The sequence below is a fragment of the Trifolium pratense genome, linkage group LG6 (assembly GCF_020283565.1).
Source record: "Trifolium pratense cultivar HEN17-A07 linkage group LG6, ARS_RC_1.1, whole genome shotgun sequence".
Lineage (NCBI taxonomy): Eukaryota > Viridiplantae > Streptophyta > Magnoliopsida > Fabales > Fabaceae > Trifolium > Trifolium pratense.
Genome location: NC_060064.1, coordinates 5,630,336 through 5,907,155, shown reverse-complemented (window position 1 = coordinate 5,907,155; position 276,820 = coordinate 5,630,336). Strand labels below are relative to the sequence as shown.

Below are 276,820 nucleotides of genomic sequence, written 5' to 3'. Positions count from 1 at the left end.
GTACATGAGTGTGTCATAGTTTCATGTCAAGTAAGAAATATGAGTAGGGTCCTCTTTATTTCGCAAAAAAAATGGAAATGTCCATTATTATAGTTTTGGAGTAAATCAAGGATATAATTGCACATTTTTTTTGAGAATTGTTAATGTTATTTGAATTTTTATATACTAAAAATTTGATAAATTTGTCATTTCTTTTAAGAAATAGAGAAGATCTCAACTCAAAAAATACCGTAAGAAATTGGTATTGCTATTACTGTTACTTGCCATATTGAGAGTTTTTGAAAGTGGATTGTGAGTCAACATTTTTTGAAGAAATATAGAAGAATTCGAGAATCGACCAAGGAAAGGCTGACATGGTTATTTCAACGTGTTCTTCCTACAAATAAGGATGGTGGAAAACATGATTATTTGAAGCACATTTCAAGACTTCAATTCTACATAATAGTACCAGCTAACAAAGAACAAATTTAGAACATATGTTGATTCATAGCACGCGATCTGCTGAGAAATGAGAATAGCTCAACAAAGTAACTCAAGATTGGAACATAGTCACTGAAGTGGTAATTGCTTAGTTTATTTCATCCGTAAATACTAGTTTTCGCATAGAACAAATAGTCAGTGTTTTAAAAACCGGATCGGTCATCGAACCAGAGAGGGTATTGAGTCGCTGATTTATTAGTTGAACCATTGGGTCACTGGTCGAATCGCATGATAAACCGGATAAAATCAGATTAAATCGGTGGAATGAACCGGTCTCTTTAACCAAACTATATAGGTATAAGATATTAAACCGGATGACTCGGTCTTTAAAAAAATCATGACAACTAAAAAATATGAAAATTTAAAAATATCATAATTTCACAAGTTTATTCTTTAAATTCAAATTCTAAACATAATCATCACACATATAACAAAATATTACAAAATACAAATTCAAATAATTTTTTAATAAGGTCTATTTCTATTTTCTAACATATTTTAATTAAAATATAGATGGTGCAAGTTTTTAATTTTTTTTCTCCCATTATATTCCCCCCACTTTTAATTGTGTAATTATTTATATATATATATATATATATATATATATATATATATATATATATATATGGGGTTTTCTAACTTAGACCCTAGTTAGGTCTAAGTTAGCAAGGTGCACCTTTTCAATTGGACCAAAATACCCATTCTTTTAATTTTTGAAAGAATAGAGCAACAGGGGCATTTCTGTAATTTTACACCAACAGTACACGCGCCCCACCTTCTTAAACCATTAATAGACGCGGATCCAGTGTCGCGCACGTACCGAAGGACCATGGTTACAGACCGTTGATTTTTATCAGACAGCCAAGATCTGATCTCATCAAGACTGTCTGATCAATCAGACAGCCCAGATCATCCTGATCCATCAGATTCCAGCGCCTGCGCCTCACTGGATTACAACCTGGAGAGAGAAAAATTTGCTTTTTAAAAGTAGGACACGTGTCACACAATGGTTGGCTGGGCGTGATTTTTGTTCATTTAATACTTTGAACTCAATTATTTCGTTGTAAATTAATTTTTAATTTTTTTATTTTTATACCAAAATTCATAATTTTTTTTTGTCTACAAATAGAGACTTGGTTCGTTTGATTTGGACACCGAAAAAAAAACGCAATTTTTCACTACCTTAATCTCATTTTTTGTCTACTAAATACGTTACTTGTGTGTTGTAATTTAACACGCACCACTCAACCAACTCACTGAAACCATTATACCAGGAAAATAGTAGATAATATTCTGGAACTTTTGGTATATTTTATGAAATTTTTGGAGACCTGAAACTATTTTTAGTTAATTAAATGAGATAAAACGGTAATTAAAAACTAATGTTTGCTTCTGAAACCATTTTACTGGTAGAATGGTTGCACATAGTTGTATTCTGAAACCATTTTACTGGTAGAATGGTTTCAATGAGTAATTTATTAATTGTGTTTGCTTCTGAAACCTGGTACAATGGTTTCAGAGAGTTGTAATCTGAAACCATTTTGCTGATAGAATGGTTTCAGTAAGTTGATTATTAGTTATTTGCTTCTGAAACCATTTAGCTTGTAGAATGGTTGCACATAGTTGTATTCTGAAACCATTTTACTGGTAGAATGGTTTTAGTGAGTAATTTATTAATTGTTATTGCTTCTGAAACCATTTATCTGGTACAATGGTTTCAGAGAGTTGTAATCTGAAACCATTTTGCTGGTAGAATGGTTTCAGTAAGTTGATTATTAGTTATTTGCTTCTGAAACCATTTAGCTTGTAGAATGGTTTCAGAGATTTGTACTCTGAAACCATTTTCCTGGTAGAATGGTTTCAGTGAGTTGATGTAATGTAGTGAAAAATGAGATTAAGGTAGTGAAAAATTGGGTTTTTTTTTTCTGTGTCCAAATCAAACGAACCAAGTCTCTATTTGTAGAGAAAAAAAATTATGAATTTTGGTATAAAAAATAAAAAATAAAAAATTAATTTACGACGAAATAATCGAGTTTAAAGTATTAAATGGAAAAAAATTAACGCAGCCAATCAGACAGCGGCACGTGTCCTGCCTTTTCAAAAAGCTTTCTCTCTCCGCGTCATCCTTCACCCACGTGCGCCTGTCGGTGCGTGTGATGCACGCGCGTGATTTTTGTGCAATCAGGAGCTGCCATGTGTCCTGGGGGTGGGAAAAGAAGGTGGGGGCGCGTGTACTGTTGGGTAAATTACAGAAATGCCCCTGTTGCTCTATTCTTTCAAAAATTAAAAAAATTGGTATTTTTGTCCAACTGAAAAGGTGCACCTTGCTAACTTAGACCCAACTGGGTCTAAGTTAGCAGCCCCCTATATATATATATATATATATATATATATATATAATAAAAAATAAAGTATTCGTCTCTTAATATATGTTTTCCTTTTTTTTTTGTCAAATATATGTTTTCCTTTAATTCTTGAATAAAAGTATTCATCTCTTAACATATTATTATATATGGGATTTGTTTCAAAAATAATATATGGGCTTAAAGAACTCAATGATCATCTCTTAAATAAGACCACTAATTGAACTCAACCAACCCCGATCTTTATTTTTTTTTTTTTTTTTACCGAGTCAGAAGAAGCAGAAGAGTTATTGTATTTGTTGGCTGATATTAGTCCTAAGTAGGCATGGCAATGGGGCGGGGACGGATATTGCCCTCCCCAAACCCAACCCATAAAAGTTCGGGTTTCCCCAAACCCATCCCAATTACGAGCGGGGATAAAATGTATAACCCAAAACCCATACCCAACGGGGATCGGGTATCCCCGTCGGGGTTCGGGTATCCCCGTTACGCATCTTTCCACATGATTTTGAATTATATTTTAGTATTTTTTTTTATAAAAAAAATAATTAAATGTCCAAAATTATTTTGTTTCAACAATATTTTTTTAAATAAAGAAAAAATAGAGAAAATGATTTGTTTAATACTCAAATTAAAAATAAATATAAACATATGAATGTAATTTAAGAGATTGTTGAAAGGTTTCTAATGTAAAATAGGTAAAATATAATTTTAGTATAAGCGGGGCGGGTTCGGGGATGGGTTCGGGATAGGTATCAATGTACCAATTACCCGCCCCAAACCCATCTTTTGAAATCGGGGAAAACCCAAACCCATCTCTCTCTTCTATTTTCACGACATACATCATTAAAACTTATGAGAAGTAATAAGATCATCATGAAACAAAAAGAATTTTGACTCAAAAATTGCAAGATGTTACACTTTCAATCTTCACTTCCTTTGTTTCTATTTAATTTCTTATAAATATGTTTCAGTTTCATATATTGTTCTTGTTTTTAGAAAACTGAAAAATTCTTCTAAATCTTCACTTCTTTGTTTAGTTTCTATTTAATTTCTTCATGTTTTGACTGCAAAACTGTTTGTTTGTTTGTTTTTTTTTTTGAAATCATGCATTTAAACCGGCCGGGTTTGAAAACCGCCGGGTCACCGGTTTTTTCGGGTTTGTCCGGTTCACATCGGTTCGATTACATGGCCGATCCAGTTAGCAAACCAACTCGGTGAACCCTCTAGTTCACGGTCTGACCGGTCGATTCAGTTTTTAAAACACTACAAATAGTCATATGCTTCATTTTATGAATTTTGTTCAGCACCAGTTTAATATGGTTCGAGGGTAAGTTCTAACATTAAGTGGTTTCGGCCCACTTCCGATCGCAGTTGCGGGAAATCGACCCGTGGTTCTTCCTACCAAATTCAGTGTTAATCACCACAGAACCAACTAACGATTGGTGAATTTTTTGAATTCTGTTGCATCATTTTTATTGTTTTCGAAATCTACTCCTAACTAAAAATAAATTCAAACTTTCTAGAACTTTAAATATTCCTTCCGCTATCTTTAAATTTCTTTAATTTCTTGTAAGTTCAATTCAAAGGTATTTTACATTTTAGACTTAGTTGTATATTTGGTTATTTACGTTTATTTTAATTTTTAATTTGGTTCCTTATGATTAAAAAGTTTTAAGTTAATCCTTTTAGTAAATTTTTTTTTGTTAAAATCCTCCACGTGAATAACAAATTTAAATACGTGGATAATTTAAGAAGGTGTCATGTGAAAGTTTTAGAAGAAATTAATTCAAAATTTAATAGAAAGTTAGTCAAAATTAACTCAAAATTTAACGAAAATGGTGAACTTATGTTGATATCAGTAACATGAGGGACTAAATTAAAACTTTTTAAACGTAAAGAACAATATTGAAACTTAAAATAAACGCAATAGACCAAATATGTAATTAAGCCTACATTTTAAGTCAAATTTTCAATTCAAAACATTGACTTTAAATTCATTTACTTGGAAGTTGACATATCAACAATTTATTCTTCAAGTCTTTTACGTTTTCATCTTTAATTTAAGATCTTTTTATTTTCAAGTTCTTATAATTCAATTGTCATTTCAATTCAAGTTATTTTTCATATAGACCAATCTTGTATTTTTCTTTTAGCCAACTTTTAACCATTAAATCTAAATTTAGTTCAGAGTCAACCTATCAGTTTGGGATTCTATCTATTAACTTATTTGAACTACCGCAACCACACTGATTAAACATTTATTTGTGTCCAGTTGACTTTCTTCAGATAAAAAATATCAGTTGATAATTAAAAAACCAAATTTTAGTTTTGATTTATATATTTTTTGCAATGTGATGCAAACAAAAATTTGACTGGATGATGAAAACTTTTTACATTTTAGATGTTTTTTTTAAAGGAACATTTTAGATGTTGTGTTTTCTTTTCTTTTGATTTTGATTGTGTTTACCTCTAAATCATATTAAATCAATCTTATCTTTTGTTTTGTACTAGACTTTTGGGCTGAACCAAGTTCAATGTCACATCCATCGGTCCAATGCTATATTTATTGGCCTATAAATACAAGCTTTTACCACCTACAAAGGTATGCATTGCTCAAACCTCGATCTTCACCTCAAGCTTATACAGGGATGTCAGAGCGTTTACTACATGTACCCCCATTTCGGCCATGGCCTGTCGTCTCTAATGCTCGAATTCTGACCTCCAGTTCGGAGCATCCTTCCACTGGTCCACCACTGTGAGTCATCTACCTCTCTTTTATCTCTTAAAATAAAATTTGAGTTCTGTTACGAACATCTTTTCTCCTAAATAACTCAGTCATTCTAACTATAAATAATTTTTCAGAAATTGTGTTGTTATTCTTTCACCAATGCCTTACTTGTAAGGAGTAATGGTATTAGCTTGTATTCATTCTATGGAAAGACACCATTATATAGTGCTTACAAGACAGGTAGGTAGCATGTACCAAGCCAGCCAAACATAGCTTAAGGCGCAAGTAACATGCTAATTGGGCCAAACCCAAACACAATAGGCCCAAAGGCACTATATACTCCTAACATATGCTCCCCTGATCTGAGCAACGACACAACGGATTACAATCACAATACATAATAGGATTTGGAAAACTAGAAAGCAGAAACTATGCAACAAAGCTAACCGTTGAAGTTGAAAGCATCACACACTCCAAGTTTTGACCTCAACTTCACAAATGATTCTAGCTTGAGGGGTTTTGTCATGATATCTGCAATTTGCTCATCTGTGCCGCAATGTACCAGGTCCACCACACCTTGCTTTGTCAAATCCCTCAAAAAATGGTATCTCACATCTATATACTTGAACCTGCCATGTAAGATTGGATTCTTTAATTTAATTGAAGAGGTGTTATCATAGTATATTATGCTAGGCACTACATACTCCTAACATTACTAACATCCCGAACATCATAACCGGGTTACTTCCCTCCCTGGGGTGTGGAGGTAGTCATTTACATTTTCTAGGAAAATGCTAACCCGCTTGATAAAAGTCAAATCCACAATTTCTTTTTCCTCCAATGTAACGTAGGAGTATTATAATTGTCTTGGCACATAGGATATTAATTAACTTATCTCAAACCTATTAATGACAGACAGTCAATATTTTTTTATAAGCTAAACAATTTTTTTTTGGTGAAGATAAGCTAAACAAATTTATTAGATAAAAAACAAGAAATAAAACATAAAAAAAGTACAAGTTTTCACCACAAGTGTACCTTTAGAGTGCCCAACAAAACTTAAACTAGGACCACACCACATACGTGGCCAAGGATATGGCGCACAATTGAGACACGTCTTTCACCATGTACAAATTTATTTTGGATTGGCCCCGAGGTTCATTAACCGAGAAGTTCCTCCTATATAGTAATGGAGTTAGAAAAATTATAGAGCCTGAGCAAAATTTTAAATATGACATAATATATAAAGTTCAACAAAAAATATCGATTTTGTCCTAAACTAACCCTAAAAATCACAGTTTTGAAAAAAAACTCAGTTTTACCCTAAAAAAACTAACCATTAAAAATCTCAATTTTACCATAAACTAAAAATACAAAAAAAAGGCCAGATTCCGGGAAACTGCCCAAGCTTGATGGGCCTTGGCTCTGCCCTTATATGCCTAACTCGACCCAAAACATCTGAAGGCCCAATAGTGCCTTTCCCTGCTCAACGGTCAAGGGAGCTTTAAAGTGGAGTAACCTACATGTACAAAAATCCTCTTGCATTCATTGAAATTGAAGAGGAGGATCACCGGAATAGGTGGAGTAACATATTAATCAAATGAGATGGGATGTGACATATTATTTAAATGGTGAGACTTATTGATTCAATTGTGAAAATAACTTTTTTTTTTTATTATAATTAAAAGACTAGTCTCACCGGTGTATATTAAACAATAATCTTACATTATTTTACGGGCTTTATCTAACATCTACTATAAGTGAGATAAATTTTTCACCATACATAAATTTGTTTTTATGGGATCAATATATAACATCAGATCTCATTTGATATTGATACGACGGTGAAACATGTTATCCAATAATTAAAACAAAATATGTGCATGTTGAAAGATATGTCTCACTCGTACTATAAACTTGACCTATTTTACATTGGATCAAATCAATTGCTCCCATAAGGTTTTCGTTACAAAGGATATTCACACAAGTCATGGAATTGCACTAGGACCACATAGAGCAATTGGATTGAGCAATGACACGTTATGTAGTGCTTAACTGCTTATAATAAGTAAGAGACATCTCTTACTAAGGTTGTGCTGAACCGACATTTGATGCTTCTGTTCTGGTTATATAGCATTTGAAGGCTTTATACTATTTGACCCTTCAATTTGAAACCAAAATTGCTAGTAGTTGTCGATCATAATTTAAAACAAGTTTTGAAATCTATTCAACATCTTGAATTATAGTCTAAAGTCAAAACAAAGACTACATACATTTTTGAAATTCAAATTTCAATTTGAAAATCAAAGCCAAAAGCATGTCGACCAAACCGTGAATTTGTTATTTACTACAGAATGAATTTTTACTAACTTGATCAATACAATTACTACTCATGCTAAGAATGAAACTTTCTCTCCAGGTTCTGCTTCCTTTTATATATAAGCTTCAAGTGGATTCTTTCTTGCAATGTTTTGCACAAAGGTAATATATAAAGAAGAGTGCTAGCAAACACACTCTTTAACAAACACACTCTAACACACTCTTTTCTATTGGTTAAAATTTATATGGGTCCCATAAAAGTTATATGGGTCCACATTTTTTTATGGGACCCATGTGAATTTCAACCAATAAAAAAGAGTGTGTTGGAGTGTGTTTGTTAAAGAGTGTGTTGCTAGCATTATTCTATAAACAATATTTTATGTGAACCGAGGATAGAATCATAAACGAAGTTTTCCTAAAATCAATGGATTGATCGTCTTTTTATCAATTGAATTTCTAATACTCTTTCGATCTAAACAAACCCAAAACCCCATATTTAATTGTGTTATTCATCATTCTTATTTTTACTAATTAATTAACATATCAGAGGTCCTTGTGAGACGACCAAGGTTTAACTACCTTGTTACTACGTTTTATAATTATAATACTTATTTTTGACCGCGCACGACAGCGATCAGTCATCCACTTGAAGAAATACGGATAACATGTTTGACAATTTTGTATAATCAATTTGGTCTATTCTTAGAACCTTTTTCTTTATAGAATAATGCTAGCAACACACTCTTTAACAAACACACTCCAACACACTCTTTTTTTTTTTGTTGAAATTCACATGGGTCCTCTTGTTTATATATTCATGCCTTGGTTGGTTTATAAGACCGATTATACAAGCGATAAACAGTTTTATATGGATTCATTCGATTAAGCAAAGAATGTGTTCAACTAACCATGGGTAGTGAACAAGCGTCACTTAGAACGCGGTTTGTATCATGACAGAATTCGACCAACCCTTTTTTTGCTAAGCGCGAAAAAACCTATATCAATTCCTATTCGAACTAGTCATATACAAGCGATGAATCAATCTGAAAAGTCTCACAATATATAACTCGAAACAGAGATTAAGCATCACTATATTCGAGTTTCATAAATAAATAAAGAGCATGAATTGATAAGAGAAGACAATAAATAAATAAACTGAATTACTATTAAGAATTGAACCTCAAGAAGTCATGAACGATATTCCCGTATACCAATGGATCAACCTAGGGTTGCTAGTTTTCCATGAGAATGTAGCAGCCTCTATTTTTGCGTGAATCAGAATTCAATGAAACCCTATCTGTGTTTTTCCTTAAGTACTCAGAGAAAATTGGGCTTAAAAAGGGTCGAAAAACATAAGTTTGATCCGAAATTACATTATTTTCATAAAGTCTGGAACATAAACGTAAATATTTGACTGCTTTGCGCTCCGAACTGGGTTCTGGCCTTAACATGAAAGTTGTAGCTCTTTCTCTTATCTTTCCAACGCATATTCGCACAGCTCAATCCGATACTCGTAGCTCAAGTTATGACCTGCGGACTGAGAAGGATCAACATGCAAATAAATCCGAAAATTAATCAAAGAAATACATTAAAGTTTAGAAACATGGTAAAAAGTTAATATTAGGCTAGAAAAACTTCCAATATGTCAAAGTACAAAGCCATAAAATATGTGTCAAAATGCACTGATGAATGACATACTACAGCTCTTCTTGGATTTACTCAAAAACTGAGTCATGGTTTCACCTAGGATGGTTCTATTCTAAGTATAAATTTATAATGTGTTATGCCAATGTGTTGGGAAAGTAACACACAATAAGCAAAAATGATCGGGTTTTAGGGATCATCACATCAGACCTCGAACAATTACACAAGAGAATTGAACACTACATTTTTACCCAAAACCTTAAAACATTAGATTTATGGGTCAATCTAGTGTTCATCATCTACTTTTTCATCCAATGTGAGACTCAATTCACACTTGAAATACCAACAAAAATTACAACTTTCAAAATGATCCGGCACCAAGATACAAAATGGCTACAAGTCTACAACTTTCAAACCAAAGGCCCTAATTTTACATTAGTTTTAAGCCACAACTATGATTGTTGTTAGAATTAGAGATATACAAATAGAAAAATAGAAAAATAAACGACGGCTAGGGTTTCATAGAATACCAATAGCTTAACATTACAAAAAGGTTACTATTGAATATATAATAAAACCTAATGGACTCTAAACTAACAGGCCCAATAACATAAACTACCAAATAAAATAACTTCTAACATCACCCCTCAAGCTAAAGCTTACTAAGCTTTAAGCTTGTTACAAATTAGCCCTGACAGCAAATCAACCCAATTAAGATCACGATCAACTAAGAGCAGCCATTTACCATCAAAGAGGGGAGAACCAAATCAAATTAATCCAACATCCAATCCAATGCAATCCAAGCTAACCAAAAACCAAATCAATCGAACAAATTCAAACTAAACCAATCATAAGAATCAATAGGGAGAAGTGCAATCAATCAGAAGAAGTGCAATAGGGAGAAGTGCAATGCAATCAGAAGAGAAGTGCAATAGGGGGAGAAGTGCAATACAATCAGAAAAGAAGTGCAATAGGGGGAGAAATGCAATACAATCAGAAGAAGTGCAATAGGGAGAAGTGCAATGCAATCAGAAGAGAAGTGCAATAGGGCAAGTGCAATGCAATCAGAAGAAGTGCAATAGGGGGAGAAGTGCAATACAATCAGAAAAGAAGTGCAATACAATCAGAAAAGAAGTGCAATAGGGGGAGAAGTACAATACAATCAGAAGAAGTGCAATAGAAGTGCAATGCAATCAGAAGAGAAGTGCAATAGGGGGAGAAGTGCAATACAATCAGAAAAGAAGTGCAATAGGGGGAGAAGTGCAATGAAGAAGTGCAATAGGGAGAAGTGCAATGCAATCAGAAAAAAAGTGCAATACGGGGAGAAGTGCAATGCAATCAGAAGAACCAACAAAATTCAAATTGTGAGATTCACCAAACAACCAAATTGTGAGCACTATCATGACTCACCAAACAAATTCAAATGGAACCAAACCAACTAAATCAAATTGAACAGAAGGAAACCGAAACTAATTAACTAACCGACATAATAACCAAACCAATAACCACGGACTGAAAACCATAAGATTTGTTGACGAAATTGGGTCCACTAGGCACCCAGGAAGAAACATATTCATGTGAGTAGGGATAAGCAAACTAACGTCTCCAAGTGGGAAAAATAAATTTGCCTTCAAATTATACAGCTACTCGTCCATGGTGAGCAATCTGCAACCAATCTATACATAGCCTTTTTCAAACACCTTTCAATCCTACATCGTTCTCCTTTTTTTTTTCTTTCTTTTTCTTCAATACAACCAAGCATCAAACGAATACAAAAAAAACATAGTCCCAAATTTTGGGAATTCGACGGCGGAAGCGACAAATGATTCATGGCGGATCGTACCATGCTCTAGATACCATGTTAGAATTAGAGATATACAAATAGAAAAATAGAAAAATAAACGACGGCTAGGGTTTCATAGAATACCAATAGCTTAACATTACAAAAAGGTTACTATTGAATATATAATAAAACCTAATGGACTCTAAACTAACATGCCCAATAACATAAACTATTATTTTATTATCTAACAATTGTAACATAACCGTTTCAAGTAAAATAGCAACAACGATCTCCTTTTGTTTGATGAACATAGCAGTGCATTCTAAATAGACCACACACAAATTATCCAAATTACATGTAATTTTTCTCGACACACTTTACGATTCAAACAAAGACCAGAAAAATGTTCGGACAAGTACGATATTAGTTGTGGGTAATAGATGCAAATTTATTTATGTGGTTTGTTTTCATTGATTATTGGACAAATACCTCTAAATTATTAGAGCTAGAGTAGGTCTTACCATATTAGTATCATGTTCACTTTGATAATTATTCTTAATAAATGTGAATTTTTATTATTATTATTATTATTATTATTATTATTATTATTATTTACATTTGAAATTTAAGAGAGTGCTTATTTACCATTATTATTTTGAAAATTGAGAGATAAAACAGAAACAATGATATTGTTCACCCTAATTCCTTAACATATCATATCCACTCAACACTTGTTTTTCCGTTCCACTCTCAAGTATGTCACACTAGATTATGTAGTATAGTCTTGATCGGTTGAAGAGTGTGAGTCATGTATATAAACCATCTTTATTCTTGACTCCCAAGCGATGTTAGAATTTTAAGTACGTACTGGAACAATTGCCTCAGTAGAGGCTAAGGGGCTTGCCGCATCTGCCCCCTCCTTCCACCATATTCCAAATATTATCCATTTTAGGCTGTGTGCGTTCTCACAATTTTATCTTTTGTAAAAGTATATATTGAAAAATATGAGTGTTGTATTTAAACTATCTATAATTTTATTTTTTTTGACAATAGGAAACTAATTACTCATATCATTAAATATCAAAGGATCAATACACATATGAATATGTCATGATAAACTTGAGAATTGACATTGTACATGGCTGCTTTAGCAAAGTTATAAACAACTATATTAGCCTCTTTCCTAACAAACCCGACATAAAAGTTATTACATAAAGATGATATCATACTTCGACAGTTAGACAAAATAGATCCTAGCTAAGTTCTATCATGAGTCGACATATTGAAAGAGTCAACTACACTTTCATTAAAGTGGCTGCCGAAAAACGGCTGGAGAGCCATGATGAGCAGTAAATGCTCATCATTCCGGTGGTCGGCCGTTACAATACGCAGGAGTATTGTGACCGTTGGCTCGTCGTGACTCTTCGCGGGTTGTTCCTTATTGGACCTTGTTCGACGACCCAGTTAGCAATTCCTCAGTTGTTGGGCTTCTAGGCCCAATCCAAAACAGTAATAATCCTCTGTTTTTCAAGGGGAGACCCTCTGATAATTCATAGTTCGATCTCAGGATAATTAAATCTTAACAAAAAAAATTCTCTAAACAATTTATTAACTCAATTTCTTAACGGTTAATCCAATATTTTCACCAGCGGTGCGTATTTTCCACAAGTTGGGGACAGTAATATAAAGTAAGACGCGGTGGGGGAAAGTGGTCGGGAAAGAACTCATAAAATAAAAGATATGGTACGGACAAAATAAAATAAAAAATTGACAGCGACATTTGTAGCGCGTGGTTTGGAAATTTCGGAGCAAACCATGATTCACTCATGCAATTTTTTTCTCATTTCACTCGTATAGTTATTTTTGCCTAACTTTTTCACTAATTCTATAATTCAACATTCTATATATGGTACTACTTCTTGACTCTTGACTTATAAGTCTATATAATCTGAGAAATGCATGACAATTAGCCACTACAAAAATAACATTTCAAATAGAAAAAAAATGGAAAATATGGCACCGGGTTATCGTTTCTACCCTACAGAAGAAGAGCTTATTTCATTCTATCTTCACAATATGCTTGAAGGAGATCAGAAAAAATATATGATTTGTAGTGTTATACCGGTTGTTAATATATACGATTATAATCCATCGCAACTCCCACGTATAAATCTTTAAACTTCTTTCTTCTTTTTATTTTTGAAACAATATTCATGGTCTTTTTGATTTAATTATTTCATCCATATTTTCATAGATTTCTAACTTTGGAAGTTGACATTATAATACTTTTATTAGGTATTATATATTATCCATATTCTTTATAAAAAAACAAACGAGGTATTACGTTTTGGTTTGTAATAGCATCGTTTTCTTCTTTGCAAAAGCATATATTCATATTTTGGCATCATAGTTTTTTTTTTTTTTTGGTCTTGAATCAAGCTATTTTTTAAGTGTTAACTCTCCGGTCTGGCCAAAAAATTGTTCAGGAATCAAACTCAGGTTCTTCTGAACGGTTCGTCCTTTGGTGAAGACGATGATAGAAAATACAACTTTTTTATAAGAAAATAATAGAAATATATAGTTTTACAAGTCTCTTTGATAATAATTTAATATTATGATTAAATGAAATAAGATGCATTTTAAGTATGAGATTAGGATTTGTCAAAAAAAAAAAAAAGAAGGATGAGATTAGGATTTGCACTTGCAATAAGCTATAATTAAGTATTTTATGCTTGACATTAACCATCAATATATTATATTACATATACAAATTTGTTATGATTGTAAAGTATAATTTATTTGTCCGGATCAATCCACATGTTTTGCTATATTTTTCTATATGGTAAATTAAAATAATGAATCTTTTGCTATATTTTCAGAAATTTCAGGAGAGGCTAGTATGAGTGACAAGGAGCAATGGTTCTTTTTCATTCCAAGGCAAGAAAGTGAAGTGAGAGGAGGAAGGCCAAGACGTCTCACAACAACCGGGTATTGGAAAGCCACCGGATCTCCTAATCATGTTTATTCTTCCGATAATCGCGTCATTGGCATGAAAAGAACTATGGTTTTCTATTGTGGAAGAGCTCCAAATGGAAAGAAAACTGATTGGAAAATGAATGAGTATAAGGCCATTCAATTAGATCACGAAGCATCCTCTTCAAATAAATTAGAACCTAAGGTACGTACGTGCAACATGTATCTTGAGCTAGATCCATAAAAAAATTAGTCTCTACTCTATAAATTGTTTTTCTAGTGTGCTATACATATATCTAAAAATGGTCTAAATTGTGAATAAATTAAAATAGTAATTAAATTTTGTATATAAAAATAGATTATGATATTTTACTAAAAATTTGGAGTATTTCGTACCATTTTTTTTAAGATTCCTTGAACAATTTAGATAGTCTGATTTTTTTTTTGAAACAATTAATCAACCTTGAGACACTTTTTTTTAGTAGATTTTAGTCAGAACATTTTGTTTTAATTAGAAGCCCTATAAAGAACATATAATTTGTTTTATATTGTAGATCATATTCTTTCACTTTTTGCTCCCTTTAAGAAATTTGTTTAAATAAAAGAAAACTCCACCCACATATAGTATAAAAGAAAATTTTCCACCAAAAAAAAGTATAAAACAAAACTCCACTTTGTAGTTTTATATTGTAGATCATATTGTTTCACTTTCTATTTTGAGATGAGATCATAATTTTACACTAATTTAGAATATCCCTTATGCTCCCTTTAATAAATTTCTTTATGTAAAAGAAAACTCCACTCATATATATAGTGTAGTTTTATATTGAAGAAGATCATATGGTTTCACTTTTTTTTTTAAACAATCAAAGTTAATAATTAGTTGTTAGTGTTAATTTTTTCATCTTGTTAGGACTTGAATCGTGAACTCTTAATGTACTCCTTTCATATACCTTTAGTTCAAATCAGTTGAGGATATTGTTTTACTTTTTGTTTTGAGAAGATATCATAATTTTACATGTTAATTAAAGGAGCTAGCTAGCTATCAAACATTTTGATTTTTCTGATTGATTACTTAATGTGGATTGCAGTTAAGGCAAGAATTCAGTTTATGCCGAGTGTACAAGAAATCAAAGTGCTTGAGAGCATTTGATAGAAGACCAGCACCAAGGAGGGTTACACCACTTGTTCAAAATGCTCAAGAGCACCAAAAGGATTCAATATGCGATAATGATGTTCAAATGTTGATGGGGATAAGTGCAACAAGTTCACCAGAGAGTTCTTCCTCTATAGAGCATCATGGCCAACCCTCACAAGAGGTAGGAGAGGCTAGCCAAATGGATATTAGTGTTAATTATGAGCCTTTGTTGGATTGGGAGAGTGTGAATTGGTTCTTGGAATCCGGGCAATGATATACGAAAAATTTATAACTATGTGCATGTTTGGAATATTGGCGGTCGTATTATCAGAATTACAGGAAGTCACGTAATTTTGACAAAAATTACATTTAAGAGCTCCAACAGAATAAATATCAACGTAAATTTGTTAAATCTAGCTACCGCCAACCCAAACATATATACACTATGTGATGCGGATGCACCGGTACAAACAAGCGGTGCAAGTGGAATCGGCTGAAATTATTGATTATGTAATTTTTTTTTCTTTTTTGACAACATGATTATGTAGCTATTTAAATTACTTTAAACTAATGTTTTAATTTAGTTCTTGCTATCAAGTGATTGATATATGACAACAATCAATTCTCGTGCTTCTTGCAAATATTATGGTGATTGAAAATAAATTCACAATTTGAGTTCTTCTCTTTTACTCTCTTTATTCTCGGGTAAATATTATTCATGTATATGGACACACGAGGTTTGTGACAATTTTATTCGGATGATTCTCAAAAATCGAAACTTTTCATGTTCACTTTCGATCTTCAATCCAAGCACTATGTTGCATAGTTAATAGCCTAGTTGCCCATAGCCCCTCTCGCAACCACTGCACGTCTTTTGAACTATGTCAATCATCCTTCCTTCATCGCCAAGTCTTCTGCTTGCTAACTATAGTACCCGATATAATAGCAAAACATGTCTACCACTTTGTCACACCTCCTTCTGAGAGACTAGCTCCGACCCTCTCCGCTCAAGTACATGCGCCATATATAGTATGCGGTCGTCTACATTATGTGTGTCTCTGTTTCGTACGTCTACCATGAGCACTGCTCTCTATTCCACCACGACTGGCTTGATGACGGAAAAATGAGCAGCTCTAATTTTGTTGACTTTAGATTTGACCGAGATCTCCATTTTTTTTAAAGTATTTTTTGTAGTAAACATTATTATTTTTTTGTCTAAGTTTTTTTCTTTAAACTGCAAACAAACAATTATATATTAATCACCATCACGTACATTGATCATCCTATTTGTTTACACAAATCACACGTCCTCTTATAAAATGAATTTCATAGTTTCGTTGATTAATCCAAAAAGCTCTCCCTAAAAGAAAAATAAAAACTCTAGCTAGCTATATTCCAACACCTCATCAAGACAACAATGCAATATTGCACTGCACGACCACTCAAACAAAAGTAATCTACAAGACCTCAAAGACCATTGGTCTTAATATTGTAGAGAGGACTTCAAGTCTATAGATACTTCTACGCGCTTTGACTCGCACTTTATGTGTGACAATTTTTTGGTCTTTTTTCAGGTTGCAGAAATAACTTTATATTGATTTAGGTTTTTTTCTCTTTTGATAATAATTAAGCATATATAGTACGTAGTATAGTTTAGTTTAGACATGAAGCTGTCGAAATAGAGTAATTTGTGGACTACGCTATAAATCTATTGCAATGTAATAATAGCACACATAATTTTGAGATTAGAGAATAAAATCGATAGACTATAATTATAATATAAATATTAGTAATATAAAATATATGTGTCTAGGTTGTGAATAGAACTCAAATTTTATCCCCAAGTGGATGATAAAGAATAAGATAGAAGAAGTCACAGTGGTGGACAAGTGGAAGGTATGCTCCGAGTTGACAATCAAAATCTCAGAACATTGAAAATGACTGATGATAAAAAATGATCGACGTGACGTTTAAGTTAATATAAATTTGAGGTGGAAACAATTTAGAATAAGACATATCTCGTGAAATTATAGTGTGATATACTTATATATGCCAATCTTTTTTTCTTTTTCATCTTGAAATGTGTCTATTTTCAAAACTATAAAAGTTGGGTATTTCTCAATATTGCTCGTTTAAAGAAAAGGAAAAATACTTAAAAAAAAAAAAAAGAAAGAAAGGAAAAAAACAGGCTTTTGGAGACTGCAAAGAAGTCTACCTAAGCCCTAGAGTAACATGTAGCATATTAGCATAGTTGATTCTTGGAAAGCAATAGAGAAAATACAAACAAATTACGGGTGAGGATTGTCTACCGTGACAATCCCACCAGATATGGTCCAGTGTTGATCCAAGCCTTCTATTCCTTTTTTTATGATTGTACTATGTGGAAATAAAAAAATTGAATGGCTAAGATTTCAATGGAAAAACATTTTACGGAAGAGAACTAGAAGGACTTGAACAATTGACTGTTGGTGACTCGACTAACTATATACTTTAATAATAATATTACGCACCAAAAAATACTTTAGCACATGGTGGATTCAAATCAATTAGCAATGCACATATGAGAGTCTTAACGCGTTGCAATCGTATCACATCACCACATGCATCTGTAAAATTGGATTATATATACTTGACTCATTAATTAATTTGGGTTGGCAATATTAGAAAATTAACAAGTGCATGAGCAAATAGACAAATTAATTAAAGAGTTTTTTGTCCACACTTTACATATATTAATTAAGTTGTGTAATTTCTCCGTAACTGCATGCACTGTGCGACTCAAATTAGTAGTTTTGATTTTGACAGCACTAAAGATAGCAGACCAAAAGTCGTCTGCCACTAGTAGAAAAATGACTTTTGGCTAAGAGATTCCACTACTGGTATGTGAATACCAGTAGTTAAAACCATTTGACCAAAGGATTCCACTACTGATATTTGAATACCAGTAGTGAAACGTTCATAGACAAGGGATTTCACTACTGGTTTTCTTAAATCAGTAGTGAAAAGTAGACACGGTGGCAATATTGTAATTACGTTGAAATTTGTTTTAATTGTATTTCACTACTGATTTGGTATTCACCCGTAGTGGTTAGTGTTCATTAATTTGTTCATTCTCATTCTTCATTCCCAATCCCTTACGCGAAGCCAAACGAGAACTACGTACGTTTTCATTCCCAATCCCAAATCGCCAAATCCCTAAAAATCCCAAAGCGCCATCTTCATTATCGTCCCAAGTTCTTCAATCATTCTCCAATCTCTTCGTTTTCATGTCTAGGTGAATTTTGAAGTAAAAAAACCTATCCATCCGCACCGCACCTCCGACGAAATCTCTTCTTATTCTTTCAAACAATCACAAACGCCGAACCATTACTTGTTCAAACAATCACACCGCACCACCAGAAGAAGATATTCTGTCCGGTTCCACTCGAACTGTCACTACTATACTTGGCGTGGCGGCTTTATGTATCAAAGCTTTCGTAACCATTCTTCCACCGCCGGATCTATCTTTATCAATCGGAGTTTCATCTTCATCGATGTTCTTTGCTTCTATTATGAAAAGAAGTACTCAGGGGTCGTTGAACACTCCGTTGACTGTTGTTGCTGCTGGATTGAAGAAATGGCTGGATATTTACAGCGGTGTTTTGTTAGTTAGGGTTTTGCTGAGTTGGTTTCCAAATATTCCATGGGAAAGACAGCCATTATCAGCAATTAGGGATCTTTGTGATCCTTATCTTAGTTTATTTAGGAATATTATTCCACCCGTTTTCAATTCTCTTGATATTAGTCCTCTTCTCGCTTTTGCTGTATTGGGTACTCTTGCTAATATCCTCACTGTTCCTGTTTAGACCTACCCACCCACACAGGTACACCACTTCACTTTCCTTTTTCTTTTCATTTTCAATTCTTCTATATCTTAGCAACTATGTAGGATGAGGGAGTGGTACTTAATTAAAAGACTAAATTGAGGAGGGTTTCTTTGTGTGCTTTGTGTGCTAGCTTATTATATCATGTAATCTCGAATATTATATCTTATATCTTGTGATTTTGAATATTTGGATGTTATTACTTGGCTGGATAGGTGTCGGCTACTGAAGAAGAATGTTTTCATGAACGATAATGCATTTTCTTCCAACATTTTGGCAGAATTTATAAAAGGAGCTTCTTGAGAAGCATAGGTTAAAGTTTGGTTTCCGTATACAATGTAATTTTCAGATTGGTATATTTTGGTAGTTATGTACTTACGTATATGGTATCGAAGAAGGTTATTGATTTTAAATTTTTCCAATGATATGGTGTTTTATTGATGGATGGGTTGGATATTCTAGTTGTATCTTAATTGAAATCCATCCGTTATTTATGTGATCTGTGCAGAGTTTGTAAGCTGCTAGTAATATGGTAATCATTCTCTTGCATAAAATATAATTCATTATCAATTTTGGTTATGAACTTATGATGCACCATGATTGCTTTGCCATCTTCTCCAATTTTGATTTAGATAATCTGATTTCTTATTTGAGTTCAAAGCAAAATCCTTTGTATCTCTCTGAGTGAGATAATTCTGGCTATATCATTATTCATTATACATATCTAACCTGAGAAAATCTTCTTACCAGTTGGATAAACAACAATGTATGAGGAGAGGAACTAGACATGTCTAGTTCCTGATATCTTACTCTTTAAATGTAAGAAATCAATGTATGAGGAACTAGACATGCAATTTTTACCATATATTAACTGATATTTTGGTTATGAACTAGACATGTCTAGGTGAATTTTGAAGTGGCAATAGCTTTATATCAATCCTCAAATATGGGAAGCCAAGATGGTAAGGGTTATTATTCTTCTTGTATTCATTTATGCCTTCCAACTGTTTGATTATATTCATTAAAAATCGTAACTGTTTCAAATACCAATTTGAGTTGAATCCCAAGTGAAACTCGCTGTCATATTGGTGCTGAATGTATCAAAATTGCAAATACATCCCTAGTGCCCTCTTTTGTTAGTAATTTTATGGACTAAATTGACTAACCAAAAACACATTTGAGGAGCAAATTGACTACCTAAAAACATATTTGAGGATCAAAATGACTAATAAAAGAGAAGTAACCTAAACAATAGGCTCATTTCAGAAACTGCTATAATGGTTAAGTTACTTTCAATTCGGTTCAGCTATGGTTCAGTCCACGTTTATTTTTGAACGCTCATATTTAGTATGGTATGCGTTTCTTGATGCTATTTGGAAGATGGAATGTTAATATTGTAGGTGCCCTGATCTTTATTTTTAGCATAAGTTCGTTACAAAATTATAAAACCCATTCTATAGTTGAGTGATATTTTGCTCCTTATGTTATCAGAGTCTTTTGTACCATTTTTTAAACAAGTCTTTTGGAGATTTTATTACCATGATGGAGAGTTGATCAAAGTGAGATTTGATATTTAGATTTGATCAGAATACATAATCTCAATCAAGTATGGCCTTGTGAGTTTCAATTGACCCTTTTTGAACTTGTCCCACCAAATGGATCCTTTTTGAATTCAAGGATTTTTGCCTATGAAATTTAATCTATTTGATCTGTTTTCAACTTCAAAGCTGCATATTACATTTCTATCTTACCATCTTAAGTACGTAGTTATTATCTTAAACAAGTCCTTTATCTTAAAAGCTTAAAATTTGGGTGTCTAAGATGTAGAAGCACTTATGTGTAATGCTACTAAAGAAGCATAGTCACCACCCTTATGGAGCAATGCTTCATGTTTTCCTTTTTCTGCTATGACACCATTCTTAACTACTGCAATTAAATCTGCACCCTTAATAGTTGATAACCTATGAGCTACTATTATTGTTGTCCGCTCTACCATAACACGGTCAAGTGCATCTTGAACCACCTTCTCATCTTGTGAGCATTTGCTAATTCTGCTGCAGCTATAATCTCTGCTTCTGATGCATCTGCAGAGATAAGTACGTTGTAGGACAATTCAGAAAAGGTGTATTGAAAGCATCTTACGATAGAATCAGAACTTAATAGCTTTGGAGTGGTTGTTAATAGCTTTTATGAACTTGAAAAGTGTTTATGCAGATTATCATATTGTGTGCAGTTTAGAATTCATATTATGTGCAGTTTAGAATTCATAATAGCCGTTTTACATAGTTTATAAGACTCACAGCAATTAGGTTTCCGTTTTGATTTCCCTCATATGATTTCCTTTCGATTTTTTCCTAATTTTACTTATTTTGCTCTAATTTTACTTCTTCTATTGGGTTTCAGTTTGATTTCCTTCACCCCTTCACATATAAGGTAAATTGAAACTTGCAATTCAATTTTGTATCTAAGAGTTTACCTCATCTTATTATGTTTTCTCTTGTTGTTATGATGATTTGTGGTTATATTTCAAGGAATGTTTGTAAGTGTAGTTATAACACAAGTGCTTATGTATAAATTTTCATAAGCTATGTTGGAGAACTTATGATTTGTGGCTACATTTCAAGTAATGTTTGTGAATGTGGTTATGATACAAGTGCTTATGTATTAGCTATTCAAACAATTTTTGTATAAGCTATAAGATGTTTTCATAAGCTATCATGGAAAGTTTATGGAAATAAGCTGAAAAACAATTCTTTGGTATGTTGCAGGGGCCATTAGCTTGGGCTTTGATTGTTTGGCGTTGCAATTTGACGTTGCAGGGGCCATTAGTGTTCTCATCCATCTTTTACCTGGTATGTTTTGGCAGTATATGTAATAATAGGGGAGCATCCATGATAATTTGTAGGTATTCTTTCATTTCTTTTTTTCTTTTGTATGCTATGAATTAGTTGGAGTTTGGAACTGAATTGGATCAATAGTGATAAATGAATTTAATTAGTGAAGAAGAACATGTGAGGCCAACTTCACCTTGGATACCTTTTCCAATTTTGATTACTTGAAATGCAGGGGCCATGGTTGCAATTTATAAATGAATTGCGAGATGTATGAATTGCGACTACGTTGGTCAACATATTTTTTGGAGTTATTGGAGGATTAAGATTTATCTGGTGAGTTATAGAATAGTTAATTATTACCAGTTATATGATCCATTTTTCTACTCTTGGTGTCCTTTTATAGTGAACTAGATTTTTAAGTTGGCCCAGCCAGCTATAGCTGGCTCAGCCAGCTACCTTACTTCAAAGTTGAGTTTGCTAACACGTGTCCTCTGAGTCACCTCCAGCTCTTCTGGCTTTCTCTGGCTGGAGCCAAAAACTCACTGTCAATTCAACAGGACTTGTAGCTTTATCTGGCTTAAGCCAGAAACTCTCTGCCAATTCAATAGGATTTTTGGCTTTCTCTGGCTTAAGCCAGAAACTCTCTGCCAATTCAATAGGATTTTTGGCTTTCTCTGGCTTAAGCCAGAAACTCTCTGCCAATTGAACAAAATTTCTGGCTTTCTGTTCATTATTATGTAATTTAAATATTAGCTAGTATATTCTGTCTCATTGTCAGAATTCTTGGTTTTCTGATCCAAATTATATATATTTCATGCAGCTGGGAATTGAGGATGGTGATGAAATGCTTGTTATGCTTCATCTGAGAAGACATGTTTAGTGGAAAATTATAATGAAAAGCTTGCCATGCTTCATTGTAGATGGAACTGGTTTAACTTTGGACTAGGCAAATTAATGCATAATATTTGTACCTTCTATTTTCTAGTAATATTATGGTGCAGTTGCAGCTGCTGGACTTTGCACTTCCTAATTATAACCTTAGTTTATATTAGTTTAAATCATGGATGGATTATCATAGTTATATATATATGCATCAGTTGCCTCCATGAGGTTGTCATGTATAGAAGATATAGCTTTGCACTTCCTAACTGATTTTTAACATATAGCTTTAGCACTAGCAGCAATGGCTCATTCTTTGGGGTCTGTGATGAAATTTGGTCATGTTACAAATATGCAGGCACAGGATGCTACAAAAAAACGAAAAAAAAAAAAAAAAAAAACTAACATACCACTACTGATATTTATAACAATCAGTAGTGAAAACTACACATACCACTACGGGTAAGAGTAATGACCCGTAGTGGAATCCTCAATTCTAAAAAAAAAAAAGGAAACCATACATACCACTACGGGTATGCGTAAATACCCGTAGTGGAATCCTCAATTCTTAAAAAAAAAAAACTGGAAACCATACATACCACTACGGATATGTGTAAATACCCGTAGTGGAATCTCATACATACCACTACGGGTATTTGTAAATACCCGTAGTGGAATCCCCAATTCTTAAAAAAAAAAAAACTGGAAACCATACATACCACTACTGATATTGTAAATACCCGTAGTGGAATCTCATACATACCACTACGGGTATTTGTAAAAACCGACGTGGAATCCCCATAATATTAAATAATAATTACAGAAGAAATTACACATACCACGTCGGGTATAAAAATACCCGACGTGGAAAGTTGAACTTACAACGTCGACTGCATTTACTACTGGCCGCGGCCAGTAGTAGAAAGTCAGTTTGGCCAGTGGTTGTATCTCCTTTCTGCACTAGTGTGCGGTCAAATGAATAAAACAACAAAAGTTTACGCGAAGTTAACTCAGTTGACAGAGATATCACACCGAGATTTGAACTCTTGACATTACTTATTCACTTTTACTAGACTACTTGACAATTAAGGTGTATTTTTTAGTCACTAGACTACTTGACAATTACTAAGTTTTACATGAATATGTTTTTTTTAATATAAGAATATAAGGGCTCGTTTGGCTCAATTTTTTTTAGAGCTTATGCAAACAGCTTATGCAATTTTTATATATTATTATAAGTTTGTCAAGGTAGTTTATGATAAAACGGGTTATAAAATTACAATTTTCACTAGTATGAACTTATAAAATAGCATAAATCCTAATTTATATTGCATAAACCGTTTGCATAAGTTGTAAAAGAAGCTGGGCCAAACGGACCCTAAGTATGTTATTCTTCTTTTAGGGCTCGTTTGGTGCGCAGGATAGGATAGTGATATGATAAGATATACAACAGGATAATGATAGGATAGGATAACAGTTATCCTATCATGTGTTTGATGCACACAGGATAACAAACATGATAACTATTATATCATATTTTTAATATATACTTACTCATAACAATATTATAAGATATGTAACATATTTAATGACAAAATTATCCTTGCAAAACAATTGTTAAAAATTATATTGTATAAATAAAAATATAAATAAGTAATCAAATAACTTTATAAAATTTTAAATAAAAGTCATGAGAAAATAAACAAATTAATTTTTTTTATATGAATCATGATCAAATAAATAACTCAATTATACATGTTAGATAATCTAAATAAATATATGATATATCTCATACATAAATAATAAAACTACCATTGCAAAAGAATTATATTTAATTTGTCATAAAATTTAAATTAATATCGCTATTTTGCAATTTTTTAATTATTATTTTACTTTAAAATATTGTAATTTTAGTAGAATTTTAATTTTTTAGATTATATAAATTACAAAATTACTCTCGTGAGAAAATCACATATATATTTAAAATTTAATTATTTTATTATTAATTTAATATCAAATTATTTTATTATTTGTATTTTATTAATTTTCAGTTTTTTTATTTTAAAATATATTTTATAGAATAAATCAACAAATTTTTTTCTTATCTTATCATGTTGGTAACTCAGCTCAAATTTAGGATAAGGATTTTAACTAGAGAGACATGATATGATAAGCTTCTGGATTAACTTATCATATCATGATGTGTCACCAAACACTATATTGAGCAAGGCTGTATCATGCTGTTGTCAATACTATTGAGACATGATATGATACGGTTATCATATCATGTCTCTAATCATGTGCACCAAACGGGCCCTTATGTTCTTAAGATTTTAATCTTAATTTTATAATTTTATAAGATGCCGCATAAAGAGGCGTAAAATGAATGAGAAATGCTACTTACAGCGACAAAGACCTTCACGAATCAATCACGAATGATCTGGCATGCTCTACCGGACCCACTCACATTTATTTAATTTAATTTAATTAATTAATTCAATTTCTCTCTCTTCTCTGTCGTTCTCTTTCATCTTCTACCACCAACCTCCCTTTTTTATTCTATGAAAATTTCCTCTAATTCTTCTTCCAAATTAAACTTTTGTCCAAATTCTTGGTTGATGTTGTCCCTCTCTCTATCGTCTATGATTCTTGGTTGATATGTTTTTCAATTGAGTTTCGTTGAACTCTACATGTTGCAGCAATGGTGATATTCAAATGCAACAAACCAGTGTTCATATAGTCTTATAAAGCCATAAATGTGTGTCTGACAGAAGATATAAAATTCACTCAAGATTTGGTGGTGCATGGCAGAGTATACAAAGACAGATTTTGGAGTGAGATTAAGAACCAGATTTGGGTACTCTGCTATTCACTCAAGATTTGGGTATAACATTAAGAACCAGATTTTGGAGTGAGATTATTCATTTAGATTTAGTGGTGTATAGCAGAGTACACAAAAGCAGGAGGTGGGAATGTTGTGTTGTGTTGCGTTGCGGTGCTGTTAAGTTTAGTGGATAGAAAGGCAAGTGGAAGCGGCAAAAGTAAATAAACAGTGCGCGTGCGTTCGTGATAATTTCGTGAAAACTTTGTCGCTATATATAGCACTCCTCAAAATGAATTTAATGAACCTATTAGTACAAGTAATTTTGCATTATTAAAGCAAATTTGGGCAAGTAACTCAGTTACTCAAATAAACCTTTTTTTTTATTGAAAAGAGGGCTAAAGCCCAGCAAACACAAAAACTAAATAACAATCAATCTAGGGGTGGTAATCCCTAGTTGATCAGCTAACAATATATCCCTAATTTTCACTGGACAAGCCTCGTAAAAAATCATTTCATGATCCAGATTATATCCAATATTTGCTAATGCATCCGCACATTTGTTAGCTTCCCGATACTCATGTGTAATTTTTACATTCCAATCCATCGTCAAAAGTCGACGAATCTTCTTAAATATAGCATACCCATCCACACCTTCAGCTCTCGATGTTAAAAGAACTTGGACAACAGCCTTTGAGTCAATGCTTACCTCCACGTTTGAGAACCCCAACCGCTTTACAAGCGTCAAACCTTCCAAGACTCCCCAAAGCTCCGCAACAAAAGCACTACATTGCCCAACTCCTTTTGCAAAACCACCCAACCATTCACCTTGGTTTCCTCTAATAACTCCACCACAACCCGCTCTTCTACCTTCTTTACAAGCCCCATTGGTGTTTAGCTTCACAAAGTTGCCAGCTGGGTGTTGCCAATGGATATGAGATAAAGCTTTTTCATGATGTCCCACTATATCCATTGCACACATAGCCTTCGTGTAATTTTGAATCAACTTGTTCACATGATAAATCATATTGCCTGGCCTCACAAAATTGTTTTCATGTAACTCTTTGTTTCGCCATGTCCAAAGGCAAGAACACATCAGAGCCCAAAAGTCACACCATCTACCTCCTACTCCAACTTTTAATGTAAAATTAATATTAATATTCACCCATGTTTGAAGATTACTCATAAAGAACACACCTTTTATCTCACAAGGAACTACTTACTGCCAAATTTGATTTACTAATGAGCAATCTCTCAAAGTATGTAATATTGTTTCATTAGCCGATCCACAATAATTACAAACAACACTTGTCAATCCCATTCGGTGCTTAATGAAATTAGTGAGCAACCTCTCCCATTTCACATGCCAAACAAAACTCCTCACCCTTTTAGGCACTTGAAGCTTCCAAAGCTTACTCCAAACCAGATCCTCATCTGCCATATTGAAGTCTCTCAGCTTGTAATACATGTCGGCCACCGAGAAAGAAGCATAATTACCACCTGCACCTGTTAACACGTCTCTTCCATTTTCTGCATGGGGAGGTAAAATAGTAGCAATTTTATTTATCATCTCTGATGGTATACAATCTTGCAGTAGAGACCAATTCCAACAGCCAGTATCATCCACTACTAAATCACACACTCTAGCACCTTGTAAATCTTGAGGAATGCTAGTAAGTTGATTCAAAACTACATTTTCTTCAATCCACACATGGTTCCAAGCATCTATATCCTTGCCATCTCCAACAATCCATTGGCAATAATTCCACACATAGTTTTTTAATCTAACGAGCGCCTTCCAAAGACTTGAATCTGCAGTTCGCGCTTCATCGTGGGCATATTTACCTCTCAGAATCTGACACCAATAATCATCAGCCCCAGAAAATAGCTTCCATCCAAGCTTAATCAAACAAGCTTGATTCATATACTCCATATTACGCAATCCTAACCCTCCCATCCACTTTGGTGTAGTAACCTTCTCCCAACTAACAGCATGAAACTTCCTTCCGCTCTCCGAATCACCCCAAATAAAATTTCTTTGAATCCTCTGAATATCATTCAGACAAGACTTAGGAATTTTAGTAGTCATCATCGGATGTATTGGTATTGCCTCTAACACACTTTTAGCAAGGGTCACCCGTCCCGCAAAAGACAATTGTTTAGCTTTCCAACCAGATAACTTAGTCTCAACTTGATCCACTAAATACTGAAAATCATTTCTCTTAGGAGCTCTACCCAACAGTGGCACTCCTAGATATCTCCCAAGACTCGACGTTTCTTTGAAGCCGGAAATCCTCAACAACTTGTTTCTTATTTCTCTACTAGCATTTTTAGAAAAATAAATGCTAGTTTTTTCTTGGCTCACCTCCTGCCCAGAAAGGTTCCAAAAATTATTGAGAGTATTAATAACACACTGCATTTGCTCCTCCTTAGCTTCACCAAACAGAAGCAAATCATCTGCGAACATAAGATGGGAGACCATTGGGCCATTCCTCCCAGCCTTGATGCCACGCCACTTCCCTATATTCACCTCATGAAGAATCAGATGCGATAATTTGTCCATACAAAGAACGAAAATATAGGGTGATATAGGATCACCTTGTCGAATACCGCGTTGAGGGCGAAAGTATTCGGACCGAGCTCCATTCCACTTAACATTAGTCTCTACACTTGTAACTGCAAGCATGATGATATTCACAAGATTACTAGGTAAACTGGTCTCACATAAGACTCTCCAAATACACTCCCAGCTGATCTTATCATAAGCTTTTGATAGATCAACCTTTATAGCAAAAGCTCCTTCCTTCCCTTTATTCTATGCATAGAGTGTGCCATCTCCTTAGCAACTATAAAATTTTCATGAATGATTCTCCCCGGAACAAATCCAGTTTGGAATGGAGAGACTAATTTTGGAATACAATCCTTCAAACGTTCCACAATAACTTTGCTCACAATTTTGTAGATGGTGTTGCACAAAGATATAGGACGAAATTGCGTGATAAACTCCGGCTGTTGTATCTTTGGGATTAAGCAAATGTCAGTTTGGTTAACTGATGAAACAACACTTGGATTGTCCCATACACCACACACAAATTCACAAACTGAACCACCCACTGTGCCCCACGCTTTTTGATAGAACCCAGCTGGAAATCCATCCGGTCCCGGCGCTTTCCACGGCTGCATAGCAAAGAGAGCCCTTTTAACTTCATCGTTTGTAAAGGGTACTGCCAACTTCGTCATGGTGTCACTATCTATGGCCGGGTAAGATATATCAGTTTGTTTCCACTGATGTCTAGCATGCGTGTTTGAAAAAAGATTCTGAAAGAACTCCTTAGCCATTCGTTGAAGTTGTTCAACATCCTCTATCCATTCCCCATGATCGTTCTTCAACATTAAAATATTATTCCTTCTTCGACGGCTAATGGTCTTGGTATGGTAATCAGGGACGGATTCAGAAACTTATTGCACGGGGGCCGGAAATAAGAACAATTATTTTGAGCCTTAAACATATTTTTTGTTAGTTATTTTGATTTTCAAATTTATCTTTCCTTTGTTAGTTTGGTCCTCAAATATGTTTTATGTTAGTCATCAGTTTGTCCAAAAATTACTAATGATAGACATATTTGAGAATATTTTGTAATTTCAAATTTCAATATACTTTATTTGACAATTAATACTTCATATATTTAAGGACCAATATATTTTATGTTGTCATTTATTTTTACCATAGTATATATATATATATATATATATATATATATATATATATATATATATATATATATATATACATACATATATGAGGGGGAGGGGGGGCCTTGGCCACTGCCTGTCCCCCTTTGAATCCGTCCCTGATGGTAATATCGAGTGTTTCGATCTCCATCAATTAACCATTTAGCGCGAGATCGTTGGAACCACATTAATTCCTCCTTCTCAAGAATATTGTTTAGTTCGGCCTGAAGCTTATATTCAAGCCTTTTCAAGCCTCCACTGTTGTTTCCATGATACATGCGGTTTTGAATTCCAGCTAGTCTTGCCATAATTTCTTTCTTTTTTCGCTTGACTTGGTCAAAAGTTTACAGCTTCCAATTAGTAATGCCTCTCTGCACATTATCCAAATTATGTGGAACTGACAATTCTCTTCTCCAACTCTCAGCCAACATCGCTTGATACGTATTATCTAATAACCACGCACTTTCAAACCTGAACTGTCGGGGTGCTCTGATATACGTGTCATCCAAGGGGGAAATTAAAAGAGGGTGATGATCCGAAAAAGCTACTCTTGTCAAAACTTTCACAGAGCCATCAGGAAAATTTGTCCTCCATTTTTCATTACATAAAGCTCTATCCAATCTCTCATATATCCGTTGACCACCATGGTATATAGGACCGCGCCATGTAAATTTAGGACCCATAGCTCCCATGTCCATCAGATTACAAGCATTGATTCGCTCGCTGAATTTATTACACCGTCTAAGAGATGCACTAACTCCACCCCTCTTCTCTTCCATACAAGCAATATCATTGAAGTCTCCTGCTAAGAGCCAAGCCTCCCTCATATTATTGGCTATAATACGTAAATCATCCCACATAGTCTTTCTATTATCTTCATTCGGGCTCGCATATACAGGTGTGATGTGAAGTACCAGTACTCCCCACTGGGATAATGAACCTTCAAATGCATAAATTGGAATTTTTTTGAACACACCTCAACATTAATATTATGTTGCTGCCAAGCAACTGCAATACCTCCTGCATACCCGTGATTCTCCGTAGCTACAAGTCCATCGTACCCCAGCAGTTTGAAAGTTTTTTCCAAACTTAAAGGATTGCAGCGTGTTTCAACGATAACACGCAAAACAGGCTTGTAGGTTGAAATATATTGCTTACAATACCGGTAGAACGATGTGTTGGATGCCCCACGGCAATTCCACACAAAAATTTTATTATATGCACTCATCATAAACACAACCGATAAAAGAAAATGTCTCCTACCGCAAGCTATAAGCATCCTTATTGTCCAAGATTAGGAGTCTCTTGAACCACTTCCATGTCTGTCTCAAACGTCCCTATAGAACCTTGATCGGTGTGGCATCCTCAAAGAATTCACCCTCCAATACCATGTCTGCTTCATGTTGGAAATAAGTTGTTGATAAAACCTTTTTGCACCCAAAATAAAGACCATTGCATGAGCTTGTGTGAATGTGTGCTTCCACTTAAATAATGTTCATAAGTTTATCTAAAATTCTTGTTAGCATTGCTAATTTAGTACGTAAGATCTTATAATTAATTCATACTTTAACTCATGATTTACTTATAAGATCTTTATGTAAATGCAAGATATTTTGTCAAGGAAGGTAGCTTTTTCTTTATAATTAAATTAAATGTTTCCCATCCCACCATATATAAATGGCGTTTTACTTTCACGCAGACTACAAAGGGGAACCAAAAGAAGTACATGTTTATTTTCACGGTGGAATAATAATACTAGACGAACATCCGATTTGTAGCTTCTCGATTTTTCACGGTAAAAAGATTCACTATCATGCGATGTAGATGATTGGGCGCAAACTCAAACATAGGCAAAATAGTAAGTTGCTATGTTAAAATTATCGCACTAGAACAAGAATATAAGTTGATGAAAAAGCAATCACTGGTAGAACTTTACATTCCAGATGTTTGATCATACACTTTTGTTTCCAGGGCTGTAATAAGTTTCACTCCTTCGTTTTCTTTTTAAGAGTAACAATCCCTAATGACTAGCAAGACGTAAGAACTACGGAATTCTTTATCACCAATCGTCGTCAAGGCTCGCTTGGTGGAAACACATGACAGTGCATATAAATATGAAGAACGATACTAGCTCAATGAGCATTGCTCCAGTCTCAATCATGTGAGCATGCTTAAGGATTATAGGAATGGCTATGCTCCCCACAGCTGATGCTCCAGTCAAAAACTTTGCAGCATCCATCCAACTGCAACATAATGCCATATTATATTTACTGTTGAATAATAAACATCTTCAAAAAAATTTACGTGCACTCATTGAATTGAAAAGGTTATATTAATCATATCAGGGTAAAACCAGTGGCATAAAACAGAATAGCAGATAACCCAAAAGCTAAACACATGAAAGTAAATTTTATTTAAAAAAAAAACTAGAGAACTTTAGGCAAGAGATATTTACCCCCCACCATCACGGCTCATCAGAAATTGAGTCGACCCACCTCCAAAGAATAAACAAGGCATAGGTACCAGCACATACATCAGAGCTGCAGGTGCAATGTTTTGATTATTAAAATTATCCAGCTAAAAACAGGACTTCAGTTCCAGCATAAAAGACTAACTCACCTGATAACATGGGCCACCAATTGTTGTATATGGCACATGCCTGCCGTATCAAAAAGAATGCAAATGGAATACACATTAACACTTAAAAGTAAATGACTATTTAAAATATGTGCCACTATAATATTCCATATTCAATATTTCAATTAGATCATGCATGTATCAACCATATCATAAAATAATAGCAAAAAAGGAAAAGCCCTATTTGAACATGTTTTTTCTCCTGTTCAATCCAATTTGGGTCATCAACGAGTTTTGACTCTGAGCTCAGTGAGCTGAGACCTCCAAGTTTGAGTACTCTGAGCTAAAAATTAACTGAAGTGGCGGTCTAAATAGGGAAATCAAGCCGAGGCAATAACACAGTCCTTGTTAGATTGCTGCTACTATTAGGTCTCTGTTAGTGAGTGTTTTCCCCTCTAATTTACCACCAAATCTAGCATGTTCTGGCATTTATTGATGTTTATGTTATACTTTTTATTATTTGAAGGCCAGAACTTGATTGTCATGAGACTTGTCAATACTTATGATATGTTTAAGTTTTTTCTCCTGTAATTATTTTCAGCAATATCTTCGGCAAATGAGTGTAAAATATTTATACTCTCTCTGTCATAGGCCACAACGCTAGTCACTAGCCATATTATGTGCCGGAGTTTCGGCTAGTAACTATAGTCCACCATCCACAATTAATAACACTGACGGTGGTCTTAACAGTAAGAATGATAATGTTTTCAGCAGAAACATTGTTGGGTCTATGGTGTTTGAGGGCCCAAGTGGGGCAACAGGGCACAAGGTGGTTCAGCTCAGTCATGGGCCTAAGCCCTAAGGTTTGGCAAGTTCATCATAGAGGTGGGTGGAAATGCTCCAAGTTAGTTGGCAACGGGAAGAATGAGTCTTGCCTACGTAAGGCTAGCATAAGGGGATAATGGTGGGAGTATTAAGTCATTTTTTGTGTGGAATTCTGTTATTTCTTATGCTTGCAAGCTAGGCAAGGTTCTTATGTTTGGATGAGGAAATGTTTTGAAGTAAGGTAAATTTTTTAGGGAACTCAAATTGTTCTATGTAAATTCCATCATTTGGATGATAAATTTGGAGAATTTTCAAAATGATGGAAATTTATGAATTATTTTGTCCATTTGATTTAGGACTGCATGGGAATATGTTTCCTCTTAATATTGCTTTTACGGTCAATAATATCCAGGGAAATTCATTGTTGGGCTTAGTGGTGCCCCAATTCGGGTGTGCCAAAAAAACAGGGGTAGAAATGATAGAGCAGAGGTGGAGGAGTCTATTAAGAAGGAACCTAATTGAATGGACAGGTGACAGCAAACTAGTGGAGAAGGGAGTGTAGGGATTATGACGGGGGGTAGGACTTGAAGAGGCATCAATTTGTTAGGGAATTCTAAGAGGCTTTGGGCTTTCGGGCAGAGTAGCACTAAGAGGCTGCACTTTAGTTTAGTGCCTACATTGGGATCGATTCAATCAGGCAACCTGATGGGCCTTTGTGAAGGTTCTGATGATCTGATCAAATATTTTCAACCTGAATATGATCTAGATCAAACCGTTTAAGTAGTATGGGATGTGGGAATCAGAATCATTGTCATCTGAGTTGGGGAAAGAAGGACTGTTCTCTGGTCAGGAATAGGAAATCCAAAACCCCAACTCAAGAGTAGAAAATGGAGGTTTAACAACCGGAATACAAGTTTGCTCTGTAAGAGAAATTTGAAAAGGAGGAAGCAAAATTGCTTGATTGGGAAGTTAATGGGAATGAAAGGGCAATGGAACTGCCCCACCAGTTGGCCAAATTCAGGCCAAGCTTCCACCATTAAATCCTAATTTGTTGAAGAAATTGATGGATCATCAGGGGCGATTAAACCATGAATCTTACACTTGAGTCTCCATGCCGGGAACTACTGGACCATATTCCTTGTAGGGTGGTTGATGGAAGAGTGGTAGATTAATCGCAAATTAAGGTGGTTGCAAATTGCAATAACTAGCAAGTTCTTGAAGGCGGAGAAAGAAAGAGGGATAGAATGGGATTTCAACTGAAATTAGTTTTATTCTCAGAATTCCTCAGTTATTTCTATATTAAAAGCCTGTTTCTATCATCAGACATAACATTTCTATTTAAAATTTTCAGTTCCTCACAAACATCAACAGAGGCAGTGAGGGTGATGCTTTCAAGAGCAAGAAGGAAGATGATTTTGATAGTGGTGATGATGGGAAGTGCAAAGGAGGTTCTAAAAATAGTATGGTGAGTTTGGAACGGTCAGATCAACAGCCTTCAAAACATGATGTAGAGAAACGCAGAAGTTAACTCTGGTAGCCCTTATTGGATGGTGATTGCTGAGGTTTCCGGCCAAGTGAATATAAAAAATAAGAACAAAAGGTTGAAGTCAAGTATTTGGTTACCAGCCACAAATGGAAACAATTATTGGATAGCTTCAGTAGTTTCAGTTTCAGACCACAATCAGTAGGATATCGGGTGAAATTTTAGTGGATGAGTATTGTTAGATGTCTGTAAGTGTTAGGTGTATGTTAATGACTGTCGGTTTAGTTAGGTTATTTGTGGTGAGATAGTTAGACAAAATGAGGCATGTATAGTTGCCCATAACTAATAGAAAAAGACGAGAGATACTAACTTATAACTTGAGAGAGGATTGGGGCCTTTTGACAGGGAGGTTTGCAAACATTTGAAGTTTCGCAGTTCTATCTCTGAAGTTGGGATTTATCCCTATTTCTTTCTAATAAAATACTGAGTTTATATCATTCACCTCTTCCTAACAATTTTTATTTTTTTTTTGGTGACAAACTCTTCCTAACAAATTTGAATACTTCGAAATTTGAATATTTCTTTCTAATAAAATATACGAAGATAATAAATACTTCAAAATCTGTCAAACATAATTTCAAAGTAATTAGGAGCATCACAATCAGTCTCATCATTAAGAGCATACCAGAATCTGAAGCAAAATACTAGAGGAAAACATAAAAGCCAACCCAGCAAGGCTGCACGTCCAAAAAAAGGTTAAAAGTTAATTACCCCTATTTTGCTATATAATCTCAATCATTAAACAAAGCTCAAAGTCTAGTTTTCAACTTACACTGTAAAGACGCCAACAGTCCAGAACACCAATTTGTAACATGATATACAAAAAAGAATCAGTAAAATAATAAAAATAGGAGAAAAAAAATTAAAAAATAAATTGCAAAAATGAGCTAAACTAAATCCTTAGCATAAATAAACAGCAGTATAATCTCTCCAAACATACAAATTAATTTTTTAATAAACATAACATGAGTGACCTGTCCCTCAATTTAAGCTATAATTTATTTATTTTTGTCAGGTAGCCTAGTGGCCAGAAATTCCACTCTTAAGGTGGATAAGTGAGGTGTCCGGGGTTCGAACTCCGGCCCAATGTCTCAATTTAAGCTATAATTTAGGAAATGTAATAAAAGGTATTCCATTACCAAACTCTTTGACATGATTAGTCTAAAGTTCCTAGTTTTGTTACAACCTACTAAACAGATTAAAAATGAAACGGATTGAACCTAACTTCACCTCAAAACCATGGCTCAAAGGGGGGGATTGTGCAATCCTATATAAGCTCTCACGTTCACGATGCAAACGCACATGGAAATCGGTAACAAAAGGATTTCAATTGCTAAAACCTGTGGAATTGTAAATTATTGGGGAAATTTCATTGATATTAAGTTCAGTTCTAGTAACCCCTGCCAGTTTCGAACTATAATTTGAAAAAAAAAAAAAAACCCTATGGATTGTTAATTGTTACAACCGCATAAGTGAATTACGAGGGAAATTAAGCTTAATCTGTTTGTAACCTAATTATAATGAGGATCGCGGAAAAGAGAATGAGTTGAAATAGAAAGCACGCACCGTGTACGGTCATCGCCATGGTTGAGATCGGAGCTATCAATCTGTTCGCTTTGCGGTTGCAAGTGCGACGGAAAGGAACTGCACAGTCGTTGGTGGTTTTTCTCTCGACTTGTTTATCAATCAATCAATCAACGGGTTCTTCTACTTTCGTTCTCTGTATGACTCAGGAGGTTCGTGAGTTGGGTTAAACTGTTAAAGAATTTTTTTTTTTTGTTTTGACAAAGAGCTTCTTAGCTTAATTAATTAATTAATTTTTTTATCAAAAGCTTAATTAATTGATCTACTTCATTATTAATGCGCGCACATAAATAAATAATGTAAAGGATATTTTCGTATATTCAATTAAGGGCATGTTTGGATGGACTTATTTTTGAGCTTGTGCGAAACAGCTTATGAAAATAAATAAGTTTTTATGTATTATTATAAGTTTTTTCGAAGTACTAGTAGTTTATAATAAAATAGCTTATAAAGATACAATTTTTGTTAGTGAAAAAATAAGACAAATCGAAATGGCCCCTAAATTATGAAATATAGATATTTGTTGAGATATCTTAGGAATTGGGGACATAGACGTACTTATAAAAGAGTAAAAGAAATATCAAACATGCCCTGTTGTCATTCAATAACAACCATGTTTTCTGTCATATCATCCCACTTTTTTTATATGACATGACAAATTGATAGTTTTTTATTGAATGATTTTGCAAAACTATTTTACATTGTCAATGTATCTCCATTAAACTCCTTATAAAAGTGACACTACGATGTAATTTGATTGGATGCATGTGTAAAATGATTTTAGGCTATCGGTGTATAGATGAAATTTACAAAACAGAAAGTAGAACATGCACCGACATTGTAAAATATTTTTACACTGTCATTCAATACTAATCATGTATTTTGTCAAAATCACTCCAATTTTATGGTATGATATGGCGGAATAGTTAATTACTATTAGACGTTAGTGTAGATTAATTTTACACTAACTTCAAATAGTGGAGTGATTTGGCGAAATACACACAGTTGTTATTGGATGACCATCTCAAATAATTTTACACTATTTGTGCATATTATATTTTCTCATCATTTTATTATATAAATCATTTAATTTTGTTAATGAAAATTTAATTGCTTTTTTCATAGGGAAACATAAAACCAATTGAAATTGTGTTATATGCAAACACTGATGTTGTCCTTGCTGACTGATTCATCAAAATAAAATTGTGTTTGATGGGTTTGTAATGTATTTGATGTTGGTAAGTGGCTATGGTTAGTTCGAGAGGTCTGCTGACTGATTCATCAAAATGTCATCTTGAATTCGAGTTTGATTAGCTATGACGGTTCGAACGATCGAACGATTGACATTGTTTCATGCATATCGTTTTGATTATGATACAGTGTGAAGCTTGCACCATTAGATTGGTGGTGGTGCATGATTCAGTGGTAAATGAATGTTGCTTACAATACGATACTTATGTCACTCTTGTAAAATAGAAACAGAAACAGTTCTAAAAAGATACTCATACACATGGTTTTAAGTTCACTGTGTGACCAAACTAATACCAAAAAAATACAATTCTTGTGCTTAATCATGAAGCCAAATATGCCATGTCATTTTTCCAGTCATAACTATATTAGGAATTGATAATAAAACTTCAATTTCTTCACATCATAACACGCAACACATCTCAATCCTTGACTGATGTCCGGAGTATCTTCACGTCATGGATGGGTCTGCATAAGTGGAAAATGAAGAAATGTGTGAATAATTTTACAAGTTCATAAAGGAAGATCAAAGTTACTGGTTAAGCTTAACATGATCAAAAAATGTTTTTCATAAAATTCTGAATCCAATTGTCAAAAATCAAAACAACAGAGTGTATGAGGGTAGTTCATAAAGGGAGGTGTATGATCACCAATGCATAAAGCAAATCCTCTTATGACCAACATTAACCAGAATACAAGTCATATCACTACCGAATATCGGCAGACTTATGAAGTTATGATCCCCAATATCACAAAGTAGTCTTCTTATTTTTTTGGAAAGAATGTCACAAAGTAGTTAGGTTATTGATTTGATGCTAATGCTAATTTTGAAGTGCCATTAAACTGCTCTAGGTAAGCAAAGATATCCGACATACCTGTCATTGTTATCTGTTTGGACACTGCCAAGCCTTTTGATGATTTCCATTCCCCGGCTTACTCTTCCAAATATTGTATGTTTTCCTGGTTGAAACAGAAACAAAAAATTAGTATTAATAGGCATTCCAAAAGTTTCATGATATGAATTAGAATGATGAATCATAAATTATTAATTAACCAACCAAATTTGGTCATCTAACCACCTCATGCCAAGGTTATAGCTAAAAATTTACTCGAGTCTACTCTAGTAGTATGTAGTAAGTAATAACTGTAGCCTGTAGGTTTACCTTGACTTTGGAGATTATATTAGAGATAAAAGAGAGTCCCTTGTTTTATGTACTCTTACAAATTTAGTCAAGGAAACTAATGCAAGAAAAAGAAACACACAGTTGGATGATAAAATGCACTAAAAATATGCATGTAATATTATCTACCCCAAAAAGGAGAAAATATGGCTCCGTGTTTACTTTGTGAAAACATGTTCTATTTTCATTTCAAGAGTCTCACATGTTCCCATTAGCAAGTTAAAATGAACGTCTATTTTAGAAAATGAAAACACAAAGTAAACGGGGCCTAAGAAACATACCACGAAGGTGTCTAATAGCCATTTTGAAATATTTGTGCATTATAGTTCTTTTGACAAATGAATTCGACACAAAAAAAGAGATTCAAATCAAACCCAGAGATAACACTCCACATTTAGACCCACACGATGGACATCCATAAGATGTTATTTAACTTTTTTTTGGGCTTTCACCACTAGTTTAATCTTGTTCGGGGATCAGTTCTGGCATCAAGTGGTTCCAGCCCCCTCCCGATCGCAGTTGCGGGGGATCGAATCGTGGTCCTCCCTACCAAGTTCAGCGCCAATCACCACTGAACCAACTAATGATTGGTAAGATATTATTTAACTTTACTCATTGCTAGTACCCTATTCATATGTGCAATTGATTTTCTTTTACTTTTTGCCATCAGTGACCTCAACTACATTGTATAATGATTAAAAAGAGCAATATAACAGAATATTTTATATGATTTAGTGATATGGATCAATCAACATACCACACAAAAGTCAAAAGATTTTACGATAACAGGAGCCAAACAGGATACAGATAGGAAACATTGTACTTTTCACAACTCAGCAATGAGAAAATTTGTGTGCAATAAGCATGGTGCATTGTCCACAAACCAGTATTTGAGTATACTTATCATTTAACAGAGCTACTTATAGTTATATATTGCATTTGAAGCTCAAAATTCTCATTATGCAAATTATTAATAAATTCCAAAGCAAAGTAGAATGAAGAAATTCTTATAAAAAAAAAACGTAGAATGAAGAATCAAGTAATTACCATCGAGAGAGGGGCATGGCGCGAGAGTAATAAAGAACTGACTACCATTAGTATCACGGCCAGCATTAGCCATTGATAAAATACCAGCTCCAGTGTGCTTCAACTCTGATTTAATCTCATCTTCAAATTTTGCACTGTCATAAACGACAAATGAAAAAATTGAATTTTGTACATATTCATCAATTTTCCATCTTAAACCTGTGTAAGCGGGTTATGTTTTACCACTAGCTAAGCCAGGCAAATGAACAAATTTAATTGATAACTCATCCAATAACCCAAAAAAAACGGTATGAAGCACAGACACCAGATACAACAGGGACATCGACATGTGGACACCAATAATAATTTTAAAAAATGACATAATTTTGGGTATGTTTGGTAACACAAATAAGCTAGCTTATAGCTTATTATACTAGCTTATAAGCTTGTTTCATAAAATTAGAGGTGTTTGGTAACAAACTTTTCATACTAGCTTATAGCTTTTTTCCAAATGCTATTTCAAGTAGCGTTTGAGCTTATAGCTTATAGCTTTTTACCTTTTCTTCCAATTTTAACCTTAACTTCTTTATTGTTTTTTAATAAAAAATTACCCACTCACAAAAATAACTACCCACTCACATAATATAACTGTATTTTTATGTCATTTTATGATTACAAAAACTAACACTGTGTTTGGATGTTCAAAGAAATAGGAAAGAAAGAAATAGTGAAGAGAGAAATAAAAAAGATAGAAATAAGAGAGAAGTTGAGTGGAAATTCTATATTGTTTGGATGAATAGAAATAGAGAAGAGGATGAGTAGAAATATGAATAGAGAGAAATTAATAAAAATGAAAAAGACTAATTTATCCTTCATATTTAAAAAAATAAAAAATAAAGTTGAATATTAAAACTAAAAAAAATAAAATAAGGAGAAGGACATTGTGGGAAAATGCATCTCTCCACTCCTTCAATTCACAAATCTCACCTATTGAGGAGAGATTTCTTTTGGCATGGGACCCACCTAAAAAATTTCTCTCTCTCCTTATTTCTCCCTTTATCCAAACTAAAGAAATACCTTATTTCTTTACTATTTCTCTCTTCTTTATTTCTCTCTCTCATAAATCTATCAAAACAAACATAGTGTAAATTTACCAAACACTTTAATTTCATTCTACTAGCTTTTCAGCTATCGGCTAAAAAGCTCAGCTATCAGCTAACTTTTCATCAACTAGCTTATAGCTTAATTTTACCAAACATAGCCTTATTGTAATCATAAATGTCGGTCTCTTTAAAAAAAATCATAAGTCGGTGTCGTTTCGATGTTCCACACCAACGCATGTCCGACACTGAAACACGCCTAATTTGAAGAGTGTCCGTGCTTCATAGCTAATACCATAACACCATTACAAAATAATCAACATAAGGATGACGAGTTTAATCAGTATTATTACCCATATATAGACTCTCCTCCTCTTCCTGTCCCAGTAGGATCCCCACCTTGTACTATGAAATCCTACTCAACAAAACACACAAACCTAAGTAAGAAAAAAAAAACATTATCCATTCTTTTTTTCTGATGAAAATGTAGAAGACGAGTACCTTAATGATCCTGTGGAACTTAACGTTATCGTAATAACCTCTACGAGACAGTTCAATGAAGTTCCTACAAGTTCTAGGTGCATGCTTGTAATACAGCTAAAAAAAATCAAAATCAAAATCGTTAAAAACCCTAATACTGTATCAGGGTTTATCAATGAAATTGAAAAGAAAAAATTGAAGAAAAAACTACCTCAATAGTGAAGGAACCCATAGAAGTTTCTAGAGTAACCTCCGGAGCACCACCTTCTGCGCTTGCCCACATTTTGCTCTCACAACACAAAACCAGATTCCCTCTTTTTTTCCACACGCACGCACTCTTAAACTTGAATGAACGAATAAAATAAAAACCGTTTATATTGGACCGAACCGGGTTGGTTCGAACCGGGTTTTGGATATACTGAAAAAGTGGAAACTATTTTTTCTATGGACAAAACTTACCTGCATTTTCATACATGCATTTCTTACTTTTCCACTCATAAATAGGGATGACAATTTGACCTATACCCAGAGGATACCCGCAAAAATTACCCACAACGGGTAGGGTAAAAACCCGCATTTTGGGTACGGGTATGGGTAATTACCCGCAAAAATAAACGGGTATGGGTGCGGGTACGGGTATCTTAGTACACACCTCGCCCCATACCCGCATAGTATATATTTATTTATTTTATTTATATTATTATATTATAATATATGTAAATCAATTTAAAATAATACAATTCTACTAAACTATTACATATTTTTAATAAAAATGTTTATTTATAACATAATATAAAAATAATGTGAATATTTAACATAAATATGAACTTTAACATAAAGTTAGTAATAATTTTGTTTATAATTTTCATTAGTCAATATTTTATCTTTGAAATTTTTTTAATTCTATTAAAATTATATGATATTTTATAATTGATCAATTTATTTTTAGTAAAAATGCGGGTAACGGGTATGGGTACCTAGGTACCCATAGGGTATGGGGACGGGGGCAAAAGTTGTTACCCACGCGGATATAGCGATGGGTATGGGTATTTTTTCAATATGCGGGTATGGGGATGGGTACTATAGTACCCTACCCATTGCCATCCCTACTCATAAAGAGGTGGTTATTTGTGTTTTTTTCATTTTGAAAAAATAAAAAAAAAATTATTTTTTAATAAAAAAAACTACCTCTTTATGAGAGAAAAAGTAAATGTATGGAAATGCATGTAATATTGTTTTCGGCTCTTTTTTTCTTTCACATTTTTTGAATGGAATGGAAGAAACGATTGATGTCTGAGATGTTGGACGGTGCAATTCGACGAGTCGTTGTTATCGGAAACGGCTTCGCCGGCGCCGAGAATCAGAGCATTGGATTGGTTCGTGCTCTCGGTCTCTCCAATCGCCTCTCCTTATACGTAAGCCATTGTTCTCTTCTTGTTCTTCTTATTCATTTCTTTTTCACAAATCAATTGAATCATATCGTTTGGTTTTGTTTCAGCGCGTGACAAGGCCGCAAGGAGGAATCAATAGATGGTTTAAATGGCTTCCAGTTTCAATTCATAAAAAATTAGACTCATTTGTTAGAAAAATTTGTGGCAATTCACGATTTCAATCACTGAATCACAACATTGGTAGGTATTAGGTAAAGTTTATTCTTCCCTTTTGATTTTGATTGTTTCTGTTAATCACATTGTAATGATGGTGGTAGTTATGTTCATTTTTCAGGTATATCTAATGTTTTAGAAGCTGATGCTCACAGCATTGCGATAATGGCGCGTGAAACGTTCTATAAGTATGTTGTGTTTGTTCTTATCAAGATACATCAATTATGCAATGAACCTAAAAAGTGAATTTTGCTTATATTTTGTCACGGAGGGAGTAGTAATGATTTTGGTGATTTGCATGATTAATCGTTTTTTTGAATCAATAGGGATGGTCCTTTGTTGGTTATTGCGTCTGGACGAGACACCATTTCTGTTGCCACTTCCATTAAACGGTTAGCTTCGGAAAATGTTTTTCTTGTTCAGGTTAAACTTTGCACTTTAATCTTTTTTATTTGGTTTCTTTAATTGTATTGAAGCATAGAAATTTCTTGATGATTGAATTCACTGCCATTAGAGTACATTCATTATAATTGATTGCATAAGTGATGCTGGTTTTAATAGAAAATTGGATGTTGCTTGCTTTTAAGAAACTATGATTTGAAGCTTTATTCATAAATACTAGCTGTATTCACTCGTAAATAATTAATGACTTGCCTGTAGTGTAGGGTATTTAACTTCATTTTTTAGAAGTAATTTAACATGAAATTGTCTATTTCTCTGGTGCGTTTTATTTTTTAATTTGTCATTTTCTATTCCATATGTGCATGGATTCTGTATAATAAATGAATGCTTAGTGGTATACATTATGTATGTTGCTGTCTAACTCTCTTACATGCTCAATTCAGATACAACATCCAAGATTCCTCCTGAATAGGTTTGATCTTGTGATTACTCCTCGCCATGATTACTATCCCCTGACTCCTCATGCCCAGCGGCAATTACCTTGGTTTCTTCGGAGGTGGGTCACTCCATGGGAACCTCCTGGCCGCAACGTGGTAGGTACTGCAGTCGTCTGTGTGTGTGTGGCTATTGATGTTTATGCCTAAGGGGAAAAATTTATGGTTGTAGCATTCTACGCTGAGATGTTCTACTTTTTGTCCCATCTTGAAGGTCACTGATATTATTATTACAGGTCCTTACTGTGGGAGCACTTCATCAAGCTGATTCGGCTGCTCTTAGGGTTGCTGCTTCTGCTTGGCATAATGAGTTAGCTACTCTGCCAAAGCCTTTGCTTGTGGTTAACATCGGGGGACCTACAGGTATTTATTTTCCATTAAGTGGGTTATAGTGCTTTTCCCATTGTATTTTGTGAAGTTTTATAATGTTCACTAAGATTTGTGTAGTTTGATATATGTAGAAAGTTGCTATTAATATATGCTCACACGCCTGATGATTGCTAGACCAATAAGTCTCCTAGTGTTAGTTTTTTATGCTTTTGTTTTAATTAAGAGTGTTGTCATTGTCTGTAGAAAAATCTGGTCTGTCATATTTCATTTGTTTGTGATTAGAAATTAGAAACTCCTTTTTTCTTCTCTTTAATATTATGATCCCTTGCAAATTGGAGACTTCTTTAAATGACGTCAATAACCTAAGCTTTAATTGCAGGAAAGGAATTGCATGCCCTATGTTATGTATTGTGTTGTGCAGGGCATAATTGAGAATTTATCAAAGATGAGCAGGTCAATTTTGCATATGTAACGGCTCATTTGTTTGAAACCTTAAAGAAGCTGACTTGAACAATAAAATTTTCAAATATTTATGTGCCTTAATTTTTCTTTTTGGAACTTTGGTTTTACACATTAGCATTGGTGAAATATAACCTTACATGTAATATAATGTCAAATATGAAGTTTCTACCTTGTATTTTACCTTCTGTTTTGATGTTAAATATTTTTTCTCCGGCCAGGCAATTGTCCCTATGGCGTGGATCTTGCAAAGAATTTAGTGGTCATGCTTCAGAATGTTCTATGGAGCTGTGGGACAATCAGAATATCTTTCTCTAGAAGAACTCCTGATAAGGTATATGGTACAAAGAATTATGCAATTTGTAAGATTCTTTTTGCCTTTTCGGTTGATAGGTTGGGTGTAGTTATAACTTATAATCTGTGTTGACTTCTACCATGAACTATGCTCATGGTTGGTGATTTATCTGTAAAAGTGTGAAACACTGAAATATGATATGGTCTTGGGCATGTATAAATAATGTTGTCTAGTCACTCTAGTGGGACGGGCATCAATTTAGGTATGCTCTAACAACAAATTCAAATTTCCATTCATTGCAGATCTCCAAAGTTTTGATCAAAGAATTTTCCACAAATCCTAAGGTCCAAATATGGGATGGCGAAGGTACTTAGTGGTCATATTTTTAAATCATAAGAGAGGAAATTCAAACTTGCCATTGTAGTATTGGAGATCATTCACTGTAATTTTTTTCTTGCATTTAGGTCCAAATCCACATATGGGACATCTAGCATGGGCCGATGCCTTTGTTATCACGGCTGATTCAGTTAGTATGTTGAGTGAGGCCTGTAGTACTGGGTATGTATGCTCAATAATGATCAGCATGCATCTCATGAAAAAATAAAAAGTCAAAACGGAAAAAGAAATTCCTGCTATTAAAGCATTCCTTAAAGTGAAATTATCTGTGTCATGACTTCAGATCTTTTACTACAGGAAGCCTGTGTATGTAATCGGAGCAGAATTGTGTACATGGAAGTTTGCTGACTTCCAAAACTCTTTGCAGAAGCAAGGAGTTGCTCGGCCATTCACTGGGATGGAAAATGTGAGCTGCCAGATGTCCTTGAATGTTATGTGTTTTTTGTGTGTTTAGATTAATATCAGTTTTTTATTCAGAATGCACTAACCACAGAATGAACTACCCATGATGCTTTGCGCTTATGCCATTGTTCAAGACAAATGCTCCAATTATAATGGAGGAAAAAAAAGTTATTAGATTTTAGAGCTAGGTATATAAATTGGTGTCTTATTTCATGCTAGAATTTTAAAAATATACATATAGCAAATGCTAGAACTTTCCAAATGGCCTTATTAGAATTATTTTTGCGGTATTTATTTTTTTAACCTAGTATCAGCCAGCCTCTTTGTGCAGCTAGATTATATGTGCCTTCCTACTTTCTAGCCAGTCCGGATCAATAAATGTTGCCTTTTGCTGATTTGTGTTTTGAAAATACAGATAACTGAAAGCTGGTTTTATCCTCCACTGAACGACACTGCAGTAGCTGCTAGTCAAGTGATTGCGGCACTTGCTCAACGGGGATGGACTATTCGTGCATAATGATTCCCTAAGCCTCCCAAGATTCCTTTGGAACTATTAGAATTCATTGACTGTGACTGCATCTGATTGGAGAGGAAACACTGTCTTTTCAATTTCCACTGTCTCCTGCTTAGCTTCAAAGTGCTTGCCAGCCACTGCAGCTTCCTTGTCTTGCAAAAATCGGTAGAGATGGTTCTGACTAAAGTAGATTCCGCAATTGGCAGTCTCTCCAAGAATTTTGTTGTTGTAACCTTCCCTTTCCCTCAATAGTTATTGTTGCGAGCTTTAGAATTTAGATAGTCTACATCACACATCCAAATCATTTTTTAAAAATCATCTGTGGAAAATGTATCATAATGTAAATTGAATTGTATTGAATGAGATATTTTTTGGCCATAGTAAGTATTTATTTATTATACTCCCGTCTCTCCAAGGAGAAATTCTATGAGACATTCTATGCTCCTGCAGTCTGCCATTCCGTTTACTATGCTAAGATAGGGTCAAACAACATTGTTGAGATTGATGTTCCTAGAGTTGCTAGTTGTTTGCAGAAGTTTCGGTGTGTCAACGTCTAAGAAGGAGATGGACCATATCTTCTGTAAGCACTCTCGAAATGCACATTGTCAGGTGTGCCTATGTCTAACATTCCAAAAGTACATGTTCACTTAATTTTGCCCTATCATAACATTGAAACATCCAAAGTGCTTGTAGTAGCTGATTATTCTTAACTTATAAATTGTTGAATTTTCGATTCCTTCATTTCTATGTTGTGTTATTGACTTATAAATCGTTGAAATTCCTAAGAGTATATATATATATATAGAGAGAGAGAGAGAGAGAGAATGCAATGTACTACTAGAGTCATTTGACAGTGGCGGTTAATGCTTCAATCTATTAGGGTGTGTTTGTTTCGGGGATTAAAATTATAATCCTAGGATTATTATTCCTTGGAATATTATTGCTGGGAACATTATTCCTATCAATATGTTTGGTAAATAAATAAAGTTCCTTGGAACATTTTTAAAATAAATTCAATTAATATTTTAAAATATTAAAATAAAAAAAATAAATGAGTTAAAAATAATGGGAGAGTGGGGAGTTATGGGTGGTTACCTCTTATTCCCATGGGAATGTAAGATTCCCACCATTTAACATGGGAATAAAAAGTGGGAAAGTCATGTGTAATTTATATTCCAAGGAATAAAAAGTTCCTAGGCATAATTTTTTAAAACTTGAAACAAACATAGGAATTAAAGATTCTCAAAGTCACATTCCTGGGAATAAATTTATAATCCATGAAACAAACACCCCATTACAATATATAAAAAGGATACCTTATTTTGGGCTGGATTTTTCTTAATACCTATTTTACCCTCATTTACTTGGTTGGTTATCAAACTACATCCACCCAATGGTAACCGCAGCATACCACAAAGTTATGCTATTCAAATTAATCTATAACAATATATATAAAGGATAAGTGAGTTTGGGCTTGATTTTTTATATTGTCCAAATTACCCTTCAATTTAAATTCAAATTTTAAATTCAAATAACACAATGGTTCTTTCTTATTAAGGTCTTCCAACTATCACAATTCTTGCAGAAATTTAAATAAGGTACATTTTTTAATTGCAAAACTTTATTAATCTCTAATTTTTAATTTCATAACATAAGAGTTTTTTTTTTTTACATAAGTTAGACACAGGCAGGCGCGCCTGTCTGACCCGCTAGTAAGAATAGTAGCAATGTTATAAACGCGCACATGAAAACATTTAATTAGAAAGATTACTAAAATTAATATGGCGTTTAAAGCGGTCAAACTAATTTATAAAAATTAGATGAAATGAATTCAATTTAAATTTAAAATTCAATAATCACTGCCAGGCACGCACCCGTGACTAGAGCTGGGTATGCGGGCTAGCCCGCCCCGTTTAACCCGCCCCGCATATTAAACGGGGCGAACAAGCCCGTCGGCAAATATAAACGAATTATAATATTAAGCCTGAGTCCGGTCCGCATAAGCCCGCGGGTTAAACGGTTAACCCGCGGACTATTACCAAAAAAAATAAAAAATCATTTTTTTCAAAAAATAAACTAAATTAGTAAAATATTGATATAATGAAAGCTTAAAAAAATATATTATTAATAATTTTATGTTATCTATATATATAATTCCTAGATAGTTCTCCTAATATCCATCTTAACCCTAATCCACATCACTCACTTACATCCAATTAAATCACACAATAATGTCACATCACTTCTTTATATTATATCATTCTCATCTCTATTTTTTTTTTATATTATATCAATCTCATAATAAATAATAAAAAATTATGCTTCTCCAATTATCCAAAAGTTGATGTCACAAGATCTCATCTCTATTTTTTTCATAGAAACAACAAAGAGTTTATAATTTAGTCACACAAAAAAATACGAAGAGTGTATACATTATTGACTTAATTACATTATAATTGTAGAGAAGAGTGAAGGTTATGCAAAAAGTTAGGTTATGAGATTGAAATATGTAATCATTATCATTATCATATTTCATTCATTTTTGAAGGTCCCTACTCATTCTCTATACATATAGGTATATATAATAAGTATAACAGTTCCTTCTTTATCCATGCATACATTTCTATTGAGTTTAGTTTTTAATTAAAAAAAATCACTCTATCAAACCATAGCTCATATCTACCCTCATGTATCTGCTATAGTAGCTGAAAAAGCAAATCTAAAGTTGAAAGTTTGAATTGTTCATGTGTTGAATGTAACAGACAAATACAAACCAAACTGAGGTTACGTCTATGAATATATTGTTTGTTGATGAAAAAGTGATGTACTATCTTGATATACTTATCACATTTTCCCAAAATCTCTATTGATGTTTTTTTTTATTATTGACTTTTTTCCTTTTTTTACTTTGATCATCCAGTGTGATAAGATTCTTGCTACTTTGGGAAAGAGTTTGGTTTCAAAGATTAAAAAATTGGTTGAAGAAGGATCAACATATAAGGTTGAAAATATATTGGTTGGAGGAAGTGATAAGTACATCACTTTTATTATTATTATTATTATTATTATTATTATTATTATTATTATTATTATTATAATTTTCATTTTCACAACACTTATTGTTACAATTTATACGAATAATTTTTCAACATCATAATATAAAATATCACATAACACCTGTGCATCGCACGGGTGTGAGACTAGTAACATATAATGTAACTAACAAATAAAAATAAATAAAGTTTGTGATATCATTGAGTTTATCTATCTTCTCTTCATAAGTAATGCAACTAAAATCAAATTCAACTCATTCTTATAGTCATTTTTGTACCGTCCATTTTAGTGAGAAAAACTTTCTACATGTACCCAAAAAAGCATAAAAAGATTAACATATTCAACTTAACAAATCACATCAAGGTAATCATATTATTCAAAACATAATAGCGGAAAATACCCCCAAGAAAAATAACTACCCATTTGGACATGTATCTTTTAAATACTAGCAAATGTATATACAGGCAAAGTAAAAGATAGTGAAAAAGAACAAAAAATCATAAGTAGAAGAACGCCTGAATCCTGATGTTTTGTGTTGTTGTCTACTTGATTAAAATTGGAGTGTGTTGTTGCTTTTTATAATTAGGGTTTAGACTAAGTCTTTTTTTTTGTGGTTAAAAAAGTTGAATTTGGACATGTACCAAGTTATTTATATCTGATAAATTTTGTAATTAATTATATAAAAAAAAAGAAGGCGGGCCACGGGCTAACCCGCGAACCCACGGATTTAACCCGCATAACCCCGCGGTTTTAACGGTCCAACCCACGCGGGCAAAAATATAAACGGGCCAAAAAAATTTGGTCTTAAGTCCGTGCGGGCTGCGGGTTAAACGGGTCGGCCCGCGGACCTTGGTCCGTATACCCAGCTCTACCCGTGACATTGCCCGTCGCGTGATCCAAGCCGGCTCAAGTGCCTGAAGAGCATATTTTCCAAAGCAAATTTTATTACCTCGATAGGCTTTTCCTTTCATTCTTCCTCGATGGTGTTTACGAAATTTGACCATAAAAACAAAAATAAATAATTATCTTTGTAAAAATAAAAAATCCTTCTGAAAAGTTTTTAATTATTTTAATTCGAAAAGTAATAAAAAAAGAGTAAAAATAACGATAGGGTTGAAATTATTATTTTTTGATAATATAGGGTTGAAATTTATAAGAGTATAAATGGTGCAAGCATATTCGGTCGAAACATATTCAATCATTTTCTTTCATTCATCAGTTGGAATCGAGTGAGTGAGACTATTCATCATCTCGATTTCTTGTTGTAATAACCAAGTCAATATTCTTTTCTTCTTCTTCTTCTTCTTTCAGTCAATTTTGTTTCAGCGAGGGTTTAAACTTTAAACTATCATCTTTTTGCAACCGATTTCAATGTCTCAGTCTAAGAAATTGACGCCGAATCTGGATCAGCACAGTACAAAGTTACTCAATCTTACTGTGCTCCAACGCATGGATCCATTCATCGATGAGATTCTCTTCACCGCTGCGCATGTTTCGTTCTACGACTTCAACATCGAAACGAATCAGTGGAGTCGTAAAGATGTTGAAGGATCTCTCTTTGTTGTTAAGAGGTAATTATAATTTCTGTGCTGTTTTTCACTTGGATTTGTATACACTTAGATCTTGAATTTCTTATTTATGATTTTTGTTCAGGAATGCTCAACCGCGGTTTCAATTTATTGTAATGAATCGAAAGAATACAGGTTCAGATTTGTATTTGATTACTGCGTTATTAAAATTACTGTGTTCTTCAGATTTGTTATAATTATAGTTTCTAGTTGTATTAGATCATAATTTTCTGATTGCGTTGAAATGAAACTATTATCGTTAGTTAGTGTTGCTGCGCAAATGTTTAATGCAATTAATATTCTTCAATGTCAAATAATTGGATGAAAGCAGATCCGTTTTTTCTAAAATATATCAATCATTTAAAAGAATAAAAATAAATAATATCAATCAAACAACTTGTCTGTAATGTTAAATTTGTTAGTAGGTAAAATTAAAGTTTGGCGGTAAAGTGGCGAAACTCGCGGCGCGCAAACACCTAGTGTAGACAAGTGAAGAATTGTGTGCGCATTCCAGCATATCAAATGTCTGATGTCCCTGCAGCCTTTTACCATCTTAGTTGTTACATGACAAATTTTGGCGATTTTATGAAAATGAGTTTTAATATTATACAAGTATTGTCTAAAAGGCGATCAAATTACAAACATGGTTTATAATTTACACACGTTAGGGCAATAAAGAAAGCGAACAACGTGCCCGCCCATCTACATGCAAATTTTGGCGATTTTATGAAAATTAGTTTCAACATTATACAAGTATCGTCTAAAAGGCGATCAAATTACAAACAGGGTTTATAATTTACACACGTTAGGGCAATAATGAAAGCAAGCAACGTGCCCGCCCGTCTACACGCTAGTTATCTGCAATTAAAACATATTCACTGCGTGTGATTTAAGGTCTTAATTATCTTACTTGTGAGCTATGCTTATGAATTTAAATTTACACGAGTATTTCAATTGATTTAAGGTTTTCTTTGTCTTACTAATGCTATTTTATATGCATATATATGACTTTATATGCATATATGAGTTTTATGAATTTTGTATAATCTTATGATTCGTGTTACGATTCAACGATTAACGATTTTACTTCCCCTTCCCGATTTTGCATAAAATATCGATTTTAACTATCTTGTGTGCTATCTTTTCCCTACTTGACTACTTTATATTGATGTTTGTTATGCCAGATAATCTAGTGGAAAATCTATTGGATTTTGAGTATGAACTTAAAAAGCCGTACTTGTTATATCGGAATGCATCCCAAGAAGTTAATGGTATATGGTTTTACAATCCAGAAGAATGTGAAGAAGTTGCAAATCTCTTTAATAGGTATGTTGGTTTTCCCTAGTCAAGCTATTTGTGCAGTGTTGTTCCATGTATGTTTATGTTGTGTAATTGAAATGCAAGATGCTTATTTGCCACTAACATCAACATCTATTTTTGCAAAATCAAATTTGCAGGATTCTTAATGCATACCCAAAGACACTTCCAAATACAACAATGCCTTCTGACAAAAGGTAAGGATTTTTACAAAGTTTGTAATATCTTAACTTGTATCTATTCCCATCTCTCAGAGTACTTTTCAGGATAATTTCTCTTTTTAAATGTTTGTTTTTATCCGAATATGCTGCAAGATGCCTATATGTTAATGATTCCAAACTACATCATGTTTGTTATTCTGTTTGTGATGAAACTATATTGATTGTGCTTGTTCAAACTTAAAAACTATAACTATTATCTATTTGATGCTCCCATTTAATTGCCTCTCCATGTTTGTTTTTAAGTCATTACTATTGTGTGTTATCCCTGGTGTTTTTATACTCTGTAGTGAGTTTGAGGAACTTGGCCAAGTGTCAACAATAAGGGAAAGCCCTATAGAGTCATCTTCAGCTGCTGCTGCTGCAACTGAAGCTCCTGAAGATTCTATTTTCACAAATTTCTTCAACGTATGTTATCTATTTGCATACCGAAATTTCTGGCTTTTTGCTGAATACTTACGCTAAGTCAAATTTAAGTTTGGTTTTTCAATATATATGATGTCTCTGGCTTTAGAAACCTTTCATTTCAATTGTTGCAGACATGTAAGGTTACTGGACCTTATGCTTCAAATGTGGAAAGTTTTCACCAGCCCTACCAGTCTGCAAGTGTCACTTCTACTGTTCCTGGTGGTTTTATGTCTCCTATGCCTTCTATTCAAATGCCATCTGCCTCTATTGAAACAACCAACAGTGCCTATCCGGTTTCCAATCTTGTTAAGCCTTCTACTTTTCTTACGCCCAACTCTTTATTACCATTAATTCCACCTATTTCTTCACCTGTGCAACCTAGTATGGCTGTTCGTCATTCACAAAATCTGCCACGCCAATATGGCACTCCACTGCTTCAACCCTTCCCACCTCCTAATCCTCCTTCTTCTCTTACCCCTATTTCTAGCTCCATGCCAAATAGACCGGTTATCAGCAGGGATAAAGTCCGTGATGCACTTGTATCATTGGTTCAGGTACTTAATGGTTTTACAATCTTAGAGTTCCCTCATTTACTTGCGCATTGATAATTTGATTGTATTTTTAGGCTGTTAATTGGTATTTACTTTTTTTTTTTTTGGGGGGGGGGGAGGGATAGGGGAGATATTAAAAAAGGGGAAGTAAGGACTACTGCCTGCTAGTGTTGTGACTGCGACCAACATGGGTATTTAACATTGGAATTTTCCACTGCGGGATGTCCAGTTTAAGTTATAACTACCACCCACTGGTTGTCAATTGCTAAACGAGAAAAGTTAGGAAGTATAATATAATTTAGTTTGGGCTCAAGATAGGGGCCCAAAATTTTCTTTGCAAAACAGTCCCAAGCAAGCTTTCCAAATACATTGAAAATAGTATAATTTTTACTCTTAAGACAGAAAGTACACCATAGAAATTATTCACCATTGATATTAAAATTTTGTTTCATCTAAGACAGCCGCAAAATAGAAAGATCTGCAATTTTGAGAAATAAGAAAGCAAGACCATAAAGTAAGGATTCTGTGAATTTGATCGGTGAACACGTCCATTTTTATTACGAGTGTGAAATTAGATTTTCTGTATGCATTTTAAAAATTTTCATAATTGCATCGCTTCTTGTGTTAATAATTTAATATATATTTGAACCTCTACTTTACAAGAGAATTGAAGTAACAAAATTGCTATCTTTTATAATCTGTCATCTTTTTTTAAAAATAGAATGCAAGTATATGTGGTGAAATGATGAACGTATGCTTTTGTTTTTTACCCTTTCTGTGGGATGCTTACAATTTTTGTGTCTGATGTAATTGAATTTCTAAATAGTTCCCCACTAATGCAATTTTCGTGTGCCAGGATGATAAGTTCATTGACATGATGTTCCAAACATTGTTTAAGATGCATAATTCATGAGTTATTGAACTTCGAAGGTTGGGTGAAAACAGAATATAAACTTAGTTCTGTATATGGTAGTTACTCTCCAACACATCTGATTGGACGATGGCATCCTTTGTGCAACTTCAGTTAAGATTCTTGTCTGTCTTTTACTCTGGCCATAATTTTGCATATCTGTTTTGGCCAATTCTGCAATACCATGTGCATTAATACAGACTATCCTCACCATTGAATTTATGTAATGTATATGTGGACAGTAATAATGAAAGAAAACAAGGATTAAATTCTTGAATAATTTTAATTTTATAAGTCGATTACTGTCCACGTGTACACACAAAAATCTAATGGTACAGATATTTCCGTGTATTCTTACACTTTTAAATTCCAGTATATCGTAAAAATAGCCATCTGTAATAAGAGCCTTGCTGTCAGTTTTCTTCTTAACTTTGCGGTACTTGCGCTATTAGCACAAACGTGGAGGTTACATTGGTTGTCTTTAATCAGATCTTACTGACTACTGAGTAATCAAGTTATTGGGATCCATGTAAAGGATTTTGTGCAAGTTCATTAGGGTTTTCGTGCAACCAAGCTACAACTTGTAATGCAACTCATTCCGTGCCATGGCTCACCAACCAAGCACAACTTGTAATGTAACACAAGATTGTCAGTTCTTTGGAATTGCTTCACACATCCTTTTTGCTGTATTTTCCATTGGTTTGTGACAATGTGAGACAGGTTTCGGCTTTACCTAGATCAAACCTAAGTCATTCCATCGATTTTAATCAGCTTGTCAGCACCGTTAAACTTGACTACCAGATTTGTAACTTTATATGATCAGAACTTCTCTATTTCCGAGGGTGATGAAACATTGGTTTTCTGAACCAACCTCTTAGACTGGCATTTGCATAGATTTCCTCTTTTTTTCATGTCACATTCATACCTTACAAAACTCTTGAGGGCCAATTTTATTGGCAACATATTTCTACTTTGGAAAAATATTTATATGGGCAATAAACAATACTCGGCACACTCACAATAAACAAAAAAATTAAAGAGAAAATGATTAAAATAATATGAATTTATGTGATCATTTTATTTTTTAAATTTTTTTTTAATCCGTGTGTGCCTCTAAATTTTATGTCTATATTTATGTGCTTGTCTAAGAATATCTTCTCTACTTCCACGTTACCCACTGCTTAGTGGGGGAGGCTTTTCGAAACTCACGAAAATGAGACTTTCTACATCTAAATCGATAACTTTGTCCTTATATTTAGACAAGTTTTAGACAATTTCCATTAATGAGTGTGCTTGTTTTATCCCTTCTTACTGGTGTTTGAGGGTTTCAAATGACAATGTTAATGTTACATATGCTCTGTGCGTGGTCCATGTAGACATACAACATCTACAAGTAATAAGATTTACAAAATAATTTCAAGATATAATAATAAGAAATATTTTCTTTTTAAATTCTTTTAAAAATAAAGAATATGTATTGTTAGTGTAAATGAAATTTATATTGACATCAAGTGGAAATTCATTATTTTATTTAGAGGTGGCAAAATGGATCGAGCCGTTGGGCCGTGTTGATTAAATTATTGTAGGCCTGCTGATTCAAAGACTTGAACTTGATATTTGAAATTCATCTGTCTCATTTAGAGATGAGATAGAGTGACATTTTAAACTTGGAACTTTTCTCTCCTGACCCTCTCATTTCTTTTATACCCCCCCCCCAAAAATCTCATTTTACCCCTTGCGGTATGAAAAAAATTTGCCAACAAACTTCGGTTTATATAAACCGAAGTTTTTAAACATGGAAAAAAATTCGGTTTATATAAACCGAAATAACATATACCCCCCAAAAAGAAGGAAAATTTATGTGAAAATTCGTGTATAGCTACCTGTGGTAAATTTGGCATATCTCTCTGAATATAGGTCGTATGCTAATAATTTTTAATCCAGTGTAAAGAAGACAAAATTTACTACAAGATTGACACCGGAATTGTTAAATTTCATTAAGTATAGTATGAGAAAATCTACCTACAAGTTTGAGAAAAGTTTCTGCAAAATGTTGTAGAGATACCTGTGGTAAATTTATCATAGCTCTCTGAATATAACTCGTATGCTAATGATTTTTAATCTAGTGTAAAGAAGACAAAATTTACTATACGATTGACACCGGAATTGTTAAATTCCATTAAGTATAGTATGAGAAAATCTACTTGCAAGTTTGAGAAAAGTTTATGCTCTGTTTCTGTACCAGTACCCATTATTTGGTCAAATTGAACCAATTGGATAGTTAACCCTCAAAACAAAAATTATATTTGTATTCATGACACCCTAAGCTTTCCAACGAGTGGTCGTTTGCTCAAATTGGACATCGTTTAGTATTTCAAATAAATTGTGGAAGTTGAGGGTCTCATGCAGAATTTATGCAGGAAAGCTGGAAAAAAATTTGGAACACAATATTTCGGTTTATATAAACCGAAATATTTTAGCATGACAAAAAAATTCGATTCGTATAAACCGAAGTACCCTCAAAGGCAAAAACGGAAATTCATGAAGTAGAAAATAAATGAGGGGGGTCGGGAGAAAAGAGCTCTTAAACTTGACTACTTAAACTTGACTACCTAAGAGCATTCACAATGGAGCTACTCATTTTTGAGTACTTAAGTGAGCCCCACATATACACATCACTCATTTATAATTTTTTTAATAATAGTACATAATAAGTACTAAATTCCTCCAACCCAAAACCTCTTCAAAAGTTTTAAATTGGTCCCACTAGTAGCACATCTATCCAATAACTCAACATCATTTTAAATGGGTCCCACAAAAATTATTTAGGTACTATGTCTTATTGTAGAACTGGTACCTATTAGGTACAATTTTATTTTTGCTCCAATAAAAGTACCTATTAAGTACTAGTACTTAAAAATATAAGTACTACCATTGAAGATGGTCTAAGTTTATTGGCCCCATCTCCACCTCATTTTTAACGAGGTAAAAGCATAGTGGACTTGAATGCAGTGGGTTAAGATCCTCCGTGGTTCCCAATTTTACCACATCACTTTTTTAAGTATATTTTAAAAGTGATAGTGTGAAGTTAAAATAATTAAAAAAATCACTTTTATAAGTTGTATCCAAACAAACTAAAGATTATTTTATTTTAAAAAAGTGATTTTTATTATAATAAACCAACACAAATTAAATTCAACTTTTCTAAAAATCTAAAAACTAATCTCTAAATTATTTTGCATCAAAATCACTATTTTTTTAATCTGTAACAAACGGACCCTATATCAAACAAAATCCTATAAATTACCGTTCCATTTTTTTGTATTTTGAAGTTGATAGTATAATATATTAAAAAAAAAAAGGATTTTGTTTGATATAATGTCAACTTTGAAATTTATAGCAGATAATTTATAAGCTCATATGATCAAAATAGATCTATTTGGTAACAGTTTTTCCCATAAGATTATAGTTTTTTCTTACTAGCTTATAATATTTTTGATAAGCTACTTCTACTAGTGTTTGACCTTTTTTTCTCAATTTTATCCTTATTATTTTAAGAGAAAAATATCAAATATTAATTAAAAATATAATTTTATAGTTTTTGATATTTACCAGTTAGTTTAATTGTTAATTTAACTAACACAATAAATTCAATCTACTAGTTAATTTGTTATCAGCTATTAATTAACTTATCAAATATCTATTTATTTTTACGAAGAGTCATGCTTAACTTAAGAAAGGTAAAATTTTTTTTTTTTTGTGTTAGAATAACAAATTTTAAACTTATGAAAAGCTGAATTCACAATTTCAAACGCAAATTAGTTTGTGCCGCAAAATCTATAGTACATTTTTACTTTTATAGCACATGTTAACATTTCTCTTCCGCTATGAAATAATAACTGCTTAATAAAATGTAAATGATGTTTTCTCTTTCGTCTCCCGTGATTATTTTATATCTTAATATTCTAATTTTGCCCTTGCAAAAACCAAAATTTTTCTAGTGCAAATTCAGTTCAGAGTAAATTTCGGTTTTTAGAAACCGAAATTTTTTTTCAAGGCAAAAAAAACTTCGGTTTCTACAAACCAAAGTTTTTTGCAAGGGTAAAATTGAAAATTCAAGGGATATAAAATAAACACGGGTTCGGAAGAGAAAAAATTACTCCTACACAGTAACAGACTGCCAGCCCACATTACAAACGGGCTTTCGGAATAAGTTGAAGCCCTTTTTAAACGCTCTGAGCAAAAATTATGAGCGCCCTAATTCTCATTCTTCTGTCTCTGGAATTCCATTTCAATGGCCTCCATCACAAGAATAGTCGGTCACAATAATTCCGTATCTCCCTTTCTTCTCACTTTCCGCAGAGCTATTGCTTTCAAGCTTTTCGTTGGAGGTAGTATTCACATTCCTCAATTCCTATATTTGTTAATTTTAAGCACAAATATCAATTTCAGTTAAAAATATTATTGTACATAATAATTTTCAATACTCATCCACGTGAGTTTAACTCAGTTGGTAGAGACATTGTATATTATATGCAATGACTTGCACTATGGTTTTGTGTCATAGAGAACCTGGCTTATTTTTGGTTTCATGTTTGGAGCGGCCATAATTGATTCTGGAGGTGTATTATTGATTTTGACATGTTTGGTTGTGTAGAATAAGTTTTGTCTCCAAAATTAATTTAACTTAAACTAGGATTATGTTGAAATTTATTGTTTAACTCACTTTACTATAAATGTAGCTAGACATTAACATTCAACTCACTTTTGAGTAAAATCAATTTTTCTCACAACTGAACCAAACATGCTCTAGTATTCATATTTTGGTTTCGCGCTTTGCGGTGAGTTTGAAAAATTCAGAGCCAGTGTTTTTACCCTGATGTTATCCTGTGTCCAATGAATATGGTACATGTTTCGATTGAGATTGAGATTGACATCAGCACTTTGATTTATAGAATTACGATAGTGATTTTACCGAACTTCAGTCTAATCCAAGCATACCGAACTTTAGTGTAATCCAAGCTACACTTTGGTGTTTATTTTAAACTTGATTGGGATGCATGAATCCATGTATTGAGTTATTGACATCTGAAAAATGGTAATTGATTTTGTAGGACTCTCCTTTCACACTACAGATAAATCATTGTCAGATGCATTCTCAAATTATGGACAAGTTGTTGAAGGTAAGCTTCAATATAGTTAATAAAATGTATTAGCTTAGATTATGTTACTCATATTTAGCTTTTGACAATGTTACTTTTTCCAGCTAAAGTTATAACGGATAGGGTGTCAGCGAAATCTAAAGGGTATGGTTTTGTTACTTTTGCTTCACAAGATGAAGCTGAGTGTGCCATAACAGAGATGAATGAAAAGGTTTATTATCGAATTCGCAATTTTGTTGTTCTTTTTAGGGTTAGAAGTGCAAACTGAGAGATCTCTTTGCAGGCATTAAACGGACGTGTTATCTTCGTTGATTATGCAAAACCAAATACTAAACGCAGTATGGGAATGCCAATTGCCAGAGGACCTCCAGAAGATCTGAACAAACAACAGTCAGTAGATTCTGCCGGAGCACCTCCTGAAGATCTGAACAAACAACAGACAGTAGATTCTCCTAAAGACGCATGAGATACATTACGAGGTTTTGACGTACTTAAGTAAGCGATGTGTTAAAAATAGGATTAAACTTCTGTAAGGTGAGCAATTTGCTACTTTAGAATGTAAAGTAAATAATCTCAACTGATAGATAATGTTATATGCACGAGCCTAGCAAAAACTATGAATGTGCTGGAATATCAATTGTTGGTTGAGATTGCTCAATTTACCCTTTAATGTGAATTGCTTGCTTTAAATGAGTCAAATCAATAAAAATAGTAGCAAATTTTTCTTTCATCAGTTCTTACTTACATTTGCATATGGAGGAATGAGTTTTATGAGGTTATATAGATCCTTTCATTTATTAGAACATTGCTCAGTGCTAAGTGAAAGATTTATGTAATTCGGGTTACGCTCTTCTAAACGAGCTTGTATATAAAGTGAGAAAATATGTGTGTGTGTGTGTGTGTGTGTGTGTTCACCTCTAGATTCATGTATAGTATGTTAAGATTATTATATAAACTTTGATTTTTTTTTAAATGACCAATGTTAGTAATTAGTATTTGTTGGTTTATTGTTAGTTGGAAATCGAACTTCTGACTCATCCACCCCACTGATGAAGCCATCCTTATATCTCCCTACACTAAAACTTTGATTATTTGCTCCCTTTAGAGACAACTCACTTTAGAGGAGCATTCACTATCTATGTCCAATAACTATTATATTGTCATGTGGAGGATTGATTTTGTGGCTACTAGTTTGGTCCGGTGTATATCTATGTTGATTTTGCGATGAGGTTTACCAACATTATGATGTTTTGAGTTGATTTAGACTCGATATCTTAAGCAATGTCTCAGGTTTGAGTCTTGCGAATGTGGTTGAAATGAGAGAGACTCCACTTGGTCCACTTGGTTAGTCATGTTTTAAGGTGGAGATTAGTCATTATCAAAGTTGGTTCTTTGAAGATTATACTTCACACCAAAAGAAAGATAATCAAAAGAAAAGTTCATATATTGTTGGGTCATTCATTCTGGGACATTTAAATAGAGTTAAAACGCAGTTCACAACTTGACAAAGTATCATGTTGCATCGAGAAATGTATGAAATTCATTGCAAGCTCAAAATAAAGAGAATCAAACTAGACTGTATATCATTATTATCACCTCCAATTTATAAGCAAAAGAGATTTGAGAGGAGGACCAAAAACTGAAATGCAACACCTAATGACCTTAAGGCTATGTTTGGATTGGTGGTATATGGTGGAATGAAATGGAATGAAAAGGTAAATAATTGAATTCCATTGTTTGGATTTGCAAAAAGCTCATGGAATGGAATGGAACCCAATGGAACCAATTCCATTGTATACCACTCAATCCTCCAATTTTCCATTCCCCCCAATTTGGGGTGTATCCAATGGAATGGAATTTCATATTTTTTATATTACCTTTTTACCCTTATTCTATTTGTCTCTTCCTCTTCTCAATTACTCATATTTCACGCAATAAGGGTTTATTTCTTCACAACACTCTCTACTTCACCTCTTCCACTGTGTTCTTCTGACTGCTCATTCCTTGACGTTTTCCCAACAAGGTATGCCATTTTTATTGATCATTGTTTGCCCAGAAATTGAAAATAAATTGTTCTGATTAATACCCAAATTTCTGATGCATTTTCTTTAAAATAGATTGTTCCTTGGTTTTGCTTTGTTGTCTGGTTTCAGTTATGCATATAAGATTACTTGAATCGTTTTTTTCTCTCGTCAAATTAACTTATTGTGTCATGCTTGATTAGATTATTAAGTACATATATTTTGTTCCAAGAAACAAGACATTTTGAGGAAGCCTGGTTTATCAAGTAGAACAGCGTAAAAGTTTGGCCACATACCTTTTTGTCTATTTGATATCCTTGGATGGTTGTTGCAGTATGAGTTGATTTTCAAATGTTATGCCATAAACCTCTTGTACCAGGAGTGCTTATTATGAATCCAAAAGACTTGATTATGAATTTGCTATTTGATTATGAATTCAAAAGACTTGATTATGAATTTGCTATTTGTTATTTGACTATTCTGTGATAGCAACATTTTCTTTATTGTATCTTCTTTCCGACCAATGTGTTCCCCAATTTTCAATTTGTTTTCATGGATTTCAACTTTTCTATTGTATTTCACCTCTGATTCTTTCTATCTGCAAAAGTTTTAGTTTTTATTTACTTTCACATCTTTCTTTGTTTCAATTTCCACCCTTTATAGCTTTGAATCTGTTCGTATAATGCTAGAATTCTAGTGTTTTTAACGTTGTTTTTGGCTAATATTATTAGATGGATCTGGAAACTGTTAGTTGCTATGCTAGATTAACTTTGTTTTACAATAAGGGTAAAATTGGAATAAAAATGTTATATTTTATTCCATTCCGTTCACTTCCCAAACAACGGAGTGGTAATTTTGTTCCATTCCATCATTGAATATCCAAACAATGGAACGGAATTTGTGTTCCATTCCGTTCCGCTCTATTCCATTCCATTATGTTCCATTCCGTTCCGCTCTATTCCATTCCATTATGTTCCATTCCGTTATGTACCATCAATCCAAACATAGCCTAAAAGAAAGGTGCGTCCCTTGGTATGTCCACTTTGTGATCAAAATAATGAGGATGATTGGCTTGTTCAAGAAAGGTGAGTCCCTTGCGGCTAAAATTGATTCTAACTTGAAGCTATAATTTATAACTTTTGAGTTGAAACGTAGTAATTTTTATATTGAAATCCAAACCTTATGGGACTTGGGACAACCAAACCTTTAGCTTATGGGACTTGGGACAACCAATTAAAATGTGTGATTCTCTCCATGTATAGGCAGCCTTATTGACAATATAAGCATCAAAGTCATCTTAAAAAACAATGGTATATGTTGCAGTAGACACAATGGTATATCTTAAAAAACAAAATAATCTTTGAGTTTTAGGAAAGAACAAGATCAAAGAGTTATAAGAGAGTTAATAAAACCAATGAAAGACATAAACTATTTTACTTCGTCATAAGTAAGTAATAGACGTAATAAGCAATTTTTTCTGCAAAAACAATGAAATTTGTTTAAAACGCCGACTGTGGGGATCGAACCCACGACCACGTGGTTAAAAGCCACGCGCTCTACCACTGAGCTAAGTCGGCTTATCTGTGACACAATCATACAAGATATAATAAATAATATAATATCTATTAGCATAAAATTTAAAATTGAAAAAACCCATTTCGCCGTCTGTGGGGATCGAACCCACGACCACGTGGTTAAAAGCCACGCGCTCTACCACTGAGCTAAGACGGCTTCGTTTATTTTGTCCTTATTAACTAGGTTTTTACAATTTGCGTATTGTTTAGTAAATATTGGACAATAACATAGAGTATAATATACACTAAATTTGCCTTAGAAAGATGGAATAATATACACTATTTTACTTCTTTGTTAATAATAATAGAGATAAATTAACGAACTAAACGATGGAGCGAGAATATTCATACAATCAGGAGTAATTAAAACTGGGAAGACAAGAGCATCAATTTTTTTTTTGCTAATAAGTTTGCACATAGTTGATTTCTTTGAAGCAAAGTTGTATAGTGTCAGACCAATTCTGAAGGTGTAGTAAATTAAGAACATATTATAAGTGAAGTTTGAGATAAGAGATCGTTTGAGATAAATTCGACAATCTTTTTTGAGATGAACTTATAATTTTTACTTTGTATAACTTAACGACAAATTGCGTACACTTGCCAAAAAGCCACTAGAGACTGCAATTATAGAGTACTAGCGTCAATGGTGAAGTTAGCGTTATATTGTCTAAATTTTGATCACTCAATTAGAGGTATAGAGATTGACAAATGATTCGATCATTAACATGGCAACGAGTCTATGTACCATCAACTCTTTGCAACTAACAACATCAAGCAATAGTGGTCTTTCAAGCCAAACAATCTAACCAGGACCGTCTCCGAGAATTTAGAGGTCCCGGGCAAATTATAAAAATGGATCCCTTATAGAAAACATTTTTTTTTTAAAAAAAAAAAGAAAGAACATAAATATTTAAATTGTAAACAATTTTCAATAACATCAAAAAGTAATCATTCATTCTTGTGACTAACAAAAAATGTCATATTATAGCATTTTTTGAAGCAAATTCATCAACCAAGTCTTCATTCATATTGTATATTCTCCAACAAGTCATCCTCAATTGCTATGAATATTAACCCATTAAAATGTAAATAACATTAATGGTATAAAAAATAGTTATATTTTAATTATTGGAAACAAAATACACTTTCAAGTTAATATCATTAAAAATTGATAGTATTTTTTATAAAAGTTATAACTTAATTCTAGAAATATAGTTTTTTTTAATAAATAAAGTATATATATTATGATTAAAATTTTATCAATAATTGCCTCAATATCATTAATTGAGTTTATGTTTAGTTGTGTTCAACACCATTTTTTTAAACCTTTTGATCTCTTGAATTGTTTTTGAAAAATCAGTCAAAAAGTTGAAAAAATGGTGAAGGGGGGAGTTGAACTCACTCCCCTTACCTCTCAAAAGGAACTTGCCATTGATTGATACTTGGTCGATATAAACTATAGATAATAAAAAAAAAGTGTTGTTAACATGTGCATATAGGGCACATGTTAAGAAAACAAAAATAGAAAGTACTTATTGTCATTGGGGAGACTCGAACTCGCCTCCCCACAAAGTTGAAAGTTGAAACATTAGATGGAGTGCGCAAACCAACCAACCATAGGACATTTAGTGATATGTGTTTTCCGAAAAAGTACTTATCCAATATTTTAAATGATGAGCTTAAAAAAAAAATTGGGCCCCCAAAATTTTGGAGGCCCTGGGCTGGGGGCCTGGTTGCCCTGGCCCAAAACCGGCCCTGAATCTAACATCAAACATATAGTGAATGGCGAGGATATCACAATAGTTTGAAATCAATAACGAGTACTAGTATGGATATTAAGGCGGTACTAATGCAGTGTAGGTAAACCTGAAACCTAGCAAAACATAAACTTGTTCACAAAATTATATATTATTATTTTATCTTTTTCGTGTGGTCTTAAAACAAAAACTTAACAAAATAAATTTAATTTTCTAATTTCTCTCTATCGTTCTCATCCGCTTGCAATGAGTTGTTTTTTTCTCTATTCGGCGGTTCTTTATATACCGTAGACTTACACTGCAATTTCTTTATGGTGAAAATTTAGTATGAAACATAAAGAAATTTATCAAAGCACACCAACTAACACTATATTATTGTCCCCTCGGGGACATCCGATAAAATTGGAACGATATAGAGAAGATTAGTATGGCCCTTGCGCAAGGATGATGACACGCACAAATTGAGAAATGGTCCAAATTTTTTAACTAAATGTTAGTTGGTTCAATGATGATTGACATTGAACTTGGTAGGGAGGACCACAGTTCGATCCCCCGCAACTGCATTTGGGAGGAGACTGGAACCACTTGATGCTAGAACTCGCCTCGAACTCTGGACTACCAGGGCCCCCTTCCCCTAGGAACCAGAGGGTGAAAAAAAAAACCAACTAACACTATATTACTAACAAAAATCACATGAACACATAAAACATAACCATATCTAATAATGTGAGTCGGTAACATCGTTTCTTTTTCACCTTTTCTCCTTCTATCATTGTTCTCCTTGAATCCCAAAGCTTGTTTATCAACATAGCAATTGTCAAACCTAAAATATCATGTCATATATATTTGAATTATTCAATGTTGATGTTTTTGTTGGACCATATTCATATGGCATGTACATTGTATACGAAAAAGATGATAAAAAAATTAATTGAAAATGAACAATCTAATCTAAATCTAAATCTAAATAATAAACAATTGAAGGAGAATAGATATTAAAGAACAAGGAACAAGAGGTCGAAGATGATGAAGTGGGAACAAGTAATGGGAGTTGATTTAAGAATAAACAGTTCCTGTCTTTTCTTCTTTTTTTTTTTTTTTTTTATCATTTATTATACCTATTTTACTATTTTTAAAATAGAACTTAATGGAATAAAGGAGAATATTAATGACATGGATACTTTTTTGACTACATGTGCAATACCACGTTACTAATGGCTTGGACTAGGATACATCAGCAAAAAAGCAAAAATAATCCCAATATAAGATGGTGGTTGAATTCATTGAAAAAATTGAAAGTGCGGCACTAAAAAAATCTAGCTTTTGAAAAAGGACTAAATTTTCAAATATTTTAAAAGAGGTCATTCTCTTAAACAAATACTGTATTAGTTATTTGAAAAGACTAATATTTTTTCTATATTAGATAAAATAGCAAAGTTATCATAAATTTTTATATATATATATATATATATATATATATATATATATATATATAAAAGTTAGGGGTTTGAATTCCGATTATAGTGTCCCTACCTAATACACAATTGAGCTAGAATTTATAGACAAAAGAATAATTTCTTTTTTTAGCAAGTAGTCTAGTGTCTAGAAAATTCATCTTAAAGGTGAATAAATGAAGTGCCTAAGGTTTAAATTATGACTCCTGCACATATAATGTGATGTTCCTACCAACTGAACTAAACTCACGAGTAAAAAAAAATTCTCTTTAATGCAGATGAAAGATACCTCGATTTATCAATAAAAACAAAAGTGCATTTAAATAAAATATTTGTCCTATCTTAATCTTCTATCATAGAGATGACAATTTGACTCATACCTAGAGGGTACCCGCAAAAATTACCCACAACGGGTAGGGTAAAAACCCGCATTTTGGGTACGGGCACGGGTATGAGTAATTACCCGCAAAAATGAACGGGTATGGGTGCGGGTACGGGTACCTTAGTACCCACCCCGCCCCATACACGCATAATATATATTTATTTTATTTATATTATTATATTATAATATATGTAAATCAATTTAAAATAATATAACTCTACTAAATTATTACATATTTTTAATAAAAATGTTTATTTATAACATAATATAAAAATAATGTGAATATTTAACATAAATATGAACTTTAACGTAAGGTTAGTAATAATTTTGTTTATAATTTTCATTAGTCAATATTAAAATCTTTGAAATTTTTTTTAATTCTATTAAAATTATATGATATTTTATAATTGATCAATTTATTTTTAGTAAAAATGCGGGTAACGGGTATGGGGACGGGGGCAAAAGTTGTTACCCACGCGGGTATGGGGATGAGTACGAGTATTTTTTCAATCCGCGGGTATGGGGATGGGTACTATAGTACCCTACCCATTGCCATCCCTATTCTATCACCATATCTTCACAAGGTGCAGAGTGAACGACGATATCGAGTCTCAAAATTTTGGGGCCTCAACTCAAAATTTTGATGTTCTATAATAATAGTTATATATCGTTAGTGTTTATAAAAAATCAGATATAATTAATAGATTTTTTTTCACCACCAGTTGAATCTGGTTCGAGGGTCAGTTCAGGCATCAAGTGGTTTCAGTCTCCTCCCGATCTCAGTTGCGAGGGATCGAACCGCGGTCCTCCCTACCAAGTTCAGCGCCAATCACCACTGAACTTGTCATATGTTTAATAGATTACTTTTGAGGTCCTATAATAATAGTTATATATATTATCAATGTTCATAAAATGTCATATGTTTAGTAATAAAATATCCTAATCAAGTAGAAAAAAATTTAATTACACATTTCTTGATTAAGAATTTTCTCTCCTCTCCATACGCATGAGCCATAAAATCGAACTATGACCACATGTTTAAAAGGAACAAGACCTTTACTCCTTAAACCAATTCATTGTTGATATTTCTTATATTACTTATAATTTAAATAGAAAATGATTATAATATTTTTTATCAGATCTATTTTTAATATTTAAACCGAGCCTCCAAATAGTCAAACCGAATTGCTTAGCCTAAAAACGGGGCCTGTTGCCACTGGGCGAATAGAAAATCTTAGTTAAACCTTGTTCATGAAGCTTCAACATCATTGTTAAATTGTTAACCATGGACAGTTTAACATCCACACGCACTTAAATAAGACTAGAAAAAGAAAGAAAGAAAACACACTTAAATGATGTACATCCTATTTATGATTAAGAGTAACCAAACATAAATAGTAATAGAAATCTATAAGTTTTTTTTGAAAATCTACATGTAAAATGTCGTGTAAACAAAGTCACACTAATACCGTGATGGGATCAAACACTTCTCTATCAGTATTTACACTTTTGGCTGCACTTTCCTTTCCTTCAATTTCAATCATTCTAAGTAACAAAATAAAATTGTTCCTTGTTTGTATTTGGATATGAAAATCTAGTAACATAGAGTACAAATTTGCTCACTAACATACCAATATATTCCCTCATATCTAATCTCAATCACGAGTAATTTGACGTTTTATATTCATTAAATAGCAAACTATAATATTCATCAGACACATCAGTTATCCAATTAAATCATACAGTCGGAAGAGGCTGAAATCACTTATGTTGAAACCGACACACGAATCAGATTACACATTTAAAATTGAAACCGACACGCGAATCAGATTAGACGTTTAAAAATCAGGAGAGAAAGAGAGTGGAAAAAGCCGCAACAGACAAAGCAGCGAGACCTACGCAAAGCATATCCAACCTTCTTTCACTTCTCAATTTCCTCTCTTTCCTTTCTATTTTCCTTTTCATAAATTCCACGAATCTTTCCTTTCCTTCCTTTTCGCTCCTTAATCTTTTTCTTCCACCCTCCAAAGCCTTTTGTAAAATCCCCAAACTATCCCTCCCATTTAAATTAATCCCATCCATATCCTCAACCTGAAAACAAACTTCCCTCACTTGCATTTCCCCTCCCAAAGTTACCAATAAACTACAAACCGTCACTTCCGTCGCCGATCCTTTCTCTCCGCCGTGTAACACCGTCGCGAATTTCACATGCACATCTCCGGTAAGCCAGTGACGGTGAACCGACACCGGTTTCCCACTCGAAACATTCACCGCACGCTTCCCTCTCGGATCAATCACGATCCAACTCAATCTCAATTCCTCTTCCAGATTCTTACACTCTTCATCGTTTCTCGGATACTCCATACTCGTCTCAACCGAATCCTTCGGATCAAGAATATCAATCCGAAACGGAGAACATCTAAACCAGCCAGAAACAGTCTCTGTCTCCACCACTTTCGATAAAATAAGCCGTTTCCGGTGAAATAAATCAACAGCGGATAAAATTTCCGGTGTAGTTTCGAGATTTGTACGGTGGTGGTGGTGGCGGTGGTGTAAGGTGTTAGCGGTTACGGTTGAGAAAGAATCGGAGAAGAAAGAGCGAGATGTGTTAGGGAAAGTGGAAATTACATGACGGACGCGTGTCGTGTTTGTGGAAGGCCACGTGGAGTGGCAAATTTTGTTCCATAAATGCTCGTTTGATGAGAGGTTATTAAGCTGAGAGCACGTGCTTGATGCGGAAGCGAGTGAAGGACCGTCGAGGCACGTGAGGATATGAGTTTGAATGATATCTGGATGTATGGCGGAGATGGTAGCGGCGCCACCTTCTTCATCGGTTGTTATGGTTTTGCCGATAGTGGAAATTAAAATTACCATAGTGTATTGTATTAATGTGTATTTTTTCTTTGGAGCTAAGGATATAGTAATGAAATAATGAAACAAGTTTTGATTACTTGGGTTGATGTGTATATATACAGAAAACTACAAGCGGTGGGTACAAAAGCACAAAAGCGATGGAGGAGTCAAATAGTGTGTTAATTACGAGACTACCCTTGTACTATCGTTGACTTGAATGTTAACCAAGCTTCACTAGTAGTGGTAGCAGAGCTCGCACGGCTCTCGTTTGAAACATGGAGTATTATTTTATATTTTTTTATTTATATAAAGCCATGATGTAATATTCATATTCATAACACTTTTTTAGTACTATATATTTTTGTATGGCCCATGGCTGTTTGCTATCTCAATTATTAAAAGGACAATTTTTTTATCAATTTCTAATTTTCAGTGAAAATGACTTCGATAATTTAGAGTTCGACTACGACAAAAGTAAAATCTGCCAAGACTATTTTTATTAGAAATTGAATTCAGGTTTTTTCGAAGAATCTATTCAATGAAAATACTATGTTTATGCTTATAAATTATAAAACACAACTGAAAATCGTTATGGATTGGGCCTAAGCCCTAATAGCTGAGGAGATCCACCTCTTCCATCGAGCACGGCTCAATTATGGAGCAGCTCAAAATCCCAATGTGCAAGTCAACGTGCATCGTACCTAGCGTATCGTGTGAACAGAACATTTAAACACATTTATTTTCGGACGATGAAGTATAAATTATTCATGTGTTAAAAATAGAGACCATTACCTCTTGCCTGGAAATGAGATAACTTGATAAGCGTTGCCGTCTCAACTAGTTTCTCGAATGACTCAAATATAATGATCCATATGGGCCATCACAACCTGCAGGATATTCATACATCTCTTGGAGGAATTTATAAATGTCTTTGTCAATTTGTCCTTTGCTTCACATGCCTGCGTAAGGGTCAATGATAAAAGTATACAAAAATGAATGAAGAAGGGTCCATTATAAAATCATATTAATAATTGTATTGGTGATTTATAATTTATTAAATTTTATAGATAGATTCTCCTAAATCATGGTAGGGTGGTAAACGGTAGTAGAAGTTTACAAAAATGAATGAAGAAGGCTCCACTACAAAATTATATTAATAATTCTATTGGTGATTTATAATTTATTAAATTTTATTATAGATAGATTCTCCTAGATCATGATAGGGTAAGGGAATTGGTTCCCAACGTAGTACTCCAAATAAGGATGCAGATTATTTATTTTTTTGACGGGAAGGGTGCAGTTTTTTTTTTTGACCGTTGCAGAGTTTTTTTTGACAAAGGGAAGGATGCAGATTAAGTTTGTACACATTTTTTATTTCAGACTACTTATACGATAAAAAAATGTGTGGTTAAGATCATTTTAAGTAACTTTTAATTAACTTAATTAATATGAACCGTCCTACCAATATTTAGTAGCTTAGATTAAAAACTATACGAAAATTTTGTATTTTCTTTGCTGCTGCAAAATCATATTATATCATATCTCAATGTTGAATCTATCACGTTTTGAATAATATAACTATATCAACAAATCGAGAAATTTTATTTATTTCATGATATATAAACACGCAAATGTAGAGTTTTACGTCAAAATAAAAAATTATATAGAATACATGTGAATACTTTTATCCGTGCCAAGCACGAGTCAGTCACCTAATACTATAGAATTTGCTACAAACATCATGAGAAATTAGACCATTAAAATACATGTTTATTTAATCTTATATTAATTCAAAATATTTTATATTACCTTTAAGATGCTTTTATGTATTTTTAAAAAACTAAAAGATCCAGCAATAATATAAGTCTTTCCATAAGTTAGGCACAAAATAAAAAGTCTTTACATAAGTTGCCTAAAAAATAATGAAAATAGTGAACATCTAATTCATATGGTTACGAATTTTTCATGATGTTAGAGCAAATTCTATAATATTGAATGGCTTGATTGGAACATCATAACTCTCAACATTGGTACGACTCATAACAATTGCCAATCATTCTTTGGAGTGACTATTTATGAGCGCTATGGAAAGATAGAAACAACACGGTGTTTAATATAAAGTCTCTGATTGACAATCAACTTCTTTGTCAACCAATCAAGCAAATTTCATTATATCATTAGGAATTTTTACTTGTGCAGGTTTAATTAGAGACTCACATGGTAAGTTCATTCGTAGATTCTACGATAGACTTGGTTCATGCTCAATCGTGTGGGCGGAACTATGGACCCTTCACATTAGAATAGACATGGCGAGTCATTCAAATATCAGAAACATCATTTTTTAAACAGATCCTCTTGTGGTGGCTAATATGATTAATTCACTCTCAACTTCAACTGCCTTTATCTAACATCTACTCTAAGAGATGACCTCTTTTCTCTACCGCCCTGGATGGAGAGCTTCAACCTCTCATGTGTGTCACGAGACTAATCAGTGTGTTGACCTATTAGTAAATTTGGAACACTCTTCTTTAAATTTTAAATGCAATTTGTTTGATTTGTCTCCCTACATTGAAACTTTATCTAGAAGTTAGTTTTTCTCGTTTAATTTTGTAATTTATTTCCTCCTCTTATAAACAAAATAATCATATATTTTACTAAAATAATCATTAAATTAATCAAACTATTAACCATAAATAAATAATTAAAAGGTCACACATTATAATCACAAAAATTAAAATAATGAGAGTTCACTAAGCTAACTAACTTGCATAATGAAAACTAAACCAAGTGGCTCGCACTGATCAAAATCCTGTGTATACATACATTTCTTTATAACAGATACTAAAATCCACTCTTGCCACGTCACAAATCATTCTTTTCATTTTCTTTCCTTTTTCTTTCTTCCAATCTTCTTTCCCTCTTCTCTGTTCTCCGCGTCCTCAATATTTCCCTCCAATTTTCCATCAATGGCGGTTACACTACGCCACCTCAATTTTCCATCAATGGCGGTTACACTACGCCACCTCAATTTTCCATCGTTAAGGTAATCAACTTCATCTTCTTCAACTCTCTCCGCATCCTCAATTCATTCTATTCCGATCAATAATCGTATCGTAACTTGATAACAGTACACAAATCAATGCAACTGTTTAATCCCTAAGAAATCGTGTTATTCGAAGAACTACGAACTTTCTTTCTATTCAGCTTAATTATTTCTTGTATATAGTTATTTGTTTACGTTTATTCAGTTTCTGATTGCATTTTTTTAACAGTTCATCGAATTCTTGGTTTTCGAAAGATCAACGCAATGCAGATACAAAGCTTTCGAACTTGCATTGCCAGATGCTAAATAAGGGAAGAAGTTCAAAAAAGAGACGTTTATTGCATCATGCTTTGTTTTCGAATTGGAATAGTGATGATAATGTTTTGACATTTAATAAACCTAAAAGAAATGTAAAGAATCTGTTATTTGCATCTTCTGATGATGGTGTGAGTGTTAATGACGAATCTCAATCTCAAGGTAATGAAACTGATGCTACAGAGAATGCAACATTGGTAGATGATGTTGATTTCTGTGATGGGCTTTTGCAATCTTTATATGATGCTGCTAGGGTTTTTGAGTTGGAAATTAAAGAGCACAACTCGCTTTCAAGAGTTTGGTTTCCAACAGTTTGGTTTGAAGTAGAGCGAAATGCATGGGAAAAGACACTGTCATACCAGGTAAATTTAGGATTATTGGTAATTTTTATTTGGGATATAGGAAATCTTGTATGTGAATAGGAAATCTTGATATTTTCCGCAAATGCGTGTCAATTTGTTATCTTACTCATGTGGAATTTGATATATATGCATGTTAGATGAATATTAAAAGGAAGCAGTGTTGCTGTAGGTGTTATTATGATTTATGCTGGTCTTAATTGGTGTTTTGAGAAATATGTGTTAACATATCGCAACATTCAAGGATAGCTAAGGCTCATAGTTAGACTCATATTTTTTAGATATGGAAAAATGATGAGTGTGACTCTTGAAAGTCAGCATCACTTTAAAATCATTGGATTGTGTAAGGTGTGTTATGTTTCTATATCTTGAAGCAATGCTTAAGTTGACTTCATTGCTTTTGTTATCAGATTGTGACTAAGACGTTTAATAATCATTCAATCACCTAGATAATTTTGCTAAGGCTCCCAAGAGACTCTTTATTATTGACACTCAAGTTCTTTTTTTACTTATTGAGATCTAGGATCATTTATATACTTGAAATATAGATGTTTTCATTTGTTGCAAGCTCGCCATTGTCATTAGAACTGCCACTGTCATTTACCAGCTTTCCCATTCGTCATATTTCAATTGGACTCATTATTTCCATATTTTCCAATAATTTAATTTTTTGCAAAACTGAGAAATAAGGTTGCATTAATTCTCTCAGGCTTCTGTGTACTCCTTATTGCAAGCTGCAAGTGAATTTTCATCCCAGAGTGATGAGAGAGACAAAAATGTCAATGTGTATGTTCAAAAGAGGTAGCATGTTGCTTTGTGTTTTAGTTGTGTTTTTTTAGCAGTTTCTTTCTGATTACTCTTGGCAAAAAACATGTAATTTTTTTTATCAGAAGGATGTAGAAATGCCATGCTTAAACTTGTCATTAGCTTTGCAAAATACTTCTGCCTTTTATTGAATTATACCTTATTATGCGAAGAACATTTTTTGGATGACAACTGGTTTTTTTATGTTACATCTTTAACATGTTCCCTCAAGATAGAACCTTCTGGGTTTGAATCATGGACAACACATAGGCCCAACTATCTTGTGTTCAACTTCAACTTTTGATTACAATAATGATAATGCGTGAAGTAAGGATTGAAATTAAACTTCTGTATAAAAAAAGATTGAAATTGAACTTCATACCACTTGGTCATAAGAGGGTTGGTATTAGTGGCTTGAAAGTGATGCACATAGTACTATTTATATGGATGTAAAATTGGGAAAAATAAAAATGCTACATTGAAACAATAAAGTGACAGTTATTCAGAATTTTTTTTATTTATCTAAAACCAAAATTAATTTGAAATGGAGGAAGTATTATAATTTATAATTAGATTGATAGAGAAAAAGTGAAAGAAAATATTTGACAGGAAGAGAGAAAGTAAGAACTCTATCTGGATCTGAAATTGGCTAAACAGGCAATTGAATGATTCATTACTATACACTGATATTTAGAGAGTTCTAGATATTTCTACACATATTCTGTTACAACAACATAATAGAATGTGCTGATTCAGCTGACAAACAAACTGTCATTATAGTTGTATAACTATCCTGACAGCTAAGCAAGTTGTAGACTACTAGTAGTACAGACACATTGTAGTAAAGAGAATGCATAGTAATATTAGAAGTACTCTAATACTTCTTAAGTTAGCGGTTTTATATTTTATACGAAGTGTCTGTTATACAGTTTGCATGCATCTTAATGGGAAACTCTGAAGTTTGAAGTATAAGCTCTTTTGTTTGAGTGTATGGCCTCATAAGAAAATTATGTGTCAAATGAATGATTCTGAGATCCTTCACCTCAAAAATTATATTTCAAATGGATGAATTCTGAGATCCTGCACTTCAAAATTATATTTCAAATGGATGAATTCTGAGATCCTGCACTTCGGTTTGCTATCCATACAAAAAAAAAATGATTGCATACTTGAAAACTAGTTTTGACTGCCTGTTGATCTTTGATATATTTTTGTCATGTTTTCTACTCCTTTGTTCCTTTGTTTTGATATTTTATTCTACTTCCTATTTTGACTTAAACTTGTTAAATGATGTATTTATCCAGTTTACTTCGGCTTTCGGCTCAGCTGGAGAGTTCAATTAGAGAAAAATTACCAGCCAAACAGCCCAAAGCATATGACTGGTTTTGGTCCAAGAAAGTTCCAGCTGTAGTGGCTTCCTTTATTAATAAGTTTGAAGGGTATTCATGCTTTACTGCTGCAATTGCTTTGTACATTCCATCGTAAAGTTGGTTTATATTGAAATATTTGCTTTCATTAGTTTGTGTTCCTTCATCTTTCATCTATTGTATTTGTTTTTGAAGATAAATATGCATGCAATTTAATTTTTTGCATAAAAAACACTGAAATGAACTTTACTGGATTTGCAGGTCTGAAAAAAATATCTGTGGGGGTTTAAGCTGTACAAGTGAAGTATCACTTCTTATGCTTGCACTATCATGCATTGCTGCAATCACTAAAGTTGGTCCGACAAAACTTTCTTGTTCACAATTCTTTTCCATGAGCACGGAGATAACTGGTAGTTTGATGGATATGCTGGTTGGTTTAATTCCTATAAGCCAAGCCTATAGTTTTGCCCGGGATGCTGGTCTATGTAGAGAATTTCTTGTTCATTTTGGTCCTCGAGCTGCAGCATGCAGAGGTACAGTTGAGCAAGGTTCACAAGAGGTTATTTTCTGGGTATATATTGCTCAAAGGCAGCTACAAAAAGCTATTGATAAGGAGAGAATCTGGTCAAGATTGACAACATCTGAAAGTATAGAGGTTAGTTCTGTGAAATTTTAAAGGCAACTTGTCTTTGATCTTCTAAAGAGAGAATATTAGTTGGAATCTAGAATCTAGATAAATCATATACAGTTGAGATGACCACACTCATGTCTTGAAACTACCATGTTAGACCTAAATTGTGATTGAAATGCATTATTTTTCTATTTGACTGATGTGCTTTTGATATTCTGTTCTTGACTTCTATAATTGTATTGACATCTGCAATTTGTTTCGCTTTGGCGGGATCTGAAACTGGAAAGCATTTTTTGACATCTAGAAATAGTTTCTCACTCTGGAAAAATATAATTAAATATCAAGCTTAGATTTTAATCCAAAAAACAAAAGGCCAAAGATTACCTTATATTAAAAATGTACAAGAAAATGTTCTTAATGTAAATAAAATAAAAGGAATTGAAAAATTAGTTACATTGAGTATGGTAGAGATAGTAATCCTTTTCTGTTCATGTATATAATTTGTAATAAATAAAACTTCTATTTATGGTTTGCATAATGCAGGTCTTGGAGAAAGATTTAGCAATATTTGGGTTCTTTATTGCTTTAGGTAGAAGTACGCGGTCCTATATGTTATCAAACGGTTTCAACACTCTAGATGATCCAGTTGAAGATTTCATAAGGTACAACTGTTATATGTGATATTCCATTCTACTGAATCTATAATTTCTTTTGTGTATTTGTTGATCTATATAGCCTCTTGTTACAGGTATCTTATTGTTGGCAGTGTTCTATATTACCCTGAGCTCTCATCCATAAGTTCATATCAATTGTACATGGAGGTTAGTATGTATGGTCATTCAATCTGATAGATGTTCAGATGTGCACCGTTATTCAGTCATGAGGACTAATAAAACTCCTTTGACTTTATAGGTGGTCTGTGAAGAGTTGGATTGGCTTCCTTTTTATCCTGGAATCACCAGCACTACAAAACAACTACATATGCATAAAAGTAAACAAGAAGGTCCTCCAAATGCTGAAGCAATTCCCCAAGCACTAGATATTTGCTTTGATTGGATGCAGAGCTTTATAAAATACAGTACATGGCTAGAGAGCCCTTCTAATGTGAAAGCGGCTAGATATTTGTCAATAGGGTAACTACATCAATGCTCAACTATTGGTTGATAGATACCAATTTCTCATTTAAATTCTTACAAGTATTACCTTCTTTTATGTTATTAGGCACAGGAAGTTGTTGGAGTGCATGGAAGTTAGGATATTGAAGTAAGCTATTGGGGAAAACATTGCATATATGCTATTTTTTGCACTCTTATTGTTGCATGTTTTTAAGTAAATATAAAGAGGATGAATTGTCAGATATAAAAACTGAAACCGATGTTAAAACAGTCGACAGAGATTATTGTATTAACTAATTCATAATTAGTAGCATATGATATACATTTGTCACATTCATACAAAATGAAACTCGAAGGAGGTCAAATTAAGTTTGGGTAGATTGTCCGCTGTGAATGGTGGTTTGTGCAACTGGTTTCAAATGCAATAGATGTAGGGATTTGCTCAACTGTATTTTGGATTTTGCAATAGACATTTCATTGCTTGTGAAATTTATTATATTACATGATTTTATGATACACATGGACTGTGAGGGATAAATTGCTCCCATAAAATTAATAAAAAAAGTTTCATGTAGTCACTCTTCAAATGAATCTAGAATAAAGACCCTGCTGATTGGTTCCAATTCCAATTTTTAAATTTCCATATTTAGCATGTTTTTAGTGCAATGAACTTAATCTTATTTAGCATGCGTCAACATTGTTATCATATTTTTATGCATGCCTTGAGTCTCGCATCTTAACAGTAAACTTAGAGGTTATTCCAAGCGGTGTTGCATTTTATCTCCAACACAATCATTATGTGGCTGCTATATAAGTAATCTGTTATTAACAATTGGTGAGATAGATTCATTATGCCTTTGAATATGGGTTGTACTATGGTGCAAAAAGCGCCCTCTTTCTCCCAGAGAGCTAGTTTTGCATGCAGCCCGCACTACCCATGTAAACTTGCTAGTTTAGATGTTTCCAAACTATTGGTCTCATTGTTTCAACAACTTTGTGGAAAAAATTATTGTTTTGTCTTTATAGTATTTACTACAATTTTGACACATACCTGATTTTAATACAAATATTTGTTTATTCCAAAAAACGTTTTTCTTAATTGTCTGGAGTACTTAGGTTTGTGAAATGTGATACAGAGATAAGACATTGGAGATTAGTGCCAACAAAACAGTTGAGAGATCTGTAGTTCATTCAAGTGCAAAAGTGTCAGATTCTTTTGATGAGGTTTAGTTCTCATTTTCAAAATTTGAATTCCAGCCAAATGTATATGTTTGATTTCTTGCCCTTTTTGTTTCGGTTTTTGAATAAATTAAGTGTCAACATTCTTTTAATATTCTTACTTGATACTCCATTGGATGAACCTTGAACCTTGAACCTTTTGTTTGGATATTTCTTCAGTTATGTCCTAATGCTATAGCTTATCTTTGGCTTTATTTTTCAGGCTTTGAAAAGTGTGGAAGAAGTTTTGCTAAGACTGGAGAATTTGCTTCAAGAGTTGTATGCATCAAGTGCTAGTTCTGGAAAAGAGCATTTGAAAGCACCCTATTCTGTTCTAGAAAAAATATGGAAGCTCAAGAAAGAAGCTGAGTTCCTGGAGGCATCTTTCAGCACAAAAGAAGATTCTCTGCAAGAAGTATGCCTTCATCTCTTCCGCCTTCTTTGTCAGTTAGTTCCCTGGAAAAGATCCTTATGGTTAAATGTTGTTGTGAACACTTGACTATCACATCCATCTATTTTACATTTCAATGTCTTTTGCTTATTTCCCCTGAATTGGCTTTAAAAACTGATTGGATCTAACCTGTATGCTGGAGTAAAGCAATTTGCATCTGTAAGTTTAAGTGATAACTACAAAGTTGTTTAAAATAAATGCATTTTCCACTATCTAGTCATTTTGTTAAGATAAAGAATAAAAGGGAGTTAAAGTAGTTAGGATTAGTAAGGTAGTTAGTTGGTTAGAAGGTAATAATGTCAAATAGTTAGAGGAGCTTATAATACCATTTAGTTTGCTCTTAGTTATAATAAAGTTGTATTACTTTATAATCTTTCAATATGGTGGCCTTCTTGGGCTTTACTGGTTTGCAGATAATTATCCTTTCCAATTTGTTAATGGGTATTATATTAAACGTTGAGTAATGTGGGATTTGGTATCTTCTTTGAAGGGAAAATGGGAAATGATATTGAACCGTCTACATCAAATGACGGTATTGGGGACACAGAAGCCAGTGAAACCCACTGCTTTGAACACCCGAGAAATGAGCTAATAGAACTTGAGAGACGGGTTCAAAGAAGTGCTGGAAATATTCCATGACAGTTACTTGTTTATGTATTGCACTTGACATAGATATGGTATATATAAAGTATTGCTGGAAACTACATTTTGCATAATTTGCTTACTGAATTGTAAGCCTGTAGCATACATATTTCCTTTATGATTGAAGTTGAAAAACAATTCATAAGAGACTGGAGATAATTTTCCGAAAACTATCTACTAGTCAGTTTCTCATAATCTAACTTTGTATCTGCGGGTGATAGAAACACATCAACTTATTTTGTTTCTGCTTGGACATGCGCGATTTCCAAATTTAACTTAGACGGCATTCCTCTGCGTGTTTTTAATTGATTATCTTGTTATAATGTATTTGTAACCCTGGGATTTTCTTTTAGATTGAGGCATTGAGCATCGAATATTACCTTTACAGGAATCGGTGCTTATGGATGATGGTGCTGGAGATCAGATGGTCCAGGTTCAGAAGGAAGGAAATATCATTAAAAAGTCTTTAAGCAAGCTAAAGGAAACAGGAACAGTATGACTTAGTCTTAAAGACTTTTCTTTCTTGAAAACATTATGTTGGCCTAGCATATATGATTTCATCCGCATCATCGATCAAATGAATTAGTTCAATTTTTACCTTCCCCAATTTCTCTGAATGAATTTGCTGTCATAATATGTATTTCCAAAAGGTCAATGATAATATTGGCAATGATCTCCGTACCCTATAATTGTTTCTTGTTTCTAACATCTGAGTTCTGATGTCCACTACTCTCAATAAATAGGATGTTTGGCAAGGAACTCAACTTCTAGCTGTTGACGCTGCTGCTGCCATGGGTTTACTTAGAAGAATCTTGATGCGGGATGAATTAACTGATAAAGAGAAGAAAACACTCAAGAGAACCTTGACTGACATGGTTTCAGTTATTCCAATTGGATTTTTAATGCTTCTTCCGGTGAGTTGTGCATATTTTAACGCTTTAAGTTGGGCTAAATATGGTTTTGGTCTTTGCCATGCGTGCAAATTCTGGTTGCTAAATTTTTTTCTTTGACACATAAGTTAGAAAGTGATATTTGCTTACAACAATGAAAATTTGAGCAGTACAATGTAAATTTTGTTTTGAAATTTGTTACCCACAAAACTACTTTTTGTCTCATATCCGACATTCAGAAGTGAAAATTGCCCAACTTGTTCTTTCTATCCTCAATGCCCTCCTTCCTTGAACCCCTTCTTTCCTTCAGCCCTCATCTTTCACCCGTTTATTCTCCCCTCCTCTCTAAAGTGCTTGTACTCTGCACCAATCATTGAACAATAGACATCACAAGAAGTTATGCTATAATTTAATGATTTGCATTGTGTTATTTTGTTTCTCCCGTCTTGCGAGGTGTATCAAGTACACTCATAAATAATTAACTTTTCCGTTTATTTTCTCTTGCAAACTTGGTTAATATGAAACATGTATGTTTCTTTTATATCACTGTTATGTGCACACAACATGTATGCATAATTCACATAACTTTTATTACTACTGTCCATTTGTCAGTTGCATGACAATGACAGAAGCTTTTACTTCAAAGGTGAACAATGAAATAATTTTCTCTGCCATTTTGTGAAGCTGATGTATCTTATTAACCATCTTTCAAATTGAATCTGAAGATTAGGCATGACCTAAAAACTCTATCCTATTTCATAACATTTGTGAGTTAGTATAGCATCTATTATCATACGTTTCAGAGGGATTCCTGCTCCTCCATCATTTTCCTAGTGGGTTTGACACTTTCAAATTTGGCACGATCAACTTTCCTCTATAATTTTGCCACAACTCATCAACATAATTTTTTATTTTCATTCTTACCTGTGATGTACGGTTCTGGTCTTCGGGAGCGATTTAGAGTTATAAAATAAAGAGGAAATAGAAGAATAAGTAGTTCTTTCATATACTTAAATCTGGTAGATTCTCTGTATCCATTACAAGTAGTTCTTTTCCTAGGCTTTTGGTCTTGTATGATGTTCTAAGCAGGGCAATATTAATTTCCTACAGGTTACTGCTGTTGGGCATGCAGCCATGTTAGCTGCTATTAAGAAATATGTACCAGCTATGGTATGTACATTTTGATTTGTCTGCTTTTATGTTAGATCTCCTATCTGGAAATTAATTCTCCAATCATAAAGTTGTAGGAGTATAATGTATCTTTTTTCTGGCAGATTCCATCGACTTATTCACCAGAAAGGTTGGATATCTTGAGGCAGCTTGAGAAAATGAAGCAAATGACAACCTGTGATTTGGGCTCAAATGAGGAACCAAATGAAGTTAATTGAGCAGAAGGAAAGCGCATGCAGATTTTTGTTCGGCATCGCTAGCAAAATTGTCAATTCTTTGTTAGGTCTTATACAACTTAGGTTTAGCATTCTTTATCAATCCCAATTTTCTTGAAACAAATTTTGGCATATAGAAATTCATTCCACGTGTCTGGCATTGATCCAGATGGGCACCAATTAACTGCAATACTTGGAAGTGTGCTCATCTTTCCTTTATTCTGACAAATATGTGATGCTCAAAAACTGGAAATTTCCAGCTTCAATATTCCATTTGTTAGATAATCAATCATATATGCATATAGTGTTGTTATTATATTGCTTGGTTTCGAGCTGTGCACTTTGTACAGGGTTATTTTCAGTATCCATGATTCCATGTGTTTGCGTATGCCTGCATTCCACGGAACATTGTTCATTTATTCCTAAATGAACACCGTTGACACAATTTGATATTTACGTCGTCTCAAAATTAGAAAAACTGTTTGTGAAATGAGCAAGAATACAAAACAAGACAATTGTGTATGCTATGAATGCATGCAGTGAAGTAGCAAAAGTTAAGGTTTTAAGAATCATTTACCATAAACATAAAATTTGATTCAACATTCCCTGTGAGTAGGAATGTTCAAGCAAAATGAATTACAATAAGTACTTATACACATACACACATTATATAAACATCATAGCCTATTAAACACCAACTTATGTCTGAATAAAATACTTGTCATTTGTCTTGTCATCCTACAAATTAAAATCCAGTTTTCATCATCTAATTTAATCCTACAATCTAATTTGGAAAAGAAATGAATCATCAATGGAAAGTAAGCTTAAATCGAATCAACATTCAGGAACTTTATTGAACGAGCATGTGTAGAAGAGCCTTTTTGCGAAGAATAATCCCTTCCTTCAGCAGCAAATGAGTACATTTGAACTCACCTCTACGCTCTACCTGCAATGAAGAGAATCTGCTCCTTCAGTCCTTCCCCTCTATGGTCTTTGAAAAATGCGTCATGCCCCGTCCCACCCCACATTAGGTGGGGCAGACCAACTTAAAGCACCGACCCAAAAACCTAGATTTGGCCTGCAAAAAATGGTGGTTTAACTTTAAAGGAGTCGGTCCGTTGAGCCGACCCATTTTGCCACCGTAGTTGTGGATAAATAAGTAATTATGTTCAATTGACCCAATTTACATAATTTTTTTTTTTGAAAAAATAAAACTGATCTAACCTGTTGATCAGAAAGGTTGAGGCCGGTCCGTTGAGCAAGCTTCCACACCGAAGGGGGGGTTTGTACCTGGCTCTCCTGTCTAGGAGAGCTTATATAGTGCCCCCAGCGCTGGGCCAAAGGTTGGTCTATTGGGCCGGGATAACCGGCCCAATAGACTCAACTGCCAAGATAGTCCTGTATCGTAGAGGAAGGCCGTTATTTGCCTCTATCTTGGTTGGAGCCGTTCCGCTATTCGCGGGTAAGGGATAGGCTCGATGACAGGTGTGCTCGGATAAAGGAGCACGTGCTAAACGTGCTGCTTAGCTGTTAAGCTAAGGTGGAATGGATCAACATGCATGGATAAAGGAGCACGTGTTTAACGTGCTGCTTACCCATGATGTCGAGCAGGGCACGTCATTGGCTGACGTGTCGGGGAAGTCTCCCCTTATTGGGCTGTGCCCTAAATGTCGGGCATAAGTGATTGGGCCAGCCCTTGACCTAGTCCAGAACAAAAACGAAGTGGCAGTACACATGACAACAAAACTCATATTTGTATCTGATCGAATTCGTCTCGATTTTAACGGAAAAGATTTGAATAGTTGAGTTTTTTCAATTTCAAAAGACCGGGTGAAGCGGATAATAAGGACATTGATATCATCCCGAAGTTGTCTCACTTATATCAAAATTTTACAATATATTTAAAAAAAATATCAAAATACCAAGGTTGTCAGAACCGGACCGGTCATCGAACCGGCGAGCTCACCGGTTCAAGGTTCAATTGATCGGACCGGGTTCAATCGAGGTCGAACCGTTTTTAATTAAATATATATTTTATTTAATATATAAATAAATATATATAAGTAATTGCTCAATATTTCATAATTTCACACATTAAAAAGATAAAATATCACAAGTTAAAATAAAATAAAATTTATAATTCAAACCAAATGAAAAATAGATGAAAAACAAAAACCTTTCCTATTCTTACGACGTCGTTGTTTTGTTTCAGATTTTTTTTAAAAAAAATAATTAAAATAACGTCGTTTTGCCTTATTTTTTTTAAAAAAAAAAATAAAAAATCTGCAAAACCGCTTGAACCGCCCGGCCGGTTCGCCGGTTCAACCCGGTTCGACCCCGGTTCACGCGTTTTTTTGTCGGTCGGTTTCCTATCCGTTTTTTGCTCAAAATTGAACCATTTTCATGACCGGTTCACGGTCCGACCGGTCCGACCGGCCGGTCCGGTCCGGTTTTGATAACCTTGCAAAATACAATCGAAGTTTTGCCAAAGCGAGAAGAAGATCCTTTCGGACAGTGTGAATCCTTGATTCCAAATCAAGAAATTTTTGGATAGACAATAAAAATTATATTATTCGATTGGATATTACTGTTTTTTTTTTAACAAACTATAGTACCTTTTATTAATAAAAAATGCAAAAGGCAGCAAACATGGGGACTAAAATTGTTCATTTAAAACTAAGAACCAAAATCGCACAATTACAAAATACATGACCAAAACTGCAATTTAGCCTAAAAAATAATGTACAAAAAAAATATCGAGAAAACAACCTCAACGAAAAGCATTTGTCCAACAGTTGAAGCCCAGTGGCCACCATATCTCCGCCACCTCTGCTTCGTTACCCGCCTCTCTGGTATAGTATTGCTGAATTTGTTCTCATTGTAACCTCTCCCCTATTTCATGTACTATTTATTATGCTTTGATTGAACCATATTTCTACCATCATCCACTCTGTTACAGTTACGCATATCACTCATCGGAGCGTCCTCTACTGCAGTGCCATCGAGCTTCCATTGCCATCTGCTACGCACTTAAAGTGAGTTTTGCTTCCAATTCAAAATGTTAATCTTTACCTTTGTGCATTACTGTGTGAATTTCATGATTTATTGTTCAATTTTCTATATTAATATGAAGAACACTATAATTATATGCATATTATTGTAGGTAATATAGGTCAGTTTTTGATATATTCAGCAAGGAAGCCATTCTTTTCACATTTATGAGTTTTGAATTGGAAGAATGAACTTGTGAAATTATATTAATTTGTTTGGTGAAATTTTTTGGGATTTTAAGGTATAATTTAGATTTTTTTATTTTATTTTTATGATTCAATGAAGTTTGAAATATATATGCTATGAACTTTTTAGGGTTTGTAAAAAGAGATCAGGTGATGCAATCCATTGAAATTTAAATTAATTTTGAAAAAATTGAAGACTAGTTGTAATGATTTAAACATGTTAAATGTTTTCTTATTTTATTCATTTAGTTTTAGTATCATGAATTGTTTTTAACCAATGATTCAGTTGGGCCATCGTCTCATTTTCCCCTCTAACCATTTCACTGCTTTGCTTCTGCTGGTTGCTAGTTTTGGAGGTGCGAAATGAAAGTGAGGGTTGTGTGTAGGAAACTTTACGACTACGTACGCTATGATCTCAAAGAAATTGCTTTTCCTTCCTCTTTGCCCGATCCTCCTAATCTTAAAAAGCGCCGTAAATTGACCTGGGAGCAGCGTATCGGGGTATGCCCTTTTCCATTAATAGTAAATGCTTCCTAATTTTATCTTGTCGAGTTGGTCTGTTACCTCACATGCAGTCTTCAGGTTTTGAAAAGAGCTACCAGCCTTTATGCTGCTAGTTGGGTTCGTGACATTGGTCCCGATCTTCGGCCAAATGATTATAAGACGGATGAAATGACCGATGAACCTACTAATGCTCTAAAGAAACCAACTAAAGATAAAGAGTCCTCAATGCTAGAGGATCTCGGTACCATCTCTTTCTCTGGTTTAATTATGCGTTGCCGTTTGGAATCAATAGCTTCTTTAAATTAAGTTTATTATATTACAATGATGCCTGTCACTAAACTTGTTGTAAAGTTGTTATGATTACCTATGCTCTTCATCTATTTTTACTCATTGATTCTTGTCTGTTAGATTTAATCAAACCAAAAAAGTGTCATATGAAATCTAATATAGCCAGTGGATTATGAAAATTACATCAATAGAAAGCAACTAGGATGCTACTGAACATCAAGTAAAAAATCACCTTTTCCCCCGAGGGCCAAAAATACTCTGATGAACATGAACAATTAGTCAATGATTTTTTTCAGTTACATGTATGCCTTGGTTTTAATCCGTGGTAGCAATGTATAGGTTTTTTGAAGTCTTCACAGCACATTGTGACTCTGCATTCGCTACATCTGTCCATAATTTTGCTCAACATCGAGGAACACAATATTAACTGCAACGACAATGGAAACCGTAATATTAATTTAAAACTATGTGCCACCCCTCGAGCACAGAGTAAATCTCTCTGTTATTGCTAATTAAGCACAACTCTCTATTTAGATTTTATTGCTACGATGACTCATGGTTTATAACGTCCCTCTCCTTTATATTTGGTTATGGTTTTCTCAACATTTTTTTCTGGTTACATTTTCCTATCATTTCTTTGAATATTAAGTTTGTGACCGTGATTTTTGACCATCCATATGTATCTTTAAATGTGTAATATACTACAGCTGTAGCTGCTAGAGGGGGTATGGAGACTCTCAGACCTGCTTTACAGCGTGTGTATATGATCAGAGTTTCTGGATACAGAGATGCTATGAAGAGTTTTATAGAGGGATACCAAGAGGGTGTTCAGCAAGCACTGGAGAAGAAAGAAACTTCCGAAACTGAAGAAGATGCTGATGCATCAAAAAAATCTACTTGAATTCCTTCTCCTGCTGACCCACCGATCATCTAGAATCAGGCTGCAGTTTTGCAGAAATTAGTGTCTGTCCCTGTTAGTTCAAGGGTTTGAATGTACATCGCACTGACAGATATAATTGGATATTCCAAATTAGTGTATTTTGGGTACTAAATATCTTGTGGTATCACCTAGTTTTGTTTTTGCAATTTTTTGTCTTGCAAAGTTTTAAGTTGTCTGTGCTTATTTGTGATGCTAATAGTATATTTGTTCAGAAAATGGTAGCATACTAGCATTAGCATAAGTTGATGCCGTGCTTCTTTAGCAGCTATACTAAACGGTATATTTAGGTCTTTATATTGTGATTTTGATCTTGTAATCAATGGTTGCTGTATATTTAGGTCTTTATATTGTGAAAGTTGAGCTAGGGGGCCTCTTAATTCATTCTCCTGATATCTCTTGTCATGTGGATAGTAAAAGAGTCACCGTAAGGATTAAAATATCCATTCATCAACATGTCACAATTGTATATTTTTTCCTGTTATCTTATAGATACTTGAATGCACCTGCTTAAGTATGATATATGGTGAGATTTCTATATGATTGTTTCCGGATCGAGTTGTATGGTACCATTGGCTAATGCTAATTTAGTGTAGATTGTGCTATATTTCTTCTAGGTGGAATTCTTTTGGATTCTATAAGATTTTCTGAATACAGGTGTGCTCAATTATCATATAAGTCTGAGACTGGGAGGTAGCACGAGATGCCAGAGATGCTACATCTTCTGCACATGTATGTGGAAGACAAATTGGCCCATGAGATGCAGGTTGAATAGTTTACATCGTGGAGGTTGAGACAACTGAAATGACTTGCATAATTTGAAGGATAAGAAAAATTTAGTCCCTGCATGATATTGTTGACTCCAGCTTTTGAGTGTTAAGCTTATTATATTGGCCTTTCCTTATGAAGTTGCACCTACAGTTCTGATCTAAATTATTAGGGAATAGTTTTACTATTTTAGATAAGAGTAATTACTTCAATACCTTTTTCTTATAGGCTTCACTGTACTAAACATTGTAGGTGGGGATCATATTTTCAATCTTGCCTTACTGCTAATTCGCCGAGAATCTTTTATTGTTGTTTTGGAGCCTTATTACGATGTTATTGAGAGCATAATCAACACGATTGACATATCATATATATTGCTATTATGCAGTGACAGCAATCAATTTGGCATTTCATATGATACAGGAAAGGGTGTTGCTTCGTGATCAACCTTTCTTATTTTATTTTTTCAGCACTACATATGCTTATCAGCTTATGGTTAGACTTGGGGACAAAGATTTCATGATTCAAAAAGATTCATTAAACTGATATCAATATGGTGCCTTATTCTTTCGGATCTTTCGGAAGAAGTTCAATTTCCAATTGTGTACCCTTTATTCTACCATATGTCCTAAAGAAGGCTCATGGTGAGATTAATCTCCCAATTTTTCAAATTATTGTTTAGTGGAGTGAAATAAATAGAAACACATAGTATTTCTCAAATTTTTTCCTCTTATGTTATCTGCACTTTATTAATGATAACTGTACCACTCCTGCAGGTCACATCCTTTCATTTCCTTTGATTGGCCATTATGTGGAAGCTAATGCCAAACACCGCATATCTGAGGACCCTCCCACTTGAAGAGCAGTGTGCCACTGAGAGGCATTGGACTCCTTCTCAAGCATAGCTTAATGGGCCTGTTGTGTAAATCTTTATGGGCCCCCAATAATCACATGACACAGTATTTGATTGCTCATAAAGGTATATCTGCACTCTTGTCGTTCTTTTGAATAATTATTCTGCACTAACTTGATTGAAGCTAAAAGCTTTGATGTAACCACTGTTTAAACACAGTGATTAGTTGAAGCTCTCATCTCTCCTCTGGGTCCTCAAACATTGTTGGATTATTCTTTTTGTTCTTTGTTTGTGGGGGGAGTCAAGGGGAAGAACATTTAACTTGGTAGGAATTCAGTGCTATGAATCATTGATCAAAAGCACCTCATTGATAAGTCACATCCTCGTTTTCCTAACACCTACTTGTAGTCTATACAAGAAGTTGTTTGTACCACAACAAAAACTTCAGTCAGTAAAAGTGTCAACCTGATCATATACCTCAGTCTCAGTGTTGTAAGTTGTACTCATAATTTGAATATTTTTTTGCCTTGAAGCCATATCATATCATCACAGTGTTAGAGAGATGCATAAAGAAGGCTTTGTCCAATACGTATTAGCAAAATTGTCTTGCACCATGTACAAGTGTGTTTTTCATCATTAATTGATCCAATGACATAAACCAACTTATACATAATTTAAGACATCTCGCTTTTGCACCATAGAATTGACCCATCGAGAAATATATATATATATATATATATATATATATATATATATATATATATATAGGGGAAAGATTAAAATGAGAAAATAAAATAACTTGCACAGTGTGTGCAGAATTATATTTTATGGGGTGAGGTTTAGTGGTCAAAATCAATCACTCATTTTGCCCATTCCGTTTGTCAGCCAACAAGTAAAAGGATAAAATTTATATACACTATTTGAGTTTATAACATAGTTAAAATACTGTTGTTCAAGTATTATTATGAGTATTATAGATATAATTGGAACCAAAAATGAATTTTTACAAGCGGCAAAAGATTTGAACTCTTTAAGCAGGTGATCACGAGTTGGATCTTTGGCTCTTACATACGGAGAAAATTCGGATGGGATAGAAGAATCCACCTTGTGTGTCATGCAAGTTCTCCGACAGAGATTAATCACCGTTGAACGACGGTGAAAACTTTATACAAATAAGATAGTAATCTAACTCCGAGATGAGCTATTCTACATAATAACTTATTATAAATAATGATTATTGTTAATAATCCAATTGTTAAATCGAAAGTTCTTTTGAAGTATTTTAACTCCACAATTTTTTTTATAAAATTTTAAAACCATTTATTACATTATTAAAGTTTCAAATGACAGTATAATAGGTTTTTAAAAAACATAGTAAATATCAATGACTAGCTTGTCAAAAAAAGTAAATCAATGACTATATTATATAGCTACCGATTTATATAAATTGTGCTTGATCATTATTATATAATAAAATAATCTACGGTTGCTGAAGACAACGGATTTCCACTTACATTGGACTCAAATATAAGCAAAATTTAGTCAAATAAAGTCGATGTAATTAGACTAAAATTTGGATGAAATACATCAATTTTAGCTTATATTTGAGACCCGAGTAATATATATTAGGGGGGTTAATAGACTAGGGGAAAATAAACAAGAAATTAATTAGTGTTAATTTTGTGATGGAAACTGCTTAATTGAATGGAAAAATGGGAAGAAAGAAAATGAATATAATTGATACAAAGACAATTTGTTTCATTTTATATTATGAAAAAAAGTCACTTTTTAAAAATATTGAGTCTGGTGTATATATTTACTCTAGGAGAGAAATTTTTGACATGGTGTTGCATTATTTTCCTTCTTTTAATAACATGACTAAAAATATTATTATTGATTGCAGCCTTGAGTGATATACTGTGTTGCTTGTTTTCTGTTTGGGGATATATTTGTCTCTTTATTGGTTTAAGGTCTTACTAGTATTTTTCTCTTTCTATCTTTGCTTAAACATTTTACCTCAGTCAGTTATATGGTAAATGTTCTTTCATCCCTTTTCTTTCATTGCGTGCTGTTTGCTTGCAGTTTGCAATAACCTACAACTGCTAGTACAGAGTACAGACCATAGAAAACAGGTCTGGCCACAACAGTGTAGGGGACCATGTCATGTTAACATGCTCAATTTTATTACTACTACTTGATTTTCATCCACATGTTTAAACTCTCCTAAGTATAATGACAAATGAAACATGAGCAGAAGATAACCACTCTCTTTGTCATTACATGAACACATTCATAGGTAAATTTTGCATATAGACAAAAATTCAAAACATTGGGTCCGCATAAGCATATACCAAAAACATCCATGCCCCTTTGATGGTAATCATTACCTAAACACATTTTTTCTTTAGCAGCAAATCTATATTACATTGTATTACTTGTGAGCTGGAACCATATTGTACCATGTGGTTTGTGTTGTTTGATCATTGCTTAGTACTATAGAGTATAGTATACATATTTATTTTTGGTATTAACCCTCTGAATGTGGCCCTGTGGTAGTCCAGAATTCGGCCGTGGGTTGTTCCCACTAGAAATCGAACTCGGATTCTCCCGAACAATTCGTTTTAGAGGGAGCTTATTAACAAGAGTATACATATTTTGATTGTGTGATATTTGAAGCAAAAGTCAAGTCTACCCACCCACTCACTCCAAATAGCAGCACACCATCACTACACTGGCAAACATGCCTTACCTCCTCCCATGTCTCTCTATTATGATGAGCCATTGTGAAAAATCTTCAGGCAGAATCCCAACAGTAGAAAATTGATTCCTTATTTCTGATTTCCAATGGCCTAAATTCTCCATTTAGGCACTGTGATGATGTCACAAAGCTTTTGTTAGTAGGTCCTACACTACCTTTCTTTCCATACCTTACCTTACCCTCTGCTTGGTCCAGTCTCTTTTCTTTTCCCATCACTACTCACTCACCCCACCCTTACTTTGGTTTACTCATTGCTACTACTCTTTTGGTGTGAAAGTTTGGTATGAAATTCAGGGATTTAGTTTGTTTTCTTTTCTTTTCCTCCCTAGTTTTACTACTCTTTTTTCTCTTTCTGCATCTATCTACACCATTTATTTCTCTTTCCCTTTTTAGGCAGAGTTTGAGGGGGGAGGAACCTGACAAGTGGGTTAATTGAGTCAATTCTGGGATGTCGTATCTACCTGTCTTTGTCCTTTATGATTTCTCATCAGCTTCAATAACCTCTGTTGCAATCCCATATCCACTCACTGTTAATTCCTGCCACTACATTTTTTCACTACAGATTAAAATGTTTATATACACTTTATGACACACCCCACAAAATATGGGATTTTGCCCAAAAGGCCAAAAGTAAACTCTTTTAGGGTGTGTTTGGTTGCGAGAAGAAAGTGAGAAGAGAGAAATAGGTGAGAGAGAGTATGAGAAGAGAGAAAAAGATAATAAATAGAGTAGATTTGATGTATTGATTGGTATAAGAGAAAAAATAGAGAAATGGAAGAGAAAGAAGTATTGATTATATTTTAAATTACCAATATGTCCCTAAATAAAAAATTCAATCAAAATTAATTCTTAATGTGATTTCTTATTAAATAACTTATTGAAATTTCTAGTAATTTAATAAATAAATCAGGTTAGTTTTTTTTTTCTTTTTTTTTTTACGAATCAGGTTAGTTTTTTACTGTAACATTTTTCAATTTAAATTATTAACCTAACTAATTAATTTATGTTCGAAATTAAACAAATAAAAATGCATATGCATATCTTTTATTAAACAATAAAAAGAAGTGAATGGATAAATATAATCTCTTTAAAAACTCTTTAAAAAGTTTGAGAGGAGTATCAATTTGAGATATCTTATAATCTCTAACAAAAGTTTAAACGCCCAAAATATTTTTTAATGGATGAACTAATTAATGTAATCTAATTTTGTATTTGTGTTTTTTTTTTACTAAATTTTGTATTTGTGTTTGTACACTTGTTTTCGGAAGACTAAACTTAATTTCACAAATTTCATTTTGTAGCACGAAAGATCAAATCCCAGAGAGCACAGATACAAAAAAAAATTAAAAGGAAAGAAATCCCTTAGATTCAGGAAAACTACGAAGTATCGGGATTCTGAAGAATGATAAATAAACTACTACTTGAGTTGAGTTGAGAGTGACCTGAAGAGACACACTAATTAGAAATAGAATACCTTTACCACAACATAAAGCCTAACCTACTTAGTTGACTTCCATGCTATATTTCATTTCTTGAGTTTGCTTCAGGAACCATATGTTGCTGGAAAAGGTACCTTTAATGATGATACTTAGCCTATGTTTGGTATGATAGCGAGTATAGGTCAGAATCACCAGATTTTTTAAAAGTATTAAGTAGTTTCTACAAAATTATGATAAATTACTGTGATCCTGACATACTCATCATAATATCAGACATGCACGTAATTACACGGCTTTTGAGACGGACAAACAATGTAGTTCCTTAATGTGAATTACTCATAATTTGATATTGTGATCCTACATACTTCCAATTATGTGTCGTTATGTAATTAGCAAAGCATGCAATGTGGGCAAAATAAAAATGTGATTATACTATATGTTAATTTACTTCAAGGTTTGAAGAAACTTTAGGGAGAACTGAATTTGCATTCTTAGCATTATTGATCAATGAAGTGTAATCAATTTAATGAGGGGTGCCTCCGGAATCTCATTTTGTGATTAGTTTGCTCCATTTTTTACTGGTAGCTCCGGCTTGCTTTGTAGCCCATGCTCATACTTTTTTAATTGATTTGTATCTACCTTTTGCTTTCATTTTTAGCAAAAAAAAAATTGTTATCTATTTTGAGTATCTATGATATTTGTTGTACTTTGTCACCTCTTTTTTAATATATAATAATATTTGCCAATAAAAAATAATTAATGAGAAGACAATAGTGATTAAATATCACATGACCCAAATTCATTCTAATGTAGTTTCTCTCTTTTTTGAGCATCACATGCATGACCCAAATTAATTAGTAACGATATTTAGTATGTCTTTAGTTATACTTAATTTATTAATAACTCCTCATTAGTTATATGAGTACACACATTGTTTTCACAGTCCGCCAGGTTACTTTTATTTTTAAGGAAAGTGCAACTGCCAGGTTACTTATATATATAAAATATAATACTAGTATAATATATATATAATAATACTAAGAATCAAGAATCAACTCTATATAAGTCTATACGAGCCTTCTGGCATTCACACCTTAGTATATATAGTGGATAGTAATGAATATTTGCTTGATTGATAGGGAACAAGAAAATCTCATGAAAGAAATAAACAAGCTATTTCCATTTACATGCATCTCCTGAATTTAAGACAAGAAAGATCCTAGGCAATCTTCAACATGAACCTAAATATACTTATAATAATAATAAAGAACAGTTGATCATGTTAATGACATAGTCGTCATTTGTTATAATAATTAAAAATAAACTAAAAGGGATACCTTAACCCTGAAGCTTAAAAAAAAAAAAAAAACAAAGTAAGAGAGAATCTAGTTAGAAAAGGAGAGAGGGCATGCATGTCTTGAATCTTGACTAGTCTTGTAATAGAAATTAATATGGTTGTTGACGTAGCATGTGATGGTGAGGGTTTGAAGGAGGTTGACGGTGGAGGTGGTGGTAGAATTGTGGAATAGCTGTGCCTTGTGTTGTTGTTGTTGTTGATGAGATATTATTGTTATTATTATTATTATTATTATAAGAGCATTGATTATTATCTGGTGTGAAATTAGTTTGGGAATCATCATTAATATTATTATCATTATCAGGTTGGCATTCCATGTTCACTCCAAATAGCCTTAGCACCCTGGATGTACTCGAACTTGAATTGTTTCCACAACCTGTGCTTGTATTCTGACTTTCGGTCCCTCCACCTGTCACATTACAACACGTGTCAATGCCCATACTTTCATTTTCAATTTCAATTCAAAACAATCAAGATATAAATAAATAGATGTATACAGAGAACACATTTAAACTTCTACTATTTCTATTGATAAAGACCAAACAAATTTAAAGTGTATGAATTTAAATACTATATTAATAATAAGATGAGGCCTATATACTCTCAATTAATTTTTAACAAATTTTACATCATATGTATATGATTTGATTTTATTAGTTATTGGGTAAAGAAGACTCTCAAATTATCCATGTAAGAGAAAAATTGAACCAAAAATAAAAGACAAAACAAGTGAAAGAAACAATCTTGTAGTAAAACGTCTTCAACTTTTTAATGCTGAAAACGTTAATTTTATTTTCACCATGTTTTGTTTTTTTTTTTTTTACAAAATTTTCACCATGTTTTTTTTTTACAAATTTTTTTTCACCATGTTAAATTCAACAAAAGCAGCCGCGAGTAGGTTTCACGCCACTCACTTTATTCTGAATTTATAAACAACAAAACACAAGGTAGAACCCTCCTCATTCCTTCAAGTCCCAAATAATTGGAAGTTATCCATTTTTTTAATAAATTAAATCTAGATAAAGGAATACACACATGCAACACACACAAATAATGGACCATCAACATGAAATTTATAATTCTGCCAAAAAAATAAACATGAAATTTATAATAGATTTTACTTACATATATGTACACATTAAAATTGTAGTCACACAATTTTCATTTCTTCCCATTTTTATTTTTGAGAAATTGACAATCTTTGCTACTCCTTCCACACCCCACCATGTTTTTGAAAAAAAAAAATGGTACCACGTGTTAAGAAACTAAAAATTGTACCACATTTCATTTTCATTTTTTCTCTTAAAAACAAGTTTAAATTAATCGGATCTCAATGACTCGTCAATGTCAAGACAAAACATACCTCAAAACTCAAAGTCAATAGCATAAGCTTAACTCGATCAAACCTCGCGACCGGACTATAAATCAACTTCTAATTACAATAACTAAACCAAGTAACAAACCATAGTTTACTCTTGAACACATTTCTAAATTATAGAGAAAATTATACTCATATTATACTAATAATTATAAAATAAAAAATTAAAAATTAAAAACAAAATAAAAGACATACCTGCATGGTAATTAGACAAGGGATGATGATGATGCGTAGGATAAGCATTCGGCGCAGGATAAAGTCCTCTGGCCCACCCAACAGAAACAACCCCATTACCATCAATACTATTACTAACATAAGCCGGTGGTGTAGAATTACTACCATGGCGGCGCCTCCAAGAAATAAAAAACCGTGACGGCTGAGTACGGTGTCGTTGAAACAAAACAACATCACCAGCATCAAGACGTTTATCTTTAACATAACGACTCCAACCTTTAGTTAGAACATAACTCTGACTACTATTCCAATATGAATAACGAAATCTCCAACACTTACCTGACTCGTCTTCAAAACTCAGTAATAAACCTTTTACTTCTTCTGAGTCGAGTGGGAAATATCTTTCAGCATGTTGTTTTGGTATAACGAGTCGGTTCAGTTTTCCTACGTCGCTTGGTGTTAATGGTTTCTCAAACATGGATTCTTTTTCTTCTTCTTCTGGTGTTGATTTCATTTTTGTTAGTGTGTCTGAAACGACGTCGTCTTCTATTTCACCTTCTTCTTCTTGTTGCGTTTTCTGTTGTTGTTGTTGACTACTGTTCCACCATAACGACGCCGTTTCTGGTAATGACATTTTTTTGGTCTTTTGAATGTTTCAAACAAAATTTGAAGATTTTGTTTTTTTTTTGGTAGTACGTGAGTGGTTGAAGGTTGTGTGTGTTAATGTTGTTAATATTACAATACAACGTGAGGAAGAAAGGTGTGAATATGTTTATGTTATTTGGGTGTGTTGGATAGTATATATATAGTACTTTTTGTTTTTTGTTTCTCTTTAATTGTTTAAAGTTTATTGTGTGTCTGTTTCTTGCTTCTCTGTTAAAAAATGATAGTTATATAAAATGACAGTGGTACGTATATGGAATGGGTTCACCAAATATGTACACTTGTATCACTTCTAAGTCATGTAGAGTAGTTAAGTTAATTAAGATTATGATTATGAAAATCAAATTGTTATAATTCATGAATTGGACCGAATATGTATATGTGACCGAATTATCTTTGACAAAGAAAGAAATGAGAGATTAATTAAGTTGCATCTACTCATTTATAACATCTACTAAATTAGAGGTTCGATTTCTAACTTATGCGTATAAAAAAAAAATTAATTGTGGAGGAAAATAACTCATTTTAAGTGTTTCACAAGTTTTTCGATGGAGATTATTTTTCGTTAGCACCAATAAGAAAAAAAGGTAGATTTGCATTTGGTACTAGGCTAATTAACTTGACTGGTTGGTTAATCTGATCAGTTCATCAGTGGTCGGCAAATATGATGGTCTTAATGATGATCTTGCACATATTTCGTGTGTATCTTACTGGTGGTTTAAAATATCTCGCGTACTTATAACTAATTTTTAACCAACTTTTACTTCATATGCATGGTTCTCAATAATTGTTGAGTAAATATCCCAAATTATTAAGAGGTGGATTAGAAAATAAATTAAGGGGCATCTCGTGGTAGTAAATTGGCTAACAATATAAGTGATGGGTCCATTCAATTCAACCTGGCCTCCACAACTTGTACTCACACTATTTTGCCCTTGTTAATTTGCAACACCCAAATCACATTTTCTTAGAGTTCAACAAGTGGCGCTAATAATAAGCCACTTTTATTTGTTGTATTATTGTATATATAAGGGTTGAGTTTTTTTTTTTGGTTACATATAAGGGTTGAGTTTGTGTATGCTGAAATTTTAAGATAGCATTTAAGATTATCAAAAATTTGATGATCACCTCTTATTGACTTAATTTGAGTTAACGATATAGATGATTAATCATGAGCACATGATATGTTAACTTGTTAATAGTCAAAATAATTAAATAATTATCACATTTCATAATCAATCTTATAAAATCAAATTCATTAAAACCATGTTACAATTCCTCACATAAATTAAATAGTCCTTATAGTAACTACATCTACTTCATATTTTCATCCCAATCCAATCCAACGGCCGGCCTATATCCTATAATATTACCAAATATTTTATGTGCACATATATAGAGTTCTATCACTCATAAGTCATAACTATCACAGTGGTGCCTGTTAATATTTATTATTAATTTTACTTTGATTTTTTATCTCATCAAATCTCATAACTCCACCCTTTCCTCTTGCTTAAAATATAGTGGTATTAATTTCAGATGAGGTGACAAGGTACACGGACATCATATATGGTTTAATTTTTTTTGTTCCTTTGTCTATGTTTTTTCTTTTGTTTTTTAATAATATAGTTTGCTCTGTCTGTTCCTATAAATTCTGGTATGGTACCCTCCTTAATTAATTTGAGAAAAATGTCATATTTGTGACTAATAATTTTGAGAAAAATAACCAAGGCCAAAGGGGTGGTCCAGGTTCTCCATTTTGTTTTGTATCTGTACATATGAATGTACATACCATGGTATGATTCATTCAAGTCTCTCCAAATTTTATTGTATTATCTTTGAGAGAGTTAGGGAATAAAATAATATTTGTATCACGTGCATGACTTCATTATTGGTCTTTGTCCATTCCTATAGTTTTCAAATTAAGCTAAGTTATCAAATTAAATTGAAATGTGTCATAATTAACATTTAACAACATATATAGTGTAGTGAGATTTGATTTGTCCAATTAGAGATGAAAAATGGTCCTATTGTTTTTTAAGTGTATATTTAATATGTTAGATTATGTCTTTTGTATGAGTTGGAGACAAAAACTCTCATCAGTAAGTTTCCAGGTAGATTCATTCAGGCACCCTTTCCTACCCTACTAAAGGGTTGAACCGGTTTGTTTTATAATTTAAGTACATGTTGGAGACACGAGCATAATTATTATAGAGTTGTTGGGCTTTGTTATTTCATGTTCTAATACAAACAATTTTCCTCAATCAACATGGTGTGATATATAGGACAGTTGGCAATAATGCGGTATTTAAGTACGTGGTTTTGAGTTCGATATTTGATTCGTACATATATGTAAAAAAAGATTGACCTCTTAAATAGATTGACATACCTTAAAAGATTAAAATTCTTCAAGTTTGAGCCGGAGATACGAATTTGGGCAATTAAAAAAACAACTCCCCTTATGTCTTGCTCGATGTATCGATAGGTATTAACAAAAAGATTAAATCATACTTATAAAAAAAAACTAAACCCACACACTTTTTTATTGGTTAAAATTAGTATGAATCTTACTAAATTTATGTGGAACAAAGATTAAATACACATTTAAATATCAACCAATAGAATTTATAATAAGTAGCACACTTATACTAATATCCAAATTATTTATAAAAAAAATTGTTCCTAAAAATATTTATTTTTTTGTGTGCAAATTATTAGAAATTTGATATCTAAGATCATAATAAAGATATTATCACATAATAATGTAATATTAAATTGCGTTGACAAGTTGTATTTTTTACATCAATTAATATATTCATGTTTGACAATCTTATGTCATTTTCTTTTTATATTATTTGTCATTTTTATTGTAATCATGTTATTGTTGGGAAATATATCCTTCCACTTTGTTGAAAATAAATTTTTAGGTTACAAATCTGATCGTCTTAGTGATGTTTTTTTACCAAGTTATTTCTTCTACAAAATTCAAACTCAAAATTCAAATCTTATTTAAAGAATTTGAATCTATTTCACTCGGGACAATGTAATGTTGATCAATATCTAATGTCTTTTTCATCTTGTCACATGTTTATACGCATCCCAAATCATCAAGCTTCGGACTTCTGAATTCAATTGTCTTCGTTGATTTGAGTTAAATTAATGCCTAGAAGAAAACTTATAAATTATTGTATAAGTTTTAATTTTTTATATTCTTTTTTGTATAATTTTTTTTTTTTGCAAATTCTTCAATTTATATTTGATCAGACAAGTTATAGAATATAGTAACTTTTTTCCGAAATCTGAAATATTTGATTACTCTATGTTTGTTGGGAAAGTGCAGGAGAAATCCTTGACCATGATGAAAGACAAAGACTGTGCTAGCTAGCTAGCTGGTTAATCTGCCATATTTCATGCCATCTATCTATATAAAAGAAAAATCTCTCGATACTTTATTTGATGAAACTGAACAAAAATACAAACCCGTGATTATATACATTTGAGGAAACTAGTATAGCAGTACTATATCATTCTGGGGAAGATAAATAAGAAAACTATGTATTTTTTTTTTAGGATTTATTTTTAGTACTATCATTTACTTTTTAACCCATATATAAGATTTATTTTTAGTACAAAGAACCATAAGAATTTATTAATTAAACAACCGAAGCTAAAGCTCAAGTACCATATATGTGTGTAGAGTAAAGATCATCGTTCATAAAAAATAAAAATAAAAAATCATCACATGATCTAAATTTCACTACTATATAAAAATAAAATTAGTAATAAAAGTTAGAGATAAAAATCCAGTAAGTAAATTAGAGTCATATATATATTTCACATTCTCCTTCTTAATAGTTAGAGATAAAAGTGATAAATATTACTGAAACTTTTACACACTATAATGCTTCGAGTTCGATCTAACAATATTATATTATCAGTTGAATTAGGAAATTAATCATTTTGATCACTTGTCATACACGTGTATGTTTGTGAACAAATTAAAGCCAGCAAAGCATAGTTTCGTAAGAAAGATGGTATTGTTTTTTGGGTCAAACTAAATATTTGGTCTCACCTAGGAGACCAGACCAGAGAGGTTTAGTTAGTGTGGCTGTTATTTATACATACATTCCTAGCCTCTAAAGGAACTTGTTATAACATAACATATGACCAAGAACGATGTATAAACTACGTATTGCTTGCTCAATATTTGTGACGTGCCTAAAATCTATCTTGTATACTTCATTTTTTTTATGATAAAAATTAAAAAAGCATGGGTTTTATAATTTATGGGAGAAAATGTGTCAAACCAAAATATGTGGAGATTTGAGTATTAAAACTTTGATTTGTTTATTGTGCTTCTTGCTAAATAGAAATAGGGTTATCCAACTAAGGCACTTAGGGGTGTACGTGGGCCGGATTGAGTTGGGTTTGACCAAAACCAAAACCCGAACCACATAGGATACTCCGGATTGGGTCGAGGAAAATAACCACCTGTTATAACATTGGGTCGGGTTGGGTAAATCTACTAATTTCCGGGTTGGATTGGGTTGGGTAGTGGGTTACCCAAATTATTTTTCTATTTTTTTTATATTAAATATTTAAATGTCGAATCATCATATTTTTCATAAAAATAACTCAACCATTGTATTTTTTTGAAAAAGAGTGTAACTTTTTTCACTATAAAAAATAATCACCTATTTTTCGTGTAAACCCACTAATTTACGGGTTAGATAGTTTGTTACCCAAATAATTTTTTTTGCTTTTTTTAATATCAAATGACCAAATAACTAAATGATGAATTATAATATATGTTTATGAAAATTATTCAAGCTTTTCATTTTATTTTTTAAATAGTGCGATAAATTATCATATTTATTTATAAGAATTATTCAATCTTTCTATTTTCTTAAAAAATAGTATAAGTTATTTTCAATATAAAAATATTTAATGATCAAATTGAAAAATCTTTAGTATTTTCATAAAAAAATATTTCAAAAAACATAGCACTAGTGGATAAGTGGGTTTTTTGGGTTGGGTCCGGTTTTACCCGTAACCCAACTTTTTTTATGGGTTTTTTATTTTTGAAATTCATATTCACCCACTTGCCCGATCCAACCCACTTTTTTGGGTTGGATTGGGTGGGTTTGACCGGGTCAACCGGATTTGCCCAATCCATGTACACCCCTAAAGGCACTGGCTTTAAGTAGATATGAGCTCCTTCTAGAATAAATTGTCCTGCAGAATTCAAATTTAATTTTTAGAAGAAATAATTTTTTGTTAGACTTTTCTTAGAGTCAGAGAGTTGATACCAAAAGAAGAAAAAAGAAATAGGACTATCATAGGGGGGAAATTTGTATTGTGCAATTTAATCACATAATTTCATTATATAGTAATTGTTCAATACAATGAGTTATCAATTCAAAGACATAGCGATTAGATCAAGAAGCGGCCGCCCTAACAAGCGTATGCGCAATCATATTCGTTTGTCGCTTAATCGACTTCACCTCAAAGTCAGAATGTAAAGATAAAATACATTTAATTTTGGATATAATGGAACTAAACTCAAACACGCCATTGTGAATAAAATGAATTGCATCCGCCACATTTTTGGAGTCAGTCTCAAACGTGACATTCGTGAATCCTCTTTGCTCTAATTCTTTCACAGCTTCAAGTATTGCAATCGCTTCTCCTTCAAATGTTGAGAATTTCCCTTGTATCCAAGAGCTCCATGCCAATATAAACCTTCCCATGTGGTCTCTAACACTAACACACCGGCTAGCATTAGTTTTTTCTTCGCATCATGAAATCCCACATCTACGTTACACTTGAACTGTCCTTGTCTCGGTTTCACCATACAATGGACCGCGGTACCAGGGTCTTTCATTAAATTTTAGTTTCCAGACACAACTTTATTTCAATGTTAAATTTTTTTTAAAAAAAATACATAAATTAATACGAAAAATATTATATTTATTTTATTTTTAAAAACAAAAAACCAAATCCCCTATGTCTAGTCTTATTTTCTAGTGTCTGGCCTATCTGAATTTATTTTCTAATAACTATTTCAGAGAACGCGTGCGGGATGGGCCAATCTATTAGAGGCCCACAATATCAATGTATAATTGTTTTTTGGGACAATTGGGCCCACACATGTGTTCTTCATTTTTTTTCCTTCTTTTATATGTCAAAATATACACCCTCTTAGTCCTACATATCATTTTAATTTTGAAATTAAAAGGATCAATTAATTAGTCTTTTAAATTTATAAAATAACAATGTAGTAATTTAAATTGAACAATTTAGTCATTTTCAAAATTTATTTCCACAATTTTTAAGATTATAATATACTTGTTTATGCAGCTAAAGGTTATTCAAGTTAATATAAGTGTTTTCAAGTCAATTTACTAGTTTGTTGTTCTATAGTTGTGAGGTGCATTTCTTTCTTTGCTGTTTTTTTTTTCTTTCTAATATTGCAATTGCGTTTAATTCATTCTTATAAAAGAAGTTTATAGGACCCAATAGCCTTAACAACGCTCACATCAACGGATTCCGTCTGCATCATCGGACCACAACAACTCTTTGTGCACCTCATCACATCAGATCACCCTCTTATAACTACAAAAGCGTTAGTTCTCATCTGAACGACTATCCATACTTTGCGTCGCACAAGACAAAGACGGTTACACCAATCGCCGGTGTGCTTTGAACATCCTTCCTCCAAGATATTGTCCGTTTTGGATCGCGAGTGAGACTGTGAATCATCACAATATTCTCCATTGTAAAACGTTCTCAATAAGTTAAAATGTATATGTTTGTATATAAATTATCCTTAATCTTAATTCTCTCACGATGTGAAATTTTAAGGCCTATCAAAACAATATCTAAATTTATTCTTTTCTTTGCTAGACTTAAATTTTTGCCACTTGCTAATGATGAAAACTATAACAAAATAGCTGCAGAGGATGGTGATTGAATTAAGTGAACGGCATGTGTCACTGTTGAATTGATCTAGACGTAGCAACTAGGCCCAATAGAGCGGTCCACTAGGCCCCAATTACTCCTGAGAAAAAGCCTCTTCCTTGTCGCTTGTAATAACCAAAACCATATAATATAAATATACAATGGTTATAATCTTATAATATCGATATTTCGGAGTGTGTTCATCTCTACGTTTCAAATTCAAACTCTCTCCGTACTAATTTTTGTGTTGAATTAGTTTATAAAAAATAAATTTACCTTCAACCAGGTCCGTAAATAGATTTTGATTTATCAGATTAATCCGTCTTTAGACTGAATACAAAATATTTTAAAAGGTAAAAAATATAACCTACAATTATAAGCACTGACTTATTAAAGGGACCGGTAACATTATTGGATGCGTTATTATGGTCTGATTATTACATGACATGAATAAATAATGAATATAATGTACTATACTAAAAACAAAATGAACATTGTTTATATAGATGTCATGTCTATAATACGAGCCATCCACACAAAGAGAGAAAAAGACTTGTGAAGGTTGATTGGTTTCCTTTTCTCTGTAGCGATAGTGAGGTGACTCCATTGGTCTTAACTGCATGAATTTAGATAGATAGATATGCATGTGCAAATTTTTATGGCAAATTATAATAAGATGTTAGGAATCAATAAGCGATACAATGTGAGATATATTGAATAAATTTTTCTTTAATCTAGACTCCTTATGTTTTAGTCACTCTAACGATGACGATGAGAAGAAAAAATAATAAGCGATATGTGAGATATATTGAATGCAATAGTATAATATATGGGATGATCACATATTAGAATTTCAATACAATTATTCTAAATGGCGACATCCGTGATCATATTATCATGAAGGTGTGTTAATCGCTAAAGATGTCTCAAATAATGAGACATGTATTCCCCTTATCTCTTTATTATTTGTGTAGATATTCTTTCAAATATGATTAACAAAGCTCGAATTAAAGAAAACAAGTCAACGGGATATAAATAATTGATAAAAGAGCTCTTGAGATTTTCTATTTTTATTTGTTGTTGATAGCATTGTGTTTTGTAGAGTTGAGATGGAGGAAGTCAAGGTCTTTAATATTATTTGTAAGTGTGTCAACAAAAGTTTTAGGGCAACAAAATTTGAGCTAATTTTAAGTATAGAAAAAGTCCCTAATGATATCAAATATTATTGGCAGATCTAAAAAACAAAGTTTTTTTATCTTTTGCAAGTCGTGGCACCCTTATCAAGCAAGCATATGGAACATATGATTTGTACGAGTAATATATTTTGTGGAACAACAAAAATAATGAGAAAATGAGACATTATATATTAATTGAAAAAAGTTTTACAACACCAAACCAAAAGGTTTTTAATGAAGCTCTTTTAACCAGATAAACGAACAATGGAGGTTTAAGGGTGGATTTATTTGATCAACGGCCGGTGCATAAGGGTCCTGGTAGTATTCAGGTGCGAAGAACCCCGAAGATGATCTTACCATTAGTATTTTTTTTTATTGAATTTCTTTTGTAGATGTAAATGGATTAATAATCTTTTTAATCCATTTAATTTGCACAATTAATAGATAGATTTCTGGTAATAATTTATTTTATTGTTTCATTTCACAATTCACAACCATAGTGTCATCAAGGGTTAAACACAATAACATTTTCTTTTAATTCACACTATAGGATGTATCCAAGTCTTGATGGTATTGGGATATCCAACTTTCTATAATCTTTACCTCTTGTTTCCTTATATCTTTAAGCCACTTTGGATCTTCCTTAGTTGAGTATCTTAGATCCACATGATGAGCTCCTAGTACCACACAACACATAAATAAATAAATAAATAAATAAATAAATAAAAGAAACAATGAAAATGAAAAAAGGAAGAAAAAACCCAAATTAAAGTAGCTAACCTTCTTTTGCAACTATAGCAATTATAGTTTTGGATATATTCTTCAACACTCTGCATCCAAAAATCATAGTTAGTGTGTTTGTTTTTGTTTACAAATGCAGCAGTATCTCATGCATATTATCCAAATATTTCACCATTAAACTAAATTTAGTGGCTTAGTTAGCGTGTTTGTTTGTAATAATCTATTTTACCCGTTTCAAAAATTAATTACTAACTTTTTGGCTTTCGAAAAAAAATAATTTCTTGTAATAAAAAAATACAAAATAATCTATTTTAGTATATAGTGAAATTATACTAACAATAAAAAATGATATGATAGAAGTGATTATAATATAAGGGTTTACCCTCCACCACTCCAAGGGTCTCTTAAACCATTGAAAAATATGATGTTACCAGAAGATCTTTTGAGAACTAACTCAATATCCTGCAAATAACAACATATAATAGATCAATTTTATAGAACTGAACCAGCTTAGTGCAAGCATGAAAAATATTATTATTATCAAGTAAATTAAAAAAAAAAAAAAAAAAGAAGAACTGACATGGCCGCCAAATTCTGATGTAATCCAGTTGGGCCTTGGCAGTACGTTGTAGAAAAATTTGCAGGATGCAGATCTGTCATTGAATGACCACTTTGATTCAGGAAATATGCTTTCCTTGTTTGAACCTAGTGGCATTATCATCTCAGTACAAGCCTGTATTAACAAAATTAGTAACTTCAATTTTTGTTCTCTCAATGAGACTTATGTAATTATGTTTGACAAAAAAAAAATAACTAACCGATAAATTACGGAAAATTGGTCAAAGAAAGTTGATGTATTTAGTCCAAATTTTTAACCAAATACATCAACTTTATTTGACCAATTTTCCCTTATATTTTGGGACGGAAGGAGTAATTTATAGTGAGTTAGTTGGTTAAATTTGTAGTGTTTGATAAAATTAACGGTTGAATTATCAGTATTTGATTTTTTTTTTTCAAGTAAGATGATCGGATTAAAATTAGAAAAAATGTGAAGTTATAAGTTTTAAGCTATATGCTAACTGAATTAGCTTATTAAAATAAGATATAAACTAGTAAAAGTCTTTTCTCCTCTTTGAAAAGACTTTTTTTGCCCTTGCTAAAACATTTTGAACGTATTTTCCGAAACTTTTTTGCCCTTGCTAAAACATTTTGAACGTATTTTCCGAAACTTTTTTGCCGTTGAAAATAACATTTTACACTAGAAAAAGTTCGAAAATATTTTCCGAACTTTTTATGCATGGGCAACAAAGTATTTCCGGGGGGGGGGGAGAAAAGAGTCTTTTGGGGAAGAGAAAAATTCCATGGTTTTCTTGTGGATAATTCAGGGCCCAATAAAGCCCATATCCTTTTTATAGCCTATAAGATATGAATGGACGGAGGCCTCTTGCTCTCACATTTTTCCAAAATTTAAATTTTTAGTTTTAGAAAATATAATTATATTACGTAAAATTAAATTAAAGATTTTAAAAATTAAATGTAGATAGTATGAAATTTAAATTTAAATTTTATAGAATGTAGAGATACACTGATAAAAAATTAAAATTTGTAAAAGTATGAAATTAAGAATATTTATTTCATGCCATTCAAAAAATCTATTTTTATTTCATTTTAATTTGGTTCTCCTTAAGAATGGTGGGGATATCAGATATGTAGTATGTACCTGCCATTGCCATCCTCCAAGATCATGAGGATCGGAATTATCATTTAAATCGAAACACTTAGATGTACCACTATAGTTGTAGTAGATATTTGCAGCACTATACAACTTGTCAAATGTACTCCTACTATGTTTTTCTGTCACTGACCTATCAATTGCCTCGCACATCTGAAAATTCAAAGTCCACAGTCAAATATTTTGGCACAATCAAACAAACTATCATGTGTGGTTTGCTATTAAACGAAATGCAAATAAATAAATAAAATTGGGCAAAATGAAATCTTCGTAATAAAAATATTGGAAATACATCAGAGTTTGGTGACTTTTTTTCGCGTCTCTGTCGATGCTATATGGAAGGATCAAACGATGGTGTTTAATCAATACTCCAATCTTCACAAAATTGGTTTCTTCATATAGTTAACCAAGTGAAATGGTAATTGCTAGTATTATTAAACCTATGACTTATATGGAAAGCTCTGAGTTCATCATTCCTAGATGTGAGCCATCTCCTATAGATACTCTTAATTAAGTTTAATTTAGATGGAGTGCATCGTAAAAATAATGTTTTCTCAGCTTGTGGCGGATTGCTTATAGACTCTCGGGATGGTCTTATTCAGATGTGGGAGTTTAGTATTGCTCATCATCTTCATCTTGACCGTGTCATTTTTGAAATAGGCTCTACCTTTTGTTGCAGCTGTTGTTCTCAATCGTTCTACCACCCTATCTTATCTCAAACATATCCTAGAAGAGGTTCTTAAACTACCAAATCTTTCAAATTGGGTTATCACTATTCGACATTGTTTCAAAGAGGCCAACTTATGTGCGAATTTACTAACCAAAAAGAGGTTTGATGCTCCATTATTCTCCCCAATTTTAATTAAAACCAAATAAATATAAACGTAACAAATATGTAAAGTGATAGTATATTTATTTTTAAATAAAAAAATTTGAATATTAAATTTTTAGGTTTGTCGATTTACTCTTGATATCTAGATGCTTTTAATTTATAAAAAAAAATAAAATTACTCTTGATATTGTCTTTGTCTCAAATGAAATAATGATACAAAAAATTGTAAAATCATTTTATTTTTTTAAATAATTTTAAATAAGCTATTCCCTCTAACCTGTTTGTACCAAAAAATAAATAAATCAGATATTCCTTCAAATTTCTTGAATAAACAATTCATTCTTATTCATCTCAATCTCCTTTAATGTATTACTTTACTGCGATGCAATACAGTTTGCATCAATTTTAGGACTAAAAGTTATCTGATACAAACCAAGAATAAAACTATACGTCCGACTCATTAAAAAATTTGATCCAAACCGATCAATTTTTTTTTGTCAAGTAGCCTAGTGGCTAGAAAATCCACCTTAAAGGTGAATAAGTGGGGTGTCCCGGGTTCGAACCCAGACTTATGCACATATAGTGCGATGTCCCTACTAACTAAGCTAACCTCACGGGGACCCAAACCGATCAAATTTAATGCAATTTAATTTAGAAATTTAAATTGCAACAGTGTAAAAAAATATATATTAATAGTATAAAACTTTTATGTTTTTATCATTAAAAAAAGGGTAAATAGTGTTATACCCCCCTACAAAATAGCAGAGTTTTGCGTTACCCCCCCTGCAAAATATTTTTTTGAGATTACCCCCCTGCAATGTCAAGATTCTTTGCGTTACCCCCTGGCTCAACAAGTGGGCATATGACATGGAAGAATCTTGATGTGGCATGACACGTGGAAATTAATTTATTTTTTATTTATTTTTAATTGCCAACTCATTAATTAATGTGGGTTTTTAATTAAAAAAATAAAAAAAAAACTTAAAAGTTGTTATATTTTTATGAACTTACTTAAAAGAAAGTTTTTTTTTTTGACTAAAAGTTGTTATTATATATATATAAAAAAAATTCTTATATATATAATAACTAATAATAGAGTAACAAAAAAAAAATGAAGATGAAAAAAAAACTAATAATAATAATAGTAACCAAAAAACTAATAATAATAATAATAATAATAATAATAATAATAACTAATAATAATAGAGTAACAAAAAAAAAAACTGCAATCACATAGTAACGCAAGAACAATCGCTTTGCCCTAACCCCCAAATTGAAATTGAAAACGAAGAACAATCGCTGCATATGAACGGAACGAAAAAAAAGTTTCTTTAAATAAAAAAATTTCTTTAAAAAAAAAAGTTTCTTTAAAAAAAAAAAGATTTCTTTAAAAAAAAGTTACCGTAAAAAAAAATTTCTTTAAAAAAAAAAGTTTTTTTCATTTTTTTTAATTAAAAAATAAATAATTACTGAGTTGGCAATTAAAAATAAATAAAAAATTAATTAATTTCCACGTGTCATGCCACGTCAAGATTCGTCCATGTCATATGCCCACTTGTTGAGCCAGGGGGGTAACGCAAGAAATCTTGACATTGCAGGGGGGTAATCTCAAAAAAATATTTTGCAGGGGGGGTAACGCAAAACTCGCCTATTTTGCAGGGGGGTATGACACTATTTACCCTTAAAAAAATTCTTAATAAGCCAATGTCGTTATCATCAAAACTTTTTTCTTTGACTGGGTTATTGGCGTTATCATCACTTTTTTTCTTTCTCGACTCATCGTCAAAACTTTTCCATTTTTGACAAAACTTTTCATCAAAACTTTTTTTTTTTGTTTTTTTTACGATTTCTTTTTTTTATCAAGTAGTCTAATGACTAAAATTTAACTTAATAAAATAAATAAATGTTAGTACTAAAAGTTCCAACCTCAATTCATACTTAGTGTCCATTTGGCCTAACTTTTTTTGAGCTTATGCAATATAAATTAAGTTTTATGTTATTTTCTAAGTTCACATTAGTGAAAATTGTAATTTTATAAGCTATTTTATCATAAATTACCTTGACAAATTTATAATAATATATAAAAATTGCATAAGTTGTTAGCATAAGTTCTAAATAAGATGAAAAATGGTCAGGCCAAACGATACTTTAATATTACATACAATGTCTCTACCAACTGAGTTATGTTTACGATGACATAATTCTTAATTATTATCATCAAACGATAGAATTCTCCATCACACATTAGATGTGTTTAATTTTCAAACCCACCCAACAAACACTCGCAGACACACATTTATATTCTTTGATTTATTAGTAATGATTATTTCAAAGATATTTGTTCTTACAAAAAATATGTGGATCACGACATCAAATAAAATCAATCACAAAAAATAAAACAATTTATTTTAAGATAAATATATTAATTTAAGACGGTTTAATTTGTACCTTTCTCACAGGATATGCTGGCAAGGGATTAAGGAAATTGGTTGGTGTTGGATAATCTGTCATTGCTGTATAAATCCAAGCAGTTTGAAGCCAACCTTCCAAAGCATTTGCATCCATATAATTGCTACAATTACACCAAAAAAATTAGTTGTTAATTTAAATGGTGAATTAATTGGTAATTTAAATAAACCATGTTAATAAAATTTAGGTGAATTTTTTAGTACACATCTTATTTGCATATATATATATATATATATACATACGTTGAGGTGAATAATTTTGATAAATTTACAAATAATGTTTTTTTTTATATTAAACATTATTTGTAAACTTATCAAATTATTCACTTTAATAATATACTGATATATATCCAAATAAAATATGTTGGGAGTATTCACCATCAAATTAATCTCACACTCACTTGCATATTCTGAATGATTTCCTTAGTAATTCCAATCCTCCATGTTTTTTGGCTGTTTCTTCTATAAGCTTCCATGACCCTTTTATCACTTTGTAACAATTCTCACTCTCACTCTATAGTACATGTACAAATCAAATTATTTTATTCATTGGAACAAACATATATAGCTACATTTAACAAGTTGCACGTGAAAGATATACTACGTGTATGTTAATTAGGAACCTACAATATAATACGATAAGACACACTTTTTTTGACTGAATCTATATAATACTATAGTATTAATTACTTAACTAATTAATATTACTCGTTAAGAGCACAAGACGTTTTCCGTGAGTATACAAAGTAAAACCAATAGAAAAACTTTTACGTTGATAAATGGGGTGTTCGGGATTCAAACCCAGACCCTTACATATAAAATGTGATGTTATTATCAACTGGGTTAAGTTCACAAGGACCCATTGACATGCAAGTTTTTTTTTTTCTTTCCTTTTTTAGAATTATGCAACTAACTGAAATCATGTAACAAAAATAGTAGAAAAAAAAAGTTTGAGGGAGACAAAGAGATACCCTGAAGTCTTGTGTGACAGTATTGCTGAAGACATATGGTGAAACCAAATCCATGAAATGAAGAATTGGAGCTGATGATGCTAAAGCTCCAATTGCAACGTGTGGATACTTTATTCTAAACCAAGCAGCCAACACTACAAAAACCAAATTCATTTTAGGATATAGTCTAAATTATACGCAGTTTTCTATGATATTAAGAATTGCGCGTAGTGTGACTTTCGTAAAAAAATGATTGCACCGTGACCGTTACTGCAATTTAAAATCTTAATTGCAATTTAAAAACTAAACACAAAAATTAAAGATTATAGATTATACTTCCTCCATAGGATCCTCCAAACACAACAACAGGGGATTCAGTAGCTGACAAATTCTTCTTCAAATCAATGATGAGAGTTGCATAATCAGCTAATGCCTGTGTAGAACTCAGATATCCAAGTGTGCTACTATTTGCATATGCAACTTTCTTGTTCCCTCCAAATGGCAATGATTTTCCATAAAATCTATGCTGCATAACACAAACATATATACATTAATGCATACATAATATATATAATCCAAATTTCATTTCTAGACATCAAGCGTGTATGTTTGAATTGACAGTAATTTTGAACACCGTAACTTGTTTTGTCAAATTACAGTAATTCACCGTAATTCTGTTAATTTTACTGTCAATGTTGTTTTTAATCCGTGACGGCTCATCCGCCACGGAAGAGAATTTAAGATTAGAACATTTACCTCAATAAAAACCAAAAGAGCATTGAAATAAGGTGCTTTCTCAAACATAAAACCAGTATTTTCTGTAAACCATTCTATGTTCCCTTCATTTCCGGTGTAGACAAAGATTGGAGCTTTCTTCTTGGCACCACCCCAATAAGTATCATTGATGAGATACCTTTGTTGAAATTTATGATAACTTTGAGGGTTATAATTGAAATGATCAAGTATTTGGGTGAAGTATTTTGTTTTGTAAAGTCCATTTTTGGCAGAACCAGAGTTTAGTTGTTGTTCTGGACGAATCAATGAAGAAGGAAATTTGGGTATGATATGGGAAGAACAGAAGGTGAAGAACAGAACAGAAAATAAAGAAAAGAGAATAATTTTGTTGTGAAAGATGACAATTGCCATTGTTTTTCTGATGAAAGTGTATGGTACAAATGAAAAAGAGTGTTGTTTTTTTTTTTGTTACATAGAAAAACAGAAGAGAAGAGAATCTTAGAAATTCTCAACTTCCGCAGAAAAAGCCTAGTGGTTGGGTCTGCTAGTGACAGAAGAAAATGGGGTTGTGGACCATTTTGGTTTTCTTTATAGGAGAATGATTTTCTCACGTTCCTAAAGTGTGAGAGTTTTCAATTTTGAAAAAAAAGTAAAGAAAATTACTCATGTTATCCTTAATTATAAGCAAAAATTAACTTTTCAGATTTATTGAAAAATTAATGTATTTGGCCTATATTATAGACTAAATACATTTATTATTGAATGAATCTCAAAAGTAGAATTTTGCTTATAAATCAGGATAGAGAGAATATTAGATTCTCTTAAGAATTGTTTCACAACCGGCTTGTAAAGTGAGATTAACTCTTGCTTATAAAGTCTTGCTCAGGTCAACTCACAACACTATAGGATCTTTGAGAGGTTCTGATATCATTTTAGAATTGAGAGTTGAGTCTAACTCAACGCTACAAAACCGACTTGTAAAATGAAGATTGCTCTTACTTATAAACCATTGTTCAGACTAACTTGCATCCGATGTGAGACTTATTAATACGCACACTCATGCATAACACTATTGGGGTTGATGCGGAGAGATGGTGGTACGATAACGGAAACATTCAATCCGATTTATATTATAAGTCATATGTTTCTAGTCTATATTGGAGATTAAATACATTAATTATTATTATTTAATATTGAATTGAAAAATGAAATTTTTGCTTATAATAATAAATGAAAGAAGTAAATAATTATCAATAGATGAGACTTGTACTATATCCCTTCATAATTTTTAGGTATTTTTTCACCAAGTCATAAAAGTAAATTTGCATATGTTATTTACAACTAATTTTTAACTTTTTTTTTTTTTATAATGAAAATTTAGAGTGGGAAAATGGTATCCCAGTCTAAGGCAGGAAAGATCTTAGGGTTCAAAGGTCGCTTACAAAGGTAACTACATTTATCCCTCCAAAGACACTAACGAACTCAAATCCGGAACCTCTCAAAAAGACTTGTCTTTTTACCGCTAAACCGTATTTAGAGTTATAACTAACTTTTATTTAAAAATAGCTTATGTTCATAAATAATTGTTGGATAAATATCTATTAAGGGATGATATAGAAAAAATCTTATCAATAATTTGATGAATAAGGAGAAAGGAGTGTTAAGAGAAATTATAGGGATATTGTTTTGATAATAGATTAATTATAGGAGATATGAGTTTTATTGTATCTTTATTATAGGAGATTTCATACCCAAATTAACAAGGGCTAAGTTGTATATATTTACTCATATTGTATTCTTGTAAAGTAACGCAATATAGAATCAATACAGTATTTTTCCAATTCCACACCATCTGCTAATAAGGAGAAAGAGAGATTGAATGAAACAAAAGATCACGGAAAAAAAAATGTGTCAGTGTCATTGGCTATATGTCACTAACAGATAATGAATTTTGGCTTGGATATATCATATATGTCACTTTTAGATAAATGTATTTTTGGCTTTTGCTCCTCTTTTAGTCGGATTTGGATTTAGGGATGTAATTGGGATATGGAAGTTTTCAATCTCAATTAATTGAAAGACGAGGGTTATGAACATTTTATTTTTAACATATAAAAGCTATTTTAGTTTTTTATTTTTTATTTTTACTCAACATATAAAAGCTATTGATCCCCTCTATAGACTTTATTCACAAGTGGTGTCTAAAGCTTCATGTTTTATTAACAACACTTTTAAGATATAAGCGTTGTTAAAGGAGCGCTGTTATTTTTTCATCTTGGTAAAGTGTGAAGCCTTCAATGAGGTATTGAAGTGAGTTTCATAGAATGATGATTTCATTTTATTTTTATTTTTTTCTGTTGGAGGAATTTGACTTGACAATGAGAGTAACATAAAACCTGCAGAGCCAATGATGAGCCATCAAAAGTGAGTGTGTTTGGGTGGAAATTATTATTGGAGAAATTACCAATGCGGGCAACTTTAGTTTCTAAAGGCATTATTACAAATCCTCATAAATCTTCACGTGTTTTCTGCTTTATGCATGTAGAGAATTGCTCTCATCTTTTGTATACTTGCAATTTCTCTCAAATGGTGTGGAATGCAACATTCAAATGGATGGGATGTAATTTAAACATACGTGAGGAAGGGCTAAACCACTTCTTTAATTATGTGCAGAGATATCGTCAAATCAAAAAAGTGTAGGCGTATTCGACATTTAATTTGGTTAACTAGTACTTGATGTATATATGGAGATTGAGGAACAATATCATATTCCAAGAGGTGGTGGCTGATGTGTCTATTTTTGTTGATAACATGGCGATCTCGTGGATTTGGTTTAGCGGAAGAGCTGAGCGCAAGTCCACCTATTCTTTCTCGGATTGGTGTATTAATCCTATCGTATGTTTACAAAGTATATAATTCTCTGTCTCGAATTGTAAGGGATTGAGTACCGCTTGTACTCATTTATAATTCAATTTTGTTTATTAAAAAAAAAGAGTAACATAAAAATTGTAGATATAATATCATCGTTTGTCAAAAACAAAAGGTATAATATCATCATTATTAATGTTTGATTGCATAATAAAGCATCTTATTATCATTAATATAGGATGCCCCATTTGTTTGACCAATAGAGCAAAAATGTATTCCATAATTATGATATCATTGTAGAAACTGTTTATTAATAGTGTACTAAACTTAAAGTTGGCGAATTTGGTAAGGAGAATCGTGGTTTGATCCCCGCAATTGCGATCGGGAAAGAGTTGGAATCACTTAATGTCAGAACTGACCCCCGAACCAGATACAACCGGTGGTTGAAAAAAAAAACTTAAAGTTGGTTCCATAAAATAAAAAGACCAATAGAGATGCTCTAGTGTTTCATAATTAACATGTGCATATATTAGTTAAATGCTAGTAACACTATATATGAGGAGCAATATTGTCCTTAAGCTCCTTAATCCAAATAATAATATAAAATCTTCAAAAGATAAAAATGACAAAATATAATCTTTAATTTGTTCATCCTTGTAGTAATAGGTCTTGATAATATTGGGATATCCAACTTTCTATGATCTTTACTTCTTGTTTCCTTACATTTTTTAGCCACTTTGGATCTCCCTTTGTTGAGAACCTCAAGTCTACATGATGAGCTCCTTTAATTCAAAACACATAAAAACAAGAAAGTGAAATATGATAAATTGATAATAGAGATATAATAAACAAATACAACTAATTATTAATTCGGTTTTAAACCAACCTTCTGTTGCAACTATAGCAATTAAACTTTTTGATATATTCTTCAATACCCTGCATTCAACAAATTAGTTGGTGTCATACTAGTAATCATAACAAGAAGAAAAATAATCTAGGATACATAAAAATTAGAAAGAGATGTGAATGTTACCCTCCACCACTCCAAGGGTCTCTTAAACCATTGAAAAAGATAATGTTACTCCCAAACCTTTTCAGAACTCTGCCAATATCCTACACATAAGCATAATCGAATATTACATTGTTTTGCTTTCCCGTGTTGAAAAATTTCAAAATATATTGTAGCAAAATACGAACAAATGCAACTACGGAGATATTAAAAAAAAAAATATCGAGACCACAATTGCAGTTGCAGATCGTAATTTAGAAGTAATTAATATTGATTACGCACTTGACCACCAAATTCAGTAGTAATCCAATGGGGTCTTGGCACTATGTGATATTCATGTTTGCAGTAAGAGAGTGTGTCTTCCAACTCCCATTTCTGAGCTGGAAATATGCTCTCCTCATTGTTCCCACCTAGGGGCATTATCATTTCCGTACATGACTACAAGCACAACAAATTAATTAATAATTCAACATTAGTTAGTTAATAATTAGATTCTAACTTTTGCTTAATTAATTATTAGCAAAATTCAAACAAAAATGTTTAATCTATCAGAATTATCCATCTCAAACTTACTGGTGTACTAGTACATATCTAAATAAGATACCTGCCAATTCCATCCACCCTGATCAATAGAATCATCTGAATCATTACCAAAATCAAAACATGTGACAGTTCCAGTATAGTTGTAGAAAATATTTGCTACAGCATACATCTTGGTGAGCGATTCGTTTCCAGCCGTGGATATGCTATCGATCGCCTCACACATCTGGCACAATCATATATGGAAAATTTTACTATTATGAAAAAATAAATTAGTATCAAAGTTTAATTAAATTGATGGTTTATTCAAAATGAGTTGAAGATTATAATGGTACCTTTTTAACTGGATAAGCTGGCAAGGGAGTTAGGAAATTTGTTGGTGTTGGATAATCTGTCATGGCTGTGTACATTAAAGCTGTTTGAAGCCAACCTTTGAGAGCATCTGCAGTAATTGTATTATTTCTGTTTCAACAGAATAAGTTAATGTGGTTATTCAATAAATAAAATAAAAGAATTAGATAGATTATGGGATTAATTAAACATAGGCTCACTTGCATATTTTGAATGATTTATGTAGCTGTTCTATTCCTCCTGGTGCATTGGCTGTGTCTTCTATTTCTTTCCAAGACTCTTTGATCACTTTGTAACAATTCTCACTCTCACTCTATAATCATATAATTATATGCAACACACAAAAAAAAAAAACTTTATTAATTATAATGGGACAAAATTGACAATTGTATATATATTTTTTTTAACGGCAAATATATTATTATTAATAACGGGTCTGCACAAGACGAATACAGGCCGGAAAAAGCAGAACTACAAAAACAATTGTACATGAAAAGTTATTGACCTTGTAGTCTTGAGTGACAATGTTAGTGAATGTATACGGTGAAACCAAATCCAAAAATTGAAGGATTGGAGCAGAGGATGCCAAAGCTCCAATTGCAACGTGTGGATACTTCAACCTAAACCATGCAGCTAGCACTGAAATACAAATACTACCCAATTTTAACTATGGAAATTGTGGTATTCAATTGAACTATAGTATATAGAAAATCAAGATATAAATTAGTTACAAGAAACAATTAAAAGATTTAATATATACTTCCTCCATAGGATCCTCCAAACACAACAACAGGGGAATCAATTGCTGACAAATTCTTCTTAAGATCAATTATGAGAGTTGCATAATCAGCCAAAGCTTGTGTGGAGCTCATATATCCAAGTGTGCTGCTATTTCTATTTGCAACCTCATCATTTCCTCCAAATGGTATTGATTTTCCATAGTATCTATGCTGCAATTTTTTTAAAATAATAAAATAAAATTATTTTCCATGTATTTTGATGGTTATCACTTAGGAATAAGGGTGTCAATAATATCGCACAATATGAGCCTACAGTCTAGCCTACTACGGGTCCAAGTCAAATCTAGACCTAAAATATTTTTACTATATTAAACTTTTGCATCTTACAAAGTCTAATAACTTTGAATTCGGATTATGTGCAGTCACTGACTGCGGACAGTTGTGTAGTTTTAGTCGTAAAATTTTAAACTGTCCGATCAAAATCAGACTGCCAGGAAGTTGTGACTACACGACTGCATGCAGTCACCGCAGACAACCCGAATCCAACAACTTTACCTTACCTATTTCTTCTCTAGTGTGAAAATATTAATGAAAAGGCTTAACTATTATTTACCTCAATAAAAACCAAAAGGGCATTAAAATAGGGTGCTATTTCAAACATAAAACCAGTGTTTAGTGTGAACCATTCTATGTCCCCTTCATTTCCTGTGTAGACAAAGATTGGAGCTTTCTTTTTGGCACCACCCCAATAAGTATCATTGATGAGATATCTTTGTTGAAAAGTTTGATAGCTTTGAGGGTTATAATTGAAGTGATCAAGTATTTGTGTAAAGAATTTTGTCCTATAAAGTCCATTTGGGACAGAAACAGAAGTTTGCTGTAACTCTGGACTAACCACTGAAGAAGGAAATTTGGGTATGATATGAGCAGAAGTAAAAGTAAAGCACAAGAGAGAAAATAATGAAAATAGTATGATTATGAAGTGGATGAGAATTGTCATTTTTTCTGTGATTATTATGTGGGGTGTTTCAATTTTGAATGAACTAAAAAAAATGCAGGCACATCATCTTATCATTGTTTGGTTGTTTGTTTTATACTTCATACTATATATTATGCACACATAAAAGAACGGATAGTACGAGATGTAGAGTTTTGTCTTGTTCCATAGTACACAATGTAATCTTCTACGACATGATAATGGAAGAGGTTGTCATATTTAGTGTTGAACTGTTGATAATGTCATCCTAATATATGCTCAAAATTCGTTCTCAAATAAGTCGTTGATTTTAAAATATTTCAAAATGGTTAATGTATATTGGTGATTAATTTTTTTTGGTTACAAGGTTGTCAATGAGGATCAAACTTAAAACTAATGCATATACTACTCAAATTTCTCACCATTAGATCAAACCTAGTGACTTGTATATTGGTGATTAGTTGATAGTAACTAGATAACTTTAGAGAATTAATTAATAGTAAATGGTTAAAAATAGAACCGGCTTAACCGATTAATAGAATTAATGACTTTGTTAAAATATTCATAATCCCATTATTATCTATTTATTTAAGAGTATAATATGATGATTTACGCTAAAAAAATAGTTTTAATCAACACAAATAAAGTGTGAGATTATCATAACTAATCCAGTCAGCAGAATGTCATGAGTTGTAGCCCATGTGTAAAAAAGTTGTTCCCAAATTATTAGATCCACCACATGAGTCGAAATGATAGTGGGAAGTGCTAATCACTTTGACTTGAGCTTGAGCTTGAGCTTGAGCTTGAGGGTGGAATAAAATAAAAGGAAAACAAAATGAAATTAGCAATGAAACTAGCTTGTTGACTGCCAATTTGAATATAGTTTGAAACTCAATTCGATAATTAATTTGTTAAATTCAGTTTATGAACCAAATGAGCTAATTTTGAACTAAAATTAAAGTTCGTTAATTAAATAAGTTGAACTTAAATTCTATATAATTCGATTCATGAGATAACTCAATTATATATATAACCATTTAACGATTACGAAAAAGAAATTGAAATAAGCCAACATCTTACAATAATAGAATAAGTAGTACCATGTATGTAAGCTTTCAAAACAAAGTCCCACATCGATCATTTCTTGAGAATAGATACGCAGGCTAACTACAAGTATGAAGTGGATGACTAGAAATAGAATTAAGTTAGGTATTGAAGATATTTAATTTGAAAAAAGTTGAAATTTTTCTCCCTATGCTTAATTTAATTAAAACAGAAAGAAACAACTATTTTTTACTTTAAAATTTTGAAGATGAATTATATTATTCGAGTTAATGAGCGAATCGAGTTGTTCACACGCTTGAGTCGAGTTGAGTTTGATCTAAAGAAAATGTTCATACCGAACTCGAGTTTCGAGATAAATTATTTTTTATTGAGTCGAGCTGAGTTGAGTCAAATTCAGCTCAGCTCGACTCATTTCCAACCCTACTTCCCATACAAGTATATTCTACTCTTATTCAAGTATCAATTGACTAGTATTATACCCGTCCTCCCCCACGGGGCGTGTTCCGCGCATTATGAGTCGTTGTGTGTTGTATCATCGTGACATATATAGTCCTAAAAATTAAGTGTGGCATTATTTATTTTTTTATTTTTGACAAAAAGTGTGGCATTATTATATAGTTGGAAATATAACATGAAAATGATTTTCCTTTCAACAACCTCAATAAATAAACTCAAATTAAATGTATTCGTGAGATTACTTTAGTTGATAAAAACATTATATTATATACGAAAGAATAAAGTTCAAATTATAAACATTTATTCATTGAGTAAAATTCTCTATTTTTTTTTTTAAAAAAAAAAAAGAAAAACCTGAAATGAGCTAACACAACTAAACATGAGTCAAGGGAGTAAAGAGTATTTAATGAAAAATGTTTGAAAATTATTTGAATGAAATAAATATATCCAATTAATCTGGTGAAAAGGACATCCTCATCCTTCAAAGAGAATTAAATTTGGTAGTACTTGTTGTCAAACAAAGAAAAGTCCAAGTGCCAACCAACTGCCAAAAAGCAACTTACACGGTTTCACTATAATACTACATTCATTCCTCACTTCAATACACAACCAGTGCCATCATATCAAATCCACCCTCCAATCACGCTCATTGGATTCCATAAATACTCTCATCCAACCATCCAAATCCCGCCACGTAATCACTCTTAATCACCCTCCACAAAATCATCTCGTATACAATCACACACTCTCTCTTCCTTCCTTTTTCGCCACTTGCTATGTTTCATCAAATCTAACAGAATCAAATCAAAACAGAGCAAAACAGAGATTAAATTAGTTACTAATGCTAAGAAAAAACAGAACAAAACCAAAATCAACAAAAATGGATACACTTCCCGGAAAAATCAGAAAACGAGGATGTTCATCATCAGCATCATCATCTTCATCAGTAATGAATCAAAATTACAGATTCAAACGCGCTATTCTAGTTGGGAAAAGGTGTGGATCCACTACACCTGTACCTACGTGGAAGCTTCTGAACTCACGATCTCCATCGTCGGCGATGAGGATACTTGAATCGCCGAAATATCCGCCGTCGATGTCTGGTAGTAAATCGAAACAAGCTCCAGTTTCGGCGAGGAAATTGGCGGCGACTTTATGGGAAATGAATGAGATTCCTTCGCCTAGTGTTAAGGAAATGCGTAATGAATCTAATGATCATGTGAAGTTGAAAAAAGAGGTTAAATCAAAAGATAGGGTTGCGATTGGTAATGGAAATTCTAGGTCTATTTGTTCTGCTTCTTTGCCTCCTCATTTGTCTGATCCATCACATAGTCCTACATCAGAGGTTTTTATTTTATTTTATTTATTTATTTAATTAATTTTGTTTTTGAATTATATATTTATTTCTATCTATCATAGTGGACCTATATTTGTTGTGAGTTAGTTAATTAGTTAATTAAATAATATAACATTTACATTTTTTTTTGTCAAACTTTACTTAACTTGCGGCAGAACTCTGGATTACTTAGGTGTTTTCCCCGAGAACCGGAGGGTTAACAGAATAAAATAAAATAATAATAATAAAACATGGAATGTGGAATATTCTGAGTCCAGATCATGTGTTAGTCTGGAATTTTGACTTCACTTACAAGCAATAATGTTGATATTTAATTAATATTAATATGTATTGCATAATTTGGTATTATATGATAGTACATATTTAGTTAAGTTTGGTTTGGGATTGTTATGTATATGTGTATGTGTATTTCTTACAGAGTACTGTTAATTTTTGTTTATTGTAGAGAATGGATCGATCTGGAACTGGTAATCGTCATAGAAGAACACCGTCGAATTCTCACAGGTCGAGGATCACAGAAAACCGTGTTGGACCTTTGGATTCTCTTAGCAATGCCAGTGTTATGGAGGTATATTCTTATATAAAGCATTTTATGCTGAGACAAATTTGAAAATGTGGATCAGTTTTTCTGTTTGTTGCTAGAATAACCAACTTGCATATGGAACTTAGTAGGGAATAGATAATCTCATTGGAGATTTTCGGTTGATAAGTTTATGTAGAAATTGCATGTTTGCGAAGCTGGAGGACTAGAGTGGATCCTCTTTTGTTAAATGCTTAGATGAATTTGTTCTTGTGTGCATTTCTAACTTCATTGAAATCAAATAGGTGGATCGTGTCATAATTTTTCAATGTCTTTGAAAAGAGAGAAAAACATAATTTTGACATGACAAGAACATAGGATCCATCCTCGTTGAAGCTAATCTATCGGTGCAAAAACACAAGCCTTGAAAATATAGCAAAAACCATGTAAAACATCAGCAGAAGAAATGAAATCATCAAGAGTTTGGCATGTGTTCACTTTAGGTCATTGTTTTATAGAAAGTTAAATAGATAGATAGATGTTCTATATTCGTATCAGGATACATATCAAATATTATAGATTAATATCGCAAAAACCATGTATAAAATCAGCAGAAGAAATGAAATAATGTTTGAGTGGGAAAAGAAATCATCAAGATTTTGGCATGTGTTCACTTTAGGTCATTGTTTTATAGAAAAATAGATAGATTGATAGATGAAAATGCTCTGTGGGTGTGAGCTGTCAAGGATTTGCATGCACATAGTCCATTGTTGATATGCCCGTACCATTCATTGTATTTTTAATGCATCTATTAGAAGTTCGATGGTATTGCTGACGGATTAATATGATTTCTTCATGATTGTGAATAGAAAATGTACTGAAATAGATTATGACATGCCAACGTGTTCTTTATTCGTATCAGAATACATATCAAATTTAATTTAAACATGTTTTACTTTGAATAGATGGTTTGATTTAGTTCTTTATTGCTTTCACAACATGATTGCATAATACCCTCTTAACTTTCTTAGTATAGTTTAAAATGTCTCCAGAATAACATATATTGCACACGTCTTCTTATGGTTGCATCATGATTTTCGTGCAGGTTGAAACCAGATCTCGCGCACAGACCCCTGCTTCATCTACTGTGGGAGTTAAACCGCGTTTGAAAGATGTCAGTAATGCTTTAACAACATCGAAAGAGCTACTTAAAATTATAAACCGCATGTGGGGTCACGAAGTCCGTCCTTCTTCTAGTATGTCTCTTATCTCAGCTCTACATACTGAGCTCGAGAGAGCTCGACTACAGGTCAATCAGCTTATCCATGAACAACGCTCAGATCAGAATGAGATAAATTATTTGATGAAGTGTTTTGCTGAAGAAAAGGCTACTTGGAAAATCAAGGAGCGAGAAATTGTTGAGGCTGCAATTGAATCTGTTGCAGGAGAACTTGATGTAGAGCGGAAGCTCAGGAGACGTCTGGAAAGTTTGAATAAGAAGCTTGGGAGAGAACTGGCTGAGACCAAAGCATCCCTTCTTAAGGTGGTGAAAGAACTTGAAACTGAGAAGAGAGCAAGAGAAATTATTGAGAAAGTATGTGATGAGTTAGCAAGAGATGTCGACGACGATAAATCCGAGATAGAGAAACAAAGGAGAGTGTCAACAAAAGCTTGTCAAGAGGTAGATAAAGAAAAGGAAATGATGCAGTTAACCGAATTTTTACGCGAGGAGAGAGCTCAAAAGAAACTCTCCGAGGCAAAATATCAGCACGAGGAAAAGAATGCTGCTGTTGATATGCTCAGAAATCAGCTCGAAGCTTTTCTAGGAAGCAAACAAGTTAGAGAAAAAGGGCGTAGTTCCACCCAATTGAACGATGAAGAAATTGCTGCATATCTGGGAAGAAGCAGATTAGGCTCCCATCAAACCGGAGATAAAGAAGAAGATGAAGGAGAGGTTGACAATGGAGTAGAGTGCGAAGAGGAATCCGGTGAAAGCGACATGCATTCTATAGAGTTAAACATGGACAACAACAACAAAGGCTATAAGTGGACCTACCCTTCTGAAAGCCGATTCGATACAAGAAAATATCCAATCGAGGAAGAAACAAAAGGTAGGAGGTCTATCTCTGGGAGAGCTTCAAGGATAAGCACATCTCTGCAAAGGAGTATATCAGATGGAGTGGAATGGGGCAACCAAGGTGATGAGAAGCTCCAAAATTCAGGAGATGGAATAGATTGGGAAAGCTTTTATGAATTGGAGCAGCAAGAAGCTCAAGGAAAAAGTTATGCTGACGAAATACAAGGCTATAAATCAGTGAAAGGTTTAAAGGATCAGATATTGGCTGGTGCTAGGCTTGCATCTTCTAAAGGTTATGCAAGTCCAACTAGACAATTTTCCCAACCTTGGCCGTCACGAGATCCTACAAATACCTTCCAAGAGAGACATGCTACAATGCAGGGAAATAATCAAAAATCAAGGTTAGGGGAAGCCAGAGGCGAGGCTCAGAGTGTAAGAAAGTCAAAAAGATGAAAAATGATAAAATCTTTTAACACAATGCCTTGCTTGCCAAGCAAATACTCTTTGCTATCATATAGACCTATTAGCCTGCTAGGAGAAACCAAAAGAAGCTTTTCTCCATTTCACGTTTTATTTTATTGATAACCATGTAATGCTAAAGTTGCAGTACTCTGCTGCTTAATTTTTCCTTGGACCAATACTAAGGTATGGTCTTGTTTGTAGAGTTCAGAACATGTGTTATAAGTTATAACTTATAAGTATTAACCGCCAAGTTTTTTTTTCCTTTTTTCTCCTGTAATATATGCTGATGTTGATTAAGAAAATTTGGTTTTTTCTTTACCCAACAGAAAGCTCTATTAAATAGCCTTAAATCCTTCACTTCAAGACCACCCTATCTTTTTGGCCTACAAATATCCTTCTACTTAACCCAACAAATTTTATTTTAACTAACACCCCACTCCACAAGAAAATTATTTGAATTTCCATAATCCGTTTCAAAATTGGCATCTTAAAATAGGACATGAAGAAAATTGGAATTGAGCTCAAATCCGAATTTAGTAGTATATCACTCTCCCTTTGATTTGAGACTAACAAACCTATTCCGCCAAGAATGCAACTGATGCTCAATCACCTCCGCCACAGGGTCCCAAGTTGATGCTTTTCTAGGATACCTGTAGTCCAAAATAAACAAAAGGAAGTTTTTCCACTTTACAGTCGAGGAAATTAGCCACCATTTGTACCACATCATCGCTAAGAGCACCTCTAGCGCTGAGTATTTCAACTTGTTTGCCAGTGTGGAGTACAATACTTTAAGAGGGGTTTGAACATGAAACTTTTAGGAGTAGAAGAGTTAAATTAATACACTTTAAAAAACAATTTTTTATCAATTATAAAAAATTCACATTTTTCATATTTTCCAAAAACAGGTACAACTATTTTTTTTTTATAACTAGTACTATTATATATTATTAGTTTTTGTTGTGGGTGAGAATCAATTCACTGACCTCCTTATCACTTCACTCTTTTTCATCCACTGTTTAGGATGATTACGTTAGAATAAAAAAACAACCTTGATTTCTTTTAATATGATGATTAAAGTTAGAATTAATTTTTTAATTTTTATAACATTATTAACTTTTTTTAATTCTAACCAAAGTTATAATTAAAAAAATTAATAGTGTTATAAAAAAATAAAAAATAATAGTGATTAATGATTTGCTTCTCAAAATTTATGTCCTATTTATATTGTTACGTATTACTCCCTCAGGTCTATTTATAAGAAACACTTTTGGAGAAAAAAATTTGGTGATTTTTATAAAAAACTTCGACCAATATTCAAATGTTTTAAATGTTTGATTTCAATTATGCCCTTATTTATTATGAGAGATAATATTAAAAATAAGTAAATTAGTTGAATTAAAAGTATTTAAATAAGGATATACATAAAATAAGTTTAAATTTAGTTTAAATTTAGAAGAGTATTAAATGAAAATAACTATTTATAACGTGTTTTTTTAGTCTGTGCAATTTTTTTAAAGTGTTTCTTATGAAAATGACCGGATAGAGTACTTACCTAATTAGAGCATCCATAATGGAGATACTCATTTTTTAGTACTTAATTGGGCTCCACGTATACATATCACTCATTTATAATTTTTTAATCAATCCCTCCAACCCAACATCTCTTAAAAAGTTCTAAATAGGCCTATCAATAACACATTTCACCAATAATTATACATCTTTATAAATGAGACCCACAAAAACAAAATAGGTATCAATGCTTATTGTAGAACCGGTACCTATTAGGTACTCAAACAAGTATTGCTCCAATGATAGTACCTAATAGGTACTACACCATTGGAGATGGTCTTAGTACCCTGCAAAATTTATGTCTGAATTTATTTTGGTGTTTTTTGTCAATTTATGTCCGAATTTCTAATGAGTTTAATTGTTGTGCACCGTCGGTGTAATTTTTTTTACACAAACATCCAATGACGCGTTGCCAAATCATTTAATGAATGAACACATCATGTGTTTTTAATTACCATACATAATATGTCGGTATATTATTGGACGCACTTTACCCCAACTATGCATATAAATTAAATTCTTTTCTAATAGCCGTAATTTAAACTCCAAACACCATTGTTTTTGTAAAATTAACCTTTTATGAGAGACAGAATTTGAAGTCCCGCGCCAACTTCTATCTATGAGTATCCATCAAGCACGTTCAAATGCAAACATATCAACCCTTCTCAAAGCTTGCAAGAGAATCCAACATCTTCAACAAGTTCATGCTTCCATTATTCATAAAGGCCTTGATCAAGACCAATTCCTCATTTCCAATTTCATTTCAGTTGCCAACACACTTTCCACTTCCTCTATCTTCTATTCCACCGCCGTCTTCAACTGTGTTCTTAACCCCTCCACCTTCCTTTGGAACACACTCATCAGAACCCAATGTCAAAACAGTTTCTTTTCTTACACCCTCGATTCTTTTGTTCGCATGAAAGCAGAGGGAGCTTTTCCCGACGGTTACACTTACCCTTCTGTCATTAAAGCATGTAACGGAACATGCAAGGTTTTTGTAGGAAAATCGGTTCATGGCTCGGTGTTGAGGTGTGGTTTGGAACAGGATGTGTATGTGGGTACAACTTTGATTGATATGTATGGTAAGTGTGGGGAAATTGGCGATGCTCGTAAGGTGTTTGATCGATTGTCTGACAGAAATGTGGTTTCTTGGACTGCTATGGTTGTTGGGTATGTTACTATTGGGAATTTGGTTGAGGCAAAGAAAGTGTTTGATGAAATGCCGATCAGGAATGTAAATTCATGGAATGCTATGATTCACGGTTTTGTCAAAGTTGGAGATTTGAGTAGTGCTAGGGGTGTGTTTGATTCTATGCCGAAAAAGAATGTAGTTTCTTTTACGACTATGATCGATGGATATGCTAAGGCTGGTGATATGGCAGCGTCGAGGTTCTTATTTGAACAAGCTGCGGAAAAGGATATTGTTGCCTGGTCTGCTTTGATATCGGGGTATGTTCAGAATGGTCAGCCTAATCAGGCGTTGGAGGTTTTTCATGAGATGGAATCAATGAATGTGAAACCTGATGAGTTCATATTGGTTGCCTTGATGTCGGCTACTTCTCAATTGGGTCATTTAGAAAGGGCTAAATGGGTTGATTCTTATGTAAGCAACAGCTCCGTTGATGTTCAACAAGACCATGTGATTACAGCACTTGTGGATATGAATGCAAAGTGTGGAAACATGGAGAGGGCATTTAAATTGTTTCAAGAAATGCCTAGAAGAGATTTAGTCTCATATTGTTCGATGATTCAGGGGTTTTCAATTCATGGGCATGGGGAAGATGCTGTGAAACTATTTGATATGATGTTGAAGGAAGGGATAATTCCAGATGAGGCGGCCTTCACAATTGTCCTGACAGCTTGTAGTCATTCTGGGCTTGTTGATAAGGGTTGGAATTACTTCAACTCCATGAAGGAACATTATGGCATTAGTCCCACACCTGATCACTTTGCATGTATGGTTGATCTTCTAGGCCGGTCCGGGCAATTAAGGGATGCTTATGAACTTATAAAATCAATGCATGTGGAGCCTAATGCTGGTGCCTGGGGTGCACTTCTTGGAGCATGTAAACTAGAGGGTGATTCAGAGTTAGGAGAGACTGTTGCTAATCGACTTTTTGAACTTGAGCCTCTAAATGCCGCTAACTATGTGGTGTTGTCTAACATTTATGCAGCAGCAGAGCGATGGAAAGATGTTTCCCTCGTGAGAACTACGATGAAGGAAAGAGGAGTGTGTAAGATACCTGCTCTCAGTAAACTTTAGTCCAATTCCGAGTTATTTTGGTTCCATATATGCGATGGAAAGACGTTTCCCTCGTGAGAACTACGATGAAGGAAAGAGGAGTGTGTAAGATACCTGTGGATGCCAACTGCCGAGGATTTGTATGCACACAGTCCATTGTTGATGCAGTTAACATTCATTATATTTTGAATACATCTAGTAGAAGTTTTATGATGTTGGGGACAGATTAATTTGATTTCTTCATGATTGTGAATAGAAGATTATTGAAACAGATTGTAACATGCCAATGGGATCTCTATTTATGTTATGATTCAAAATGACATATGAGACAATACACCAAGCAACATAGAATTAGTTATGGAAATGGAACAAATGGCAATTGATTTTAAAATCAAGGAATCTCTAACAGAAAATATTCATTGGTAGTGAATAAATAAATAAATAGAGCAATGATTGTCAATGATTAATTAGTATGTAGAAAATTGATGAAAATTCCCTTCACTGCTTCAGTCTATGTGCAAAGGAACGCCGTCTGTAACTGGGTTCCCTTCTATTAATTTTACCTTTCATATTGTTCTCTCCAATTTCATATCCTTGGATTCATAATTAAATTTGCAATCCTCCATCAATTACATTCTTATTTGAGGGAACCCTTACGATGGTGCTTTCATCGTTGAACTCTATCTCTTCCATGGCCTACTATCATATCGACGCGTTGGATTGTAAAATCATTAAGCCACTGTTTGGTAAGTCCAATAAGCTAGCTTATAACTTATTGGACTAGTTTATAAGCTTGTTTGATAAAAATGTGAAGTGTTTGGTAACGAGTTTCTCTAACTAGCTTATAGCTTTTTTTGATATGCTATTTCAAGTAGCATATGAGCTTATAGCTTATAGCTTTTTCATTTGTTTCGCACAATGCAAGCCATCTATTGATAGCAATTTTTTTGATCTTGATGATCATCAAATCTAATAAAATATTTATGAAATTATTATATATAAATATATAAACATGATACAACAACCTAACAAAAAAGAATATAATGGCAATGTTTCGTTAAAAACAAAAATACAATACAAAAGATGCAAACAAAAAATATAAGAATAACATGATAAACAATGCAAAGATAAAGAGGTCGTTTGGTGCACAGAATAAAGAGACGGATATAATAACCGTACAATATTCTGTCTCAATCCAATGTTTGGCAAGACAACATGGGTTCTGTTTGGTAAAATTAAGCTACAAGCTAGCTTATAGCTGATAGCTGAAAAGCTAGCTTATAGCTGATAGCTGAAAAGCTAGCTGATTGAAATTAAAGTGTTTGGTAAAATTAACTTTTTAAATGATTGATAAATATAAAAAGACATAAAAGGATATTTATATGTAGTGGGTAGTTTTTGTTTTAGTTGGTAGTTTTTTGTTTTATAAAAAATAATAAAATTAAATTAAAGGTTAAAAATGGAAAAAATTGTAAAAAACTATAAGCTATAAGCTCAAACGCTACTTGAAATAGCATCTCAAAAAAAACTATAAGCTCGTGAGAAAAGCTTTTTACCAAACACTTTTATTTTTTTCAAACAAGCTTATAAGCTAGTCCAATAAGCTATAACCTAGCTTATTGGACTTACCAAACACACCCATGATATAATAAGTTAATCCTGAAACTTATCATATCTCGTTTCTCTAGTTAAAAATCTTATCATAAATTTGACCACTTGCTAGACTTTTAAAATCTACTTATTTCTATCATTAGTTTCTTGTATACAAAATATTGTGACAGCATATCCAACCTAGTAAAATAAATCATTTTTACTGTCACCTTATCTTCATTGGATCCTTTTTGTTACTGTATGTTGATAATTATTGTAATCACCTTGTCTATATATGCCTTTATGGCAAATGAATGAATACCAATTTTCCATCAAACATTGTCTTCTTCATCTTACCCTAAGCTGTCACATTTGAGTCTTTACTCCAACGAATTCCAAATTTTCTGTTACAATTATATACTTCAATTGTTATTTATTTAATAGATTAGGTGACCAAATTTCCTCAGATACTCAGAACAGAAGATGATAAGATTCCAACTTAATTATTCTTAGTCCATAGTGGGAGCTAATTTCGGCTTATTACATTGGATGATCAGCTGGAAAGTGGATCAAGACACATAGCCAGACAAACTAATGTTGGAATTTGTGATTAATTATTATTTTTTAAATTAAATATTACTACCTTTGTATTAGCACTTCTTGGTTGATATTGATAGCATGGAATGAATGAAACAAAAAAACATAGAAAAGACTAAATATTTTCTTAATATACGGTCCTATAAAATTAATTAATAATAAAATGAGAGTGACTTTGGCCTGCATAATTGGTGCTATTAATTAAGCTCGTTTTAACATTCTAATATACTGATCCTTTCTACCTTTCCTTCATTTTCTCATAGTTTTCTCTCATTTTCTCATATAGATATAGATATCATGGCAAGTTCAAGCCCCGCCGCAGTCAGCAGAAGGTATGCTTCATGATCTTAACATTTATAGTAAACACGCATGTTTTTATTCGGTCAAAATAACTTATGTAGAAAGTGTGTGAGTTTATGATGACTTTGTCATTTCATCTATGTACGAAAATAAACTTAAAATCAGATGCATATTTTTTTTTTTTAAAATAATTTGATGCTGTATGTAGATACGAAATAGTAAAGTAATTAGTCTCTAAGTTTGACGTCTCTTCAAGATTCTGCGTTTAGATTCAACCAATAAAATGAATTGTGTAGGAATTAATTAGGCCTAGTGACTCTTTTCTTCTATGCAGACTGGAAGGAAAAGTGGCGTTGATAACCGGAGGAGCTAGTGGAATCGGCAAACGCACTGCAGAGATATTCGTAGAACAAGGAGCCAAAGTAGTGATCGCAGACATCCAAGACGAACTTGGACACTCAGTTGCTCAATCCATAGGATCGTCAACATGTTTATATGTACACTGCGATGTCACTGATGAAAACCAAATCAAAAACGCTGTGGACACAACTGTACAAACGTATGGAAAACTCGACATCATGTTCAACAATGCTGGCATAGGTGGCCCTAACAACTCTCGAATCATTGACAACGATAAAGCAGATTTCGAACGTGTACTAAGCGTCAATCTCACAGGTGTTTTCCTCGGCATCAAACACGCAGCACAAGCCATGATCCCAGCTCGTACCGGTAGCATTATAAGTACTTCTAGCATAAGCTCTTATGTTGGTGGTGCTGCCTCACATGCTTATTGTTGTGCAAAGCATGCTGTGGTTGGTTTAACTAAAAATGCAGCAGTTGAACTCGGACAATTTGGGATTAGAGTTAATTGTTTGTCTCCTTACGCTTGTGCAACTCCTTTGGCAACACAATTTGTTGGATTGAACGACGATATGCTTGAAAGTACCATGAGCTTGTTGGCTAATCTTAAGGGTGTGACATTTAAAACCGATGATGTCGCAAATGCAGCACTTTATTTTGCTAGCGATGATTCGAGGTATGTGAGTGGCCATAATTTGCTCATAGATGGAGGGTTTAGCATTGTTAATCCATCCTTTCACATGTTCCAATATTCATCAGAGTCTTGATTTTGTTTGCTATCATGAAGCAATTAATAATTATGAAGAAGCTAGAATAAGGAATCATATTAGCTTTGGTTGTTATGTTGTACTGTTGCTACAAATGCTTAGGCTTCTTCTGTAACTTATGCTTTGGCTTTATGAGTCTTTGACAAGGTCCTATTACTTTTGATTCTTGGTGGATCTAGCTTAAGACAAGTGCATTTTTTTTTTGGAACGATCAAAATCACATAATTTGTTTATACTTTGCTGCAAAATCAAATAACTTGTCCACAATTCATCACATTTTAAACATCAGAATACATCCCTAATGTAGTTAAAATTTCACCTTTAAAGATGAATAAATGGGAGCACCAGAGTTCGAATTTCGGTTTCTGCAATATCCATGCCAATTAAGTTATGCTCAGAGGGGACGAAGAAGAGTTGTACTTACTAATTAAAAGACAATATAAGGGCCTGCAGGCCTCGAATGCAATAACAATTAATTATTATTTGTCCCTTTATTTTATTGTAAGTTTCATCTCTTTGTATAAATTTTAATGGAAAGTGGAGATTTAACATGGCATTTTAACATGCTCCTCGTGTTATAGATGAGAAGATCCACACATTTGGATAGGTCCAAACAATTCTACTGCACATTTGACTATAAACATGGCAAAGTCTAATGTGCACAATATATGGTTTGATCCAAAAGGAAAACGACAATGTGAAAATTGGAAATGGATTAAATATATACTTTTTCATGTAGAAATATCATATTTAATTCCTAGTTATTATTTAAAGTATTTTAGCTAATTTTTTTTGTTTGAAGCAAGCTCATTTATTATTTATTTATTTATTTATTTATTTTATCTTGGATGAGGTAAATCCACTTAAAATAAACTTAGAGATCCTTAGTTCGAACCCGGATCATGACGTCCGACCTAACAATTTCGGCATTTTTTGTCAGTTGAGCTAGGACTATGGGACATTATTATTATTTTTTACCAATCGTTAGTTAAACTTGGTATGCAGGATCACGGTTCGATCTCCCACAACTGCGATCGGGATGAGGTTTTTTAATTACTAATATAAAATCTAAATTGAAATTTATCATTTTATAAAAGTAAAAAGGATAGTGAACCAAATGAGAATCTATCTCGGTGCATCTAGATCCATAAAGTAATATATCTCTTAGTTGGGATCCTCTCTATTTTGTATTCTTTCTATTTCCTTCATTATTATATAGTTTTAGAAATATAAATGTGAAAATGTGATATTAAATGAGTCAAAATCTCTTTTATCCACTTCAAAATATTAAAAAACTTTGGTAATGATAAAAAATAGAAATAATAGAAAATGGTGCTCACGTAGGGTGGATTATTGTTCTGGATTGAACTTTTAACCGAGTCAAATCTAATATCACATATATTAGTCTATCAAACAATCCTTCACAATTTTATGAGAGATATAATTCACTCTAAGTTAACCTCTACTTTAAACTTATACCGACTTGAGTGTCAGAATAATTTTTATAAATACACCTCCCTTTTTATCATTGTTAAGTTCACCTCAGACAACAGCCTCAACCTCCACCACAAATATTTTTTATAAATACACCTCCCTTTTTATCATTGTTTGAGTTATGTTGGCAACAAATATTGAGAGAGAGGTAGAGTGGGCTAATAATACAGATCTAGAGTTTAGACTTTAAAACAAGACCCCACCAAACCAATAAAGCTAGCTGGATGCAGCGGAATAAATAGTAGCGGACCACCGGGGGTGTTGGTAGACTCATACTTATTTCATCACTCTCTAAATTCATCACTTTGGATAAGCCTAATCAATCGTAGGGAGAGAACTAAGAAAATACGGCCTTCGGTCCTATATATAAGAAACATTTTAGAAATTTTTTTTGTCCTTTTTATAAGAAACACTCTTTAAATTTATTCTTTATTAAATAGATAATCTCTTATATACCCTTATTAAATTGTGTAAAATGCAACATATTCCAACGTTATGCATTAATTACACAAACACATTCTCAAGGTTAATTTTCGAATAACACATAACATTTTAGAAATTTTAATAAAAAAATAAGCCTCCTTAATATGTGTGTTTTTCTCAATGTGTTCCTTATATATAGGACCGGAGGGAGTATTAATACATTTATGTGTAATGCGCACAAACATAATCAAAATCCTAGCTCATTGTAAATCGGAAAAAAGGAAAAAAAATCAGAATCCGTTTAAGGGAAAGGGGCCCAGTAATTAAGAATCTAACTCAAATTCTCCTGAATAATTTATCCTAGAAATTTACTAATCACTTGATCTAAAATTAATACTTTTTTAATAATTAGTTACTATTTATAGAAGACGAATTAAATCAATCTAATTGTTGTATCATTTTATGTTATGTTGATGATTATGGGTTCAAGTGGTTAATAAGCTTCACCAAAAAAGATGGATTTCGGGAGAACCCGGGTTCGATTTTTGGGTGGAACAATTTCTTGGTAGACTTTACTTACCTCGCGATCGAACTCTGGACTATTAGGGTCATTTCCCCTATGAACCAAATGATTATAAACCAAAAAAAATAAAAAAAATACTAAATCTACAATTTTTACAATGCGAAATTACAACCTATCAAACTCTTTCACATAATTGCAATTTTTTACAAGGACTAAAATTGCAAACCATCTCAACTTCAATTTTTGCACGGAAAAATTGAAAACCCTCCTCCGATGACTCACAACTACCCTAACCCTAAACCTATAAGAATAGAGTTGTTGTGGTGAAAAAAACTCTATATAACTCTTCATATTTATAATAACATTCTACCTCTTATTTCTTCCAAATACTCGATGTGAGACTTCTTGGATGAATACACACTTTGACACAACATATCATCTCTTCATCCAAAATCTCACATCTCTTCGCTTTGCTATCAACTTCATATTCACAAAGGAGAATATCATCATCATCATCAACAATATTTGCAGAAGGACAACTCTTGAACTTCAAAATAGCCATAACACTCTCTTCAAATAATCACGCAGCTTCTTCCTCCCTAGATCAGAACCTTTTGCTCTGATACCACTTGTTGGGTCACGAGGAGGTAGCCGGGGATCATCCACATTGGGTTTAAGAACAACTCTACAAGTGAGTTGTACACTACACTTTAACCAAAAACTTTAAGGTGTTAGGTTTATGGATTCTCTCACTTATAAAGTGTTCAACCTCCACTTTTCTAAACAATGTGAGACTTAACTACTCACTAAAATCCTCTGATCAATAACTATCAATCCAACAAGCGAAAAAACTCCGGTTAAATCCACATATTTGCATTTAGTAACCGTAAATAACTATCAATCAAAGTTTCAACATGAAAATTGAAAGTTACGATTAGTAGGTTAGCTAATTCCACTGTACATTGACCTTTTATTCTAAGCATTGCTGCTATTCATTAAAGAGTACTTGTTTGTAGTTGGAACTGTTTAGTCGGTAGGTTTCATATTAATAGTATTCACAACTTGTAATCAATTTCCATTTTTTTCACTATAAATTTTATCATTTCTTCATTCACATTTCCTAACAAAATTTATAGAAGTTCCGCAGCATCAATTTAGATCAAATCCTCTTCCATGGCTTCAATTGCCAAAAGGTATTATAATATTTTATACAATAAAGTATTGAATTCTTAAACTATATATGTGTACAAATCAAATCTCAAATGTTCAAATCTATCTTTGTGCAGGCTTGAAGGAAAAGTAGCAATAATAACAGGAGGTGCTAGTGGAATTGGTGCTGCCACTGCTAAACTATTTGTTGAACATGGTGCCAAAGTTATCATTGCTGATATTCAAGATGAATTAGGCCAATCTCTTTGCAATGAACTTGCCACAAAAAACATTCTCTATGTTCATTGTGATGTAACTAATGAATCAGACATCAAAAACGTGGTTGATACCGCGGTTTCAAACTACGGTAAACTTGACATCATGTTTAATAATGCTGGTACCTCAGATGACAAAAACAGAACAATTTTGGATTATGATAGTGAAGCTTTCAAAAGGGTATTTGATGTTAATGTTTATGGAGCTTTCTTGGGTGCTAAGCATGCTGCTAAGGTAATGATCCCACAAAAAAAAGGTGTTATTCTTATTACTGCAAGTGTTGCTACAGCAACTGCTGGTGAATCAACACATGCTTATTCATCTTCAAAGCATGCATCAGTTGGACTTATGAAGAATTTGTGTGTAGAATTAGGACAATATGGGATTAGAGTTAATTGTATTTCACCAGGAGCAATTCCAACTCCAATTTTAACAAATGCATTGAATATGAACAAGAATGAAATGGAGAAAGTTTTGTCCTCAGTTGGTGTTTTGAAAGAAGCTATTCTTGAAGTTGAAGATATAGCTAATGCAGCACTTTATTTGAGCAGTGATGAATCAAAGTTTGTGAATGGAGTTAATATTGTTTTGGATGGAGGTTATAGCACTACCAATATGTCATTCACTTCTGCACTTATCAAACTTTTGATGAATGGCAACACCAATCACATTGATCAGTAAGAAATTGAATTGGATCCTTTGCAATGGTTGCACTATAGTATGCCTATTTTATATATAGGTCATATTTATATTTATAGATACATTAAAAAAATAAGACATTTAAGTATTCTCTTTATTTTTGTGTGGGTTTTATTAGCCAATTATAGGGTGAAATATATAATAGACATTCCCTTTGATGTGCTACTAGTTCTTGCATTTGTGGTGACTTAACTATCTCGGTGCCAGGTCTTGAACCGAGTTCCTCGAGCTTCAGAATTCACTCCTCAACCAAGTTACCTCTATGCATTATCAATGAAAGTAGTAATAAAATAAGAACCCATGGATTTTATGTGGTTTCTATAACATCTTGTACACCTGTTTTCTATCTTCTCGTGAAAGTAATAATAATCTTTTCTCCTTAGGATTTGAAATTTAGATTTATTATTATAGAATAGAATATTTGTTATGTAACAAAAAAAAAAGAATATTTGTTATAATAATTTTCCTGTAATTATTAATTATTGTATAATACTCCTTCCGGTCCTAAATATAAGAGAGAATCAACTTTTTAGATTCATTGATAATTCAATGTATTTCGTCTATAATATAGACCAAATACATTAAATTGTCGATGAATCTAAAAAATGAATTTTCTCTTATATTTAGGAGCGGAGGGAGTAATTATATAGTTGACCAAACAATTCTATATATATTCTATTCACATAATAAGAAAAGCAAGCATTTTATTATCTTACATGGTATCAACCCTAATCTATCCCTCTCTCTAAACAAAAAATACCCACGGAAACACGTGCAAGCCTTAAACGCAAGCCTTCTTCTTCGTTGTGCAAACCCACCGCGCCGACAACGAACCTTCTTCTCCGATTATGTTCTGTTCGTGCTCCGATGGTGTTTTGTTCGTGTTCTGATCCCTCTCGCCTACAGAGTTGTTCGCCATTATCTTATCTTACACTTATTCTTTTAATTCTTAGCTCAAATAAGTTTAACTATCCAACTCACTTCTTTCAAATATTCTAATTAAGTTGTGTTAAAATATCTTGTATAATTACAAGTTTTTTAAGTGAGCTAAGTTAGACATCAATTTGTCACGCAGACCGAGTTAGACTAGACCGTTAAAATGAAAGAAGAACCGGTAAAAATATTCACAAAAAAAACAAAGTTATGGACAATGATATTGCACATAGGCTATAAAACTACGGCCAAGTCTACCATGCACAAGCTCCTTATGTTGTGCATGGTGGGCAAGTAGTCATTTATGTCATAACGAATACGAATTTTATAAAATTCACCGTTAGATTGAAAGTTTATATCATATAGATCATCCATAAAAATTTTGAATTTTTTTGAAAATTATTTGATATGTTATTGAGACTCATCAAAATTAACGGTTTATGAGTTTTTATTAAATACCGTTAATTTTGATTGGTCTCAATAACATATCAAATGATTTTCAAAAAATTTCAAAATTTTTATGAATGATCTATATGATATAAACTTTCAATCCAACGATAGATTTTATAAAATTCATATTTATTACGACATAAATAACTACTTGTCCACCATGCACAACATAAGGAGTTTGTGTATGTTAGACAAAGCCTAAAACTACGGGCAAAGCTCTAAAGGTCATGTTGCTTGTTTTTGGTCAACAATTATGTGGTAGACAAGATGTATTTGTCAATGGGCATGTCATGTAAGCAACTGTAACTGCCAAACATGTCACATTGGGGATGTGGATTACCTTTGGTGAATTTTTGTCATGTTTCCACAGGAGAGATTCTAGTCCGTTGATCAGGCTCATATCCAGTACTACGTTGTTATGGTTAATTTGAAAGGTGTGGAACAAATCTAATGTTCTTGAGTATCTATCCGATGGTAAAAGAGATGGACGATTCTATAATAAAGTAATTTTTAGTGATTCCTTTTTTAGATTTAACTCCTTGTATGTTTTTTCGTCAATATATAAATTGTCATGAATTGGTCCAAGTGATCTAAGGATATTGATCTTTGATCGGGGGTTCGATTCTTGAAATTTTTTTTTTCTACCCCAACAATTGTCAATCTACCCCAACATTAATTTTGAATGGACGAATTTGCCCTCATAGATAAACTAAAATCCTGAAGAAAAAAATTTGGTTACCGGAACACTTTGAAAAAAAGTGTTCAGGTATATACAATTTTTCTAATTTTTTTTTACCTGAACACTTTGAAAAAAAATATGTAGATATGTAAAATTTTTCCAAATTTATTTTGATACCTACACACTTTGGAAAAAAGTGTTCAGGTATGTAAAATTTTTCTATTTTTTTTGTTACCTGAACACTTTGAAAAAAAGTGTGCACGTATGTAATTTTTTCAAATTATATGATAGTTTATGGCATAGAACAAAAATGAGACACCTATCAGAAGATCACATGAATCAAATTTTGTTGAAACTAAGAATTCCATCACGTTTGGTCATCATAAATCAGAACTGAAATTTTAAAATCTATGAAATAACATTGCACAAGACATTGATTAAATATATCAAACACCTTGTGTGCAATGATGGACACACACACACAGATCGGTGGGTATGTGAACTTTATGACATGTTTGCAACTTGAAAACCATAAAGCCAATCTTAACACGGCCAATGCTAGGGTGGGAGACCATGACATGTCTCTCACCGGTGCACCATATGATATGTGGATTGGATTGAATGTGTACATGATATTATGGTGTACTGTCAGTATTATATTATTTATTAATTTTTTTGAAAAAAAAAAGTTTTCAATTTTTCCGGATAAAATTTTTCTATTTTTTTTTGGAAAAAAAATTTTGGTTTTTTTTTTCGAAAAAAAAGTTCCAAATTTTTAAGGAAAAAAGTTTCGATTTTAGAAAAAAACAATTCCGGAGTCTTTGCTGAACAAAAAAGTTTTCGTTCTTTTTTCAAAAAAAAAAGTTTCGGATATTTTCCGAAAATAAAGTTTCCGATTTTTTTTCTGAAAAAGATCCAATATTTTATTCGGAAAAAAAAGTTTAAAATATTTTCTATTTTTTTACTCTTTTTTGTATCGACAATAATTTTTAGGTGAACATTTCGAAACTATTTTTCCCAAAAAATCGGAAATTTTTTTTGGGAAAAATCTGAACTTTTTCCATAAAAAAACAAAAACTTTTTTTTTTTGAAAAATATCCGAAACTTTTTTCCCGAAAAAAGAACGGAAAATTTTTTTCCCAGAAAAACTCTGGAATTGCTTTTATGTGAAATCGAAATTTTTTCCCCCAAAAATTAGGAACTTTTTTTCCAAAAGAAAAAATCGAAAATTTTTTGCCCGAAAAAAAGATAGAAAACTTTTTTCCAGAAAAATTTAAAACTTTTTTTTTTCAAAAAAATATAAATAATATAATACTGACAGTACACCATAATATCATGTGAGGAACATTCCAATATATAAATAAAAAGTAAAATATTTAAAACAAAAACCAAAATTTAGATTTGTACGAATGAGTAACAGGTCGAAAATGAGTTTTGATAAGAAAATACAGAACTTCATAGCCGCCACCTCCACCTTAACCTAGTTTTTTTTCTTGATCTACCCAGGAGGGGTGGTTTTAAGGTCAATTTTTGACCCAAAATCACCCCTCATAATTGTTTTTCCTTTTCTTTTTATTTAAATAAGTGATCTTCACATTGATCAAGTTTTTCTTTTGTGTTTTCTTTTCTGTGATTTCACCGTCTGAGTGCGGCGTTGTGTTGTTCGTCGTCTTGTGCGACGTTTTTGTTGTCCCGTATTGTTGCGGTGTTCATTTGATTTCTATTGAAAAGATCGGCTTCAGTCAATTACAGATTCAACCAATGATTTGGGCTTCAACGCGGCAGATCCGGAGGCATGGATACTTCGGTGACTTTAACTTTATCATATTATTTGTTGTAGGCATTTTGCCGTTGTATGCTATTAACTCGGATGCTGTGAGTTTTGTTCGCAGATTCATCCTTTATGTTTTTAGCGATGTTGATTTTGTGGTTGTATTTGATGTAATCTATCAATTTGAATGAATGAATATCATTTTGTTATTGTCAAAAAAAAAAAAAAAATACAGAAATTCAGGATGGAGATTGAAATTTCAGATCAGTATGAACGTGATCGAATGTGAGGATCGAAATAAGATATAACGTATGAATCCTTAACATGAGATATAATATTCGGAAGGAAAATTGAAAAGCAAAAAGAATTAGAAAAATTTTACCTGAACACTTTTTTTCAAAGTTTGTAGGTAAAAAAATAAATTTGGAAAAATTTTACATACCTGAACACTTTTTTCCAAAGTGTGTAGGTAACCAAAAAAAACATTTACAGAACACTTTTTTCCAAAGTGTTCCGATAACCAAATTTTTTTCTTCAGGGTTTTAGTTTATATATGAGGGTAAATTCGTCCATTCAAAATTAATTTTGGGGTAGATTGACAATTGTTGGGGTAGAAAAAAAAAAATTTCCGATTCTTGACTCATCCATATAGATGAGGCCCGACCCAGAAGTAAATGCAACAAGCTCTGTGGCAGCGGGCCTCTAAAATTTGAAGGCCTCAGATTTTTTTTATGGGATAACAACATTAGTAAAAGTGGGGGTGTAAAATTAATATATTGCTGCAAAAAATAAAGGTCTAACTATTATGCCCAATCCCTAAAAAAAAGGAAAGAAACACCCAATTTTTTTTGACAAAAAAAAACACTGCTAACAAAGTAAAAAACAGAACAAGTGAATTAAAAAAAAAGCAATTATAAGAGGTTACTTTTAAAATTTTATGTTAATTATAAAAAAAATTATTTTCTATGTTATTTGCAATTTAAAATTGATGATGATTTTAGTCATAGAAAAATGTTGATGATGATTTTTTTTTAAATTGTATTGATTTTTTATTATAAGAGGTCACTTTTAAAATTTGCATGTGGTCTCTTAAAACTCGGGACCGAACTCGGGACCGACGTTGCAGATACTCTAACTTTTTTCATAAAAAGTTACTCCTTGGAGCTTGGATCAATTAACTAAACAACATTGCTGCTTTTAAAATAAAATAAAAAAGTTTAAACAACATTTATAAGCTGCAATTCATCTCAATGTATTCCACCACCACTACCACTATAAAATCAAGCACCCTATGAGAAATTAATAGTTATACACCCATATTTTAGGTGGCGTTTAGCATGGTCCAGGACAATATTGCTATCTTTGCCAAAAATATGACTGGTATAAATGGTAGAGATATGAGAATGGAAGAGGGTAGAGAGAGATAGGATCACTGTCATTAATTAGGTGTATTTGACCTATTGTTATATGTGTGAGCTTCATCAATCCAATGGTTATAACAAACTAGACCATGGTGGTCAAATATTATACTAGACCATGCTCACAAAGTTAAATGCCAAATCAAATTAAGTCATTCACGTTACATCTCAATGACTAATCTACATCTGATTCCTCTTATTCATCACTACCAACATTATCCCTGTCTACGCACATGTGCATAATAGACCACCTTATCACATGTATTCATCACTAAACATTAATTAGTGTGTGTATAATTTGTTGAGTTTTTTAGAGTGGTTAATGCTATTGAATTTTGTTTAATGCGCATAAATAAAATAATCTTACATTATACACAAAGTATTCTCCTACACATTTGTACTTTGTTTTCTTTCTCTTAGAACATCTCCAATAGTAATATCACTTTGTGTATCATACATTATTAACAAGTGGTCTCTACAATGTCATGTAATATTTATGTAACTCATACATATTTTGCTCCAATAGTGATACCATTTTTTTGAGTATCATGCATTAATAACAAGTGGTCCATTCTATATTTATTTTTTTATTTTGTCTAAGTAAAAATAAATTATTTAATTTAATAAATACGTAGATAAATAAATTAATAATTAAATATAATGAGAAATACACATGACAATAAATAAAAAATGGTGAAAAATCCATATATATGACGGGAAATATATGATAAAAAATATAATAATTAATTTTTATTATTATACTGATTAGGATCCATTCGATAGAAAACAAATAAAATATGACTTGAGAACAAAACAAATAAAAATTGTGTAATATATAGAATAATATGAAATATCATCAAATTATACTACAAGAAGAAAAAAATCTTTTCTGCACTGTTGTTGAAGAAATTGAATAAAAACTTATGAAATGAAAGGCAACAAAGAAATAAAACCTTCCTATAGTAAAAAAGAAAAAAAAGATCTAGTCATTGAATGTCAACGGTAATATTTTGACATATATGGAAGCTAATAATAACATTAAACTGATGATACGGTACCAAGAGATCTCATATCTAAACTCAAAACACTAGGTATATTTGATCTAATAATTTTGATATTTGTGAGTTGAACTAAACTTGTGAGTTTGATATTTTCTGGTACTTGATTTAAGACCTTTACTAACACTTGTACTAAACTTTCACATGTTTTTTGTGATGTGTGATGCAAAGGTGACCTGATTCCCTTAATTATTTGTCCACACTGCTGGTAAGCATTTTGGTTAGCTACTCCGATAATTCAGAATTTGACCGTGAAATAAATAAAATATGATTAAAAATTGTTTCTACTAAAAATTGAATCTAGTATCTTGTTTACACTGATTAGCATTTTGGCAGCACATGATTCATGCTTGATTAATAATATTAGTTAACCGTATAATGTAGTAGTTGGATTGATTAATGTTAACCGCATAATATAGTTGAATTGAATGACATGACAGGGATGTTCGATCATTGTCTAATTTGACAAATTTAAAAGTTAAAATAAAGCTTATATCTGCTACGGGGGCAAAATTTCTTCCAACAGACGCAAAAATAAGCTTATAAATTACACAAGCACCTGTCATAATCCAAAATTGTTGGGTGAAGCAAATGTAGAAAATCTTATCCCATACTTCTGACCTAGCCTGGGAAAAACATCTTTGCTTAGAGCTCAAAAATTACACTACTGGGGTATTGGGCAGGCAGAAGGTGAATAAAGTTGAACCCAAGCATATTCATGCTTGTAAGGCAAACTTGCTTCACACGAGGCTTCACATGCATACACGACGATCGACGCCCAATCCAAAGAGTTCACTTCATTCTCCACCCCAAAATAATACAACAGCTGTGGCAAAATCTGGAAAATCCAAAATATTAACAACGCAGTATTATCAGAAGGAAACAGAAAATACTTGGTTGACCAAACAAGAGAAATGGCGTTACGTGCAGAATAACAATAATAAGTACCTGAAATTCACAACACATGGATCCACCACAATAGATGCATTTAGGGATATCATCTTTGGATGGCCGACCACTTAAAATGGGCCATATTGGCTTAGAATTAGAATTCCGATAATACCTGTTTTTATACCACAAGTATCAGAGTATAATTATGCAAAAATGAATACAGAAATATATATTGATAAAATCAATAACATCATCAGGTTATACACCGATGAATTTTGTAATACATATCTTAATACATGATTATCAAAACAATGCACCTTCGATAATCTATTTTCCAACTGTTTGCAGATTATCGGAGTATGCAAATTTAAAAAGTTGATATGCCTCAAATGATAGGTTAGATAGACATAGGCAAAGAATAATTTTCCTGGTTTCCGTTTATTTATCTTCTAGAGCAAGATAGATCCTTTTGACAATATTTTTCTCCAATTCAGTTCAGAAAATAATCTGTCACATAAGGCAGATTTCTAAATCAGTTGAGCACTTAAATTACTAAACATTAATCACCTCAAGACTTGTTCCGGGGCTTTGGCAATGCGTTCCTGGAAATGGGCCCAACTCTTTTTATCATCATCACCCTATTCACACACAATATAATTAGCAAATAATACACTTCAAAAAAGTAATATAATCTTAATGAATAACCAATATAATACCTGAAAACTATCCATGAGTGAATTCATAGTGTCATCACTCCTATTCCTCAAAATCAAGGAATTAGCTAATGTATTATCCTCAGATTTGTCTACGTTATACTCACTTTGATCTTCAATGATCTCAAATTCAGGCCACGTGCTTTTGTTTCCAACTGTATAGTAAATGATCTAACATGTTAATTAACAGGAAGCTAAATAGGAGGTATCATAAAATTTTATATAGTAACCTCTAATATAAACTAGTAATATATTTTATATGGAATGGCATCAAGCATGTTTAAAATTTGTTACAGATACACTTTTCATTTTCTTTTCAGGATTAGATCATTATGTCCGAGTACTAATATGATTTGGATTTATAGTTTATTAACTGTCTAAAAAAACGAGTAACGTTTTGTTATCAACAAGAAGCAAAAAATCCCTGCAAAACAGAGAAATTTTAAACCACTGTGACCTTTGCAAGACTCCAACGACGTGGTTCCATTTTTGTTGGGTCCAGAAAGAGGTGAAGAAACTTTTATTTGCTGGCAAGCAATTTTATGACCCGCACGCCAACTCAGGGTCTGTATGTTGAAAGAGGAAGAATGTTATAGGAATCAAATTTATGGAGAGAAAACTATTAGACACATAAGCAATTCAGATACCTGGTGTTTCTCAGAGCAATACCGCACTTGTTTGCAACTACTGCAGAGCTTGTCTCCTTTCCAGGTACCACACCAATCACATAGAGCAGCTGAAAGTAAGAAAATATTCTGTCAGAATAGAGGTAGATTTGCAACAAATCAGTGTTGTTCGAATTTCACCACGTTGCAGTGCTATAGCACCACCATAGCCATTAGCCGCCACTTGACAACACTTGGTACTAAATAGCGTATCACATAACAATAGCAATTTGTTCCAATTTCGCTATGCTATAGGACTATAATGCCGCTATTTGACAGCACTGGAACAAATCCATTTAATCAGATTGCATACATGTTCTCCAGCGCCTAAGTCAACAAAGCGAATTGCTGATCAACATGACTTGATAGCAAGCAGTTCAACATTGGTTATACATTAAGCAAAAATAGCTGTAGATATAATGGTAAGCATGACAACAAGTCAAGAAGACAATGTGTGCAGTTTGTTTAGGGTAATCAAATTAAAGTTTTTAAATTTAAGATTGAAATGTGACATCATATTAATTTGTTTTTTTTTTAAACAACATCATATTAATTTGTTGGCATTAGCATAAAGATGGATAACAAGTAATCCTGACCAAATTCCTCAACTCTTTCTAATTCCAACAAGACAATTACTATTTACTAGTACAGACACTAAGAAGGCTTGAAAATAAAGACCTGAACTGAAACAACAATCTATCATTGACCACATCAAAGGACCTCTCAACAATTATGTACACCTACTTTCCTCGGGGCAAAAACCACCGACAATTAAGCATTCATCAAAGTGGAACACAAGGAGATTATTTTCAGCAGACATAAATGGTCTTACATAAGTGTGAGATGAGATTATTTTCAGCAAAATGAGACAAATATATTATGATGATGAGTAAACCAACCTCCACTTCCAATAGGTTTGTCGCTTCCATCATATTTGGGGCATTCACTCGAGTAAAAAGGATTAATGCGAGGTAACTGGCAACGGAAAACCTTCACACTTCAACAAATCACCATACTATCAGATATCAGCGGTAAAATGAACTAAGAAGAATGGAAAGCTTAGTTCACAGAGGATGATCACAAACCTTCTGCTTAGTTTCTCTGGATTGCGTTTCCATTGCTCATGCTGATCTCTAAGAAGACATGTCATGGAAGGACACATGAAAACAAATAGCATCCGGTGAAATGTACTTTCCTTCTCAACAACTGGTGCATACACCTATCAGTTCAAAGGTTTCATACAATTTATGATGATCCAAGGTAGGAATCAAACAATAACCTCATCAAATAATAGTTCAAAGTGTTAGCTGCATACCTGAAGCACAAATTGCAAAGGGTCTCCACAAAAGTCACACACAGAAGACTTCCCTGATGGAATATTCAGAGGGTCAAGCCAAGCCTGTTTTTCATACAATGGATCATATAACCATTAGATACAGAAACCCGCTTTTATTCAATTATAAAATCTATCTATACAAAGAAAAGTTTTCTCCAAATGCTAAAATTTCCCTCTGATTCTTTACCTATTCTAAAACAAAATCCCTTAATGATATGTGGAAGAACACTACACATCCACAAACCAAAAACCCTAAACCATATCACTAATTTTGCAAGGGGTCTTTACTGGTAATGCTTGTTTGAATTAGCTTAGTTGAGCTTATGTATTGACAATTTGGCATTCGCACTTGGGAGACCGTTTGAGAGAGCTTATCGAAACAGCTTATGAAATGTCCTTAAACTCTTTTTAGCTTATTTCTATAAGTTTTTCAAGATGAATTATGCTACCAAGTACCAACACACTCTACTCTCTTTAACTCACTAAATTTATGTGGGGCCCACATAATTCAGCTGAATCCATCTGAATTAAAAGAGTGTGTTAGAGAATATCTAAATAGCATTCATATCTCCATGATAGCTTACACATGATCAATTATACGATAAGCATTTATACTTTAAGTGATTAATTAAACTATTTACCCAAGCAGGGTCGTAATTGAATAAAACAATGTCGAAGCAAAAAAAAAACTTACACATAATCAATTATATGATAAGCAGGTATAGTTTAAGTGATTAATTAAGCTATTTATCCAAACAGGGTCATAATTGAATAAAAGAATAGAGAAGCAAAGTGTAAAAGTACCGGGAGTCCTCCAGCTTTGCTTGGGAAAAATTGACGGGAAAGAGTGAAACTATTTTTAGGCTTTTCAAGGAAACCAAAAGTGATAGGTTCAAGTTCTTCATCATCAGAATCATCAAAATCATCATCAGAATCAACATCTTCATCTGCAAATTCGTCATTATCCATTCGAATAGCCTTGAACTTGTTGACAGAATCTCCAATTGCATCAGTGTCCATATGTGGAGAGAGAGTAGAAAGAAGCGATGATATGGACGGAGTTAACGGCGGTTGGAAGAGAGGGGTAGCGGCGCAAGCTGCTAAAGGGATTAGGGTTTGTGTGATACAGTTAAGGCGCGAAAGGTAGAGAATGCCTTTAGCTACTTCTGCACCGTTGGATCAATCCGTCAAATCCGCCAGAAGATTTCAGGGTTTTAATAGAGTTTAATGAAGATGCACTGACGGTGCAAAATAATTTTACACGATCATCCAATAAAAAATTACCAAACTTCCATTTCATTTGAAGAAAGTGAGATGATGTGAAATGACGTGGTGGAATATATGGTTATCATTGGTTGACATTGTAAAATTATTTTACACCGTCGGTGCATATTCTTTTTTCTCTTTAATTTTTCCTTTTCACTGCTTTACGCTTGAAAGGAGAGAAAAAAAAAAGGACTGTTTATTTTTATGTTTTTTACACTCATTTTAGTCTTTTACCATTTAGTATTTGGATTTTTATTTTTTTTACACTCATTTTAGTCTTTTACCATTTAGTATTTGGATTTTGGTATAAGTAAGTATTTTACCATTTTTTCCTTAAAAAAGTCAAATTTCAAATAAAAACTCATTAATAAGATTTGGAGAAACTTATAAAGTGGTGTATTGTGCAATTTGCACATGTTATAGAAAACTCATTATAAATCATACTAGCATGAATCTTAGAAGAAAGCCTTATTGTTTTTTTCTTTTTTTCTTATGAAAACTTTTTGCTTATTCAACTTAACCAAATCTAATCTACCGTAATCTATCGAAGCCATTATCATGTCATGCCGAATTTTTTGTTATGGTCATGATTGTTGAGAGAGTGAATGAACTAGGAGTATGGAAGAAGATGAATTGTTATATTTATTTCACAAAAAGAAACAATATGATTAGTTAAGTATCACTCCGTATATGAATTATTTTTTTTTGACAAATTAGATAATATTCAATGAATCAAATTGAGCCATTAGATCAAATAAAAATAAATGGATAGGATTTAGTGTCAACAAAAACATTGACACTTGGTGTCAACAATCCTGACTCCAAGTTTATCATTCAGTTTACTTTTACATATATGTATCAAAACAGACAACATTTTACATCCAACTCGCTTTTAACAAATATCAATTTTACAAAACCAATTCATTCAAAATCAACCTGTGAAACCGCAAAACTAAACATACACGAAGCTATTTTATATATATATTATATTGACAATAATTTGATCACCAAAAGAAATAGTGACAATAGTTTACTCACTAGAATTGGCTAGCCCTACCATATTGAGCATATGCCTATCTTCCTTAAACCTTTCAAGTACAGTGCCCTTAACAGCATCATTCTTGCCTTGTACCAAACCTTGTGTCACTCCCCAGCATTCTATTACTTCAGGTATTATACTGTTAGTTTTGGAGAGGCAAGGGCTACCAAATGTTGAACATGAAAATGTATGCCCTTGATCAAAGTTTGCTGAGATAAATAACCCAAAGTGACTTTCTTTTCCCCCAAAACCAATGCCATTTGGAATGTCCTCTGAACTGAAGTTAACAGCACACTACATGAAACATGGACATTTAGCGGTCATATCAGAAAACCATGAAAATTCTCTAATGAATGGCCTAATGATTAGCTAATTAATCTAAAGAGAAATTATTTTTGACCATCAAAATTTTGATAACAATACAGTATCCTTTGACTTTTTTGTGTTTTTGAAATGCGGATAAGTTCTAGAAGATAAAAAGCAAAACTGAAATAGAAATAAACGCATATGGTGTCTGTATTTTGATTCATATAGCATAACTGTAATCTAAAACAACTGAATAAGATCCAACGCAAAGTGTGATGCGAGATAACTATCCTCTCCGTGGGATGTAATAGGATCTAATAATCTAAATACACCTTTTAAATTGGTAAGTGATAACTATTTGCAGCAGCAAAATCATGTTACACACCCTTGCATATATAACATACTAGGATAGACTTTGTTAAGAAGTCTCACATCGGTTGCGAGATGGCCTAAATATATGTTTATAAGTGAGGGCAATCCTCACCTTACAAGCCGGTTTTGTAGGGTTGAGTTAGGCCCAACTCTCGATTATAAGATGTCCAATTCCCAATTCTAAGAGACTTTAAATACCATTTTAAAGTTTTGATTTAGGCCTAACTCAACTTCAAAAGCTAGCTTAAGAGTTGAAGGTTTCCCACCACGTATAAATATGGTTAATACGATAGCATTATCCAATGTGCAACGCTCAACAAATATCATCGTTTTATAACAATATATTTCAAGTAAACTCATGCTTAACATCCCCAACCCGAAAAAATGCAATTGAAATTGATAAGATGCCTGGTTTAATACACTATAAAGCAAGAGTTGCAGTATCAATGTGCAATTTAGAATATTAGAGAAACAAGGGATTTTTACCCATTGTAGATTAGTGTTTGCTCCGGTCGGCCTGAATATAGATGCCTTTGGATTAAGTTGAAAAATGTAAGATTTCATGTCTCCATAAAATTCAGCATGCCGCTCCCATTGTTGAGAAGCATACCCTCCATATATATAACCATCTTTATCCTTGATAATTAGCACAGTTGGGCCTTCGTGATTTCTGTGGTCAACAAGATTAAGAGCTATTAATGCATTCCAAATTTCCAATCCTACAGAGTTTAATTGTAGTAGCCTAGAGACTGAATAAAACATTCCTTATATAAAATAAACTCGAATTAACTTAACCGACAATTAACATTTACAACCTTGGAAAACAACAGAAATTGATAAACGCCTCTTGTCAATTATCAAAATGGTAATATTGAATTAGATGCATGATACTTCCGACTTTTATGGTAATGGTAGATAAAGAGCCTTTAATCTTGCATTGGATAATAACAGCACAGCTCCTAAAAATTTTAGTTCCCAACTAAAGTCAATCAGTTAAATCAACACAAAGCTATTTGCTTGTAAACCTAACAAGAAACCAACCTTATTATAGGCCATGCGTAATAACATCATTTATTTCTTAGGAGTAACTGCAAAACGCACTTGCGCGCATGTCATGTATACTGTTTGTTTTAGATTCAAATCCTACTGATGAAAAATTTAAAATTCTAGCCGTTCACAACCACCACTAGGACTGATTTCTACAATTCTGTGCATAAAGTTGCCAGAAATCTACTAATTTAAACTAGTAGGATGCTTCAAAGACAAATAAATGTACTTACGAAATGTTGCCCAAGAATGTATTGAAACTAAGACCATTAACAGAACTATGATACAAAAGCTTCCAATCTTCTAGCTCATGCTGAGAAAGTGCTCCTCCTATATGCCAAGCATACTCCTTTCTCAAAAGTACAATGTTAGAATCAATATCCTTTGGGGTCAGTAGATTAGGAATTTGAGTACCTGACCGTCCTACAAAAAGCAGAACATTGTAATAAGAAAATGTGCCAAAAATCTATCGAGTTTTCTTCAGAACTAATCCAACAACAATTTATCTAAAAAGGGCACAAAAATGAATGCAGTAAACAAGGGAAGCAAATAGTTTCATGAAATTGCACGTGTCCGTGTAAGTTTTAATGGATAACGATATATTTGTTTCCATTTCAATTTTGGCTTATAGCTTGGGGCCATTAGAATGTGCCTTGGCTGGGAAAATCAAATTTTTAGAGAAAATCAAATTTTCTCATGCTGCTGATTCATAGCTCTATGACCTGAGTGCTAGTTAAAGCCATATTTGATATTTCAGATAGACTGATAAGAAATTAAGTCAATACCAAAAATATTGAAATTGAGTGCAGTAAAACCTGAATCTGGTGGCAAAAGCAAGCTTCCAAGAAGCTTCCTCGCAGTTGGGAGATGAGTACACCAACTTCTGAAATCTTCAAACGACATAGCCTCCTCAGTGCACTTTTCATCATGTATGGAGAAAGTTGCAGCATTCAGAAATATGCTGACAATATCTTGATGTGAACTTGATCCATCTTCAGAACCTTTTATGCATAATATATCATTAAAAATGGCAATCATAACCGATTCCAAATCAGACCTGCAAAAACCATAAAAGATTCCAAATTAGAACTTCATCTCCAACACAACCTACATCAAATTTTAAAAGGGCTAAGGAAAGTATAATTATTCTAAAAACCGTGTTATGTTATAAACGGATAAATATATGTAACAAAAATTTTCAACATTTAAAAACCCCTTATTTTAGAAACATAAAACGAAAATCAAGAGTACTAACAGCACTTTCTCTAAACAAGTACTACTTAGAACTAATCACACAGTTCAGCCGCTAAACTTGCTCTAAATTGTTTAAATCAATCGAGATAAACTTCATTGCTTGAAAAAGCATATGAATCAGAATATTTTATTGCTTAATTATTTTGAACAAAATGAAGGGTTGTGTATGATCAGACCTTAGACCCTGCATTCAACTTTTTATAAGTATAGCATAGAACTAGAAGCTGCAAGTGAATATGCCCTACCTCCCTACAAAATTATCTCCGGATACATCTAATAAGCGAAAAATGAATTCTTCAATTTCATCTTTAGTTCCTTTCTCATAAGTAGCCTGCAATATGATAAAGTAAACAGCGCATACATGCGCGCGCACACACAAACCAAGTTAGACAAATACTAATTTTGGGAACAATAGCAACAAAACATGATTATGATGATGATAACCAAGAACTCACTTTAGTAACAACAAGGTCTTCAAAGGTTAACTTCTGATCCTTGCGTTCCTGAGTAACTAAATCAAACATCCTCTCTCCAACAGGACCATGAAGTTTGAAATATAACTATAACCCAAAAAATGAAAAGAATAAAAAAACGATTTTTCATGGATTATAGAGAAAAATAACAATTGGGTCATGAAGAAAATCAATCATTATATTGCAGATCATCCAAAAACAAAAACAAAAACAAAAACCTGAAAAACTGAAGGAGAAATGTATTTGCCATTGCTCTGTGATTGAGATGCCAAAGAATCGAACAGAGACTTTAAGTCTTGAAGTTCCTTTTGACTAAAAGCTCTGCAATAATTTTGTAGATTAAATTAATCAATGGAAATTGGTTATTTTTTCCAATAATATGCAAGTGTTTGTGTGTGGAAGAAGAAGAAGAAGAAGAAGAACCTGGATGCTGAAAGATATCGAGGATCAGTGGGAGGAGACTGAGCGTTACCCATTGATTGATTTGCGACGAATCTTCTTCTTCCTGTAATTTGGGACACAGGTTTGTGGTTCTTCTGCCATGTTTCTCATTGTGCAAGATATATTATTAGTATATTTGTTATTAATTAATTAATCAATTTAATTTTGGAATAAATAATAATTTTTTTTATTTTTTTTTGTAAATACGTGTCATAACAATTTGGACAGCAGAATAATCTGGTTTGGTCCATGACATTGACATGCTATTGGCTGTGGAGATGGAGAGGAATCAACTATGTCCATGATTCAAATTTTATTAATCTGATACAATCTTAGAATCGTGTGTTGAGGTTGGTGCATTCTTATCAAATGGTGTGGCGAAGAGCTCAACTGGTTTGATACTTGATAGGGTGTAGAGGGCTTGTGCGAGAAGTGTACCGTATGTGGATTTCAGATTTTTTTTAGAAATTTAGAATCATTGCATTGCAGCATATCACAGTGTGTGTGTGTGAGACTCTTGCCTATGCATATTCAAATCAAATTGGTAGAGCATGTTAAAATTAAACAACCAATTCTCGTGGAAACTAGTAATTCAGCTATGATTTTTTGGATGATGAACTGGTAATTATATGATGGTGGCAAGAACTTGCAAAGTTTGATAGCAACAAAATTTATTTTTAGTTTGGTGATCTATACTGTGTGAAATGGAATTGAATACGATAGCATTCATGTTTAAAAATATAATTACTCTATTCTTACATTTTACTCAAAATCAGCTATCCAAACATATATTGTAAAAAAAATGTTGGATACCTTTTTGGCCCAACACATTTAACCCATGTAAAATGTTGAAATGGGCCGAAATGGGCCACTTATCCATGTGATTTTTGAAATAATAATAGTATGATATTTAAAAATTATAAATATATATATATATATATACACACTATACAAACAGATAAGTTTAGGATAAAAAAAATTATTTTCTAACAATCTCCTTATATTTACAAAATGAAATATTTACAAAACATACAATTATAAAAATAAAAGTATTTTTGATACAAATATACATCAATTAACTAGGTTTTTGATCTGTCCCCAAATTCTAACTCAACTGGCAGTAATGCCGAAATTGTTAGGTCGGATGCCAAGACCGAAGTTCGAACCTCGGTCCCACCACTTTTATTTGTTGTCATTTCATCAATGTAAAAAAAAGGTTTTTATCTATGTACAAAAACCTTTAATCAACAACAATTGAGAATGAGAAGTAAAAAAAAAAAGAAACATTGAGAATGTAGAAAGTAATAAGCAACCAATGTGGTGTTAGAAATCTCCTAAGTTCTAACCCTAGCCGTCACATTTTTTCTTCTTCTTAATTTATCAAAGAGGTGTGATTTCAGGTCAAATCTTGACCTAAAATCACCCCTCCAAATTGTTTTTTCTTTCTCGTTGTTAAATAAGTGTGATTTTTCACATATTTGTTTGGTTTTGTGTTATTTGTTATCCCGTCCTTGTGCGGTGTATTCTGTTGTGCCGTCTCTGTGCGGTGTATTTTGTTTTCCCGTCTTTGTGCGGTGTTCATTTGTTTCAGGTTGAAGGATTAGATCCGATCAAGTACAAATCTATCCAATGTCGACTTTTGTGTCATCAACGCTGCAGATCTGGGGGCATGGACATTCCAGACACTTCAATATAGTCATATATGTAGGCTTATGTAATTTGCCGTTTTATGCTATTAACATGGATGCTGTGAGTTTGTTTGCAGATTCATCCTTTTTGTTTTTAGCAAATTTGAATTTGTATTACATCGATGTACTCTATCAGTTTGAATGAATGAATATCCTTTATTTTTAGTCAAAAAAAAAATGTGGTGTTAGAAGCATAGTTTTAAAAACCGGACCGGGCCGGCCGGTCTGACCAGTTGGATCAAGAACCGTTGGGGTGGCCGGCTCGGTTAGCATGCAGAATCGGTTCTGCTTTAAAATTGCCGAAAACCGTTGTGACCCGGCCGGGTCGATGGTTGAACCGGAAACCGGGTTAACCCGCACGCGTGAACCGGATTGGTTTGAAGAGGAAATCAACTATTTCAAAAAAATTATAAATATGTTGCATATGAGAGTTGAACTTAGGTCACTTGGATACAAGTGCATCACTACTACCACTAGACCACTCACATTTATGTGATATTCTAAATAACTGAAATATATTTAATACTACTATACTACTATATTAGTTATAAAACACCGTGGCATGTATTAATAAATACACTGATCATTGTTTTCCTTATTATTTTTAATTTAACATATATTCATTGTTTTATTTTAATATAATATATTAAATTATGTTTTTTTTACTTATAAATTATGTTGTTCTAATTAAAAATTATGATATAATAATAATAATACTTTTATTGACTAAATTATAATATTATACGGTTAGATATGTGAATCAAAATATAAATAATGATGAAATGAAAAGCTTTTGTGTTTTTTCTTTTAAATATATGAAATTTTATTGAAAAAAGTTTGAAGGAATTTTTTTTTTATTAAATTTTATTGTTATGAAATTCAAGTTAATATATTTAAATTTTTTATATAAGTCGGGTCAATAGTCATGCGGTCTGACCAGTGACCCAGTGCCTTGACCGGGTCGATCATCGGTCCGAGTTTTAAAACATTGGTTAGAAGAGTTGACAACAGACTCTTTTATAGAAAAATAAAATAAGTAGCTCATTTGAGAGGTAGTCCAACTTTGGAAAAAAAAAAAAAAACTAGATATCATGCTTGTAGATTCAATGATTAATCTCATTTCGGGTAAAAAAACTTCTAAACCGTGAGGATAACTTGGAACATCTTCTAAAGATCCTACTTATAGAGTTATAGTGCGTTAGAAGGAGAAAAAAAAATAGGAACACACATAAGTTAACAACATTAGTTCAATATACTTCAAAAACTTGAATACTAGATTTGTTGTCGTAAAATTTCACACAGATTGAAGTTGTATTCAACCTCGTCCATTTTTTTTAGAACGGACGGTTTAAATTACACATTATTTTTAACGTTGTTAAACATTTTTAACAATTGATTCAAATCAGACAACTAAAAATAGTACATGCGTCACGGAAGAACCACCTCAAATCCAAATCTAAAAACTTGTAAGCAACACCAAATAGTAATTAATTTTGAAGACTAACAATAATATCTACCAATGTGGAGAATCTCCTATCACGTGAAAGGAAATATCTTGGAATGAATAAAAAAAACATTGGTGCTTAATGTGTTTTAATGTGAGCATTGAAGTATTTTTCATTGAAATCTGCAACATCAATTAAAGTCCAACGTTATTAAGAGTATTAATATGTAGAAGTACACTAGTATAGTATAGTTTCCTCTCACATCACAACAAATACAAGATGCATTTGATTTTTGGTGAGTTTGGTTAGCAACTTGACACATGAAATGGATCCGTTAATGGCGTTTTGAATGCTGCACTCTGATCCGTAAGAGTAATCAAAGCTAAAGAACAGAAGCCCCTGTCTCAATTTTAATTTCTGCCTCCATATTTAGAGGCTAATCTGTAGCTATGTAACTTAATGCTTTGCATGCATTTCAATGAAGAGGGGTTTGAGAATTCAATTCAAACTTTCATCAATGGAGTATTAAAATTTTCATATGCCTATGATCTGCTTGGGTTGTACTTTATAATAATATCTTTATAAATGCACTAAATGCTACTACTTTTTTTTATTCATTAAATTTCTTTTTTTCAAAGTCACTCGGTTTGAAATACAGTAATAGTGTCGAATTTGGGTAGTATGCATTAGGTCATGGGTTTGATCATCAATTGAGTTTCTTTTGAAAACTCTTTATAATTAAAAAATAATTTTTTGGTACTCTAATTTTCACAAACTTGAGATTTTGGTTCTGTAAATTTAGACCTTTTTTCGCAAAAGGATGACCCCCACTAATTTTAACTAAGTCAACGCATGCCTATCAAGTAACTCACATGACAAATCAACATGTGTTACCATGTGGATAATGACTTGCATGTCGTCAACGTGATTTGTCACGTAGACAATGACTCACATGTCACGTGGCATGTGAGACATTGCTCACATGTGCTTTAACTTGGTCGGTAAAATCGCAAGTTTGTAAAAGTTGGGGAGCCAAAAGTGCTATTATAAAAGTTAAGAGTCCAAAACCATAAATTTGTGAAAGTTAAAAGTACAATTTAACTAAAAGAGACCGAAATCTAGCCTCTTTATTATTCCAAAATTTTAGCTGCTTAAAGAAACACTTTGTGTTCTAAAAAGTTCCTAGCTAACGAGACCAAATTTATTTCATTAAGTATAATGTTTGTAATACAAATTGACATAAAATAAAAATTAAAAAAAAAATTAGAAACTAGCATAAAGTTTTGATACTCTAACAAAGGTACGTATGAACTATGAACAACAATATTTTCCTATCTCGGGAGAAAATTAATCCTATAGTTTTACAAAATGTGAAAAGAAGTAGTATTACAATAATGTGGAATCGAGTCAAACTTTATTTTTAAGTACATCAATCAAACAAATTGCTATAACTCGTTTTTAAAATCATTTAATTTGATCTTATCTATGAGTAAACAATTTTCATGTCTTGCATAATCAAAATTTCCATACAAGGCAAATTGAACTTAAATTCTTCATCTACCGATTGAGTCATTGACTATAGCAAACAAGACAAAACAAAGAGTAGTTAGGCCAATCGAGTGTATAATATTATTCCAATCTAATTTCTTTGAGAAATACTCTCATCACTCATAAGACTCATAAGAGAGACACTGTAACATATATACCTAAGATATTGAATATGGTTAATGAAATTAAGTAGTATATTGGATTATATGGAAATCAATACCCAACCGATTTCTCTATGCTCAATATGGTTTCTACTGCTCTCAATAAACTCTATATCCTCCATTAGAAGCTGGTATACCTATTCAGCAGCTCTTATCCACAACAATAGTAGTACATTCAATTATTATACCAACTTAAAAATAAGTAAGTGTAGAATACCAAAAAAGAAAAAAATGCAAATAAGTTTATACTATTATTACATCATTTTAAACTACACGTATGTGCTTACCAAAAAAAGTATGTGAATTTGTTGGTACATATATTTATGAAGAGGAAGGATCCGTTCACTTCAAGAGTAAGTCTCCATTGACTTACTCCGCTTAATAACTCAATATCGGCAAAATATATCTTCAATTCAACCGTTGAATTCAAAGATCTCATTGAGTAGATCAACTTCACAAATTTTTATAAAAGTTCAAAATCGTTTGATACTTTTTCTGATAACTTTATTTGAACGTACGACAAATTTTTAAAAAAATAGTTGAATTTCAATAGTCTGAATACATAACTACATTTTTTTGAATTTTATAAAAATTTGTGAAGTTGTTATACTCAATAAGATCTTTGAATTCAATAGTTGGATTGAAGAAATATAATGTCGATATCGAGTTATTAAGCGGAATAAGTCAATGGAGACTTACTCTTAGAGTCAACGGATTCCTCCTCATTTATGAATTATACTCTAATAAAAAAATTATGAACCATAAATTAAACAAAGCTTTTTTTTTGTAACAACAAAAAAATAAAGCTTTTTCTAAAAAAAGACAAAAAAAATTATATTGAGGCAACTAATTGGCGCTGTATATTATTATTTTCATCTGATTTTTGTTTATAATAAGAAAAAAATTCAAACTCCAGTTAAGTATAAGAATCTTAGTCAATATTAATAATAAATGATTTTTTTAATTTAATAAAAAGTAATAGTATCTCGTTTTGAATTTGATAATATGTATAATAGCATCTTTTAAATTAAACTGTCCTTCGTAATTTGCTTATATTTTGAACTGCCAAATATGAGATTTTTTATAATCAAAACCAAATGGAGTATAATTCAATTAAAAATATAAAACATTTATACAAAAAAGAGAGAGAAGTTTATAAAAATAATATTATAATATAAATAATGTCAATGAAATATAGCTTCTTTTTTTCTTCTAAATATTGTGTTCCTTGTAGTGTGCAAAATATTAGGGTTTTTTTTGTTACAAGAGTCCGTAAAGAGAAGCTCCAACAGGTCGTGCAAAGGGGAGAAATAGACCAAGGGATCTATGTTTGAGAAGGGGTCAAGCCCAAGAAGAAAGTTTGCACGTTTCTTCCCTCACATATGTTTTTCCTGGGGATGGCAGAAAAACCCAAACCCGTGAGACCCACCCGAACCCAAACCCAAATCAACGGGCGAAACCCGAATTGACTGGGTTTGGGTTTGGGTTTGGGTGACACCCGAAAATATGGGTGTGAGTTTGGTATCACTCAAACCCACACCCGAAACTCATACACCCACCCGAAATATGTTAAAATTACCTAAATACCCCCACATATATATATATAAGTGTAAAAGTAAAATTAGGTTTTTCACAAACCAAAAACCAAAATTGTGTTTGAATTTTGCTTGAAAGTTGGAAGAACTTAATTTTGGTTTAGTTGTAATTTAATTTCTTGAAAGACTATTTTGTAATTTTAAATTCCCTTGTAATTTTAAACCTATGTTTTTGCTAAGTGATTGACAATATGTTTAAATTCCATTGTTTTTGCTTAAATTTACCTTGTTTTGCTTAAATTTGCAAAGTAGTACAAAATGTGTTGTGGGTTTGGGTTTGGGTGTAAAAAACCCGAACCCAATGGGTGTGGGCGTGGGTGTGGTTTTGCCACCCGAACAGATTTGGGTTTGGGTTTGGGTTTGGGTGTTGATTTCGGGTGTGGGTTTGGTATCACTCAAACCCGCACCCGTGGGCGCCCATTGCCATCCCTAAGTTTTTCCTAAGGATATGGGCAATGTGCACTTGCCAATTATGGTGAAGAAATTTTTTGATGTCTTGAATCGGAGTGGTATAATTGTGAAAATTAAGAGTTTGTTCATGAAAGATTTTTTTTGGTTACAATTCATGAAAGATATCAATACGATGAACAGAGTTTGTGTAATACTATCATAAATAATGTCCCGATAATCCAATTGTCAATTGGTTAGTCAACAACAATATTCCTAATGAATTGCATGAAGCTCAGCGTGAATAATATTAGAGGATCCTGTGAGGAACTCCGAAAAGTCAAATATTCAAGTCCCAGAAGAATGACATGGAAGCCCGGACCCAAAGTATAAGACTAAAAATATAACTTGGTAATTACTACTTTAGACAAGATGATGCAATTGCTTTCTAGCAAGGGATGATGATGCAATTGATTTAATGATTTAGATGTATATGCAATGGCTCTCTTAAACTTTAATTTTTTTTCTTCTTCCTTGTTTCTTTTGCCTTGGCACAGCATGCAATTCAAATGTTACTATAAGTCTATAAATATTTGATCAAACAGCAGACAACATTATGTCCCTATTAATTTCTCTCATTGACTTTGTAAGGGGTGGAGTGCCATATTTAGAAACCACCAAATTAATTTTATTAGCTTCGCTCGTCCCGTTAGAAGTGTACTATTAATTTTATTAGCTTCTCTCATTGACTTTTTACTATAATTTTTTTTTTATTAATTCATTTAAATTTGTAGAGTATATAAGTAAAATACAAACACAAATTTAACATAGCTAAAAACAAATAGAATTTCACCTTAAAGATGAATAAATAAAATATTTGGGATTCGAACCTCGGCTTTATATATTTATTTTTTTGGGGTTACCATGATATTGTTACGAAGTTTCCACCACCGTTTACGATGATTAATCTTCGTCGGGGAACTCGTGGGGCGCACAAGGTGAGTTATTCTCTCTCAACCGAATTTTCTCCATACGCATCAGCCATGAATCGAAGCTATATGACCACATAGTTAAAGGAGACCAAGACTCTTATCACTTGGATCAGTTCAGCGTTGGTCGCCCCGTCATATATAATACCTCTTATTCATCTCTTTATATTTACCATATATGTTAATAAAAAATAAGGTTAAATTAGTAAAATTATCATTCTATTTTTTATAATTTTAATTTGCATGAAATGATCAAATAAGACAGTTGGTGTGAGACATAAAAAGTATTCTCTCCGGTCATTTTTATAAGAAACGGTTAATTTTTTAAGTTTATTGAATAACTAATGTATTTAGTCTATAATATAAACCAGATACATTTATTATTAAATAAATATGAAAAGTCAAAAATTTCTTATAAAAAAGTATTTTAATTAAATCTTTTCAGTTGCATATAAATAATTTGATGGAGATTTTTCTAGTGGCTCATCACTGAATTTGCCATCCTCCCTCAACAACAAAAAAAGGTCACTAAATTTGCCATCCAAATTATAGGAATATGTCAAACCTAGACTTAGTACTTACCTACCCTATCCTCTTATAATTTCTAGTATAATACATGAATTTTTTTTATTTTAATTCCCCTGCACCATGGTCTTTCGCGAAGATTGCAAGTCATATTCCTCTGTTTCAAATTTTATCTTTGGAGTTTTCAAATTTTACTTGTCGTACTTGCATTAGTAATTAGTTTTGTGGAGTAATAGTTTGATGGGAAGTCTGACGTTATTTGAAAAAAAAATTGAGGTCGAATATTTTATAAATAAGTAAATTTATAAACTTAATGTCTTCAAATTTTATGTTAAGATATAGTGTTAAAAGTCATTTGTGAGGTTGTTCAATTCATAGTTTAGTTCGACTTGATGGGAGAGCAATAAGAGACTAATGAAGCATCGCGGACGCAAAGAGTCTCACACTTGAGAGTATTGAGATATATCGAGTCTGAGAGAAGAGTTAAGATAGACTGATAGAACAACATATAAGTGGGTGAAATCATAGACTCAATAGCTTTAGGTTGCTCAACTCATTTGTGTGGTTGCTCTTGACCCAATATGGATATCAAAGTCAGGATTGATTAAAAATTCAACATGAATAAATAAAATAATTCACAAATCTAATGTTTTTAAGATTGTGTTGTCAAAAGACACATGTGTAGTTTTTTTTTTTTAGCCTAATCTATTAATTTAATCCGGTTAGACACTTTTACATGGTCCAACAGTTTGATACAAAAGCATGTTAAAAAAAAATTGACAAGAACAAAAAAATATAATGCTTAAAGCAAAATAAAGATATTAGTAAAATTGTACATCACTCGTGCACATGAATAAAAATATCAATATATCATCAACAATCAATGATTGATACATCCTCAAAATTAGGGTCAACCCTAAATAATACACTCCAAATCCAGCTTTTGGAAGAGTCAATAAACCATACTCCTTTATTTATTTATTTTTACTAAAAACCATACTCCTTTCTTATACACCCTAAATTAAACTTGAAATATTTTTGTTCACAAATATAATTTCTTGGGTTGTTGGTTGCAACTTGCAAGAAAATGGTTAATAGCAATTAATAAAGACACACCCACATACATGACATTTAATTTCTTGAAATGTAAGAAGAATTCAGTTCTTGATTATGAACCTCACCTAGCCCAACTTCTAAAGTATGAAACATTGGTTACAAATTCAAGCCAAATTTAAATCACACTATTTGTAATCAGTATACATATATTATTGCATCTTACCAGCCTCTTGTTGTGACTTGTACTTTATATGCATATGCAATTAATTAAATACTTATACTTCCTTGCACATATAGTCCTTTTTCATGACTTTGAAACTACTGATCGATGGTTACAAATCAGAAAACTTGAATGTAAAGCTTCTGAATTTTCATGCAGATATTCTGAATAGAGTTCAGCTTGAGAAGACAGCAAATGAAAGCGGGGTCATCTGCCTTCATTGACTACCATATGATTTTGATGTTAAAACAAATGGTATAGCATTTGGTTGTTTTTCCTTGAAGGCGCTGGCTAGCATGGGAAAGGGTGGTAGGTCTCCCACCATGGGAAACTACCCTTTACCCTTAGATCATGAAGGTCTACCATAAACCATAATAAAGTGTTCACACCATATTATATCGTCTTTCACTAAAATATTTTTTTATCATTACCAAAATCATCTTTTAATTTATATATTATTATTAAATTAATTATATGTTATTATATTAAATTAATTTTTATATGCTAGAATTTTATTTTAATGTAATATATATTTTACGTCAAAGTTTACATGTACAATAACAAAGGTGTGGAAAAAAAAATCTAAAAATTGAACTTAAAAATAGAGAAGGTCGAGAGATGAAACACATATAAGAGAAAGTCTCATTGTACTAAATATCTCATTTTATTAATTTAATATATCTTTTTTATACTTATTCATTTTAGTTAACAAAATGTTTATTGCACAATTTATTTCAAATAAAATTTAATTATTAAATTTATTTAAATTCAGTTCAAAACAAAATTAAAATTCATTATATTTGTTTAAACATTTATTTATAGTATTGAATTTGTCTTTAATTAGTCCGAAATTTGTCTGAAAAAGTTTCGGACGGATTTTGGGACGAAATAAAAAATTAGCCACGAGGCTTTTTTGGACAGGGTCCAGTCTGTCTGAAATCCAAATCCGTCTGAAAATAAAATTCCGTCCCAAATCTGTCCAAACAATGTCCTAAATCTGTCCGAAATTCCGTCTAAAAAAGTTATTTTTCTACTAGTGAACAATGATAAGCTATAAGCTGATAAGCTAATTTAAATCACGTTTGAAAAATAAGCTATAAGCTCATGGCCAAATTATCGTCATCACACTGCTCTTTCTTAGTTATATGAGTCTATAATTTATAAGCTAAAACCTAATTTATTGGTCTTTCTAAACATATCCTAAATCAAATTTTTGGTCTTGCAAAACAGACCTAGAGTAAAATAAAAGAGTAGAGAAAATGAATACAAAAAATATATTACATTAAAATATTTAGGTTTTTTTTACCACTTTTGTTATTGCACATGTAAATTTTGAAGTAAAATATATATTACATTAAAATAAATTTTGGTATATAAAAATTAATTTAATAATAACATATAGTTAATTTAATAATAATATATAAATTAAAAGATGATTTTGATAATGATACAAAAAATATTTTGGTGAAAGAGGATAAAATATGGTATGGACACTTTATAATGATTTATGGTAGACCTTCATGATCTAAGGGTAAAGGGTAGTTTCCCATGGTGGGAGACCTACCACCCTTTCCCATGCTAGCCAGCGCCTTCCTTGAAAGGCCCCAAGCTCTAATAGGGGTGGGCATGTTTCGGTTTGGGAGAAAAATATAATCGAAATGAATCAAATTGTTTTCAAAATTTATAGTAATTGAGTCGAACTGAACTGTTTGTCTTCTGAATCGAACTGTTAAAATGATTCGGTTCTATGGTTTCAAACCAAACCATAATTAACTTTTAAGAAATTAAAGTTTACTATTCCGAACCGATTTTTTTTAACCGTATATATTGTTTTTTTTGTTGATAGACGAAATGACAAAGTCATTGAAAACTCACACACACAAAGTGGAGTGACCGGGGTTCGAACCCTGGTCCTGACGTCCGACACTAGCAATTTCGACATTTCTACCAGTTGAACTAGGAATTGTGGACAACCATATATATTGTTATTATTAGGATTGTTTGAAAAGATGCTATAAAAAAATCAAATCGAATATTAGCATTTTTTAAAAACGAAAATCAATCTGAACCATTAAACTGAACCAAACCAAACAGATAACCATAAGATCGGTTTCAAAATTGTTAGTTATGGTCAATATTTTTGGTTTTGTTCGGTTGGATTTTTTGGTTTTCTTGCTCACCCCTCCTCATAAATATCATTGGCCGGTATTATTGTTGTGTTTTTTTTTTTTTTTGCAAATTTATGCTTTTGGTCCAAATAATATTATGGTTACTTAATTTTTGGTTTTTGTCACTTGGAAAAAACATGAATATTATGTCTTTCGGTCCATGTAATTTAAGATGATATAACATGATGACATGGCATGTTACGTCATACTCTAGTGTTACGCAGCAATGTATTTGTCATGTTATATTTAATGGTGGCGGTCACATGACAAGGATGAAAATAAAATCAAACCTAATTACAAGACCAAAAGCAAAAAACTTTGAATTAAAGGGACTAAAGCAAGAATTTCCTGAAAAACCTTAGTTTCAATATTTTACTTCAACTATTGCACATGCAAGTTTTTCATCACGGTAAAATAATGGATTTTTTTTATCTATTTTCTTCTCTTTTATCTATATATAAAAGTTATCTTTAGGTCAATAAATTGTTATATTTATCTTAATTGTTAATATTACTCACAAAAGTAGGGTATTGTTTTGTCTTAAAAATAGTAGTGATGTATGAGTTTTAGTAACAACCGGTTGAAATTAAGATTTCGAGAATCACAAGTTCGTATGTGAGAGGGGAAGATTAAACGGTGTAACAAAAATAAGATATCATAGAAATTTGTGACACGTGAGATTATAATTGAATTTTACAATTTGAAACATTATATTAATTTGTTCTAATTACTAACTGATGGGTTGTGCCGGTTTTATATTATTTGGGTGAATTTTTAAAAGTTGGTTGCATTATTTTACCGTGATGAAAAACTTGCATATAGCTTAAATGGAAAATAACGATCAAAGCTTTTTTTTTTTTGGGTAATTTATGTTTTTGCTCCTTGTAATTTTTTATTTAGATTTTAACTTTTTGATCTCCATATTTATGTTTAATTTTGTTTTTCGCACCCTATCGCATAGTAGTCATTCATTAGATGATAATGTGACATTGGTGACATGACAACTTCTTAGAAATGGATATTGGGCCTAACTCATCCTTACAAAACCGGCTTGTAAGGTGAGAATTGCCTCTAGTATATAAACACTTAGTCAGGCCATCTCTCAACCGATGTGGGACTCTTAACACACCCCCTCACGCCCAGCACTATTGGGTTTGGTGCGTGGATATAAACGGTAGGTGGCCCGATAGCGGAAACCTGATAACAGGTGCCCAACGGATCGTGGAGAGGCTCTGATACCATCTTAGAAATGAATATTGGGCCTAACTCATCCTTACAAAACCGGCTTGTAAGGTGAGGATTGCCTCTAGTATATAAACACTTAGTCAGGCCATCTCTCAACCGATGTGGGACTCTTAACACAACTCAATGCCATGTGCCGCCAAAATATTGCATAACATGCAATATCAACATGCCACATCATCTAAATTGATGAAAAATAGTATACTAGAATATTAAATTATAGAGGTCAAATCTAAACAAATTCAAGTTAAAATTAAATTAACTAAAACCAAAAAGTCATTTTGTGTGTGACAAAATAGAGAATTAAAAGTTCAGTTAAAAAAATACTAAACAGAAAATAAAGAGATTTTTTTTTCATGAGTTGCTGATTTTCTATTTTTTCTATTTATAGTATAGTAAGTATAAGTATAAACACAAACATTCAAAGCTTGTCTATATGCCACGTTGACCATATAATCCCACATATGGAGATTTATACAACCAATTTTCAAAGTTTCTCTCGTAGCTAGATTTATCTTTTTTTTTTTTTTTTTTTTTTGGTCAGGTAGCCTAGTGGCTTGAAATTCCACCTTTAAAGATGGATAAGTGGAGTGTCCAGGTTCGAACCCTGGCTCCTACATATAAAATGCTGATGTCCCAACCAATTGAGCTAAGCTCATGGGGACAGATTTATCTTTTTCTTGACCTTAGAAAAACATTTCAGTGAAGAAAAAAAATAAGTATATCATAAAATTAATATTATTTTTTTTTCAGAAAATTACACATTTAGAGGAAACTGTGTTGCATCATCAACGACTTGCCCATTTTTTATGTTTTTAAGCAAAGTCGTAGATAACAATAAAATAATGACATTTTTTTTTTCTTTATATAAAATACTAATTGAAACTTGTTAGTCAAAAAAAATAAAAAATAATTGAAACTCGATTCTTTTATTTTTAAAAATGAAAATTATAGATCGTCTACGAGGCGTCTGATCCAAATTCAAACATAAATGGTGTCTCTCTCAACTTTCTCTCTATTCAACTACTTCTTATTTCTCATTCACCAAAGTGAGATTGTTTTGCAACATTTTTATTGGTCCAAAAATCACTCTTCTACTACGTTTTTTAAAATCTTTTATTTAAACAGATGGTTTTCATATAGATAAGTTTTTTCTCTCTACATGTTTTTTTATGGTTTGATCATAAAAGTGTGGTGTTGTTTATGGTTTTTGTTTGGTTCAGATTGTCAGAGATCTCCGACTCGTTACATATTTAACGAATAATTAACTTCACTGCAACATTAGAGATTCAGAGACATGTTATTTTGATCACTTTAATTTTGTCACATTAATATCTAAACACATTTTGTTGTTTTATGCTATAAACTTGTATGATGTGAGCTTGTTTGTAAATTCATCATTTTAAAATTTAGTGACGTTGAATTTGTATTTTTTTTCAACGTATTGCTAATTAACTTGAAGGAACGGATATCTTTTACAGTACAAAACTAAAAACAAAGTTGTGCTTATCATCCATAAATTTGCTTAAAATCAAAAGGAAAAAAAAAAGATAAATCAATGGTAGTAGTTGGGTAGATATATAACTTTCCCTAAATTTATAAAAGAGAAGAATTAAAATAAATAAATAAATAAATAAAACATATTTAGTAATAAATTTGAGTTTTTTTTTAAAGTAGTCTAGTGCAAACAAAATTATCGCTTAAGATGAATAAGTAAGAAATATCTTATTTGAACTTCAGACCATGCATATTGCAGTGTCCTTACTAATTGAGTTATGCTTATAGAGATACGAATGTATGATGACATAAACACATTTGACAAGTCCAGGTTGACATGCTTGGTTGAACACCGCGTTATCACCAACCGAGGCTAAGTCAAAAGCAGAAATGACGCACATATATGTTATGGTGTATTTATGAGACACCAAAACGACATAATTGTTCCTTAATACTCCAATCAATACCGCTTGTAATCAAGTCAACAAATTCCTTAGTCTTAACTCCTTATCAACGAGGCTCGCAACTTTAAAGAGGGTGATAAATTCATGAAACAACTAAACACACAAGTTGAAGTGAGTTTTATTTATTTTTCAGTCGAATTTTTAATATTTATATATTAAGGGTTTACAGAAAATTGTGTTATTTTGTTGTTAGAAAATTTTGTTAGGGCTAACCAGACGTAATTAGGGTCTTTGACCCCTAATAGGGGCTCAAAGTATTCAATATGTTACTACTTCTTGAGTTGGTAACAGGACATCCGTATTTTTTATTTAAACATAAGTTGAGTTGCATTCCAAATGAGATACACCAATAATTGAATCTGGATTTTGTTTTTGTTTTTTGTGTACATATGGATTATTTTATTTAAAGATGAGAGTTGTGTTACCAAATCTCTTAACACTATGTTAGTCAAAATATGATATTTTCATTTCTCATATTCAAAATCGAAGGAGCAACTTTTAAATATTTTTTATGACCATTTTTTTACCAGAACATTTATGTCGGTCTTAGTTATATAAAATATCTTATATTTTTTAAATACCAAAATTAATTACAAAAGTCAAAAGAATAATATTAATAATGAATAATTGTATAATAAGAATTAGTAAAAAGGAGAGTATAATAAAAAAATAGTTATATTTTATTAATATTGTAAAATGACATTTTAAATATATCATTTTTTTTGTTACAATAACTTATAATATTTTATTAAATATTGTAAATTGACATTTTAAATTATATGACATTTTTTTTACCTGGAAACTCAGACAAAAAGTAGAACCTATATAATATATAGAGTCATGTTAACATGAGTTCTAAAGATACATGTTAAGGTATATCTAAATATGAAAATTTAATATTTAATGATGTAAAATATTGAATGTTTAAAAAGTTAAAAACACGATTTCTAAAAAAATATTTCCATTAACTCCTTATAAGTAAGTAATAAGTACAGTTAATATAACATATTAAGCCACTAGTCTTGATCTAGTGGTAAATGATTTGAGTAGTATGATAGAGATACTGAATTTAATCCTCAGTTCCATTGTAAAAAATAAATACTATAAATCCTCTGATAAATAGTAGTAATAACTAAAGTCTTATAACTTTTACTACTCCCCCATTCTAAAAAAAATAGTCTTATTCATACAAATTAACAAGAAGTTATAATTGAACTTGATACACACATGAACGGCTCGGAAGTAAAATCTGATAAAAAAATGGTTTCACTAGAAATCAAACTTGGGATTCTTCGAACTATTCATTTTAGGAAGAACTCATTAATCACTTGAGTTTAGTGTCTTGATTAAAATATGTTTATTTTAAAATGGAGGATGTACAATTTTGTCAATAGAGTTATATCTAAAGATGTTGTATGGTGTTTCTGTGAGTTTAATTCAATTGTTAGGAACATCATATTTTATGTGTAGAAGTTGGAGTTTGAACTCCAAATATTTCACTTATTCGTCTTAAATGTGAAATTCGAATCACTTAATTATTTGACTTTAAAAAAGATTTTTTTTTTCGTTGAATGATAAAACTTTACCTCTACTATGCAACCAAACTTTTCTAAAGATTTTTTTTCTCATTCAAATTCCCTCTCTCTCTTTTCTTCCACACAAATAGAGTGTAGAGCAGTGATGGTAACATAACACCTTTTGGAGAATATGTACTTTCCAAGTGAGAATGTAGTCAACTTAAGAACAACAGAAATTCTACGAAATAAAGGACCCCAAACTAAGCCCATTCCAACCATTTTTCTTTACTTCCTCTTTCTTATTTCCTTGAGAAAGTTCATATTCATATGAATGGTGATGCTTTCACTTGCAAATGTAAATATAAAAGGACACCAAACAAATTAATTATCATTATACATTCATTCATTATAATTTAATTTTTTGAAGAAAACAATTCATTTAAATTAAATTATGCAATCTAATAAAGGTGTGGTGATGTTAATGTATCTCCTTTCCCATCAACTATAAACATTGAATTTAATTTCCTTTCCCTTTCTTAAGGCACCGTTGAATATTTAAGATTGAGCCTCATCTCACTTGTTTTTCTTCCATTGATGATAGTGCAATAAAAAAGGAATTGATGGTTTACTACTTGATATTAAATATTATTGGTGTAGGGTTGAATGATGATAATAATTTATTTTAAATAATAAAGAGTTAAGTTAATTTTTTTAAGGCTCTGTTTGATGAAATCAGATTTTGAACTTATAGCTTATATGACTAAAAAGACATATTTGATAAACGTTTTTCAAAAATATCTTATAATTTATTTTACTAACTTATACTTTATTTTTCAAATGCTATTTCAAATACTCCCTCCGGTCCTTATTATAAGGAACACTTTGGGAAAAAAAATTGGTCCTTTTTATAAGAAACTTTGACCAATTTTCAAATGTTCTAAATGTTCAATTTCACTTATGCCCTTATTTATTATGAAAGAGAATTTAAAAATAAGTAAGTTAGTTGAATAAAAAGTAATTAAATAAGGGTAAATATGGAATAAATTTAAATTTATAAGAGTATTAAATGAAAATAACTATGCTAAATGTGTTTCCTTGGTCTGTGTGATTTTTTCAAAGTGTTTCTTATAAAAAGGACCGGAAGGAGTAGTTTATAACTTATCATTTTTCTTTCAGTTTTACTCTTGTCATCTTATTTAAAAAAAGTTTAATATTAATTGATTATATCACTAATTTTACCACCAATTTTATATCATTTCAAATGATATATTTTTTTATATCATTCGAACTTATATGTTAGTTCAACTACCAATTTTACCAAACACTATAAATTTAATTAACTAACTCGTCTGCTTTAAACACTCTAAACTTTTACCAGCAAACCAACCAATGGGGATTAAGGTTAAATTAGCTTTAAATTAAAGGGTCTTGCTAACGAGTATCCCGGGACACTCTTTAAGCATTTCATTTAAAGAATTTTTTTATTCAAAAAGTTAAACACTACAATTTCCAATGCGTTGACTTTACGCATTCCGATAAAAATTCTATAAAAAAACTTACTATTTAAGGATTAAAAAATGTCAGGAGCAGCATTTGCCTAAATTAAAAGCCATTGTGATTTGTGTGAAAGTCTTTAAACACCGACTCAATTTTAATTTGTTAAGCAATGAATGAAGGAAAGGGCCTCCTTCTGCAGTTTGTGTAATTGCAATATTTACTACAAATTTCCTATTCCTGCATACTTCTTGGGATTTTTCCAAACCATTAATACTTTTCTTGGCCTCAATTTACACTCTTCTTCTACTCAATTCAATTCATTTACACCTCTTCTCTCTCTCTTCTTTCTCTCTCTACACCTTACACCATCTCAATTAAATTAACCTTTAATTCACTTCCCTTCATTTCCCTTGTATAAATCCCCCTTCAACCCTCCCTCCATTCTCACAATCACAACAACTCTGTTATTCACTCCTCTGTTCTTTCTTCCAACCCTTTTTCCCTTCTATTACCAAAAAACTCTTGTGAGTTCATCAATCACTTCTTCTTCTTATTATTCTTATTTTTTTTCTCTTATTCTTTAAATATATTTTCATATGTCTTATTTATTTATTAATGATTTTTTATTATGATTTTGTGCAGAAAACAGAGGAAAAACAGAGCAAAACAGAGGAAAACAGAGGAGGAAGATGAGTCGAAGAAACGGAAGTGGACCAAAGCTTGATTTGAAGCTGAACCTATCACCACCAAGAGTTAACAGAAGAATGGAATCATCACCAACACGATCAGCATCGGTATCGCCTCCGAGTTCATGTGTTTCGTCGGAGAATGGATCAAACAGCCCTGAAGCAATATCCATGCTTTTAGTTGGTTGTCCTCGTTGTCTTATGTATGTGATGCTCTCTGAGAATGATCCAAAATGTCCCAAATGTCACAGCACTGTTTTGCTTGATTTTCTCAACACTGAGAACAACAACAATAACAAGAAGTGTTAAAAACAGAGTACTCTGTTTCAAAGCTCTGTTTTTCTCACAACTAGGAATATGAATATTATTATTAGTAGTAGTATTAGTAATTTAGTATCAGTAGTAACTTTTAATTTAATCCTAGGAATATGTTCTATTATTTAAATTTTTCTATTTTAATTTTCTATGAGTAGTGCTACAAACGCTCCATTTTTACCATCTTTCATTGAGGTGAAAAATTTCAAACAATTTTGTCAAAGAAAAAGAGAAAGAAACGAGAAGTGGAGCGTAAGTAGCACTATTCTTATCATCAATATATGGTAAAATATGAAGAAAAAAAATGTTATTGGGAAATTCAGGAATGTTAGGGGTTTCAGACTTTCAGTGTAGTAGGGGATAACCTAATGTACCCTTTTAGTTTTCTTGTTGAAATTTAAGGTCAAAATCAAATCTTTTAGTTTATCTTCACTTTATTTTTTATTTTATCAATGATTGTTTAATTTTACTGTTTTTATGTAATTTGTTAATGTTTGACATCACTCAATAGCGGCAACAAAAGTAACATTGTATGTATGACACAATATGTAGATCAACTGAAAAGTACTAAGTATACTGGTTAAAATGTTAAAAGCATAATCTATCTTTAGATTTGCAATGAAGTTATGAAAGAATGTAGTGATTTGTCCAACCTATATATGTAGTTGTAACTTTAGTAAAATTACCACGAGTTACGGTAAGTTTAACTGTTTTATCGTAAAATCAAACATGTATTAGTATTCTCTTTGGTTACTATCAGACCTAAAAAACCTGAAAAAATGATGTATGTGAAAAGTGATTTTTTACTTCTAATAGTGATCGGAGGAAGTATGACTTTATGAAAAGTCAAATTATTTATTTAGAATTTTATTTTTTTATATAACAAAATGTCAATGTGCATTTGACAAAAATAAAATAAAATAAAAAAATAACTAGAGAGAGAATTCCAAGTTGAAATTTAAGAATAGATGGTAGGCAACTAATGAGGGTAATTAAATGTGAAAGTTGACTTCATTAAAAGATTGCTTACTACTAACAATTTGGGATAAGCTTATAAATTTTGATCATCATAGCAAAAATTAATTTTTTAATTTGATTCAGATCCCCTATTAGTCATGATCCAAGGTAGTCAATAAAAATAATAAAAAATATTTAATTTGATATTTATTTATTTATTTGCAAGTGATGTGTGTGTATCCACGAGTATAATGAGAGCAACATAGGTTGAAAGTAGTATGTCGTGTAGTATAAGAAAAATTTAATTGTGGGTTAGGATGAGTGAAACTATACAAAAACAATGGATGGTATAGAGAGTGAGAGTGAGTTGGGTTGGGTAGTTCCAAGCATTGAAAAAAAAATGGCCATTCTATTAAGACCATTTAAATCACATAAATGCAAGAGTAATTGAGACAGTTGAGCATAATGAGGGAGATATTACGTTAGATGATAAATGCCAACCTTTTTTTTCCACCTATTTTTTATTTTCTCACCCTTCCTTAGCTGAATTAAATTATTAATTATTTTTATGTGTTTTCAAAAAAAATTACTCACCCTTGCTTGAATATATATCCTTATTTATTTTGGCTTCTCACCAAAATACATAACTCAAACCTACCTAAAGGTTTGATCCCATTTGTGTTTATATGGCTATCAATATATCTTCCATTTCCCATGATGCCCATTTTCCGATTCATCAATGTTTTAATTTGGTGCTTTCACTCTTTTTCATTGCTCATCTTAGACACATGAGAATAGTACCTTATTGCATTAACTTAGGCTCTTGTAGAGTCAATTTCATTAGTAAAGATGACATTAAAGGAATGATAGAGTATTAGTGGATGGATTATAGCCATTAGATTGAGAACCTCTATACAAAAATCACAATCAAAATATTGTTTATTTGCATTGTGGAGTATTTATCTTGTTAATGTATGATTTCACTGACCAATGTAAATTTTAAATTTGGAAATTTATGGGTTAGAAAGTCTTGTAGTAATCAATTTAGGTCAATAGTTGCACTCAAAAATAAAAAATTAGGTCATCACAAGTTATATTTTGATATAAATATTGAACTGGTTTAGATATCCTTGGTTGAATTTGAATATGTCACGTCACCACCAATTGAGACTAAGTCAAAAGTAGAAATCACGCCCGTAGACATCTATAGTGCATTTATAGGGCACTAGAACGACATAATTACACATCAATACCCTAATCAATACCGCTTGAAATTAAGTCAACGCGTTCCTTAGTCTTAAAGTTGCATTAATGAGAGACTTGTGCGACTTTATAGAAGACATGAAATCCATGAAACAACGAAACACACATCGGCTGAAGAAAACCTCCAAATAAGGATAGAAGTAGATAAGATTAATTGTTCTAGACAAATCCATGTTCTAGCCTACATCAGATCAAACCATACATTTTCTTTTGAATATATATATATATATATATATATATATATATATATATATATATATATATATATATATATATATATATATATATATATATATATATATATATATAAACAATGATTACATGTATTTTTTAAAAGTCTATTTAGCTAAATAGGTCCGATGACGAGTTATTTAAAAATCCTATTTGACCTAACAAGTAGGCCTATTTAATTAAATATAAATAACATTGTAATATGCATTTGTGTTTATATATATGGAGTATAAAGGAATACAATTTTTGTGTGTGACTTTTTGATTTGTGTTATCTATGCATTTGTGTTTTTAAGTACCATTTATAAAGATAGATTGATAGACTAACTTTTAAATAGATTAAGAAATACTAGACCAAAAATAAAAATAAAAATAAATGATATTGGATTTTTCAAGAAGGTAACATAACTATAACTATCACATTTGGGCCTTAAATTTTTATTTAGAACATGCAAAACCTACTTTTTTTTTTGGTACAAAAACATGCAAAACCTACTTAATCAAAGCTTTGTGAGATTAAAGCTACTTTTGCTCCTACCCGTTGATGCCCTGCTAGCTCACTTACATTCAAATGAAGTTGGAACACTGGAACAAATACATACACACAGCTATATATTGACAATTTGTTTTAGTGAATTTATTAGACAATTTGCTTTTGGCATAAAAGTTTCCATGAAAACATGCATATGGCAATGACAACGGTGGTAACTTCATCTCCGACGAGATTCCGGCAGGGAAGGTTAGGTTGAGGTCCAAAGTGTTGAAAGAAGCAGGTTTTGAAACTATTTTTTTTTTGTATTTGGTTTGATTTCTGAAAAAAACCATAGAAGTGAAGGATAGCGTGGAAAAAAAATCTAATATGAGAGACAATTTTAAAATTGTGTTCTTTATTTAAGCTAATGGCCAAAAATCAACTTAACCATAGGGAAGTTTATTACCTTTTCATGCTAAATGCCACCAGTAACAACAATTTGATGAAAAACTCTCCGCCTCAACTCAAGTGCTATATTTCCTAGATGATTGGGTAATGGTGACCTAATGGGCTCAGATAAGTGGTGGAGCCAGGATTATTATAGAGTTTGGACAAAATTTCACATATAACATAATATATAAATAGTCAAACAAAAAATTTGGTTTTCCCCTAAACTAAACCCTAAAAATTTCTAACCTAACCTCTAAAAATACCAAAATTTTTTATCAAAGCCGAGACAACTGCAGAGGCTTACTGGACCTTAAAACCGCCTAGCCTTAAATGAACGAGTACAATAATGTAGTACACAATCTTAGGGGTCCTATAGCAAAATTCAAGTCAAAGAAGACTACATAAGCTTTGATTCACGATCCCTCCCTAGACCATGCCATTTATCTCTAATTTCTTTCACGATTTGTTCATTATCAGTTTCAAAAATTACACACCGCATACAATGTAGGATTAGAAAGTTGTTCCCTCATATTTAAACGACTGCATCCCATGTTCACACAGATCAAATTTAAAAGACAACACTAATCAAATTTAAAATGATGATTACTAGCTCTTCTCTCTCTCCACATTGTTCATACAGAAAAATACACTATCGAATACATCTTTTAATAGATGAAATTTTGAACAATTCATAAGAAGGTGGGAAAAAAAACAACAAATTACCATTCAAAATGGTCAATTGCACTGTTACTCTCTTTTTCGGGGCACCACAATGATAAAAAGAACAATTACCGTTAGAACTCCGAATAAACGTGATGCACTCCGTTCAGGTCCGCTCCAATTTTAATCCATCGAAAACATAGTGAGACGGGAGGAACCTATTTAGGTGATCAGGTTTAAAATATCGCCCATTTTTGTAGGTTGATGAGTTGGCGGGTCGACCCGCCAAACTTTTTTTTTCTTCTTTCATTCGCATTAATCATAAAAAAAACATAAGTTGTTGATCTTACATAATTTATTCTTGTTGGTAAAAAAAAATCTTCAATACCATAGTTAAAAGCAGCGTACTAATAGTTTTTTGAAGAATCACTTTAGTGTTGATATTCACATAATTTCTTTGTAAAAATAAAAAAATGACAATCTTTTTTTTCAAAGGACAAAACTTACATGCATTTCTTACTTTTCCACTCATAAAGAGGTGGTTATTTGTGTTTTTTCATTTTGATAAAATAAAAGAAAATTATTTTTTAATAAAAAAAACTACCTCTTTGTGAGAGAAAAAGTAAGAAATGCATGTATAAAAATGCACGTAAGTTTTGTCCTTTTTCAAATGCTAACTCATAAGCTAGCCTGGCTCAACGTGCCTTGCTTGTTCGGTGGGTTAAAATGGACTAGCCAACTGAAGAAGTTAAAAATTTCAACACATGTCACCTAAAATAGTGAGTTAAATAGGTCGATCCAAATTAAAAAAGTTATTGTTTAAAAAAAAAAATAGTCATAAAAGTTCAAATAATGTCCAAGGTTGAACACTTGAATTATGTTTGCATTACACGTATGACTTGTCTTAAACTTTGTTTGGTATCACTGAGTTAAGTTTTATGGCAAATCCTATGGTGCACAAGTGACTCAAGTTGTGCACCATGCACAAGTCATCAAAAATATTATAACGAATACGAATTTTACAAAATTCATCATTGGATTGAAAGTTCATATCGTATAGATCATCCATAATTTTTTTTTAAAAGAATTGAAAATCATTTGATATGTTAATGAGACCCGTCAAAATTAACGGTTTATGGATTTTTATTGAATACCGTTAATCTTGATGGATCTTAATAACATATCAAATGATTTTCAAAAAAATTTAAAAAATTTATGAATGATCTAAACTTTCTATCCAATGGTAGATTTTGTAAAATTCGTATTCGTTATAAAAATATCGAAGACTTGTTCACCATGCACCACTTAATCAAGTGGTGCATGTTAGAAAAAACCAAGTTTTATATATAATAATAATTTTATTAAAAACAATATATAATTTTTTTTACTAAAAATATATAATTTTTTTACGGAATATATAATTAATACTTAAGAATATTTAAAAAATCGAACTAGAGATATTATAAAAAGAAAAATTGAATCGGAGATCGAATCACGCCTTCTTCCGATCATATTATTATTATTTTAGTAGATAGACGAAATAACAAATCCATTATAAACTCACATACATAAGTAAGAGAATCGGAATTCAAATCTTGATCATAATATCCAACTTAACAATTTCAATATTTTTTGTCAATTGAGTTACGATTTGTACTGCGGACATATTATTTTACCAATACTTTAAAAAAAAACATTATTTTACCAATATTTTTTCCGGGCCCAATACTATATTTTTTTAATACAAATAGCCCAATATTTTCAATATAATGTGGTCATAAACCCTAAAACCCTAATTGCATAACACAGCCGCACCACACTTTATACCGTTTCCCTCTCCTCCTCCTCCTCCTTCTTCTTCTTCCACCACGCACCCAATCATAGTTTTCACAAAATCATCAAACTTAGTAATCGTTTGATAAAATGCTTCTTCTATTTGAAACCGCTGCAGGTTATGCAATTTTCAAAGTTCTCAATGAAGGAAAGCTTTCAAAAGTTGAGGTATTTCATTTTCTTCAAAACTCTGTTTTTTATGATAACTACTTTGTTTTTGACCTAATCGATTAATTTATTTTACCAATTTTTTTTACAGGATTTACAGAACGAGTTTTCTAGTTCAGATTCTGCTAGAAAGGTTATAAACTTATAATCACTTAATTTATATGCATTTTTTTTTATTCATGATTCTTGAATTTATGAAACTAATCGATTATGATGATGCTTAACTAGATTGTCAAGTTGAAGGCATTTTCCAAATTTGAGAATATTTCTGAAGCTACAGAAGCAGCTTCTTTACTGGTTGATAGTAAAGCTAGCAAGGGTTTGCGAAAGTTTCTACGTGTTAATTGCGAAAATGAAATGTTAGGTGTAGCCGATTCAAAGCTCGGGAGTATGATTAAGGATAAGTTGGTGTGTTATTTAAGTTACTCTTAGAGTATTTTGATTATAGTTTACTTATGTTATCAATTAATCAATTAGCTAATTTTTTTGTTGTTTGAATGTTTCAGAAAATCGAATGTGTTCATAACAATGTTGTTATGGAGTTGATGAGAGGTGTTAGATATCAATTGAATGAACTCATAGCTGGTTTGGCTGTTCAAGACCTGGCTCCTATGAGCTTGGGTTTGTCTCATAGCTTATCGAGATTCAAACTCAAGTTTAGCTCTGATAAGGTGTATTTTGTTGTTGCCTTTAGTTGTTTGTCGCAGTTATTGTTGTACACATGTTAATGTCCTTATCCTTATTTGCTAGTCATCAAAGGATTTATGCATGAATATGGTTATTGATTTATATAAAGTTAAGACATCATAACATTATTACAAATATTGTATGATAAATTGTATGACCCTTTTTTCATCTCTTACCAACATTTTTTAGTAAAGTAATAATCAAGGCGTTTGGTAATTGTGAGAGAACAAACAGCTATGAATTGGGTAAGATTTTTCACAGCAGTTGTGGTGGATGTGAGGGGTTTCAGAGTTTTTGAAGGCCATCAGAATCAGAAGGCCTTGATGCCTTATGCAAGTGAAATAATCTAGTGAGATAGAAGAGTGAATAGAAAAGGACAGAGAAACTGAAATCAGATAATATGATTGAACAAATAGTTAGTCAAGGAATATTTATTTAATATGGATATATATAGAGAACAAGCTAGAGACCAACTGTAATACAGAAAAGATTATCTCACAGTTTGAATTCCATCAGTATGCTTTTCTTGCAAGCTGCAACAAACTCTTTAATTATTTGTATCATAAATTACTTGTATCATAGAGGCAGTTTTTTATTCAGGACTTTTACTAATGCTAAGGTGTTTTAACTAGTGACTTTCTAGTGAGCCCTAGTAAATAGGAACCTGAATAGTAGCTTAAGGAATAATGATTCACAATTCAAGGTTCTTGAAGGTGGGCTGAATCTTGTAACATTTCGAGGCAAACATGCAAATGGAGTTGTATAATTATTAATTCTCTTTAAATTGCTAAATTTGTTGTGATTTAGTTTGCATTGTAATTGTAATTTTTTCCGATTCAAAAGTTTGTTTACTTTTTGTTTTTTCTGTTGGCTGATAATGATTTTCTGAGCAACTATTTCCTGACTTTATGAATTTTTTATTTTATTATAGGTCGACACTATGATTGTCCAAGCTATCGGTTTACTTGATGATCTTGATAAAGAGTTGAACACATATGCCATGAGGGTCCGTGAATGGTACGGTTGGCATTTTCCAGAACTTACCAAAATCATACTGGACAACATCCAATATGCAAGAGCAGCCAAGTTGATGGGTGATCGCATCAATGCTGCAAAGCTTGATTTCTCTGAGGTAGAGTTACGACTTTCAATGACATACTGCCAAATATTTTACTCACTTGCATTATGGATACTGATAACAAATAGATACAATGTTGGTTTACTCTAGTTGTTTCTTGAATGTATGTTGTTTCTTGAGACAAATAATATTTAGTTTCGTATGTTTATACACTGATACATTTTTTAATATTGTTCCTTTGTCCTGAAATGAATTTCAGTTTTTGTCTGAGGAGGTTGAGGCACAGTTGAAGGAAGCATCAGTGATATCTATGGGAACCGAAATTGGTGAGCTTGATTTGGCAAATATTAGAGAGCTTTGTGATCAGGTTTTGTCCCTTTCAGAATACAGGGCCACACTCTATGATTATCTCAAGAGTAGGATGAACACCATTGCACCCAATTTGACTGTTATGGTTGGGGAGCTTGTTGGTGCTCGCCTCATTGCCCATGCGGGTAGCTTATTAAATCTTGCAAAGCAGCCTGCTAGCACTGTCCAGATTCTTGGTGCTGAGAAGGCTCTCTTTAGGGCTTTGAAGACTAAGCATGCTACTCCAAAGTACGGTCTCATATACCATGCATCCTTAATTGGTCAGGCAGCTCAAAAGGTGAAGGGGAAAATGTCCCGGTCACTTTCTGCAAAAACTGCTTTGGCTATCAGGTGTGATGCACTGGGAGAGGGGCTAGATAACACCATGTCATTGGACAACAGAGCCAAGGTACTTTTTATACTTTTAGTTATATGTCATATTGTTTTCATATCAGACTTTGTTTACACAAGTTTTTGTGCAGCTTGAAGCACGATTAAGGGGGCTTGAAGGCAAAGAATTAGGTCGCTTTGCCGGTTCTGCTAAAGGAAAGCCCAAGATAGAAGCATATGACAAGGATAGAAAGAACGGAGGACTAATAACACCGGCTAAGGTTATATTTATTTATTTATTTATTTCATTTTCTGCTATTTGTAATTTTTTATTATATTTTCAGTATGTGCTGACTAAATATTTTCGCTGTAGACATATAATGCTGCAGCTGATTCAATTATTGAACCAAAGTCCAATTCTGCAATGGATGAAGATACACCAGAGCCTCCCAGTGCTGACAAAAAGAAAGAAAAGAAGTTGAAGAAAGAGAAGAAAGAAAAGAAGAAAAAGGAAAAGGAGGTTGTTGTCGAGGAACCCGAACCGGAAGTTGTGAAAAAAGATAAGAAGAAGAAAAAGAAGGAATCTACTGAGAATGCAGAGGTGCAGAATGGAGACAATGAGAATGGAGGAGAGAAGAAGAAAAAGAGGAAGCATGCAGAGGAGGAAGACTCTGCTGATATCCCGAGCAAAAAGAAAGAAAAAAAGAAGAAAAGAGATGTCTAAAGCAGAGTATGTATAGTCATCGGCTAATCAATTTGGTGACTGGTAACCATTTTTGTATACTTTTGGAGCTCAGCAGTAGTTGTTTTGGTGCTAATATTTGGTTTTCATATTTATGCAATTTGTAGGTCTATGAATCCTTATTTATTTAATGGGATAATTTTTGTGTTTCTTGACTTCAGTGGTTGATATGGTGCAATTAATTATGTTTGTGAATGGAAATATGTTCTATATCTAGTCCCTTTTTCTGCAAAAATTATTGATAATATTTGAGTTTTTGCCCTTGTGCCACTTATATACATGTTGGCACCATAAACATTGTCATTGGTATTGCTTTTCCCCTTGAAAGGATGATTCAATCAATGAAAGGACACAGTTCCATAGGGTATTATTTTCTAGGCACCATTTAAGAAGCTCGATTAACTGTCAGTTGTGTTACACCGTGTTATAAACGGGGAACATATATCACACTTGACAATTGAAGAATAATGTTTTACTTCAATAATTCTGTATCTATTTTAAGATTTAAAGTTTACTCATTACAATGTCAAATTGCCTCATTATTTTTTCTGGTGTCTTGTGGATGCGGTGCAAGATTGTTTGTATTATGGTTCCTCTAATTATTTCTAATATAGTTTTGGCAATGTCAAGAAATTTGTTAAATTCGGTTAACACTCGAATTTTAAAAAATTTAAGAGTTCTATGTGATTACTTGAAGCAGATCGAAATTCCAATAAGCACTCCCCTTTGATTGGCTTGACGATTGAGATTGTATATCGTCACAAGTCGCAACTATCTTGCTCTTATGTTCTACATTCTATTGGTAAAGATGATAAAAATAATCAAAATCTTAAAAAGACGAATAAAATATTTCTTCGCCAAATGCGACTTATAGTTGGTGGTTATTGTTAGTGCAAACAATTTTTCTGTTAAGTTTTAAGTTGTGCATTTAACTTTTCAAAGGTCAATTTTCGTATTTCTAACATGTGCTTTTAGAGCAAACGTATTGGTTCAATCTAATTACAAAATGATTATGCTATTTGTGGTTTATTGTAGTCTAACGGTAACTTGATCCACAAACAATATAATCATTTTTGTAAAGAAAGGTTCTCACTATGTGTGCAATCACTCTTAATTTTTTATTCCCAAAAATAAATTCAGGGTAGTCAAATTCAAGATGCCCTGCAGTCACAAAGTTACACGATGTTTTAGATCACATCCGTCCATTTCAGATTGGTTGGTTCATATTGTATCTATACAAAATCAGTCCAAATCAATCTGAACCATTCAGATTAGATCGTGCGGTCCTGATTTAACACAACGTGAAAAAATTACTACAGGAAATCATGTTCCGTCAAATTGTATACAGTCAGTACATATTGACCATCCAATCAATATCTGACGATCAAGATTTTAAGTTCGGATTTTTGTTAACTTTTTAAATATAAAATTTAGTTTTAAATTTGACTGTCAACGACAATGTGGTTGAATGCAGTCAAGAATGACCAAGTGCACTCAAACTTGGTCCTTTATTCCCTCTTGCTCCTAAAAAATGAAAGATTAATTGGTCATAGTGACTAGTGTGTAAACAGTTCGTTTTAATACGTAATTGAGTCTTAAAATGACATGTTTTAAATTCGGGAGGTCTCAGGTTCAAGTCCTGTTGGTGCCTTTAGATAAAGGTAAATATAAATACCTCTTTGTAAATGCTCTCTGAGCTATTCAGAGGAAAATAAATGTATATATACCTCTATAGCATATAAATGTTCTTTGAGTCTTTTTTTTTTTGTTGACACACATAAACTTAACACATTTCATTAATTAACTGATTCTCAATACAAGGAGGAATCGAATAAAAATCACAGCGACTAGCCCAAAAATTGACCGCCTTAGCTAACTAATGAGCAACCAAATTTGCTTGACGCTTTACAAACTTTACCTCAAAGTTGGAATTTAAAAGCACAAGTTCTTAGGGCTCGTTTGACCCAGCTTTTTTTAGAGCTTATGAAATAGCTTATGCAATTTTTATATATTATTTTAAGTTTGTCAAGGTAGTTTATGATAAAATAGCTTATAAAATTATAATTTTCACCAGTGTGAACTTATAAAATAGCATAAAACCTAATTTATATTGCATAAGCTGTTTGTATAAACTCTAAAAAAAGCTGGGTCAAAAAGCACTTAATACTAGAAATAATAATACTAAAGATTTAAGCTCCTTCATGATTAGCATTTATAGCACCAACAACGAGTTGTGAATCACTTTCAAATGTGATAAACTCCCAAGTTAATTGTGCTAGCTACCTGCATTGCTTCTAGCAGAACCAAAGCTTCTGCTTCAATGACTGAATATGCCATAATCTTCCAGTAAGTCCCTGCCCTTAAAAACTGTCCTGCCTCGTCACGGAAACACCAACCACCAATTGTAATTCTTCCGTCGTAGTGAATGCCGGCATTGACGTTACATTTTATCCAACCATGACGTGGTGGATTCCAATGTGTCTGCTGCTGTAACTGTTCATTCGGCAGATTACTGTTGCTGCATTTATGTACTTCAAACCATTCATTCCACATGTGGAGAGCTTGTACGCCTATGTGTGTTGCATTCCTCTTCTCATGATTCCATAACCATTGATTTCTATTGTTTCATAATAGCCAAATGACCATTGCCACTCTCCCTAGTCCCTGCCACTTCCTTTGTTTGCTTGCTGCATATATCAAAGATTATACACACCTTGGGTTGCGGTGCACTCACCCAACCACGTCCCTTTCCTCTTAACCAAGGATTATCCATCACTTTAATGTTACTTCCATCACCAATATTCCGCCTACAACCAAGTCTAAGAACGTGACATGATTTCCATAGGTTTCTCTACACATAACTAGGATTAGAGCCAAAATTTGCTTCAATAAAAGATGAGTGTGGAAAATACCTTGCTTTAAAAATCTTAGCTACTAGTGTCTCCGATCTTGTCATAATTTGCCACGCTTGCTTCGCCACCATAGTCATATTGAACGCTTTAAAATCACGAATGCCTAATCCTCCTTCCATTTTAGCACATGCTATTCTTTCCTGGATAAGACAATTTCTTGGCCAGACTTTACTTACCTCGCGGCCGAACTCTGAACTACTAGGATCCCTTTCCCCTAGTAACCAGAGAGTTATAAAAAAGAAGAAAAGAATTTAACATTTTTTCAATGTCGTTCACAATCGCATCCAGTATTTATGTATACGCTCATAAGTCATAACATATGACAGTAGAACGGATTTTACCATGACCTCTTTACCATAATGTTCTTTGAATCTTAAAATATATATATATATATTCTAACCGTGAATCCAAAATTATATTTATGGCTGGCAAATAGTAAGCTCGATAATTTTCCAAAAGTACTACTATAATATATTATAATAAAGGTTCAAATTATTCTCAAGTAAAGCATATGAAGACTTATTTTGTTTTGAATAATTTTTTTCTAAAAAATTATTGTCATAAAAAATTCAAATATCATCTAATTTACCAAATTTTAGCAAAAGTATTATCCTCAATAAAAATCCTTTTAATCCATCAACACACTATGACACAACTGGTACCGTAATTTATTCAATCTACTTTTATTTTTTTGCGAAAACAATCTCTATATATTTTCAACAAAAACGAATCCTTACATAAAAATATAGAATGTTATAAACTTGTATTTAAAGAGGGTTGAAGTAAGTCAACTAATTTAAGTCCGCATGAGCTTAACTTAGCCGTAAACATCGCACTTTATATTTAAGGGTCGAAATTCGAACCTCGAACACTCCACTTATCTATCTTAAGAATGAAATTTCTAGCCAACAGACATGTGGAAACAAAAAATAAAGATGAAAAAGGTATGAGAAGACAATAGTTTAAATTCCAATATAGTAAAAAATGACAATTAATTGGCGATTTTATTAGTCTGAAAAAACCTTGTATCAAAAAAGAAATGAAAATAATTTTTTTTGACAAAAAATGAAAATAATAATTATTTTCAGTAATTGTAAATTATTATTATTTTTTTGACGGTTTTAAATTGTAATTATGGTTGTTGACTAAAATTGTAAAAACCTAAATAAAAAATAAGATTAATATTTTCCATCTTCTTCTCTACTTCGGCCAAACCCTAAATTGTGGCTTCTTAAACGCACTTCGGTGAGAAGTTTGAAATTCCGAATCTTCACAAATTCGGAAAATCGATTCAATCCGAAGAAGTGTTTTTCACTTCTTCAACCAAAAATGTGTAACCGCAAAACCCTATCGGATTCAATTCCCCTTTCTCCACGACGATCTAATCTACCCGTTCTAGCCAGATCAGTGTGGAGTTCCAATCTCGAATTCGAATTCGATTTGATTCGTTCCATTGTCGATTCATTTCCTCTCATTTCTATGGATACTGAATTTCCCGGTGTTATTGTCCGTGCTGATTCCGGTGACCCTTCGTTCAAGCACCGTGGTGCTTCTCTTTATGCTCTTTTGAAAGCGAATGTTGATCGTTTGCATTTGATACAGATTGGTCTTACTCTCTCTGATCATAAAGGTAATCTTCCAACCCTAGGTAGTTCCAAATCTTATATTTGGGAATTTAACTTCAAAGACTTTGATGTGGCGCGTGATGATCACGCTGCTGATTCTGTTGAGTTGTTGAGGCGTCAGGGTATTGATTTTGAGAAGAATCGTGAGTTTGGGATTGACTCTGTTCGGTTTGCTGAGTTGATGATGGCGTCTGGTCTTGTATGTGATGATTCTGTTAGCTGGGTTACTTTTCATAGTGCTTATGATTTTGGTTATCTTGTGAAGTTGCTGACTCAGCGTGCATTACCGGAGGATTTGGAGGAATTTCTCGGTATTGTGAAGGTGTTTTTTGGTGATAAGGTTTTTGATGTGAAGCATTTGATGAGGTTCTGCTCGAACTTGCACGGTGGGTTGGATAGGGTTTGTCAGTCGTTGAAGGTGGAAAGGATTATAGGGAAGAGTCATCAGGCGGGTTCTGATAGTTTGCTTACTTTGCATGCTTTTCAGAATATCAGAGAGCTTTACTTCGGGAAAGCAGATGGGTTTGTCAAATATGCTGGTGTGTTGTATGGATTAGAAGTTTGCTGAGTACTATTTAAGTTTTACTTTTATTCATGGAGTCGAGTCAAGTGTCAATTTCCTTTCGGTTTGTTTTATCCCGAATAGTGTCGTCAACATTCTGGCTTATCAACATCATTGGGAGTTTTAATTCTATGGGTTATAATACATTTGCATCTTATCTTCATGACTGTAGTAGTGTAGTAGGATTGAGGCAATGCAATTATTCTTTGAGGATGTGTTAATACATGGAGTTAGAGTTTAGTGTTTGCTTAGGGGAATTTTTGCGTCAACTGTCCCCTATTATTGTAGCAGTGATTATTCAATAGAAACGATTTATGTTGGAGTTTCATTTGATTTGTGTTGGTTTATTCAGCTTTAAAATGTCAAGCTACTTCAGTCAAAATGTAAGAATAAGGGATGCCTTCTTTTAGTTTCCTCAATTTGGTTTGTCTGTTTGGATAATTGTGGTCACATCATATAGTCATGATTTGATTCACTAGTTGATTTTTCACATTTGTTGATGTGTGTTTGTCTTGTATGATTCACTATTTAGCCGTAAGTAATGTAAGTTGAGAGATATCAAATACTCATGGAATATATCCAACTTCCATGGGTTATGTTCCACATGTTTGTCATCAATGTTCTTTTAGGCAGAGGATGTGCTTTTTCATATCTTGACTTCCGTTGTTGTTACTCTTTTCTTTCCCAGTGTGTCTTTTGCTGTCAGAACAACTTGTGTAGTACATTAGATATTTGTATTTGCCTTAAGAGCTTGGGTAGCACATTTGCATTTGGACAGTGGCTACACTAATATTAACAAGGTTTGCAGATGGCAGTAAAATTTCTTTATGCCTTCATTACCATTCACTGTTGTTTACTTGGTGTGATATGACATTGATGATTCAGCCTCTTAGAAATTTGTGTTTGAGCTGTTTTATTAGGATAAACATGAATCCTACATATACTCATGAATCATGATGATAGTTGATTTATGAAAAACTTCTAATGGAAAAGGGGAAAGGCGGGCAGGGGAGGGTTTAATTTTGAAGTAAAAAAATGCAGAACTTAGTTCGAATATTGGCTTCAGTTAGATGGATACCATTAATGTCACTACCTACTGATTACAGAGTGCATTTTGTAAGTTACTTTACTGAGATGAATTTGGAATCCAGTGTTTTACCATTATTTTTTTTAGTTTGGTTTGGCAGCTTTTATTGTTTACTATTACATCTTTCATCAAATGTTACTTGTCATCGTACATTTGGAGTTTGGACATGGTTTTATAGGATCCAACATGAGTTCAATAACTTCATTTGCCCATTTATTTTTGCTTTTGGTGATTTATTTTGCAATGAAATTATCCAGCCTTTGGTTGGGAACTTGAAATGGCATGTTTTTTCTATCTTTGGAGGAGACGGGAAGGGGATGCTTTTGCTCCTTAATTTGAGCAATTGGTTTGGAACTTGAGATAGCAAGTGGCCTGTTAAGAATGATTTGATTAATACATTTATATTTATCTTTCCGTTCTCCATTTACTATGTAGTTTTGTCAAGATCCAATGGAAAAAAGTCACAGATGGGACTGTGTAATTTGTGATAAAAATTTATTTTGGTTGTCTTTAACATCCCACTTGCTATTATTGAAATTTGAAACTATGAGTGGCTTCTGGTTTTATGTCTCTGACACAATTTGACATAGCCCATGACCAATTTCTCAGTGGATTTCATCAAGTTTGGAATGGTTGAGTTTTTCCATGAACTATCAATTTGTCTTTCTTGCTTTGCTTGCATAATACTTGCACAGACTTTGACCAATCTCCTCTTTTTAGTACATGAATATTATGTTTGTTGTAATGGAAAGCCTCGACATTACGGCCACAACTTGATTGGACTTGGTGGGATTGATTTATGTTTGCTATGAAATTGTTTCACATACATGAATACAGGCAGGTATTTTGTGTGTGCATCTGTGTTTGAATGTGTCTTTCAGTGTGGGTCAACATGAAATATGGTCCTCTATTTTATTTGTTTTCACACACGCTGACCATATGTGTTGAGGCAGTAGATTGAGATTGTTTCCCGGTCTCTCTTTGTTAGCATGGTAAAGTCTTTCGATAAAAAAAACACGTGTAAAGATCCTTAAAATTGCGAATTGTGCCCAATGGCAAGTGTGGTTTCAATTGTTTGTGGAAAATTCGCTTTAGGCCACTCAATATGTTCTAAGGTCCCCCAAATTTTCGAAGTATGTTGAAGGGCTTTAGAGCATATTGAGGAGTCTAGAGAGAATTTTTCATTGTTTTTGTTTAATTTGCAAGCGGTTTATTTGATGGACTCGAAGCATACAAAAACTCAGAAATGACATGGCTTCTCTAAGTGAGCAACTCACTTTAGGGTGGAAAGTGAAGAAGAAAGCCAAACATTTTCTTTTTTATATGTACCAACCTATGCAATTGTAAAAATTTCATTTCAACTGCAAAAAAAGATTGCAAGTGAGTTTTGGAAGATATTAAAATTCTAGGATTGATCCTAGCTACAAGTTGCAACTAAGCCCTTTAAATTTGATCCTAGCTAGGAACAAGTTGCAAATAATGGTCATCACAAAAAGATTCCCGTGGTGGTAGCAATTAGGGACTGGGAATAAAAATGCATATGAGCATTTCCCTATAAACTTTTTGTTTCTTTGTGATGTGGATAATATTTCATAGGGATAATATGTGATTCATGTCCTACAATGTTGGTATTAGAAAGAAACAATGTCCCTCCATCTTTTTAATTCTGTCGGAATGTCAATCATCATAATACTATATAGCATATGCCGAATAACTAAGGTCCCATAAATTTTGTCAAAAAAAACCATAAGGTCCCATAAGATTCATCATATTCATATAAACCAATGTTTATTATGCTTAACTACTATGCATTTGGCATGAATTGGTCGAACCATAAAAATACCAGATCTTAATAAACTCATGAATTGGTTACAGAATAGAAATACAACAACTATTATGATCGTGACCAACATTTGGAGGTTATGAAAGCACCAAAAACCTAATTAAATACGAGTCTATGAAACCAAATATTTACTTAATAAAGAGAGAAGTTATTTTATTTCTTCTGGCTGAGTACAAGTCAGTTAGTCAATTTCTTGGTTATTTGTCTCTCCCTCAAAAGTCTCCATCGACTCTCTGTACCTTTTATCACAAGGCACGTGAAGAGCTCTATCTTAACAAAGTTACACAAAACAATGCATCCCCACTTACCCATGTGTATTCATAGGATATCATATTAGTATACCCAAATATCTTTCATTTGGTTTACCTTCGTGCTCCATTCCTATAAATGTATATTTGAATTTTATTGTATGTGAGTTATGCAATAGTTACTCTCTCTTTCTCTCTTTGCTCATTCAACCGTATATAACCTATAAATAGTTTACGTAAAAAAAAAACCTATAAATAGTTGCTTCAAGCTCGGGTTCAGAAATTTTACTGTGGGACAGACAGCCCTCAAAGCTGCTTCAAGCAAGATGGCTAAACATGAAAAAGCGTGCTCTGACAATCAACAAGTTTTTATATCGTTTGCATTCGACACTTTTGCCATTAGACCAATCCTTTGGATTTTTTTTTTGTCTTTTTTTTCTTTTCATTCTCTCTGTTAAGAGTCTCACATCGGTTGAAAGATGGTCTGACTAAGTGTTTATATATTTGAGGCAATCCTCACCTTACAAGCCGGTTTTGTAAGGATGAGTTAGGCCCAATATCCATTTCTAAGATGGTATCAGAGCCTCTTCACAATCCGTTGGGCCACCTGTTATTAGGTTTCCGCTATCGGGCCACCTACCGTTTATATCCACGCACCAAGCCCAATAGTGCTGGGCGTGAGGGGGTGTGTTAAGAGTCTCCCATCGATTGAGAGATGGTCTGACTAAGTGTTTATATACTAGAGACAATCCTCACCTTACAAGCCGGTTTTGTAAGGATGAGTTAGACTCAATATCCATTTCTAAACTCTCAAATCAACAAGAAGCTTTATACTAGAGATGATCATTTTGACAATACTAGTATATAAATATCAGTCACAAAAAAAAAAAAAAAGATAATTTTAACAAAAATAAAATTCAAGATAAATTTATGTGACGTGTGTTTGGTTGGACTCTAGCAAAGGGTGCCATAATTAATCAAGAATACATGATCCTCTGCCTATATATGGACCTGACTTGGAGGCCTTGAGTGTGATGCATCTACCTGGTCCCCTGTCTCAAGGACTCCATGGCGTGTATACGGGCCCAAGCTGGCTCACCAAGTTCTAAATGATGTTGATTTGCATCTTGCGCCCAATGATTATAACAAAATCACCATCAAGTATTAACAAAAAATTAACCAATTTTTTTTTTTTTAACCAAAACACATGCCTAACCAAACTAGGGTTGTTCAAAGTATAGCCATAGCGGTGAGGAGTTAGGACTTATGGTTGACCTCCACCCGACCCAACATTATTTGCACGTCAAATTTTGTAAATCCTACCCTAATCTAGAGTCTAGACCCTATTAAACCTGATTACTATAAAATAGTCTAATTATAAGACATTGTAAAGATCTAAGTAGAACATGACTTGATGTGTTCTATAAGTATAGTTCAAATGATAATTATCAGAGATATTATTGGAGTGGTCGGGGTTCAAACCCCGGAATCCAAACAAAATAAAACCAATTCATATTAATTATTTTTTAAGTAGAGATATGATGTCTTTCTTTCTTGTATGTAATATGGAAACATTGATCCGTTGTCACTTCCGGTCAAGATTGAAATTGCCACGTTTCGATATCTTGTACGTGCATCATAATGTATTGATAAGTAGCTAGTTGCTAGAATGTAGTTGGATCACCAGAATGTTGATCAATGATCATGAACGTTATACGTAATCTATCTATCTATTTGAAGAAAACATACTTTCCAATTTGAAGAGTAAAGGTTTAGGTTTAAACAAATACTTCTTCCCGCCCAACATATATGATGGACTATGGACCAACGTCTAGCTAGCTAACGTTTGGTTTCTGGTTTTTCATTAAATGTGGTTGTTGATCATATTCAATTTAGCTAGACCAATACAAAGAAAATTGCAAAGAATTCAATATAGTTCAAGACTTTCAATTAAAAGAGAAATATACTATACAACCATTCTAATATAGTGTGACACAAATGATAGATATTTGAATCATTTAATTATTTAATAAAAGATTTAATCTTTGGTCCGGTGCGTAAATTTGAAGATTAATAATACAAGAAAATAGATCACTATGGCTTACATGAGAAATCAGTAAATGTATCAATCTATTGGTTGAGAAAATTGAATTATTCTACAGTCATTTGTGTTGTTGCTCTTAACTAAATGTATCAATCTATTGGTTGAGAAAATTGAATTACTCTAATTCGAGGGTAGAGAAAATCACAATTTCATTATATTTTGGATTTAACACTTATTATTTTCTTGAGTTAGATTGGTGAAACTTATTATTAAGTGGAATAACTTATATCAAAGTTATATGAGTAATTTTTGTATAAAACTTAAATGTAGTTTTATTCTTCTATTTTTGCTAAACCATAATTTTGTGACACCTATATGGACGATAAACTCTCTCACAAACTTTAACGCATTTGTATGCTCAAACTTAAGATCGAAACTATGATCTTGGTTACGCTATAGACCCTCTTGAGTGCATAATGGTGTGCTTTGATTTTTTGGTAACAAAGCTAAAGAAGACGAGAAAAAGAGAAAAAAAAATAGACAAAAAGAAGACTAGTCTCTCAAGAATAAAGTTCTTATTCCATCGTTACTAAACAGTTCACAAACATCTTCCAAAAAAGAACTATAACTAGAGAAATCACTAAACTATGTATCCTCTGGCAAACTCTCTATTAGAGTTTTAACACTGCTGCATGTCCAACTCAGATATTGAACCAAGAACCTTAGTTAAGCTATAAGAAACCTACATCATATGTTATTTACATCTAATTTATATTGTATTGTATGTTGTAGCATTTACTTCTAAAGCCTGTAAAAAATTAAATAAGAAACTACTGTGAGGTGACCCCAGCAAGTAATGTACACCTCTCCAAATTGTCCCACCACATCTTTAAGGCAAGTTCTAACATGCACAAGTGCACCATATGGTGCACGGTGTACAAGTTAGCGTTTTCATTATATCGAATACGAATTTTACAAAATCTACCGTTGGATTTAAAGTTTATATCATATAGATCATTCATAAAAAAATTTAAAAAATTTAAAAATCATTTGATATGTTATTGAGACTCGTAAAGATTAACGGTATTTAATAAAAATTTATAAACCGTTAATTTTGACGGGTCTCAATAACATATCAAATGATTTTCAATTTTTTCAAAAACAATTCTGGATGATCTATATGATATAAACTTTCAATCCAACGATAAATTTTTATAATGAAATCGCTAACTTGTGCACCGTGCACCATATGGTACACTTGTGCATGTTAGCCAAAGCCCATCTTTAAAATCTTCCCCCCACAACCAGTAAACCACATCTGACTTGCCTTTAATGCCCCCAATCCAACTTCATTACTCTCATTTCATTTGAATTCAATCCTCATTTATTCATTTCCCATCTTCTTTAATTTTCTTGCCCCTAACAAGAAGAACAAAAAAAAAAAAAACAGAGATGGTGAACAAAAAAACATTGAACCTTTCTTCTCTTCTTAAAAACTCAGAACTCAAATATTCATCTTCATGGCCATGGCCTTATTGTCACCAACCAAAAACACTCTCTTTCAGAGCTGAAAACATCAACAACAAAGATGATACATTCAAAATCATCAACTCAGCTTACTTAGATACTTCTGAAGAATCCTTAACTGTTTCTCAAAATTCTGATTCAACTTTTTCAAAACCTTCTTTTGATGAATCCAAACAAAATGATTCGGTCGAAACTGTGATTCGAGGATTATCTTCTGATCGATTTTTCTTCGAGCCAGATGAGACTAAATCGATTTTAGAAGCTAATAATAAAGTTGTAGCAGTAGAAAGTGAAACTACTCAAAGCTTGCCATTCAAAGATAGTGTTGTGTTATCTATGGAATCTCGAGATCCTTATGTCGATTTTCGAAAATCTATGGAGGAAATGGTAGAAACTCATGATGTTAAAGATTGGGAAAGTCTTCAAGAGCTTTTGTGTTGGTATTTGAAGGTTAATGAGAAAAACAATCATGGTTATATTGTTGGTGCTTTTGTTGATTTATTGGTTGGTCTTGCATTTGCTTCGTCTTCATCATCGTTTTCTTCTTCATCTTCTTCGTCTTCTCGTTCTCCATCTTCTCCTTTATCGTTTTATAGTTCTTCTTTGTCTTCGTCTTATAGCACTCGATGTGTTTCTTGTTTGGAAGGTCGCGGTGAAGAGGTTGATACTCCAAGTTCTTCTTTGTTGTTAGAACAAGTTAGGGAGGAAGAAGAAGTTGATACTCCGAGTTCTTCTTTGTTGTTAGAACAAGTTAGGGAGGAGATTGATCACGAAAATGAAGTTGAAGCTTCAGAGTCTGAAACTTCAATTTCATCTTCGTCATCAAGTACTTAATTAATGTAAGATTCATGGTAATGATTTTAATTATGTACACCAAGTAGTACTAATTAATAGTGTATTATAAATTAGTAACATTTTTTGTTTCATAATTTTCCATGCTCTCTCACACACACATCTATTGGGCATTCGAAGGGATTACTCGCATTTGTTGTTGTAAGTGTGAGGTGAATTAAGTCCTACATTGTTTATAAAAGTAGATATTAAGCACTTTATACGTGAGTAGACCCGTATACCTAATGCCTTAATGACGGCCTCCATAGGACCCAACATTCACACGGTTGGGGTTCGCTCGATAGTTATTCAATCAAAATTAGATGATTCAGATTTAAACGTAATATTTTGAATGATCGATGTTTGAACTGTGTGAATGCAGAATCATTTGACGGTACGAAATCCAAATTTCTCTTTTACGCAATGTATTTGTGAGTTTTTGTGTTCATGGAGGTCACACACGTGTGGTTGAAAATGCAACCGTGTGAGGGGATATTTGAGATGGTCACTTTCTATATTTACTTTTAAGTACTGAATTTTTTTTTGTTACATGAGAGAAACTTTAAGTACTGAATGAGAAGAAATAGATGTGGAAATTTCGATTTTTGTCTAAATAAAATGCCATGACCACCATTTATGTATAGTCATTATCTTTTGTAACTCTACATACTTTTGATGTAGCTAAATGACAGCAAAGTCCTCTATTGCTTTCAATGAGATAGACAGTGTATCCTCTTTCTCATTTTGAACAATGTTTTTTTATTCCAACATGACTTTATTTATGGAAATTAATAAATGTACTATATTGTTATTATGAACTTTGTAGATTGTTAGGTTAGTATTTTGCTTCAACGGCCTTCTATAATTTATGACATACATATACATTACATAGTTCTATGGGGGTAACTTGAAACAATAGCCTTCTCATTCAAAGCTGCTCTCTTGTCCTACAAATGATTAAATATGGCAAAAGTATTGCTAAGTGGAGACAAAAAATAAATAATATTTTTTTTACATAAAATCTTTGACTTGTAAGTTTGTTTGAATTTTTCTGGGAGCACTTAATTTTGTACAACTACCACCAAAGGCTTCATTTTGAATATTTAGACAGTTTCAAACAATTATTAATTATAATTAAAAAATAATGAATTTTTATTGAAATTATTTAGACAGTTTCATTTTATATACTAATTATAGGATTGTACAATAATTAATAATCCTATTAATTTTACATTAAATTTGTCATGTACATTATATTATATTTTTATATCAAAATTATCCTTCTTTTTTTTACTATTCTTAAATTATTAGAAATTAAAATTGTTGGTTTTATGAAAAAATAAGTACTGCATCAAATAATTTAATTTACAAATTCCAAATTTTAAAATACCCAAGATTTTTTTTTTGTCAAGGCCCACGACTTTATTTTTTACATATTATGAGGTTGTTTGAAAGCCAAAGTAATAAGATGTGAATCAATTTCTAGCCAAAGAAGACGTCAATCTTCGTAAAAAACAATTTCAATTGCCAAAATACAATTCCCATCAACTCAACATAAAGAGCAATGAAAACACCAATATTAAAAGCATAACAACCTAACAAAATTAGCTTCATAGTCTCTAAACACCTCCATGTAAAAGTGGTAGCAACACAACTGTAAAAGTAACTTAGCAGAGAACAAATTGATTGAAAACTCTCTGTTATGTTTATTGATGAATGAATTGTATGTTTATATAGAGTACAAGTATTAACTGAAAAGCTAAACTAAAGGAAAGCTATACAATAAGTATTAGGATAGGAACAACATGGATTAGTATCAAAGTATTAGGATGAGAACAAAAGGGATTAGTATCAAAAATGTATATATCCGATAACACTCCCCCTCAAGATGGGCTGTGTAAAGTTGAAAGTCCCATCTTGGCCTTCAAGTGCTGAAATTGTTCTTTGCCCAAGGGTTTGGTGAGCAAGTCTGCAATTTGATTTGTTGAACTAATTTTTGCAGTTGCAATTAATCCTGGTGAAATTTTTTCACGAATAACATGACAATCAATCTCTATGTGCTTAGTGCGCTCATGATACACTGGATTGGAGGCAATATGTAGAGCAGATTGATTGTCGCAAAATAATAGTGTAGGTGTAGATTGGGAGATGCCAATATCACTCAACAAATATGAGAGCCAAGTAATTTCACAGGTGGTATTGGCCATTGCTCTGTATTCTGCTTCAGCGGATGAACGTGATACCACAGTCTGTTTCTTTGTTTTCCAAGAGACTATACTAGATCCCAAAAAAATACAATAACCGGAGGTAGAGCGACGAGTTGTGGGACAACTTGCCCAATCTGAATCACAATAAGCTTTGAGAGATAATTCTGAGTTTGAAGGAAAGAACAGACCTTGTCCAGGTGTTGTCTTTAGGTAACGAAGGAGACGGATAGCTGCATCCATGTGTGGTTGACGAGGTTCGTGCATGAATTGACTTAAAATGTTGACTGCGTAAGCAATGTCAGGGCGTGTCACTGTGAGGTAGATTAGGCGACCAACAAGACGGCGATATGGTGAAGGATCAGACAATGCACTACCTTCCGAAGGAGTTAATTTCAGGTTTTGTTCCATGGGAAAATCTATCGGTTTCGAGGCAGAAAGGCCACTATCAGAGATGATGTCAAGGGCATATTGTCTTTGAGTTAAAAAAATGCCTTGCTTGGATCTTGCAACCTCAATACCCAAAAAGAACTTTAATCTCCCCAAATCTTTAATTTTGAAATGCTTCTGAAGTAAAACTTTAACCAAGCTAATGAGTTGTGGGTCTGAACCTGTAAGTACAATGTCATCGACATATAGAAGAAGAAACACAGCGCCAGATTCGCGGTGTAAGCAAAAAAGAGACGGGTCTGCTGTACTATGTTTAAAACCAAAGTTAATGAGGACCTCAGAGAATTTGGAATACCAGTTTCGTGATGCTTGCTTAAGGCCATATAAGGACTTTTGTAGCTTGCAAACCAGTTGCTCCCCCTTGCGACGGAATCCGGGAGGTAATTGCATAAAAACATCCTCATGTAAATCACCGTGTAAAAAGGCGTTATTCACATCCAATTGATGAAGAGGCCAATTTTTTGCAGCAGCAATAGAGAGTAAAACTCTAACTGTGACAAGTTTAGCTACGGGAGCAAATGTATCAAAATAATCAACCCCTTCAATTTGGGTGTATCCCTTAGCAACTAAACGTGCCTTATACCGTTCGATGCTACCGTCAGACTTGCGCTTAATTTTGAAAACCCATCGACAACCAATTGGTTTCTTTCCGTCGGGTAGAGGAACTAAGGACCAAGTTCTGTTTTCACACAAAGCATCAATCTCAGATTGCATTGCCTTGCGCCATTCCGGAAAATTCTTAGCTTCAGAGTATGACTGCGGCTCAGTTTCAACAGCTATGGAAGAAAGAAAAGAACGATGCGGAGAAGAAAAACGATGATAAGATATGGAGTTAGAAAGAGGATAAAGAATACCTGGATCATTTGGAGAAGAGGAGGACTGTGATGAGGTGCGGGACCACACATAATCATTAAGACGGCATGGAGGTTTAATGGTGCGTGATGAACGGCGAGGAATATTTTGTAGAGAATGTTGATTTACTAAATGTTCCTCAAGGTGATCGGGTTCCAAGGCTAGTTGTGTGGGTGGACCATGGTCTGAAGATGGGGGTGTAGGTGATGTGATGAAATTATTTGTGGCGGTGGATTCATTAGTAAGTAATTCTCCTTCTCCAAAGGGATAAGAATTAGGTGATAATATGTCATCCATAGGTGGTAAAGGTAAAGGGAAGGCTGATTCATTTGTCTGGTCATTAAGCATCTTGTATGGAAAAATTGTTTCATGAAAAATTGCATCTCTTGTAACATAGATTTTTTTTGAAGATAAATCCAATATTTTATAACCTTTTTGACCATGGGGATACCCTAAAAACACTCCTGGAGATGCACGTTTATCAAATTTGTGACTGATGTGTGTGTTGTGGCCATATACTAAACAACCAAAAACTCGAAGATGAGAAAGTTTTGGTTTTTTGTTAAATAAAATTTCATGAGGTGTACGGCCTTTCAAAACATTTGTAGGTAGGCGATTAATCAAGTACACAGCAGTGAGTACAAAATCACCCCAAAAATTTAATGGCAAGTTGGATTGAAAATGTAAAGCGCGTGCAACATTTAATAAATGTCTATGTTTACGCTCTACAACACCATTTTGTTGCGGAGTATAAACACAACTAGATTGTTGTAACACTCCTAAGTTTGTTAAAAAATCACGAGTTTGAGAGTTAAAAAATTCACGTCCATTGTCGGATTGAATTTTTTGGATCTGAGTATTAAATTGTTTTTCAACTAATTTAAAGAAATAGGGGATGATTGTGTTAACTTCACTTTTGTGTTGCATTAGAAATACCCACGTACTTCGCGAAAAATCATCTACCACAGTAAGAAAAAATTTAGCACCAGAAGAGTGATTTTTATTATAAGGTCCCCATATATCAAAATGGATTAATTCAAAACATCGAACAGTAGAGATGCAACTTAATGGAAATTTCAAACGAGACTGTTTTGCCAAAGGACAAACAGTGCAAGTACATTTATTAGAAAACTTAATGCTAGTATCTAAATTATTGAACTGTGAAGATAAAGTTGGGGCTGGATGTCCTAAGCGCCAATGCCATAAATCAAAGTGTGAACTAAATAAAGCAGTAGAAATGGAATTTGTTGCAGGATTATTCATTGTGTAGAGGCCCTTATGTTGTTCACCCATCACAGTAATCCTCTTCGTCCTCTGGTCCTGTAAAAAACATGAAGTAGGAGTGAAAGTGACCCAAGAATTAGTGTCTTTAGATAGTTGACTAATGGACAAAAGGTTAAATTGAAAGGAAGGGACATGTAGAACATTTTGAATTATAAGACCTGAATGTAAACAAATGGAACCAATATGATGAACGGGAGCAAGTTTATTATCAGGTAATTTAACAGACGTGGAGACTTTAGTGTACGAGTGAAAAAGTGAAAGGTCAGAAACCATATGGTGAGTGGCACCGGAATCTAATATCCATAAGGATGTACAAGGTTTAAAGGAAAAGAAACAACGGAATAAGGTACCTGCGAAATTTGCAAGTGGTCGATTGTTACCATTTTGAAGGAGAGAGAGTAGCTGTTGAATCTGAGTTGGAGTCAAACTAGATGAAGACTGAGTATCCGGAGATGGAACAACAGCAGCATTGGAACGAGCCGGTGAAGCAGAAGGTCTGGTTCCGCGACCGTCACGAGAAGAAGAACCACGACGAGGTTTGTTGGAGCCAATATTATGTTTCCACCAAGAAGGATAACCAATCTTTGAGTAGCAACGACTGTCTGAGTGCCCATCAAGCTTGCAAATGGAACAGTAATAATGTGGTTTGGAACTGGCCTCTTGTAAAGAATTTGATTGTTGAACAGACATGGCTGATTGATCTATTGAAACCGAACGTGAATCCGATATGGAACGTTGACGCTCTTCTTGCAACAGGAGGGAATATGCTTTGGGAACAGAGGGGAGAGGGTCCATGAGTAGTATTTGGCTACGAACAGATGTATATGAATCATTTAAACCCTGTAGGAAATCCATAAGATGTTCAGTCGTATAAACCTCGTTGAAATTTGGTACAGCACCGCAAACACAAGCGGGAAGAGTTTGATAAGAATTAAGCTCATCTTTATAAGCTTTGAGTTCTGTATAATAAGTGGAAATTGATTTAGTTCCTTGAGAAAGATTTGCAATGGCTCGGCGAATTTCAAAAATGCGAGGTGCATTTTTTTGAGTAAATCGAGCAAGGAGGTCAAGCCATATATCCCTAGCACTGTTAATCCATAGGATGGAATTGGCTATGGTGGGGATAGTGGAATGTATGAGCCAAGATTGAACCATACTATTGCACCGGACCCAAAAGGCGAAATTTGCATTGTTAGGTTCAGGTTTAACGAGGCTGCCATCAATAAAACCAAGTTTGTTTTTGGCTTCAAGTGCCATGGTAATGGCTCGGCTCCAAGTGGCATAGTTATCTCCATTAAGAGGTTGTGTCACCAGTACTTGGCCTGGTTGGTCTGATGAATGAAGATAATAAGGTGATGAAGGATCAATTTGGTTAAGGGCAGCCATTGGTGTGAAAAAAAAGAGGAAAGGTGGGAACGAAGTTAGGCTGATACCATGTAAAAGTGGTAGCAACACAACTGTAAAAGTAACTTAGCAGAGAACAAATTGATTGAAAACTCTCTGTTATGTTTATTGATGAATGAATTGTATGTTTATATAGAGTACAAGTATTAACTGAAAAGCTAAACTAAAGGAAAGCTATACAATAAGTATTAGGATAGGAACAACATGGATTAGTATCAAAGTATTAGGATGAGAACAAAAGGGATTAGTATCAAAAATGTATATATCCGATAACACTCCATAAATTACAAGGCCAGGATAGATATGAAAAGTTTCATGTGAGTTGCATTTTATCTAAGATATTACAGGAAGATATACCCGATATCCAAGATATATGCACGGATAATAGAATTGCGCCAACATTATCTAAGTAGTCTGATAGCAAAAACTTGTTAGGTGATGACTATTCACGTATGTTAACAATTTTTTCGATCATATTTTATATAATGTGAAACTCTTAACACGTTTCTAACGCGTGCGAGAGAATTCGATTGGCAACACCTGAAAAAAAAATAGTGATCCTATGCAACTCAAGCACACGTGTAGTTGCCCCACAAGTGGGACATCCACCATTTTAGATATGTAACATTTGTATGAATCAAAGGTGAAAACATGAGTTAGATCAGAGCCGTTAGTTTTGAAATAGGTAGTCATTATCAAATGATGGGTACAAATCCAGGGCAGAATTTTGGCATATGGTCCTGCTGAACTCATGTCCTCTCCTCTGCACCTGCTGCAACATTATCACGGTCGTTGGCCGAAGAAAGAAACTCAGAATCTTCATGCCTTTATCTTTGCATCACAGAACACCACTTTTGTTGAAAAATGTTGTCTCTATATATATGGCTCTGCTATTTTTTTTTGTCAAATTTTATTTTGTTGATGCATTTTATATGTCAATTCAATTTGGAATCTAATTCATGTTTTTGAATCAAAATATTTAGATGCCTACACTGCAAGATTTAGGAATGGTACAAAAAAACTGCCATTCAATTCAGCTTTGCAATGACAAAAATAATATAATTCAAACCATAGTGAAAATAAGATATTAAATTATATATTTGGATTGTTTAAGCATGTAGTCAGAAAATTGATAGTTCACTTTTGTATATAAAAAATTTGGTTGAAAGGGAGGAAACAATATTATGTGACTATCATATTTTCTGGCAAATATTAGTCGATGTTTAATAATAGTATAGTACTCTCTCTAATCTCACATATAAATAAAAATTTATTTTTCAGGTTCATTGAATATGAGATGGGGGAGTATACGTTAAATTTCACAATATAAATTCTCACAATAATTTCATATTTTAATAATATATATATTCTCACAAAATAGCTTCATATCTCTATCCTGAATTATCCACCTAATAGATCTAAAGAACTGTCCCAAATCATTGTCACTCACTTTCAAGAATACTAGTGGTTGATGTAAAAAACAAGAGAGACATGTTATTGAGAGGATGAAAGGAATACACTCTTTCAATTTGTTGTCCCTCAAGTTTTTATTAACAACAATGAAATATATTTGCTAAATTGCTAAATCCAGCCATTACAAGTCCCTTTCCATATTCCCCTCGAAATAGTAAATGATAGAATACTTGCAAATTAAACTTAGGGTCATGCTAACCGGTGCCCCCGGGGCACTGGTTAAGGAAACCAAAAATAGAAAGTTTTGAAAAGAAAAAAGCACTTTTTAAATTTTCGATGAGTTGACTGCACAAACTTTAATACAAAATTACTATTTTTGCATCCTTAACCAGTGCCCCGGGGCACTGTTTAGCATTTTCCTTAAACTTAAGTGCATTATTGGACTTTAAAATATAATTTATAGTCGGAGGCGATCTCCACCTTATGTAATGTTGAGTAACACTTAAAATAAAAGATGACATAAATATATGTTTATAGTTGAAGACAATCTCCACCTTATGTAATGTTGAGTAACACTTAAAATAAAACTCTATAATGATATTAAAACTTTTTAAATAGAGGACAATCTCCATCTTATAATTAAAAATCTATATGAAAATAGATCGAGTTATCATATTTGAAAAGAGAATCACCGCCACATACAACAACGAGCTATTGAAGCGCAAGAGAAAGAAATACTATATCTCCACAAATCACTTCTTTTAAATATTCAACATTTAATTTATTTACAGTCAAATACAGAATTAACACTCACACTTAAGTCCAATAAATTAAGAATTCTAGCGAAATTGAATATTTATATCCACAAATACACACTATATGCATGTTTATAAATATGAATGAATACAATTTTTGTTGTTTAAAAGCATATTTGGATGAAGGGTTTTAGAGGGAAGGAGGGAATTTACTTTTCTTTTTAAATTTAGGATATTAATTTTTTTAAAATAAATTAAATTAAATGTAATTGAAATATTATATAATCATTTATTATATTATATTAGTTTTTTTCAAAATAATATATATCAAAATATATAGACTTAATCCGCAAAAAATCATCTCTCTCAAAACCTCCAAAAATATCCAACTGCAAACATACACTAAACTACAAAAACATCTGTATAAAAAAAATACTACTACTACAAAGATGGATAAGCAGCTTGCAATAAACAAATGGTTGAGATGTGCAATTGGGATCACCGAACTTAAAGAAAACCAGACCAAACATAGAGATAAGTGTAATTTAAGTAACTAATTAATATACTAATAGGTTGCTAACTCCAAAATATATATAGTGTCTCAACTTGCTTTGTTATTTTATTTTTTTATGTAAGTTTTTTTAATTTATTTCCACCACCAATATCCGGTCTATTGGACCGCCTAATATTGTTCGGGGGTCAATTTTGACATCAAGTAATTTCAACCTCCTCCCGATCGCAGTTACAAGAAATCGAACTGTGATCCCCCATACAAAGTCCAACACAACTCAATTTGCTTTGTTTTAACTAAAAAAATAGTATGGATCAAATTAAGGGAGCTTGTTAAGCTTAGATTCCTAGCCTATGATTTATGCCTTGCACCGAAGCTTCTAAACCTAGAATCTATAATTTCTTTATAAAAAAATTCCATTTTAAATATACTCCCCAAGTAAACCTACAGTTTTATAGTAGCTTCTAATATCCAGGGAGACAAGCACAAATATAATACTATTTGTTCATATAACCTGTTTTGTAGCTTTTCTAAAAAAAAAAAAACCTGTTTTGTATACCTTATATTTGAAATGTTAACATTAGTTATGGTTGGTTCTATTGAAAAATTATAGAGTTAATTAAGTGATAAAGATGAAGAGAATTTGATCTTCACGCACACTCAACCTAATACTAATTGCTTCTAACACTTTCAATAAAAAAAATGAATTGTTAACTATGCATGGTAGAAATATAAATTGTAATTTTATAATAAACCATCAATTATTAAATTGCTGTAGACCTTCTGAAAAAAAGTTCAAATGGTCATACATAACAATGTTGTGACGACTAGGTTTGTGGATGTAGTTTTTTGTATGTCTGATTTTGTTATACGGAAAAATTTAGCGGCACAGCTTGTTGCCCGTCTAGTTTCGTTCATTCGTAATTATATTATAATTATATATAATACTAGTATATAAGTGAAATTATTAACAATTTTTTTTGTTTTATTTAATTTTTGTTGTTTAAGACAAGTAAACAAACACACCGCAGGTTTTACTTGTGTGTAATTAAGAGCTTAGGGGAAACCAATCCGGGATACAAACTTTAAGACAGTTTGGCATATAAACAATGTATTTAGTGAGATAATGACATTACAATGACACTCTCATTTACCAAGAAATTTAATGGAGCACGTAATTTAATTTATTTCAACTACAAAAATGTTTTTATCTCATTGCTTTCTGTAGTTTTGCATTAAATGCTCATCTCAGAGCTGACTCAACCCAATTCATTATCTCATTGTTGGCCCATTTGTGTTTTTTGGAAAATGCACAATACACCTTCTTTCATTGCGTTATTGGCTAATTTCAAACATAACAAACAAAATAATACGAGTAGTAAGTAAGAGACAAAAATGCTAAATTTAAACATTATTACTAGTAGTACGTTTACATTGTGATTCAATTTTATTTTTCTCAAAATAATTAACAAGTGTTTAGAAGTTATTTAGAAGAGTGTGATTGTTTTAACATTCTTTGTTTGGTTTTAATGATTTTTTGTGGGTGCATTTGATCAAATTCTAGTGTGCTCACCGGTCACCACTATAGATGGTTCACAAATGCATCATGTTTAGTTAGTACATATTTGAATTGCGCCAACATTAAAGAAGGCTAGACATATGAGTTGTTACAAGTAATTAAGTGGATAACGGAGTTGAGATTAGTCAATATTATTTATTTATTTTTAGGTATAATAGAGGGCAAAGCCCAAGAAAGAAAAAAAACTACATTATTAACTTCACATTTCTAGGCATGTAAGTTCCAGAAATATTATCAAAGAGAATTTGTTGCAGCTCACTCGGAGCACACTCCAAAATGATCAAATTCGAATGATCCACCATAGTTCTAGAGTTAGCAAGCCAATCAGCACTCCGATTTCCTTCGCGTCAGTTATGGTTGATTCGCACATGCCAATTCATATTTAGCAGCTTCATGATACGTTGAACTAAAATTAGAATATTCCCATTAAACTTGAAATCGTCAGATATCATAAAAGTGGTGGTTGATAATTTTAATAAACTTTTGTATGACTTATTTTATTTTGATTTTATTATTAAACATTGTATTTTTAGAATTCAAGACTTATGTCGAAATTCGTTAGTTGCATTTTGTAAGAGACAAGTTAATATCAATGTTTTAAGAACCGGACCGGAGGTCGAACCGGTGTGACCTTCGGTTCATGGTTCGACTGATCGGACCGGTTTAACCGTTATTGAACCGGTTGAACCGGATATCTTAATTTTTATAACTAATTTAAAAATTTAGACATAACCTCAAAATACAAAATACAAAATTTCATAACAAATACTTAGAGATAAATTTAAAGTACATAAATCCATACCAAATACTTATACATAAATGCAAAATACATAATTCATACGAAATACCAAGACATAAATCCATAATCTAAATTCAAAGTTGAAATTCAAACATCAAAATATCAAAGTCTATGCCATCAAATGATTTTTTAACCTTTCAATTTCAATCCATCCTGTTGTAAAAAAAAAAACCTTTCAATCCATCGTTTTTTTTAATTAAAAAATCAGTTTTTTTTTTTTTTTTAAGTGAGAGAAAAACCGGCCGGTTTTTCTGGTTCACCGGTTTTCCCGGTTCACACCGGTTTTTGACCGGTTCCACTGACTAGCGGTTCTTGCTAGTCGTCCGGACCGCCAAGGACACCGGTTCGTGGTCGAACCGGTCGGACCGGCCGGTCCGGTTCGGTTTTTAAAACATTGGTTAATATAGTTGTTCACGAGTTAGCTGGACGACCGCCATATATATATTAATCATCAAGTGTTAAGAGTTGATGTCAAGTTGTATTGTTGATGTTTTATAATGATATGAGATAAAATTGTTTTCTTCAACTGTTAATAAAAGTTACAAAATAGGGGAAAGACAAAGGAGGTCAGTGTTTAAATATTTTGAATATCATAACATATAAAAATGTTACGAGAAGTTAGGTTTGATTTAGTGGTGAGAAATTTAGATATGATCCTAAATTTGATCCTCATTAACAACATTATAAAAAAAATGTTACAAAAGAATATATAATAATACTAAGGGGAAATTACACTCACCTCCCTCAAGGTCTATTAAAATATAACTGACATCCTCTCTAGATTTAAAATGTACAATGACCTCCCCTAAATTTTCATCAAATACACAAATACATCCCTTGTTCATCAACCCTATTTTTTTTCGTTAACTCTTATTCACATGACAACAAAATCAACATCTCCCGATTGATTTGAAACTTTCAGTGACCTCCCCAAATATATATATTTCTTCAAATTCACACGACAACAACACGCACATGGCAAGAATGATCATGAGAAAAAATTATAAAGTGAGCATCAACGAGAGAACAATGATGAGTGATGAGAAAAGACGATCAGAGACGCCGAGGTGGCAAAGAGCGAAGATGAAAATGGATAAGGGCGACCAGTGAGGATGAGCAAGATTTCCATGGAGAGAAATACCCGAAGAGGAATTTATAAACTAAACACGCATTTTGTATTCTAATCTAATGGAGATTTGACGGAATATAACGACGGGGAGGTATCTGCTTTTTGAGAAAATAGAGGGGATGTTTGTTCTATTTAGATAGAACTCAAGGGAGGTGGTTGTAATTTCCCCTAATACTAATACCTAATAAATTAGACTACTAACATAAAAGTTCAATAATATAAACCTTCTTATCTTATCTAACAAAATAATCAGAACCACCATAAACCATCGTTATTTTAACAAAAATTATACTCTGTGAACTTGCATCTACTTATTCGAATTTTTATAACCAAATTTCGAATTTAGATATACATGACTTAAGCGCTTAAAACGGAAATCCCTATGTTCACCGTGATTTCAAACACACGCTTGGTCATATTTAGATCTTCAATCAAGTTGCTTACATGACTGACTCCATTCCCCGTAGAGGGTAAATTCATCGGGATATCGTGCAATGAAAAAGGTGAATTTAGCTGAGGGAAGTTTGCATTAATTCACATTTACATAGTTAGCTATATTTGATGGAACAAGGAAGACACAAAACAAATCTAAACTCAGCTAGTTCCATTCGTGGGTGTATGTGACAGTATTTACTAAAAAAAACTTTAAAAGTGGAGGGTGTGAAGAGACAAATATAGGGTACCAAAAAATAAACCTTTTTTTTGTTGTGTTTTAACAACCTTCAAGATTAATTCCAAAATAAAATTTGTTACAGATAATTTTCATTAATTTTTATACTACTAACTTATCATCAAAGGTGTGTAAACAAAGTACCTTCAGTTGGACCTATATAGCGGCCCAAGGAGTTTAGTAGAGGTGTTTAGTTTAAGCAAGTTTAGTAGAGTTGCAACATAATCGGCGAGTATTAAAGTGGTGCAAAATTTAGAAAAATAGTTTATTACTTAAGTAGCGAATTGAGTTCGCGCTTTAACTAGAGAATCTTATAAAAATATTTTCATAGGGGGTTAAGGAATGATGAGGGGACAAAAATATTAGATTCTATAAGTAGCGAGCTGCTTCAGATTTTGCACCCCCTAAGTTCGCTACTTAAGTAGCAAACTGTGTTTTTTCAAATTTTTGTCCCTTTAACACTCACTAGCTATCTTGCAATGGGTTATTTTTGGAGTTTCAGGGGGTGCGAGAGAAAGTCAGGAGGGCGCAAAAAGAAACACCTAAAATTTAGCTGTGCAAAACCAACAAATTATATACTCCCTCCGGTCCTTTTTATAAGGAACACTTTGGAAAAAAAAATTGATCCTTTATCTAAGAAACTTTGACCAATTTTCAAATGTTTTAAATGTTCAATTTCACTTATGCCCTTATTTATTATGAGAGAGAATTTAAAAATAAGTAAGTTATTTGAATAAAGAGTAATTAAATAAGGGTATACATGGAATAAATTTAAATTTGTAAGAGTATTAAATGAAAATAACTATGTTAAATGTGCTTCCTTGGTGTGTGTAATTTTTTCAAAGTGTTCCTTATAAAAAGGACCGGAGGGAGTAATTTTTTAAAATCACAAAAGTTAGTAATTAGTTGAATATTTTCACCGTTAGAATCTGATCGATGAACCTTTATTTCTGAACTTCTTTTACCTTAGATTAAACAAATTAAATGTGCAAATACACAACCTCACAACAATGTAGACCCGGCTCATCCTTGTATATAAGTGACGCATTTTCTAAAATAATTTTAGAAATAAATATTACGAATCTCTTATTTGCATCTTTGCTTTTCATAAATTCAACTATCCATTTCTTTTAAGTAATTTTGCACTTTTTTTTACAGAAAGAATTTATGTTGAGGGGATGGTGACATGGTGTCCCAATGCAAGACTCTAGGATAAAAAAATACTTATAAAGATATTTACATTTAATAATATTTTTATTCACTTTCTTCCATTAATAATATTTTTGTTTATAAAAAAAAACACAATCAATGTAAATTTTCTTTCATTTAGTTTGTCATTCTATCAACCAACTTAAACAATCATTTCACTTTTTTCTTTAACTTTCCTTTCACTTTATTTCTTTTATTTTATCTACTTTAAATTCTAGTAGTATTTAGTAGTAATCAAAATAAACAGAACAGTAATAATGTTAAAGTTTATATACTGTATCACAAGTTGATGTAAAAGCATCTTTATTTTTTTATTTTATGGGTCTTGCTAACGAGTGCCCCCGGGGTATTCTTTAAGCATTTTATTTAAAGAAATTTTTTATTCAAAAAGTTAAACACTATAATTTTCAATGCGTTGACTTTACGCATTCCGATAAAACTTCTATAAAAAACATACTATTTTAGGGCTTAAAAAGTGCCCCGAGGACACTATTTAGCATTTGCCTTTTTTTATAAAATCAAAATACTCAAAAAATGCAAAAACTTATGACTTATGAAAGCTCTGGTCACACTAAATTAGTAACTTGAGTCATCAATGCATTGCTTCCATAAAAACAATTGCCAACTTACTTCAATGTTGGCAGAACCTGACGAGGACTATGGCCAAATGATGATATTTCCCATCCCTCATTCAATTGTGCCCTTCTTTCTTTCTTTCCAAACTCCAACAGCATGATCAGAAATGGAAAATCTAGTTCAGTTGAGTTGCAACTCCAAATTTTCTTTTTGTTTGGGAGCATGTCTGTTACCTTAGGCAAAGAAAATTCCATGTGTAGGGGCGTATGCAAAAAATGCCAAGGAAATTTCATGTGTAGATCAAGTTGGCTCAAAGTCCCGTCTCTTGACGCGTTAAGCGCGTGGCACGACACACGGGGGGCGAAAAAATTAGTGATACCGTATCACTGACACATCACCTTTTGAAAAATACCGCAAAAAAGGGAATCACAATTAAGAGATATTAGTTCGATACTTCGACTAGCTTTCAAGTTTGATAACAATATGATGATCCGTATAGCCCTCGATTTATGTGTTATTTATCGATTCTTACTTGTTTTATGCCAATGTTGGTGACAAAACAAATATGTATTATTTATTAATTTCCCTCTCTTTATTCAACTCTGCTTAGTTTTAATTTCAAAATTCTTTCTTATACCAAGTTCATACAAAAAGCTCGGTTATCTCTCAATCGTGTTAAACCATCTTTGTATCATTTCAAACTATTACTACTAATACCTTTTGTTTTACAATGATATTAATATGAAGTTTTCACCGCCGTTAATGATAACTAATCTCCATAGGGAACCTTGTGGGACACATGAGAATGATTCTCCCCTCCTGACCGAATTTTCTCTATACGCATGAGCCATAAATCAAACCTCTGACCACATGCTTAAAAGGACCAAGACCCTTACCACTTGGACCAATTTATTATTGGTCTATTACTACGTACTACTAGTACTAATATTATCACCATGGTACCCAAACAAATTTATTATAATTATTACTACTATCAACTAATCTAATCTCTCATTGTTAATTTTTGTTTTTTTGAACGGCTAATCTCATTGTTACTAATTAGCAAAGAAAATTAAAGTCTTTGCTGCCATGATTTAAATGCTCGCTGACCATTATAATCGATTACACTCTACCCTCTTGTGTGGTTTAATTACACAATTAAAGCTCCCTGCATCTATACTATCAATGCCAAAGTTAATATACGAAGCTGCATGCACTGTTACAGTAGTAATGAGAAGTGAAAACTCATATTCAATGGAAGCAATCTTAAAAATCAAAGTAGATTTAGGTGAGTGCATTTGAGGTCTAATTTTACTGTCAATGTGAGAACTTCATTAAGGAGTAGTAATATATACTAGTAAATATCCATGTAAGCAATGTTTGAGCCTTAGATTTTTTTCTGATCGTTGTGAACCATTGAGATCTAAGTCATCAAAAACAATATTCATAAAGATGAATTGAACCATTGTAAAATTTCACTTGTAGTGTTTTGTTTATGGGCATGGCATAAAATCATCTAAGTGTCTGTTTGGATGAGCAGCGAGTTTGATAAAATCACGGCGGTATCGTAATTTTGTGGAAGCTACAAAGAGTAACTTTTGCCAAAATCAGAGTGGTTCACCGTAATTCAGCCTGTCTTAATACCAATCCAACACATGCACTAAATGGACCATGTTTCATGTCATGTCAATTAGAAAAACTTGTAACATCACATCATCATGTTTAGGTCTAAAAATGAGTATGTGATGGGAAAATGGATATTAAAAAAATTAATTCAGTAAGCCAACAAAAATAGATTGCCAAAAACAAAACTACAATTAAACTTTCATAAAAAACAAAATGCAAGTGTTTATAAAACTTAAAACTCACACATACAACTTATATGATGTTCGAATTTTGAATTATCAAATAAATTGTATGTGTGAGTTTTAAATGATACTCGTAATCGATATGGAAGGAAAAAAATGCAAGTAGCAAGTTTTGGGCCAACTGGCAAATATATTACTGAAAAGAGAGAAACGAACTTAAAGAGCTGCATTGGAAAATGCAGTGATGTCAGAATCAAAAGTTTCTATTCTCATCTCATTGAAATGCATTAAAACCATCTGTCCCTATTCCATCAGACCATTCTTATTATATAGAAATTCAAATCCCGATGTCTATATTTTCCCACCACCATACTCCACTCAAAACTAACCATTTACTTTGACCAAAACATAACTCAAGGAAGGAACCAGACACAGTACATGTATACTTCTTCTAAATCCTAATCCTTTGTGTATTGTGTATACAAATACAACATGGTCCATGAATAATGGAAATTAGCACACTAATCAATTCTTAATTATAAATAATCTTGTCATTTTCTAGAAAAATTCAACCAAGCTTGGTACCTAAAAGTAAACAAAGAGAATGAGAAGAAGAATTCCAGTTTTCCCTTTAGAAATATTAGAATTCCATGATTGTTGTTGCATCATCAAAGGCGAAACAGATTTGCTGCAGTATGTATTTACACAGTACTCACACAGTGTTACATCACAGTCGTCCATCTAAAATGCACGCCGATCTAAAATGCACAACTGAAATTGTTTTAAGTGAATTTATCATTGTGTTAATCTGGACCGTCCGATCTATAAACAATTGCCAAGATTTAAAACTGCTTGAAAACTTTGTTAAAAATTACTGAAGCAAATATGCATCCTGAATGGTCAAGTGTTACCGATTTCCATGTGCAACTTGGGCTTCATGAACCCAACTGGGAGTCCCACATCGGAAGTAATGAACCCGGTGTGAGGGTTTATATAGGATTAGACAATCCTCCCCTTTGAACCATGGTTTTGAGGTGGAGTTAGGTTCAATCCGTATCAATTGGTATCAGAGCAAGTTCGATCCTTGGGCGCCGGGACCGAACGGGAAGAATGAACCCTATAAAAAGAAAGGGGAAGAATGAACCGTCGGGACGCCGGTTGTTCAACGGGGGCGGATTTGTTACCGATTTCCATGTGCAAGTTGGGCGTCATGAACCCAACTTGGAGTCCCTCATCGGAAGTAATGAACCCGGTGTGAGGGTTTATATAGGATTGGACAATCCTCCCCTTTGAACCATGGTTTTGAGGTGGAGTTAGGTTCAATCCGTATCATCAAGCAAGGATGCAATTATGCTGTGAATCTTTATATTGAAGGAAAATACAGAAAAGTGAGCAATAAAGTCGAAATTTTGGTTACAATTTTGTTGCATATAACTCAAATCTTTTATGTTGCACCTGCGTTGAAGTTGCAGACGGTAATTTAAAACATGTACACAATTTATGGCTAAGGGAATAAGTTTAATTAAGGAATCTGATTTTAAATTGTGGCTAGAATGCAAACTTTGACATATTGCTAGCTATATCGTTGCAAAACCCTCTAAAATCTTTATATTGTGGTCACAATTGCATTTGCATATCGTTATTTAGAACAATGATAAGAAGAACCACATCATTTAACATTAGATATGAAACATCCTTAATGATTCTAAAAGAAATTAAGGATCCTTACATGAAAGAAAATGCAAATTAAAATTTGTTTTCCAACTGAAACAAAAGTTCCATTTCTTACACTAGGATGATAATCACCAAAATGTGGAGCACAATACAAAGTTAGCAACTTCATAATTATAAGCATACTTAACAAGATATAGCTGGACTACGTTAAACCTAATACATAGCACATAGCTCAGCTATTTACACAAAGAACTTGCAAGCAAAGAGAATTTAGCGCTTATTTGGTATCATAGTTAATTTGCCAAAATCATAGTAAGCCATCGTGATTTTGTGGAAGCTACACTTTATATAGCTTCAAGAAAATCACGGTGCTACCATGATTTTGTCTAACCGGTTGTGATACCAAATACACACTTAATAGTTAATCTATTAATGTCTGCGTGGCTTACGGGTCCGAGTTGTATGAACCCTCGATGAACTAGGCCTCAAAGAGACACCATTCCAAATCTCAGTAAAAGCTCTGACTATAACACCATGGTGATAAGGTTCATTCAGCTGAAGAAAGCAATTCAGAAGCTCTCTAAGATCATCTTTTGAGTATATTTCATTCTCCAATATCATTTGAAGCATGGAATGTCTGAAATCAAGATAAGGGTCTTCAGAATCTTTCTCCACAGCAACACCTTCTCCTCCAGCTCTGCCTAAACCTCCTACTCTTCTCTGGTCCTTTGCATAGGTTTCTGAATCAGAAAAGTTTGATTGATACAAAGGTGAAAATGTGGTGGCAGTGTTGGTAGTAGTGGTGGTATTTGGGGTGCTTGTACTGTCATATTTGTCTTCAGTACTACTCCAAGGACCTGAGGAAGAGGAGTACTGGTTATTGTAAAGTTTGTGTTTTTGGTAAGTGGGGTTCTTGGGTTTTGGTTTTGGGTTGAATATGTTACTTAACTTTAGCTTTCTGCAACTTCCACAGCCTAGTTTCACCGACACAGTGTTCAGAAGAAGCTTCTTTCTGGAGCTAGACATTGCTATGTTATTTTGTGTTCTGTGACTGCTATGGAAAGAGAGTATGAAAAAAGAGAAGGGAACAGAAGAAGGATATTGCCTAAGTCAAAGGGTATAGTGTTGCTGTAGAAAGTGGCTTTTTATTTATGGAGATGGGTTTGTGATGGGGACTGTATAAGCTATAAGGAGGTCTTAATGTTAGTGTTGCATGTGAACTAATAAAGGATCATTTATTTAACTTGCTTGGTTAATTTTGTGACAGCATAGTGACCTGGACAGTAGTTTTTTTTAAAAAAATATAAATCATCATTTTGGTCTTTAAATAGTGTTGTCACAATAGTCTTTAAATGAATCAAATTTTTCTTAAAAAATATTTAAATATGTCTTAATTATTTTGGAACTCCAAGATGTGAAATGTGTTTATCAGTTGGTCAATTTTGTTCATCAGATTTTATTAACATAAGAGACATTTGAAGAAATGTGTTTATAATTTTAATACATTTAAAGATTATACTAGCACTGTCTTACACATTTAAGAACTAAACTGACTATTTAGTTTTAATTTTTGAATAGAAATGTTTCGTAATTCAGTTAGTAGTTGAAGGGACATTGATATACAGTGACCTAGGTTCAAACTTGAAATTCCATACTTATTCGCATCTAAAATGTGAATCTGGTAATTTGAGTATTAAAGTAAAAAAAAAATGTTGATGGAGGTAACTAGAGGATTGGCATATGATGGCATGCATTGAGAATCAGAGGCATTTCAGGTTTGCGCATGGTATGAAATGAATATTCACAAGGTGGTCATTTGTCTTGCTAATGTGATAGGTTTTGATTTGGGAAATAATAAATGGCTACTTTAACTATGAATTTAATATGAGATTTGGAAGATCTTGTCTTTAATGACAACTACAAGTAAGAGGCTGATATGACAGCAGAGCAAGAATATAAGGATTAGATTTTTGGCATTTTCATTTTTATAATATTAAAAGTTTATGCGAATAGGAATATCCCTTTAGACCACTATGTTTGGTCTAGTGCTGAGGGATTTGAATAGTATGCATGAAGTTTTAGGTTCGATCTAAAAGTTTATGCGAATAGGAATATCCCTTTAGACCACTATGTTTGGTCTAGTGCTGAGGGATTTGAATAGTATGCATGAAGTTTTAGGTTCGATCATCAATTGACAACATTGTAAAAAAAAAAAGAATATCCGTTTGATTTTATACTTCTAAGATATTTGTTATTTACTGTCAAAAAAAATATTTGTTGTATTTAGTTCGATATGTTTCAAAGACAATTATCGGAGAAAGGAAAAAAAATCTGCACATTTGCACTACACTACTGTTATTCATTTTAGGTGTCTTTTCTTGACCATGTTCAATTGATTTAGAATTTTTTGACATAAAATAATTTATAAGGACTACATAATTAATCCTGTTTTTTTTTTTTTTTCAAGTAACCTAGCGACTACAAAATTCACCTTAAAAGTGAATAAGTGAAGTGTCCCGGGTTCGAACCCGAGCTCCAAACTGAGCTAAGCTCACTAAGACTAATTAATCCTGTTTTTATTATCATGTTGTCTTTCTTTTGGAGATTTAGTTTGATCACTCTATCTATTTTCTCGCGCGCCCTACGAATTTACCAAAGTACCCCGTCCGTTACTTAGGTAGCGGACACCCCACCCCCCTAAAAAAACCCTATTTTTACAACGTCTACTAAAGTAGTAGACGACATTTTTCAAAATAATTTCATTTTTATAAAGTCTGCTACTTAAGTAGCAGAAAAGTAAAACAGAAAATATGTAGGATGTGCCGGTCGGGTGAAACTACTTTAAGTAGCAGAAAAATAAAACAGGAAAAACTAAATCTCTTTCTTTTGTTGCTAGCAAACGAGTGTTTCAAAATAATCTGATTTCAATGTTAGAATAAGTGGCATCCATGCATCTTCATCTCATGTACCCAATTTGACATACTAGTAATTGTAGGTTTATTTCAAACCTTTACTGCGGAGCTAGTAAGCAGCTACAGTTTCTCAAAGATCCGATTCTGAAAATTTGTGATCAATTAAAGAAAGCGAAGTGAATTACTCTCATCGTGAACAACCGACAATGAATTGATTGTGAATGTATGTTAGAGTAGTACACTCGAATTTACCCTTTAAAAGCACTACAGTTTGTGACACATGCAAATATTTTAGAAAGCAATCCTGTCTATTAATATATAGAAAAATTAAGGTAATCAAAAATATTTTGTTGTAGTCACGGGGTGCAAGCTTATTTAGATTAAGCTTTCGGAAAGACACTCGTGATTTTGCTTATCTTCATCACCAATTTTGGTTACTTGTCATTCATGACATTAATTATTTTATGCCATTTAAATTAATAGTATTTTCGTGTCAAAGTATTCACTTTTTTTTTTTTTGTAACCTTGAATAAACTAATCACTTTTACTTTTACTTTTACACTTAAGCATAAATTCTTAAGTGAAAGATGATATTATGAAAGAGTCTACAAGCAAAAACTTCCCCACAGTAACAAAAGTCAAAGAATGGCAAATTCCACCAACACAGGTGCATGGTGCTCCTGCTCCACTAACATACTTTGAGGTTAAAATTCATCCATTGGTTTTTCAATCAATTATGCTCTAATTTTATTTTACTAATGGGAGACAAGACCAACAAGATAATAGTAGAATTTGGTCGGCCATGATAAAATTTTGAGAAACAAATGCACTAGTAAGTAGTAACGTTGATAAAGAAATGCAACCCAGTTTTTTAAAACTATAATTTTTATAATTTATCAGTGATTACTGATTCAATCCTTTCGGCGATTAACTTAGAAAACTCACATAATACAGGCCAATAATAGCAAAAGAGTCAGACCTTATTGGTTTGTACAAACCGCCGGATTCTTGATTATGTTTGCCACATGCTGAGCCACCCTAAATGAACAAGGCTTAATGCAACAGAAGCCACAGGTGTAGTTTTCTGGAAAGAATAAACAATATATTATGCCACAGTAATCATTCTGTGCCGGGTAAATGAGGAAGAAAACTTGAGAACAAACGGAAATTAACAACGGGGAGACAAGTGCTACAATGTTATAGAATGCAGTTGGCATCTCTGATAGTGTGTGTCGCAGCTGTATAGCTGCTCATCTTTGAGTACTTAGTAGATCTACCTAATTCTGTAAACGACTTAGTGCCTGTATTATGTACAAGTTATTTTTACAATCAAATAGAAAATGAGGATAGACTCTACATAAATTTTGTATTAGTTGTTTCTATAAGTCAACTAAGGAGCTTAGGAAAATATTCTGGAAAATAGCCTATTGGCATATCATAACTATTTGTAAAAGTTCTTTAGAACACTTACACAAGTGTTATATGTCATAATCATAATATAAGTATAAACTCTTCCAAATGCCCCCTAAATATTGATTCAGTGTTCATCTGGATTAGTTTTTCTCATTCAAATAAAATCACAAATACTTCATTCACTTTTCTCAAATATTCTCTCCATTTCAAAAATCCTGACAAATCCAATAGATGAGAACTACAGAGTCATTGGATACTCTTAGAGATGATAAACTTGAAGAAAACAAATGCTCTAGTAGCATTGATAAAGAAATTCAAGTAAACTTTTTTGAGCTATCATTTTGCAATTTACCAAATGTCCAATCCTTTTAACTTGAAAAACTCACATTATACAAGCCGCCAAGGAGCCAGAGCTCATTGGTTTGCACATGCTACTTGATTCTTAATTAAGTTTGCAACGTGCTGAGCCACCCATAATGAACCAGCCTCAGTGCAACTGAAACCATGAGTGTGGTTTTCTCGTTCAATAAATAAGGGAATACCAGGAACCTGCTTTGAGATCTGTGACCATAATAAATCATGCTGTTATAATCATTTCAATACTTCATAAACAAGGAAGTACACTTGCGAACAAACAGAAATTACTAGCGAAGCTAATGAAAGAAACGGGAGCACTAATAATGGCTAGCATTTCAATCATTGCTTATCTTTATTACAACAAATATTAACCCCACTCTTTTCCCGTAATATAATGATAACATGGTAGTTATCACTGCAAAAAACGTTGCTCAAAAGAATCTAGAACAAGAAGAGTTGCATATCTCTTCCTGGAAGTATAAACATTTTACTAGAAATTTTTTACTCTAACCAGCTGCCTAATTCACTCAGCAAACATAAAAGGTGGTGTAGAGTACACTGGAAGATCCTCTAATATCCAACTTTGGGAAGCTGGGGACCTGGGGCAGTTTCTTTTATGCTAAACAACAGTTCATTGTTTTTCCAAACTACAGATGTCTATAACTTTGAAACAACAAAGAGAATGGGTAAAAAGAAAGTGCTTCAGGTATTGTCAATGTATATTATAAAGTGACATGTCTTGATAATCAGCGTATTGGAATTTCACATGCATGATATTTGATATATTTTCATTTTCTTGATTAAACTGAAAACGGAGAAAATTAATTAAACTTTATCATTTTGTGTATAATTGAGGTCCACAGCTTATAGTAGGGAAATATGAGAAGAGAAAGGGGAAGATAAGATCATAGTTCTTATAAAGATCTAACACAAACCAAGCTTAATGGCATGGACAGTTGTAAGTTTGCATATTTTAAATAAAAAAAATTCAGGTATAAAAGTTATTCTATAAAAAACAAAGATAAGGTTTTTTTTTTTGGTTTACAATGGAGCCAATGAGGATTGAACCTAGGACCTCATGCATACTACCCAAACCCCTCACCACTAGACCAAACCTAGTGGCTGAAAAAACAAAGATAAGGTTCCTCTTGCTTCGAGTCAAAAAAAGTTGCTTGCTTTTTTTACTTTTACTATATAGCGAGAAAATTTCTGCAAATTTTGATACAGGAATCTTTCTTCAATGATAAAAATGACACACAACTTCAGTTATTTTGTTACGCCATTTTTGGACCATAAATGATCACCAAGACTATGATACATACTCAAGCATGTAATTATTCTACACACACACACACACACACAAACTCAGAAGGAGCCACTCCTGGTCCTGGACTACGCTTGAGGCACAAATCTTCCTTGAGAAGATGCAAAAGCTTTCCACAGATAATAATAATAATAGTAACCAAAATACATGATAACATACCTCTTCATGCAATTGAAGTGGGCCCCAGTGATCATCATCACCAAATAAAAATGCACATTGATCCTTCCTTTCTCTTAAAAATGCCCAATCTGGTGTCTCCGCTAACTAACATAGTAAGCACATGACATGACTATCAAAATATGCACTACTAAATTTGTGTTCAAACTTCAAAATAAGATTTGTATGCTTTGATCCCCCAGAATACAAGAAGGTTGAGTAGACATCTTCATAGAATAACTACACTCAAATATGAAAAAAATCCAAAAAAAATTGTTTAAAATCTATTTTGCACCTCTAGATGATAGAGGACAGCTGAAATTACAGGCTACATATCAGCAAAACCAAACAGCTACGACTGTTTTATAATGGGAGAGGGCAATATTATTACTTATTTACGGGGGCGAGGAGATACTAAGCCATACACTCCTAGTGCAGATTCGAACTCAGTCCCTTTGGCTTATTAGCATACTAAGAAACTACAATGATGAAATTCAAAGTTTTGCGGATATTCCCCCTGTCTCATAAAAAGTGTCTCATTTACTAACCAACGTCTTAATTGATGAATACATATCCACAGGAAACTACTATACTTGAGTGGGAAAGTGAAGCGGTAACACGTCGGTGTGTGGGGTGGGGGGGGGGGGGTTACAAATTTAAGGGTTTGAACAAGGAGCTTAGTGAGCAGAAACGAGCCAAAATTATTGGAGGAAATGCTGAATGGTTGCACTAGCGCATGGAGAAGAGGCAAAATGACATTGCTAGGTGAAATCAAGGACTGGCGATTAGGAGGATGGAAGCATGGAGGAGGGGGTCAATGACAAGATGGTGCATTGTGAGTGCGAGGTATTATACTCCCTTTGGACTCAAATAAATATAAGCAAAAAACAAGTCATGTTTGGTGAACTCAAATAAATATAAGCAAATTTCATTTAACTTCACTATTTATGTTAGTATTTCAAAAATACCATTCAATTAATGTTTTCAGGGAAGAAATCTCATAGAAAATTACATGAAGAAAAAAGATAGTTCGGTGAATATAATTATATATTTGATTACATCCAGAAAATTAAATGAAGCTAACTAATATTCTTAATTAGTGTGCATTTGGTTGTTTTTGCTTATACATAAGTCAGGAGGGAGTACTGTAATTTACTAAGGAAGACCTATACAGGTCGGTGCATCATGCCAAGTGATATTTCCAAGTCAATTGTGTACCAGAAAGGGAGAAGTTAGCTACAACATTGGTTTTCTTGGAAGGACAAGCACTGAACTGAACCGGTTCCAATGCTTGGATGGGGAAAATGCAAATCAATTTGTAAGTTGCTAAGAAAAAAACTCCTACTTACCAACTAGGTAAAAGAATATAAAAGTGTCTTACAACAGCAGCTAAAACATTCCCACAAGGTGGGATCAGTTACATGGATCAAACAATGTTATATAATTGTGCTTTGTATCAAAACTGATTCTCAAGAAAAATGTCACATGTAAACGGAAAAAACACTAACCGGTAAATCTAAAAGGTGTATTCATCAAAAGGAAGCAACTTACTTCTTTGAATTCAGTCATAGCCATATAGAGGACATTTCGCATGGTATGGTACTGTCAATTCATTTAAGTTAGAGAAAATCAATACAAAAATAGATGTAGATGTAACCCGCTGTGAAAAAAAGAAAGAATAAGTATCATAAAATATAAATATTTTATCAATATTCCAAAACTTTGGTTGTTTAAGCATTTTAGTTGCTTCAAAACTATCGGTTAATCCAAGACATGTTTAATCTTTTTCTTCCAAATATACCCTAGATATAATTAACATCATTTGCTTTTTTCAAGATTATTTATGAGAAATTTATAGGTATTTGTAAAACATTTCATGATTCAAATAGGGGTATTTTGGGACTCATACACATCAATTAAGTAATTTATTTATCTGTGCAAATACATTAAACAAACAAAGTTTTATAATGGAGGAAGTAATTTTCATGTTTAATGTGACCTAACACTGAAGCCTTTATATTTTCTATCAACAGTGAAGCTAACCTGTGACAAGTGAGAGCATGCAGCCTCAACTGCATTGGCAGACCATGACTTCCCAAGGGATTTTCTAACAATAAACGTCAAAGCCTTGACTGGTAACAATCCTAATGATGCTATCAGGTAGCTGAGAGCAGCAGCTAGAATTTGGGATCTGAAATCCCATTAAGCATTAGTCATTTCAAATAGCATCTAGGACTTTTAAATGGAAATGGTCATTAATTAGCTTTGATGATAAGTTGATGGCTGTTTTTCAATAAGAGATAGATAATTACCAAAAAAGAACATGTGAAATGTATGATCAGATTAAACTATAAAAATATTTTATCTGAAAAAATTGACGGGGAGATGTCAGACTTACTGTGCAATTTTTCCAATAATTGACTGTGTTATTGAATGTGGATTTAATGTCAAAAATGGATAAAGTCCAATGCAATACTTCACCTGCAGAGCTCACGAGAAATCCAAGCACAAAATTTACGATTAGAAATTATGGACGGGTGGTTTGATGCTTTCATGCTTAATTAAATATGCAGAATTTCAGTCACCTTCTCTGGAGATTTCTTGAACATTTCAATAGATGTGTATGAACCAATAGAGTGGCCAACCTGGTAAGAAAACTCTAAATTAGTTAATAAAACTTCATTGAATAAATGATATTAAACTTTTCTACATGCAGAACAAGTTTTGGCTAAGAAAAACCTTTACTTGAAGAATTTAATCAAACCCTCTTGTTAAATAGTTACTGGTTTCCCAATCTAAAAGATATTTATGTTGTGAAAACATAATAAAAACTGCTTGCAATTGTTTAGCTAACAACCAGATTATTTTGGTTCATTTATGATTATCCAACATTGTTCTATTTTAGCAGATAAAAGGATGTTAGTTGAAACATGCAAATAAGTTTTGAACTCAGTATTTCTAACTCTGTCCTTAATTTCTTAACCTTAAAGGGTAAAGTAGATTGATCAGTTTGCAGCAAATTGGAGTTGTAGTTCATACAACTCTGCAAATCAAAATGACACTGGAGAAAATTATTGGAGGTGTCGATGTAAAAGAACCCACCAGTATTATAGGAATCTTGATATCTTGCAGTTCCTCTTTGATAAAATCAATCTATGAAAACACGAGACTACTGTTACATATCAATAAAAATTAGTGAATTGCAATGTTGAAGTACATTTCTCTAAGTCAAGAATGGAGAAAAATGGCAAGCATAAAAGTATCCCAGTTTAACCAGAAAACAAATACATGAATGCAGTGATTTGAATATGGTGAAATATAAACATGCTAACCCAAAAGTAGTACTGCACTGTAACATACTACAAGAAACAATTACAGAATGATCATACAAGAAACAATTACAGAATGATCATTCTTATTTTTGGTTCGGTACACATTCCAAATAACTCGATTCTGCCACTGTTTCCATACCGGTCATCAATACATAGATAAATCAATAATTTAACATTGAAGTGCAAAAAATAGATGATTTCTAATTAAGTTCTTCTGGATTCCAAGTTTATTCTATCTTTTGTAGTACATGTGCTCCCAATGTACACTATGCTTTCGCCAACTACTAAATCAGTATTCAAACAAACCATTTGTCTATCCAACACTACAACCAGCCAATGATATGTGAAGATAAAAATATCGAGCATTAAATTACCTTATGATCGATTTGTTCTTGTAAAGAGAACAACCTTCCGTGCTCCAAATCCTATTAACAAAACACTGTTGGGAACAAACTAATGCCACCAACATATCAAACAAATTAAAATGCACATACCTTTCTTGAATGAGAGACTTGGCCAATAGCTGATAGGTGACAGATAAAAATGAATAGTAAGCATATATACTAGTAAATCAGAGTTCCACACTATAAGTAACAATAAAGAAAGAACTACCTTTACTTGCCTGTGATAGACGCAGTTCCTCCAAGAAGCTCATATAGAAATTCCACAAAATCCTTGTAGAATAATATAACACCTGCAGTAACCAAACACCAAATATCAATATAAACAAGTTAATTAAGCACTTATAGCATAAGCATTTACCATATAAATGCTTATGTATAGTAATATGCCATAAGTTGTTTCCACAAGCTCTCTCAAACAGTCTCAAAAGTGCTTATGTCAGTAAATAAGCTCAAATCGACCGATCCAAACAGCCAATAATAACATGAAAAACATAAACAGACACCACAGAAAACAATCAAAGCAAATACCTGGGTTTCCAGGAACAACCAGAACATGCAAACTTGGTGCATCAGCTTGTATCTCCAGTATTTCAGAGGTATAACTAAATAAAATTAGAAAATGACTCAAATACTCAAATTATTGTCAAATATTCAAATTATTGAAGAATGAGATAACTATTGCATACTTTGACAACTTGCATAATCGAAAATTGGCACGCTTTCTATCCCTAGCAAGCAAATTACTGTGTTCATCCATTTTCTTGTTGAAGCAGTTTACACAAAACCTTTTCCTGGAAGAAAAAATTGCGAGAATTAGGTTTCTGAGTTAAATTAAAGGAATCTAAATAGCAAATTAATGTTATTATAGATAGATTAAACTAAGGATAATGTTGATTCGCATATTAAATCTGATTGAAAATGTAATAGAAATGCAAATCTGAGAAGCAATAGACAGAGAGTGAAAGTGTGCAGAGCGAGGAGCGATTGGTGATGGAAGAAACGTACCTGGAACTGGAAATGGAAGAAGATGGAAAGTGCAGAGAGTGAGAGAGTGTTCGTTGAGTCCAACATGCAAGACGAGGGAGCATCTGAGAGCTTAACATCTGGAATTGCTAATTTCTATGCCCCACTGCAACAAAAATATATTTTTTTGGTACATTGCAACAAAAACTATTTTGTTTATTTATTTATTTATTAATTGGAATAAAAAAAATTCCGTGAAATAATTAAAATAAAAATGTGAAAAAAAAAAAAAAGAAAAGAATGTTTGTCTCATAAGGATTGTATATGCATTCTAGGTTGACATTCATGGATTGTAGGGTCTGTTTGGTGCGCAGGATAGCATAGTGATATGATAGAATATAAAACAGGATAAAGATAGGATAGGATAATAGCAGAATAACAGTTATACTCAGTTATCATATCCTGTGTTTGGTGCACACAGGATAACAAACATGATAACTATTATATTTTATTTTTAATAGCTCATAATAATATGATAAGATATATAACATATTTAAATAACAAAATTACTCTTGTAAAACAATTGTTATTTTTTAAAAATTATTTAGTAATACTTTGAATTTTATAAATAAAAAATATAAATAAGTAATTAAATAACTTTATATAATTTCAAATAAAAATCATGAGAAAATAATCAAGTTTAATTTTTTATATGAATTATGATCGAATAAATAACTCAATAATATATACATGTTAGATAAGCCAAATAAATATATGATATATTTCATACGTAAATAATAAAACTACTATTGCAAAAGAATTATATTTAATTTTTTATCAAATTTAAATTAATATCCCTATTTGTCAATTTTTTAATAATCATTTTACTTTAAAATATTGTAATTTTAGTAAAATTTTGATTTTTTAGAATATATAAATTATAAAATTACCCATGTGAGAAAATCACATATATATTTAAAAATTAATTATTTTATTAATTTTATTTTATGTATTTTAAAATATATTTTATAAAATAAATCAATAATTTTTTTTTCTTTATCCTATCCTGTTGGTAACCCAACTCAAATTCAGGATAAGAATTATAACTAGAGAGACAGGATATGATAAGCTTCAGGATTAACTTATCATATCCTGCTGTATCACCAAACACTGAATTGCGGTAGGATATGATACAGTTATCCTATCCTGTCTCTTATCTTTTGCACCAAACGGGCCCGTATATGCATTAGATTTCTTGAAAATTGCATTCACAAAGTCAACTATGACATTATGCCACTACTTACTTCACTTCCTTCACAATGTCAACCATCACATGATGTAATGATTGTTCTTCCAATCTTCTTATTGGCTGTCTATTCTTCTACATCCATTCATTCATACATTGTAGATTGCTTGACAAAGTTAACCATCACATTATATAATCATTGTTCTTCCAATCCTCTCATTGACTACCTATTTTCTTTGCAAATTGACAAAAATTGACTATTCCTCTACATGGTTTATGCAAACAATTGACTGATTAGCTGGTTTTATGATAGTTGGTTTATACAACTAACTGGTTTATGTAAACAATTGGCTGCATGTGTTGTGTTGCTGATTTATAGCACATAAGAAGGTATTCTCACTCATTTTCTCTTTCTTTTTCTCTCTCTTTCTCTCTCTCTCTCTTGTCCGCACAACCACAACAAACAACACCATACCTCACCTCCGCCACAATCACCACCGAACAAGACATCACCTTCGCCTTAGTTCGCCGCCCAATCCATCGCGGCTACCTAATCAACCCCCACCTCCAACGTGATATCTGGTCTCATCTCTTCACCTCAATCCTTCACATAAACCCTTCTCAATCCTCTGTCCTTCTCATTGAACCTCTCTTCACTCTCTCATCAATTCAACACTCCATTGACAGAAGAAGGAAGCACTTACTCAACACAGGACATGGAAAAAGAAATTGCACGGTTAGTAGTACGACAAAATCAAACCTTCTATTTCTGATCTTTGGTTAATATTATTGATTTTGGTGGTTTTGTTTTATGATTTCTATTTAGGTTTTCAAATTCTGTTTTGAATTTCTTTGTAAGATTTAGCTTCAGAAGCATCTAAATTTTTTTTTTTTCTTTTAGAAACATTGTGAGTTTGATATTTGAATCTAGAATTTCATATTTTTTTTTTTAACATTTAAAGTGTGTGAATTTAGTCACTAGATCACTTGATAAAGAAAAATAATTTATTTTTAAAAAGATGATTATAATAAAACATAAAATAGACATACAATATATATTAAATAAATGAGAAATAATTGTGTAAAATTATTTTACTCGTAAATGCATCTTCGTTAAACTCATGTTAAAAAAAGGTTTAAAATTTTTTTGTTGCGTAAAAATTAAAGAAAAGTGGTGGGATAGGAACATTTCAATGTGCGGGATCTAAACCATTGAAATATAAAAAGGAGGATAATATAGACATTTTCAAAAAAATGGAGAGGAGTTCGTTAAAGATGGAAATATGAAAGAAAAAAAATTGAGAGAACATAAGAGAAAAAATGGATTCATTTTCAAAAGTAGTACTACTCTACAAGAAGAGAGTTTGGTATGGGAGTCCATATGAATAGGCATAGGATTGACAAAGAGCTTTTTTTAAGGGAGTTTGGAACTTCTCCCATCCACATTTTAGTACCAACATTTCTAGAGAAATATGCTAAATCAGCTAGCTACAGGATTTAAGTGACGTCTAACATGAGTCATAACTATTCTATCTAATTGTTCAATAAGTAGTTTACAATCTTGAATTACAAGATAAATTAAATATTAATTAAATATATCTATTTTATGTCATTTCATACTTATAAGTTAGTCCAACCGCTAATTTTATCAAACACTACAAATTCAATAAAGTTAGCTTATTCGCTATAAGCTAAAAGCTAGTTTATCAGCTATCCACTATTTTTTACCATCCAGAGCCTTTTAAGAGAGTTGCTAAAGGAATTGATTGTTGGTAGAGAGTTTCATCATATGTAATGATAATCTAATAGACTAGATAGGTGAAAGTGAATAATTTATTGAGTTTTGGTGAAGAATGATATTAATACATAATTTATTTTGAGTTGACACCCAAATTGGAGAAGAAAAATGTAACCATACCCTTGTAGCCTGTTTTAGGCCATGGAAAGATTTGTTGAGCTTGCATGCAAGAAGAGTACCACCATCACCTTTTTCTTGGAGGTTGTGCCATGTATATAGACGTAGAAAGATTGCCAATCAAATAAACATCACTAGATTAGATGACCTCGTCGGTGATGCTCCCCTTTCGTTCTGGTAAATGGGAGGAGGTTGTGTATCTGCGGATGTTTCGATGCTCAAATATAAATAGATTGTATCTGACTCCTTTGTATGAGAGGAGTATATATAGTCTCAAGCATCGGGCCAAGGCCGTTGATGAACATGTTTAATGTCATCAATGGCTGTCGGAAATCGACTGGAGAACCAGGATAAATAGTGAATGTTCATCATTATGATGTCGGGTGTTACGATTGCGTTGAGTAAGTCATACGTTAATCAGGGTCGAGTCTTCGTGGACCTTTGGTTGTTGGGCCCTGCTCGACGATCTAGAGGAGAATTTCCTCAGCGGCATAGGCCCAGTCCAGAACAAACTTTTAAAGTGAGTGGTGTCATTTTTTATAAATCCGTCATAGATATGATCATCTACACAAAACTTGAGTTTTCTTAATACACCCTCCTACTTAGCGCTATAGAGTTGATGCGTATATATAAATGTTGGATAGCCCAATCGATAAAATTTATAAACTCAATTGTTTTAAAAGATAGCAAGTGAACATATTTAAAAGATAAGTTATAGAAAAGAAACATTTAACAGCAAGTGAACATATTTAAAAGATAGCAACATGTTTTTTAATTAAGTAAATTCATAACCATGCATTTTGATTTTTTCTTTATATATTTTTCCAACAATGATTGTAACTTGTAAGAAAACCATAAAGATACACTTGTATAAATTAGTATTGGTTTAATAGGACTGACTTTCCTGGGAAAAGTTCGAGGAAGTTTACTATAAAATTTTCTTCATGCATTAGTATTTATACATTAGTATTATTTATACTACTCCAATACTTATCTTCTTGTTTATGATGATGACATTGACATGGATTAGAATAAATTGTGAATGAAACTTTTTTCCATGAGTTAATATAAAATAACTCAACGAATCCTTTTGTTTTGTTGCGTCTCGCCGCTACGATGAAGCTAAATATGGATGAGAGGTAAGTGATGACGAACACGTAATGATAAAAACCAGTAAACAGCTTTGTTATAGTTTGCTTAGTTGGCTCAACAACCGTTCTCTTCGTGAACAAGTCAATGCTCATTATTTCATCTACTATGCATTAACTAAACTTGGCCAATTCAATTTATTTAATCTTCCCAAACATTTTCTTCATTTTTGGCATAACATTAAATTATTTATTACTCTTTCCATTCTAAATTATAAGTTATTTTCACATATTCAAATTTGAGTCCTACTAATAAAGATGACAATTAGATTCATACTCAGTTAATATCTGCAAAAAAAAAAAAAATCACAATAGGTACCGTAAAAATTCACGTTTTAAATACGAGCACGAATATTGATAATTATCAACAACAATAAGTGGGTATGAATGCGGGTACAGGTAATTTAGTACCCACCCCACGGATATGGTAATGTCAGATTTTGAGTTTATGACTTATAATTTATAAGCTCATATGACAAAAAAATGACTTGTTTGGTAAACGTTTTTCAAAGAGAGCTTATAGAACGTGATACGCGAACTTTTGAAAAAAACAGGGACTAAAAATTGAAAACTGAAAATTTAGAAACTAAAATTCGAAGAATTTTTTATAGAGACTAAAAGTTAAATTTGATATATTTAGATGGACCAAAAATATATTTACCCTTTATATTTATAACAATTTTTTTTTTGTCAAGTAGCATAATGAATAGAAATTTCATCCTTTAAATAAGTGAAATGATCGAGATTCGAACTTCAACCCTTACATATGTATAATACAATCTCTCTACCAACTTTTTAATCAATCAAATTAATCTAAAAAATTTTATGCATCAAAACAAAGGACTCATCAAAATAAGGAAACTCCAATTGTTTTGATGAGAAGGAAACAGTCCAAATGATTCATTAATTTAAGTCACAAGCCGTGTATAAAATATACGCAAAATGACGGTAGTGTGCTTGATAGCGGTGCGTGCATTAACTTCCAAACGGTGAATGAGTGAATCCTTCCTTATACTGACCAAAAAGAATATATATCCCCACACCCCAAACATCACAAACAAGCAAGAGTAGCGTCTAAGATTAAAGAAAAAACAAAGCGTACGTGGCAAGAAATATATACCACTTTCCTTGCATTTTTCTTATTTTTACATTTCAATTTCAATATTTGAAAAAGTAAACCAAAATTCCTTATATATATACTACAACGCCAATGTTATCTTTGTTATTATTCTCTTCATCTCTTCCAATTCCATAGAACAAGTTTCAAACTCTAATTTGTACTTGTCAATTTTCTTTACCAGTTAAGGGTACCCCCAAATTCTAAAACAAAGCGGTTTCAGTTTTTGACTCTGTCAACGTGGGACTTATACAAAACTGGTCGGGTCGTGGGTTTATTCATAAAATAACCGACAGGTAAATGCTCAAACATTATATATATCTTTCATGTTTTTGTTACAATTTCAGAATTTTCATGAATTGTTCTTGTTTTTGTTCTACTAGGGGTTGAAAATGTTAGGGGATTTTCTTACTCGATGTCTTATGTAAGTATATATATACTTATTTTCCTTAATTTCTTCTTGTTTCAATTTTGTAATTGTTCTCTAATTAATTAGTATAATTCACATGTTATTGTTTTTTAATTTTCAGTTTGCTTCTTGGATACGCATATCCTGGTTTTGAATGCTATAAAACTGTGGAGAGAAACAGGGTTGAAATGGATGAACTTCGTTTCTGGTGTCAATACTGGTATGTATAAGTATAATCATTCACCTTCTTATTCTTTAGAGAAACCAGATACATCAGTTATTCAATGAATCTGGAAAGAAAAAAAATTGCTTATATTTGAGACCGGACAAAGGGAGTAGTTTTGAAATGGGTCTTGTTTGTAATGTATGATTAGTGTCACTAAGTTTGCACTGAAATTGTGGATCATGGAATGATGGTAACGAATGTTTAAAGTAGGAACATAATTTGGGTAAAGAGCTTTACTAGTAATGATTAAAAAACAAGTCCTTGAGTTTGAAGCAAGAAACGGATCTGCTTTTTATAATAGCCAAATTCAGGTCAATACATTGAAAAGTGGTTCAAACATTGAACTTAATCATCATGTGCATCTTTATCAGCATGTTTAGTATATTCATTTTAAGCACTTCAATAATTATATGGTTTGATAATGCTGTCTGGCATGTGCAATCACCACATCATAAGCTTCATATATCTTTTTGTGTTTACAAATGGATTTAATTATCATAAATTATTGTTTGATTTAAGAGTTACTGCCTCTAATTGTCTTTGTGCATCCTTAATTTGCAGGATCATTGTGGCTTTTTTCACAGTACTAGAAAAATTTGCAGATGTAGTTATTGGGTGGTGAGTGCTTAAGTTTTTTTTTGTCATTTCATTTGTATTATTGTTGAATTTTGATTAATAGTATAGATTTTTGCAATAAATTAATGCTCAAATTTTATGTAGGATGCCCTTGTATGGAGAATTGAAGCTTGCCCTCTTTATTTACATGTGGTATCCCAAAACTAAGGTAAGAGAGCAAAACATCTTTGAGAATTGAGAGAATATCAATTTGGCAACTTTAGCATATACTAGTACTCTTTTTCTCAACATTTTTTTCTTTAATTTCTTTTTCATTTACCAAGAAAAGTGAAAGTCATGTTTAATCTTGAGTTAGATGATGAAATAAATGTTGCTTGATGCAGGGGACAGGATATGTTTATAATAAAGTATTGAGACCATATGTATCTAAGAATGAAATTGATTTTGACCAAAAGTTCCAAGAGTGGAGAGTTAGGGGATGGGATTTGGCAATTTTTTACTGGCAAAATTGCACTGAATTGGGGCAGACTGCATTTTTTCAAGTTATTGATCACATTTCTGCTCAATCTAAGAGACTTTCCGGCAAAACTTCCAAGAAGGTGAGTTGCAGAACCATTGACTATTTCATCCTTGTTCTTGCTTCATCCTTGATTATAAGTAAAAGTCTACTTTTCAGATTCATCGAATAATTTATATATTTGGTGTATATTATAGACTGAATTCAACAGTTATTCATAAATCTGAAAATTAGACTTTTGCTTATAATCAAGGCCCGAGTGGGTAATGAACAAGGTTACATATGGCAGAGTTTAAAATATTTTCAAATTGCATAGTAGTGATGCCAAACAAAAGCTTATAATTTGATGTCACAGTCATAGAACAAGCATAGTAGTTACATACATCATACATTTGACCATACATTTAAAATCATTGTTTGTCTGTCACCATTTTTTAATGTTTAAATCCTTGTTACAACTGTTACTAAGGATAACATTTTATGTTGCAGAAGAAAGATGCAAAGGGTCCTCCTATTCCTAGTGCCCCACCATTGCCTGAAATAAGATCAGCTTTGTTTGACATTCACCAAAATGATTTCGTGGGTCGCAAGAAAAAGTAAGCACCTCTACAAAGTCCAACTAACCCCCATCAATACAGTGATCCAGCCCAATATGGAAGCCCACTTTGTGTTGAATTACATTTTTGTACATATACTCAAGTTAAGCCCAGCAAGGAAAAAACCATTCACCATTGATGATGCTTACTAAATTCTACTTGTAAATTGTAACATAACATTGTGCTGCTGAAAATTGTTTTGCTTTGAACAATTTCAATTGTGACTTGTGATCAAATTCTTATATGGTAAAGGCCAACTGAATTAACCATTGCCAATGCATTCAAATATTGTATCAAAAAATGTAAAACAAAGGTGGCGTAGGTTGTTCTGTAATCGAATGACCTTGCGAAGGTTCCAAGACGATAACAAATAAATAAAGATGATAACATGATACTACAAAATCGATCAGTAATTTATGATTCAGAAGATGATGATATTGATAAAAGAGCAGAGATTTTTATTGCCAACATATGGTATATATACAATTCAATGAGTAGGGCTAACAATCCTCTCTTCTAAATGTTCTAATCACTCACACTCTAATAGACTGAAATTCAGGTGTGTCTCACTATTTTATATGAGATCTAATTTTAAAATGAATAACTGTTGATTTCAACCGATTAAAGAGTGAGTATTAGAAAGTGTAAATAAGAGAATGGTTCAAACTTCAAAAGCCTCTTATTCTTTGATAATGAAGTCAACCTAAAAGCAAAGACTACTAAGTTAAGAGTCCTTTATTCTTTGATAATGAAGTCAACCTAAAAGCAAATACTAATAAGTCATGGGTTCATTATTGAAGGGTAGGATAGTGTCATGTTCTTACTTGACCACCAAAAGCATGGAGTATCCGATAAAAAATTCGGGTAAAACCTGAAACAAGTGAACGGAAACAATCGACAACAGGATTGTCGGATGAGAGCCGGTGGAAAATTCTGCGGAGGAAATTAGGGGCAGATGAGCTAAAAGAGTTTGCGACAGAAGAAGACATCGGCTGGAGATATGCCCGAGCAGCTTGTTTAACAAGACGATTACGGATTGAGATCTCAAAGCCAGAGGTGTTGGTGGCGAAGGCAGTTGGAGAGTTGACGTCGGCCTTGGGAGAAAGCATGTCTTTGAGAGATGTGTATGAAGTGAGTGGAGATTTGAGTAAAAGAAGCTCCAAATCCAAGCTTGAAGAGCGTATTGGTGGTTTTGTTGATGATGGATGAAGTAGTTTGTTGGATGTTATCGCCGATATGGAGTTGTGGCGGCGTAGGGTTGATGTTACGGCTGAAGCCGCCATGGAGTCACACATATTTGGAGAAAATCACGGTATGGAAGTAACGGAATTGAAATGGAACAAACTTTAAGAAAAAAAGATGCGGTTATAAATGTGGACTGGAAATATTAATAAGCTGTCTCTATCATTGTTTTGAATTATTATTGGTTATTTATGTTTTTATTTTTGTCTTTATCTTTTTCCATAATAATTCAGATTCTTGCCTCAACTCTCTCCAACTTGAACCAATCAACCTAAAATCAGGAGTATTAATTTAATTCAGATTGGATATTTTTGTCATTCACGGATTTCTTTTCTTTCCATTATTTCTATTTCTATTAATAGTCTATTTCCATTAAAACTTATTTCTATTAAAGTTATCTCATTATTATGAAAGTCATATTATAAGTTTTTTTTTTATATTATAAATGTCATCGGAGGATTCTGAGTTGGATAAATTACTTCATTATCGAATTTGTCATTTATATTAATTTGAAATTTATTGGAGCAAAGATAAATTAACTTAACCCATACTTAAAATCGAATATGATAAAAATTTAATCATGCGGGGCATACGAACCATTAATAAAAAAAAATTATCTAATTTTTTTTATTAACATTATGAAGTAGTCCTGAGAATCGACCAACTCATTATATACAAAAAGATTTGACAAAAGATTATTAGCAAAAACATTAATTATTTTGAAAAAGAAACAATAAAAATACACAAAATAATTAAAATGAACAATAACCCAAAACAATAATAATAATAATAATAATAATAATAATAATAATAATTACAATTAGTACCACACATTAAATGGATGTAAGTGGATGATGTGGTTAAATGAAAGGTTTTTATTGATTTGTGGATTGGGGTTTAGATAAGCAATTAGACAACTATCTAACTCTTTGAACTTAAATCACCCTCTTTGATAAACTACGAATAAAAAAAGAGTTGGTGACAATAGAACTTAGGAGAGAAGAAGAAAAGGATGAGTGAATCTTGGGGGAAGAAAAATCAAGAAAAATAAAATTATCATGGTTTGCTGTTTTTTTTTTCTTCAAGCAGTCAAGAAAAAAAATTATATTTTTGTTTTTGTTTTCAACACTAATTTAATATGGGTCGAGGTCAATTCTGGCATCAAGTGGTTCTAGCTTTCTCCCGATCACAGTTGTGGGGATCGAATCGTGGTCCTCTCTACCAAGTTTAGCACCAATCACCATTCACCACTGAATCAACTAACGACTGATAAAAATAATAAAAAATCATATTTCAAATTAACTCAAGTTCGAACCTCGTACAACACAAAATAAAAAATCATACTTCAAATGCATATAAAATTAGGAAAATGCTAAACAGTGCTCCCGGGGCACTGTTTAAGGAACCAAATATAGTAATATCATATTGAAGTTTGTGCAGTCAACGCCTCGAAAGTCTAAAATATGCTATTTTCAATTTTAAAATTTCCTTTTTTGGTTTCCTTAACCAGTGCCCCGGGGGGCACCGGTTAGCATGACCCATAAAATTATCATGTTTTGCTTTTATCCACCAAATATCGTACAATACAAAATTTATTCAAAATCGTAAACGTTTATCATGTATTATTCTATTGTATAATGTATTATCTTGTACTATTTTATCCGGTATTTATATTTTGAAGATTAAATAGTCCCAATATTTTGTTTTTGTTAATAAGTGTGATTTATTTATTTTTGGTTATAAATTGGGACGTGAGAGTATTACATTAAAATCAAAATAAAACAAAATTTTATCATATAATTTTTTTTGGTTACAATATAAAAATTCATTCTCTTTTTTATCAATATCAAAGACTTGTGTGGCAATAGGTGGGAGGGAGCATCCATTTATTTTGTAAGTGAGGTTTGGGGTATATACTCTATCTCCCATTTTCTTATTGTTCACCTCACACTCTCATTCACTCACTCACTCATTCATGGCCTGCTCAGCTCCCTCAGTTTCTCTCCTATCTTCAAACCCTAACTTCCTCTTCTCTCCCAAATTATCTTCTCCACCTCTTTCTTCTCTCTCCATCCCCAATGCCTCCAATTCTCTCCCCAAACTAACCACCACTTCCCTCCTCAACCGCCCCTCTCCCTCTCGCCGCAGCTTCGTTGTCAAGGCTTCTGTAAGTTCTTCAACAATTCTTCTATTGTATCCACTATCGAGTATACGATTTCATATATTTTGTAACTAGAATTCAAATGGTTTAAAACAATATATGCAATTAGGCTTATGAGCATTGAAATAGAATTTCTAGAATATTCTATCCATTTATTTATGTGTTGGTATTTACTATTCATCTCCAATTATTTATCCGTTACAGTAATTTAGTTTAGAACACAAATTTTAGAGCATAGTTTTTCTCTTGATTTATTCTGCAAATTAATTTTTACTTCCTTCTGTTTGAAAGAGTGGACTACCATTAGTCGGAAACACAGCGCCGGATTTTGAAGCCGAGGCTGTTTTCGATCAGGAGTTTATCAAGGTAGACACACTGTTGCTTGTGAAATGTTTTTCATTCATAATGGATTATTTATTTTTCACTAAATCAAGGTCTTTTCAGGTCAAATTATCTGAATATATTGGGAAGAAATATGTTATTCTCTTTTTCTATCCATTGGACTTCACATTTGTTTGTCCCACAGGTTAGTTGACCCTTTAGTGAACTATAGTTGTAGATGCCAAATCTTCACTTTTTCACGCTAACATCTGTTAACTATTTTACAGAAATCACTGCTTTCAGTGACCGCCATGCAGAATTTGAGGCACTTAATACAGAGATTTTGGGTGTTTCAGTTGACAGTGTGGTTAGTTTTGACTTCTTTTATAGTTATTATTTCTGCCGCTGTTAGCTCTTATTTAGATTTTCCTTCATACATTTGTTGATATGACATTGTTTGGTTCATGTTGATGAACTTGTTAATATGAATTACTTACTTCTGTATGTGCATGTTTGCTACCAAAGACAATGTAGGGCGTGCAAAGAGATAGTTCATGATAGTTTCGCTTGTGTATAGTTCATGATCGGAAGTTTTTAGTATAATTGACAAATCTGCATGGAATCCTTTGTTTTCATTTTCGTCTGCAACTTGGCTACAATCTAGTGATCTATATCTGTATGGAAAAAGAAAATGGTTTGGGACCGGGAAATTACATCCTAAGTAATGGAAAGTCAAAATATCAGTTGACAAATTCATTCAAACTTTGTTAGTTGCAAATGTGTTTTCTTTGATCTTCTGAATACAAATGTAGTGTGATTCATATGATTCATACAGGATGTGCCTTAGCATACTGTGACACAAATTTCCCACTTGCACATGCCTGCATCATTATGTTATGATATACCATGTCTTTACGTTCACAACTATTTTTTTTTTATGTTCAATCGAAAGGCATTTCCAAAGTCTGCTTCTTCTTGATTAGTGGCGCTATTGTTATTATTGTAGTTCTCGCACCTTGCATGGGTTCAAACAGATAGAAAGTCAGGTGGTCTTGGTGACTTGAACTATCCTTTGGTTTCTGATATCACCAAATCCATATCAGAATCTTATGGTGTCCTCATTCCTGACCAGGTTAGTTTTGACACTGCAGCCTAAACTGTGGCTATTCATTTTCTTCCTATCAAATTCATCGTATTCTAAGCTTTAATATGTTCTCTGGAATGAAGGTACTAGCTTCAGTATTTTGTCTAGGTAGTAGCTTCAGTATTTTGTCTAGGTAGTAGCTTCAATATGTGATGCTGCGAGCTGTTGCTTTTTATTCCACTTTTTTCGAATCTATGTTACAATGATTGCAAATATTTCCAATGATTTAGGGGATAGCATTGAGAGGACTGTTCATTATTGACAAGGAAGGGGTTATCCAACATTCTACCATCAACAACCTCGGAATTGGTAGAAGTGTTGATGAGACAAAGAGAACACTCCAGGTAACTTTTATGTCTAATCTGCAACCTATCAAGACTAATCACTTTTTAGTATTTCTGTTTTTTCTTTTGTTTGCCATCATATATATGCGCATTGGACTTGCAGGCCTTGCAGTACGTGCAGGAGAACCCAGATGAAGTTTGCCCTGCTGGGTGGAAGCCTGGTGAGAAGTCCATGAAACCAGACCCTAAACTCAGCAAAGAGTACTTTGCTGCTGTGTAGGAAGGCTCATAGTAATAGTTAAGAGTATCAACTACGCTCTGTATCGGTTTGGGATGTAAAAGGATTTTGTTTTATGTAATTCTAGCCATTTTAAGTTATGAGGCGCAAATGTTGGTTATAAAAGCATGTTGGTGTACCTGGATTTTGGAGTGAACGGTGGATTATTTTACCATTTCTTCTGTTATTATCTGTATATCATGAATGTGTACGAATAATACTTCATCATAATGAAACTTTAAGCAGTCGTATTTCGGTGTATTTAGAATACTACCAGGTAAGTATGTAATGTGTTAGTCGGTTATTGTCTGTATCATTTCTCTTCTTCGTCCATACTGCTCGTAGTTAACATATGGTGTGAAAGTATGATACTATTCGGTACTCTGTATTGCATTAGGCTCTATCTATAGAGTCTTCTTTTTTGGCAGTATTTAATATTTATATCTGTTAAGAAGCATCATAATATTCATTCTAATAAGCGAATGAAACAAGTTATTGTTGATTGGAATCCATTAAAATAAGGGCTTATTTGAATTGACTTATTTGAGTTGAACTACTGATATAAGCACTTGTGATACTCTTTAGGAGAATTCCTAAAAATAGCATATAACATCTACATAAACTATTTTCAGCTTTTGATAAATTCTTCATAATATATTATGAAAACGTGTAGATTATACAAATAGTTTGACTTTATTTTATCCTGTGTTATGAAAAAAGTTTATTCATAAGCACCTATCATGTTATAAGATAAAATAAGTTGTTCTTCAAATAGGGAATGGTCTTTCACTTCCTATTGATTCCAACTTCCAAGGACCATCCTACAAATTATTGATGAGTTGAAGTTGTTATGAGACAAGTTTTAGTTACTCAAAGTTATTTTAGAGAAAAACCATTTTTTTTAAAAATAAATTATTTTAGTCAATTTATCTATGGGCTGAGTCAGACAGACACTTGTACTTTTGTTTAACAGGAATACTTGCCTTCATTATCCATATCTCATATCGTTCTTTGGTTGTAGCTCTGAAATTCTTGTATGCTTTAGAAATTCAGGCAATTGAAAATCACCCCAACTTTGATTTTCTAAAGACAAAAGTAGTCACATAGTACTGCAGATTGAAGGAGTATGTCCCTACCTCAGAAGGCCCTGTCACTGTGCTGCAGCTTTGATGTTAGCTCACTCAAACCATCCCCAGCTACTCTATGCTGCTACAGGACCAGTTACCCTACACAAAAGGTATCATCATTAAGAACATCCAACATCCACATGCTCAATTCTCAATCTCTCCTGAGTACAACAACTTCTAAACTACCAAGGAAGGTGAAGCCTTTATCAGCATCTCTTTCAGTTCCACAGCCACTTGACCTCACAGAAGACAACGTCAAACAGGCTTTGGTTGATGCTAGAGGTGAACTGGGTCAGATCTTTGACACTTCTGTTGGTATGACAGGTATGTTATTTGTTGTCTTGGGAAAAATGAGCTTTTATTAATACATAATGGAATGCAGCAACAGTAAAGTCAGACTAAACATTGTTTCAGTTAGTATTTGTCCTTAACTAAAATTTGTTAATCACTCTGGTAATACGGATTTTGGCTAAAAATTAAGTAAAATACGACTAAAGATTGTTCCAGCTAGTATTGGTATTTAATTATTTTCTGTGGGGAGGAGTAAATGGGGGAAAGAAGATCAGTTGGGTAAAGTGGGAAGTAGTGTGCCAAAAGAAGTGTGATGGGGGTTTAGGGGTGAAAGATGTTAGAGTGATGAACTTATGTTTGTTGGGAAAATGGAGATGGAGATTACTTCAAAACGAGACAGCTTTATGGAGAGAGGTGCTTGCGGCTAGATATGGGAATCAAATCTCTTATAGTGTCGATTGGTGAGTTAGTTATTGATTTCCCCTCAAATTCGTCAGCTTGTTGGAACTTGGAAGGATTTAAGAGGGATTGACAGTGCTGTAACTTCGACCAATTGGTTCTCGGGAGCTTTGGAGAGAAAAGTAGGAGATGGTGGTTCAACTCTTTTTTGGTTGGAGAGATCGATAGGGGAAGCTCCTATCAGTATTTTTCCCTAGATTATACTCTCTTTCGGAACAAAAACAGGTGACTGTTAGAGAAGTATTGTCTCTGAACAGTGTAATCGCTCTAGATTGGTGTGGCGGAGAAGACTTTTCCAATGGGAGGTGGAATTGCTGGGTCAAGTCAAAGAGTTGTTGCGAGACGTAAGACTTTTTCCGGGGAGAGATAGGTGGATTTGGAATTTAGAAGGGGACGATATTTTTACTGTTAAATCATGTTATGATCTTCTGGCTAAGGTCTTGCTTAATTCTGATCCTTTGTCAGATATGGTATCTTTAGTCTTTAAGAATATTTGGTCGAGTCCTGCCCCATCGAAGGTTATCACTTTCTCTTGGAAACTTCTTCACGATCGTCTCCCTTCAAAGTGTAACCTTCATCGGAGAGGAGTTGTTCAAAATGTGAACAATCAACAGTGTGTGTGGTGTGTTGATAATTTGGAGTCTGGGACTCATCTTTTACTGCACTGTAATTTTGCCAAAACTGTGTGGATGGAGGTTTGTACTTGGCTGAGTTTGGATTTGATAATCCCTCCTAATTTGTTTATTCTGTTTCACTGCTTTTATGGAGGGGTTAAGTGTAACAAATTGAGGAAGGGCTTTCTTCTTATATGCATACGACACTGTGGTTGTTATGGAAGGCGAGGAATGAGAAGATTTTTAATAATCTGTCTAAAGCTCCCAAAGAAGTTGTTGAAGAGATTAAGGGTATGCCTTGGAGGTGGAGTGTTCATAGATTGAAGATCACGCCGTGTTTGCTTTATGAATGGCAACGTGAACTGGGGTATTGCTTTGGGAGATGATCTTGCGTTTCTTCTGAAGTTTCCGGCTTCTGGTTTTTTGTTTTAGTGCCCCGGCTTTTCTTTTTTAATTCTGGTGCGGCGGATGTATCTTTTGTTGTGTTTTTTGAGCTGTGTCGCTATTTTTTTGGTGCTGTTAGCTTGAGGATAGGAGTAGTGATTGTTTATTGTATTTTTTCCGGGGGGGGGGGGGGGGGGGGGGCAGCTCTCTGTGAGCGTGGCTGTTTTGTTTTGCTGCAGGATTTTTGTTTTCCTGTTTTCCTTCTATGTGTATGTCTTGTACCCATAGTTGTTCTCTAATAAAGTTTTTCCGTTTCCAAAAAATAAATAAATTAAAGTTTGTTAACCACTTGAGCTCAACTGCTCGACCACTTGGTTTAGTAACATCAACAAGAATTTGATTATGTGTAACAATGATAATAACAAGTATGAGGTCACATGACATATCTTGAACTTATGTTTCAGGTGTAGTTGAACTGGTGGAGTTGGATGGACCTTACGTGACCATTAGCCTAAAGGGTAGGTTTTGGCATAAGCGTTCAACTGTCCTTGCCAGACTTGCTAATTATCTCAAGCAGAGGATTCCTGTGAGTCTCTCTTCTCTTATTATTTTTCACCCAAAATGCAAAAGCAAACTTCAAGATTACAACCCTTTTATGTTTTTGTTTCAGGAGATTTTAGAAGTTGAAATAGAAAACGAGCAACAATTGGATGATAGTCCAGCGAATTTCTAAGGTATTATCCTTGCCACTCCTTGGTGAATGCTATTAAAAATATCTTGTGGGATAATCATTTTGTCAATTGGGTGGGTTCATATTCTCCAAAAGGCTAACCAACCTCAACCTGTATGCATTTAAGGATGTGCAAATGTAACTTTCGCCCATCATCGCCAAAAAAGAAATCTAACTTTGGGGCATTAAGTTGATTTTAGATTTTATTTAAGTCCATTGTGTATAGAAAGTTCACCTATGTGGTGTGCAAGTGTCGACGTGGCTGAGTTTGAGTGCTGACAGGCATATGACTATAACTATAAAGTTATGCTTTACAAAAGTGGCACAAGGTGGATTCAATTGGGAAACATAAAGGGGCACTTCTATTTGATTACTATTTGAGTGATACATTATGTAGTTTCATACGAAACAAGTTATATTATTTTTCTATTATATTGTTTTCATTGAGATTAATCGCTGTGCAATGACATTGTAAATCAAGTTTAAAAGGCAAACTCGAAAAGTGAGTCGTCTGACTCTGATGCTTTAAAAAATTGTTTTGCTTAGGAGTTAGGATGCGCCTTTTCAGGCCTGTTGTTTCTTCAAGTATGCAGTCTCTGGTATGAAAGTACTTCTAAACATGTATGAGGGACTCCTTCTCATCTTGGATATGACTATGAGGATGCTCACTATTGACTCTGAGATCTGTGATGCATAGTTACATTCTTATGTTGTTTTCCACTAATTCTTCAAGCTTCCTATTGCTAGTAGTGGTAGAGGACATTCTAAGCATGTATAATTTTACTCCATTTGAGCGCGCGCATGTTAATATGTTAATGCTCAGAATACTTAAGTTCTTCAACAGAGAGTTTGGTATCATCAAGATATCACAAGAGAGTTTTCTCGTAACAAATTTAATATGGTATTTCGTTGTATTATAAGCACATCTTGTGCCTTTTATACATGAAACTTGTGATGAAAATCCATATGGATGTTTACTTTTCTTCTGAAGATTGTGATGAAACTCCATTCAAACGCATCTTGGGTTAGGATTAAGTTTTTATGTTTCCACCTCTTTTTCCTTATTGGTATTGAATGTTTATTAAGGACTACTATTATTAAAAAAATTATACCGTAAATGATTGATGTATACACATGCAATTCAGTCAAGTACACAAAAATGATGAGCTCCAATTGTGGATATTCTAATAACTTTTTTGTCACATGTGCATTATTCTGCTTTGGTTTGGTTTTTGTACTTGTGCTCCTAACTTGGTATCCTGATTGATCATCCCTCAATCTGTGTCCTCTTTCACATGGTCTACTGTTTCTATTTGAGTCATACCAACTGATTAAATTTTTTTGGTGCACTTTTGTATGTGTAAAAGTGTTTTGAAGAAGGAAAAGTAAAAGAAAAACACTAAATAATTGGTCAAATGATACAAGACACAAGTGGAAGTGGTACCAAACTACCAACGCCTGATATAAATGCAGTTCAGAGGATATAATCAACTTACTATACAATCTTCTGTTCACAAGTGTTGTAAGCTCTTCTAATAATTGCAATGTTAAATGAGCTTACACTTCATTCTTTGCTCATCTCATTGAAATAGTAACCCCCTCCATCTATGGGTCCATTCTAAATTACTTCTTATCACTCTTAAGTGTAGTTTTCTCCTTCTTTTTGTTAGAATTCAATTTTTTCCTTTTTTTTTTTTTATTGGGTTGGTTTATATTTTCCATATTTTGTTCATTTCCTATATTTTAATCTAATTTTAACTTATAAAATAATATGTTAAATAAAAGTTGTATAGTACATTTTAGAAAATTTTGATATGGGGTAGGTGGCAATAGTATTTCTAGAAATAAAAGTGGGAGCACCCGAACCATATTTTATGGGGGCAACTCTCTTTTAGAAAAAAGTTATAATGATTTATTTTAAAGAGGATACCCTATATAATAGATGAAAGAAGGTGAACATAGTTTTTCCAAAGTTATTTAAGCTCTAGCAATCAATTTTATGTCTTAGAAGTATGCCTCTATATACATAATTAGAAGTTATGAAGCACTTAAATTTTTCGAATTAAGCGTATCTTAATGTATAAAAAAAGGTTCAATATTACTATCCCTCAATGATGGGTATGTCAATTTTTTTTATTTTTTATTTTTTTTGGGTATGTCAATTTTACTTTGTAATAAAACCCAAAAAGGGGAGGTGTACATGCAGAGTGCGTTGACACTCAGTATTCGAGTCCATGGCAACAACAACACCAAACCTCAAATTCTACCGTTACAGTTGGTGCGTCAAAATGTCTATATAAAAGATATGACCAAGCACCAAAAAGAAAAATATATGACCAAGAATGAATTAATATAAGCAGTAAGAGATTTATAGTAAAAAAAAGTGGTACGAGACTTCTGCCCTTATAAGTATGTAATTAAATATTTGATTGATATCTTTGTGTATGGAAAAAAAAATGGAATTGCGTTGATGCAATTTTCAACCATTCGATTTCGATTAATGATTGAGATCATTTAAATGTATTAAATTAACGTGTTGTTTAGACTGTCTGATCTCAAATCAATAGTTGAGATTGAAAATAACGTCAAACTGCATGGATGATGATAGCAGCAGATCATCTAGATCCAATAAAAATAAGCAACCCAAACTAAATTAGATCTTATTTACCAAAGAGTGTTTAGGTGAATAGATTGAAATATCCTCTAACACAGTTACATGAAAAAATTTTGTCGCTCATTATAATCGTATCCAACTTAAGAGATTAATGTAATATGTCATAATACGTCCTTACTTGAACAAGATCTGTTCTATAAAATCGTATTAATATAGTATGCTAGAATAGTTTTATATTTATTTTTTAAGAAAAGTCTTGTATTTGCCCGTTGAGGTTGCTTGGCTGCTTGCTAATGCCTAGTATAAACCCAAACTAATAATGCATTTATAAACAAGCCACCAAAACAGAAAATCCCATAATTCATCATTCAATTAATTCATTCTATCTTCTTTACATCTCAAACTTGAGACACTCCACATTCCACAAACAACCCCATTTCCAATGGCCTATCCCTACATTCTCATTATCCTCTCTCTTCTCTCTTTCCTCCTCACATTCTCTTCTTCCAATGTCCTAAACCCAAACACCATTACCCTTCCTCTTTCCCCTCTATCCCCCAAATCCCAATCCTCAGATCTCTTCCACTCTCTCAAAACAGCAGCTACATCATCTCTATCAAGAGCTCACCATCTCAAAACCCAAAAAACAAATCACAAATCACCCAAATCATCATCTTCAATAACCAACACACAAATTTTCTCAAAAAGCTATGGTGGTTACTCCATTAACCTCAATTTTGGAACACCATCACAAACCTTATCTTTTGTCTTAGACACAGGTAGTAGTCTTGTATGGTTCCCCTGTTCCTCTCACTACCTCTGTTCCAATTGCAACTTCCCAAACATAAACCCAACAAAAATCCCATCTTTCATTGCCAAAAACTCATCTTCCTCAAAAATCCTAGGTTGTACAAACTCAAAATGCGGTTACATTTTCGGACCGGACATCGAATCTCGTTGCGGAGATTGTAATCCAAAAACAGAAAACTGTAACAGCACCACTTGTCCTGCTTATATAGTTCAATATGGTTTAGGTTCAACCATTGGTTTCTTACTATTAGAAAATCTAAATTTTCCCGGAAAAACTGTTCAAGATTTTCTCGTAGGTTGTTCCATTGTATCAACCCGACAACCCTCCGGCATCGCAGGTTTTGGTCGCGGTGAAGATTCTCTTCCGTCGCAAATGGGTCTTAAAAGATTCTCTTATTGCTTACTTTCTCATCAATTCGACGACTCGCCGGAAAACAGTAACCTCGTTTTACAAGTTTCCTCCACCGGCGATACCAAAACAAAAGGATTAAGCTACACTCCGTTTAGAAAAAACCCATCAACGAATAACACTGCATTTCTTGAATACTATTACGTGAATCTACGTAGTATTGCTATCGGAGGAAAAAGAGTTAAGATTCCGTTAACAGTTTCTGAACCGGGAATTGACGGTAACGGTGGAACTATCGTTGATTCTGGATCAACGTTTACTTTTATGGAAAAAGAAATCTTTGATTTGGTTTCGAAAGAGTTTGAGAAACAGCTTAAGAATTTCACGAGAGCGAAAGAGGTTGAAGAAACATCGGGGTTGAGTCTCTGTTTTGATTTTACCGGAGTTATAAAAACGGTGTCGTTGCCGGAGGTTGTGTTTCAGTTTAAAGGGGGTGCAAAAATGAAGTTACCGGTTGAGAATTATTTTTCTTTGGTTGGTGAAGGGGATGTTGTTTGTTTAACTTTTGTTACTGATGGAGTTTCTGCGCCGGAGAGAAGTGGTGGTCCGGCGATTATTTTGGGGAATTATCAGCAGCAGAATTTTAATGTTGAGTATGATTTGGAAAATGATAGGTTTGGATTTGGACCTCAGAGTTGTCAAAAAAGTGCTTAATTTTTTAATCATTTTTTGAGAGATTTGGAAATGATACTGTTGCATGTGGAAGCTATTTTAGCGGCGGTGAAAATGAAATCACGGTGGTGCAATGGTTGTGATTATGCGGCGTGGCGGCTAAGTTTATTAATTATGATTTATTAATTGTTTAGATTATGGGGTCAATGGAGTAAGCATAAGATTACTGATTACCCCCTTTGTTTTTTTTTTTTTTAATTACTTTTGCATAAAGTTTACTACTAAAAGTTAATTTAATTATTACATTACATAAATAAATGGATGCTTACTCATCGGTTTATAGAATCAAACATGTATAAAGCAGGAACACGTTACATTCCTTTTCTTTTGATGTTTGATGTTTAAAGTTGAGGAACATAGAACATTGATTAAGTAACTATTATTGGACATATATTTATTTTAGGCTTAATTAGTCAAATAGTCCCTTAAAGACATTTTAAATTTCACAATGATCCTTTAAAGAAAAAAAGGTACGGATTAATCCCTTAAAGACATCTCCGTTAACTAAAAAGGTCATTTTCGTTAGTTTTTAACACCAAATGTATTAGGTGGATCACCATTGCATATGGTCCACCATTGCATATGGTCCACCATAGATCTTAATAATTCTTTTAATTTAAGTCGTTTGATCTTATTAAAAAAAAATAACCATTGAATTTTGAAGGTACACGTATCTAATGGTGCATCATTATCAACTAGTTTTTTTTCTCAATTTCTTCATCTTCTTTCTAAATTTCTTTTTAACATTCATCATCATCTTCATAAATCTCCTTCAACCAAAATCCAGATCAGAAAAAAAAAAAAAAATCTTCATCTTCTTCCTTTCCTTATTCTTCATCAACATCTTCATAAAAACCCAAATCCAAAAAAATACTTTAAAAAATTCAGAAATTAAAATCCAAAATCAAAATTTTTCATGTGAATCTAAATCCAAAAAACCCAAATCCTAAAAACATTGTTAAAGCTAAGAAGATGTAATTGATTCCAAGAACCGTTCCAAGTTACCCAACCGCTTCACCTCCGGTTCACACGAAGGCACTGCAACCACTTTCTTGATCTCTTCAGACCCAACTCAGTTCTCACGTTTCTCTTCTTACCACCACAGGTGATGACCGACTCGCCATAACATCGCTGTGAGCTGTACGAATCCTATCATTCTACGAATCCTCGCAGCGACCGTGTGAAAAGTTAACAACGACCCAGAAATGAAAAACAAAACGTTTTTGGTTATGCTATCTTTTGGTTGGAATTTAGGATTTCAATTACCAATTTAGGGATTTTTTTTTTTTGATGAAGTTGCTGATGAACATGAAGAACAAGAGAGAGAGAAAAAGATGTACAACAAAAGAAATATTTACTTGATGATGGTTCACCATTACATTCAGTAGACATGCAAATCCAACCATTGCATTTTTAATAAAATGATCAAATGGTTCATATAAAAACAAATTAACGGAAATGACCTTTTTGATTAACGGAAATGTCTTTAAGGGATCAATCTAGACCTTTTTTTCTTTAAGGGACCATTGTGAAACCTAAAATATCTTTAAGGGACCATTTAACTAATTAAACCTATATATTATTTATATATTTTTATTTAATTCTCTCTTCTTCTTTGTTTTTGTTGATAATTGCCATTTTTATTTATTTCTCTTAGAAAACTATAGGACTGGACAAAATATCGACGGATATTCGCCTAAGCTCAATAACGTCCAAATGGGCCACTCGTCTGAGACATATGAAGCCCAAAGAGACCAAGTGAAGGTACTCGCCCAGGACGTCAACAATATACTCCTAACCCTAAGGGAATGAGTGGCGAAAATATAGTCACGTGGGATATATATCCCTCGAAAGGTGGAGCCACTAGCTCCGGAGAGTGGGACGGGAGTATCTTGCCCTGATCCGTTATCCCAAGGCCTATATGTGGGTCTTTTGTCGAAGAGGATTATCACTTTCTACATATCTATCTACTCTAAGGCGTAGACCTAAAATCATCTCTGGCTAAGTATCCGTATTTTGATTCCAGGAAGGAACAACTATATATCAGCTTAATCATGTAAATATAAAAATTATTAGTTCGAACTCTTGTTCATGTGTAAATAAAAAAAGAATTCATTTTATATGTTTTATAGATTTTTTGATAAAGATTAGTCAGCAGCGGTGAAAATTTTGTATCTATTATAATAACATAAAATAAAAACAATATAATCATGTGTAAATAGCCACCAATTCTCTAAAGTAATACTACCTCCGTTTCAAATTACTTGATGTTTTAGAAAATTTTATTTTTTTTAAATAACTTGTCGTTTTGATAATTTAAGGTTATATTTTGTTTATTATACCCTTATGTAAATTCCAAATATTTAGTAGTTGTTGAAACCGTAAAACATTTAATATATTTTTGAAATACTAAAGTTTTTTTTTGGTACATAACATATTAATTTTTTTTGTACATGATATATTAAATTTATTGGAAAGAGAAAGTGTACGCAAAAAAATATTGGTGAATTAAAATAAGGGTATAATAGGAAAATAAGGTGCAACACTTTCTTAATTTCTTGTTTTTTTCTAAAACGTCAAGTAATTTTAAACGGAGGGAGTACCAATAAGAGTAAAATTAATAGGATTAACCAATGAGAGTTGCATCCGGCGCAAGTGGGGCTAAAATTTTACATATGGCGATCTAAAGTTTGAATATCGATTAAAAGAAGTATTCAAATTTTATTAAATTTCTTTTGCAACTTTAGTAAAAATATGTTGGACCGAGCTGGACTTTATTTGACCCGAAGCTGATAATATTTTTTTAGCTTAGGCTTAGCTATAATCTACTATAAGCTTACTTTTAGGCCTTTTCCCAACCTTTTCAAAATTTGGTATGACTTATAGCATACACAAAAATATGTTGATATTGGGCCATGCTAACTAGTGTTTTTAGAACACTTGTTATGAAAATTAAAATAAGTAAGTTTTACATTGAAAGTAACTTTTTTTATAATTTTAGTAAAAAAAAATAATGTAGAAATATATAAGTTTCAAGGTTTGTTTGATTAAAAAAAAATAAATGTAGAAATACATAAGTTTCTAGATTTTACCATATTTAGTACCTTCATAAATAAAGATAAGAGAGTACTATCTTTGGCCTTTTTTTTTTTTTTTTCTAAAAAAAAACTCTCCATTTCTCTCGTACTTCTTTGTGTTTATCTTTGTACATATATTCAAAATGATTTTATACATAAATAGAGAATAAGCTGCGCTGCTAATTTTTTTTTACAATAACATTATTTTTTAAAAAAACTACATTTAAAAACTTAGAAGATACTGTATATTTCAATGTTTAATTTCTTAATATTTTTTTCTTTCACGAGATGCACAATATGACTCTTTTGCCCTTTAATAAAGAGCGGACGAATGGAATATGGTATTACGATCCATTGTTCACATTGCCAGTGTGGAGTGATTCCCAAAAAAGACCTACTGCACATGTCATGAATATATTCTTTAATTTCTTTTTAGGGTTCTTCCTTTCTGATTTAAGCTAAAAGAGCATGTTCTTTAAAAATAAAATAAAAATACCAGTTTTCCTTCACGTGTGAGGAAGGTAAAGTCAAGCGGTGTGGGTTCCTTATTATTCGTTGCATGTATCTTCTGTATTGCGTTGCGCTATTTGCGTTTCTTGCATTGTTTTGGACTTTATCATCACATGATATATGAACCTCATGTTCCAACTAAACTAGAATTAATATTTAGTTTTACTATAAATTCTCAATAAGTGGTCAGAGTTTTGGACTCTTAAATAAGTGATTAAAGATTCGATTCCTGACTGTTTCTGTTTATCGAGAAAGTTTGGCACTTTGGCTTAAATGAGAGAAATAACTTTGTATGTTCATAGAATGTCTAACATAATTAATATTAGTTTCACATTTGAGAATAACACTGCTAACTAATAATAGTACTAGTTGTTAGTTCGATAGTTCATGTATGAAGTTTTCAGCTTCTGACCTGAAGGTCTGTACTTCTGATGCAGTAAGCTTTAGGCATGGCAATGGGACGGGGCGGAGACGGGTTTTGCCCTCCCCAAACCCAAACCCATAAAGTTCGGGTTTCCCCAAACCCATCCCAAATTCGAGCGGGGATAAAAATGATAACCCCAAACCCATACCCATCGAGGATCGAGTATCCTCATCGGGTTTCGGGTATCCCCATTAGCCTCTTTCCACATGAATTTAGATTATATTTTAGTATTTTTTTATTAAAAAAAATGTTAAATGTCCAAAATTATTTTCTCTCAACAATATTTTTTTAAATAAAAAAAAAAATAGAGAAAATGGTTTGTTTAATACTCAACTTAAAATAAAAAATAAATATATGAACGTAATTTAAGAGATTGTTTAAGTGTTTCTAATTTAAAAGTGGTGAAATTTAATTTTTAGTATAAACGGGGCGGGTTCGGGGTGGGTATCAATGTACCCATTACCCGCCCCAAACTCATCTTTTGAAATTGGGGAAAACCCAAACCCGAACCCAAACCTAGTCAACTCGAGTTTTAACTGTCAAAGCGGATATGATTTGGGTGGGTACCCGCGGGTATGAGTTTTATTGCTATGCCTAGTAAGCTTAGGTTCTGACCTCTTGAGTTCTAAAGTTACAAGTCTAAGTTTTGAACTCGTAAGTTTTGACCTAGTATAGGATTTTAATATCTGGGTCCGTTATTTTTTCTATTTTGTTAATTAAAAGTTAACCGTCAAGTTAGTTGTTACGACTGACTTAATTTGTTAGTTACTTAACATTTTAGTGTATATAAACACTTATAATCTCATTTCGTCAATATATAATACAATTTTATTAACTCATATTTCTCTTAACTCTCTCAAATTATCACCAACACTAGCTGGCTATTAGAAATTGATATGTCATCCTAGTTGCTAAACGTTACATGTAGTAATCTATGGCAGAGCAGTATTATTTTGTTATATATGATACCGACATGTAAAGGTTATACAATGCCAAATTGTGGATATGGTCCCTAGTTTAATTTTACTTTGTTGGTATTTGTCACATGCACATTTACTTACCTCGTCTAGTAACTTATATACAACAGAAGCACAAGTCACTCCAATTATTTTTTAACTACATCAAAAAGATCCAAAACAAACATGTCATCAAATGTAGTACTAGTAATCAGATTTTGTCAAGGTGGTTATAATAGTTGAATTAAGATCAAATGGCGCAGAAAGCATACAAATTTTGATTTTTTTTTTTAATTTAAAATCTAGATCATTCGATCTAGACCTAAATATTATTGATGATGTGATGATTGTGTGAATGTATGAAATTTGTGTCCATATAAACAATCTAAATCTCTAATAATCTAAGTAGGAATGACATGGTTAGATTGTAGCAAGAGGGGTTTAATTATTTTATGCAATTGTGTTATTATTTTTTCTTATGAGAGCAATTGTGTAACCGATCAATAGAGCTAAAACAAATTTTAAATTGAGATTTTATAAAAATTAACGAGAGCAAAATTAGAGAACTTTAAAATCTAATTAGTATTATTGTCAACAAAAAAAAAATTCTAATTAGTATTTATAATATTACACAATACCAAAAAAGAGTGTATTTATATGATTGATTTTCTTTTTACCAAATTAATTAAGGAGTAACAAAAATAATGAGTGAAATTACTATTACAAGTGAAAACATAAATACTATTACTAATTAAACTTTTTGCTCTCAAAAAAATAAATACTAATTAAAATTAGTACCAATAATTAAATTAAAATAATAAAATTGAGGCCTACAATAATTATTTATTTCATTGCGTCTTGGGCTGGCTTTGCTTGTGCATGTGCTTATTAGTAATTTTAGTAGTTTAATTAGTGCACTAAAATAGCGTTGATAGGAATGCTACAAATGGGCTGTCGTTGGTTAGTTGGATTCATATTTTTGGTAAGTATACATTTGAATAGTATATAGGCTTGATGAACTTTTTTAGTGCATACATTCAGAATGAGGTTAGGGTGAACATAAATGCTCCCAGAAATAGATCATTTTTTGGAGCAGTAGGTATAGATCATTTTTTAGCCTTTGGTGATTTGTTAAATGATAAAGATAAGGGGCGCATTCGTTATTCGGTATGGTTGGCAACTACTTGGAATTTATGGAAAGTTCGAACAATGTTATTTTCAATGGGGGCATTCCGGATGAGTGGGCGTTTTTGGAGGACATTAAGCTTACTTATTGGCTTTGGTTTTCACGTCGATTTGGTCGTAAAGCTTGTATTCATTTTCCTAATTAGTGTTTAGATCTGATGACTTGTATTCTTAATTCTTGATATTCTTATCATTTGTTGTAAGGAATTGAGTACCTCTTGTACTCCCTTATAATATCATTTGCTTATATAAAAAAAATGCTCTCAGAAACAGAAAAAATAGAAATAGTACAAGAGAAAAATATAAAATATAGTATATTTGATGTATTGTTTAAAATAAGAGATTGAGACAAAAATTAAAGTGAAAAAAAAAGTGTTCCATCATTTTTTCTCTTAACTCTTATCTTGGTGATAAAAGAACAAAAAAAAGGTCAGAGAGCAAACAAAAAGAAGCAAGAGAAGCAACGAGAAGCTCGGGCTAACAAAAACTACTCCCCTAGCGTAATCTAGAAGAAGAGAAGCAAACGAAAAAAAACCCACCACCACCATCAACTTCATTGAAGCTCGGTGTCACCATCAAGTGTGACACCATGTTGTAAGTTTTGATGGATTTGGTGTTGGAATTGATGATTGTTGCGGAAAATGATGATAAGAAAGCTTCTAGCTAGGTTTTAATTGGGGATAAAGAAGGGAAGAAATTGTGAAATTATGGTTCAAAATTTGGATGATTTTATAACATATTTTGGGATTTTATTTAATTTAAAACAATATTAATCAATTTTGGCACATTTAAATTGCTCACATGTGCATACCACGTCAGATTCCTAGTGAGAGTTAAAAATGTAAACAAATTTGGGGACAGAAAAATTTAGAGTTACCATTATATTATTCATTCGATGAATTTTTTTGAATATACAAAGTAAAAGTTGATATATTTCAAATGATCAAACATATTTAACCCATAAAAAATAAACTTCATTTCTATTCTACATATATCACCCCAAATTTTCAATTTTATCATTTTCGGAAGCCAATATCATCATCAACTTTCCAACTTGACATTGTCTTACCTTGTATTTTCTTCTTGACTTAGTGAGAAAAAACTACACTCAATAGTTAATAAACTTCGTAATTTGAGTATACCCGAGTTCGACCTCAAACAACTATTGCGGACTAAACTTTTTTTAACTTTTGGTTGAACTTTAGATTGGTCAATTCCTCTTTTCTATGTGGTACCGGAAGGTTAACACCAAAATCATCAAATAAATAGACGACGACTAATTTAAAAGGAGTGTGGGAACGGACATTCAAGGGACTAGGGTTCCCTACATAACATGCTGCATAACGAGGTACAACTCTCATATGTTTCTTAATTGTCGCCGTTTGCACATGTTGTACTTCCTTGGCTTCAAGTATCTACGTATAATTGTTGTTAAAACAGTGGATTACATATATTATGTATGATTAACCATGAACAGTGGAATGTGGATTGCATTATTTATTAAGGGTTGACTTGTTGACAAAGCTCCATGTTTGTGTTTACTACTAGAAAATTGTCTTTTTCAAATACAAAATTTTAGACAGAATATAGGAGCATTTCTTCCAATGTCTCTATCAACTGAACGGTATAATTGATCTCTTTAGATTAGTTGGTCTTTAGGCTAGATATCGATTTTTTTTTTTTAAATTCTAATATTATGAAAGGTGTGAAACTGCTATGGAAGAACAAAATTAAAAGATAAATGACTGAGCATAACAATTTTTTATTTTGTCTTCTTAAATTTTAATTGCTCAATTTTAAACTCAAAACTTTCACAATTACTTGATTTTAGTTCTCTAAATTTCAATTACTCGATTACGGCCCCAAATTTACTCCATTTTACATTTGATACATAACCATAAACACATAGTTCATATTGACAAAACTCAGTACTAATTCTTTTGTCAATCGGAACTTACTAATTCCAAATGGATCAAAGCAGTAAGGCCCGTTACAACAATGAGCCCAATACAAGTAAAACTATTTAACAAACCCTCCTTTAAATTGAGCATTACAACACAATCACAAATGCTCAATTCAAACTACTGAAATCTACCATTCTTGTTCCCTCTCTGAGCTTGAAGCTTCGAGTTTCAATGGTTTAGTTATGATATCAACTAGCTGCTCCCGTGACTTGCAATCTTTAGTAAGATTCCTAAGAAAATGATATCTAACATCAACGTGTTCACACCTATCATGCATAATAGAGTTCTTAGAGCATTCACAATGGAGCACTCCATTTTTGAGTACTTAAATGGTCCCACATAGACACATCATCAATTTATTATTTTTTTAATAATAGTACCTAATAGGTACTCAACCCCTCCAATGGAGCATTTATTAAAAAGTTCTAAAATGGGTCCCATCAATAACTCCATATTATTAAAATTTGAAATTTAATTTAAAATAATATTGCCAAATTAATTTTTTTTGAATATATTAAATAAAGTGGGTCCCATAAAAAGAAGAGAGAGAGTTCTTATATTAGAAGTGGTACCTATTAGGTACTAAAATGTGTTGTGCTCCAATGGTAGTACCTAATAAGTACCATGAGTACCTAATAGGTCTTAGAAAGCTCGATATAAGAGCCATTGTCATAAAATGGAGCTAAATTTAATGAGCCAAAATTGCTATTTTTAAAGTTAGGGGTTAACAAATTAACCTTTATTTAAATTATTTAAATTTTCAACCGGTTGGATTTTTTCTTTCGATGCAACATTCATTTATTGAGTTATACACCTTCTTTTCGCGGTTCCCAATCCAAGTGTATTTACGGTGTTGTTACTTTGAGTGCGTTTGATTGACAATAAATAACTAGATAGACAGAACAAGGCCAAGACCGGACAAGTAGGTGGGTTACAAAACAACTTATTATTTTGTACATTTGGTAGTCGATGCACAACACAAGATAAAAATGTCAATGCTAGGCAAGCAAGGATGGAAGCTCATTACTAACTCTTCCTCTTTTCTTACTAGAGTTCTTAAAGCCATATATTTGCCAATAAATGGATTTTTTGATGCCGATGTTGGGCCCATCCCAAGCTATACATGGAGGAGTATTCAGAGCACTATACCTTTGCTATCTCTTGGCTATAGGTGGAAAATAAGTGACGCAAGTAACATCAACGTTTGGAGTGATTAGTAATTCACGGATATATTCTCATACTAAGTTGCGACCTACAATGGTAATTGGTGCAAAATACAATGGGCGTGTCTGGTGTAAATATTCGATAGATTTTTGCATATAAATTAAATTTTATATCTTTACTTTTGTTTGACAAATTTATTTATCTTTATTTAAAAATTATATATTTTAGATCAATAAAGTAGTTACTAAATTGACGTGGATCGAATATGGATTCACGATATATATGCTAAAAAAATTTTATGTTAGTGCAAATGTCTAAAATCACATGAATGAAAATCTAAGAATCCTAAGAAAATTCTACAAGGAAAAAAAATGAACAATCGTCACATTATTGAGAAAGGATAGGATTGAATGTGAATCCGTCATAAGAATAAGATGTTCTTCATAAAGATGTAAAAATGGTTTGTGGAAGAATATGTTGAGAAGCAAGACTAAGTCTCACCTCAATTAAAATTTCTTATTTCATCAAAAGTTATACCAAAAGTACTACAAACAATCATTATATATGTGGCATTTTAAAATTTAAAATATATAAAAATGATGTTTTAAAAATAAACAATTTTTTTATTTATAAAAAGGTAGTTTATAAAATTTTAAAAAATTGGTATATGTATATAAAAAAATAGTTAAATATTTTTTTATAAACTATTTTTAAAACAGAATAGTTATTAAACTAATTTTTTAAAAAATATTACAAGTTAATTTGGGGAAAATGCATGCAAATGTTTCATAGATTTAATTTTTTAAAATTTTTCATTGAAGGTATTAAATAAACAATTTAAAATTTTAAAACAATCATATAAGAAACTAATTTTTTTTTTATTATATATGTTTTATATTCTAAATAAAGAATGATATAATTATTACCAGTAAGAAAATGGTATAATTATTACATGTAATGTAAATGATAACATTATCCCAGTAAGAAAGTTATATTTAATGTGTTAAAAAATATTAAATTAATATTTCATATTTTTGATAAAAAAATATTTAATATTCAAATTTCAATTAATTTTAATCTTTTAGATTATATTTAACTAAAAAAATTCCTTGTTATAAAAACATACAATTTTTTTTAAAATTAATTAGGGTAAATAGGGTTTTACCCCCTGCAAAATAGCCGATTTTTGCATTACCCCCTGCAAATTTTTTTATTTTTTTTTGCGATTTCCCCCTTGTAATATAAAGATTCCCCCAATTACCCCCCTAAGTTTCCAACTAGATGTGAAATCTTTATTTTCGATGATGTGACATGCATATTTGGATTTTATTTTAATTTATTTTTATTGTTATAATGATTCCAAATCATTTTTATTTAAAAAAAAAAATAAAAAAACTGCAACAGCATTGAAATGAGTTCATCAAAAATTCATCTTCTTCCATCTCCTTCTTCATCACCATTGTCACGAGTTCATCACATAAACCCAGAAAAATTCATCCTCTCTCTATTTTGATCTGTGTGGATGTGTTTTAAGGAATGTGTTTTTTCTGTGTTTAAGTATTTTAATTTTTGGGTTTAAGTTTTAAGGTGATATTGTTGTGGGAGAGTTTTTTTGAGTATCTACTATGATAAAGTTGAAGCACAAGCATCATATGAAGGGTAGAGGTTTGCTAATGTAGATGTGATCACACACATCAACTCATTTTGCCAAAACAAGGAAAGTAGTGACCAGAGTGGCATTTTCTCAGGACATAAATTGTTGATGCTTGACAATAATCAAATCTCAAAGTTTAACAAAGATAAGAATGTTGGAGTTTATGATATCTATGTGAAACTCTACTTCAGGATTAGATTCAAACTCGAAGACTCGATAACTCGTACGTATAAACCTAAGGTCAAATGTGACCTCACCGTTCCTTTGAGAACCGACTATGAAACTAACTTTACCTTCATTCGACTTATACCCACCATAGGTTTTAGATTAAAATTTCTTGAAATTGTATTTGAATTTACAATTTCCTTTACTTTTTTTTTCTTTCTTTCTCTTTTTTTTTGTTTTTTTTTTCTTTCATGTGTGTGATTTTTATATTGGCATTTTATTTGTTGTTATTTTATTCATTCTTTGTATAATACGACCGCGCATATAGAATCAATGTATTCTTCTCTGCTACTACTTCCTTTGTATGGTGCGAGCACTTTATTTTCACCTATTGTATTCATTCACATTGGTTTCACACAATGCAAGGCACTTAGAGTGTGTTTGGAAAGAATTTAAATCTATTTAAATGATTTAATTGGAATTCTCTTCAAAACATGCATGTTTTAAATTTCGCCAAAACCCTCCATTGGGTAATTTTATAAGGGGAGCTTAACTTAAAACATACGAAAATGTGCCTAAGTTATGTAGCAGTCAGTTTCTTGTGGTGGAATATGTCTACTAGATGAAATGCTACATATATGATTTTCAAAACTGCTATTACTATTAGCATCAATGCTTTTTGTCAATCAAAATTTCGCATGAAGAATATAGTGTTTTAGGTAAATAATAACTAAATATTGTTTGGCAAAGAAATAATGTGTCATTTATCCTTTTTAGTGTTTACAAAAAGTGGAGCATATATTATCCCTTAATAATTTAGGGTATTTATCTATTAACCAATGAGAACAAATCACATAAATAAATTTATATTTTAAACACACAATTAACTTTTACTTAACATATATTATCCTATATTTTTTTTGGTAGAATATATTATCCTATATTTATTAATTGAATTTTAATATTTTTACTTCACATATATGTTACACATTCACATTAATTGTTAGATAAATACTCAAAAATTATCAAGCGGTAGTACAAAAGAAACCTTCAAAATTAATAGCATCTTTGTTTTACATCAAATCATATCTTTGTTTTAAAAATAAAATTGTAAATATTGCTATAATAATAAAGGCCGAACTAGTCCACCAAGCCACATAGGTATAGCCCAGTAATACATGGGCCGAAACTTTATTTTGTAAACCTAGAAAAATTCTCTTTCCACCCACCACACACACACTCTTATTCCCCTTAAATTATATTTTTGCTTATGAGAATACAGTTTGAAACGTATTTTTTGAATTTTTTACAGTTAAAAATAATATTTGAACTAAAATAAGTTCGAAAAATACGTTATGACATGGGTAAGAATGTAATTATGAGGAATAAAAGTGTTGAGAGAAGAAATTTTTTGAAAACCTATCTATATGTGCAGGCACATTGGGCCGGGCTAGTCTTTTGACAGGTGAATATAGAGATTTACTTTTGTCAGCCTATCAGTTACTCGCTCGCCCTACGCTTTTTTCATTTTACTCATTCGCTATTCAAGTAGCAGACGTTATAAAAATGGAAAATTTTAATAAATGTCGTCTGCAGCTTAAGTTTTAATCGTTATAAAGGTAGAGTGGTTTTGGGGTGTCAGATATCTAAAGCAGCAGATGAGAGTATTTTGATAATTTCATAGGGCGCGCGAGAAATGGAATAAGGTGACAAAAATATCTGATAACAAGATCAAATGTCAAAGACTTGTATTACGGAGTAAGTATCTGATAACAAGATCAAGTGGAAGCTTTCTATTAAAAACAGTACCCTAAACTCAGTCCACAATCTGCATCAAACTTTGCACAAGTCAAAACTATCTGCCATATTCATATAACTTCCTTAACCAATATGAAATTGAATCATAATTATAGCAACTACTACTATTCAACACGCTCACATACTTACAACCGTGTTATCCCCACAAAATCTTCAATCCCTTTTTTTTCTATATATACACATTACTCTTTATTCCTTTATCTCACATTCACTCTTTCAATTCAATTTGCATTTCATTAATTTCACTACATCACCTAGTCATATTAAAACCTCAATTTTTGTGTTCATTTGCTCATAACATGGTCAGAGTGTTTGTTTTCTTGAGCAAGAAGAAGAAAATGGAGAGTCAAGAGTGAATAGATGGCATGGCGATTAATAAAGAGTGTGTTTCTTTTTCTCTATTACCCTATGATTTTAATCAGACGCCTCATAAAAATAAATTGTCTGATTGTCTGATTTTTATCAGAGTGTCACTCAAGTCTCACGCCTTCCGTGCTTTGACCGCACCTAATTCCTATTTCCTATTTATCAACATTCCTCCTGTTGATCCGAGAAGGACAACTTTTTGTGTCATTAATTATGACAATTAATTAATTAATAGTAGACTCTTAATTCAAATTTCCTACTCTATTTCTTTCCTAATCCTCTTTTTCGTTTTTTAATTCATTTTAGCGCCACTTTTTTATTTTTTTTATTTTTATAACACAATTGTTATTTTTTACTCGCCATGTCATATTATTGTATATAAATATTTGGCTAGTACGATTACTAGGCCATGTTGATGGAGAATCTTCGCCGATCAAAGGAATTTTGGAGTGTTGTTAAAAATGGAATCACGATCACACCACCAATGGCAACAGCAGAACAACAATGCATTGCAGATGAGAGTAAGCTTCGTGATCTCAAAGCCAAATCATGGAAACCATTCTTGAGAAATTAAGGAACTGCAACAAATATTTGGGAATAAATGCGTACAAAGTACCAAGGTTCAACCAAGGTTAAACATGCTCAATTACAAGCTCTGCGACGTAGATTTGAGATTCTTGCAATGAAAGACAGTGAATCAACCAATGATTACTTTGCAAGAACGTTTTCCATTGTCAACAAGATGACAGCTCAAGGTCAAAGAATGGAATCAATATAGGTGGTGGAAAAGATGTTGCGTTCTTTAACAGCAAGATTCAACTATGTAGTTTGTTCAATTGATGAATTGCAAAGCAGTTTAATTGTCCAAGAACAAAGAATGAAGTTTCAAAGTGACAACGATGATGAACTACTATTGAAAGTAACCGGTGGTGGTCGTGGTGAGCGTGGGCGCTGTCATACCCCAATTTTTGACCTAAGATCCCACCTCATATTCTCATGCATCATTAATAAAAAAATAATAAAATACAAGATATCTTGTTGTGCTTGCCTCTTTGGTAAGACATTGTTTTGAATCAAGAAAGTCAAGAAAAGGTTCCAAAAATCAAAGACTATGGTTTTGAAATTTTTCTAAGTATAGAAAATTTCATGTTCATATGGAGCCAACTTATCAAGAACATATCTTCTTCCTCAAGTATCATAAATTTGCAAACAACAACTCTTTGGAAAGCTATCATGGCATATTGAAATATGTAAAAAAGATTTGAATTTAAAAGGATCTTTACAATGCTTAAAGTTGATGACCAAAGTTGATTCTCCAAGTGGTTGAAAATCTCAACACTTAGAAATTTTTTCTAAGTTTTTTTTTGACCTTATCAAGTTCATGACTTTGCAAGCTTATAACTTCCAATCCAAGCATCTATTTTGAGCAAAAAAGAGCTTCATTTTAATATTTCATATCATACTATATCGTGGTGAAGAGTTTGGATTCATAAGAGTTCCTGAATGGCTTATAACAACAAGGAAACATGAGATGTCAAATTGTAAAAACTGTCAAAAACACTTAGAATTTTTTCTAAGTGTCAGACAGCTTTAAGTTTGAAGTTTGGTGGCCAGTTGTCTCTATGATCGCAATGAATTCAGGACAAGTGATCAACATCCAAGTTGTAGAGGCAAATGTCATCTTTCCAATGACACCAAGAGCATGAACTAAGTTTTCTTGAGAAGAAAGTTTCGAAGAGGGGAAGAGACCATGTTAGAGCTGATTTATGGGTCAAAAAACCATGTCAAGTTATTGCTCAAACCAAATCCAAACCTTGTGATCAGTAATTGCAGGCCCATGTTGCTTCTAAATCTCAACAAAACTGATGTTTTACACAGACTTTTGGTGCATTATCCAAGTGTTTGAAGAATTGTCCAAATTACATGTCCTTTTTGGAGCACTTTTTGCATAAAGTTTCATTGACATTTTGTAAAGCTTGTTTTTCTCCAACAACTCATGCATTGAGCTTCACATTTGTTTTCTCTGATCACACTCCACCTCAAATCTCAGAAGCAACTCCCTAAACTCAGAAAAAGCCACCCTATTGTCCATGAATCAAGCCATCTTCACCTTGGAACTACAAAACTTTTTCAACCACTTTTGAAACTTGATGGACAAACCAACATTGGAATCCAACCAAACCCAATCTTGTTTAATTATGCAGACCAAATTCAACCTCTATAAAAGCCCTTCAAGCCTCAGAACAAATATCAACAAATATCCACAAAATTCACTCAAAAACTCCATTACTACACTTTCAAAATCTTAAATTCGCAACTTGCATTTCTTTCAAGTTTTCTCTACTTTTTCCATTGAATCATCACCATACATCATAGAAAAACTTCTGTATGCATTGATCATCAACTGTAACCCCTCCATTACCATCTCCCAAATCCCATTTTTTGTCACTTTCAACTTGAATTGGGTAGAACATTTCAGAAGGTTTAAAGGAAACGTAACTATACCATTACACTCCTGGGGACTCAAGGAAGCTAAAGGTATCATTTTCTCCTCTCGAAACATCATTTGAAGGGGCATTGGACCTTGCTCCAATAGGTAAATTTTTGTGACCTTGAACTCCATCATACATGCATTATCTTTGAATGATTCGTGAATACAAAATGTATACCATGATGTGAGTAGTGAAAGCCCTATGGTCATAAGTTCTGATTGTGCTTAAATAATATTTAATTTGTGTTTGAAATATTTAGGGTTCTTACTTTAATCTGAAAATTAGAATTTTTGAGTATTAATTAATAAAAGTTAAGTGTATATTCATAATCCTCATTAAATTTTGAGCAAAATAGTATATTCACATGTCAAATTTGGTGAGATAATGAAGAAACACGTTTTTTAACTATGGATGTTGTTGTTTGTGGAAAAGATGTTGCGTTCAATTGACATAGGTGGTGGAAAAGATGTTGCGTTTTTTAACACCAAGATTCAGCTATGTAGTTTGTTCAATTGATGAATTGCAAAACAATTTAATTGTCCAAGAACAAAGAATGAAGTTTCAAAGTGACAAATATGATGAACTACTATTGAAAGTAACCGGTGGTGGTCGTGGTGAGCGTGGACGCTGTCATACCCCAATTTTTGACCTAAGATCACACCTCATATTCTCATGCATCATTAATAAAAAAATAATAAAGATCATGTTGGAAACCAATCATTCTGGTTTGGGGTTTCAACTCGGGACATTTATTAATTTATTTATCTTTGTTGGAAACGAATCATGATATCCAAAATATAACTTTAGTTATTATAAATATTAATTGTATAATTTATTATACCCGTGAACTTAACTTAGTTGGTAGGAATATAATGTTATAAATAGGAGTCGGGGTTCAGAATTCCGGACACTCCACTTATTCGCCTTTAATGTGTAATTTCTATACACTAGACTACTTAAAAAAAATGTATAATTTATTTGTTGTGGTTACTTTAAAATTTAAATATACTTAATTAATCGTTGCTTTCACAAATTTTATTTTTCTTTTGGTGTATGCTTTCACAAATTTTAGTCCAATTGAAACGAACCATCCTAACATGATCTTGATTAATTAGTTTGGTCTGTAACTCAAATTTCTTATAAAAAACTTACAAAAATCGAACCAACTATTTTCACAAAAAGTGTAGAATTATCACAAAATAATGCCTATAAAGGGAAAGAAAAAAAAAGGAGTAATGTAATCATATTACTTTTTTTCTGACTAAATAATACCCCTCATATTCTCCGAAAATCACCAAAGAAAGTGAATTGGAGGACCAATAAATTGAATAACTAATGTATCTAGTCTAAAAAGTGGACAAGATACATTAGTTATTCGATGTATAAAAAAAGTGACATTTGCTTATAATTAAAGCCGGAGAGGGAGTATTCTATATTATACTCCATCTGTTTTCTTAAAAGTGTCCAGTTATAATGATAACACCAAATTAAGAAAGTGGAATTTTCACCCTATCTTCCTATTATACCTTCATCTTAATTCACCAATAAATTTCTATTTTTTTTGCTACTAATACTCATCTTATTTAAATCTTCAACATTATTATAGGTAAAAAATTTTGTTTAAATCTGAATATAACAAGGAAGCAACAAACTTTCCCATCGTAAAAAAAAAGATATTGAAAAAAGATATTGAAAAAGATAACAATAATTGACAAAAGGTATAATTGACAAATCGTATCATTAAAACACATACTTGACAGTTCATTAGTAACGCTAAATATGATAGAATCAGACACTTTTAAGAAAACGGATGGAGTATTGGACATGCTTTTGTCAATAAGAAGTATGTATTCGTGGGCCAATTCTAACATGGAAGACTTCATCAAGTCTTCCATGGTGCACAAGTTGCCCAAATTATTGTATAGATCATCCATAATTTTTTTAAAAAAAATTGAAAGTTATTTGATATGTTATTGAGACTCATCAAAATTAACGGATTTATGGGTTTTTATTGTATACGGTTAATCTTGATTGGTCTCAATAACGTATCAAATTATTTATGTTTTTCTTTAAAAAATTATGGATTATCTAAATGATATAAACTTTCAATCCAGCGATCGATTTTATAAAATTCGTATTTGTTATAACACGATGGGCAACTTGTGCACTATGGAAGACTTGGTGAAGTCTTCCGTAGCCTGTTTTCATGTTTATATTGAATTGTTATGATGCTTTCTTTTGTCAATTTGCAGTAGGTTATGCAGATTTTTCGTTGAATTCTTTATAGTATCTATATTTCTGTTGGACAATGGATCTGTTTTCGTGTGTAGCATGTAGATGCTTATCAAGAAGAGTCTATTCTATAATCAATTCACCTTGGGGCTAGAAAGGTGCAGACTGCAGAGTTGGTTCAAGAAGAGAAGTTTGATTTGCAAAGAGCCTAAAGGTTGAACAAAATATACTCGAATCTATGATGTGGAATATTAAATTTTTCGATTGTTTGATTTTGATTATTTTAGTAAAAAAAAAAATTAATTGTTCAATTTTGACCGTGTTTGTAAAAAAGAAATTGTTCAATTTTGACATTTTAAGTTTCAATTACTCCATATTGATATTTAAACTTACCTTGTTTTGTCTTTATGGATTGGCCGTTGATTTTTTTACTAAAAATTATTTATATGGTAAATGATCATTTACATCCCGCAAAAAAATAAGTGATCGTATTTTTTATCGTCTTCTTCAATCATCGGAATCGTTCGCTTTCGCCCACATTTAATCATTATTTTTAGCATTCATAATTACATGACTCTTTATATACATATCTTTATCTGCTACAGTACATTGTAATAGTCCAAAATATATCCTAAATCATAATTTTAAACAAAAACTAATCTTGCCTTAAAAAAAAAAAAAAACTAATCTTAAAAATTTGTAAATATAAATCTAAATTAAATTTTTATTTTTTAAATATAAATCTGAATTAAATTTTTATTTAATAACTCAACAAAATAAATATATATAAAAAAAAGATGACAAGATTAGCATGGATGCTGTGAGTTTTTTAGCAGATAGCGATGTTGAATTTGCATCTGATATACTCAATTAATTATTGGAATGAATTGTTTTAAAAAAAATAATAATATTAGAACGAATGAATATTGTTTTTTTAGTAAAAAAAACAAAAAAAAAACTAATCTTGCCTTCAAAAATAAAATAAAAAAAACTAATCTTAAAATTTGTAAACAAGATATTATAAAAAATTAGATTTATATTTAAAATATGATTAAGAAATCTATATATAGCCATTGAAGTTAACTAAATATTTTTTGTGGATCTAATTGAAGTTTCCTTTCAACGGTCTCTCCCTGTTAGGGTTCCAGAGTCGCGCTTCTCTTCAGTTTCCTTTCCTTAGAACTCGCTCCATTACTGCCGATTCAACTCGCCGTAAGTTTCTTTTATTTTTATTTTTTATTATAGACTATTTCCTTTTTGTTTTTTAATTTACAGTCTCATTATTCATATATTATTATATAATTTATTAGTTGTTTTATCGTTAAATAATATATATTAATATAAATTATTATTATCATGCTTGTTTATCTTTGTATGTATTATTGTTGGGATATCATTGAGTTTATATACAACTCGTGCAATTTATGTCTCTCTGTGAAATCCTTTTATGTTTTTAATATGTTATTTTATATATTTTTCCCTAGCTCTGTGTCCGTTGTATGTGTTACTATTCTTAATGTGACATTCATTAAGCTTGTGTTTTGGGAGTCTCACATTGAGTATATCAAAGTGCTCGTTGTGGTATTTAAGCCATGAGGTTTTCCCACCAATTAATTCGACTAGTCTCTTGGGTTGGGTTCTCCTCGTGTCCTTAAATCCTAACATTAAGATGTGCATATGGTTGTTGTTGAGCTTCCCCTTTTTACCTTATTTAGTTATATAGTGGTTAAAACTAGAACTATTTTTTGTTGCTAATCCACAATCACACCCTTTATTTATGCTGTTAGTTACGTATGTTCAGATGGCCATGGAAGTTACACAGATCCTCTTAAATGCCCAAGCAGTGGATGGCGCTGTAAGGAAACAAGCTGAAAATAAGTTGAAACAGTTCCAGGAGCAGAATCTTCCAAGTTTCTTACTTACTCTTGCTGGAGAATTGTCAAATGATGAGAAGCCTCCGGAGAGTAGGAGGCTTGCAGGTTTAATTCTCAAGAATGCTTTGGATTCGAAAGAATTGCAATGGCAATGGCTGTCTATAAATCCAATTCCAACCTTTAAAGCCCAAATTAAAGCATTTTTGTTGACAACACTGACGACTTCTCCTTATCCGGATGCTCGATCAACCGCATCTCAAGTCATAGCAAAAGTTGCTGCCATTGAATTACCTCACAATCAGTGGCCCGAGTTGATAGAATCCCTCTTGTCAAATGTTCATCAGCAGCTACCTTCCTCTACTAGGCAAGCAACTTTCAAGACCCTTGGATACATTTGTGAAGACGTTTCCCCAGATGTGCTAGACCAGGATAATGTAAATAAGATACTCACTACGGTCGTTCTGGGAATGAATTCTACAGAAAAAAACAGTCATGTTAGGCTCGCTGCCATAGAAGCATTGCACAATGCATTGTGTTTTGCCCAGGCAAATTTTTCCATGGATATGGACCGAAATTACATAATGAAAATTGTCTGTGAAGCCACTCTTTCCCCTGAACTCAAGATCCGACAAGTAGCTTTTGAATGCTTGGTTGCTATTTCTTTTACATATTATGAAAAGTTGGCTCCATATATCCAGAATATCTTCACCATCACTGCCAAAGCTGTGAGGGAAGACCATGAGACTGTTGCACTTCGGGCAATTGAGTTTTGGAGTTCAATTTGTGAAGACGAAATCGAAATATTAGAAGAATATAGAGATGAATTTAGCAGTGATTCATACATTCCTTGCTTTTATTTTATAAAGAAGACACTTCCATTTCTTGTTCCCGTGTTATTGGAGACACTCCTAAAAAAAGAAAAAGAAGATCAAGATCAGGATGAAGGAGCTTGGAACATTGCCATGGCTGGAAGTACATGTCTGGGATTGGTTGCACGAACAGTTGGTGATGATCTTATTGTCCCTCTGGTTATGCCATTTATTCAAGAGAATAATGTACCACATTGGAGAGTGTTGGAGTAACCAACCATGTGGTTACTATTATTTTTTATTTTATTATTCCTAATCTTTTCCATTATAATAGTCTTTTTATATGTTAACACTAGCTTAATTTTTTTATTATTGTGTTATTAAACTGAATGTTGTAAGTTTGTTGACAAATTTATCATTTTATATTCTAACACTTTTGAATTTATGTACGTTGTGCTATATATATATATATATTATACTATACCATTTTGAACTAATGAGTGTTGTTTTTTTTTTTTAAAAAAAATTATGGCTTAAATTTAATTTTTACCCCAAGTTTTCTAATTGCTCGATTTTGGCTCATCTAGTTTGAAATCTTGAATTTAGTTCTCCACTTTTACCTATTTTGTATTGTGTAGCTCCTCTTAACTATTTTGGCAAAAAATATGCTGATATGGATATTTGTTACACGTGTCTTAATTTAATTGGCCAAGATAAAAGTGTATTATTTATTTAAAAAAATTACAATTAGGAAGCCAAATAGGCAAGGTCATGTCAGACTAATATTTTTTTTGAAAAAAAAAATAAATTAAAAATAGAAAACAATAATGACCATGTTCAAATTCTTCATTGTCACAAATTTTTGTCTTCGATTAAAAATAAGTTTACTATCAGTTCCGAAAAATTATGCACTTTTTAATAGTTCAATTTTAGTTTACTTAAATTTTTGACAGTTTAATTTTTAGTATACTCAAATTCAATGTTATTCAAGCTATTTTGGGATATATGGCTCTTTTTTTTTTTTTTATAAGCGATATATGACTCTTAATATTCATTGATTGCAATGGAAAAGAATCGAAACAAATTGAACAAGAATTGATAAACAGAACTTGGTCTCTTCTTTTTCTTTTTTTTTTTATTTTTTTATATAAAGGTTAGTGCAGTGCAAATATATAAGTGGTAGAAACTTGACATCCCAACTATGTCACCACCGATCATTTGCGGCACAAATTGTCTCTTCATTGAAACAAATTGAACATTACATAGACCCACTTTTGCTTAACCATCCCCTACAATTTCTTTATTAATAACTACAATTTTTTAACTCCTAACTACAATAACAAACCATAAAATCATTACTAGTTAGAACCACAATGACTTGAATAAATTTTCTTCACTTGAACCAACGGTAAAATCAATACATTCCTAGGTTTTCTATTGCCAAGGCAGTACACGAGGGGAAAGAACACCATACCAACATACCAAATGTGTTTTCTTTATTTTCATGTCACACGAGCTATTGCAAATGTGAAACGAACTGACACAACTCTTCGACATTCTGCTACACAACTTTCAAACAATACACACGAAGAAATTAGGGTTCAAACTGTACCGACAAAATTGGAGGCAGCCAGTTAAAATTGTTTAATATGAGAGGGGAAAAAGAAGAAGAATCTGAGATGGGATGAGAAGATGTTGAATCTGTGAAATTTGTTTTTATTGAAGTAGTTGGGAAAGACAAACGATGAGTTGTTGTATTTTCTAATTTTTTTTATTTTATTTTTTCTGCAAAATAAAAATAAGACTTACGTGACATTGCCTTCCTAATTTTAATTTTCTCTTAAATAAATAATACATGTTTATTCCGACCAATACAATTAAAACATGTGTAAAGAATATTCAAATCAACATAGTTTTGATCAAAATAGTCAAGAGGGACCACGAAATGCAAAAGAGATTAAAAATGGGGGACTAAATTCGAACATTTCAAATTAGGGGGTCAAAATCGAACAATTGAAAAATTTGGGAGCCAAACCTGCAATTAAGGCTCTGTTTGGCAAAAATAGTTTTTGCCTGGTAAGCTAGCTGATAGCTTATGACTGATAACTGATGATTGATGGCTTATAGCTTCTAGCTGATAAGCTGATCGAAGTGTTTGATAAAATTAGCGGTTCAACTGACTGATAAATGTAAAATGACATAAAAGGACATCTTTAATTCAATAAATGTTTTTATCAAATTAATACTATTTAACATATTTAGAATTCAATATTTTAAGTTTATTTTATTATTTTTTTTACAATATTTTAAGTTTATTAATTCAATAAATAAATCTTTCAAATATCATTATTAAACTAATTTTTATATGCTGAATTTTTTTAAAAAACATTATTTTCATTTCAGTTGATATGTTTTATGAAAAAATAACAACAAAATATATTTACAATATAGTATAATGGTTAATTATAGTAAGGTACGTTGTTTCAAAAAAATTATAGTAATGTATGTACCTATAAATTGATAAAAATAATAATATGTTTTAGCCTTCATATTTGATAATAGATAATAAGACAACATTAAAACATATTATATACATGTGATTTTAAAAGAAGCAACGTTAAAACATGTATTTACTTATTTTGTTTTAAATTCTAATGATAACAAATTATAAAGGGTAAATGTGGATTTTAGTTAAAATAACAAGGGTAAAAGAGGAAGAAAAATGAAAAGCTAGAAGCTATAAGCTCAGAAGCTACTTGAAATAGCTTCTGAAAAAAGAAAAAAAACTAAAAGTCAGTACAATAAGCTAAAAACTCTTTCTGAAAATATTATTATCAAACAGATCTTTTAACTTATAAGACATAAGACAAAAGCTAAAAGATAATTTTTTTGGCTTGTCAAAGAGACCTTAAGTAAAAATAAAATAAATAAAAAAATAGTAATATGAGACAAGTCGTTTGCAAAAGCAAGCGCGTTTTGACTTACGAACCACTCTGCAACTAACCAACCCACAAGCAATTTCCTTAGATTAATGCTTCTTGCCGTAATTATTTTCTCAACTAGTTAAATAGTAGTATAATCTATAATGTAAACTAGATTATTAAACGCGCTTTTTCACTTGTTTTTCCGCCCACAGGTCACCTCTCTTCCTATCTACTCCAAATGGATCATTTCCATTCATACTCATACATATCTCACACCTCCCCTTCCTATTATACTATTAAAATTACTACTATTCTCTATATATACACATAACTTTTCTCACATTTGTTCATATCACAAAACTTAGGAGGATCAATTTATTACAAACTCCTCCTCCATATATTAATTATTTCTTTCATACCTTTAATTTAATTTCATTCTCCACTTTGCTTTATAGCCATGCATGAGAAACAACAATTGAACGGAGCCTACTACGGCCCATCAATCCCACCACCAAAATCCTACCACCGTCCATCACGCGGCGGCGGTTTCGACTGTTGCTGTGGCTGTCTCTTCAACCTCATCTTCAAACTAATCCTCACCGTCATAATAATCGTCGGCATCGTTGTCTTCCTCTTCTGGCTCATAGTTCGTCCCAACGTTGTCAAAGTTCATGTCACAGATGCAACTCTCACACAATTCAACTACACAAACAACAACAACAACCTTAACTATGATCTCTCTTTAAACATCACAATTCGTAATCCAAACAAAAAACTAGGAATTTACTATGATTCCATCGAAGCTAGAGCATTGTACCATGATGTTAGAGTTGACTCTGTTTTTCTTGACCCATTTTATCAGGGACATAAAAGTACTAACTTGTTGAATCCTTCGTTTAAGGGTCAGAAAGTGATTGTTCTTGGTGCTGATCAGAGTTTGGATTTGAGTAAAGAAAAGGATGCAGGTGCTTATGAGATTGTTGTGAAGATGTATCTTAGAGTGAGGTTTAAATTTGGTGCGTTTAAGACAAGGAAGATGAAGCCAAAGATTACATGTGAGTTGCGTATTCCTTTGAAATCTGCCGGAGGTTCATCGGCCGGTGGTGGTTTTGAGGCTACCAAATGTGATTGGGATCGTTGATGGATCTTCCTGTTTGACCCGGCTCTGTTTTATTCTATTTGTATTTATTGTTTATAAATAAAGTCGTAGGGAGCAAGATATTTTGGCTATTTGGACATAGTCACTTCTAGAGGGTTATTTTGGGGATTTTATGCATTTCATATTTTCATTCATTATATTATGTGTAGTATTAGTATTTATCCTCCTATAGAGGGTATTTTTTGGTTTATTATTTATATGATTGATATATCCTTATTCTGATAAATAAATAAATTATGTTTTTTTTCCCTTACAGGTGAATTTATAATTTTACACGTTACTAAATTGTGTTTCTATAAGTATATATAATTCAGTTGACAGCTATTAAAAATATTATTGAAGAGATTAATTTGAACACTAAATTTATGTCATTTTTCATACTTATATTGTATATAAGTGTAACTATTAAACTAATACATATAAAAAATTCCAAAATTGCTATGTGAAAATAGAGATGAATAGTTACCGAACTATTAAGATTGTTATAATTCATGCAAAAATATCATAGTGATTGTTTCCAAACTTAAAATTTCATATCCACATGGATTAAAAGGACAAAAATGAAATAAAACAATATATTTTTTGAACAAGAAATAAAACAATATTAAATACGATATTGTTGTCTAAAATAATCAAAAGGACAAGTATACTTTTGTCATTTTTTTTACTAAGTTTTTTGACAACTATATTGTTATCTAAAATAATTTTGTCAAATTATTAGTATTATGAACTGATTGACATAAAATCAACCCAAAGAAAGTGAAATACGTTAACAAGGAGTGGCCTGCAGAAGGGAGTAGCACATTATATTTAGCTCATTAAACATATACAAATACACAAGTAAAATGCATCAAATAGTTAAAAATATATATATAGTTGGCAATGGTTATTGATTAATGCCAAACCGCCCACCGACTTTTATATTAGTATCTCTCTCTCTGAATATAAATATCAGAAAAAATTAAGTTAATAAAACAAAAATATTTAGTTTAAATTAAATTTTGAATAGATACATTAATTTGTATTGGTCAAACTTTTTCTGATAACTACGACTGAATATAGTATAATTAAAAACCTTTTCCTACATAAAAAAGAAAAGTGATTTTATGCATATAAAAATTTAAGTATTTTTAATGATTTATTTCAACGGTTCCTTAAAAGAAAAAGTATAATATGTTGACTTTTTTACCATAAGATTGACTTTTGGAAAGGAATGGTTCATACTTAGACAAATATATTCTAAATTAATACTCGGTACATTTTCAAGAAGGTGTGTTTTTTTTTTAACACATTTATAAGTAAATTAGACATTTTAATTAATACGTTGAAGAATAAATATATTTGATTTATAATATAGGTCAGTTACATTAATTTCTTAACCAACTTAAAAAGTTAATATTGTACTCGTAACCACTTTCATTTTCATATATTAGTTGCTAGCTTTCTATGTCATTGACTTTTGTATGCTTTCTTTTTTATTTTCCCTGCTTAATTATTAATAATTAGTACTGTATGTATATACTTTGACTTTCGTTAAAATATTAAAATTAATGGTATAAATTAAATTAATAACAGCAGACCAATTTAGAGAATATGTATTAAACAAAATATATAATCGTTTTTTGCATAAAAGGCTATATGATCATAATGTACACCCAAAAAATGAATAAAATAGATAATAGTAACAAATATCACCCATAAAATGAAGCAAATCCCAATTACTACTACTATGCCAAGAAAGAGAATGGATTCTCTCAAGTTGAAAAGAAAAATTGAGGAAATAATGTGGAATATAGGCCATTGGATCACAAATATAAAACAATATTTAAATCTAAAATGAATTAAGAGAAGTTGATCGATGATTGAGATGTGAAAATTAAGGAAAATTGAGAAAAACAAAATTGAGAGGATCCATTCATGCCAAGAACACAATCAGAGGCGCGCGTTAGTATAAATCAACATCGCACTTGGTGGGCACAAGCAGCCGAGTGAAGGTTGTAGTGGTATTCTTTGAACTCAAAGGAACTTTAAGGTGACATTTAACCTTGGGATGGAAATCAATACCATTTAATATCACATTTCCTAGTCTGAACCTAATCGTGAAATAGAGCTTCACATAGATATCATAAACTTCAACACTTTTATCTTTATTGAACTCGGAGACTTGATCATTGTTGAGCATCAACAACTGTTGTCCTAAGAAAACACCGCTCATAGAATCACTACTTTTCTTATATTGGCGAAACGAATTCATGTGTGTGATCACATCAACATTTGCAAACCTCGACCCTTCATAAAATGCTCGAGCCTCAACTTTGTCATAATAGATATTGAGTTCCTTGTTTGGGTTGCGTGCCGTAAAATTGAGCACAATGTTATAGTGCAATGTGTTGTTTGTGTAGTCAAATTTAGTTAAATTGGCTTCGTTGACATAGAACTTGAAGGCATGGGGTTGAATGATGAGAAAAAAGATAAGGACAGCGAATCCAGCAAGAAAAATGAGTGAAACTAGAAGCTTCCAGAAGAAACTTAAGAGACAACTGATGACTTCACGTCATTACTATGTTTTAACCACATTTTAGGGCATTTCTAGATAGCATTTAGTATGTTTTTATGCAAGAATAAAGAGGAAAAGAATCATGACAAGAATGCTCGGAACACAAGGATTTGAGGCCAAAAAGTGAAGGAATAGAAGTGTACTGCGCCTAGACCAAGGAAGCATCACGCGCCGCGCCCAGAAGCTGCTAGAAGTGTCTGTAGATTCTGCCAAGCTGGCGCGCCGCGCAGAAACGATGCTAGAATTGCCTGAGGATTCTGTCAGTCTGCGCGGCGCGCAGACGGGCTGGCGCGGGGCGCCGGTACGCAGATTACACTATATATATACTTTTTCTGTTCAGAATTAGGGTTAGACAGTTTTGACGGCGACAGAGGCACTTTTGAGATCAAGATCAGAGCACGAATTTCTTCTTTGTTCTTCATTGTAATGAATTCTTTCACTCTAATTATTGTTATTACTATGATTATGAGTAACTAAACTCTATGATTGGATCCTAGGGGATTCTAGTTATTATTGTCTTGAACCATGAATTTCATATGATGTTTTAATATAATTACGAAGTTAGTTTCATTCTATTATCTCTTGTTCTTAATGCTTTATACAACGGCGCGAATTGTTTGATGATTATAATTGTTTGTTTACTAAGACATTAGAAACGAATTGATTGACCTAGAGATAATTGTACAATTAACTTATTCTTTAGACATATAGGTTTGTTGATTGTGAATTCAAGGATTAAAGGGAACAAACCTCAATTGATTATAGGTCATCCTAAGACATTAGGGATTGATAATCAATTGAGAGGACTATGTACCAAGACATTGGACATAGTTATTTATTTTAATCGAATCATGGAACTAAGTTTGTAATTTGTTAATACGCATGAGATATCCGAGACAATAGTGACCAGATGAACCGAAAAGGTCCAATCGCCTTCGCATCTTGAAAGAAAACCTTATTTTCTTGTCATTTACTTTCTCAAGTCTGAAATCTGAACACTTCCCCCCCATTTATTTTATTGCAAATTACTTTTATATGATCCAATTTACTCGTATTTGATTCGGAACAATCCCTGTGGATACGATAATTATATACTTACTTTGATACTTCATCAAATGGCGCCGTTGCCGGGGATTGTTGATTGAATCAACAAGGCAATTGGACCATACTAAGTAGTTTTATTGTTTTATTTTTATTTAGCATTCCTTTAAGAAGAAAAACATATAAAAATTAGTTCTAAATTTTATTTTATTTTCTTTTTCATTCTTGTGTAGTGCAGTTGCTTCTAAAGGTATTTTCTGGTTGTTTATGCAAGGTAGGAAAGCAGCAAGAGAACTTGTCTTTGATCCTGAAATAGAGAAAACAGCTAAAGCAAACAGAAAAGCAGTTCGGTTAGCCCGAGAGGTTGCCCGGTTAGCAGGTGTTGCACAAGAAAGTAGCGAACAAGTGGGTTCTAGTCCAGACACATCGGACAACGAAGCTAACATCATGGCTGGAAATCCACCACCGCCTCCACCAGTTGTGCCTGAAAGGACGTTAGGTGACTATGGCCAAAGAAACAACGGAGAGCTAGCCAATCTGGGTTTTCAACCTAGAAATCCCGTGTCTTTTGACATCAAGAATTCAGTGCTCAGCGCCCTTAAAGAAAATCAATACTCAGGGGCTGAAACACAGTGCCCAAATCTCCATCTTGAGCATTTCTATGAAGCATGTGATTACACAGATCCACCAGGTGTAACCGCATCGGATAAGAGGTTGAGGCTCTTTAAGTACTCTTTAACTGGAAGAGCAAAAGACTGGTTAGACACAATACCACCGAATACTATTAACACTTGGCAAGAGTTGGAGATGAAGTTTATGGATAGGTATTTTCCCATTCATAAGTACCTTGAAAGAAGGCAAGACATAACAAGCTTTGAACAAGGAGATTCTGAAACTCTATATGATGCATGGGAAAGATTCAAACTTTATCTGAAGAAATGTCCTAAGCATGGGCTTGATAATCATACCCAGATGCAGCACTTCACTCAAGGGTTGAGAGCTCAAACTAGAATGTTCTTGGATGCATCAGCAGGTGGGTCTTTGAAGAATAAGAATCAAACTCAAGCTAGAGAGTTGATTGAATCCATGGCTCAAAATGAATACCGAGTTCAAAATGATCGCGGTGCAAAGAAGAAGCCAGGCATGTTGGAGCTTGATACTCAAACCGCTCTTTTAGCTCAATCAACTTTGATGAATACTCAAATGGCAGCAATGTTGAAACACTTTACTAATCCTTCGAATCAACAAATGCAAGTCATGGCAGCTCAAGATGTGAAATGTGATTTTTGTGGGCAAGGCCATGCCAACGGTGACTGTTTTCCTGAAGGTTCAGAAGAAGCTAAATATTTGGCTAATTTCAAGAGAAGCAACCCCAATCACAACCCGTACTCTAACACTTATAATCCGGGTTGGAGAGATCATCCAAATTTTGGTTGGGGTGGAAATCAAGGGTCTTCTCAATCTCAACAACAATCATCTTCACAGAATTCTCAACAAAGAAAACCGTCTCAGCTAGAAGATACTCTTACTCAATTTATCAAGGTGACTCAAGGAAATTTTGAGGCAATGAAGATGAGCCAAGATCAGATGAAAGCCAACCAAGATCAGATGAAAGCCAATCAAGACATTGCCAACAAGAATCATGAAGCTTCAATTAAAAACCTTGAAAATCAAATGGGTCAATTGTCAAGACAATTTGCAGCTACTCAAAATAATGGTTTTGAGGGGTCTACAAAAGATAATCCCGGCCATGAAAGTTGCAAGGCTATTAATTTGAGGAGTAGAGTGGTTCCTTCACCGGAAGTTGTGACAAAGAAAAAAAGTGAGACAAGTGTTGAGAAAGAGAAAGAAAAAAATAATGTTGAGGGAGAAGTTGAAAATAATGTTGAGGGAGAAGTCGAAAAAGAGTGTGAGCAACTAGTTGAGCATGAAGTTGAAATTGAGGAAGAGAGTGATGAGAAGAAAGTTGAAAAGAAGAAGGGTAAGGATGTGGAAGAAAAAGAAAATTCAATCCACACCAAATTGCCATATCCGCGCAAGAAGAAGGCAAAGGCAAATGATCACCAACAATTCAAAAAGTTTATGAAGATGCTTCATGATCTCCAAATCAATATTCCTTTTGCAGAAGTGTTGGAACAAATGCCGGTTTATGCCAAATTTATGAAAGACCTCTTGACAAAGAAGCGGAAACCTCTTGATGACGACACGGTTGATATGACTGAGGAATGTAGTGCTATAATCCAAAAGAAGCTTCCTCAAAAGAAGAAAGATCCAGGGAGCTTTACTATACCATGTTCTATAGGCAACATTTCTGTCGGTCGAGCGTTATGTGATTTAGGAGCAAGCATCAATTTAATGCCATTGTCCATGATGAAGAAGATACCGGGGGCGGTTGCTAAACCTACAAAGATGCAACTCTCTTTGGCCGATCGATCAATAGTGCATCCATATGGCATACTTCATGATGTATTGGTAAGGGTTGCTGAATTTGTGTTTCCGGCGGATTTTGTAATTCTTGATATGGAAGATGATGCCGAGGTAGAACCGTTGTTATTGGGTAGGCCATTTTTAGCTACCGGTAGAGCATTGATTGATGTCGAGATGGGAGAACTTATGTTGAGAACACATGGAGAGCAAGTCATGTTCAATGTGTTCAAAGCTATGAAACACCATGATGATGAACCACAATGTTTCAAAGTTGATGTAATTGAGGAAGTGGTGGAAGATGTCTTAGTTGAAGAAACACCATCCCTACCATTAGAAAGAGTCATTGTTAATTCTATTGATGATTTGGAAGATGAATGGGACAAGGAGATTGAAATTTGTCTCCGTCAACTTGAAGCATGCAAGGTAGAAGAGACACCAAAAGATTTTGAGAATGTGTATGCGGTAGTAGAGAAGGAAAGTGTTGGAGAAGATTCAAAAGTTGTTGTTCCCGAGTTGAAGGAACTTCCCTCTCATTTAAAATATGTTTTCTTAGGGGAAGATTCTTCACAACCGGCAATCATAAGTAGTGAGTTGAGTTCACTTGAAGCGGAGAAGCTAGTAAGAGTGTTGCGAGAGAACAAAGAAGCCATGGGTTGGAGCATTGAGGATTTGAAGGGAATTAGTCCAGGATTTTGTATGCATAAGATAAAAATGGAGGACGAATATAAACCCGTGGTGCAACCTCAAAGAAGACTCAATCCAACCATGAAGGAGGTAGTGAAAAAGGAGGTTCTTAAACTCCTAAAGGCAGGTATGATTTATCCAATTTCAGATAGTGCTTGGGTGAGTCCAGTTCATGTGGTCCCTAAAAAGGGTGGTATGACGGTTGTGAGGAATGAGAAAAATGAATTAATTCCAACTCGCACCGTAACCGGATGGAGGATGTGCATCGATTATCGAAGACTCAACCTGGCAACAAGAAAAGATCACTTCCCTCTTCCATTCATGGATCAAATGCTAGAAAGGCTTGCGGGGCAGGCTTATTATTGCTTTTTGGATGGATACTCTGGTTATAATCAGATTGTGGTGGATCCGGCAGATCAAGAGAAGACGGCATTTACATGCCCATTTGGAGTATTTGCTTACCGGAGGATGCCGTTTGGACTATGCAACGCACCGGCTACGTTTCAGCGGTGTATGTTATCTATTTTTGCTGACATGATGGAGAACTCAATTGAGGTATTTATGGATGATTTCTCTGTTTTCGGAAAATCCTTTGATCATTGCTTAGCTAATTTGAATGCTGTTTTGAAGAGATGCATAAGTACCAATTTAGTTTTGAATTGGGAAAAATGTCATTTTATGGTAAAAGAAGGAATTGTGCTTGGGCACAAAATCTCTTCAAAAGGCATTCAAGTTGACCAAGCAAAGATAGAGGTTATTAAGGATTTGCCTCCTCCCGTAAATGTTAAGGGAGTGAGAAGCTTTTTAGGACATGCCGGTTTCTATCGGCGTTTCATAAAAGACTTCTCCAAGATAGCAAAGCCCTTAAGCAACCTCCTTGTGAAGGAAAATGACTTTAAATTTGATGATGATTGTTTGAAAGCTTTTGTTGTTATCAAAGAAAAGTTGGTCACCGCGCCCATAATCATTACACCTAATTGGGACCTCCCATTTGAACTAATGTGTGATGCAAGTGATTATGCGGTTGGAGCGGTTCTTGGCCAACGACATGAGAAGTTTTTCCATGCCATATACTATGCGAGCAAGGTTTTGAATGAAAATCAAATCAATTATACCACCACTGAAAAAGAATTGCTCGCAATAGTGTTTGCCTTGGAAAAATTTCGCTCTTACTTAATTGGTTCCAAAGTTGTTGTGTTTTCAGATCATTCAGCACTTAAGTACCTCTTAACAAAAGGGGATTCAAAGCCTAGGCTCTTGAGGTGGATACTACTCTTGCAAGAATTTGATTTGGAAATTAAGGACAAAAAGGGAGTAGAAAATGTGGTGGCTGACCACTTGTCAAGGTTGGATAATCCCATGGTGACTATAAAGGAGAAGTGCATCAATGAGGACTTTCCGGATGAAAAACTTTTAATGATTTCAAAAAGGCCTTGGTTCGCCGATATGGCAAACTTTAAGGTCGGTAATGAGATTCCGGAAGAGTACTCTTATCAACAAAAGAAAAAGTTTTTTAGAGATGCTAACTTCTACTTTTGGGATGATCCATACCTTTTCAAGGTGGGGCAAGATGGTGTGATCCGGAGATGTGTTGATGAGGAGGAGGCACAAAGTATAATGTGGCATTGCCATAGTGCTCCTTATGGTGGACACCATAGTGGACAAAGGACTGCGGCTAAAATTCTTCAAAGCGGTTTCTTTTGGCCAACACTATTCAAAGATTGCGTGGAGTTTGTTAAAAGGTGTGATAACTGCCAAAGAACCGGCAATGTGTCAAAGAGAAATGAGATGCCGCTGAATGAAATGCTTGAGGTGGAACCGTTTGATTGTTGGGGGATTGACTTTATGGGACCTTTCCCATCTTCAAAGTCTAACCTCCATATTTTGGTATGTGTGGATTATGTTACAAAATGGGTTGAAGCCATTGCTTGTCCAGCTAATGATGCCCATACCGTGGTAAAGTTTATTAAGAATAATATTTTTACGCGGTTTGGTGTGCCTAGAGTCCTTATTAGCGATGGGGGTAAACACTTTT

At 32.6% G+C, this 276,820-nt stretch overlaps 33 protein-coding genes, 1 long non-coding RNA gene and 4 other non-coding genes across 49 annotated transcripts; 22 read left to right on the top strand and 16 right to left on the bottom strand.

Moving 5' to 3' along the window:
- Positions 1 to 13,253: 13,253 nt before the first annotated feature.
- LOC123890359 (NAC domain-containing protein 90-like) lies at positions 13,254 to 15,988 on the top strand. The gene is made up of 3 exons (XM_045939956.1): positions 13,254 to 13,484; positions 14,200 to 14,498; positions 15,385 to 15,988. The coding sequence occupies exons 1-3, from the start codon at positions 13,280 to 13,282 to the stop codon at positions 15,703 to 15,705; spliced, it is 825 nt and encodes a 274-aa protein (XP_045795912.1). The 5' UTR covers positions 13,254 to 13,279; the 3' UTR covers positions 15,706 to 15,988.
- A 2,736-nt stretch (positions 15,989 to 18,724) lies between these two features.
- LOC123889204 (ylmG homolog protein 1-2, chloroplastic-like) lies at positions 18,725 to 23,150 on the top strand (the record flags this gene model as incomplete). The annotated part of the gene is made up of 5 exons (XM_045938427.1): positions 18,725 to 19,294; positions 19,510 to 20,256; positions 21,698 to 21,727; positions 22,063 to 22,461; positions 22,949 to 23,150. A coding segment is annotated over one exon (552 nt), but the record flags the coding sequence as incomplete, so codon positions are not given.
- A 6,754-nt stretch (positions 23,151 to 29,904) lies between these two features.
- LOC123889201 lies at positions 29,905 to 30,420 on the bottom strand. The gene has a single exon (XM_045938424.1). It carries the CDS (start codon positions 30,418 to 30,420, stop codon positions 29,905 to 29,907), a length of 516 nt encoding a protein of 171 aa, XP_045794380.1.
- Positions 30,421 to 31,459: 1,039 nt separating this feature from the next.
- LOC123890358 (vacuolar protein sorting-associated protein 55 homolog) lies at positions 31,460 to 36,271 on the bottom strand. Of its 2 annotated transcripts, none has more exons than XM_045939954.1 (5): positions 36,072 to 36,271; positions 35,131 to 35,182; positions 32,180 to 32,219; positions 32,016 to 32,100; positions 31,460 to 31,803 (listed from the first exon to the last, which is right to left on the bottom strand). In XM_045939954.1, exons 2-5 carry the CDS (start codon positions 35,161 to 35,163, stop codon positions 31,620 to 31,622), a joined length of 342 nt encoding a protein of 113 aa, XP_045795910.1. In that variant the 5' UTR covers positions 35,164 to 35,182; positions 36,072 to 36,271; the 3' UTR covers positions 31,460 to 31,619. The 2 variants fall into 2 exon arrangements, with proteins under 2 accessions (XP_045795910.1, XP_045795911.1); XM_045939955.1 differs by lacking the exon at positions 36,072 to 36,271 and adding an exon at positions 35,278 to 35,296.
- A 1,272-nt stretch (positions 36,272 to 37,543) lies between these two features.
- On the bottom strand, positions 37,544 to 41,478 carry LOC123890357 (peptidyl-prolyl cis-trans isomerase CYP18-2). Its single transcript, XM_045939953.1, has 6 exons — positions 41,336 to 41,478; positions 41,146 to 41,241; positions 40,998 to 41,059; positions 39,566 to 39,699; positions 38,213 to 38,297; positions 37,544 to 37,805 (listed from the first exon to the last, which is right to left on the bottom strand). Exons 1-6 carry the CDS (start codon positions 41,405 to 41,407, stop codon positions 37,760 to 37,762), a joined length of 495 nt encoding a protein of 164 aa, XP_045795909.1. The 5' UTR covers positions 41,408 to 41,478; the 3' UTR covers positions 37,544 to 37,759.
- An 881-nt stretch (positions 41,479 to 42,359) lies between these two features.
- On the top strand, positions 42,360 to 46,398 carry LOC123890356 (mitochondrial fission protein ELM1-like). Its single transcript, XM_045939952.1, has 11 exons — positions 42,360 to 42,539; positions 42,623 to 42,755; positions 42,850 to 42,916; positions 43,055 to 43,151; positions 43,574 to 43,723; positions 43,861 to 43,987; positions 44,635 to 44,747; positions 45,011 to 45,074; positions 45,173 to 45,266; positions 45,402 to 45,510; positions 45,922 to 46,398. Exons 1-11 carry the CDS (start codon positions 42,393 to 42,395, stop codon positions 46,021 to 46,023), a joined length of 1,203 nt encoding a protein of 400 aa, XP_045795908.1. The 5' UTR covers positions 42,360 to 42,392; the 3' UTR covers positions 46,024 to 46,398.
- A 3,813-nt stretch (positions 46,399 to 50,211) lies between these two features.
- On the top strand, positions 50,212 to 54,939 carry LOC123890355 (mRNA-decapping enzyme-like protein). The gene is made up of 7 exons (XM_045939950.1): positions 50,212 to 50,645; positions 50,728 to 50,777; positions 51,827 to 51,968; positions 52,100 to 52,156; positions 52,468 to 52,585; positions 52,717 to 53,139; positions 53,993 to 54,939. The coding sequence occupies exons 1-7, from the start codon at positions 50,446 to 50,448 to the stop codon at positions 54,047 to 54,049; spliced, it is 1,047 nt and encodes a 348-aa protein (XP_045795906.1). The 5' UTR covers positions 50,212 to 50,445; the 3' UTR covers positions 54,050 to 54,939.
- Positions 54,940 to 58,268: 3,329 nt separating this feature from the next.
- Positions 58,269 to 60,197, top strand: LOC123890354 (small RNA-binding protein 11, chloroplastic). Of its 2 annotated transcripts, XM_045939949.1 has the most exons (5): positions 58,269 to 58,437; positions 59,161 to 59,229; positions 59,313 to 59,419; positions 59,492 to 59,712; positions 59,772 to 60,197. In XM_045939949.1, the coding sequence occupies exons 1-4, from the start codon at positions 58,341 to 58,343 to the stop codon at positions 59,672 to 59,674; spliced, it is 456 nt and encodes a 151-aa protein (XP_045795905.1). In that variant the 5' UTR covers positions 58,269 to 58,340; the 3' UTR covers positions 59,675 to 59,712; positions 59,772 to 60,197. The 2 variants fall into 2 exon arrangements, with proteins under 2 accessions (XP_045795905.1, XP_045795904.1); XM_045939948.1 differs by having other exon boundaries at positions 58,270 to 58,437; positions 59,492 to 60,197.
- Positions 60,198 to 62,734: 2,537 nt separating this feature from the next.
- Positions 62,735 to 62,806, bottom strand: TRNAK-UUU. Its single transcript has one exon. It is a non-coding gene; the product is annotated as a tRNA-Lys (tRNA).
- Positions 62,807 to 62,888: 82 nt separating this feature from the next.
- TRNAK-UUU lies at positions 62,889 to 62,960 on the bottom strand. The gene has a single exon. It is a non-coding gene; the product is annotated as a tRNA-Lys (tRNA).
- Positions 62,961 to 64,937: 1,977 nt separating this feature from the next.
- On the top strand, positions 64,938 to 65,043 carry LOC123893419. Its single transcript, XR_006803514.1, has one exon. It is a non-coding gene; the product is annotated as a U6 spliceosomal RNA (small nuclear RNA).
- A 2,633-nt stretch (positions 65,044 to 67,676) lies between these two features.
- On the bottom strand, positions 67,677 to 69,666 carry LOC123890352 (probable F-box protein At2g36090). Its single transcript, XM_045939947.1, has one exon. The coding sequence runs from the start codon at positions 69,268 to 69,270 to the stop codon at positions 68,242 to 68,244; it is 1,029 nt and encodes a 342-aa protein (XP_045795903.1). The 5' UTR covers positions 69,271 to 69,666; the 3' UTR covers positions 67,677 to 68,241.
- Positions 69,667 to 72,097: 2,431 nt separating this feature from the next.
- On the top strand, positions 72,098 to 81,783 carry LOC123890351. Of its 3 annotated transcripts, XM_045939944.1 has the most exons (15): positions 72,098 to 72,292; positions 72,522 to 72,969; positions 73,676 to 73,767; positions 75,075 to 75,209; positions 75,399 to 75,792; positions 76,312 to 76,430; positions 76,517 to 76,589; positions 76,681 to 76,901; positions 76,990 to 77,031; positions 78,020 to 78,107; positions 78,325 to 78,516; positions 79,583 to 79,687; positions 79,938 to 80,108; positions 81,195 to 81,254; positions 81,359 to 81,783. In XM_045939944.1, exons 1-15 carry the CDS (start codon positions 72,216 to 72,218, stop codon positions 81,470 to 81,472), a joined length of 2,331 nt encoding a protein of 776 aa, XP_045795900.1. In that variant the 5' UTR covers positions 72,098 to 72,215; the 3' UTR covers positions 81,473 to 81,783. The 3 variants fall into 3 exon arrangements, with proteins under 3 accessions (XP_045795900.1, XP_045795901.1, XP_045795902.1); XM_045939945.1 differs by lacking the exons at positions 81,195 to 81,254; positions 81,359 to 81,783 and having other exon boundaries at positions 79,548 to 79,687; positions 79,938 to 80,079; XM_045939946.1 differs by lacking the exons at positions 72,098 to 72,292; positions 73,676 to 73,767 and having other exon boundaries at positions 72,802 to 72,969; positions 81,359 to 81,763.
- Positions 81,784 to 84,208: 2,425 nt separating this feature from the next.
- Positions 84,209 to 86,780, top strand: LOC123890350. Its single transcript, XM_045939943.1, has 5 exons — positions 84,209 to 84,321; positions 84,429 to 84,504; positions 85,054 to 85,206; positions 85,288 to 85,450; positions 86,205 to 86,780. The coding sequence occupies exons 3-5, from the start codon at positions 85,069 to 85,071 to the stop codon at positions 86,396 to 86,398; spliced, it is 495 nt and encodes a 164-aa protein (XP_045795899.1). The 5' UTR covers positions 84,209 to 84,321; positions 84,429 to 84,504; positions 85,054 to 85,068; the 3' UTR covers positions 86,399 to 86,780.
- A 6,574-nt stretch (positions 86,781 to 93,354) lies between these two features.
- Positions 93,355 to 96,160, bottom strand: LOC123890349 (B3 domain-containing protein At2g36080-like). The gene is made up of 2 exons (XM_045939942.1): positions 95,183 to 96,160; positions 93,355 to 94,018 (listed from the first exon to the last, which is right to left on the bottom strand). The coding sequence occupies exons 1-2, from the start codon at positions 95,793 to 95,795 to the stop codon at positions 93,699 to 93,701; spliced, it is 933 nt and encodes a 310-aa protein (XP_045795898.1). The 5' UTR covers positions 95,796 to 96,160; the 3' UTR covers positions 93,355 to 93,698.
- An 8,248-nt stretch (positions 96,161 to 104,408) lies between these two features.
- Positions 104,409 to 112,007, bottom strand: LOC123890348 (lysosomal Pro-X carboxypeptidase-like). The gene is made up of 10 exons (XM_045939941.1): positions 111,439 to 112,007; positions 111,019 to 111,208; positions 110,704 to 110,837; positions 110,134 to 110,246; positions 109,713 to 109,836; positions 106,421 to 106,585; positions 105,281 to 105,433; positions 105,083 to 105,162; positions 104,740 to 104,789; positions 104,409 to 104,636 (listed from the first exon to the last, which is right to left on the bottom strand). Exons 1-10 carry the CDS (start codon positions 111,826 to 111,828, stop codon positions 104,494 to 104,496), a joined length of 1,542 nt encoding a protein of 513 aa, XP_045795897.1. The 5' UTR covers positions 111,829 to 112,007; the 3' UTR covers positions 104,409 to 104,493.
- A 2,783-nt stretch (positions 112,008 to 114,790) lies between these two features.
- Positions 114,791 to 118,019, bottom strand: LOC123890347 (lysosomal Pro-X carboxypeptidase-like). The gene is made up of 10 exons (XM_045939940.1): positions 117,539 to 118,019; positions 116,946 to 117,135; positions 116,691 to 116,824; positions 116,386 to 116,498; positions 116,170 to 116,296; positions 115,899 to 116,060; positions 115,577 to 115,732; positions 115,319 to 115,398; positions 115,172 to 115,221; positions 114,791 to 115,067 (listed from the first exon to the last, which is right to left on the bottom strand). Exons 1-10 carry the CDS (start codon positions 117,923 to 117,925, stop codon positions 114,934 to 114,936), a joined length of 1,533 nt encoding a protein of 510 aa, XP_045795896.1. The 5' UTR covers positions 117,926 to 118,019; the 3' UTR covers positions 114,791 to 114,933.
- Positions 118,020 to 119,969: 1,950 nt separating this feature from the next.
- On the top strand, positions 119,970 to 124,102 carry LOC123890346. The gene is made up of 3 exons (XM_045939939.1): positions 119,970 to 120,767; positions 121,225 to 121,347; positions 122,405 to 124,102. The coding sequence occupies exons 1-3, from the start codon at positions 120,264 to 120,266 to the stop codon at positions 123,827 to 123,829; spliced, it is 2,052 nt and encodes a 683-aa protein (XP_045795895.1). The 5' UTR covers positions 119,970 to 120,263; the 3' UTR covers positions 123,830 to 124,102.
- A 1,728-nt stretch (positions 124,103 to 125,830) lies between these two features.
- LOC123890344 (putative pentatricopeptide repeat-containing protein At5g37570) lies at positions 125,831 to 128,247 on the top strand. Its single transcript, XM_045939936.1, has one exon. The coding sequence runs from the start codon at positions 126,027 to 126,029 to the stop codon at positions 127,668 to 127,670; it is 1,644 nt and encodes a 547-aa protein (XP_045795892.1). The 5' UTR covers positions 125,831 to 126,026; the 3' UTR covers positions 127,671 to 128,247.
- A 1,309-nt stretch (positions 128,248 to 129,556) lies between these two features.
- LOC123890345 (secoisolariciresinol dehydrogenase-like) lies at positions 129,557 to 131,426 on the top strand. Of its 2 annotated transcripts, XM_045939937.1 has the most exons (3): positions 129,560 to 129,835; positions 130,123 to 130,168; positions 130,471 to 131,426. In XM_045939937.1, exons 2-3 carry the CDS (start codon positions 130,134 to 130,136, stop codon positions 131,261 to 131,263), a joined length of 828 nt encoding a protein of 275 aa, XP_045795893.1. In that variant the 5' UTR covers positions 129,560 to 129,835; positions 130,123 to 130,133; the 3' UTR covers positions 131,264 to 131,426. The 2 variants fall into 2 exon arrangements, with proteins under 2 accessions (XP_045795894.1, XP_045795893.1); XM_045939938.1 differs by having other exon boundaries at positions 129,557 to 130,168.
- A 3,284-nt stretch (positions 131,427 to 134,710) lies between these two features.
- Positions 134,711 to 136,151, top strand: LOC123890343 (short chain aldehyde dehydrogenase 1-like). The gene is made up of 2 exons (XM_045939935.1): positions 134,711 to 134,896; positions 134,990 to 136,151. The coding sequence occupies exons 1-2, from the start codon at positions 134,877 to 134,879 to the stop codon at positions 135,807 to 135,809; spliced, it is 840 nt and encodes a 279-aa protein (XP_045795891.1). The 5' UTR covers positions 134,711 to 134,876; the 3' UTR covers positions 135,810 to 136,151.
- A 6,482-nt stretch (positions 136,152 to 142,633) lies between these two features.
- Positions 142,634 to 146,925, bottom strand: LOC123890342 (programmed cell death protein 2). The gene is made up of 10 exons (XM_045939934.1): positions 146,546 to 146,925; positions 145,721 to 145,804; positions 145,491 to 145,624; positions 145,305 to 145,402; positions 144,388 to 144,476; positions 144,198 to 144,306; positions 143,744 to 143,895; positions 143,595 to 143,665; positions 143,085 to 143,199; positions 142,634 to 142,974 (listed from the first exon to the last, which is right to left on the bottom strand). The coding sequence occupies exons 1-10, from the start codon at positions 146,759 to 146,761 to the stop codon at positions 142,801 to 142,803; spliced, it is 1,242 nt and encodes a 413-aa protein (XP_045795890.1). The 5' UTR covers positions 146,762 to 146,925; the 3' UTR covers positions 142,634 to 142,800.
- Positions 146,926 to 147,757: 832 nt separating this feature from the next.
- On the bottom strand, positions 147,758 to 152,058 carry LOC123890341 (MTOR-associated protein MEAK7). The gene is made up of 8 exons (XM_045939933.1): positions 151,922 to 152,058; positions 151,717 to 151,819; positions 151,481 to 151,585; positions 151,271 to 151,356; positions 150,587 to 150,828; positions 150,005 to 150,194; positions 149,211 to 149,394; positions 147,758 to 148,340 (listed from the first exon to the last, which is right to left on the bottom strand). The coding sequence occupies exons 1-8, from the start codon at positions 151,972 to 151,974 to the stop codon at positions 148,038 to 148,040; spliced, it is 1,266 nt and encodes a 421-aa protein (XP_045795889.1). The 5' UTR covers positions 151,975 to 152,058; the 3' UTR covers positions 147,758 to 148,037.
- An 18,022-nt stretch (positions 152,059 to 170,080) lies between these two features.
- LOC123890340 lies at positions 170,081 to 171,371 on the top strand. Its single transcript, XR_006802823.1, has 2 exons — positions 170,081 to 170,462; positions 170,581 to 171,371. It is a non-coding gene; the product is annotated as an uncharacterized LOC123890340 (long non-coding RNA).
- A 5,373-nt stretch (positions 171,372 to 176,744) lies between these two features.
- Positions 176,745 to 180,352, top strand: LOC123890339 (probable nucleolar protein 5-1). Its single transcript, XM_045939932.1, has 8 exons — positions 176,745 to 176,972; positions 177,064 to 177,105; positions 177,201 to 177,380; positions 177,479 to 177,643; positions 178,591 to 178,791; positions 178,997 to 179,494; positions 179,568 to 179,696; positions 179,789 to 180,352. Exons 1-8 carry the CDS (start codon positions 176,895 to 176,897, stop codon positions 180,137 to 180,139), a joined length of 1,644 nt encoding a protein of 547 aa, XP_045795888.1. The 5' UTR covers positions 176,745 to 176,894; the 3' UTR covers positions 180,140 to 180,352.
- Positions 180,353 to 184,228: 3,876 nt separating this feature from the next.
- On the top strand, positions 184,229 to 185,584 carry LOC123890338 (probable CCR4-associated factor 1 homolog 11). The gene has a single exon (XM_045939931.1). The coding sequence runs from the start codon at positions 184,399 to 184,401 to the stop codon at positions 185,260 to 185,262; it is 864 nt and encodes a 287-aa protein (XP_045795887.1). The 5' UTR covers positions 184,229 to 184,398; the 3' UTR covers positions 185,263 to 185,584.
- A 6,205-nt stretch (positions 185,585 to 191,789) lies between these two features.
- On the top strand, positions 191,790 to 192,932 carry LOC123890337 (transcription repressor OFP13-like). Its single transcript, XM_045939930.1, has one exon. It carries the CDS (start codon positions 191,931 to 191,933, stop codon positions 192,837 to 192,839), a length of 909 nt encoding a protein of 302 aa, XP_045795886.1. The 5' UTR covers positions 191,790 to 191,930; the 3' UTR covers positions 192,840 to 192,932.
- Positions 192,933 to 197,397: 4,465 nt separating this feature from the next.
- Positions 197,398 to 198,901, bottom strand: LOC123890336. Its single transcript, XM_045939928.1, has 2 exons — positions 197,977 to 198,901; positions 197,398 to 197,662 (listed from the first exon to the last, which is right to left on the bottom strand). The coding sequence occupies exons 1-2, from the start codon at positions 198,881 to 198,883 to the stop codon at positions 197,628 to 197,630; spliced, it is 942 nt and encodes a 313-aa protein (XP_045795884.1). The 5' UTR covers positions 198,884 to 198,901; the 3' UTR covers positions 197,398 to 197,627.
- Positions 198,902 to 211,209: 12,308 nt separating this feature from the next.
- Positions 211,210 to 212,179, bottom strand: LOC123890335 (transcription repressor OFP6-like). Its single transcript, XM_045939927.1, has one exon. It carries the CDS (start codon positions 212,177 to 212,179, stop codon positions 211,583 to 211,585), a length of 597 nt encoding a protein of 198 aa, XP_045795883.1. The 3' UTR covers positions 211,210 to 211,582.
- Positions 211,210 to 222,189, bottom strand: LOC123890333 (lipid droplet-associated hydrolase). Of its 3 annotated transcripts, none has more exons than XM_045939924.1 (14): positions 222,057 to 222,189; positions 221,738 to 221,842; positions 221,580 to 221,653; positions 221,270 to 221,341; positions 221,142 to 221,170; positions 221,022 to 221,072; positions 220,418 to 220,468; positions 219,901 to 219,960; positions 219,714 to 219,796; positions 219,359 to 219,506; positions 218,867 to 218,917; positions 217,319 to 217,423; positions 215,865 to 216,039; positions 211,210 to 215,149 (listed from the first exon to the last, which is right to left on the bottom strand). In XM_045939924.1, the coding sequence occupies exons 1-13, from the start codon at positions 222,152 to 222,154 to the stop codon at positions 215,893 to 215,895; spliced, it is 1,074 nt and encodes a 357-aa protein (XP_045795880.1). In that variant the 5' UTR covers positions 222,155 to 222,189; the 3' UTR covers positions 211,210 to 215,149; positions 215,865 to 215,892. The 3 variants fall into 3 exon arrangements, with proteins under 3 accessions (XP_045795880.1, XP_045795882.1, XP_045795881.1); XM_045939926.1 differs by having other exon boundaries at positions 214,877 to 215,149; positions 221,260 to 221,341; positions 222,057 to 222,179; XM_045939925.1 differs by lacking the exon at positions 218,867 to 218,917 and having other exon boundaries at positions 214,877 to 215,149.
- Positions 222,190 to 223,425: 1,236 nt separating this feature from the next.
- On the top strand, positions 223,426 to 230,034 carry LOC123890331 (putative HVA22-like protein g). Of its 3 annotated transcripts, none has more exons than XM_045939922.1 (8): positions 223,426 to 223,996; positions 227,625 to 227,736; positions 227,824 to 227,864; positions 227,971 to 228,069; positions 228,637 to 228,693; positions 228,796 to 228,859; positions 229,035 to 229,250; positions 229,658 to 230,034. In XM_045939922.1, exons 3-8 carry the CDS (start codon positions 227,833 to 227,835, stop codon positions 229,766 to 229,768), a joined length of 579 nt encoding a protein of 192 aa, XP_045795878.1. In that variant the 5' UTR covers positions 223,426 to 223,996; positions 227,625 to 227,736; positions 227,824 to 227,832; the 3' UTR covers positions 229,769 to 230,034. The 3 variants fall into 3 exon arrangements, with proteins under 3 accessions (XP_045795878.1, XP_045795877.1, XP_045795876.1); XM_045939921.1 differs by lacking the exon at positions 223,426 to 223,996 and adding an exon at positions 227,288 to 227,421; XM_045939920.1 differs by lacking the exon at positions 223,426 to 223,996 and having other exon boundaries at positions 227,317 to 227,736.
- Positions 230,035 to 230,201: 167 nt separating this feature from the next.
- LOC123890332 lies at positions 230,202 to 231,131 on the bottom strand. Its single transcript, XM_045939923.1, has one exon. The coding sequence runs from the start codon at positions 231,057 to 231,059 to the stop codon at positions 230,577 to 230,579; it is 483 nt and encodes a 160-aa protein (XP_045795879.1). The 5' UTR covers positions 231,060 to 231,131; the 3' UTR covers positions 230,202 to 230,576.
- A 1,746-nt stretch (positions 231,132 to 232,877) lies between these two features.
- On the top strand, positions 232,878 to 235,444 carry LOC123890330 (2-Cys peroxiredoxin BAS1, chloroplastic). The gene is made up of 7 exons (XM_045939919.1): positions 232,878 to 233,173; positions 233,459 to 233,533; positions 233,612 to 233,693; positions 233,776 to 233,855; positions 234,495 to 234,620; positions 234,863 to 234,976; positions 235,080 to 235,444. The coding sequence occupies exons 1-7, from the start codon at positions 232,982 to 232,984 to the stop codon at positions 235,194 to 235,196; spliced, it is 786 nt and encodes a 261-aa protein (XP_045795875.1). The 5' UTR covers positions 232,878 to 232,981; the 3' UTR covers positions 235,197 to 235,444.
- A 558-nt stretch (positions 235,445 to 236,002) lies between these two features.
- Positions 236,003 to 240,365, top strand: LOC123890329. 3 transcript variants are annotated; one of them, XM_045939917.1, is made up of 4 exons: positions 236,003 to 236,644; positions 238,533 to 238,654; positions 238,739 to 238,802; positions 240,166 to 240,365. In XM_045939917.1, the coding sequence occupies exons 1-3, from the start codon at positions 236,320 to 236,322 to the stop codon at positions 238,799 to 238,801; spliced, it is 510 nt and encodes a 169-aa protein (XP_045795873.1). In that variant the 5' UTR covers positions 236,003 to 236,319; the 3' UTR covers position 238,802; positions 240,166 to 240,365. The 3 variants fall into 3 exon arrangements, with proteins under 3 accessions (XP_045795873.1, XP_045795874.1, XP_045795872.1); XM_045939918.1 differs by lacking the exon at positions 240,166 to 240,365 and adding an exon at positions 239,367 to 239,759; XM_045939916.1 differs by lacking the exon at positions 240,166 to 240,365 and adding an exon at positions 239,345 to 239,759.
- A 1,316-nt stretch (positions 240,366 to 241,681) lies between these two features.
- Positions 241,682 to 243,679, top strand: LOC123890328 (probable aspartyl protease At4g16563). Its single transcript, XM_045939915.1, has one exon. It carries the CDS (start codon positions 241,855 to 241,857, stop codon positions 243,283 to 243,285), a length of 1,431 nt encoding a protein of 476 aa, XP_045795871.1. The 5' UTR covers positions 241,682 to 241,854; the 3' UTR covers positions 243,286 to 243,679.
- A 19,432-nt stretch (positions 243,680 to 263,111) lies between these two features.
- On the top strand, positions 263,112 to 264,266 carry LOC123889199 (importin subunit beta-1-like). The gene has a single exon (XM_045938422.1). The coding sequence runs from the start codon at positions 263,112 to 263,114 to the stop codon at positions 264,264 to 264,266; it is 1,155 nt and encodes a 384-aa protein (XP_045794378.1).
- A 2,789-nt stretch (positions 264,267 to 267,055) lies between these two features.
- LOC123890327 (NDR1/HIN1-like protein 10) lies at positions 267,056 to 268,213 on the top strand. The gene has a single exon (XM_045939914.1). It carries the CDS (start codon positions 267,375 to 267,377, stop codon positions 268,056 to 268,058), a length of 684 nt encoding a protein of 227 aa, XP_045795870.1. The 5' UTR covers positions 267,056 to 267,374; the 3' UTR covers positions 268,059 to 268,213.
- A 4,312-nt stretch (positions 268,214 to 272,525) lies between these two features.
- Positions 272,526 to 272,631, bottom strand: LOC123893321. Its single transcript, XR_006803428.1, has one exon. It is a non-coding gene; the product is annotated as a small nucleolar RNA R71 (small nucleolar RNA).
- Between the last annotated feature and the right edge of the window lie 4,189 nt (positions 272,632 to 276,820).

What these genes read in the sequence shown, in the direction of transcription:
- LOC123890359 (XM_045939956.1), top strand. Translation starts at nt 13,280, where the DNA reads ATGACAATTAGCCACTACAAAAATAACATTTCAAATAGAAAAAAAATG. An exon ending in TAATCCATCGCAACTCCCAC is followed by an intron (nt 13,485 to 14,199) that starts GTATAAATCTTT and finishes CTATATTTTCAG; the next exon opens with AAATTTCAGGAGAGGCTAGT. An exon ending in CAAATAAATTAGAACCTAAG is followed by an intron (nt 14,499 to 15,384) that starts GTACGTACGTGC and finishes TGTGGATTGCAG; the next exon opens with TTAAGGCAAGAATTCAGTTT.
- LOC123889201 (XM_045938424.1), bottom strand. Translation starts at nt 30,420, where the DNA reads ATGTGGGATGATTTACGTATTATAGCCAATAATATGAGGGAGGCTTGG.
- LOC123890358 (XM_045939954.1), bottom strand. Translation starts at nt 35,163, where the DNA reads ATGTTTTCCTCTAGTATTTTGCTTCAGATTCTG. An exon ending in GTATTTTGCTTCAGATTCTG is followed by an intron (nt 32,220 to 35,130) that starts GTATGCTCTTAA and finishes TTGATACGGCAG; the next exon opens with GCATGTGCCATATACAACAA. An exon ending in TTGGTGGCCCATGTTATCAG is followed by an intron (nt 32,101 to 32,179) that starts GTGAGTTAGTCT and finishes TTGCACCTGCAG; the next exon opens with CTCTGATGTATGTGCTGGTA.
- LOC123890357 (XM_045939953.1), bottom strand. Translation starts at nt 41,407, where the DNA reads ATGTGGGCAAGCGCAGAAGGTGGTGCTCCGGAGGTTACTCTAGAAACT. An exon ending in GGAGGAGAGTCTATATATGG is followed by an intron (nt 39,700 to 40,997) that starts GTAATAATACTG and finishes CGTTTATGACAG; the next exon opens with TGCAAAATTTGAAGATGAGA. An exon ending in CAAACAGATAACAATGACAG is followed by an intron (nt 37,806 to 38,212) that starts GTATGTCGGATA and finishes CCACTTATGCAG; the next exon opens with ACCCATCCATGACGTGAAGA.
- LOC123890356 (XM_045939952.1), top strand. Translation starts at nt 42,393, where the DNA reads ATGGAATGGAAGAAACGATTGATGTCTGAGATGTTGGACGGTGCAATT. An exon ending in CCAAATATGGGATGGCGAAG is followed by an intron (nt 45,075 to 45,172) that starts GTACTTAGTGGT and finishes TCTTGCATTTAG; the next exon opens with GTCCAAATCCACATATGGGA. An exon ending in CATTCACTGGGATGGAAAAT is followed by an intron (nt 45,511 to 45,921) that starts GTGAGCTGCCAG and finishes TTGAAAATACAG; the next exon opens with ATAACTGAAAGCTGGTTTTA.
- LOC123890355 (XM_045939950.1), top strand. Translation starts at nt 50,446, where the DNA reads ATGTCTCAGTCTAAGAAATTGACGCCGAATCTGGATCAGCACAGTACA. An exon ending in ACAATGCCTTCTGACAAAAG is followed by an intron (nt 52,157 to 52,467) that starts GTAAGGATTTTT and finishes TATACTCTGTAG; the next exon opens with TGAGTTTGAGGAACTTGGCC. An exon ending in TTTTCACAAATTTCTTCAAC is followed by an intron (nt 52,586 to 52,716) that starts GTATGTTATCTA and finishes CAATTGTTGCAG; the next exon opens with ACATGTAAGGTTACTGGACC.
- LOC123890354 (XM_045939949.1), top strand. Translation starts at nt 58,341, where the DNA reads ATGGCCTCCATCACAAGAATAGTCGGTCACAATAATTCCGTATCTCCC. An exon ending in TTTCAAGCTTTTCGTTGGAG is followed by an intron (nt 58,438 to 59,160) that starts GTAGTATTCACA and finishes TTGATTTTGTAG; the next exon opens with GACTCTCCTTTCACACTACA. An exon ending in TTATGGACAAGTTGTTGAAG is followed by an intron (nt 59,230 to 59,312) that starts GTAAGCTTCAAT and finishes TACTTTTTCCAG; the next exon opens with CTAAAGTTATAACGGATAGG.
- LOC123890352 (XM_045939947.1), bottom strand. Translation starts at nt 69,270, where the DNA reads ATGGTAATTTTAATTTCCACTATCGGCAAAACCATAACAACCGATGAA.
- LOC123890351 (XM_045939944.1), top strand. Translation starts at nt 72,216, where the DNA reads ATGGCGGTTACACTACGCCACCTCAATTTTCCATCAATGGCGGTTACA. An exon ending in TTTATTAATAAGTTTGAAGG is followed by an intron (nt 75,210 to 75,398) that starts GTATTCATGCTT and finishes CTGGATTTGCAG; the next exon opens with GTCTGAAAAAAATATCTGTG. An exon ending in TGTCAGATTCTTTTGATGAG is followed by an intron (nt 78,108 to 78,324) that starts GTTTAGTTCTCA and finishes TTTATTTTTCAG; the next exon opens with GCTTTGAAAAGTGTGGAAGA.
- LOC123890350 (XM_045939943.1), top strand. Translation starts at nt 85,069, where the DNA reads ATGAAAGTGAGGGTTGTGTGTAGGAAACTTTACGACTACGTACGCTAT. An exon ending in CCTGGGAGCAGCGTATCGGG is followed by an intron (nt 85,207 to 85,287) that starts GTATGCCCTTTT and finishes TGCAGTCTTCAG; the next exon opens with GTTTTGAAAAGAGCTACCAG. An exon ending in CTCAATGCTAGAGGATCTCG is followed by an intron (nt 85,451 to 86,204) that starts GTACCATCTCTT and finishes AATATACTACAG; the next exon opens with CTGTAGCTGCTAGAGGGGGT.
- LOC123890349 (XM_045939942.1), bottom strand. Translation starts at nt 95,795, where the DNA reads ATGTCATTACCAGAAACGGCGTCGTTATGGTGGAACAGTAGTCAACAA. An exon ending in CTTGTCTAATTACCATGCAG is followed by an intron (nt 94,019 to 95,182) that starts GTATGTCTTTTA and finishes GTAATGTGACAG; the next exon opens with GTGGAGGGACCGAAAGTCAG.
- LOC123890348 (XM_045939941.1), bottom strand. Translation starts at nt 111,828, where the DNA reads ATGGCAATTGTCATCTTTCACAACAAAATTATTCTCTTTTCTTTATTT. An exon ending in CATCAGAATTTGGCGGCCAT is followed by an intron (nt 105,163 to 105,280) that starts GTCAGTTCTTCT and finishes TGTTATTTGCAG; the next exon opens with GATATTGAGTTAGTTCTCAA. An exon ending in TGCTATAGTTGCAAAAGAAG is followed by an intron (nt 104,637 to 104,739) that starts GTTAGCTACTTT and finishes GTGTGGTACTAG; the next exon opens with GAGCTCATCATGTGGATCTA.
- LOC123890347 (XM_045939940.1), bottom strand. Translation starts at nt 117,925, where the DNA reads ATGACAATTCTCATCCACTTCATAATCATACTATTTTCATTATTTTCT. An exon ending in AGGGTGGATGGAATTGGCAG is followed by an intron (nt 115,733 to 115,898) that starts GTATCTTATTTA and finishes TTGTGCTTGTAG; the next exon opens with TCATGTACGGAAATGATAAT. An exon ending in TGCTATAGTTGCAACAGAAG is followed by an intron (nt 115,068 to 115,171) that starts GTTGGTTTAAAA and finishes TTTGAATTAAAG; the next exon opens with GAGCTCATCATGTAGACTTG.
- LOC123890346 (XM_045939939.1), top strand. Translation starts at nt 120,264, where the DNA reads ATGCTAAGAAAAAACAGAACAAAACCAAAATCAACAAAAATGGATACA. An exon ending in CACATAGTCCTACATCAGAG is followed by an intron (nt 120,768 to 121,224) that starts GTTTTTATTTTA and finishes TGTTTATTGTAG; the next exon opens with AGAATGGATCGATCTGGAAC. An exon ending in GCAATGCCAGTGTTATGGAG is followed by an intron (nt 121,348 to 122,404) that starts GTATATTCTTAT and finishes ATTTTCGTGCAG; the next exon opens with GTTGAAACCAGATCTCGCGC.
- LOC123890344 (XM_045939936.1), top strand. Translation starts at nt 126,027, where the DNA reads ATGAGTATCCATCAAGCACGTTCAAATGCAAACATATCAACCCTTCTC.
- LOC123890345 (XM_045939938.1), top strand. Translation starts at nt 130,134, where the DNA reads ATGGCAAGTTCAAGCCCCGCCGCAGTCAGCAGAAG. An exon ending in CCCGCCGCAGTCAGCAGAAG is followed by an intron (nt 130,169 to 130,470) that starts GTATGCTTCATG and finishes TCTTCTATGCAG; the next exon opens with ACTGGAAGGAAAAGTGGCGT.
- LOC123890343 (XM_045939935.1), top strand. Translation starts at nt 134,877, where the DNA reads ATGGCTTCAATTGCCAAAAG. An exon ending in ATGGCTTCAATTGCCAAAAG is followed by an intron (nt 134,897 to 134,989) that starts GTATTATAATAT and finishes ATCTTTGTGCAG; the next exon opens with GCTTGAAGGAAAAGTAGCAA.
- LOC123890342 (XM_045939934.1), bottom strand. Translation starts at nt 146,761, where the DNA reads ATGGACACTGATGCAATTGGAGATTCTGTCAACAAGTTCAAGGCTATT. An exon ending in CAAACCTATTGGAAGTGGAG is followed by an intron (nt 144,477 to 145,304) that starts GTTGGTTTACTC and finishes TCTTACTTTCAG; the next exon opens with CTGCTCTATGTGATTGGTGT. An exon ending in ATTGCTCTGAGAAACACCAG is followed by an intron (nt 144,307 to 144,387) that starts GTATCTGAATTG and finishes TTCAACATACAG; the next exon opens with ACCCTGAGTTGGCGTGCGGG.
- LOC123890341 (XM_045939933.1), bottom strand. Translation starts at nt 151,974, where the DNA reads ATGGGTAACGCTCAGTCTCCTCCCACTGATCCTCGATATCTTTCAGCA. An exon ending in TTTCTCCTTCAGTTTTTCAG is followed by an intron (nt 151,586 to 151,716) that starts GTTTTTGTTTTT and finishes TTTGGGTTATAG; the next exon opens with TTATATTTCAAACTTCATGG. An exon ending in ACATTCTTGGGCAACATTTC is followed by an intron (nt 149,395 to 150,004) that starts GTAAGTACATTT and finishes TGTTGACCACAG; the next exon opens with AAATCACGAAGGCCCAACTG.
- LOC123890339 (XM_045939932.1), top strand. Translation starts at nt 176,895, where the DNA reads ATGCTTCTTCTATTTGAAACCGCTGCAGGTTATGCAATTTTCAAAGTT. An exon ending in CAAAGCTTGATTTCTCTGAG is followed by an intron (nt 178,792 to 178,996) that starts GTAGAGTTACGA and finishes AATGAATTTCAG; the next exon opens with TTTTTGTCTGAGGAGGTTGA. An exon ending in CATTGGACAACAGAGCCAAG is followed by an intron (nt 179,495 to 179,567) that starts GTACTTTTTATA and finishes GTTTTTGTGCAG; the next exon opens with CTTGAAGCACGATTAAGGGG.
- LOC123890338 (XM_045939931.1), top strand. Translation starts at nt 184,399, where the DNA reads ATGTGTAACCGCAAAACCCTATCGGATTCAATTCCCCTTTCTCCACGA.
- LOC123890337 (XM_045939930.1), top strand. Translation starts at nt 191,931, where the DNA reads ATGGTGAACAAAAAAACATTGAACCTTTCTTCTCTTCTTAAAAACTCA.
- LOC123890336 (XM_045939928.1), bottom strand. Translation starts at nt 198,883, where the DNA reads ATGGCACTTGAAGCCAAAAACAAACTTGGTTTTATTGATGGCAGCCTC. An exon ending in ACCACTTGCAAATTTCGCAG is followed by an intron (nt 197,663 to 197,976) that starts GTACCTTATTCC and finishes TGTTTTTTACAG; the next exon opens with GACCAGAGGACGAAGAGGAT.
- LOC123890335 (XM_045939927.1), bottom strand. Translation starts at nt 212,179, where the DNA reads ATGTCTAGCTCCAGAAAGAAGCTTCTTCTGAACACTGTGTCGGTGAAA.
- LOC123890333 (XM_045939924.1), bottom strand. Translation starts at nt 222,154, where the DNA reads ATGTTAAGCTCTCAGATGCTCCCTCGTCTTGCATGTTGGACTCAACGA. An exon ending in TCTTCCATTTCCAGTTCCAG is followed by an intron (nt 221,843 to 222,056) that starts GTACGTTTCTTC and finishes TTTTTCTTCCAG; the next exon opens with GAAAAGGTTTTGTGTAAACT. An exon ending in CATGCTCTCACTTGTCACAG is followed by an intron (nt 218,918 to 219,358) that starts GTTAGCTTCACT and finishes ATGAATTGACAG; the next exon opens with TACCATACCATGCGAAATGT.
- LOC123890331 (XM_045939922.1), top strand. Translation starts at nt 227,833, where the DNA reads ATGTTAGGGGATTTTCTTACTCGATGTCTTAT. An exon ending in CGTTTCTGGTGTCAATACTG is followed by an intron (nt 228,070 to 228,636) that starts GTATGTATAAGT and finishes CTTAATTTGCAG; the next exon opens with GATCATTGTGGCTTTTTTCA. An exon ending in GCAGATGTAGTTATTGGGTG is followed by an intron (nt 228,694 to 228,795) that starts GTGAGTGCTTAA and finishes AATTTTATGTAG; the next exon opens with GATGCCCTTGTATGGAGAAT.
- LOC123890332 (XM_045939923.1), bottom strand. Translation starts at nt 231,059, where the DNA reads ATGTGTGACTCCATGGCGGCTTCAGCCGTAACATCAACCCTACGCCGC.
- LOC123890330 (XM_045939919.1), top strand. Translation starts at nt 232,982, where the DNA reads ATGGCCTGCTCAGCTCCCTCAGTTTCTCTCCTATCTTCAAACCCTAAC. An exon ending in GCTTCGTTGTCAAGGCTTCT is followed by an intron (nt 233,174 to 233,458) that starts GTAAGTTCTTCA and finishes TCTGTTTGAAAG; the next exon opens with AGTGGACTACCATTAGTCGG. An exon ending in GTGTCCTCATTCCTGACCAG is followed by an intron (nt 234,621 to 234,862) that starts GTTAGTTTTGAC and finishes CCAATGATTTAG; the next exon opens with GGGATAGCATTGAGAGGACT.
- LOC123890329 (XM_045939917.1), top strand. Translation starts at nt 236,320, where the DNA reads ATGTCCCTACCTCAGAAGGCCCTGTCACTGTGCTGCAGCTTTGATGTT. An exon ending in CACTTCTGTTGGTATGACAG is followed by an intron (nt 236,645 to 238,532) that starts GTATGTTATTTG and finishes CTTATGTTTCAG; the next exon opens with GTGTAGTTGAACTGGTGGAG. An exon ending in ATCTCAAGCAGAGGATTCCT is followed by an intron (nt 238,655 to 238,738) that starts GTGAGTCTCTCT and finishes TTTTTGTTTCAG; the next exon opens with GAGATTTTAGAAGTTGAAAT.
- LOC123890328 (XM_045939915.1), top strand. Translation starts at nt 241,855, where the DNA reads ATGGCCTATCCCTACATTCTCATTATCCTCTCTCTTCTCTCTTTCCTC.
- LOC123889199 (XM_045938422.1), top strand. Translation starts at nt 263,112, where the DNA reads ATGGCCATGGAAGTTACACAGATCCTCTTAAATGCCCAAGCAGTGGAT.
- LOC123890327 (XM_045939914.1), top strand. Translation starts at nt 267,375, where the DNA reads ATGCATGAGAAACAACAATTGAACGGAGCCTACTACGGCCCATCAATC.